The following is a 215,214-nucleotide window of genomic DNA, read 5'->3' on the forward strand; positions in this document are numbered from 1 at the left end:
ACTCCCGCCAAAAGTCACAAATCAAAAGCTTTTAATGTCAAGGTCAAAAAAGGCTTCCCTTTCAATCAAATACAAAATCACCTTCTCTGTTAAACAATTAAGGGGTAGTACCTTGATAGTGGGGAAAATCGTGTTGAATTAAAATGTATTCCCACTTCTCCTTCAAAGCTCATTCGCTCCTGAGAACACTTTAAATGTGGAATCCATTGAATGGATGAATTTTCGGAGTAAGCCCCTGTTTAAAAATAAGAGCTTTCGGCGAAATAGCAAAAAGCTTCAAAAAATAACCAGATGGACTAAAGATAAAAAGGACCATTAAGATGAAGGTGAAAGGACCACGATAAATCTCCCAGATTTTAATACGGTCTCACCACCGCATGAATACAGTTCGTTTGTTCTGGATTGTTTGTTCGTTTTGTGTTTACTTCCGAGTACGAAAATGACGAATTACGAACGAAAAGAACGACGAGGACGTTAACGAAAACGACAACGGACGTGAACGTTAAAAGAATCATATTTCGCGTGAGTTTTGGAACTTGAAGACTTTTTCGGCGGTAAATTAATAAGTCTAAGTAAACTTAAGCTCTCCTGTCGAACTAACAAGGATTTCAATTCCCATCTAAATCATTTATTGTTCCTTTTGTTCCTCTTTTGGGAAATCCAGTTAAAAATCCCTGAAGGTAAAGGCATGTGCCTTGACTCAGAACCAAGTTAAAATTCACTTAAACACGGGCGTCTCTTCCTCGTCGTCGTTGCAGTATTTTGAGTGACGGCGGGTGTGTTGTCTAAAGTTCTCGTAATTTGCATCCGATTATTGTTTAGACAAACATTTAAGGTTGTTGTTGGTCAATACTCTACCAACGCTCAACGCCACTGCTACACATTATAGTTGAAATATAGAGGTGCTTCCGAGTGCAAGCAAAGGATATCCATAGGCACACAAAATATGGCAGGATACCTTTACAAAGTGTGTATGGAAGTGTACATGTGCAATTCTCGGTATGATGTTCAAAATTAGTTTAACAATGTGCGTAGCGTATGGCATAAGGCTCAAAGCGGAAAGATATATGCATGCATCCATTGTGCGCGTGTAATTAGTGTAAATACCGGACATCAATTTTCCTACCTTTACCGTGACCATTACCGTTACCGTGTGTTATCGCATTCTCGTATAAGTAGTGTTGCTAGTTCGTGTGGTTAGGTTATTGACGGATGAATGAATCCTGCTGGCTTTCGATTTGATCCTTCGATACACTGCACCGGTGCAGTTCGCATGCAAGCGTGGTCATTTAAATTAGTTAGTATATTGGTTTTATGGGCTAGATTGGTTTCTAGTAATTAGATATATATTAAATATCAAATAAAGTTATGAAATTAAATAATAATAAAATTATTAAAACCGTCGTCGTGGACAAGGATTCAAAAGTTACAGTCGTGTCGTTTGGAGTACACATCCGTTTATTCCGAAAAGTGGGTTTATTTTAAATGTTTGTATAGAGTGCGTGTGTTTGAAAATATGTTGATGGATAAGGATTATTATTATTATCATCAGCAATTGAGTAAACAACGTACAAATATCACAATAAACTCAAACAACAACAAATACTGCCCCATCATCATCATCATCATCACCAGACTGCAAACAAAAGCAAATTGGAATATCTGCAGCAGAAACCACAACAGAAACAGGAGCAAAAGCAGAATCCAGAATCAGCAGGAGCTAAAGCAGGAACAGCCAGAGCAGAGGACGGAACAAGTGAATGCAATATAAATATATATCTCCGCAGAACACACAGGATGTGTTTGACAAATGGATTAACTTTGCTGATTCTCATTATTAATGTGAAAACTTTTGGTATGTCATATTTTGCTGCTTTTTTTATTGTGTTACTCCACTCATTCCTTTGGTTTATCTTTACACACATTACATACATACAATACGAATATTAAGGATCCTTTAGTCCTTAAAGTTTGTTTTTCGATTCGATATCGGTTTATTGTTTTCTGTATGACTATTGTCGTTAAGATTATCGCTTCCTATAAGATACCTGAATTATATGTAGATAGGTTATGTACTTATCTATACGACCTATCATTGAATTCTATATGTTTCCCTGTCCAGGACCAGGTCCTTAAAGGACTTCGAGGTGGGTGCAATAATAAATCATTTAAACGAAAAAAAATACTTTCTCTCACTGTCGATAAAGGTACCTAAAGGTGAGATGGCATAGAGTCTTATGAAAGACTTTGTGTACACACAAAAAAAGGAAGATCCTTTAGGAAAGGATAACAACAACTAATAACTCCCAAGTTTTATAGAAAGTTGACTATAAGGATATCTATAATCGTTCTATGGGTATGTATAGATATATTTTGGACGAACGAACCCTGGAGAGTTTGGGCTTTTTGTATTGTTTTTGTCGTCGTCGTTGTCGTCTATTCTACCGGATGATTTATTGAGTTGGAATAGAGTCGCTTCATCAGTGGTGGTGGAAAAGTTTATGAAATTTATGGCAAAAAGGATGATGATCTAGAAAAATTTGTATAATTGGGTGTGTCGGTGGCGGAAATGGGTGAATATTACTTTTGTTGTTTAATGACCCGCGGCAACTGAAGTGGTTGTAAATAAAATAATAATTTTGATGAAATAGTTAAGCTGGGTTTTTGTGTATAGTTTAAAATAATGAGAGCAAAGTAGGAAAATATGTATGGATGGATGTAGGTTAGTGTTATCCTTTAACAACACATTTTGATATCATGCCAAATTTTATAAATGACTATACTCTAAAAAGGATGTAGGTCTGTATAATAATTGGTGGTGGTTTTGTAGCTCTATCTTGTTATTTTCAAATAGAGAAGAAGAGTGTTTTTTATGAGTTGATACTGGGGATAGTGTGGTGTTTAGTTTTAAGAGAGAATTTTAACATTTTAATGACATCGAAACACAACCAACAATAACAACAACAAACAAAAAAAAAAAAAAGGAACTAAAATTAAACCCAAAACTATACAAAATATATATTAATTAAACTTCGGTTTTAATATCCTCTTTGAATTAACAATAAAAAGCTCTCTCATTACTTAAATTTTCTCATAAACTTTGGAGTGAGTTAGAAATTTTGTATTTGGTTTCAGGAAGAAAAGGGAACTTCTTGACTTTTTGGTTTTGGAATTCATATTATTTTCATTTAATTTTAAAGTCAAATCATGAGATAACCCAAGCAGAAGAATGTCTGCCATATTGGTATGGTATAGATATAATTTTATTGAGACTTAATGAATGAAGATAGGAAAATTATTTCAATTTGTCTGTTTGTGTTTCTCAAGTTTTCTTAGGATACATTCTTAGATAAGAATATTTTTAGATCGTGTTTTTTTTTTAATTTTTTCTAATTTTTTCAAACCAAATAATTATTTCAATATAATGATGATTGGTACATTTTAATGAATGGTTCACAGATTAAGTTTTGACGTACATAGGAGATATTGAATTCTTAAAATAGATTTTTTGTATCTACAACATTTGTTGATAAATTATCTTGTACGTATAAAAATAGCTCATTTAATGAAAAGTAAAAATCCAAATTAAATAAATGTGTTCAAGAATTTTAAATTTTCTCCTATGAAATTATACTTTTTTGATTCAAATTTGTGTGGGAAGTCTAATCCTTTGTTTCATTTTTAGAAAATGTAAAACATATTTTTAATATTAAATACATACTTATTTTTCTAGACAATTGTGATCTTCAACACTAAGCTCCTTAGCAATAAGTCAAAAATAAGAAATGGTTTTTAGTAGGTAGAAGAAAGATTTATCTATACATTTCATTTATTTTTAAGATTTTGTTAAGGAGCTTAATGTTGAAGACTACTGACTATTGGTTTCAAAAATTATTTATTATGATTAAGAAGGTTCTTTTAAATCTGTCAAAATAAATCATTAAAGAGAATATACATATATTCTTACTTTTTGTTCTAAAATAATTTTTGAAAAGTTATATTTAAAGTCAACAAATAAAGGACTCTATGTGTTGTGTTTTTTTATTATAAAGTTTAAAATATAAGAACTGTTGGAGCGATTTTAATGATCTGTATATAAAGAAAATTTAAATGGATTCAAAATTATTAAAATTAATTTTATAATTAATTGAGTTTGAAATAAAATATGATACAAAATTATTCTGCTTCTATGTAAATCTCGTATTTTAAACATCTTATATTTTAAACGTTTGCACAAATTAACACAATTACTGTTTTTCCAGAAACTTGAAATTTTAAGGTGCTTTTAACTTTCATATACATAATTCAAAATATGAGAAATAACCCAGTAAAATGAGGCAAAAAAGAGAAATAATATTAATGAGAAAAAGTAACCTAGAAATTTGTTTATACTTTTGTTCTATTGTTCTTACCGTTTCTTGCCCGCGTCGTCGTTAGTCATGGACAGTTAGAAGTTGCTAAATGGTATTAACACTTTTACATATAAATTGAATTTGCTAAAATGTATGACTCAAATATTTTTTCACATGATGTTTTAGAGAAAAGAGTGTTCCGCTCAACAATTTATTTTATGTTTTTAAATATAACAATAAGTAGATTAAAAAGTCAATAATTTGGAAGTAGTTGAAACGAAAACTTAAAAAAAGGCTGGAATGCTAACCACACACTGTTTTGCTTCAAAGTTTGCAGGTTTTCGTGTTTTGTTAAAAAAGTTATCATTTGAATTATGATTAAAAATTTAAAAATTACCAACAATATTTATTTTTGGAAAATCCAGTTTTGTTAAATAGATTTTTAGTCGAACATTTTTTTACCAATTACTAAAATTTTTACAAATTGGATGAATGAAAATAATTCGAGATATATCAAGAACCGAAAATCAATTTTTACCAAATTTGCGTACTATTTTTTGAAGGTTTTATTTTTTTTTCATGGAAAATCGGACTGTTGGATTTTTATAAAAAAATAAATGAATATCGAAACAATATTTTCTGTGAAATAAAATAAGTTTGAAGCCAATATTTTTATTTTTTGAAAAGATATTTCAATCGAAAGTAAACTTTTAGTAATTTTAAGTAAAATTAATTTGAAGCCAATATCGCAAAATTTTGAAAAGATATTTACGTCGAAAAAACAATGATTACCAACTTTTATTAATTTGTTTGTAAAAAAACTGTCAATTCGACTTTTCTCAAAATGTTTCCGAAGGTTCAAAACGATATTGCTTGTAAGTTAAAATTATTTGGAATACATAATCTCAAATTTTTGGAAAGATATTTGAGTCAAAAATAAATGTTTATCAATTTGTATTAATTTTCGTTTAGGTTTTTATTTTTTGTAAAAAACTCAAAACTTCTCAAAATTTTTCCGAATGTTGAAAGCAATATTTTTTATAAGTGAAAATTAGTTCGAAGCCATAATTACAAATTTTTGAAAAGATGTTTGAGTCGTAAAAAACCTGGGTACTGTTTCACCAAAACACTTTTCGCTTTTACTTTAAAAATTATGTTTCTCCAAACACAAATTTGAAAGGAGGAAAGTATTAAATTGCAAAGTTTTCTTCTTTCCAAAATACATTTCGTTAAACTTAAAATTTTGCAAAGTTCAAAGTCTTTTCTGAAAATGAAAATTTTTGTTATTTTATAAAGTATTTGTTCTTTTTGTTTCACCAAACAATAAATTTAGCAAATTATGCTTAGATTTTTTAAGAGTTCAGTAATAAGCAAAGACAAATGTTGACTTGCTTGTTTTAAAAAATTGTCGAAAACTAATAAGATATATATAAACCGTTTTGAAAAAGAATAAGTAAATAAAAGTTAACAAGACAATGGACATAGGCTAGTTTATTTTTTTAATTTTACCGAATTTTCTAAAGAAAATACATTTTAAATTTAAGCGTTACGCATTGATTCATCTTAATTTTAGAAATGGCTGATTTTGTAGATGTTTTCCTATTCATCGACCCATTTTCAATGGAATTTGACAGTTTATAGCAAACAAAAAGTTTATTTTTATCAAAATGATGCCCTTGACCTAAGTCTTTCAACGTTAAATGTTTTAAATGTTTAAATGTGAGCGTACAATGATTTCCATTCATTAATTTCAATAATCTTAATTAAAAGATGCGAATTTTCAAAATGTTGACCAGCGAATTATTCGCCAACCATGGTAAAAAAGTTCATTTATTCTTATGTCTATTTGGACTGTCGAAAGTTACCAATACTGTCATTTTAATGACACACTATTGCAATTTATTGATTCCTTTGCTAACGTTGGATATTTTATTGAAAAAATCATAAATGTACATATTATATTTTAAATATTTTTACATTTCTTTTTTATCTTTAGTTTTAAGGATCTTTTTTTAAATATTAAGTAGAATATGTTTTAAATGTTTAAATTTTAAACGTCTATAGAAATCTCTTAACCAATTTTAGTCTACCGTGAAAATATATTTTATTCAGCAAATTAGCATAACTAGGAGTTTGCATATATGAAGAACTTTTTAATGGGTCTGAGAAAAAACATTGACCTCTATTGAAAATTTCATTTTGAACCACTATAAATCCTTCCTTTCTTTTCTGTCAACATAAAATAAACATCTATTAAAACCTCTTTCTTTGACCACTGGTTATTAAAAAGAAATGCATTTAATATATCCATTAGTTAAAGACAGGAATAAAAAGCTACAGTTTTATTAACACCGACTACTACCTAATAATCTCAAAAATTTAACAACACATCAGACTGTAGTCCTGCAGATAGTATTAATTTAGGAGTTCTTTATTTCTTTCAAGCATTAAATCAAGTCCATAAAGACATCCAAAGCAATAAAGGATTTAATACAATCATAAACGATTGTATTATTTTAAGGAAGAAAAAGGAAACTTAAACTGATTGTGTGGCTTTTATAGTAAAAAACGAATGCTCTGCAAAATCACACCTCTATATTGCTTTATTTTGAAATCTTTATAGTCATGTCTATTAAATTTTCTATGGTCAAAAGTAAGATTAAGATTCAGAACAAAAGCTACAAGACTCTATACTATCTTATAAACGTAAATTAATTTTCTCCTAGCTTAAAGCGATACTCGTGTTCATAGAATTTATATATATGTGTATCTACACTTTTATTAAGTCTCTTTTAAAAACGTATTAGACTTTACACGTTACCTAGTGCTCGTTGTAAGAATAACAACCTAAGGATATTTTAATTTTCCATTATCCATTTTTTGTTTTATTTTTAAGCTCTCCTTTCAAAGGATGGATTATGATAAGATATTGCACATTTTAAGAATTGTTTTATAAGCAGCAGACACAACACATAGAAATGATACGATGAAATCAAAATATCATTATGTACGTGACTATTTTGTTAAGTTTCTATATAAAATTTTAAGTTATTCATAAAGGTGTCTGAATGCCTGATAGCCTGGTATAGTACAGATAATGGTTCTTTAATCTAGTTGGTCCCAAAAATAACAAAAAACGAGACAAGTGCATAACATACACAGTTGTAAACGTAACACGTACTACATAGAACTTAGGTCTAGGTATTTGATCTTATGAATTATGGTTACCCAACTGACTTCAGATTATACTAAATTAATTTATTTGGGAACCTTTCATTCCATTTCACATGAGAATTTGAACTTAGGTGAATGTAGGAATATAAAATTTCTTCTCCTGGGAGTTAAAATTGTTTGTATTGATTGTAAAATTTTAAAGTCTGATGAAGGACAAGTTTTATTTTTGTTTTAGTTCGATTAAGCTGCTGGAATGTACATATATACCTATATCGAATTTTAGCAAAAATGTACTGTTTCTATTTTAATATCACATTTCTTGTTTTTGAAAATATTTTCAGATACGTTTATTTTAATAAATTTGGTTTACTTGTCAATCCTTTACATTCATGTTTTATAAAGCTATACAAAAATCCTAGAAAACTGGGAAACATTTAAAGATGGAATGTAATCCACACTTGTTGTTATTTATTTACATGTTTTAGAAAAAAAACTTTAAGTTGAATTTTTCCTAAAAAAATATAAATAAATAATTTTGAAGGTTATGCATTTTTCTCTTTTTTTTTAAGTTTGAAAACTGTTATTTTCAATATTTTAATGTATAAATAAAACTATGGTATTAGAGGCAGGGGCCTTGAATCGTCAAGAAATATCAACATTTTTAAATTTTTGAAACGGACGAATTACAATAACATCTAATAAGAGGCTTAAAATATCTTTAAACGCCACATATCTTAACAAATCTTTTTGATGTTTTAAGAAAAATTGGAAAAATATTTTAAAACAAAAGTATATAGTTTTTTTTTAAAGAGTTTGGGAACTTAAATTGATAAGTGCCGTGAAATAAAGTTAAATAAGACCAAATTGAAATAATTGGTCTTATTTAACTTTTGTAAAGTTTAATAAAGCCAATTTATAATAGTTGGTCTTATTAAACTTCAGATATGTAAAATAAAGCCAAATTGTTTTTTTTTTCACTTTCAACGGTATGGTTTGCCATTAATGCAAAAGACTTTTGCATACACTCAATGTCATATCCACCCAAAACTCTATAGTGTACCCAAGTGATCGAAGTGATTTTCAGACAAAATGATTTGGCAAAAATTAAAAAATTAAAAACATTGACTTAAAACTAATTTTACATTAAGTTACATTTTAAGAAAAATCCAATTGTCCATTTTTTTTTTGTATAAAATAAAAATATAAATACTACATAAAAATGGATGAATATATCTCGAGAATAAATACAAATCTTCACTTCAAATTTATTTTACTATACGATTTTATTTTACTATATTATATAAACAATAAAAACTGTAAAAACTTTTTTCCAGGTTTTTTATTGCAATGATACTTATGTGAGTATTATCATTAAACGTTATCAAAAAATGTTCTAGAATTACATTTGTAATAAACATTTAACCAAAATCCTAACAAATCTAAAATTAAATTCGAATTTTCGAAATATGAAGTAGGTCTGTTGAAATGCAAATTACAATATTTTGGTCTGTTTTTTTTTTTTTTTTGTTGCAATATTACTTGCTAAGCTTAAAATGAAAAATAAATTTTATCTAAATCTTAATTCTAAACCTTGTAAAACAACTCTAAGATCAACTGGCTCAAAATTACCAAGGTTGCAAATTTCAAAATTGGGTTTATGACAAACAAAAATTGCAAGCTATAATGACGACTTTTAGTATATTAATAAACTTTGACAGGGCACCGCATAGAATTCTATACTTTTTTAGTAATATTGCTTAGTAGTAAATATCTTATCTTATCTTTTTCTAAGTTTCATAAAACAACGAAAACAAAACAAAGCACATAATTTAAGCTTCGTTTAATAAAATGGGTATATTATGTATCTATATTAAACTAGCAATAATGAGAACATTACATATAAAATCTTCTACAAGCAAAACACGACAAACCATGTCCGTTAATGTTTCCGAAATAACTGTTTACGAAATGACAATTTCAAATAACTGCGTCCTTTGATTATACGGCGGCCATTTTTAATGCGATCTGCATTTGTAAATAGGAAAATATTTGAGGTTACTTTTTTATTTTGTGTCGTGTGAAAAGGTACTTATTATTTATATATAATTTATTTGACGATAAATACTCTGACAGCCGGCTTTGTTATTGATCCCTTCGTCGACTGACGTTTGACACCGAATGGCTGCGTTCACTCAATTTTTTTTTTTGATCGATTATCGATATGTTCACTGAAAAGATTTGTGCGGTATCGGACAAACTATTTTTGCATTTTTATTCTTAATCATAAAAATCTCTTAGTATCTTTTTCTAAAACTAGATTTTTCTAAAACTAGATTTTGTATAAAAAGTACTGTGTTTTACGTAATGACGGGGTTAAATACCTTGAATTTTTTTAGACGCGTTCCCGAAATGATTTTCTATGCGTGTTTATTTATTTCATTTAAAATGTACTTTATTAATAAATTATATTGTTTGATGGACACACAAAACATGTTAGTTTTAGTATTTTATTAATTTTTTCTTTTCAATTAATTCAAAATTTAAGGGCTTCACATTCTTCACATTGATGTTTTTTTTTTAAACATTATGAGCAACTTAGACTTAAACACATAAAAGAAACATAGATCATTTAGTTAAATATTTTGTTGTTTTTAAATAAAGAGTTATTTTTTTTTGTAAATGTGGCAATTTAAGTCAAAATTTTAAGGACTTTTTGGATTTAGATACGTAAAAGGGTTTTAAATAGTTCTAATGGACAAAGTCCTAACGTTTTGCAAATGACTTGACTTGAGTAATTTTTTTTTACATCTGCTAACGCTTCCGTCAACACTTTAGAACAATCCAAGAATTCTGTCCTTTCGACTTTGGCTGAAAGCTTACCAAGATTTATCTTTGTAAGTATGAAATGTTTTTAAATCGATTTTGAACCGTTATATGTTCATTAAAATGTTTTAAAAGAAAACACTAAAATTAAAATAGCTTTTATTATTTTCTTATTGCATACTGTAAGAATATACCTGACAATTGTAGTCCGATTTACGTTATAGTGATCACTGACTTTAAAAACATTTTTCGGATAAAAACGATTTTTTAATTTAACAATAGTTTACTCATATTTAATATTTGGTCAACGTGTTTTGAATTCCAGGGCTATTATGATTGATTCTTCGCAAAATTTGTACATTCTGATATGATATTTTTTTAAGTTTTAACTGCGTAGTTACCTTTTCCAAAGTACTGGTGTTGGGCGTATAAATTTGATCCCTAACTTACAATAAAGTTAGTAAGTTTAGATTTAGAAGACTTATTTAAGAGTCTTAATTTTAAAATATTACCAACATAAGTTAAATAAAAAACCCTAGGTTTAAATTTTTATATTAACTTACTTCTTATCTTTTCTTTTATTAAAAAGAAGAAATAAACTATATGAAGCATATTTACATTTATATTATACTCTCTTGTCCCAATTAGGGTACACAATTTGTATCCACATCATTGTGTTGAATTCGATCCAGACACTTTATCAAAATACAAAAAAACTCGTCTACAATCAAATTTATTTTCAACTTAAATATTCCTCGTTTAAATATAACCCAACAATTGAATTTTGTACATTCACACTTATTTGTGAATATAATAAAAGTATATCAGCAGCTGCTACTTCATCCATGGAACTGGGAAAAAGCGAAAAATATTTCAAATAATTTAATCCTGTGAGTATTTCTGGAAAATTGACAATTAATTTGCCAGTTCTCTCTTAAATTTCTAATTGAATAATAATTGAATTTAAAAAATTCACAAACCATATGGACATCCACTATACACGAACATACTCTTCCATTTTTTGAATGAAACAAAAAAGTGAATTTAATTGGATTTATTTTATTTGTTAAAATATCACCTAAGGTCTTTGTAGACAAGTATACAATACATAGAACATATTGTATCTACATGTTTATATTATTTTTAAACTTAAATTAATTTTTCTATGAATACAATAAAATTTAATTTAATTTTTAATAGATTTTATTTGAAAATATAGACAGTTAAAAAAAATATTTTGAATTTCATTTGAAATAAATTATTTATTATGGATTTTAATAATTAAAAATAATGTATGTAAAAGACATAAAAACATAAAACTTTAATAACAATAATAATAATAATGTATAAATTAAAGTTTATCGATGTGTGGGCAGTACATTTATAAATATACTACAAATTATAACAACCATAAGCATTAAGGTTAAATTTATTTATGATTGCTCTGTACTACAAAATAAAAATTAAATGATTCCTAATTGAAAAATCTAATTACCGTAATGAAAAGAGTTTCATGCAAAATTGAACATCAAGCCAAAAAAAAAACATATTTATAATAATTTTTGTATATCTCTACCAACAATATACAAAAAAATCAATGCGAATTTTATATAATAAATATATACAAGAATATGTTTGTTGTCATAATGAAATTTCGATTATAGAGATAGTGACAACAGCAATTAGGTAACTACAACAGCTATTTATTTAAAGTTAATCAATATATCAATTTACATAATTATTTATTATCATTTACTTATGTATACATAAAAAAGGTGATAAAATGTTATTAACTGATGTGAATGTTTTGACTTTAATTTTGTATGTGGTTTGTCAATTGGAAAATATGAATTTGATAATTAACAATTCTTTGTTTTGAAATCTGAAACATATTTTTTCGTTCAAAGGGGGGGGGGTCATCAATTGGGAATACACTCCCTTTATGTACCAAGTCTAGAATTATTCATAATTTTGTTTGACTTTGGACTAGTCTGATTTCAAAACGATTTGAAAACAGAATGTAATGACCAATTTTTGAAACATTGAACATTTAAAACGTACGGAATAGAATTAAATAGAAAAAAAAAATTGTAGGAAAATAACAAAAAATCTGAATAAAAAGTAATAAAGGGTGATTTTTAAAAAGTTATACAAAAGTTTAAAACAAAAAAACACATACAATTCTGAAAAATGTATAAAATCTTTATTTTAATCGATAGTACGGTCCAAATAAATTTGACGTTTGAAGATTATTTCTTTTAAATGTTGACCTTTAATGCGCCTCAAATGGTCCAATTTTGGCCTACTTTTTTCAACATTTCGGCTAGTATCTCACGAATAAATGCTTCAATGCGTCAATTGAAGTGGGCTTGTCTGAATATAAGCTTTAACATAGCTCCACAAAAATAGTCTTAAGGTGTTAAATCACACGATTTAGGTGGCCAATTGCCCCGTGCCAAAATAAAATGTTCATTGAACTCGGCTCTCAATAAGTCCATTGTTGTGCGTGCTGTGTAGCATGTGGCACCGTCTTGTTGAAACCACATGTCATGCAAGTCAATTGGATATCATCTCACGGTAGCACCCACCATTCACTGTTACGTTACGATTCACATCATCTTTAAAGAAGTATGGTCTATTGATGCCACCAGCCCATAAACAGCACCAAACTGTGAATTTTTCTGAGTTACAATGTTTCTGGCTGATATTCACTCCAAAATCGACAATTCTGCTTATTTACGTACCCATTGAGCCAAAAATAAGCTTCGTCGCTGAACACAACTTTTCGATAAAAAAGTAGATCTTCGGCCAAATTTCCAACAACCGGACGTTCAGCTTTAATTCTTGCACCAGCTGTCTTTATAAAGGCATCAACACTTTCCGATACAGCTGCGATATTTTCTTCAGTTTGCACTCAAAGTAAGCTTGTTGGCTTTTTAATATCCAACAATGTAAATTTGGTGCGAAATTTAGTAGCAATAGCCCGAATAGTGGCTTTAAACTGACCATAAAATTGAAGAAGCGCGCGATGAATTTTCTGAACAGAGCACGCATTTTTATAATAAAATTCAATAACTTGCAAGCGTTGTTCGTTTGTAAAACGATTCATAACTAAATTAAAGACCAAACTAAAGATATTTGACAATGAAATAAAACACGAAACGTGCGTCAGATATTTAAATCAGTGTTGCCAACAAAAAATAATAGCTGAAAAATCACCCTTTATAATCTTTTATGTGCGGAATGCAATAAGTAAATACATGAGGTGGCGCAATAGTCCGTTGAGAACTAGGGCCTAGTAACTTTCGACCGTCATATATTCCTCTGTACAAGTGTTGTCAAGAATGAAGGGGCCCTACAGTTTTAAGCCAAATCCAAACGGCTTACCATCTGACAAAGTTCTAAACCCCTGTTAGGAAAACTATGAAAAAGATTTTTAATTGTAAACTTTGGCGTATACATACTTTTTTGTTTGAACGGTAGGTCTTATGTATCCTACTATTTATTGTTTATTCAATATACATGGCTCTTAATACAAATCTATAATATTTAGTGAATGAATATTCCGCAACATGCGTCTCGATAATTTTGTTTACTTGCGTGAATTGTGTTTTTTTTTCCCGAAAAATGTATAATAATCTAAGTTAAACCTGACATAAGTATTAAAACACATTCGTTTCTGACAAAAGATTTACCAAATCGCATTTAACAACTTCAGCCTCAAGACATTAGCCTTCAACTTACTTATAAGAAAACTTAAGAACATTTCAAAATGTTTAAGAAACTTCAAATCCTTAGAATTAGCGTATAAAGTTTTCTTATTTATGTATTCCCAAATCTTCTCTTTCATGTTTCAAGTTTTCTTGTAATGGTAACTTAACAAACTCAAACTCGAATAGAATAAATGTCGAAACTCCTTTGTGGTTTTCTGTCTCTCGGAATTAACCTAATTAATGCACAAGTTCAACTTCTACCTTCTTATGTATTTTTCACAGTGCATCAGTTTCTTCTTTTGTATTTGAAAAAAAAAAAAATAAAATTAAACAAACTCGTCCTTCTAAATTACTTAAGCACACTCATGACTTTAACCAGTAATGAACTTTTCTACCTACTTGTTGCGCAGTGTATATGTCGTCTATGTTACAACTTTTGTTTTATTGAAGAATATAATTCCCTAGATTCATGAGAGGAAGCAACAAAGTTCATGATCTTTTAAGAAAAAGTGTGCTTAGATTTCTTTACCCTTTTCCAAAATTCATATCCGGCGGTGGTGGTTGTGGGGATATGTGGTGGCGGTCGGTGGTGCAGTGTTAACTCTGCCATAGTAAATAAACCAAAGCACGTACGTTAAGGATGAGCTGAGCAGCAGCATCAGTAGCAGCCGAAAAACCAAAAGCAACAGAAGCAGCAAGACTTAGAAGAACTCATTTCATATGCGAAACTTGTACCTACCTTTATAGAAATCGAATGAGCTCACCTGTGCCCTGCAAGCTTCAAACGTACATACCACCTTACATACATATACCTATGGCTCTATAGATCTCAGAAGTTTCAAACTCAAAAGTGTATCTAAAGGATGGAACCAAAACTTGTAACAAACTTTATCCACATGCCATACAGGAGAAAACTGTACAACGAAACAGGAATCAAAAGTTTTCTCTCCTCTGTGTGCAGATATTTCGAGCATCAGAAAAGTTTGTCAACAATGGGATAAGGAAACTATATCAAAGATTCCAGCAAAAAAAAATGTTATCTAAATGCATAGACGGCGGCGGCGGTGGCAGTGACGGTATAGTGGGTGAGCGGCAGGCGACCGACCATCAACAAGGACCAAGTCCATATTGAGTGACTAGAAGGACTCTGGGAGAAGCTGAGATATGGTCTCAGGCTAAATGGGGTGTACACGTATATTGGTTAATAGGGCTCGAAAACTTATTCTTTTATTTTAGTCCAGGATACATTTCAAGGGGAGGTAGCATCATTCCCACCCTTTGAAAGACCACATCACAGAGGTTCAAAAAGTTACGTTATCCTGATTACCTTAGTATGTTTGAGTTTTCTAGATTTCTTCTATTTTTTGTTTTTTACACTCTCTGGTACTTTGATCTCTTAAAAGGCAAAGAACCATCAGTAATAGCAACACGAGTAGTAGCTATTTACAGTAATTACTGTACAACATCAGGGAATTACTTGAAGAGCTTAAGTATTGGCAGGATTATCAATCCTATATACTCGAGTTGATAGTAGGAGGTAGTTGGCAGGACGAAGGTATTACTGAACTTTGAACTCGAACTCATTATTTCGTTTTAACTTTTGTTTCTCTACTAAAGAAGAAGAAGAAGTTTGTTTGTGCAAAAAGACCGGCAACAAACCAATGAGAAGAAAAGTTCTATTTATATGACAACAAATCACTATAAAGAAGAAACGGATGATTGGGCTTCTTATATTGAAGCAATTAAATTAATCTTTTTTTCCTCTGATTCTACGAATTTTCTGTTGAAAAAAAAAACAATTGAATGGAGAACGAAAAGAAAATTCATTGAAAAATTTATTTTCAAAAAGTAGCACAAAAGTTTCTCTTTTGTTTTTAACATTAAATAGGTCATTAAATATACTTATGAAACTCTATATATGTATATAAATTTTATTATGTTTAATGAATCTAAGTTTGGACAATAACTGGGTAAAGTGGAAAAATTGGAAAGTCTTCTTATTCTCTTAGGGCGCGATAAAGAAAGAGTCGAGAAATGATAATGGGCTTTTTAAGATTTTTACAATTATTTTTATCACGAGTAACAATTCTCTTCTAGGAGTTGAAAAGGAATTGATTTTAATTTTAAGGAGTTTTGTTTTTTTTTTGTGTTCGTGCATACTTAAATCTTTTTTGATAAGAACTTATATTTTGCTTTAAGAAACTTATTTCCTTAGTAACAAATCGTTGCAATCACCGTTTATTATAAACTGTTTCGATTCGTATTTGTTTAGCTTTGAAGTTACTTATTTAATTTTCTATTTACAATTTATTTGTAATTAATTAACATTCCTTAGTTTTAAATCATAGACAACGACCATTGAATATGCTTTCATGCATTTAAAAGGAACACAAAATAACTTCAAGAAAGGAGAACTTGATTTAGAACTTGAAATTTTAATTAAACATGATATTACGATGGAAAAGAAGTAAAAAAGTGGGTCCCCGGATTCCGTCCGTTTACCTGTCCTGGTTCCTACTGTTCAAAAGCATTGGGTCGATTCACTTCAAATTTAGAAATTGAGCTGTTTCGAGTTGGGAGTTTTTTTTCATTTTTTAAGAATAAAAATAACAAGAAAGTTTTTGCCAAAAATTGATAATTCTAATTTTTTTAAAAACCAACTGTTAGATTTTAATTGAATTTTCTTTTGACTTTTTTTCCTGACTTGGTTTCTTTCAGTATTGTAAAAATGTTTTTGGATTGCTCGAGAAGGGTAACCCCAAGAATCATTATTTTTGTTTAAGTTTTCTCAGGAACTAATCAACCGTTTTCAATAAATTGTCTGCACAAGCTCTTATACTGTCTTAATAATTTACTTACATTTTTTATATTTTTGATTTTTATGAAAATATTAAAAATGTTCTTTTCCAAATTCGATGTTTTGAAAGTGGGTCACCATTTTTTTACGAAATTGTAAAAATGTAAAACTTATATTAATAAGCTCTAAATATTTTAAAACTAAAATTGAAAGTTTGTAAATATACAAAAGTAATTTTAAAAAAAATTAAAAAACGCTCTGAACATTTTAAAAATGAAAAAATTGAAAAAATAAGGTTTTATTTTGAGAAATCAAATTTTTGAAAGCAAACATTTTTTGCAGGTACATTTTTAAATCTTACTTGTTACTTGCTAAGAAAATAAAAAAAATGAGTGAGATACTCTACGACGATATCCTTATTTCTTCATAAAATACACTTTTTCTAAAGAAACAGTTTTTGAGTTATGTAACGATAATTACTCATTCCTGCACTTCTAAGTCAAAGTTTTTAAAATTTTATGAATAAGAAAGTATAACTTAACACCTGTTGTTAATAATTTTAAAGTCACGTAAAAACTACAACAGTTGAATTAACTGAAAATAAAAAAAACAAGTATGCAATTCTTTAATAATTTCATGTAATGGTCGTGGAAGCAGAAAAACCTTAAACATGTTTTAAGTTCAATTAAGTCAATTAAAAAAGGATTAAAAATGTATTTAAAATAAATTAACAAAATCTTAAATAGTCTTCGTAGATTTGTGGTAAATGGAAAGCAATCTGCGTCATTTTTTTCCAACAAAAATACTTTCTCATGTCACTATGAAATTATCTTAGGAGCTTTTAAGAAAGCGTCGTAAATTTGTGTGTTTATGTCTAAAGAAAAAAAGGCAACGCACCCATAGCTCAATAATACAAAAAAAAGCATAATTGATTGGTTGATTGTTTTGTCTGTAAAGTTGTATAAATATTATATCAAAGAGTTTTAAAATAAATTAAAATTAAATGAAGACTTTCAATTTAGCAAAAAAGTAAAAAAAAATAAACAACAAAAACACTAGACTTAACCGCAACCGCATATATGTACGAGTATTTATGCCATCCTGATGTTCACACACAGAGAAAACTCTTTGCCTACTTTCTACCAACCGTTATATTTCTATACCTATGCATGTAAGGTACGTACGTTCAGACAAACCAAACTAGGCGTATAAGAGTTTCGTATGCTGCTGCGAAAGAGATTATAACATTCCTGGCCTGGTGGCAGAGGCAGCAGCAATAGAAGCAGCAGCAGCAGGTGATGATATACATATCATAGACAACTTGCTCCTGTCAGTATTTTGAAAGGCTTTTGTCTTGCGTTTTTTTTGTGTGTGTGTTGTTTTTTGTTTTTTGAATTTGCTTGAGTTCGCATATATCCTTAGGGTTTTCCATCACGTTGTTGGCTTTTTAAGTTCCTGGTTAGAACATACACACAAGTATATGTATACACGCCCATACACCCCCGCCCCCATACACACATACACAAGGATATAAATGGATGGATATTGTGTTACTCCAACGATGCAGGAATGTTTTGCTTTTTGTTTAATTATTATTTTCTGTTTAAACCAAAAGAAAATTAAAAAGCCATTCTGTATCCTGAGGTCACAAGTTAATTGCGGTTCTACTAGTACAAGGTGCCTATGCACAAGAGCATACATACAGGGTGGGTCAGAAGTTCTTCTTAATTAAAACAAAACTCAAACTTTTGTTGTTATCCTCTTTGCTAGTTTGAAACGCTTGTTGTGAAGAGTCCAAAAACATTAACTCGAAGGACTCTGGTCAAATCGATGTGTCCCGAAGTTCCAATCGAAAAATTCAAAGAACGGAATTGTAGCCATTTTCATACAAGATCCAATTTGGTCAAGAATTAAAGCCAGGAAATCTAGTAACGGGAAATTAGATATTCGCTTCGAAAAACTCTTAAACTGTAGAGACTTTATGTCATCCACATACCTTAAAACTTTTGGATTGGAGCAATACATTTTATTGGTGTGAAAGAAATAGGTAGAACATATCTTTGCAAGTTATTGGGAAACTTTAGGTTTTTTGAAAAAAAAACAAAGTTATGAGTATTATTATGTAATTCTACACACAAATATATTTGGAAACTTTTTTTCGTCAAATTGATAGATTTGGAGAAAAACGGTTGCAAAATATTGGAATGTATATCGGGTACAACCTTAGAGTTATACAATTATCTATAAGAATAAATTAGTTCTTAGGTAAGAGCGGCTTAAAGATTAAAAACAGAAAAGTTTTGAGACACTTTTGACCCACCCTGTATATAAATCCGAGCATACATGCACACAAGACAAGTATGTTATGCATTAAATGTACGTCGTGCATTCAATGAAAAAGTTAAAAATAAAAATAAATTATTTTATGGCAAGGATTATGTTGAAGGTAGCTGTGTATACTGTGTACCGTATAAATGCACCTCCTAGTATGTCCTCCTGCTTTGCGTTTTCCTTGATTCATTGTGGGTGGTCTTATTTAATAATTAGTTTGTTATTGAACTGAATACCGAAAAGGACATCCATACCATATGAGCTTTTATATAACATCATCTACGAGTATAATGTTGAACAAAAGCAAAGTTTACACGTACTACCTGATGTATTGATTTATTTTACTTGAAATCTTTTTGAAATTCATCTTGTAAAGGCATCATCACATTCTCGTACTTATATAAAAATATAAGGAAACGGTACGTACTTGTAGTAAAATATAAAATATTGATGCTCTTTTGACCATTTTTTGTTCTATTGAAATGAGAAGGGCTTCTGAAAAGGTATATGTATGTATGGGTATAGGTACTTGATGCGTGGATTCGTTAACCAGATTAAATGGAAAATAAATATTTAAATTGCTGATAAGGAATGCATATAAGAAAAGTTTGTTTATACATATGTGTTGTTCTTTTATTAACATGCTGTGTGCAGGAAATATCTGCCAATTTCAATCATTATAAAATATAAATCCATAAATTATTATTATAACCTATAGAAAATTTAAAGTAAGATTGGTCTTACAGTTTGGTAAAGCATTCAAAATTCTTGATGTGCAGTGGAAAAAAGATTCCCTATACTTTTTTTTTACTCGTGATAAGTATTGCATTCGTAAACAGTTTTGAACTCGAGATTTTAATGAATAATAACGATAGTAGAGAAGTCAAAAAAAGTAGGTCCCTAAATTCTGTCCGTTTGTATGTCTGCCTGTATATCTGTCCTCGGCCTTTCAGCTTATACTATTGGGTTGATTGACTTCAACCTTGGAAGTTAAGGCTTTAAGCAGATTAGCGTTAGGCGAATTCAAAATTCGAATTTTCTAAAAACTAACCAATAGATTTTTATGAAATTGTAATGGGCCCGATTTGTCAAATTGAAAATTTTGGCATTTCTCGACGTTCCAAGGTCTTTAGCGTCGAAATAAAAGATTTTTAGAAAGATGTCCGTGCGTGCGTGTGTACGTACGTTCGTACGTCCGTACATTCGTACGTCCATCCAGAAAAGATATGAACTTCAAATAAATTTTGTTATACAGAAAATAATGCAGAAAGATGCAAAAAGTGCTCTCAAGAAAATGGCGTAGGTTGTTTTTTTTTACCATAGCAGTTTAAAAAGAAGGTGCAAATTTTGGTTAACTCTAAATATCTCACGAACTAATGACGCTAGAGACTTGAAATAAATGTTGTAATATATATTGTAACATGATACCAAACAAATATATTTTTGGCGTCTTTTTTTGGATAGTCAATTTTTAAAATTGAAATAAATTTATACTATTCAAAGCCATTTTCATTTCCATATGCATTTATTGCAATAGGAAACAAAGAATTAAAACTTAATATTTTGGGCATCAACAAAAATTTAAATTCATAAAACTTTTTTTTTCATTAAGAAAATGTGTATACAGAAAATTTGTTATATGTTTTGTAATCGAAATTTAAATATTTGTCAAAGATAGAACGGTTTAAGGCCCGTCTCGTTGCGAAAGGGTGTTCACAGCAATATGGTGTGAACTATGGTGAAACATTTTCACCTGTATGCCGACTGGAGAGTGTACGTTTCATTTTGGCGTTAGCTTCAGAGTTGAAACTGTTTCTGCATCAGATGGATGTTTGCACGGCATATCTGAACAGCGATCTTACAGATACCGTTTACATGAAACAACCACCTGGATACGCCGATAGTTCTCAACCTGACAAAGTTTTATTACTGAAAAAGGCAATATACGGTTTGAAACAATCAGGAAGGGAGTGGAACTTTAAGCTTGATGGTGTTTTACGAGAGATGGGATTTGTACCTTGCGATAATGAGCCATGCTTGTATAAACAGCAAAAAATGGGTAATTTGTCACTGATTTTAATATACGTTGATGATATTATTATAGCATGCCAATCGAAACAAGATTTGTTAAACATCAAGGCAGATATTTCAAAATCGTTTAACTGCACTGACAAGGGAACGTTGAACCTATTTCTTCGTATGGAGATTCAACGTGAAGGCGAACTAGGCGAGATAACTTTGGGTCAGACCCAATACATTAAGGATTTATTGCAACGACATGGCAGTCAAGAATGCAGGCCAGCAGCTACGCCTTTAGACGCCGGTTTCCAAGTAGCTTGTGATAACGATCGATGTCAAAAGGTAAATACAAGATCCTATCAGTCAGTTATTGGGGAACTGATGTGGTTGGCGTTAACGACCAGGCCAGATATTTTGCATTCAGTTGCGAAATTGTCTCAGAGAAATAAGGATCCGCATGTTGAGCATCATGCAGGCGTGAAGCACATTCTTAGATATTTGGCATCTACGGTAGACAAAAAGATACACTACAAGAAGTGTGGAATGGCTTTTACGGGCTATGTTGACGCTGATTGGGGCGGAGACAAGGTCGACCGTAAATCCTATACTGGTTACGTGTATTTCTTGGCAGGTGGTCCTATATCTTTCAAATCGGAGAAGCAACGCAGTGTGGCACTCAGTAGCACCGAAGCTGAGTACATGGCATTATCAACAGCATGCAAGGAGGCAATAGCCATGAGAAGACTCATAATTGAAATTGGCTGTGGTGAAGCGGGAAGTCCAACTGTCGTTTATGGCGATTATTTGAGTGCGCAACAACTTGCAAAGAATCCGGTGCATCATGCGAGAACTAAGCATGTTGATATTAGATATCATTTTGTCCGGCAAATTGTCAATGAAGGTGATATCGTTCTTAAATATGCTCCTACAGATTTAATGATAGCAGATATACTTACAAAGAACCTTGCAAAGAACAAACATCAAGAATTTACAAAAATGTTAAATCTTAGTTAAATTTTGTTATAATTTGAAAATATGTTTGCTTTGAGGAAGGGTGTTGAAATGTATGTAACTTATGTGAAAATATTACTGTATACAAATAACAAATCAAGTATCGGTAGGAAAATATGAAAACTCATTTTGTAAATATCTAGAATATATTTTTCATTCGCAAATAAACTCTTCAATCGTTAAGACGCCTTTGTTTTTCTTTTTCCACATTTTTCTCTTCGCCGAATTTCTGCTCAATAAATATTGATATTAATTTTTTAACTGAATTATAGGAAAAAATGAACAAAACATTTAATTATTTATAGAATCAAGTTAAACTATTTTTAAACTTTATTTGATCACCATTAAAATCAAAACTAAAGCAAAATTTGTTTTATATTTTTTTACAGTTCTGCATCATTCAAAAATGTTTGGTAAGTTTCACGATCTTTGTTATTTAACGATATAATTGTTTGTATTTGAAGTCTTAGAAATGTTTAATATATACAAAAAAAACTTTAAAGCTAAGTTTTTGAACTGAGTGTCGAGACATTTTTCATTATTCATTAAATTTTACAATATTTTCTAAATGTTGGTTCGAAGACGTATTGAAATTCAATGATACCCTAATAATACGACTAACATGTCGAAAACTATAAATGTATGTACTTCATAAAATGAAGCATACATTGTTTCTATGTGTCTTGTCACTCCTAGATAAAGGCAGAAACATTTTATGAACAAAACGGTTAAGTGACACTTGCTACTGGTTAGTAAGTTTAGCTGAGATTAAGGGGTACACCGTACAGCGTTCAGTTCTTAGAATACTCTTTACTGAATGATACCTTAAGACATAGCCTCGGAAGCCCTAATGCGTTACATAAAATGCAAGCATTTGCAGTGAAAAAATAAATAAAATAGCTATAAGTTCACTAACCTACATATTATTTTTTCGAATATAACAAATAATTTTTTTTTGCTGGTTTTTAAAAACTACTTATTCAATTCACCATAAATAGTTTTATCGTTGTATCAATATACACATCATCAGAAAAATACCCCATTTAAGTTTTGAACCCGGCTTTATTTCAAATTTTCTAGCACTATTTAAATATTATAATGAACCAACATTTGGGGCTAGAAATGAAAACATCATCTATTTAATCCTACCAACAGAAGAGAGTTTCCTCCCCTATTTTAAATATTAAAACTCATAAATATCATAAATTCTAAAACGTTTCATTTTAATCGATGAAACATTTGTGTATATTGTTAAAACACCACAAATAAATACAAAATAATAAAAAAGAAATAAATACAAAACCATAAAATAATATTTACATAAATCTCTAAAGCATTGTGTCTCTTGTGGTTTTTATCCTTATGATGATGTTGGGAATTGGATATTTTTATAACTAGTTAATATATTCATATACATATGTATACACAGTTTCATGCTTTTATTTTTAATAAACAAACAATATCAATAAAAAACTTTTTAATATTCCAGCTAATGTTCTAAACACACTAAACACACCTTCTTCACAATGAATTTTCCATTCATTCCCATTTCAATTTTCATTGTTTTATCCTTTGATATAATATTTTCTATGTTACACAACTTGTTTCACATAACGTTTTGAAATATCACATCATTTATGTTAAATAAAAAATAAAACAGCAACAAGGACCTCCCCAGAATATATCAGATGAATGGTCGGTTCGGTTGGTTAGCAAGCTAGTTTGTCTACACCTGTCGATGGATATGTAGATATTAAAATACACAAATAAAGGACGAGAGATATGTTCTTGATTATTATGACAGAGAATAAAATATAGATACATTTTCCACATACATTTGCCTCTCGTTCTCGTTTATTTGCATGAAATCAGAAGTTGTAACGATTCTGGTGAATTTATGTTCTCTTCGAAAGGACATCAATCTTTGTTGTTGTTTTTTTTTTACTCTGCTCAGCTTTACTCGAGCTCCCAGAATGGTTATACTTCCTACCATGGAAAAATGGAGAGAAACGAAAAAAGTGAAGCAATCATTTTGAGCACTTTTGACGATAAAGTCAGGAATATTGCAGGAATGACATCCCAATATACACAGCATCTAGTTATGTGGGGATATGATTGTATATGGAGGCATGGAGGAGAGATTTATGTATGGAAAATTATCCGGAATTGTGAAATTGTTATTTTCTTAAGAGCATATTGTACATTTGAACAAGTTGAGGAGAGGGGAGACGGGGTGGGGATCGAAACGAGAATGTGGTATAATGTTATCCTTGAATTGTTTCTATTAAAATGATTCAGTTGGAATAGTAATCATTCACTCACGTGAACGACCGTTGAGGATATAATATATGTACATAGGTATAGAATAAAAACGATTCAATATTTGAACAAGCAATTAAGTGTATAATAAAAGTGCAATAATTGTGATGGCTTTTTATGAATTTTAAACAAAAAAGGGGAGATTTTATTGTTTAAGTACCATCAGGGGATAGAAAGAATCAGAAAATACAATTGTTAACAAGGGAGCTTTGCTTATGAGTTTTTTTTTGTTTTGATGAAAAAATCTTGAAAATCTACACGGAAATGTAATATAATGTAATTTGTAGGAAAAAGTATGTGAATACTGAAATTTCAACGTAGACCATTTTTTTCGTTAACCCTAAAAATCATCAGGTTTATATGTGAACTATTTAAAGTTTTTTTCTTTTTAATGAACATCGCGGTTAAATTTGTCTACACTTGTAAAATAAAGTTTTGGCATCTTTCATAAAAAATGTAGGAGTTTAAAATTTAAAAAATTAACTCTAAATTTTTAACAACGCCAATAGAAAAGTTCAATCGGCAGATCAACACAAGTAGTTTTAATGTTTTTAAGTCTGAAAACCCTAAAACAATGCTGGTATGCCCGAAGGCGCTGTTTTGTACCTAAACCTTTTTTTTATTTTTGTTATTGTTTCTTAGTTTTTCACATTCACTTTCAAATTCATATTACTTTTTTTCAGTTGTGAAACTTTAGCTTCAAAATATGATAAGCTCATTTAATTCAGATTTAACAACAATTTGCAGAACGGTAAATAAAAAAACACGAGGAATTTAATGTTTTGAAACCTCAATACTTTCAAGATAACTTCCCTTGCAACTATCTACGAGTGGCACTTATGTCAACGAATTTTCGGTCTGTGCATCACCAAACACTTCTTATGGAATGATCATATATGAACGTGATGTCAGCAAAACCGCCTCAAGATGATTGGGCTGTCTTAGATTATAGGAGAAAACAATCTACCGATATTTAAAAGATATAAACGTCCAAAGCTTGAGTCTAACTCTAATCTCTGAGCTGTTACTAAAGTAACTTTCTTAAGCCTTTTGGAAAGCTTTTAAAATGATTGGTGACACTAAATTCTCTTACTGAAACCTTTTTAATCGTTATATTAACAGACTATGCTTCAATAAAATAGATTACTGCATTCATCAACTTTAACAAGTTAACCTTAATACTCACGCATCTAGGAATGCTCATCCGCCCAACTTTGATCTTAATTTGATGTACAGATACTCGTTCTTTAGCTGTACTACACGAATGTGAAATACATTAGCACATTTTGTCTTTTCCTGTCATTGCAATGTTCAAAAATTCAAAACCTCAAAAGTTTTTGATGGTTAAAACTTCGAAATTTTTCAACATAAACAACTTAAACTCCAATTTTTGATCGTTTACTTCTCAGTGTAAGTCTTATCTCAACCAGTTTTTACTAGCAACATATAGGAGGTATGTATAAAGCAAGTATTGCATACGTAAATAATTTGGAACCCTAGATTTTAAGTTTTTTATCAAACACGACCTTACGATTGCAAAGAAGTCGAAGAGAGTTTGTCAAGCGATTATGTCCGTCTTACATCTATCTGTCCTCTCCCCTAAAGCCTTAACCGAAAGGTCGATTGAGTTGAAACTTGAAAGTGATGGTTTTGAGCAGATTCGTTCTTAGCGTTTTTTGAAACCAAAAATAAACACACAACCAAAAATTTAATTTATCAAAAAACGGCAGGCAGGTTTTCATATGTGTAGATATGATATCAAATTTAATCTTACTACTGAAAAATAATAATGAGTTTCTAAACAGCATGTGTACATATGTATTTTCTTCTTTCAATAAAAAAAATTTGATAAAAATCGAATTGACATTCTTTTTATAAAAAAAACCTAAAAAAATCATTACACAAAGTTGGTAAAAATTGAATTTCGACATTTGAGATTATGGCTTTCACCTACTTTTATCTTTTAAAAAATAATGTTTTCAAAATTCAGTACAATTTTGAGAAAAATCTTGTTGACAGTTTTTTTACAAACATAATAAAAAAATCGAAAGAAAATTTAACAAAAGTTGGTAAAAATTGATTTTCGATTAAAAAATGTTTTCAAAACCTTGAGATCATGGCTTCCAGCTAATTTTAATTAACAAGAAACATTGTTTTCAACATTCAAAAACCTACAAAAAATGTAACAAAAGTTGGTCAAAACTGATTTTCGACTCAAATTTCTTTGTAAAACTTCGAGATTTCGGTTTGAACTACTTTTATCTTTTTAAAAATATTTTTGTCAACACTCAGTAAAATTTTGAAGAAAATCGAGTTGGCAGTTCTTTTGTACATAAAATAAAAACCTTTCAAAAATTAAAAATATTATCTCCCAACTCTTTTTATATTACAGAAAATATTGTTTTTGATATTAAATAGTTTTTTTTTTATGAAAATCCAACAGTCCGTTTTTTCTTAAGAAACTAAAATCTACAAAAAAATATTACGCAAATTTAGTTAAAGTTGATGTTCAGTTCTTGATATCTCTTAAATTTATTTCATTCATACAATTTGTAAAAATTTAAAACATGCCACTAAAATCGGTAAAAATTTGTTTTTGACTAAAAATCTATTTAACAAAACTAGATTTTCAAACTATACTATTTTTTTATATGAAAAATATTGTTGGTAATGTTGGTGACAAATTTTCTGGGCAAGCTTTTATATTTTTAAATAATATTTGATGATGAAAACGACTAGTTTTTAAAATATGTTTATGTTTGCTCGATATCTCAAAAACAGGTCTATATTTTTCAACAAAATTGAAATATAAATACATTTTTAATAGCAATAAATTAATTTTAAAAACTACGCTATAACGATTTTCGAAACAAAAATTAAAAAAATTAAGAGTTTTTTTTAAAATGAAACGTCTTGTTTGTTTTAAAGGAATATATTTAAGTCTCAATCAATCAACTATCAATATACCCAGAAAGGACTTTCAAACAATTCTGCAATTAAAAATGTTTTCGACATCATTTAAATATTATATAACACAAACTTCAACTAATATTTTTTTTATAATAAACTTTTTTTTTTCAATATTTAAAATGATATCATCAATTTAATAAATAAATTGTCAATTGTCTTGTCAATTTATAAGAAAAAATTGATCTAAAATTTTTGTTTTAAAAATTACTTCTACAAATTAATGAAAATTGAGAAAAAACAACCATCCCAGCCTCGTCTTGGAACTTACTCCATTTGACTATACACAGTCAATTCCCAAAGCATGCTCAAAATATGTATTCTTAGATACTTTTAAAATAACACATTCTTAAAGATCTCATTTAAATTATCTCAGTACTTCATGAAATTCTGTGCTTCTTAGCAAATCCCATCCGAATAGACCCATTTAAGGAATAAAAATATTAGTAGGTTCTTTTTCATATTTTTTCTTTCCTGAGGACTTTTCTCATAAAATTTCCTTCTTATCAAGCATTTTATATAAAACTAAACCATAATCCCGCAAAATCATAATAGAATCAAATCTAAAAAAAACTTTCTTTTACTCGTATACTTATAATTCTTATAGAAAACTGAATGCCCGTCCTAATTTTCCTATTTTGCCTCTTCCATATCATTAGTTCTAAAGTTCATTATTTCTCACCAATTCCACAAACTCGCCATTATCTAAAGTGAATAAAATCATGTCCTTGTTTAAAAAAAAATTAAGGATGAAAAATTGTTATTAATGCCATTGGTGGGGAGTATCTCTCAAACAACAGGTCATTTTTTAAATTCTTTCTTAACGTCTCTTGTTAACTTTTTTTTATATTTTTTCTTTAACCATAACGATTAAAAAAATTAAACCATTAGTGTGAAATTATTTGTATCAATTAAATTAAATTTTCAGTGCTTCCATCACCGCGCATAACCTTGGCCTATATTTTTTTATAATAAATAATAATTCATATTTCTTTTTGTCTTTATTTCTAAGAGTGAACACTTGAAATGAATGACTATAGTAACTAAGACAAATAGCTCTATCTTTCTCTCTAAGCAAAAATTCCTCAAAGTCATTTTCTTGAAAACACTTTTATCTTCCGAAGAGGAAATAAGACCTTTTGTTTGTTCATCCCACACAAATTTATTGGAATTTTTATTGATGGTGAAAAAGAATAAAAAGGTTAGCTTAGGAGATAAAGGTATGGGTAAGGTATAGGTATGGAATGAATCGAGACAAGGCAGCAAGTGAGCAAGGGAACCAAAAGCAAGACAAACAAAAAACATTCCAAAAGGACCAAATAGAAGTCCTTGATGTCATAGTATAGACAAAAAAAGAATAAAAACTGTTATTTGGCAACGAATTTAATCCAAAACCACCGACAACAAAAAAGAAATAAAATGACGATGATAAGACACGAGGATGAAGATGATGGAAGAAATGATGATGAAAAAATAAAACGATGATCCTGATGGGAAGTAATAACGGATTAGTTCACCAGCGCCAACAAAATACAAAAAAGTAGCTTAAAAGAAATTATAATGAAATATAACTATCTTTTTACCTTTTCTTTTTTCCATTTCATCGTTATGAAGATGAAGATACCCAACTATAGGAACAATATAGGAGGAGTCTTCTACTGATCCTGATCCTGGGAACTTACATTATATTCAACAAAAAAAAGGGCAAGGAGTAAAAATTTTAAATTATACTTTTCTATAAAGGAAAAAATAAATTCTCCGCGAGATTTATCAATTTCCTTTTCTTTTTTTTTGTGTCTGTGTGTTTGTGTTCCTTCTTCTGAATGCGCGGCTCCTTTTTGAAAGTTGAAATACTTTTGGTGGTATAAGATTTATTCTATATGCGCTAAGAAAGAAAAAATCAATTGGATTGAATCTTTGGAAGGAATAATAATAATAATTTTTTGTTCCTTAAATTGATATTTTTAGTTTCGTCGTATTATATCATAAAAAGGATCAGGGAATCATCTGTGGGGGGTGGTGTATGCATATATTCGAGTATAAATCAAATTATAGCATGAGTACCAAATCAATTTATTTATAATATAATCCTGAATTATAATATTTTGCTACATATTTTTTTTTGATGAAATAAGCATTTTTATCTTAATAAAATACAAAATATGTGTTTCATCATCGAGTTTTGTTTTTCTTATATTTAGGATAAAAATTTAATATCAGGAAACTGTGTTACATGCCGCATGTTTCATAAAGATATTTTTTTGTATTTGAATTATTATATGCAAATGCAAAATTGAGATTTATTCAGGTTGAAAATAACACAGATGCGATAGATAGAAGGTAGAGTACTCTGGCATTGTTTTGTAGGAAGCATTAAATTGGGGGAATTTTGATCCTTTATTCCAAATTACGATGAATCTATTTTTTGATATTTAAATGATGTAAACGGAAGAATGATAATACTAGGAATTGTTTTACTCGTACATTTCTATTTTTAATGGTTGTTATTTTGAGTTGGGATATCGTTTAAGAACAAAGTTGAAGAGTAGGAATTATATTTAATTGGAAGTTATTGTAAATTATTCCGATTTGTCATTTTCAAAGTTTTGACAAGAGTTCATTTTTCTTAGTCCTTATAGAGTTTAAATTTTTCCTTTACAGGAAAGTTCATGATTATAAGTATGAATATTCATGCGATAACCTGCTTAGGGTATCTTATTTCTTCAACTTAACAAGATTTGCACAAGTAACATTCAGTGGGTGTTCTTTTTCTTGCAACATATAGGAGCTACATATGTATGTACGTTCAATGCGAGTAATGCATTTGAATGCGAGAGTTTATTTTTTAAATTCCCATATTCGCATAAAATTTTGAAAACAATCGAATCGACAGTTTTCTTACAAAAATGTAAACCTTAAAAAAAAACAATACTAAAACTTAGTAAAAATTTACTAAAATTAAAAATTTAATAGAAATATTGGCTTCAAACTAATTTTATCTCATTTAAAATATCGTTTGTCACATTCAGTAAATTTTGAATGAAAATCCAACAGTCCGTTTTTTCATAAAAAATAAAATCTACAAAAAATAGTACGCAAATTTGGTAAAAATTGATACGAGTACATTTAGACAAACTTTTAAACAAGACAAATCGACAGACGGGATGGGAAGTTATCAGTGTGGGTCGCATCCCAGCATCTTTTTTAATATTGAAATACATACCATTTACAGTACACCAAATTACAATGCAGTCAATATCAGTTTGAATTTTATTGGCATATAATGGAGATCTTCAACAGCTAAAAATCTTGAGATCATCGGCAGAATAAAAAGGAGTGACCCAAGGATGGCTACCTTGTGGTACACCTTAACATTGTATTATTTTGTTTGATAATACATCACCAATTTTAACATATTGACTAAGTAGATCCAAATAACTTTTAATCTAACAAAGAAGAACAGCTCAAGTTTTTTCAAAAGAATGTTGTGTTGATCAAATGCCTTTGAAAAATCAGTGTAAATAACACAGTGGAGCTGCTAAAATGTAGTTGCAAAATTAAAAAAAAAGTATAGGAATTTTATCTGGTGCAGCGGAGAAACTGCTGTTCAGGCACATTTTTAATATAAAAGTATAAATATAACTACTATTTGTAAGCAGAGCATTTTCGATAGAAGAGCAAGTTCGAGCATTAAATTTACTATATCAATTTAAAAAAAGTTGAAAACCAATAAAGCTAGCGACTTTAATTAAAATTTGTATTATATATTGTGAAAAGATACCAAATTTGTATACATTCAAAGAAAAGTTTCTAACCCAAGTTTTTTAATAAATAAAAACAATTAAAAATTCCTCTTGGAATGTTTTTTAAACAAAAATAATGCAATCAAATTGAATGACTCCTTTCAAATCAATATTGATTCCAGGATATCCTTATACGACATTTCATAGAAAAAACACTAAAAACAGTTTTATAAGCTCAACAACACCAGGAGCACAAATTAGTTTAACGAGTATTGAAAACGTCGCATATATCCTGACACGGTTGAACTCAGTATTTTGTAGACATATCACTATATCAGCATTATTTTGTCTATCCTAAACCAACTAACGTCGTCGTCGCATAGAAAAAACCATAAACAAATCTCTGTTTCATTTTCTATTTCAAAATATGCCCTCTAGTTTTTTTTATTATGAAATGAAATGAAAAAAATCTTTAATGTTTTTTGTTTTTAGTTTTGAAATTTTTATTAGAGAGACTGTGATAATATTTTCAAATAGTATTTTTTTTTGTTGTTGATTTTTATTCCATTTTGTATGCAAACTAAATGAAGTCATGCTAGCATAGTTGTGGTCAATAATATTGATGCATTCTACAGTTTTTAAAATTTTTGCTTTGGGGTTTTAACTAAAATTTTTCAACTAGAAAAAGAAGAGTTGGAGTTTATTAAATGGGAAAATAATCCCTTTTTATCGATAGAGAAGTTTCCACTCCTTTTTTTTAACTTTTCAAAATTAAAAATGAATAGAACAAAAGATAAAAAATGTATTTCATAGAATAAGGAATTTTGAATGTTCAATTTTGATGACCAAAACTAATAAAACAAAAGGTATTATGGATGAGTAAAAAACAAGAGTGGTTTAAAAGACCACAAGTTATTTCAAAAATCCAATTGTATTATTTATGGTTCAATGAATCAAATAATTCGTAAGTTATAATCATACTCATTGTCTAAGAGTATATTGTTTTTATTATTATTATTATTTTTTTTTTTTTAAACATTAAATTGAACTTATGAAAGGAATTTTAATTAAAATTAAAGTTTTATTTACTAAAGGAATTCATAGCATCAACCAACAATGTTTTTTTTCTTATTATTTTGTGGGGTTATTTATTAATTTAAAAGTTATTTAGAAATGTTTGAGTATTATATGATTTTATTTTTGTTTTTATGAAGCTATTTTTCCATCTTGATTATTAATCGAATCGGAATATTTTTCAAGAAGCGGTTATCCGTTTTTTTTAAATTCCCTTTGGAAGTTGTTATAAATAATCGTTTTTATTTTAAGAATTTGACAACTATTTACCATTAATTTTTCAAAGCAAAAACTAAAATGTGGCATTAACATTAACAAAAATATATTTTTAACTTCCCAAATGAAGTTATTGTAATGGGTTCAAATAAATTTTGCTTTTAACATTAAAAAAGAGGCTGGGATGCGACCCACACTGATAACTTCCCATCCCGTCTGTCGATTTGTCTTGCTTAAAAGTTTGTCTATATGTACTCGTATCAATTTTTACCAAATTTGCGTACTATTTTTTGTAGATTTTATTTTTTTATGAAAACACGGACTGTTGGATTTTTATATAAAAATTATTGAATATTGAAAACAATTTTTTCTGTGAAATAAAATAAGTTTGAAGCCAATATTTTTAATTTTTGAAAAGCTATTTGAGCCGAAAGTAAATTTTTACCAAGTTTTAGTATTGTTTTTTTACAGTTTTTTTTTGTAAAAAATCTGTCAATTCGAATTTTTTAAAATTTTTTCCAAATGTTGAAAACAATATTTCTTATCAGATAAAATTAGTTTGAAGCCAATATTTAAAATTTTTGAAAAGATATTTTAGTCGAAAATCAATTTTTACCAACTTTTATACTTTTTTTTTTAGGTTTTTATTTTTTGTAAAAAAAGCTGTCAATTAGATTTTTCTCAAAATTTTATCAGATGTCAAAAACATTATTCGTCGCTGCACAAAATTGTTTTAGAGATGAAATCATATTTCAGTCGTAAAATTTTATAGGTTACAAATTTTTTTTTAGTTTTTTTGATTTATAAAAAAACCGTTATATTGATTTTTTTCAAAAAATATACCTGTTTGGTATTACGTTACAATATATTATATAAAATTTAATTCAAGTTTTTAGCGTTTTTGGTTCGTAAGATATTTAAGGTTAACCAAAATTTTCACCTTTTTTTTTAAACTGCTATAGTAAAAAAACCACCCACGCAATTTTCTTGAGAGCCCTTTCTGCATCTTTCTGCCTTATTATCTGTATAACAAAATTTATTTGAAGTCGATATCTCATCTGGTTCTTGAGCTATGGACGACGAAAAAAATGTCGCGAACGTACGGACGTACGTACACACGCACGCACAGACATCTTTCTAAAATTCTTTTATTTCGACTCTAGGGACCTTGAAACGTCGAGAAATGTCAAAATTTTCAATTTGACAAATCGGACCCATTACAATAACTTCCTAGGGGAAGTTTATAACCCTAACGTGATACCAAACAAATATGTTTTTGGAAAAAGTACAACTAAAGCTTTTTTTGTAATTAAAAAAATATGTTTGTCACCTCGATAATTTTACGAACAAAAAATATTTTTATCGCCAAAACATTTTTTTGTGCAAATAAAAATAATGTTTTTGATATCAGGTAAAATTGTGCGAAAAGTCGAGGAGACAGTTTTTTTTTACAAAAAATAAAAAACTAAACAAAACATTACTCAAATTTTATACAAATTTATTTTCGACTCAAATATCTTTTCAAAAATTTGAGATTATTGCTTATCTAAAAATATTGTATTTTTGCAAAATTCCGCTTTTAAGTTTCCATTATAGAGAACAACAACATCAAAATTCGATTTCCGCATGTAAAGTGTGAACTTTTTGACATTATCAAAACGATTGTTATTTGTCAGCCTATTTACAGCTTTTTGAAAAACAGAATTTTGGTACATAGAATTTTAAGATACAGAATTTTGAGCTACAGTATTTTGATCATACAGTACTTTGTACATACAGTATTATGATCCATACAGGATTTTGAACCCAACCCTATTTGTTTATGTTAGAAATAAAAACTTTATACTAAAATTGGTAAAAATTGGTTTTCGAATAAAAATCTCGTTAACCAAAATAGATTTTGAAATCAAACTATTTTATCATAATATGGAAACATTTGTATTTATTTTAGAATGATTCAACTGACAACTTTATTAGCAAAACATCAAAACCTACAAAAATTTTAAGTAAGACAAATCGACAGAAGGGATGGGAAGTTATCAATGTGGGTCACATCCCAGAATCTTTTTTTAATTATCATTTGTTAAGAATTACGTTTTTAGTAATTGGTGATATGTTTTTTCATATTCAATCATACCTTAAATCACATATCCTAATTATAAAGGGTTTTCAATACGGGCGGGTAGATGTTGAAATGGAATAAAACAAGCTGTGTAAGCTGATTGTTTACAGAACCGGTAGTTTAAAATTTGGCCACTAAACCTTGGAGAGTCGACTGTGAAGGTAGACCACGTTTACCAAAAAATGGGCGCAATGCGTGCATCGCTTGTGTTAGCTTACACTCATTTAATATTAAAGTTTTATCATTTAACTTGGCATAATGATTTTGCATAAACAAAAGATTTGACAGATGTCACCAAAACAAAATTTCCACCATGGGGCGCAAAAATCTACTCGCACCAATTGCAAAACCCTTTAGTTTACCTAAAGGCTACTTATTAATGGGATGAAAAGGGAAAATTTTAAAGCTTTGTAGCTTATGAGCTCAACATTTTAAGATCTTAATTAATAGTGCCAGCTAAGAAAATATTTTTTAAAACAACAATACAAATATGACAACAATACTCCATTGGCCACGATAAACTTCTTAACTTCTGTAAACTAAAATTTATACTGTTAACATTTCAATGAATCAAAAAATTATGATTTTTTATAATTTCCTCTCATCAGTTCTCCATTTTTTGTTTGTTTTAAAGTCAACTTAAATTAATTCTTTTAAGCTATTAAAATTCATGGAATAAGTGGGGACAATTAAGTTATACCTTTTTTAAAAGGTGTGTCAACAGTATTTCTTAGAATTTTATAGTGGGTTGAAAAAGTTAAAATTCTTGGAATACAAAATAATGAAATATGAAAGAGCAAGGAATAATTTTCTGTAAAATAAAACCTATAATTAACAAACACGGAATATACTTACGTAGTGTAATTTCACGTAGCATGAGTAGGTGTTAATATTACAAACATAAATAATTTTTTGTTACATTAGTTTTCAAAATATTTCAATTGGTTTACCCTTAAAAGCTAAACTTATAATAAGCTGTTTTTTTGCCAGTTTCATAATGTCTACAATTCTTAAAATTTTGTATTATTGGTATGAAAATATTTCTACAACCTACTCAAAGCCTTACAAATTCGTTCATGTGATGTTTTCGACCAAAACCACGCCAATTTCATATATTTATGTGATGAAAATTCAAAATATTCGAATAATTTTATTTCAAAAATATGCATCACTTCATCAAAATCAGCTTCAAAAACCTCGTATAAGTTATTTGCCACGTATCTCTATGGCTGTTGGGAGAACATTGAATAGGTATACTACGAAACTTCTGGCATTCCTAAATATAAAACAATACGAAGATCCCCCAAGTTCGTCGTCATACAAAAAGAGAAATATATGAATACTCCAACAGGGAAACATAACATAATAATCATCCAATGTACGATGTGCTCTGGAGCTTCATTCCCATGGCCTGGCCATGTCCCATTTCCAGTCCCTGAGTTTGCATTCATACTTGTAGTTTATTTTGAATGTGCCCTTGTGTTGTATAAGAATTATTATATGTACGTGTCGTACATATGTATATCAATTTATATGATAATTTGATTTTGGCAAACTTAACTTGATTTGGCTTCACATATTTGCACTACTCGAACGCTATACACTTTCTCTCAGATTCAAACCAAACAACCTTTACTTTCCTCCAACAAAGATAATATCATTTTGACTTCATGCCTGGTCATTAGTTTTGTTTTTCTTCTCTTTTTTGTTGCAAAAGGAAGGGAAAAAAGGACACTTTTGCAATTGGATTTTCGAATCTGAGAAATGTCAAAAGAATAATTCTCCCGCCAAAACACACACACAGACACATATAGAACAACAACTCAAAAAGAAATCTGTGTCTGCCAATTTTGTTTTCCCTTAAAGAATAAAAAAAAAAACATAAAAAAGTCTTTAATATATTTGTCAAATAAGAATCCTTGAAACTTAAACACATCAAACGAAAATCTGACGAAGAACGCCATTTAAAGTGACATTGATGGATTGCTTCTGGTCCGTTCTCATTTTGACACACACTCTAATTGATAAGTAACTTGTCAATTGAACGCAATCTGTCAAAATTGATGCAATTTTATTCTCATTTGATGTCAAAATATAAATGTTTTTTGTTTTTAAATGGCAATCTTGCAGACATTGTAAACGAAACATATGAACATAAATAAATTTTATTTTTTTCTGGATTTAATAATGTCTGGACAAAGTTTCAATGCTTCCATATACCTACCATATTATTTATTGCGATATGTCACAACGTAATTGACTTCTTTAACGTCAAACAGGTGCCAAAGCTTTACTCTAGCTATAGCTACTAGATGGCAGGTAGGTAGGTAAGGATAAGGAAAAGGAATATCAATTCCGTGTTTGGAATATTAAATTGTCATGGTTGTACGTTTGAAGCGGACACATGGTTGGTACACAAAATGTCGCTCGTTTTGGCATCACGAAGCATATATTTAGCCAACAACTTCTAGGGAATGTTTTATTTTTGTTGTTTTTGTATTTTTTTTGCCATCCCTCTCTGCTGTCAGGATAAAGGACATACATATGAACGTAAGGTGTATTCATATATATTGAGTGACATGAAAATATTTGTATATCAATATTTTATGACGAGTAGAGTCGATTAATTTAAGGACTTGTCTAGATTAAATTATTGGATGTTGATGTTGATGTCTGGATGGTGGAGCAACATGGTAAATTTAATTTATAAGGATTCGATATTTGAATGGAATCATATTTACGAATATTGAATAACTTATATGTATATGTATGTATGTGTGCATATATGAGTGCACTCTTGTGCATGTTTTGTATTATATTTCGGATGCACATACTATGATATGATATGGTAGTTAATATTCAAAATTTTGGAATCATAATAAATAATATTAAGAAATTAATTTAATTTAATGTCTTTGACATATCCATCTACCTGTATCCGTATACACACATATGTTAAAATTTGGAATTGTTGGTAAAATTCTGAGTGATATGGTATCAATATTATAATTGATTGGAAGAGTGACATAAAATTAATTTAACTTCATATCATTTTACAAACTTGATCGTTTAATCGGTGTTGCCACTGGTTTTCAGAAATGCGTATAAAATGTAATCTAAGAATTATCAACAATTACAAGTTAATGACAAATTTGTGAAATACTTCAGATTTGATTGTGTTAGTTTGTAGCATAGGATTTGGTACAAAATTGAAAAAAATATGAAATAAAGAAAAACTGTTAAGTAAAGAAGATTGTCAGATTTTACAATTTTGTCAAAAAAATCAGTGCTCTGATAGCAGGAGCTTAAGGTTGATGGTAACCAAATACCTTATAATATAATAGCCTTATAATGTGACAGAGAAGAAATGTCATTAGTTGGTAGGCGCCTTAAACAACTACTTAGGACAACGCCTATGAAGCTTGCATAGGTTTTGAGTAGTTGAATCATGAAAAAAAGCTAAAGTTTTTTGGTAACTCTCCTGAGCTTCCAAAATCCCACAAAAGAAAAATATTTGCAGGATTTTGTAACCACCTCAGACAAGATAAACCTATGGATTCCGATTTTGCAAAATAAGTGTTTTTGTTATTCAATGCTCCCATACAAAAGGGCACACGAAAAGATGCAGCGGACAAAATTTTTAAAAACGATTTTTTTTTTAAACGAATTTGTTTGTTCTTAACATTGACATTTTAAATGGTGTCCATATTATTGAATCCATTTCTGTCAAAATGACTGTCAAATTACAATTAATATCTAAACTACAGCATTAAGGTGAAAAAATCCAAGATCTGAGTAGTTTGCACAGTTGATTTGGAGTCGAGCGAAAATTCAATTTAAGGTATTACTAATCGTCGAGATATCCAAGAGCTACCAACAACTTCAGAAAAAAGTCAAGTTTTGTGGGAATCATGTAATTTGACCTTATTTCAGTTTTTTTAAAGAACTTTTTGGAGCCATAGATCAATACGAATAAACTATAATCCTCAGGCCTTTAAAGATAACAAAGCAGTCATGGTGAGTTGGAAATTTTAGATGCACGTTACCCAGCTAAAAAATTACTTGAAATGTCAAAGAAAGTCGGACAGTGCAAATTTATCTCTATTGTCGAAATTCCTCTCATACTAAGTTGTTAAAGTTTAAGTTTGTTCGTTCATTTTTCAATAACAGGTTGAACTGTTCAAATGTCAAATGAAGAAACGTTAAAAATTGACAGCTGCCTAACAAGCAGACTATCACAACAAAACTCTTATTGAAAAACCCAAAAATTTAGAGGTCAAAAAATTACCGTTATTTAATTTCGAATTAGATGTTCCGGCTTAATGTTTGTCGTGTAGAGCTTTTTATGTTTTTCAACCTTCATGATGATGTTTTTCTTTCAATTTTGGTTATCAAACTCTGGACTTTTTAAACTGTTTATTCCGTGATGATTAACTGTTGACTAGCCTTTAATATTTTGTTGATAACTAGTAACTTGTAACAATTTTGTGTGTTGAGAACTTTGTATAATCGAAACTTTCACAACTAAGTAAAGTTTCAAATTCATCAATTCTCAGATTTTTGAGTGTTGTTTCAACGAATTTTCACTCCATGTCATGCTTACAAATCAAGATAAGATATTATGGTTTCAAGCATAACACGTATTTTTTTAATAAAACCTTTTCTTAACACCCAAAATAAATCGAAAAAAATAATTCTAAGGAGGTTTTTGTATGAAATTTTATACTCACAGTTTAAGGCAGCTGCTTGCCGAATTTTTTATAATTGAATATAAGAATGAAACAACAACAACTTGTGTGTGCTACCACCAAGTTCATAGGCTGGAGTTATAGCTATTTCACGGGGGCCAACCCGATCATCAGACTCCTTTAGTGGTGCTTAATCGCTTTTTGTTCAATTTAATTTTTGAAGAACTTTTGCCCGAGCTGGGCTTGAACAAGCGATCTAGCGTGTGAGGAGCTAGTGCACTACGCACTACGCCACCGCACCCACATGAAAGTTGTAAGCCAATTACAGGTTTTTTCGTTCTATCGAACTATACTGAACCGATTAGCATTTTTCTAAGCACACACAAGTAATTGTTGTTGTTTTATTCAGTTTCTTTCTAGTATCTCCTCTCGGGCAAAAGTTCTTCAAAAATTAAATTGAACAAAAAGCGATTAAGCACCACTAAAGGAGTCTGATGATCGGGTTGGCCCCCGTGAAATAGCTATAACTCCAGCCTATGAACTTGGTGGTAGTACACACAAGTTGTTGTTGTTTCATTCTTATATTCAATTATAAAAAATTCGGCAAGCAGCTGCCTTAAACTGTGAGTATAAAATTTCATGCAAAAACCTCCTTAGAATTGTAAAAATTAAAAAAAATCTTGACCCGTGTCAACTCTTTCGCCCCATCTCCCTCCTCATACGAATCCAATCGAAATCGTTGGCTTATGAAAAAGAGAGGAGATACTAGAAAGAAACTGAATAAAACAACAACAATTACTTGTGTGTGCTTAGAAAAATGCTAATCGGTTCAGTATAGTTCGATAGAACGAAAAAATCTGTAATTGGCTTACAACTTTCATGTGGGTGCGGTGGCGTAGTGCGTAGTGCACTAGCTCCTGAATTCGCCGATTCTCTTCAGCATTTACACCAGCGATCTGATAGGTAGTCTTACAAAGGCAATTGCGTACGCCGATGATCTAATTGCGTACAGAACGGCCCGAAAGGTTGAGGTTATTAGAATTCTCTTGCAGCGTGATTTCGACAAGATTCAGCGATATTGCGACGACTGGAAACTGAAAATAAATGTCCAGAAGTCAGAGACAATTCTGTTTCGGACTCCGTTGGCTAGGGCCACGAGGGATACGTGTAAAAATTGGCGCAAGATGGTCATCGTTGATCTTCACGGGCAGCCATTAGCGAGCAAAAGTGTAGTGAAGTACCTCGGTATCTGGTTAGATCAGTATTTGTATTTCGACAGACATATAAATGCTGCTCTGACCAGGGCCAGAGGAGCCTTCGCTCTGACGAAACGGCTGTTTTTTAGCAGTCGGCTTGACCCCAGAGTGAAGGTAATTTGCTACATGGCCCTCATACGGCCAATGATCGTTTATGGTTGTCCTGTGTGGTTCAACGTTGCCCCTTCCCAGATGGAGAAGTTTCGGGTGTTCGAGCGGCAGTGTTTACGCCGCTGTACCGGCTTATATCGAACAGCCGAATCTTCTTATGTGCATTACTATTCAAACGAGGTCCTATACAACGGGGCTCTAATCAACAGAATTGACAATTTCGTGATAAAACTCGTTCGAGGTCACATTGCAAGAGCTATGTCTTCGACCAACAATTTAATTTTCGGGGCGTTCTATCCGAACGACGAGTATTTTGAAAGTGCACGCTTGAGCGGGTTCATTCCACCAGAGGCATTCCTCTTTTTAGACAAATGCGGTCTGATACAGGATAGATTGGCAGTCCCGTTAATCTACCACGTCAGACGAAGAACCGTAGATAGGCGACTCCCGTACAATCGGGACGTCTTGGCACAAGGTGGAGCGGAGCTCCTTCGGTTCAGTAGGGCTGTGTCCGAGCGGGACCGAACTGATAGGGTGAAGCAGGAGAACCAGTTTTGGTGGCTTCAATCGGCACTTGATAGTGGGTAGGCGGGATGGGGTTTTTAAGCCTTGGCCGGCTTACGTACTTGTTTTATAGTTTTAAGGTTTAGTTTTAAGTAGAATAGGCATAGTGGCACAAAAAAAATACAAAAAAAAAAAAAAAAACTAAAAAAAATAAAAAAAAACAAGGAATATAAAAAACAAAAAAAAAAAAAAAAAAATTTAAAAACGTACAAAAAAGACAATAAAATATAAAAACAAAAAATGTTAGATTTGCTGCCGTGGTTGTTCTAGTTTTAAGTAGTTTATAGGTAGAATAGGTAGTTTAAGTTAGCTTTAAGTTTTATTTAAGGACCTAACTTTAAGTAGTTTGTAAGTAAAAATAAATAAAAAAGGATATTGATATTAGTTTTTTGTTCAAATTTTCTAATAAATACAAAAATAAATGAAATGAAATTTAAATGAAGTAAAATAGATCTTAGGGCCGAAAGGCATTAGTTTTAAGTGTTATAGTTTAACTTAGAGTGTCCGTATGGGACCATTAAGTTAGTTGTAAGTTATGGATAATTAGGCTAGTTTTATGAATTTTTGTCTAGCTTTAAGATAGGTTTAAGATTGAATAAATAAAAATTATTTTGGAAAAAAAAAAAAAAAAGTGCACTAGCTCCTCACACGCTAGATCGCTTGTTCAAGCCCAGCTCGGGCAAAAATTCTTCAAAAATTAAATTGAACAAAAAGCGATTAAGCACCACTAAAGGAGTCTGATGATCGGGTTGCCCCCCGTGAAATAGCTATAACTCCAGCCTATGAACTTGGTGGTAGCACACACAAGTTGTTGTTGTTTCATTTTTATATTCAATTACGAAAAAGATAATTGTTTTTTTTTTTTTTTTTGTATCAAAAGAGAAAACATTAAAAGGTTCTTAAATTCCTCAGAATTTCAAGAACTTAAAACAAAGTCCAAGAACCAACACTTTAAATTTGTTTTCAAAATCATCTTCATCACTTTATCCGGCACGTGGATTCATATATTAAGATTCCACATAAATTTTCAAAAGTATTCCAGAACTTTTGTTTATTTAAAATACCTGTTGTACCTTATACAAATATGTACAACAACAAATATCAATATCCTTTTCATGATAAATCCTTCCTAAAATTTTGAAGAATAAAAAAATAAACAAAACAATATTTACTCAACACCAATGACTATATACGTCGTCGTAGTCGTAAAACTGTGGGAATTGTTCATATGGTTTTGACCAAATTAAACCCTCCTTAGCCCACGTAGTAAAATACATATACCTTTCCACATTCTTGGCAAAACAAACAAACATTTTGAGTGGTTGAATAAATTTACCTTTATTTAAATTAGAATAGCCATAAGAAAATAGTTATGGAGAACTTTTGTTCATTTCCTCAATATGACCACACGAATGAGAAAAGTTAAGAAGGGGGTATTTTGTGGTTTAAATTTTCATCAACTGGGTTTTATGGTTTAAAAGTTCAAAAAAGTATACTTTAAGAATAGTTTTGTAACCTAACTTTTCAAAGTGTATAAGAAAGTTTGCAAAATTCAACTAAGATAAGTTCAAAAATTCTGAAAGATTAAATTGTTGATAAACTTTAATCCTTCATATCAATAGATGTCTCTTTTTTGTACATAATTTTAATCCCTCTTCAGCAAGACTGATGCACTTGGTTGAACTGCATCTGATTACCATAGAAATTGCATCGCTCACATACCAAACCCAATCGACAAGCGACCGAGCGATGGGAATGGCAGCAAAACCGAGGACGACACCAAAAACGACACGTCACAGGATAATGTGCATCGCTAATGCTATTACAGCTATTACTTCCTTTACACATGTGATGCGATGCAAGAAATTTGCAATGCAAAAATGAAACAACCTTCAGTCAGGATCCATAATATATTTTATGTACTCGTATATGAAGTACATACATATATTATTAGATTTTTCATCCTTGAGGTGCTATAAAAATAACATCACGACTCAACACCATCAACCAGAGTGTAATCCTTGCAGCTAACTACACTTTATATAATTCAAATATAAGTAAAAGTAGCTTTAGGTTTTTTGTTGTTGTTGTTTCTTCCTTTTTATCATACTGTTGGTAGCTTATTCGTCCTTGTGGCTCATGACAGTGCAATCAATCAAACTATAAGTGTGATGTAGTAGGTATGCGAAATAAAATGTCCTTGTTTATCGATTCAAAGAAAATGATTGAACAGTTTTATGTTTTCTCTTCTTCTTCATACGAATACGAAATAATCGCTTAATCCACAAAAATGTTATCTTCAAGATGGTAGAATTTCCTTGCAGCAAAAGGAAAAAAGACACACCCACACAATAAAGGTTAGGTTAGGTACACACAAAAAGAAGACAGAGTGCGAGAGAGGAAAATCTCATGGAAAACATTGTGAAATTTAATGACATCGACCGGATGTGGAAAGAATATTTTTTTTTAAAGATTTTTCTTTCCATTTCCTCGACTTTGGTGTGGATTTTTTACTTCGTCTAGTTGATGCGTAGAGAGGATTATTCGAAATAACAAAATCTGCCAATCGATTAAAGTGGCCAATACAAACTCCCCTCATTTCAACTTATATAGTATTAGGTAATCTTTATTTATTTTTTAATCATTTTCCTCAAGGGATTTTTCTTTTTTCCATTAGGGATTTAAGGTACTCGAACATAAGGTGAAGATTATAAATTAAATTTTAAATTAAACTTTATTTGTTTCGAGATGATTTATTCTTAAACTGTTAGCATTTGGAAGTGGTGGAAAAATGTAATTTGATGTTTAGACGTTTATGTCCAAGGGTGACTTGGGATCGGTGAATTCATCTAATTGTTCCTTAAAACTTAAATGGAAGAAAACCATACATAGCCGAATTCCTTGATGTCTAGCATTGCCATGAGTTAAAAAGTTAGGGAAAAATCTGCAATTTGTTTTGTAATTGAAAAATGTTGTTGAATAAAAGTTGCCTAGGGTTACGCCTGAAACCTCAGTTTATTTGTCAACTAATGATAACTAAATGTAATCAAAATATTTAAAAAGAATACAAAAGTCTTTTAAAGAATATGGTTCAAAAGTTCGAAAAGATTCAATTTCCATTATAAAAAATACTAAACATTGTTTGACAGTCTTGCAAATTTTCATTAAAACGGAAACAAACATTTCAGTGAAGTTAGAAAACCGAAGTTAATTTTTACTAAAATTACTTGAAGTTTGTTTTTGAAACAAATTTGTAAATACATTTTGTCGCTCTTTTTTAACACAAAAAAGATTATACAACTTTTTTACTGATAGATTTTTGGGTGTGAAATTTTAAAACAGAAAACAAAGCTATCAAAAAAACACATTTTGAATTTGTTTTAAGAAACTTCAAAAAGAATAATTTTGCACCAAAGATCTGAATAGTAATTCATACAGTTGGATTATTTGGGAAAGAACTTAGTAGTGCTTTGAGCTTTTCGTAATGCTTTGTTCAAGGTCTCATATATTTCAAAAAAAATGTACTACAATTGTGAATTTGTTTGTTGAAAAAAAAGACAACTTTTTTTCCATTTAAATTGGAAAAAGAAAAGAATTTTTGTTTTTTTTTTTTAATTGATTTTTTTACCCTATTTAAACTTTGCTTTCTAGATTTCATTTCTATCTTCCTAATTAGCAAAATCTGATTCTGTTTAAATCGTTTATTTTTAGCGTAATCTTCGGAAGACACAAAAACAATTATCATAAGAATTGAAGCATTGTAGTATTTTCGAAAACCATAATCTGGAATGCAAAAATATTGAGGTCTTCTAGGTTTTTGTATTTATGCCACGCAAACAAATTTCGTTGCTTTTTTAATCCATTGAACTATCAATTTTTCGTAAACAGTCAAAAATAGTAAGAGAAAATAAAAATATTCGTATATAAAATAAAATAAAATTGATTTGTAGCTTAAAAGGCTAAACGTTATAAGGAGAAATCATTCATACATAAATTACATTTTTTTTAAAACAAATTCTGAAGGATGAAAAAATTAGGATCAAATCGGAAATAGCAAAACAAATTTAACTGACAACTTAAAACGCACTGATAGCACCTCTAGCGCTAAGTTTTGTTTTTCCTTTATTTAGTATATCTAATCCATATTTCTTACTTTACTTTCTTTTATTACAAATGCGAAAATGACTCTGTCTGACTGTCTGTCTGTTACTCAATAACGCCTAACGATACCGAGAAAGGACATAGGCTACTTTTTACCCCGGGAAAATGACACATTGTTATGGGAAAATTCAGGTAGATCGATCGCTTTTACGCTTAAACTGCTGAACAGATTTAAATTAAATTTGGTAAGGAGATAGTTTGAGACTTAATAAAGGATATGAGTTACTTTTGACCTCGGGAAAACAACGAATTCTTATGGGAAAAATTAATTTCCAGGGAATCTGATCGCTTTCATTTCTGAATTACCAAAGATTTCAATAATATTTGGATAAAATTGGTATTACGGGAAAACAACACATTCCCAACCCTTATGAAGTAAGTTGTCGAACATGTTAAACTTATCACATAGGTTTATTAATGCGAGCTTATCGCGCCACGTTCCTCAAGCTCTCAACGTTAGACACAAACTATGGCTCTCACCAAGTTCCACAAATAAAGAACAACTGGATATCATGGGAGGGATGGACCCTGCCAGTAATTACTAGAGGTACACTGACAGATGAAATAAACGCATGTTTGAAAGCATCTGTGTTATGGGTACATTTGAAAAGGTTTAGTCTCACTACGAATATACGAGTACATCTACACAATGATTCTCAAGCAGGACAATATACCGCTGCTCTTCTAAAAATCGGAGAATATTGTATGCCAACAGACTGTAACGGCTCGATTACGTTGATTCATATATTCGGTCAAATTGTCTGTAGCACAGATGCATTAAAAGTCAATTTCTATCCAAAAGTGCATATAAATATGGGCAATCGGGAAAGGTTGTGTGAGAGGGAAATTTTAGATCGAACTAATGAGATAGTTAGCCAGATAAACGAACAAATTATGCCGGACGTGTAGGGTGATATCGTCAAGTACCTCTCAGTAGACAACGTTATGGACACGGACCAAGTAACATCATACCCTTTTACTTACTTTTGAGTATAAAAAAATTATAATAAAACATATTCAAAATTATTTTCATGTTCAGACTTTACTTTTCATAAATTTCAACTTAACAAACATAAAAATAATATTTCTTGTAGGAAATTTTCTCAAGACAAAAACATTTTTAAATGCACATGTTTCTCAAGAAATGTTATCTTTAGAAAATTACATTTATGTAAATGACATCCAGACTTCCTAGAAAAGTGCGTTAAAATTCATTAGAAAAATTCTCTGAATTTAAAGTATGCATTACCCAACTAAATTGTTAATATTAACATTACAAATGTTAAAACTGTTTCTATAAAATAATTGAATTGTACAGTGCTACTTTTTCAACACATTGTGGAAAGTTTTTAAAATGTACTTCAAATATCAATTGAATAATGCACAAATGATATAAATTTAATTCAGATTCTGTTGTGATTCTTAAATAACATTACAAACTACTTAAGCTATCAAACAAGTTGTCTGATGGTATATCAACAAAACATGCGAATGAAATGAATGATTTTTCAAAAAAGCTTCTTTATTCTTTTGAAATATAAAACATATTTCCACACTTATAAGTGTGGATTTTCAACAGAATATCAAAAATGGTTCTTCTTACGATATCTTTAATATACTCTAAGGAAATGCATCGTCTTCAGCATTCAAATTACAATCAAGTATTTGAAAAGTATCTTACCTTCTGCACACATCGTTAGGCACAAATATTAACTATTTTTTGTGCACTGCCATACATTTATGTATATCTTCTAAAGATTATTTCAATTGGACCTTTTCTACATTTGTGCTTTTAAAGAGTGTGCGAGATGGAGTTTCGAAAATTTGTCGATATTGAGTATCTTAGCTTTTGCAAAAGCAAATTAATGTTTTGCATGTATTCTTAAGTTTGTTAATGAGATTATTATTAAGATTTTGGAAATCAGGTATGAAAATAATTAAAATTCACTTAAAATATTAAAGTACAGGTACAAACAAATCACACAAACTTCAAGTACCAACAAATTTTACCAGTACTTCTACTTAACTATTAGGTTACCAAGTCTGGTTGAAAATACTTGCAATTAAAAGAGCATGAAATATTAAATGTACCCAACCAACCAAGTGAACTGTATTGTAAGATTTTAGAAATGAATCAATCATCATATTATTTTGTATGTGCTTCCTGTGTGACACATTATATGTATTTTTATTATAAAGCAAAGTCATATTTTTTTTAAATTATTTTAGAAATTGTATTTCGAATTGAAGAAGACAATTTTCTTGTTTATTTTCTTTTATCGATCTTTTTGGATTATTTGGTCGAGCTAAAAAATTTCAATCTACTTTTAAGGAAAAAAGGCAGTTTTTTAAAAATGTATGTTTCAATGTATGTTTCAATTTCTCGATGATAGGTACATTAAGATTTGGTCGGTTTAATGTCATAGTTTTTTTCAATTTCCTGAAAAGTTTTTTCTAGGAGTTCTTCTAGAAAAAATCTCTTAACATTTGACAAAATAATTAGATCCTTACAACTTTTATTGAAAGTCAAAAGGATATTCCAGTGCACTGACACTACTTAACTGACTGTTAAGTAAATATTATTTCATTTTGTATTTAAGCAAAGCTTATTTCGCAGTTCAAATACAAAGTTACAGTTACAGAAATAATAAGATGGGTTCCTTTTTTCCGATTCAAAATATTGCCCTCTTAATAGAGAAATAAACGAACTAAGCCTAACTAAAATGTGGCCACATAATAGGCCTCTTTTTCTGTACAAAATAAAAGAAGATTTAAGTAAACCACTTCATAACAAGGTGTTTTAATTTTAAGCTTTGTACATGTACACCACAAAGTAAAGACACACTTTCATCCTTTTCACAAAATTAATCGTAGGATATTTCTTCATTTAACTAAAATGTATCCCTAAACAAATCCTATGGTCTACCTTATCTTACCTTTAGCTTCTTTTATAAAATCTAAATGAACTAAACATGAACACTCATTAATTTTTACCACACACCATCATCTTCAGTCTCTTGTGGCTCTCTCCTTAAGTTCTTTAAAGTGATGAGCTCAATTTAGGACGAGTTTATGAAACATCTAATACCTAACCTACATACCTCTCTTTCACTGTTCGTGTTCACTCAAATGATGATGTTGAATGTTTATGTTGTTGATGATGTTGGATGATGATGATGATGATGATGTTAATGATGATGACTGCAATAAGAGGTCAAATGTTGTGCGAAATGTTATTTAACCATACATTATTTTCAGCTATATACGTCTTTTTGTACCTATGTTATAGAGGAATAAATGTACCTATGCCATCATCATCATCATCACCATAGAATCAGAGTGCTCGACTTGAATAGGTTAGAATTTATGTCTTAATTAAGGTATGGTCAGCAAAAAGGTTATTTATATGTACATTTATATACATAAGCAAAATACAAACATACACACATACAGCTATGTATATCCTAAGTTGTTTCAAAGAAACTGTCTAGGATATAATTTATAATATGGACAGGACATTGGACATTGAACATGTCGTCCATTTCTATTCATCAAAAATAAAATGAAGACAATTGTTGTTGTTGTTCTTGGGGTTCTTAAGGTCAAATTTGGTTGGAAGGAGGTTTGGAGAGTAGGAGTAAGAAAACCATTTTCTTGTTTTTCAAATGGCGTTTGTTTTGTTGTGACTTGAGTGTACAGTGTGTTTCAAGATTAAAAACTTAATCCTTATTGGCTTTTTAGGCTTATTGTTGATTTGTTTCGAATTTCGTATGACCTAATTGTATAGAAACGAATTGTTGAAAGAATACAATCTTCATGACTCAATCAATGAGTTCAAACAAAAGAAGAGATTTAACCAAATTATGGAATCTAGATTTATGAATTTAAAAAGAATGCACTCATTTACATTTTCGAACAATTTATTGAATTTTAATTGCAATCCTTTAAAAATGTTGAGACTTCGAGTTTTCAAGAACAAGAAAATATTTTTTAAAAATCCAAAACAAAATTTTGTGAAAGTCATGTCTCCATCTCTTACTGTCAGAAATGTCAACATTTTCAATGCCAAAAATCAGGCATTTAAAAAAACTTCCTATGTGAACTTAAAAAGTCAATACATGAAAAAGAATGAATGTTGTTCAAAAGATTGCGTTCAATTGATTTGCTTAAAATGAAATTCAAGGAATGAAATCTTTTGATCTAAGTCAATATTAACAATATTTGATAGTTGGTTTTGGTGATCGAATAGACTTTCTCAAAATTTCACCACTGACTTGAATTGTTGAAGACACCCTGTTCATATAATGGCGTCTGGGTTAAACATCTTTTGTGGACAAATAAACGTATATAATTAGTACGATTTAGTTTTCCCTTATAACATATGAATATGTAGATAGTGTAAGGGCAAAAAAAAGTCATCTTATATTATATTCTCCTAAGACAAATTTAATTTGATGCGTGTGCCATTATGCTTAGTTGATTATTATCATATCTTAGACTTAGAAGATCTATAGTTAGACTTAGTAGAAGACATTCACTATCTAATAGTGTTTTATATGTGTTCTCATCAGTGTACAGAGTTGAAAATGAAAGAACCATATCAACAAAATGACACATTTGTGGTAGAAGTTCTTATACATATGCCCAAGCCAGCAGTCACACCATTTCTAAGATAATGATAAAGGTCTTTATAGTTAAATAATGCTAATGGACTTCTTTCTTCTTACTTCATTTATAAAAGACTTAACATAAATACCATACTTTTTTTTTGTTGGGAAATTCTTTAGTGCTTAAGATGTAAGTAGTTTCTTATAACGAAAAAAGTAATAGTACTTAATTTATGTTTAAATATTCTCGGGGAATTTGGATGTCTTTTTGACATTCAATAGTTTTGTCAATTTACTAGATCTGATTTTTTTGTACTAAGGTCAAACGTAGAGGGATTTTTTTTAAATTATACTTACAGGGTACATTATTTTTATTTTTAAATAGCTCAAGGAAATCTCATACTTTAGTATGACAATAAAAGATTTTAAATTGACAACATTCCACTTATGTATAACTTATTCATTACTTAGGAACCAATGTTGAGGACCTGGAAATTGAAACAAAATAAATTTTTAAAAAACTTCGATTTTTCCTCAACAAAATTCCATAAGGGATCGATAGAAGGAAATAAACAAAAAATCCTTGATTTAAATATTTGTCTCTTATAGAAAGGCACTCCACGAGTATTTCAATTTAAAACACATAACAGTAAGATGATTTTTGTTTTGAACATTTACTTGATACAATCTTACAATACAGTTCACTTGGTTAGGTTCACTTATTTGTATATTGTTCTTATTCTTTATTTTTATATTTTCCTCTTAAGTGTGTATTTCATAGTTTAAAACATAACGCTGTACAGTTCCTTAGTATTTTATAGAACATTATTTTTATTCTACTTTTGAGTTCCAGCTCCGAATTTTTGTACAGTACATACCCTTTCACGAGTTTTTCAATTCTGTTTGTACTTTTTTTCTCAATTCACTTTAAACTTAAAAATGGCCAAGTACACAACGACGTTTGACAACCTGTGTACTCTAATTACTTTTAAGTTAGTTAAAAAGAAAGGAGTACCATGGTTAAATGCAGCGCTTAAAGTTTTCAAGTACAAGAACAATGAAACTTCTTCTTAAAAATACAATATATAAACTATGAAATCAATAGTTATCGCATATTCAATGAAAAATGAAAATATAGCTAAAAAATGAGAACATATTTAAAAAAAATAGGTAGGTACTCATAAAAATAAAAAAATTTGCATCTCGTACTGTATTCTTTCCTACATATTTGAACATAGTTTAGTAAAATGAATGCAATATAAACTCTAAAAAAATAAAAAATATACAAGTACTTCATGTTCAGTTCATATTAATGTGAGTGTGCAACGAAGTGTACAGTACATGTACTTTTCAAATACTCAGTATACTTATTTTGAATGAAGGCGATGAAAAGTATCTTTATAGAACATTAAAGATGTCATTAGAAGAGCCATTTTTGATTTTCTGTTTGAAAATCATTCAGTCTTACAATAAGCTTATGCAGCTTGGAAATATTTGTTCTTTTTAAAAAAAAATAAAGAAGCTTTTGTATATTCCATTCATGTTTTGAGGATGCAACTTGTTTGATAGCTTAAATAGTTTGAAATGTAATTTTAAGAATCACAATAGGAAAATTATACTGTAACATTTTTCATATGAAAGGATTTGTATTATTCGGAGATTTTATGTAATTTTGAAATTTTAGAAACTGAGGTAAATGTACATGTAATTTAATTTCACAGCATTTATGTTTTGAATATCTCCAAAATTTTCTAAGAAATCTGGTTGTTGAATGTAAGAAGAATTTCCGTGCAGCTATATTTACCTAAAAATCATATACATTTGTAGAAATTGAGTTTTAAGAAACTTTTTCTAAGAAATTTCAAAGTTGTAATTTTTATGTTGAGTTGAGTTGAAAGGCGAAGTTTTAACCAGAATATTATTTATAGTGATTCGAAAAAAATTAAATTTGAAATAATTGAATTTTAGAGAAAAAATTTAAATATATTTCTCTAAATTCATACAAACTAACAATAGTTTAATTGTTATCATAATACTCTTTTTTTCATAGTTATATTTTTGAAGATTCTGGCAATTTATATTTCGTAAAAGAAAATTCTGCTAATTGTTTAAATAAGAAATAAAAAGTTTGTTTTATATTTATTATATTTTTAATAGAATATTATAATGAAGAATAAAATGATACAAACATTTTCTACAAAAAGTCTTAATTCTTAAATGTTAAAAGATTGGTATTTTTTTTCATATGAATACATCTGGAAAAAGAATATAAGGTTTACATATTTTTATAAACAAACATAAAATTAATCCTGTCAAGCCTTTCAATGTTTTTTTTTAGTAATTTTACATTTTTTTTAAGAATTTTGAAAAACATAATTTTGAAAAAAAAAATACTGAAAGCAGGAAAAACAATAAGATTGGGGTTATTATGAATATTGAGTTGAAAAATTAGTAAGAAAAAGATACTAATGAAATGAAATTTGAACAACACAAACTCTTGATTTTATTCTGAGTCTCTGCTTTTTTATATAAAACTTTGTACCAAGTCGGTAGCTACGTTTGTTCCAAAGACGGTCCTTTTGTAAGTTCGATTGATAAAGCCAATTTGCTTGCAGCACAGTTTGTTGTTAATTTGTAAAAGTATTATTCTGAAGTGGTGTTTTTCAACTCTGGCATAACTGGATGAAAAACAGCATTTTTTTAGCTTGTCCATAAAAAAGTCAAATGCTTGATACCCTCTTACTATAATCCAATTGCTTTGACGTCCCTTATTTGCCAGGCCATGGAAACGCTGATCAATGTTCAGCTTAAGAAATATCTTGAAGAACTAAAGCTTCTTAATAAGCGGTAGTATGACCTTCGTAGCAATAGGTTCACTCGTGATTTAATAGTTTGCATTGAATTGCATATTTTTAAAGGCATTTGACAGAGTTTGGCAGCAAACTCTTTTATAAAAATGCATGCATTTGGTACTAATAAGTCTCTTCTTTGGTTAAAAATTATCTTTTGGACTGTTCAATTCAAATAGTATTGGATGGATACAAATCTGAATTCCGCAAAATAAATGCTAGTGTACCCCAAGGCTTCGTTTTGTCTCCTATACTCTTCCTTATTTTTATAAATGATCTTTTGTCCATGCCCGTAGCGTGATGGTTAGTATTTAACTTAGAGTGTCTGTATGGGACCAGTAAGTTTGTTGTAAGTTATGGCTAATTAGGCTTGTTTTATGAATTTTTATCCAGCTTTAAGATAGTTTTAAAAAATAATTAGTAAAAATGAATTAAAAAAAATAATGGTTAGTGTGTTCGACTGTCATGCAAGGGGTCTTGGGTACAATCCCTGCCTGTGCCAACTAACTTTTTTCACGGTTACTGCCTCTTGCGCGGAATTGACAAATCCTGCAAGAGTAATTCTTGTCATGAAAATTGCTTTCTCATCTTAACCGTTCGGATTCGACATATAAAACTGTAGGTCTCTTCCATCTCTGGTTCTTAATGGACTATTGCGCCACCTGAAGTTTTCTTTTTACTTTTATCTAAAACTTCTAACCCACTTAAATGTTTCGCTGATGACGTTTCTTTCAGCTCGTATCTGTTTTTAGATTCTCATCCTTGTTCCTTGAGAGTGTATGTGGACTATCAACGGCAACGTGTGATTAGGTCGTTAAACTCTGATCTTGACAGCATTGCTCAATGTAGAATTAAAAACCGTTTCCGAAATGCTTCGTAAACTTAATGCTGCCTACTGCCCAAAATCAATTCACTTGTAATACACGTCTTCTATAAATTCACACCAGTTTACCTTTCAGTCTGATTTCGGACGTACTGTTAAGTGTAGAGATTCTTTCTTTAGCCTTACTTCACGACTGTGGAACGCTTTAATTTTTTTCTGAGTTATATGGTTTTTTTCCCAAAAATTACAAAACGTTTTAATTTGCCATTTTTTAAATGCCTGGTGCGTATTTGTTTAAATGCCTGACGGTTTTATTTTTTGAATTTTAAAAATAAAACAGTTCTGAAGTAGCGTTTTAAATAATTCCATCAAAAACACCAATTTCATAAAGTCTAGAATACCGATTTTACAGAATTTTTTTTTATATTGAAGTTCCAATATTTATCTTTTTACTTTGAATTTTCTATATTTAAGTATTTATTATTCAGAATTTTTTTTGAAATTTGTAAGCTTTTTGAATACTAGTTTTTAGGGATTTATGGTTTCTAGAGTTTAAAGTTTTACGGATTTCGGTTTAAGAGGTTTTTTGATTCCTCAAAAACATTTATTTTTTCTAGTTTTAAGCTTTCAAGGTTTGAATCTTATAAATGTTAAATATCCGATGTTTTCTGGATTTTTCATTCAATGATTTTAGAAATTTTGGGTTTCTGAAATTTTGAGTTTTCTTGATCTTTTCTTTTGTTAATTAGGGTTTTCTTGATTTGTAGTTGTCTGGATTCTGATTTTCTAATTAACAATATACCAATTGCGCTGTTGACTATCTATGACTGTCTAATATATTAGCTGTTCTCAAATGTCCTCTTCCCATTCAAAACAACATAATTGTCATTTGATTTTGCAAATATAGCACATAAAAGTTAACTTTTTTCCTTAGTATAGATAAGATAATTGATTTTCAAACCCATTTTTTACCAAAATTTTAAATGTTGGTTTTCTTTTCCCTTCATTTTGAATCAACGTTATTTTCTAAAGTAAGTTAGTGTTGAAATAATTCAATTCCCATTCCATGTCAACTTCAATCATTTAAATTTAAAAACCACTAAGAGGAAAGGGTAAACAAAAACAACAACAAAAAAACCCTAACAACCACTCTTGTTTTATAAAATTACATACGAGTATTTCATAGGTATGTTGTACGTACAAGTAGAAGTATCCCCATACCTATCCAGGAAATAAAATTCTTCTGTCAAACATACCTACACAAACTTGCAGCAATATAGCAGCAGTGCCAGCAGCACTAGCACCATCACTAGCTTCAGCAAAAGAACCAAAAATACCCCTAAGGGTTGTAAATTTTACGCCAGAGAGCTTCCTCTTGAGATGTTTTTGCCACATGCATGACATGCGTTCCATGTACGCGTAAAGTGTTCAACGTAATTAGCGTTAAAAGAGTTAATGTTTTTGCCTTGAGGGTAAACCCTCTTCGTCATAATCATCGTCGTCGTCGTCGTTGTCGTCGTCATCGTCCTCCTCGTTTGGTCGGAACGGTTATTGGAGCTTAAGAAACTCAAGCAAAAGGCATCAGTGCTCCAGTTACTTCTTAAGCGGTTGAACAAAATAACAAATTTTTTTTTTTTTTTTTTGAGAACGTATGAGGCACATGTAAACCCCCTCTATGTGTCATGAATCGCATAAGGAAAATAAAAATAAATATCATGAATTTGTGTTGACTTTTTAGAAGACGAAGAAGAAAAATAAGAATTTCTATAAAAACTGAAAATAAACCTCAAAATTAGTCAGGAAAAATAACACAAACAAACGCGCTCTTAAACATACCTCGGTGTTTTGATACACAATTAAATGAACTTTGTGAGCACTTTCAAAAAAAGTCCTTGTACGAGTATATCCTTTAATTTAATACTTTTGTTTTTATATTTTAGAAGCTGGTATGTCGTGAGTTGATGTATGAATGAAAATTAAATCAAGTTACGACCATGAGAACAAAACAAATCTCAAAGAATCAGAATTAGGAATTTTTAAACTTTCATACCTGCATATAATACCGTGTTGCCTTGAAGATAACAAGAGCGAAAAAAGTATTTCGGGTAACCAAACCATTTTGGAGGTCGTGAAGTTAATTGAAATTTTTTGTTATCTTCAATTTCAAAGAACATTTAAAATGTAATTAACTCTCTTTCAGATTTTTTTTTTATTCCCCTCGAGAGTAATAAGTACTCCCGGAAATTGCAAATGCTCTTGAACTTGGCTAAGTGTTAACACTACATTGAAGATACATAGAAATATTAAAAATTATGTTTTTTCGTGGAATTTTTAAAATTACTATATTTTGTAGATTCCTAGAAAATTGTTTGATTAAAATTCGTTTTGTTTATATTTAAAAAAGAACTTTATTTTAATGCACAGGAAACGCAAATAATTTTGTTATTGGTGTACAAGTAGATATTTCTTGTATTTAAAAGAACAAATCTTCATCAGAAGCTAAGTCAATAATCGATTGAATTGAAAATTCCTTAGAAGAGGATTTCTATCCATAAAAAATGTACCTACTCTATAGATGAAAAGTGAGCTTCAGGCAAACAATTTGTATTTTTTTATAAAGCACAAAATCATATTATGAAAATGAGTTTCGAAGCTAAAACTCAATTTGCACTTATAGGTATTTACTCTTAACTATGTTGTTGCTTCATGTTGTTGGTAGGAAAAATGTTGCTTCCTATAGAAGCAAAGTCAAGTCGTTGAGATTTATCAATACATCGTAAAAGGTAAAGCTAAAGAAAGGAAGAACAATTATTCACATTTAGCTATAGACTCAATAAGTAGCTAAGTAAAGACTATTATAACAATTAGGGAGGAACTTTTATAATAAAATCTCGTCCGGTTTAGATCAAACCCTGAACTAAAAAGCTATTCTTTCACTAGCTGTATAGTTTTGCAAACCAAGTGCTCTTCTGTATTTCCAAAATTAGCTTGGAGTCATGATTGAACAGTAACTTCTATTAAGTAAGATCAATTACTTCACATCATTATACAGCTCCAAAGGGCTCCTTTTAAAGTGTAGCAACCCCGAACTTTGAAATAACTATTAATCTTAAAAAGACTCATTGTATTTTCTCAAAAAACGTGATTCTAAGAATAATTTGCAATCCTTATGAAAATTGTAATTATAATCTTTTGAAAATTGATTGCAATCTTTTAAGAATTGATTGCAATCTGTGTTGAATTTTATTGAAATATTTTAAAAATTGATTGAAATCTTAATCTTAGAAGTTTCAATCTTCTGAGAATTTATTCAAATATTTAAAAAATGTATTGAAATCTTAAGACTGAGAATTTATTGTAATCTCTTAAAAAACATGATTGCAGTCTTTTAAAAATTCCTTGCTATCTTTTGAGAATCGATTGAAAACTTTTGAAAATTGATTAAAATTATTCGAGAATTAAATGCAACTTTTAACAAATTATTAAAATAGGATAAAAACGCGTTTTCAATCCTTGAGGAATCGTGATAAAAATATTTTAGGAATTGGCTAAAATTTTTTGAAAATGCATTAAAATTTCGTAGGAATTGTGATTATAAACTTTTGTGAAATTATTAAAATATTTTGAAATTTATTGAAATCTTTTAACAGAATAATTATTGCAATTTTTTGAGAATTGAATGTAATCTCTTTAAAAGTATGCAATTTTTTAAGGATTCTTTTTGAGAATTGTAATTGTAATCTTTAAAAAACTGATTAAAATCTTTTAAGATCTTCTGAAAATTTAAATAAATCTTTACGAATCGTGATTGTTAACTTTGAATTATTGAAATCTTTTAAGAATAGTGAAAATAGATTATATTTATTATATTCTGATATTGAATTTTAATCTATTGAAAATTAATTGAATTAAATTTGTGGATTGGATTTTTAAAGAAAAGCGATTGCAATCTTTTAAAAATTCTTTACATTGAATGCATTCTCTTAAGAAACTATTACATCTCTTAAGCATTTATTGAAATCGTTTAAGAAACCTGTTTTCAATATTTAAGAAATAGTGATTGAAATATTAATTGAAAAATCATTGAAATACATATTTAAAGAATCGATTAAAGTTTTTTGAAAATTGATCGAAATCTCTTACTAATCGTGATGGCAATTTTTTAGAAGAATTATTCTAATCTCTAATCTCTAAAAAAACAGTGATTTCAATCTTTTAGGAAATCTTTGCAATCATTTTGAGAATCAATTGATTTATTCGGCAGTCATTTCCATTCTTTTTTATTGATTATATAAAAATTAGTGAAATTGTAAATTGAAAAAAAAAATGTTTTCTGGAAACTATTCAAAATCCAATGAATGCAAATAACACAATTTCACATACAAGTCTAAACAAAGTTAAGCCAGAGAATGCCAAATTAATAAATAAATTGACAAAATATTGCATTCTTTAACATCAAACGAGCAGTTCTGTTACTAATTTGAAGTTGTTTACCTACCTACTCGGTCGACAAGATTTTAGAAACAGCTTACTTGAAATTTCGTCAACGACAATCCCACTTATAGACCTTCAATTTCAAAAAAGCTTGCTAAATTTTATTGGACCATTTTTTTTTGTACTTTTTACATATTAATAAATTAAGCTTCCCTAGTACATTTTTATAACTTTATAAACACACAAGAGACATTTTATAAAATATACCACCCATTCATGCACCATGTAATGTTGGTATAATACTGCTTGACAAGCTAAGCAAATTAATAGTCCATTGTGACCTGTAAGTCCCCTAAAGCTGCTATAATAAAAGTACTGTTTCCTGCATATTAACACAAACAAAGCAGGAAGAAAAAAAGAAGAGAAAAGAACCAGACAGCAAAAAAATTACCTTGAAGGACATAGGACACCAAATTTAATATCTTCAATTTTTTTTCTTTTTCCCCCCACCTTCAACCCACCTCCCGACAGCAAAAATATAACCACATGTGGTGCTTTTACCATTGGTAATTTTTCTTTTCGGTTTTTTTTTCTATGTTGGTTTGTTTTTGTTCCAAACATTATTCTGAGCCTTTTCTTTGTGAGTTCTGAGTCCTGAGTCCGTTGCCTTTCACACATTTGGGTTTTACAAGAGACTTCAAGAGAAAATAATATATGACACAAGCTTTTGTATACTAAGTTTAATAGAAAACTTAACTAAAAATATAATAAAACTTCATGTAGTGTTATTGTCATGTACCGTGTTCTTCGTCGTTGTCGTCATTGTTGTTGTCGTCGTCCTAGGTACTAGTGTTGACCCCCTTAACAACACATACCTTTTATATTCTTAGAAGTAAGTAAATTTAATTTTGTGCTTTGTTTGTTGGTTTCGTGTAATGGTTTTTCTTTTTGTTCTTTTATTTTTTATCCTTAATGCAAAACTTAATGTTGTCAGTTTAAAAAGTTACAATATATAAGAATAACCCCACCACCCCCATTATACTATCAGGTTCTTTCAATTAAACAAGAGAAAAAGGATAACTTTGGAAAACTTTTTATAAAAATATTGAAGTTTAATCAAAAAGAACTAAAGTATATAACTATACATACATATTCGTACATATTATGTACATATAAAAGCATAGAAAATCGATGATGTAAAAGAGATATTTGAAAACTTTTAAAAGCAAGAACAATACAACCCAAAAAAAAACAAGACGAACAAAATAACATTTCAAAAAAAAGATGTTGGGAAATATGGTCAAGTTCAAAAAAGTTTGACTTCCCTCGACTGTGAAAGTTCAAAAGTTCAATTTTCCTTAAAAATACATATGTTTCTTATTTATAAAAAATTTTAGCATTCTACTATAAGGGGTATCCTACGCAATATTTAATTTTTGAATAACATGATAAGGGCACATTTTTTAAAAATACCGATTTTTAGCTCTGCATTACATATTTTTTGAAGAACTTTTAAGGTGTATCATTAATAATGTATGATAGTTAAAAAAAGCAATTTGAAAGCTGACAAACAGTTTAAGATAAGTAGAACGATCAGTTATAAAATGTTGCTTATTTTTTACAATGGTAACAAATTTAAATAACTGCGACCTTGTAAATCAACATACGAATTCCGAAAATGCGTTTTTTCATTTTTTGAAAACCAAAAATTTAACCAACACTAAATAAGTTCATCCCAATTTATATTAAATTAAATTTCTCAAATTCTTATGTTTGGTTTTAATTTAAAATTTAAAATTAAAGATTTAGTTTTTGAACACATTTTTTTTATTATATTTCTAGTAAACAACCAATATAAAAGGTTCTACATTTTTAAGCACCAACAGTTTGAGAAATATTTCAATGAATTAAAAATCTCTATTTTCATTCAAATCAACAAAAACATTTTAAAATTATTTGCAAAAAACTACATACACATATAAATTTTATATGCAAAAGTGAAGGACAAAATTGCTACAAGCTAGCAAGGTGTTGAAATTACCAAATTTTGACTTTAGAGTGATCAAAAATTAAAAAAGTCAGTGAAATAAGTAAATAAATAATAAAAACGTTAGGTTAAAGATCAAACAAAATTCTTAGTTATAATTTATTTTTGTTAAACAATTGTATTATTGATATAATTTTAAATTCAATATCTTAGTTGTTCTCAACATATTTGATCTCAAAAACAGTGTTTTTCAATTTTTAATATTTTTATTTGTTAAATTTTTTTTCTGTTTTTGTTGAGTTTTTTTTGAAAAGCTGTAAGCCGTTTGGTGCGTAAAATAAAATTTACTTTCAATCGATATCGCTGTAAGTTTGTGAGATTTTTATGAAGTCTTAAAAACTAAATATATTTAAAGCCAATATTCATTTTGACATAGATGTGAAAAAGGTATTATAAAAGTACCAAACAAACGTACGGACGTATGAGAATACATATCTATAAAAACGAACGTACTGGAAAGTTAAAATAATTTGAAGTTTTGTCTTACTTGACCTCATACCATTTTTACACGACGTCGTTCTATATAAATATTAAAATTTTATACATGTCTATTGAATTTTTTTAGACATTTGACGATTAACAAAGTTTTCATTTTTTAAGGTTGTGTTAGAAAACCAAACATTTTTCATAGAATTTTCCGAAGTCCTTTCAAAAACTTTAAATTTTAATATCTGACGAAAAAAGTTAATTTGAAATTGCTTTTTTAATGACTCTGGAGATAAAATCGACCAAGAAAAGGGTACACACGAATACTCTCAAAACTACATAATATTAGAAAGTCATATGTTATCAAAACGACTTCCAAATTTTGTTCCCAGAGCTTACCCCTTCCGAAGTTAAATTTATTTAAATTTTAAATTATTCAGTGTTATTCTTTTTTAACATCTGAAATGCATTGTATTTTATATTTCCAAAAGATTTTAGACAGTTAAATTTTTGTATTGAAAATTATAGAAATTATTATTAGTTTTAATTTGGAGTATAAAATTACTCCCCAAATAAAGTTTATATTATTTGTTCCTATTTATATTCCGACTTGTATACATTTTCTATACGCAGCTAAATATGCATTTATTATTTTTCATTACATTAACAAAATTTCAATTCGTTCTACCATATAAGTCATTTATAAAAAAATGTGGAATTTAAAATATTTTTTTCATAAAAAAAAATACATTCTCATTAGTGGCTAAAATACATTTTTAATTCAAGCTTCAAGTTGCATATAATAATAACGCCATGTTATTATGAAAAAAAGAACTAAATAAAAGATGCTTTCAATTTTGGTATTCATCACAACTCTCCCCCATAATTTTGTTTTTATGTATGTTTTAGTAAAAACAAAAATCATCTCTATTCACAAAATATTGCTTTCAATTTTTTTTCAACACACATTAACTTGCCACCGTCAGCACGGGGGATTCGATGAAAAAAAAAATATAAATTAAATGCTATAAAAATACTTACACTTAGTTTACACACATGACACATAATATTTGCTGCTTTTAACATGAGCTGAAAAAAATATATGACCTATTAGATATGTACTTAGAATTAAAGTCATTGTTTTTAAATGTTAAAAGCTGAAAGTAGATGGGAAAAAACCAGTGAATAAACTATGCAATTTATTATACATAAGTGGAATAATATTATATTCATGAAACATAATATCTATGAATTTCAATGGAAATTATAATGTTTTTATTAATTAATGAAATTTATGAGCAATTTTATAGACAACAAATAATTAAAAATAGTTTTTGTGGGAAAAACACTTTTACATTTAAGCCATGTCGGAATTTAAACATAACTTGAAAAAAATTATATGGAATAGGTCAAAATATTCTTTTTCAAAATTCTTTTTGATCAAAATACTGTATGATTTTGTTTGGTGATAATGCTGTTTGTCTTAAAATCTATGTTTCAAAACATTATAAAAAAGCTGAAGCAGAAAACTGTGTACTGCATGAATAAAATACTGCATTAAAATACACTGGATATCCAAATTAACTAATTAAAAATTAAATGATATGCTCCAAAAGTGTGTTTTTGATGTTTTCGTGTTTTAGCTATAAGAATAAAAAGTAATTTGAATATATTATTATTTTGAAGATCAATAAAATAGAAATTTAAAAGATGATTAATTCTAAACAACATTAAATGAGTGTAAATAATTTTATACACATTTCTAAAAACACTATCGAAAAAAAAGAAAAATATTGATATGCTCCCAAAAAAAACTTTTGTCAAATTTTTGACCAAACGGAAATTTGATGAACAGAATTTTGACAGCACTCAATTTTGTTCATACGGAATTTTGACATTCAAAAATATTAACCTTAAGCTCATAAGAAGAGATTTGAAATGCTCAATTTGGGACTTGATTTCAAAAAATCTATTGTTTCAATCCAAATAAATTCCTCTTCATATTTTTATAATTTCCATGTTATAAAAATACATACAAGTTGTTGAATTCCCTTTCTAACAAGTGAGCCCTGTTATTTTTATAATGCTTAAATTATACTAGTTTTGTAACTGCTATTCAAAATAACGATTTGTAATGAGCTTAGATTGGATCAAAATTCAGCAAATCGACAAAAAATCCTTTTTCCAATAAGAGATTTTATTTTGATATTAAAAAATTACTGATTTTTTTAAGAGAAATCATTTGTATACTTGATTGTTACGAAGAAAAAAAATGTCAAAGAGCCAAAACTTTAAGAGTTTCTTCAGTCGTGAAATTTCCCATGACAATCAAAATATTTGAAACTGTATGTCCTCGAAACCATAACGAATTCCATTATCTCCAATGTCTATAATTGATTGTAAATCATTGTCATAGATCTTATCTTTAACGTTGGCCGAAACATAACATCTCAGTACCCAACTTTGTGATCACTTCTTTGAGAAACTTAATCAGGAACCTGGTCTTTGTTTTATTACCTTCCCATAGGAAGTTATTGTAATGAGTCCAATTTGCGAATTGAAAATTTTGACATTTTTGGACGTTTGAAGGTCCCTAGAGTCGAAATATAAGATTTTTAGAAAGATGTCTGTGCGTGCTTGCGTACGTACGTTTGTACGTTCGCGACGTTTTTTCGTCGTCCATAGCTCAAGAAACAAAAGAGATATCGCTTTCAAGTAAATTTTTTTAGATAGATAATAATGCAGAAAGATGTAAAACAGGCTCTCAAAAAAATTTCGAGGGTGTTTTTTTTCCTATAGCAGTTAAAAAAAGGTGACAATTTTGGTTAAACCTAAATATCCCACGAACCAATGACGCTAGAGACTTGAATTGAATTTAATATTATATATTGTAACGTAATACCAAACAAATATATTTTGGGAAAAAATCCAATTAACGGCTTTTCTTATAAATCAAAAAAAAAATGTGTCACTTGGAAAATTTTACGAATAAAAAATGATTTCATCTCCAAAACAATGTTGTGCAACGAAATATACCGTTTTTAACATCTGGTGACATTTTTTTTTTAATAATAATAAAAATCTAAAAAGATTATTACTCGACGTTGGCCAAAATTGAATTTGGATTCAAATATCTTTTTAAAAATTGGAGATTATGGCTTCCAAATAATTTTAACTTATAAGAAATATTGTTTTCAACATTCAGTAAAATTTTGAGACAAATCAAATTGACAGTTTCTTACGAAAAACTAAAAACCTACAAAAAATTAACAAAAGTTTGTACAAAATTAATTTTCGACTACTTTTATCTTTTATAAAATATTGTATTCAATATTTAGAAAAATTGACGCTTTTGTACAAAAAATAAAAACCTAAACAAAAACAATATTAAAACTTGGTACAAATTTACTTCCTACTCAAATAGCTCTTCATTATTCCGTTTTCGACATTCAGTTGTTTTTTATAAAAATGCAGTAGTCCGTTTTTTCATAAAAAAATAAAATTTACAAAAATTAGGACGCAATTTGGTAAAAAGTGATGTTAGGTTCTTGATATCTCTCAAATTAATTTCATCCATCCAATTTGTAAAAATTTAAGAAATGCTACTAAAATTGGTAAAAATTTGTTTTCGACTAAAAATCTACTTAACAAAACTAGACTTTCAAATTTAACTATTTTTTCATATGAAAAATATTGTTGGTAATTTTAAAATAATTTTTAAAAATTTTACTGACAACTTTTTTAACCCAACACGAAAATCTACAAAATTTTATGCAAGACTAATCGACAGATGCGATGGGTAGTTTTCGATCAGTGACTTCATATTTCTTACCATTTTTGTATTGATTATAACAATTTGAAGGATTTGTTAAGCCATGTGTTATTTGATATGTATTTTTTTTTTGCGGTGTTACCTTTTATTGGAAGACCATAGATAAGAGTTTATAAGGCTATATAATAATATCCTTGATAAGCGTCTTCAATTTTCAGACTTATGAATTTAGTATTTTATAAAATTTCCGTAAAATCTTCATAACTTGTTAGTTTAACCTTTTTTAAATAAACCTTTAGGAAGTAATAAACCATTTAAGTTAAAACTGTGGTACAACAAATTGGAAATAGGTATTTTTTTAAATTCCATCAGGTATCTTCAAGATGACATAGGATTCAAAGTCAGTAATAAAAACTTTGCCTATCAGTGTTTCTGAACTCATTCTCTCTTTACCATCTAATTTATTGCCCTTAAGCTTAATATTGAGTTTTAACTCCTCAAAATACCAAGCTGATGCTTACTGCAAACAATTTTGCCTGAAGTATCATTTAATTAAATACAACCCATTAAATTTTAATTGGAAATTGACAAATTCCTATCTCTGTATCTGTAGAAAATAGATTTCATCTATTAATCAGGAGGAACAAGTTGTTGCGGTGACTTAAGATAAAATGTTAACGATTATTCGTCCTTTTTCAACATTTGTATCAATTTTAATTTATAATCACTTCTGTTAAGTACCTAATCTTATTTTAGATCAAAGATAGACTTGAATAAATACGAGAGCTTCAATCGATATTTGGTTGAAATAAGAAAACAAAACAATCAAAGTCAGCAAGGAAAATTAATTTAAGAAGAGAGAATTTCTTCAAAACTAGTCTTAAGGAAAAACTACATATGTATATTTGAAGAGTTTCTAGTGTAAAGTTCTTCAAAAATTTGATATACATAATTGTCAAAGAAATTAAATTAGAGTTTAAATAATAACTTTAGTGGCGCTTAAATCAAATTTCTAATAAGCTTTAGAATCAAAACCTTTTTTAACTAGTTTTGCCTTAGAACTTAATAGCATGTGTTTAAGTTCTGTACATATTAATTATTATGTGCATATTTTGATTGTCTTTAAATAATTTGGGAAATTAAAAATAAATACGGAATGCAGATATTTATTTTCTAAATTTCATGAACTGAACATATTTCACCACCAACAAAAGACTACTTAAGCTCCTATCACTTTCACCTCAAAAGTTCAAAACTGATTTGGGTCATTATTATATCATCTTTAGTTTCAATCCATCCTATAAAAAGTACCTTCATCTATAATGATAAAATGCATAGGTAAAGTTTTTAAAATAACATACATGTTTTTAAGCTCTTGAGTAGGTTTTCAAAATCAACGAAAATTGTATTGACAACCATAAAAATAAAATGGAAGTTTTCAAAACATAACATCTTGAGACATTCTTACCAAAAAAACACCTTCTTCAAGCTCTCTAAAAATAAACACAAATTTCCTCCTTTTTTAAAAATAAGATATTCAGGTCTATGATAATAATAATAATATCATAATACTCCAATTTACATGCATCTTTTTTTAGAAAAACCAGTGACATCTTTCAAAAACATTAACGCTCTCTGCCCTCGCCATCAACGCAACACAATTATTGTATGGTTTATTTCCTACATGCATGAGCTTAGCTTAAGTAGAAAAAAAGAAACCAAACCAAACGAAACCAGAAATAAAAATATCACAAGACTTTTGAGTGGCATATTTATAGATGTCACAAACTCATGTATGTACCTACATTATTTAAAAATCACTGCAGGACGTCGTTGACACAATCCTTTCGTTTGTGTCTATTTTTTTCTGAGCGCGGTGGTGTATGATGATGTTGTGCCTTTTTTATCATATTGTATATTTTTTCAAAAAAATAAGAAAAAGATGAAAACCCAGCTCCTTCACACTCGTGAACAGCATATTTTTGTGACTTTTGAGAACGTGCTAAAAATATGAATTCTACAAAACCGATACAAATAACAACACAAGAAGCTCGCCCATTTCAATTCATATATCCGTAAGAGTAGAACTGGAGTCATCTCCAGCTTTCCAGCCTCATCCAAATCCAAATCCAACCAAATAGAAAACAGAGAAAACATCTCTCCGATAGAAGATACAAACAAAAATCAAGAATAGGAAAATCCAGGACCAGAACCAGAAGAATCCAAAGCAACAAAACACAACCTCATCAAAACAACCCCTCACGTAACATGCATTCATTCATATGTGAATGAAAGGGATTATTTAGATGGGAGCTGACAGGATAGAAGGGTAGTTCTAGAGAGAGTAGGTTGGTTTATACTGTACTGGCACCATTGCTGAATAATGGCAAAGTATGACAGTCATTAGAGCCACATTTCCATTTAAACACGTTCCCATTAAATCGTAACCATATAATGCTCCTTCACACTCCACACCTCGTCGTCATCATCGTCGTCGTCCGCATCCTCATGTATAAAGAGCGTATCAAGAGGATGACGATGACGCGTGTTACGTGTGGTGTGTGTTCTAAAACATCATGTGTTGGATTTTTCCTAAGCGTGAATTGCGAAGGAAGACAATGAGAATCAAGGAATATGAATAAAATGCTTTTTTCAAAGGATTAAAATTAAAGATACAGCACCGCACACTGCTAAGCTTAAGGTGCCAATAATGCCAAACAGTCGGATAAAATATTTAGGCATACACCATATTCATGTGAATACAAACAAAAAACATCTTGATGCTCAGTTTAACCCACAAAAAGAAAAGAAAAGATGTTATCTGATAAATCGATCGGTGAAAGGAGCAATTAGATGCGTCAAAGGGATACAATTACTTAAACGAGGGGTGTTTTGTTTATAAGGGTGGCAACACATTTATTTAACACAACAATCAAGAACAAAAGTTTTCGTTTCCAAGAATGTTTGGATTAATTTTTTTCCTGCCTTTTCCTTGTTTTTTTCCAATATTTCAAATGTCGTTCTAAAATTGCATAAATAAATCAATACCATAAATAATTTCATTATGTTTTATAATTTTGTTGCATAAATTCGTTACCACAAACAAAAAACTCGTTAAATTGAAAACAAACAAAGAAATCATTCATTTAATATAGATTTTGTTTTGTTTTCTTTAAAAAAAAACACACGAAAGTGGGCATAATTAATCTTCCAATTAGAAAAGAATTTTTTTTCTATGAAAAAAATAAAAATTGTTTGCTTATTCCTCTTGAAATATTGAAAACAAAACTTTAGTCATTAATTCGTTTGGTTATATAAATCTCCTGTTATTTGTTATGTTTTGAATTCAAAATATTATTTTAATTGGATACTTGGAACTGGAACTGTTGTATTTTGTAATATGGGTTACTGTGGCGTATACGTACTTTTTTCCCATACAAACAAATGTAATTAAAAAAAATTTTTTTTTTGGTTACATGCATATTTTTCTAAATTAGCCTTGCAATTGATTAAAGATCCTTTGATGAAAATCAATAAAAATCCTTTTGTTTAAGCTTCAAAATCCTTTTTATAGTTATTAAAAAAAAAGAAAGTTAGGATTTTTCTTTGTAATTAAATTTGATCTCTATTTTTATGTTGAATGGTAATTTTTATTCCTATGAGTGCACTTTTTGTTATTCCCTTTATTATCCAACACAACCAAACCATTAGCTTTGAATAAATAAGATACTCTCAACTAACTGACCGACGGTCTCCGCCACCGCCCGCCACGATGCAATGGATGTTCAAGCAGCTAAACATCTCTATGACATGGCATTATCGTTTCTGTCTCAAATACGTGTGCAATGCATGCTGTGCGAAGTTTTCATATCGATATCATTAATTATTGCTGCAAACTTAATTGTGATATTATCCTTCTATAACGGACCATAACTACCGAAGGAATAAACACACACAAACAACATCCATAATGCACAGACGAGTATTAGAGAGAAGTGTAGATATCTTATATAAGACTGATTGCTCTTATGATGTTATGTTATATAATACTAAAACCGTTGGATTGTTTTAAACTATCCCGCTGTGATATAAGCCAATTATCCTATAACTATGTGTCTTGTTTTATGGCAACATGTGACATATACATTTACTGATATATATGAATAGTTTATTTATTGTGTTGGTGCATAACACGTGTTTCACGAAATGACTAATTATATTTCAAATCACATATGGTGCTGAGATGTCAAGAAATTATACGTATTTACACCCTCATTGGAATATGGTTCGTGTCAATATTACGATCGAGTTGTAAGCGGAGATGAAAAGTATGAATAGTTGGCTGTTTTCTATTTTTTTATTTTACTTGAAATTTGTTGATGCTTTTAATTTAAATTGCTTAAATATGAACATATGTAATAATTATTAACTTCCCATAGGAAGTTATTGTAATGAATCCAATTTGTCGAATTGAAATTTTGTACATTTTTCGACACGTTTCAAGGTCCCTAGAGTTGAAATAAAATATTTTTAGAGAGATGTGTGCGTGCGCGGGTGCTTAAGTTCGTATGTCCGTACGTTCGCGACGTGTTTTTCGTCGTCCATAGCTCAAGAACCAGAAAAGATATCGACTTCAAATAAATTTTGTTATACAGATAATAATGCAGAAAAGGCTCTCAAGAAAATTGCGCTGGTGTTTTTTTTTTACTGTATCAGTTTAAAAAAAAAGTTGAAAATTTTAGTTTACACTATATAACTCTCTAAACAATAACGCTAGAGTGTTGAATTTAATTGTATGTTATAAATTATAACGTGATACCAAATAAATATGTTCTTGGTTGGGGTCGAAATACTGTATATCAAAATTCTGTATTTCAAAATGCAGTAAATAAGGCTAAAAAATAAAAAACCTTGTGACAATGTAAAAAAATGCGCACTTTTTTACAAACAGATTTTCATTTGTTTGTCCTAATTACAGCATTTTGAAATACAGAATTTTGAAAAAAGAATACTTTACTTAAGAAAACATCATAATAATTTTTCAATAGCATAATGTTCTTATATACTTCCTTGAACAATAACATATGTACCTATGATAATTTATAAGTCTCTGAAATAATAAAACTAAAATAATATAAATTATCTCCTTGTTTTGTACATGAATTTTTTAAATCCTAATCAACAATTGCATAAACAATTGCACCAAACTGATTGATCTGTCAAAACTTGCAGTATTATGAGATACAGTATTTTCATGACCATACGCTCCAAAAAAAAACATTACTCAAAGTTGGTAAACATTAAATTTCAAAATTAATAAAAGTTGGTAAACAAATATTTTCGACTCAAATAACTTTTCAAAACTTTGAGACATTGTTTTTAAAAAAATATTGTACTCAACATTCAGTAAAATTTTAAGAAACAAAGTTTTTTTTTGTACAAATAATTAAAAACCTAAAACAAGTTAACAAAAGTTGGTAAAAATTGATTTTCGACATAAATATCTTTTCAAAACTTTGTAATATTTGCTTTAAACTAACTTGATCGTAGGAGAAATACTGTTTTCAACATTCAATCAAATTTTGAGAAAAATCAAAGTGAAGTGAAGTTTATTTTTACAGAAAATAAAAACCAACACAAAACATAGAAATTGATGTTCTGTTCTTGATATCTCGTGAATTTTAGAAAACATTTGCTTTAAATTAATTTCATTTATCCAATTATATTTATTTTATATTTGAAATAATATCTTTAGAGAAATGCTACTAAAATTAGTAAAAATTGGTTTTCGAATAAAAATCTCGTTACTAAAAATAGATTTTGAAATCAAAATATTTCATCAAATGCGAAATGTTTTTGGTTATTTTTATTTTTTTTAGAATAATATAACTATAATATAAACTGATAACTTTTTTTAACAAAACACGAAAACCTGCAAACTTTTAAACAAGATAAATCGACTGACGGGATGGGAAGTTATCAGTGTGGGTCGCATCCCACCCTCTTTTTTTTAATTTATTGCTAGTTGTACCTCATTTTTATAACTTTGGCCAAGTTTTAGATTACAAAAATAGAAAGTGCAAAAAGTGGGCCCTACTAAAAAATGCCTATGAAAATTATTTCTGGAAGTTTCAACGTTTCAGAAATTTAAATCGGTAGTTTTGAGAAAGTCTTTATATGTTATGATTTTAAAGAAACTCCACTGAGAGAGGTTTTTGTTTTTATGAAAAAAATAGGCTGGGATTGACAAATAATGAAAAATTCCCATCCGTGCCCTTTTGTCGATTTTTGAAAAGTTTAACAAAATATTAATATCAACATTTTGTGCAAAATTACAAAAAATTTAAGTCAATACATTTCTTTGTTTACATAATACATGAGTCGAAAAATATGTCTTATCAGTTTTTTTCTTATTATAGGTTTTCGTGTTTTATAAAAAATAGTTGTAAATTACGTTTTTCTAAAAAACTATAGTTAAACAAAGTTTTTTGCATATGATAAAATAAGTTTAATTTAAATATATTTTTTTGTTTCCGTAAATTTGTGTCAAAAACGAGTTTTAAGCAATTTTTTGTAGAATTTTGTTGTAGAATTCAAATTTTTTATAAAAACTGTTAAATGGAATTCTATCAAAAAATATATTAAATCTTAAAAATAATGCTTTGTATACGATAAAAATAATAGGCAATATCTTTAATTTATGTTAAGACACCCGTGTTAAGTTTTTAAAACTTTTGTTTGTATATTATTTAGGTTCTTATTTTTTCAATTAGATTTTTCTAAAAATATTTCCAGATCTCAAATAGTTATTCTTTGATAGATAATTTTATTTTGGAGGGTATATCATTCTTTTTCGCAGAAGATTTGAAGGGACAAATATTTCTGTGTACATTTTCAGTTTTTTTTTCTAGGTTTTCATGTTATATTAATTATTTCATAACCATAGATAAGACTGACACATACTGAATTATTTATATGTCAAGGGCAATCAAATTTTAGTTGAATCAGTTCCAAAATATATATGAATACAAAAAAATAAATGCGTGGAATTTTTTTGAAGAACATATTATAGAAACATTTCTATTACCTTTAATTCTGAATAAAAGGACGCATCTAATTGCAATGAATTTTATTTTTAGTTTTAAAATGCAAAAATACATTTGTTTAAAATGTTGTGAAATTTTTTTATTTTCGTAATTGTTTTTTTTTTTCCAATTTCAATAATTCCTTAAATTTTAATTAAATTTATATTAATTAAAGCCTTACAACAAATTGAAAAACGCATAATTTGTTAAAAAACTATCGATAATTTAATTTAAAGCGGTCCAATTTGTCAAATTGAAAATATTGACATTTCTTGCATCGACTACAAATAAATTTTGTAATAAAGATAATAACACAGAAAGATACAGAAATAATTCTGTGGCTTTTTTTACTAATGCAGTTTAAAAATAATAATAATAATAATTTTATCTTATAGTTAATGTTGTTTTCAATATTGACTTAATTTTTTATACAAATAGAACAACCATTTTTCATACAAATTTAAATCTACTAAAAATATTACACAACATTGTTGAAAATTGACGCTCGTGTCTCAAACGTGAATAAATGAACGTATTGACTACAAAATAATTTAATTCTAAGCTTAAGTTTGTTTCTTAACGAACAAAAAATGACCCGTGGCGTAATGGTTAGTGCGTAGGACTGTTACCCCAGAGGTCTTGAATACAATCCCTGTCTGTGCAGTCTTAAGTTTTTTTTTTTCACGGATACTGCCTTTTGCTAGGAATTGGCAAATCCTTTAAGAGTAATTCTTGTCATGAAAAGTGTTTTCTCAGCTGAGCCATCTAATTTATTTTTATTTAATAGTTTAAAATAAATACAATTTGTATATATAAGAAATAACAATTAAAAAAAAAATGCTACTAAAACTTAAGCTTTTCGACTAAAAAATATCTTAAACAAAAACAGATTTTGAAATCAAACTTATTTTATCATTTGCAAATATTGTTGATAATTTGAAGTACATGTTTTATAAAAATTTAAGATAAATTTTTTTACAAAACACAAAAACCTACAAAATCAACAAAATACTGTTAAAAATGGTTTTCGACTTAAGTAATAGGGAAGCAAGGAATGAATTTTTTCATCTCACACAAAATGTTAATATTATTATTTAGTTCAACTTTTAGACAAATTGACAGAGGGGCACGGATGGAATGTTATCACAGTGGGTCACTTCCCAGTTTTTTTTTAATTTATAGTTAAGTTCGAATGAATGATTTTCATGAACATTTTAAATTAAAGTTGATGGTATCAAGGAACAAGAAAATACAGTTTAGAACAAGTATTGTGAAATACCAAACAAAAAACAAGTCAATATTAAAACGCTTTTCCCGAAATTTAATTAAATTCTAGAAAAAATCAATTTTACCGATTAAATTCTTAAGTTTTTTTTTTGGAATTTTGAAGTATTTCAATTAACCAAAGGTACAAATATTTTGTAAATATATTTTAAATTTACATCTTCTATTTATGTAAATTGTTTATTCTTATTCTTATATTTTGAAAAAAAAATAAAAATATAAAAACACAACTTACCTGATAACTTATTTTGAAAAGGAAAATAAAACAAATCGATTATTTTCTCATCAATTTGGAGATTGGTGTCTGATGACTTGCCGAATGCCTTCAACTTGAATGAAAGATTTTTCTCTCTTTTTTTTAATAAATAGAAAAGTTTGTATTTTCCCAAGATGTACCTATGAATAACTTATTCAAAAGTCTCAAATTGAAAACTTTAAAGAATCGTTGTTTGATGTTCACCTTGAAAAGCTTCTTTTTTGTTTATCATCAGCATCATCATTATTTTGAAAATTTTTGTCTCTATTGCTACTTAAAAAAAATAGACATTTGTGTTCATAGTATTTTTAAGGACAACAACAAAAACTCACCACCCCTAATTGAAATTATTTTAAGCAAAAAAAATCCTTTCATCTATGTCACACCTCCTCTTTCAATTCAGAAGTCCCTGCAGTCAGGTAGATATTTTTTTCCTGTCTACTATAAAATCAAAGCGATTGTCAACACATAAATATGTATACAATAAAAACATACTACACCATTCTTGTCACGTTGCTTTGGGGATACATATTTCCTATGCATGTATGTACCTATTTTTGGTTAGGTATCATCCCTCTCTTATACTCAAAAAAATAAAAAAATCACCAGAGCTTCTACTTTTTTTTTGTTTATGGTGATTATTATAATAAAGGCGTTTTAAGGCTAAGCTAGACATTCATTAAAAAAAGGTAGAACATATTTTTTTAATAGCGACCATGATTGTATTGAACAAATGTTTTCCATCTTTTAAAATTCAATGTAGACTTTTTAAAATTTCATAACGAACTAGTTATAACTATCAATATCCATCTTCTCACGGAGTCCCACAAGGCTCAACTCTGTGACCTCTGCTTTTTTTACGTTTTTTGTATCAATGAGTTACCTTAACAATCCATATCTTCTGCCTTTGAGATCCACTCTGATGATTCTCAATTATCATATATCTATGGAGTTCCACAAGGCTTAGTTCTGGAACCACTTCCCTTTTCTATTCTCTTAACAATAAAAAACTTTAAATTTCTTAGTTTAAATTAGTGCAGGTAATATGTAACAATTAAATTAAAAACTTACAAAAAAGTTTTAAAACTTCTTCCCACATCTACAGTTCTAAGTAGACATTTTTGTATGAAGACATGAATGAAGATGGAAGCAAATCCATCCAACTAAGTTTGAAGAGTTAAAATTTTTTTTTGTTCTTTTACAAATGTTGTTTAGGGTACCATACCGAGGTAAACTAACTTGTCTGGTTATTTTCCGAGATAGCAAAACTCAACAAAAAAGTATCTAATATACATTATTGTATATATTCTCTGACTTTGCACCACATCAAGCTTATTCGAGGTGGGTCATTGCTATAGGACTTAGTTTATCTATATACAAATAAAATGAGACTTTTAGAATATGTACAGATACCATACAGTACAGTGTCCTGGAAATACATACAACAGAGTGTTGGATTTATGTTTTTATTCTTTTTGTTTTTTTAAATGATTCCATAACTCTCTTTTAGATAGTACACTCCATTTCACATGGGATCACCACTATAAAGGCTGGACGGGCGACCTTACCCTAGAGCTGCTATACGATGCCTTTGAATCGATAGAATCATTTCCTTTTTTTATTCTTCTCGTCTGCTACTTTGCTTGAACTGTGTACTCGTATTTTTCAAATGGTCTTACCTTTTTTTGAAATTTTTATTTTATACCCCCTTCCACACTCTGCCTCTTCCTTGGAGTCAGAAAATTTTAACTAAAAAACACACAATTTGAATATTTCTGCATTCATTTTTGTATTTTTTATATTTTTATTTTTGTTTGTTGCTATTGTGCCACAATTTAGAGGTTTTGAGCTGAGCTGGAGGGAGCTTTCTGTTATGAGTTGCGTCCATTGGCACACTGATGCTGCAATGCAGTAGTAGTATATACTTTTATTTTTATTTTTGTTTTTTTGAATGTTCTTGTTTGAATATAAAAGGTATGCCAAGGGCAGAGGGTTGGTAAGTAGGTGGCGTGGCGGCTGATGGTAGCTGCTGGAGTTACCCAAAAAATATTTGAAGAAATTTCGAAGGATTCAAATAAAATAAACAGAAACGGAAAATAAAGTCTCACTCGTCCTCAAAATAATATAGACAGTTGTTGTGAAGCAGCAATAGCATCAGAAGCAGAAGGCTTTAAGAAGGATGAAAATAAATAAAACAAACATTGCGTTTTTTTATTTTTATGTTGACTAAAATGCAAAATGAGGAACCTAGTACTTTTGTTTAGCACCAGAAAACATTCAATTTTGTTTTGTTTTTGTATTCATATTTTATTTTTATAATTCAGGAAACAGCGTTGTATTTTTAATCATTCTAAAAAAATCCATAAAAAAAGAACCATAATTGCTGCCTTGATTGGTGTAAACGAACGAGGGAGGTAAATCTGCAGACATAATTATCTGAGAACAAGGTTGTGAAAGAAAGTACTATGTGCGGAAAAAACAGCTTAACATCCGTCCAAGAGTTTAAGAACTTCCTATCTGAGAAATTTTTTTCGTATTCGAGTATTTTTCGACAAGTTTCCTTTTAAATTTACTAAAGAAAAATAATTATTTTTCTAAACCGCATTTTTCACTACCGAGTGTTTTTTTTTTTTGAGGAAGGAAATTTATTTACGTGAAAATTTCAAACTGATGATTTTTCAGACAATTTTTAATTTTTTTCATTAAATAAACTCACTTTAAAAAAAAATCAATTTTCACTTAATCTGTTTTTTACTGTAAATTTGAATTTTTATATCCGCTTTGGTAGAGTTTTGTTCACTTAATAGAATTCAGCGTCAAATTGTTCACATGAGTTTAAAGTCCAAATAAAATTTTTCATTTTAATTTAAATAAAAACTCACTAATAATATTACAGCTTTTTTTTTACCTAAGAGGGGGTTTTACTTAAAAGATCTTTTGATTTTTTGTTTTAAGAGATTTTTTCTTAACAAAAATAATAAAAACATCTTTAGACAAATTTTCAGACTAGAGTAAGACTCTCTTTAGAAAAAAGTGTGTTTTTGACGAAAACAACTCATTTAAGTAAAAACCATTCCACTTCGTTTTTAAATTTTAGTCAGAGCCTTCATTTATTTTTTTTACTGTGAAGTTGTATTTTTATATAAGCTTAGGTGAAATTTTGTTTACCTTATAAAATTTAGTGTTCACTTGATCTGAAAGCCCATATAATTAAAGCGAAATTTGTTAATTTAAATTAATAAAAGTATTTGGTTCAGTACAAGAAAACTTGACTAAAATTTCCTATTGAAAAAATCCTTTTTCACCTCAATTGTTTTTTGACGAATAAAACTCATTTAAGTAAGAAAACATTTTTATTTTTCAAAATTTAATCACTTATTTATCTTTTAGTGTGAAGTTGTTTTTTTTTATATCCACTTGCGTGAAATTTTGTTCACTTATTCACAATTCATTTGATTATGTTTTAATCGTTTGGTAAAAATGTCAATATGGTAAATGCAAAATTTGTCATTTGTCAACTATAACCCTAGTTTAAATAAAAATTGTAACTTCTTAGCATAAGACCCGCTTAGGAGAAACGTCACAATGTCATTGTAATATGTTTGCACTTTAGACGGGTTTTTCATGAATCCCTCCTTCATTGGATTAGTAATTACCTTTCGAATCGTTCAATACAAGTTGTATTGGATGGATTCAAGTCTAAAAACTTCAAAATAAATGCTGGTGTGCCCCAGGGCTCTGTTCTATATCCAACACTCTTTCTTATTTTTATTAATAATGTCCTGTCTGCAACTTCTAGTCCAATACATTGTTTCTCTGACGATAGCATTTTAGCTTTTCATATTCCTTCCTAGATTTACATCCCTCTTCTTTGGATGTGGAACTTCAACGACAAAATTTGATAAGCTCGTTAGATTCCGACCTAAACAGCATTGTACAATAGAGAATAAAAAAAAGGTGGAATTTAATAATTCTATAACGCAATGCTGTCTTGTATCGTTAAGGCGAGATATACCCCCCTTGACATTATCCATAGATGCACTTGGGTGGAGGGGACCGAACATCTCGAAATTCTTGGTATGTGTATTACCAACCACCTTTTGTGGAACGATCACGCACAATATGTCACCAAAAATGCCACAAGATGTTTGGGTTTTCTAAGGCGGTGCAAGAAGTTTTACTTCCTCTCTGATCTGGCTGTTATCTACAAGACTTATATGCGTCCAAAGCTTGATATCGGTGCTGGTGCTCCTACAACTTTCTTAAGCCTCTTGTCTTGGGCAGTATTGAACGCAGAGCATTTATATTGATGGGTGATATTACCGTCATAAGATCATTTACGTCGCTTGAATATCGTCGAAATGTTTCTTGTATCACCCTCTTTTACCGTTTTTTTGAACGGTTTATGCTCTAGAGAAATAGCCAGTTGCAAGTTGCATTCCTCCCCGTAAACAGTTCAACCGTAATACTAGCGCTTCTAGGAATACTCATCAATATGCCTTCGAGCCCAACTTCGGTTGAACTGTCAAGTACAGGAATTAGTTCTTTAGCCGTACTACGCGAATGTGGAATGCCTTAACACACTCTGTCTTTCTGAGCCATTGCAATATTTCTTTTTTCAAACTTTCTCTATCTTTTCTAGTGCTCACACTGTAACTACATAATAAGGGTAGTATTATCCCCTTGAGGGTGCGGTTATTATAAAAAAAATGTATTGAAGTGGACTTTTTTTTTTCTAAAATTGTTCAAAAAATTATCGCGAATTACAAAAGTTTCTCAGTTCAAAGTTGAGATATTTTGCGTGTATTTTACGAGTATTTTGAAAGTTTTGCGAATTTCTGGTATTTAATTTTTTAAGACGCAAGGCTTACGAGAAAAATTAAGACCCATTAGATTTGATGTTATGGCTAAGAATTTAGATTTATTATAAAGATAAAGGTTTTGCTTTACGTTCTAATATAAGATATTCAATAAATTCAATCCGTGAGTCCCAATTTTCAGTCACGTTTTATTGTATGGGATTGCTTCGGGTCCGTATGTCAGTGACAACGCGTTTCTTTCAATAACATAACACTCGAACCAAACTATTATGTTGGTGATAAAATTAACGATTTGCAAGAAACATCCAGGAATAAGCATTAATCAAGTGACAGCTGTCAAAAAGACCAATTTCAAAAGTATTGTCAGATTAAAATACACACATCGAAAAAATACCAGTATATATTTTAATTGTCTTGATTTCAAATTTGTATGGTTCTAAACTTTTTCATTTTGAGTTTTTGGGAAAGTTGTTTTTCAGGATTTTTGATTTATCCATATTTTTTAACTTCTAGACTCTGATCTTCTTAAACTTTTTGTCTTTAATTTGTTGGGTTTCTTTATCTTAGATTCTTAGTGTTTTGGGTTTGGGAAGCTTTATATTTTTTCAATACAGGAATACAAATTTTGTGTTCAAAGGCTTGCATTTTCTTTATACTCAAATGTGTTTATCATTTTTAATGTGACTAGCTTCTCTTCAAACGTTTTTGCAACTTTACTTTCCAAACTATAACAAAAGCAAACCGTTTGCTGCCTTATTTCCATCAGGAAACAGATGGTACAAACATCTGTTATATAGAGGTTCATTGGAATTAATTTTAATTTACTATGGCATACAATTGTTTTCCTCTGAAAAATATGGTCCTTTTCAAAAAAGACTACAATACACACAAACATATGTATTTTGGATGGAAGTTTAAGGCATTCAACTTTATATTATAGATCCATATGAAGTGGCATATTTTTTTTTCCTATGGATTAAGCGAACAACGTGATGAATTTCATTCAACATCATAAATTTGAAGAGTGAAATTACACCAAGAGAAAAAAATTCCAAAAAAATGAATAAAATAATGAAACAGTATACAATAATAAAAAAATACAAAATTTATAAATTGAGGTAGATTTATAGTTGATGTGAATACAGCACATACCTTCGTATAGCAGTAAATTGATAATAATTATATCTTCTTGTTTAAGTGAAAATCACGTCTCATTCCCTTGAGTAGTTTATGTAACGTGAACGATGACGTAGGTAAATCGTACATATGTTAATTTAATGGGAGAATAATTTTCCCATTTGTTTCGTATTTCGAAAATAAGGGAGATCATCTTTACATTATTTGTAAAAGTATTAAATGGAGAATCCATCAAGGATAATTTGTATTTTTATTATTTTTAATATTTTTCTTTTCAACTTGTAGCAATGGAAGGCGTAAGAATATAATCATTTCCATATATTTTCAGTAATTTATGAAATTAAAATTATATTAATGATGCCCGACTACCAACAAAAGCTATAAATATAAATCATTTCCGGGAAAAGAGAAAAAAGAGCCTTTCGACAAACTACTTAAGGTTGTATGCAAGAACTTATCGGATCACTAGGAAATAGCTTTGTAAATGTTTCATTTAATTAAGATTTAAATTTAAGCATTTGTTCTTTAAGTTAATCAGTTTCAAGGACTTTACAAAAATTTCAACAATATTATGTTTACTTTTTCGTCCTTAATGTATTTTCTTGCACTGAAAATGAAAAATGCAATTTTTGTTTTATATGTCAATTTCAAAATAACATTCGTGCACTTTTATTAAAAAAATACCTAACACTTCATCTCAAATCAAAGGATTTACTAATTTTGTGCTTAATCTAGTACTCAACTCAAAATCAAATCAAATGTATGATTTATATTTTGAATATTATGTTTTTAATTAACATCACAAGGATCAAAAGCTTGTGTTTTTGAATACCCATACCATATGATTTTATATAGATATTTTTGTGTCAGTGTTTCCTGACGATAATATTGAATTTCTTATTCTAAGAATATTGAATCAAGAGATTTGAAGTAGATGGAAGAAATAGATACTGGATATACAAAAGTAAGCACGTTTTCTTGTTTTCATTAAAATTTGATTGAATCAAATGGACTATAAACAAACTTTTAGTCATTTTGGATTAAGATTTACACAAAGATCTACAAAACACAAAAAACCAACAACAAAAACACAAACATAAGAATTGCTAATCGAGGATTTGTAAATATCTAAATAACTGAATATATATGAGTTGAGTCTGAAAAGATGGAAATTCTTAGTTTCTGCTTTCTTTTTTTTTGGATGAAGAAAATGTTACTTTTATTGGAATATATAAACATTTTAAGGAAACGTTGTTTATGAACTTTTGGTTTTTGGTTAACAAAAGAATTGCAAATAATGTTGTTTAGATAAACCTACACAATATATATTCTATTTTGTGTTATTATAAGAAGGATGAGATGAGTCGAGATGAAATAAAATAAAATGAGATGAGCTTGTTTATTTATTCAAGTGGATCAGGAAAATGTATAAAGGATCAATATCTAAAGAAATAGGGAATACATAGTTAATTAATCAATATTATACAATTGAAGAAAAACTATGGTTATGCTGAGATGATTTTGTTTTGTACTTAAAATATAAATATTTAGGACATAAGGAGGGGATTTTGATTTTATTTTTAAGAAGAAAAAAAAAACCATTAAAAGCAGTAAAGACAAGTAGTTTCTCTGTCTTGAAAAAAGGAAATCATAAATTTTACTAGTCATTGGTTAGTAATTAATTAAAGATTTATAAACTTAGCCGCACAAGTACAACAACTGAAATTTTCATATCAAAGTGGATTTGCTAAGCGTCGCCTAATTTTGTGTGGAATTTGATTTAGAGATAAAAATTTTCTTAAAGCTACTTTGTGGAAAAAGCTCTGTAATTTAAAGTCTTAGGTCACATTAATTGTAAGTGTAAAATTAAAACAAATCTACGTTTTTCAAATTATTTATTGAATGCATTTAGTGCTTTAAGGCTTGCAAATCTTTTAATTGATTAAAAACGGACTATTAGCGGAAAATATTAACACCATCTTTAGGCGATATAGAATTCTTTAAAAGAAAAGACAAATCATTAATAAATAAAATAAACAGTAACAGACCAAGGTGCCTCCCTTGAGATACACCAGAATTGACTTTAAATTGACATGAAGGGTTTACAGAATGGCCATGAAGTCCAATATTACTCAACTTATGAAGAAGAATTATATGACTTAATTTGTCAAATGCCTGTTTTTCAAATCCAACTATAAACCAAAATTAGAGAACTTCAACTAGATTACTAATTGCAAATTTGTAGTTTTAATAAACTCTTTTTGATTTTAGGATATAACAGAAGAACAATTAACAGAAATCATGTCACAGACAAGATATTTAAACAATTTCGGAATAGCAGATATTTTCGCTATAGGGCGATAATTCGTAACTAAATTTTCATAACCTTTTTTATGGACTGGTGTTAGCTTTCAATATTTCTAAAGATCTGGAAAATTAAAATTTTGTTGAAACAAAAGTATTGAATGAGAAACAAAAAATACCACATTCTTTTTATATGAATGATAATATTCCAACGTAAAATTTTATGATGTATGATGAGTTTATTATTGTGTGTTAGGAAAATAAAAGAACAGGTGCTTGGAGAAGAAAAGTATTCAAATGCATTCTTCAATTAATCTGCAAAAATGTTCTAAATTGACTCTGTAAGGTGGCTATCTGTCAAATTTACGTATACTTTTAACGTATTGAATTGAGAGTACAAATTGCTTGAATTACCAAAGTTGTATTGCAGTTCTTGATAAAATATACGCTTCTCATCAGTCTTCGATAGATAAACTTCAACCGAGAATTATTTTTTCTATTTTTAAAGCTTTTAAATGAGCATCAAACTATGGTGGCCTACTTTTTAATACACACAAAGGGAAAGTAGGTAAAAACAATCATAATCAATCATAAAATCATCAAATTCAAAAATAATGCATTTGATGCAGTTTAATTCGAGTAATAAGTTAAATAGTCAAGCCAAAGAAATTGTTTTTTTTTTTCAAGATATGAATGTTCAAAATTTCAAGTCGATCGGTTGTAAACTGTATTTGTATTAGTCAGACAAAATTAAAAAAATGTTATATTGAGAAAAAAGGTTTTGAAATCTTGATTATACATTTTTGAATAATATTTCAATACCTAGTGCTTTTTTTAGTTGTATTCAGCCTTTATCTTTAAAAACATCATCTTTGAAGTGCCACGAGACTATTCAAAATCTAAAAAGTCATTCTCTTGAGAATTTTGAGGTGGAATTATTGAAACCAAGTTGATTTATAATCAATAATTTTTTTTTTTATTTTATAAGACAACTTTAAACCTCCAAAATCTTGAGCCCCTCTCTGGACTGGTTTAAAAGTGGTACTAGAATAATCTTAATACATATTTAAAAATTATATTAAATTTTACGTTCTCTAACTAAATGCTGCACAAAAAAAAAATTGATGACTTTACATTAAAACCTTATTTTGTATGCCAAGCTTTTGAAAAGTTTAATAAAATGTGTTTTCGTACTTAAATCTCTTAAATCTTATTTAAATTTTTTTTTAAGACTTTAAGTTATTTGATGCCTTTATTGAAGTCTTCAATATTCAAATGTCAAGAGTTATCTTCATTTTTAAATACACAAGCAGATTCAGTGAAAAAAAGTTAAGCACTTCGGTGCAGAATTTGTGTTAACAAATTTTAACGACAACATTATGTTAAATATCCTAAATTCATACTCAAAAATTTCCTTCCACATCATTTCAAATTAATATTACTAACGGTACATTTAAAGTAGAAACATTACTTTGAAAACTGATTTAAATAAAACTAGAACTTCTCTTTTTATATATTTATACTTTTATCAAAATCCAAGTTAAGACTATTTTAAGTAATTTCCTATCAGTTTCTTCATTATTACCCAATAAATTTCACTCTTAACCTCACTATTAAGCTTCTATACGTGCTACCAAACTAATATAAAACATATTTTCCAAAATTGTCGAAAAATAACATTGCTTAAGCATTTCTCTACGTATTCTTAGATATCCTTTGAAACTTAAAACTTAACACAACACACATTTTAATTTCAGTTTTTATGTGTGCCAACAAGAGAAATAAAAATAATCAACCCAAAATTCATCTTCGACATCTTTATAGCCAAGGATTTCGTAATTATGAATTTATTACCATAAGCAAATGTGTACGGAAAATACTATAAAATTATTGCCATTTTCCATGTATCATCACAAATTTTGAACAGAACCATTATACGATTGGCTTAACATTATGTATATGTATATATAAATTCCAATTTACTACAAGCAATAAAAAAGTTCAGCTTTCGTTTTTTGTGTTGTTGTTGTTTTACAAAAAACCAGTCCCTAATTTTGATTTAATAATAATTATATAATGCTGAGACCTTATGGCACACCATCCAATTATATAATCAGTATATGGCAGAACTGTATGAGTACGTATCGCACATATTATTTTAAGGTACCCATGGCGTATGCGTAATATTTTGTTGTGTTTTGTGTCCCTATTCGATATGGCACCCATATAGTGATATTGTTGTTTGTCGGGAATATTTATGGATCTTACTTTATAATTCCAGACATAAACGTAGTTGAAATCTTAAGTGTAATCTTTTATTAAATTTTTCAAGAACACTCAGACAGAAGGGAAAAAAGGAAATAATACGTTCTGAGTCAAATACAAAATGAAAACAAAGAAGGAAAAAAAGTACAAGGCCACTTAGAATATAATTGTATATATAACATGTTTCAAAAGACTTACAAAAACGTTCAAAGTGAAATAGACAGAAATGAAAAAAAAGAACAGTAAAGTCCTTTGCAATCAACACCAATACAACCTAATAGCGAACGCATTCGCACACACAAACTCACACACACTGCACAGACAGGACGAGAAGTGCAGAAAGTTGCTGCAGGCAAGTTGTTTGAATTGAGGATATGAAACAATTATTTTCATACTATCTCAACTTCTCTCCTCATCTTTTATCCTATCCACATCCTTGTTTTCTATAAGCCAAGAATATGATGAGGGGGAAAATAAAACAGGAAATAGTATGTTTTTAAGCGTTCCTTTATGTCTTTATTGCTTTGGTATTAAGTTTTTCTATGTGAAATATTATTTAAAGTGATATTGAATTAAATTGATAGTTTTTTGTTACTATTTTGAGGACGTAGAAAAAAGTAGTTTTCTTCTTCACTACTTCAAGAAATTGTGTGCTTAGGTTTTTGATTATTTATAGCTTCTCTAGAGATATGTTTAACCAAAAACATCACAAGGAAATGAATTTAAGTAATTGCAGTTTTTTTTTTAATTTCTTTGTGGTCTTAAATGATTTTGTCTTAAGTAATTAATTTATTGAAATTATTAGTTGAAATACTTGAAACGTTCTTTAAAATTTATCGTCTTATTAATTTTGTATACCTGAATGAGGAAACAGATTTTCAATCTAGTAAGGTGCGTTTATTAAGTTTGCTAATGGTTTCATTGATTTTTACAAAAATATTCTTACAAAGTATTGAAATTTTTAAAAATAACTAAGAATTTTCATAAAGAATTTTGAAAGTTACTTTATTAAAGATTCTTATTATCTTTATCGGTGTCAGAAATTAAGATTTTTTTTTTAAATAAGTTCGTTATAATTTTTTTTTGCATATTATATAAAAATAAAGGGTCGTTAAATTTTAAAGGCCTAAGTTGAGTGTTAGTCACACCTAAACGTCAATTTGCTTCCTGCATTTTATTTGATATTTATCAATTTTAGACTGATTCAATTTGACAGAATGTTCATTTGACTCAAAAACTAAAGCCCTTTGACTATTTCAATCCTCGTCAATATGTCATTGGTTAATATGGTGGCAAGAAATGTCAATGTTGGGTGATCAATTTTCGAATGCGGCAAATTTTCACCTCAGCGGATTTGTCAATAAGCTTTTTATGGCCTGAATGGAAAATATATGATTGTGGACGGTGTGTTGTTTCAACAGGACTGTGCCACTTACTACACAGCTTACGAAACAAAGGCCTCCGAGATCATGCTTTTTGACACCGTTGGACTTCTTTTTTTTTGGTTATTTGAAAGGTTACCCAGCAACAATTCAAGAGGTAAGGGATGAGATAATTTGACACAAAGAACATCAATTATCTCACAGCATCATCAAAATATGAAAGCTGGGATGGAGGTGTGCTGCCGAGTTCATGGCGGTCCATTTGGCATATATTTTATAATACATAATTGAACCATACCAATATTATCATAACAAAAACAAATTACACAATTTATTAAAAAAATTGTGTTTTATTAAAAATCAATATCGGCCCTTTTATAAAAAACTTTAATATTTAATATTGCATTTATTTTTTTGTTAAAAATACTTTTTTAAAAGAAATATTTCTTAACCTATTTTGGATTTAAAACAAAAACGAATTACTATTTTTTTTTGAAATTTTGTAAAAATATGTAGTTTAAAAACTTAATTTTCAATACTTAAGTTCAAGATTTCAAATTTGACCGTTTATGGTCTTTTGTTTCAAATCCATATATAATGGTTTTAAAAAAAAAATTTAAATCTTTTTCTTCGTCTTTAAAATTCACATTCCACATTCTCAATCTTTCTTTTTTGATTCTTTACTACCTGCTGTTAACGTACATAACGTACAAATAAAATACATGCTCAAATTTTGCATTTTCCATTCATATTTTTAACGAGTTTTCGAGAGGAGTTTCTATAAGAATTTTCAAATTTATTCATTTAAGTATACGACAAAATAAACTACCTTGCCATTATTGCGATATGGTAACATTTTCAAAAGCACAACCTTTCTCAAGGTTTTTATTTTAAAAAATGTCAACATGAAACATTTTAATGAAAACACTAAATTAAAACTACTCCCATAAGCAATAGTATACACCTTACCTTAAGGCTGCAAGAAAAGAATAGGTACATCAACTAGGAGTGTATTTTTACTTTCCAACAAAAACATAATGAATTATGTATTCTTGTTTTGTAAAATTGCATCATATTCCAAATGAATTTCAAATTTAGACAACACATCAAGGACTCACTGAAGCTGACGAAGAAGTGCATATTTATTGTGTAGTAGTTCAATCATTCATATCTTTAGAATTCTTTTCTCTCTGTAGATGTCAAGAAACCTTGTTTTGCTATGATGTCTTGTATGTTAAATATTTTCATTTTTCTCTTAAGGTAAGGTTATAGTTTATTATTCACATTGTAAAATATAAATGCTGGTTGTCCGTGAGTATAAAATTGCCCCATCTGATGTTAGCTGTTTGTAACATTTTCTTATATCCTTATATCCTCCAGCACATCTGTCACAAACATTTTTATAAATAGTCCTTCGTTTAAGAAAAATATCCTTAGCCATCGTCTTTTCCTATTTTTTACATCTTTTTTTTATGATCTAAGGAAAACAAGTAAGAAAATTAAATTTTTCATCTGCATTTCCGGGGCGGGCCATTGAAGTATTGGATGCCCTTCGTCCCAAATAAGTTCTTTCATACCGAACCAAACTGAACACACTGTTTCTTGAGAGTGGATTAGGGAAAAATTCGATAAAACTTTGTTCAAGACTTATGCAAATAGTTTGAGTATACTTTTCGAGATTTATTTTACTGGAAAGTGATCATCCCAATAAGGATTTCCACCAAAGTTACTGCGCTAGAAAAAGTACCGAAAGTAGGAACAAATCGGTGTTGATTTTATTTTTGCAAACTTTGTTCAACGTTCGTCCTTGTCCTCTTTGGTTGTCGTCATCAGTTTATGGTCGGTAGCTATGGCCTAAGCTGCTAGTAAAACATATTTTCAAACTTTAACCAAAATTTGTTATTTTCTTTCATCTTCTTCAATACAGGAACAAAAAACAACCACAACTTTGATCCTTTAGAAATTTATTTGATTTTCAAAAATGTTATTGAAACATATGTTCATAAGTTAGTAACAGATTTTACTTCCTTTTTTATGTTTGAACAAATTATCTCAATTTTCATTCACATGTGGAATTGTAATGGAAATCAAATTGCTTTTTGGAGAAGGTGATGGTGCTATTTATACCATATAATAGACGAAAGGACGATAAAAACCCATATTCAAGGATAATAATTCATCTAACAAGAGCAGATCCATAATTTATGTGTTGTGAATTATTCCTCATTCCAATATGAATTGCGATTTATTTACAGATGGTATTGTTGTTGTTTTTTTTTTAGAAAAATAACAAACAAAAAACCAAAACCAAACCATTTTCTAACACACAAGTTTTGGTATTTTATGAAACAAATGGTGCAATAAATCTTTTTTTTTCATGTCAAACATATAAGTAGGTTTATTCAATGGAAAGTTTTAGGGGGAGAAGTTCCTATTGAAGTGGGGTAGGGGGATGGTATAAAGGAACAAAAATAAAATAGCTCAACTTAAATCGATTGCTTGAACTTTGTGAACTTAGTGTTTTGGATATTTTTGTATTTTTGTTGGTCTGTTGTCTGCGCTGTCACTTGTTTGCCAATTGTGAAATATATTATTGAGTTCAGAATATAGAATTTTCGGGGAAATTTGTACTAGATACTTGAAATATGATTTATAATGAAATTTGCATCATAATATGGGTCATATCCATATACTCCTATTATTGAACTTCAGTAGTTTCCTTATGTTGATAAGTTCGTTGTTTGACAGCATTGTCTGTTTTGACGTTTTTAACTTTATCAATGTCATTCAATGCGAGAAGGGCGAATCTATGAACGATGAACTATACAAATAAGGGTTTATTTTAACCCAATTTTTTACGTGATTTTGTTTCTGAAATATCACTCTTGAAAGTGGGGGCTATTTTGGGAAGAATGGTTTTGTTTGGAAGAAAAAGAATGTAATCGAAAAAGAAGCGCAACATATGCTCCCCTTTTGTTATTTTTGACATACTTGGATATTTGGTTTTAGCGCGATAAATAGTGATGAATTATTGATTTAAACAAACAATGAAGGGGTGTACTCTAAAATCAGCATTTTATCGGTTTCTAGTTTAACACTGCTAAGGAGAAAATCTTAATAGCACTTAAGTCTTTGGTATTTAACAAATTCTTTTTAAACCGGTTCCAATATATTAAAAATGTTAAGATGTGCACTCAGGCGTATACGCAACTCTTTTTAAATTTAATGAAATTTTAGAAATATTAATTTGTTCTTGCGATTTTCGTTGCACACCTTCTGAGAAAGAATAAAACAATATCTCAGCATTCAGATATGATTCAATAAAGGGTGTTTTATTATGTGTTTCCTAATTTTTTATTCGAATTAAAAGAATACAATGTAAGTAAAAGATCATTTGTCAGACATGTTCAATTTCACATTGTAGTGTAAATCAGATTAATTTGTCCGATGGAAATTTGATTTTATATTGGTTTTGAGTACCACTGTAGATTACTGCTTCTTAAAACTGCTTCTTTAGAAAATCTTACTACCAAACAGTTTAAAGGGGTAGTGTTATAAGTTTGCAACTGTAAGCTGTGTTCTCGTAAGACGTGAGATCAATTGCATCGAATTTTCCTATACGTCCTTGATGATTTGGAAAACAGTTAAGAATAAATAATAACCAAATTGTTAGATATGTGTCGAGAAATTTGACCAACTGTCAAATTTAAAAATATCGATAGGAAAAGCCTTGCTAGTTTAAATATTAACAGCAAACATTGTTTGGTGATATTTTTCTTGATTTAAAAAAATGTATCATTATTATTTTATGGTGTGGGGCTTACATATAATTATAGTCTTTTAATATTCATTTTGATTTACAAATCAATTCATAGAATATTTTTGTGAAATGATAAACCAAACTTTTGTTTTTTAAATATCAAATTTTTGGGTCATTAAATCATGGTCAAAATGAAAAAAGAGCTGGGATCCCACCCATTTTCCTTTAAAATCTGTTTTTCATTGCAATAAAACAAATTGTTATTCAAAAAACTTCAAAAATATGCAATTAACTTTTAAAATTAAACATGTACCTACATAATTTAGTCGAGAGTAGTACCCGTAGCGTGATGGTTAGTGCGTTGGACCATGCTCTTCAATAATGCACTGAATGATGCATATTATCCAGCGCATTGGAAGACCGCTGTGGTTCATCCTCTCCCGAAAAAGGGAAAGGACAACTCCAACCCGTCAAATCTTCGGTCGATAAGTCTTCTTTCGAGCATCAGCAAAGTTTTCGAAAAGATCATTAATAGGGCTCTGGTTAAGTGGGCTGCGGACAACAAAATAATCCCGGATTAACAGTTCGGGTTCAAGGCGGGTCATGACACAATTCATGCTGCGTCTAAACTCGTTTCTGATATCCAATGGAATAAATCAAAACAACAATGCACTGGTGCTGTTCTGGTTGATTTGGAAAAGGCCTTTGACACCGTATGGTTAGAGGGTCTTTACCTAAAACTGAGCAGGCTTGGAATAAGCAAGCCATTGTTGTATATACTTTATGATATGCTTAACGGTAGAAAGTTTGTTGTCAAAAGTGGCAATGTAGCTTCTACCACAACATTCTCAATTAAAAATGGCCTTCAACAGGGAGCAGTGAACTTGCCGATTCTAATTCAGTATTTACACCAGCGCACAGTGGGTTCACTTCATATTAAGCATTGCTCAAAATCCAGTATCCTATTTTAAATCATCACTACTGTTAATTATTGATACTCACTGCTATAGCAATGAAATTTAGTAAATAATATGTTAAAATAAAAAAGAATTCACAACAATTTTTAAAGTTTTTGAGTATTTTACTTTTAAGAAATGAATGGTTCTTCAATTAAAATTTCAATGACTTAAGGGTGAAAAATTTTCCGGTTGATCACTGGCATATCGAGTGTATAAGTTATTAGGGTATCAGAAGAGATAAGCAATCTATTAAAAACATCCGTCATAATATCCTTACGTGATGTTTTCCTGCTTAATTTAGTTTAGTTTTTAGTTTAGTTTAGTTTATTCAATTTATCGATATGCTATACACATTAAGATATAATATCTTATTAAAAAGTGATAGCTTTATATTGTATACATGAGTAAGAAAAAAGCTAACATTAGTTGGAATACAAAAGCATGATCAAAATAATTAAAACAATAATTAAAATTAAGTTAAAAGGGAAAACTGGGTAGTTTACAAAATAATGACGCTATAGAAATCAAGTTAAGTTAAGTTTAAATTATAAATTTATTAAAGGTAAAACCACACATTTAAAGCAAAGAAAAGTAGTAAATGAGTTTGCTCTGGAATATTTTAACATTTCCAAGCCTTCTTATATCACTTGGCAAAGAGTTCCATAAGCGAATGGCGTTGACAAAGAATTGCCGCTCAGATGTTAGGCATGTATGTGGTGGGATGTTAAGCTTGTTTGATCTATTTGAAGTAGGAAATTGTAATCTGTAATAAAGGTTATGTGGTTGATTCGTCTGTTTAATACTAAAGAGAAGAAGAAGTGTTCGATATTGTAGAAAATACTTAAACTGCATGTTGAATAGAGAAGAACTGTATACTTTGAAATCTTTGTTCCTAGCCTCCTGAGCTTCTTCACTTACTGTGATTGAAAATAGAGCATGGGTTATTATTTCACTTCCATGGATAAGGATTTTATGAACACTTGTGCTCATGTAATACTAGGGAGTGATATAGTTACGGTGACCATCCGTTCATTAGCATAATGAACAGTTCATTATTTGAAGAAAATGTTCATTATGAATTATTGTGTCTCGCAAAACATACAAATTTTCATTATTTTAGAAATTGCTCATAATTTGTTCATTGTTTTATGACTTTTTTCTTTAAGGAAAGCCTAATCATGAAAACCATTAAATGTTTGATAATAACGAACCCTTATTTATCCTAAGTCACAAAAGCTTAACTTTGACCATCTGATTAATAGAACTGAAAAAATATGATTTTTAACCGAACCTCTTTGTTGGAAGATTTTTTTTTTTATTTTTCGCCGATGGGGTTCGCTTAATAAGCTTTTATTTTGAGTTTTATTAATTGGATCATCGAGATAAAGGTATCGGAACTTTGGAAAAATTACGGAGCACCATTTTTCTTATTAAATATCTATATGATTTCAAGCGGTTACACACCTGAGAAAAAAAATCAGAAAAATCGCTAATTTTAAACAAAACCTACCCCTCCCCCACCTTGAGCTATTAAAAAAGTACCAAACTTTTGTGTTCGATACCACGGCACAAAAACCTATAAGCCCACGTACTTAGCTTTTCGGCTATACCTCCATTACCCACAATTTATGTCGATGCTTTTACTATAAGCTTACTGAGTCTTTAACTCAAATCACTTTACTTTAAAAACGCGCACCATGCTCTCACTTCTCTCTTCGGATTTATAATAAAGAGAGTTTGGTCTTTCAGTCTGTATCATTAGATTTAAAAGTTCTCTGCGCAAATTAAAAAAAAAAACCGTTCTAAAAATTGTATTGCTTCCGAGTAAAGCCTTTTTCGTTGATGTACTTTATATACATAAAAACACTTTTAATAATAAAAAAAATATAATTTGTAATCTACATACCTTAATCAACAATCGACATATATTTTATTTTATTTAAACTTAAGAATTTAACATTTAAAAATAAAAACTTCAACCACTAGATCAAGACACTGCATATGTGAATCAAAAACAATTAAAAGGTGTCGACTTTGAAGTACCGTAACTTGGCCGCCAGACCAAGAGAGAAGGTAATTCTTACGTATGACCTGTGTTACACCGTTAATATTGGTCTGGAACTTTTATTTTATTTTTATTCGCAAAAATTAAAAACTGTATTTTGAGCACTGTTTTATATGGAGAGGACCCACTGTGCAGCGGTCTGATAGATAGACTTACAAAGGCAATTGCGTACTTCTACGACAGAACGGAATCTTCTCAAGTGCATTACTATTCCAATGAGCTCCTATACAACGTGGCTCGAATCAACAGAATTGACAATTTCATGATAAAACTTGTTCGAGGTCATATTGCAAGAGCTATGTCTTCGATCAACAATTTAATTTTCGGGGCGTTCTATCCGAACGACGAGTATTTTGAGAGTGCACGCTTGAGCGGCTTCATTTCACCAGAGGCATTACTCTTTTTAGACAAATGCGGTCTGATACAGGATAGATTGGCAGTTCCGTTAATCTACCACGTCAGACGAAGAACCGTGGATAGGCGACTCCCGTACAATTGGGAAGGCACAAGGCGGAGCAGAGCTCCTTCGACTCAGTAGGGCTGTGTCCGAACGGGACCGAACTGAGGAGAACCAGTTATGGTGGCTTCAATCGACACTTGATAGTGGGTAGTCGGGATGGGGTTTTAAGCCTCGGCCGGCTTGCATACTTGTTAAATAGTATTAGGGTTTAGTTTTAAGTAGAAAAGGCATGGTGGCACGAAAAAATAAAAATACAAAAAAAAAAACATTAAAAAAAACATTTAAACAAAAAATAAAAAAATAAATAAAAAATAAAAATAAACAAAAATGTTAGATAGTTAGATTTGCTGCTGTGGTTGTTCTAGTTTTAAGTAATTTATAGGTAGAATAGATAGTTTAAATTAGTTTTTAAGTTTTATTTAAGGACCTAATTTTAAGTAGTTTGTAAGTAAAAATGAAAAAGGATATTGATATTAGTTTTTTTCAAATTTTCTACATACAAAAATAAATAAAATTTAAATAAAGTAAAATAGATTTTAGGGCCGAAAGGCATTAGTTTTAAGTGTTATAGTTTAACATAGAGTGTCCGTATGGGACCATTAAGTTAGTTGTAAGTTATGGATAACTAGGCTAGTTTTATGAATTTTTTCACAAAAAAAAAAATAAAAAGTGCGTTGGACTGTCATGCAAGGGTTCTTGGGTTCAATTCGTGCCTGTGCCACCTTACTTTTTTCACGGGTACTGCCTCTTACGAGTAATTGATAATGCTTCCAAGAAAAATTCTTGTCATAAAAAGTGTTTTCTCAAGTAAGCCGATCGGATTCGGCACATAAACTGTAGGTCCTTTCCATCTCTGACAAGTTGTTAGTCACTAGGCATTGCTTCTTCATGGACCTAATTTATTATTTTTTTACATAATTAAGTCTGGTATTTTGAAAGGATTTTAATTGTTGTAAGAAAACTGTCAGTTGAATCTTTTTTTTTTTATTGTATGAAAAGTTAATATCAATATTCTGTAGAAAATTGAATAACTTTAAAGTCAATAAATTTTTTTCTTTTAAAAATCAATTCTTTTCAATCTGTTTACCTTTTTCGATTTTTCAAAGAACTATATTAGATGTTAAAACGATATTTTTCGTTGCTTAACATTATTCTAGTGGTAAGAGCATTTTTTGTTCATAAGATGTTCGAAGTGTAAAATATTTTTCTTCTCAGTTTGGAGGCACTTAAATTTTTTGCACAACTATTCCTAAATTTGGAATTGAAAAAAGGGTATAGATTACAATAACTCCCAACTTAATACTTTGTTCATAATTTTACTCATTTTTTAGTTTTTCATATCAAGAGTTCAAATTGTAGTAAATGTTATTTATACCAAAATGCGTACACAAACTTTGTTTACAGTTTATCTTTGAATTGTTTTTGGATATATTTGTAATCATTGAATATCATAATCTCAAGACCTGAATATATATTTTTCTGAAATGGTCCATAACAACTTCACTACTATAACGAACATCAATAACTTTAATCATTAAAAAATAAAACACAAGTAAATTTTGTAGGTTTTCTTCCCTTTATTTTTGTATTTATTGGTTGTTTTCCATCACTATAAAAGTCAATTAAGTCTGAACTTCATTTTTGCAGACATTTCAATCCCTATTACAAAATTCCATTAAAATATCCTGCAAATTTTATCATCTCTTCCGCTGGCTCATTATTTCGGAAAATTAAACTGGCATTTTCATGTTGTTATATTGAAGAAAAAATTAAAAAGACCTTGAAATTGAAAAAAAAATTGTGAGACATACTTTCAAGAAAAATCCCTATAACCTTGACTTCACTGAGAAAGAAATCAAGGAAAGCCTTAATCTTCTAACAATTCGGAAGTAAACCTTCACAGAAATAATGCCTTACACAAAAAATTACTTACGAGTATTTAAAAAAAAATTGAAGTATTGTAAATTTCAAAACCAAAGGACGAAAAAAAATCAAACAAGAAAAGGAAATTGTTCAAAGATTTTAAAACCACTTTTCAAAATCAATAATGTTCTTGTTTCCTGTCACGGCACTCAACACCTGTCCATTACCACTTCTCATCCGGTTCTAAAGGTAGGTACCTTAAAACCTCTACTATATTTTATTTAGTAAAAATTAATTATTTACAATAATTATATTGAAGCTTCAATCTAAAGCAACAAACTTAATTTTCTCCCTTTTGCAAACAAAAAAGCCAAGACTTTCTTATGGAACTCCATAGAAGAAGGTATAGTAGATACAACTTCATAAATCTTTCCTCAATAGACTCATAAAAACGAACATAACATTTTCTTATCTATAATTTGGCAAGCTACACAAACACTTCCGACTTAAGGGGTTCACCATTTCACTTCACTTCAAATAATATTTAAGTATCCCCAGACATTTTGTCAGTTTTGTGAATCCTTACAAACACAAAAAAAAGAAAAGAAGGGAAAGACAAAAAAGTACCTCTTAAAGCCAAAGAAACGAAAAAAAAACACAAAGTCCCCGAAGGTAAGAAGAACACAGAAAAAAAAAACAACTTGCATTACCAACATATCACTGAGTTTTATTTTTATGATTAAAAGGAAGTCCTTTTTGTCATTGAATAATAAAGCAAGGCTTATCAAAACTTTTCACTTTTCTCAACCACAACCGCACTAACAAACACCATTACCACCAGAGAAAGAGAGACGTGAGAAACTTTTCACCGAACCAAAGCTCTTCCTAACCCCAAATCTCAGATCAAATCCATTTGCAAAGTGAACACGCAGTTAACATCATTTTGGGAGATGGTTTGATTTTGATAATCCTACATCCAGCAAACCAGCAACCAGCTCATTCTTTTTTCATGGAACAATATTCTCGTTTTTGGTTTCGTTCGGTCTCGTTTTCAACATCAGTTCTCATAAAAAAGGGCAATTTTCCCCCAGGGCCTGAGGCTGACAAAAAACAAACCAAACAAATGGAGGTTTTCATTTGAAGTGCGAAACAAATCACGACCATTTAAGGAGTCCTTTAGCTTTCCACAACATCAGGCATCTCTAGTGTCATTGTCATCACAATTTGTTTTGTTTTTAATTCTATACAGCCGTTGCCTTTACCCTCCCCTTTAACCCCCATTAGAATGGAACTATTTCTATGTCTGAGCAGCGGTATGAGGAATTGTCATAGAAATCCCCGCATATTCAAGCTACAAAAAAAAAAAATAACAAAAAGAATTTCCATCGCACAAAAATTGTTCTAGAATAGTAAATTCTGTTCAATTCGCGTGAAATGCGCGGGTAGTTTTGTCGCGTTGTCGTCCTTTTTCGAAAACAATTCCCAAAATTAGTATAAAGTTTCCTTTCTAATTCTAATTCTGATACGAGCCCAAAAACGACAAGCCACATTCCGCCACTGTTAAATGTCACATTAGTGGCAACTGGTAAAGCCTACTCTGCTCTTCTCTGCACCGCTCCACTCCGTTCAAATTCGTACCGCCTCCAGGCAAACATCACCAATTATTTTGACCCCGATAGGATTAAAATTTATTTGAACCTGCAACAGCCATAAAATCGCCACAAAACTGTCAGAATCGTAATGCGAATAATTTGCAATTTTCAGGAAATCAAATTTTGTGTTTTTGGGCTAAATGTAGTTGCCGCGACCTATTATTTCGAATCAAATGCGAATACGAATGCGAATGCCATAACATCATTCCAGAGTTTGTCTCTGATCTCCATGACAATTCAAGATCGTCCAACGTCGAATAAAATTAAGGATGGGGGGTGTGGGTTTTGGATAGTTTTTGTCATCTGGGTGGCACATAAAAACGATTTGTTTTGTTGTAAAAGATATTTTTAGTAGATGCTGGAAAAGCGGGAAGGGTGATGTGGGGAGGGGGTGTAGAGGATAAAATAGTATACAATATTTATATAGATGGATGTATTTGCATCCACAAATTTGGATACGTGGAATATTTAAGCGAAAATCGATTGATACAAGGGTACGCTCCGCTCCACTTGGCAAGGCGGGATGCTCCTCATTGTTTTGGGAGTTGAAGAGTGTACCACCATTAACATAGCCGCAACTAGCAGCCTCAAAAATGTGTATAAAGCTTTATGTGGATGATTGCGGTGGCGGTGTGTAGTGTGTACACACTGTAGTACAAGGTTGTTGGCGTTAATCAATTTTTGAATGATTTCCAAGTGCACGCAACGAGGGCATTCAAGAGTGATTTAAGCGAAAGGGCGGGTGCCGCCGCCGCCGCCGGCCGCCGCCGCGCGCGCTGCTCTGCGCCGAAGGGAATACCAGAGGAGATGATGGTAGAAAAGTAAAGTTGAACCAAAAGATAAATACATCAGAAAACGTGATGAAGGTTTATATGTGTACGCCGCGCGAGTATAGCCTTAGCCTTCCTAGCCTACATTCGTTCGCTCTTTCGTACGTACATTCAAACCACATTCAACGTTTCGAAATTGGGGTTTTTAAAAAGAAATTTATCTTGTTTACTTTGAGAGCTGATGTACGAGCATTTATATAACTGGGATGCCGTTACCTTTTTGCACACCTCTACAAACCTATATAATATATCCCTTTGTATATATACCCTTTGCGGCGATGGATGGCTGGCGGTGTATTCAAGTATATTTTGGGAAAAGGAGCGTTTAGTTGATGTGGTGGTTGAGGGAAGTCATGCCCGTGCAAATTTGTTTGATTGGTTAAGAGCGAGTTCTGATGCTTGTCGCTATTTCCACACAACACAGGTGAAGGTGAGAATAATATATTCTTGTTTTTTTTCTTCTTCTTCTTCTTCATCTTTACATTTTTTATTCTTTTATAAGTCGTGTACTACTTTATACACCTCGTCTTCGTAGCAAGGTTCTAGGTTCCTTTTTTGTTTGTTTGTTTGTTATATTGAAGGACTTTGGTGCTGTGCTATGTTGTGTGTGTTTGTGTATATTTAGACATGAGATCAGGATCTAAAGCATGATGGTGAAAAATATATGTTATCACTCATGCTTAAAGCTCCTAAAACCGGGGTAGGTAGGGTTCACAGCTCTTCAGTTGTTTAGGGTTCAGTTCAAAGAGACAAAAGAGTAATTGATTGAGAGACATTTATTATGCCGACACACAAGTACTTTGCATGAAAAAATGATGTCAACACATATTTTCTACTTTTTATACCAATACCAACCTACAAAAGGAATAGGATATTTTATTTCAAAATAAGGAAGCATATTTACAGAGTGTAAAGAGCCAAAAAAAATGATTGCCTATTTAAAATCGGGGACTTTTTTTATGGCATAAGAATTTTTTATATTTTGAACATTTGAAATGGTTATTTATTTTGTGTTGAGCAAAAAAGTACATATAAAGTTTAATTTAAATTCCTTTTTTATGGGGATTTATTAAAAAATATGTCAACAGTCAACACCTACCCAAAGTTCTTTTTGAGTTTAGTTTGCATAGAAATCAAACCCACGAGTGGGTCACATTTACAGTATCAATCATTTCCTACATTATTAGTACAAAGTTATTTCCGTGTTACAATTTTAAAATTGAAAATAGTGAAAACCATTTTCGATTCTTGGAAATTAAAATTAAAATATAAAAAAACTACTAATAAATCACTGCGAAAATTTTGAAATTCTATTTTTAAATTCATTCGAAAAGTAAGATGATCCTGGATTTCCGTCAAAACTCATTTGTGATTCTCCGAAAAGCCTTTTTTCCGATGACCTCCGTTTTTGTCATTATAAATTCGGGGAAACTGAATAACTAATTTTATTTTTTGAGTTTACGAGTTATAATAGATTTTTCAAGCATGTGCTTAAAGAGTTTTCTAATTAAAGATTTGATTTTGAATAGTTTGATATTTTGGCAGCTTTCATCGTTTAAAATTTGAAAGTAAAAACTACACCTTTGTTAACAAATATGGTTCGATAGAATCTCAAATACGTATTGCAATTGTTTGAGTCTGCTACAAAAATGTTGAGTAACATAGTTTGCACATGCTCAATTACTTTTTTGTTTATAAGCCAGCAAAAGTTGAACAGGTGAAACAATTTTCTTAACGAAAACCGCACATAAAATCAACAAATGTATCTCGTTTGATACATAAAAATATCGAGTGTAGTTTCAGCTGATGGAACCGTAGCACCGTCCTGTTGAAACCAAATGTTTTCAATATTCCCTCTTAAATTTTTGTGAACAAAAATTAGTTCAAACGGCCCGATAACGATCGCCAATGACTGTAACTGCCACTCCTTGCTCATTTTAGAAGAAAAATGCCCCAATTATGCTTCTGGAGCAAAATCGGCACAGTGACTCGATTTGGGTGTATCGGCTTTTCAATGTATGCGTGCGAATTTCAGTGACACAAATGTGACAATTTTGCTTGTTTACATACACGCCAAGATCAAAATGAGCTTCATCTGAAAAGATGTTCTTTGCAAAATCGGCATCTTCTCTAAGCGTTGTTCAAGCGTATACACAACCATATTCGTTCAACGGAAGGATAAAACTAATTATCAGTAAGATCAAACATGAGCTAAGTGTTACCATCCGTTCACAGATTCCAAGATGAAAATTCGGGTTATTTTGATGCATTAAAATTAAAATCTTAAAATCTGCGATAAGGCTAGAAAACCACGTCAATAAGCAGAATGATCACAGAGAACGAATAACTCACTGTTGCGGTTTAAGTTAAGTTTTGATTCGAAAATATGGCTGGTGTAAAAGTGCTTCGAATAGTGAATTGGAAGATTTTCTGTTAAATGTACAAAAAGTTTCAAGGCTTTTGTAATTGTCGAGGAGGCGATAACACCAAGTTCTTGTGACTTAACGCCTTTGGACTTCTATACTTATACTCTACAATCCATTCAAGACCTTTAAGTTAAAATTTGCGAAGTTGTGGTGGCCGCGTGACCGCGTAAAGCCACAATTGTGAGAATGTAGGTGACGGAATATTGTATGAAAAGGATATGGAGGTGAAAACGCTACAATTTCACAAAATATAAATATGAATAGGAAACATTTAAACAAATTTTTTTAACCTAAACACAAAGTCTGAGGTAAAGTTCTATTTGTTTAACATTTCTGCAGCAATTATTCATCCGATCAAAAGTTTTCCTTCATTACCAATTTTTATTGATTTCTTAGCTTTTTGCTTTAGTCGAATAATATTTTCCCATTCCTCTTTAAGTATTCCAATACCAACATTTATTTAATAGGTTATAGGGTATTATCCATTAAAATTAATGACTTTTTCCTAACCAATAAACCAAAAATAATAACACATAGTTGAATAAAATGTTGAGCAGTTAATGGCCCATAAACCATAATCATCAATAACCTTTTTCTTTTTGATTATAATTTAGAGGCTGTGTTTATTGATAATAACAATAATAATAATAGAAAGTTAGAAAATAATTTTATTTTTAATGAATGTCTTTAATAGTTTAAGCATCAATTTATTTACTCTTCTTTTAATTTGTATTCGATGCAAAATGGGAAATTTGTAAACCATATTTTGTATGAATTTTCTTTTTTAAACGGGATTCAGCCGTAATTCAAACTTTATTTATATCTTTAAGAACGAAACATTCTGAATTTCAAATTTCAGATTAAAAAATTATGTTTCAATTACCACTAATAAACATAAGTTTTAAAATATCGATTTTGAAATATAACTATTCAAATGTATTAAATTTCCAAAAATATACATTTTAGTTTATCAATATTTAAAGGGTTTTATTTTTAGTATTACAAAATACCTTATTGAATATTATTTAAACTCATATCAATTTTTAATTTTTTGATTTTAGAACTTTTTATATTTTACAGATTTTTTTGAATTTGATTTATTGCAAAAAAATTGTTCTTTTCAAGGACAGAAGTAGGTCTTATCTCGACCTCTTCGTTTTTTGATTTTCTTAAATCCTTTAAGCATATTTTAATATGAGTATCTAAAGAACAAATTTTTCTAAAGATTATTCTAGGGACCTTAAAATCTAGATACAATTTACCATTTAAAAATATAACACTTGTAAACAAAATGAAGAAAATATTTTATTCGACTAATTTAAATAAGAATCCTTTTTTGAGAAATCAGCATTTCATCAAACGTTTTTATTGAATTCATCTCAAAACCATCTTAAAGGTAGACAACAATTCATAAAACTAGCCTAATTAACCAAAAAAATTCAACTAACTAGCTGGTCCCTTACGGACTAAGTTAAACAATAATACTTAATTCTAATGCCTTTCGGCTCTATGATCTACTTTACCATAACTCCATTTTATTTATTAGAAAATTAAAAAAAAACTTATTTCAATATTTTTTTTTTCATTTTTACTTAAAAACTACTTAAAAGAAGGTCCTTAGTATAAAACATTAAGCTAACTTACCTATAAGCTACTTAAACTACAACCACAGCAGCAAATCTAACCATCTAATTTTTTTTTATTTTTACTTTTTTTTTCTTTGTTTTTTTTTCTTTATTTAATTTTTTTTAATTACCATGTTTTGTGCCACCATGCCTATTCTACTTAAAACTTAAGCCTTAAACTATAAAACAAGTATGAAAGCCGGCCAAGACTTAACACCCTATCCCGACTACTCTCTATCAAGTGCCGATTGAAGCCACCTAAACTGGTTCTCTTGAGTCATCTATCCACGGTTCGTCGTCTGATGTGGTAGATTAGCATAACTGCCAATCTATCCTGTATCAGACTGCATCTATTCAAAAAGAGGAATTCCTCTGGTGGAATGAAGCCGCTCAAGAGTGCACTCTCAGAATACTCGTCGTTCGGATAGAACGCCCCGAAAATTAAATTGTTGGTCGAAAAATAGGTCTTGCAATATGACCTCGAAGGCCATTTTTAATTGAAAATGTTGTGGTAGAAGTTACATTATTGCCACTTTTGACAACAAACTTTCTACCTTTTGCTTATGCCAAGCCTGTTCAGTGTAAGCTGAAGATCCTCTAACAATACGGTGTCAAAGGCCTTTTCCGAATCAACCGGAACTGCACCTGTGTATTGTTGTTTTGATTTTTTCCATTGGATATCAGAAACAAGTTTAGACGAAGCATGAATTGTGTCATAGTCCACAGTTTAACTCACTAACCATGATGCCACGGGTACTACTTTTCTATGAATCTACATATATAAAATAAATAAGAGTTAGTAAATTCATACAAATTCGTTATAAGAAATTAGGCAATGAGTTCTACCAAAATATTAAAATAATGACAGTTCCCGATGTTAAAAATACTTACAATCAAACAGTAAAGGAACACGAATGATATGTCCAGAAAAATGCCAAAAGAAGATTTATCGCTCAAAACAAACTTCCTGAAGCTAGATTTCGGTTCTGATATGGGATTATGAGCTTAATTGAAAACAAAAATAAAACTTCAATATCGTCTTTTCAACAAAAAAACTCAAAATTCCTTTAATCCTAATCATTATGCTCTTGTGTCACGTTTTAATCCAACTCTGATCAAAGTGATTTAACAAAAAAAAAAGAAAAAACGACAAATACTCTTTTGTTATAAATTGTTACACAATTATTATTCGACCGACCAAAAGATAAAAATCCCATTTTTACTTTGTCCTTTAGTATAAACTGTTTTTTTTTTTTGTTGTTGTGTGTGTTTATTCTCCGACGAACGACTTAAAAACTTTTTACTAAGTTAATAAAAAAGTACTTCAAGTTAAGTTTAAAAAAAACGAACAAACTGAATATAAGAAGAAAAATGACCAAAACTGCGAACAAGAAGAAGAAAAAGTAAGAAAAAAGGAACTTTTCTTCTTCTTTTTTTTTCTTGAGAAATCTCAACCAATTTTACATTCAGGAAGAAATAAATTGCTTTGTGAATCATCATTGCTCCTTTTGTCGTTGTCGTCGACTACTTATATCTCTACTCACTCGCTCGCGTACATCGTATTCATCGTTGTCGTGTTTGAAATCGTCCTCCAAGTCTTCTAAGTCGTCCTCGAAGCAATAGAAGCCGTCATTGGAATTGGTGTTGTAAGTGTTCTGTTCAGCGTGCCTCGAGCGTCGCGTCGTTTTTGGCGTTATCGTAATAGGAGTATAGGCATCCAACTTAACTGACCCTTAGTTCTTCTTTTTCTGTCTCTTAACAAAATGATTTCAAGTGTAATGCTTCGTAATAATGCCTTCGTTTGCACAAACATTCATACGAAAAGACAAACAGAAAAAAAAGAAAAATGAAAATGAAAAAGTAAAAGAAATCAAATCATTTTCTCTCGTGTCGTTTTCATTTTGTGTCGTCGTCGTGTGCTGCTCTTGTTTTTCGCTTTGGCAAGTCATTTTAAGACTTAGATTTTCCAAAGGACTAAGGACTTATAGGACAACGAGAACAACGCATTACCAGAATACTTGCAAAGCATAAACATTTCTCATCCCTTCTTCCAATCTCAACTTTGTTGAGAACAATTTCAATTATTTAAATTCAACGCGTTTCGCATTCACTTTATCAACAGAATTTAAGACAAGAAACTAAATTAGACCTATTTTTCGAGCAAACAACGTTAACGTTAACGTTAACGTGAACGCTAACGCCAACGCCAACAAACGTGCTGGTATCCAAATGCTACCATTCTCTTGTGTCATGTCCTAAAAGTCCTTATATATCTCATCCCTATTCTTATCCTTATTCTTATTGTATAAAAGATATTAGAGTTCCGTTGTGCGTGAGCTTACTCAATCGGTGTGAGCAAATGCTTCGATTGGAAAGTCATTGTTTTTATTTGACTTTGTATTTATCTTTGCTAATAGAGGGGTTACTTTCTTTCTTTTGTCGGAAGTGCTCCTTAGAGTGGAGATTTTCCAAGTAACAATGATTGTAAGGAGAAAGGTGGCAATTCCTATGGAATCGATATAACGTCTTTCTTGGTCCTCAGAAGTTTCCAAAAAAAGGTAGATATTCTCAAGAGAAAGAGATGGTATGTTGTTTCAAGTGTGAGATACAATTGTTGTTTGGATTTCAACTTACATTGCCGATCCTTATAGTGCAATTGATAAGCAAAAAGGACGACTTGGATGTCCATCGTCGTCATCGTCGATAAGGTTACAAGCAAGATACACGACTCTATTGCCATTTCCAATTGCCAATTGCCATTGAAAATGGAAGCTTTTGAGCCTTAGCTAATAAAGTTATTTTTATTTCTTCTCTTGTGTTTTTTGTTTTTGCTGCTGGTTTGCAGGTTTGTTAAAGGCACTTGGGAAAAGATCCTTATGGGAATGTGTACATAGGCATATCTATGCTCTTGTTGAATAAACTTTTGTATATTTTGTTCCTTTTAAATGTTTGTCAATAAAATGTGCTAAAATACGCAAATGAACTTTGCATAACTCGCTGTTTACTTATGTAGATTTGTTGCTTTGCTGGTTGTTGCTGGTTTTTTGAAATTTTTCAAAATATATTTACTTAAATCCTGAGCCTGTATCATACCTTTCCCTTTCGACCGAAGACGAACGTCATGTTGTTGGATCCTATCTCGTGTTTCGATATCAGCTCGAGGGTTAACAGGAATCTCAGTGTTTAGTAATTTAGTGTTATTATTTTAATACCTATCCTCTGGTGTAGGTGGGTTTTCGAATGTAGGGTATCTGATGGGCTATATCTATAGCAAAGTGAGGAGGAGGAAGGCTCAAATTTACCATCGATAGAATATTATGAAATTCAAACGATACCTCAGGTCCTAAAGCACACCATAAACGAACAACATTAATTTAGATGGGATAAAGTTTACTCTCTGGCACATCTTTAAGGTATACAAGAGTATAGAAAAAAATACTTAAATAATGCGGGTGACGATGATTCGCAGCATCTTCTTTGAAGAGGTTTATGATTTCGCAAAATTCAGTGGAAAAAGTTTCCAGTATGACGAACAGAAAACAGCAACATTGAATAAAACCATGCAATTTGAAACTTCCAATTTTAACGCTGCCAACAAGTTTACATCTATGTAAGTTTTTTCCTATCTACCTCTCTTCCTACTACAAGACATATGGTGTGTGTAACTGAAAAGTATGTTTATAAAACATCAAGAGTAGTTAAACTTCAAGACTTTCATTTAAAAACATGTGTACTTAGGATAAATGATGAGATAGACGTGCATATTGTGATGTTTTTATAAGTTTATAAGTTTTATTCGAAAAGTTGAGTAAACATTTTGTTTTTGAGCTAATAAAATACATCGTGTTTCGGGTTTTTAGGTTGTTGCGTTAGCGTTGGTTTTGAAAAGTTTTTTTTTGTTTGTTATTTTTGAAAAGGAAGCACTGAAAATTTTATGTTTTCAATTTGAAAACTTAGAAAGTTTTTGGGTGGTGATCGTATTCACTTTATCAGCGTGATGTATGCTAAAAGTGAATTCATTTAAGATGTCTCGTATATTTAAAAGTTGTATAGACTCATATGATGTTAAGATACTCCATTAAGACCTTACGAGAATGGCTTTCATGAATGATGAAAATGAAGCCTTAAAAGTTTGATATGGCGAGAAAACGAGATTGAACAATAGTACTTTTAAACTTGGCAAAATGGACAAAATTGGTCTTCTCTCGGACCAACTAAGCTTGTGGTTTTGTAAGACAATTTACTATTTTCCAAATACAATTTATTTAAATTTTAACAAATGGTTCAGAAGCTTTTCTTTTAATTCTTCAGTTTATTCAAAATATGCTGTACAGAAAAATTTGTTTAAAAAAAGTAATGAGTCTTAAATAGAATTTTTATATGAATAAAATAAGTGTCTTTCAAATGTAATATTAATCAGATTAAATTAAAAAATAAGCTCGAAACTCGAAACCTCTTAAAATCTAGTTTTTCCATAAAATTGTTTTTAAAGAAGATCAATAAAATGGGAGTAAAGCTTAAAGAAACCCATCAAGATGGTGAGAGCTTCATTAACTCCAAATTATTTTATTGCATTTGCAAAAAATGTTAATGGCCCTGTTTTGGAATTTTAAAAGCATAAATTTTGTCTCCAGAACAGTTTTTAAAAATTTAACATTTGTCAAAGGTTTTTGGATCTACGAAAAGGGTTACATGCTTCAGTATAATTCTTTCAAAATGTTAACACAAAATTAGTCTCTACAAAGCAAAATCGAGTTTTAGTATAATGAGAAGGACTCCAAACTTTTTTCATCTTTTAAAAAATTTTGTTGTAAGATTACGTACACAAAAATCAATAATAAGTCGATAAAAACAATTTAGTCTTTAATATTATTGATTGTATGCCCTTTCAAAGTTAAAGTTTAAAAAACGATTTGGTGTATTGCATATTTTAAAGAAAAAAAGTTATCAGTGTGAGATACATCTTATTAAAATTTATATGTACCTTCTTATATGAGAAATCCAGCAATTCATACAATTTTCCCTTTAACAATGCGGTCTCTAGAACGTTTTTTTTCCTTTCTAGGTCTCTCAGGGAAGTTGTCTAGTTCCTCTATTTTCATTAACTTCCAATTTTGATATAGTAATAGTCATTCAACTATCACAACTGTATAATTAAATCCAGCCTTAAAATTTGCCTATATATGATTACCTAGTATATAGTAACATAAAGTTTATTTAAGCTTAAGTCAATGCTGTAAATTCTTAAATCAATACTGTAGATCTCAAAAACAACTAAACGGATTTTCATGCGGATTCATTAAGAATTCGTTGTAAACTTTGAAAAATTTCGAATATTAGCTATATAATATAATCACGTATCAATTGAAATTAAAAGTCAATGCTATTTTAATTTTTGTGGGCATCAGTAACGTTATCAACTCAGGCTAAAGGGAAATTAACGCATCCGTTACTAAAATGTAGGGAGTTTTGCAAGAAACAAATTTTTCAAAAACCTAAAAAAAAACACTTTCCTTAAGGCCTTTTTTCAATTTTTGTAAATGTAACTTCAACTAAAGGTTCATTATTTCAAAAGTCTGCAAGAACATAAAAGTAAACTTTCCCCTATACTGGATTTTAAGAATTTTTCACATGAAATATCTTTAAAACCTAGTTTCATTTTTAAAACTTCCCTTCGACTTTTAAGGTTTCCTAAGTTACCTATTGCAAAAAGAACGTTTATTTATTTCATTTCAAATCACATTTCATGAAGCATTAGTTATTTAACTTCAAAATTTTAAAAAATTCTTCCACAAGCCCAACCATCATAATAGAGTGAATAATTCAGCACCAATCCCCACTTTGAGCTTCCACAATTCCACATTTTTTATCTACTACATACAAGTAGGTATTTCCTTTTGAGACATTAAAATTTCAAAACCAATATAAGACTCGTGTTTCCAAACGATTTTTAGCAAACTCTACACAAAAACACATCAGCATCACCTTAAAATATATAAACATAGGTTTCAGAGGAGGGTGGGAAGTGTATGGGTTGTATAGACCTTACCTAGATATCTCTCATCTCATCTGTGGTTCATCCCCCTAGTTAATGATGCCTATAACCATAATTGGTGTAATAAATGAAAAATGTTAAACATAAGAAAGATAATTGAAACAAACAAGCAGAATACATTAGACCTGAAATAATGGTCCATTATTACGAGCGGCTCATTGTGATTTAGTCCTATATACTCCTCGTACCTATCCAAATACATTATGTAATTCGAAGATGTGCTTATGCATATATGTGTAGTATAGGTACTATATAACATTATACTTACATACGATGTTTTGTTTTGTAGGAAAAATTTCTAATCTTTGGATATTGAAGAACATAAAAGGTTTTCATTGTGTTTTGGTTTTGGTTTTTGTCTGAGTCTGAGTCTGGTTTTCGTGTAGGCCTTAGGTTTATATAACTTAAGGGGGTGGGGGAGGGGGTAGGTAGATTCTTATTTTTGGTTAAATGTATTTCTGCTAATGGTCTGACGAAATACAACTTCAAACAAAAAATAAGAATAAAAACCAAAACGAATTAAGTCTTTTTCCTGAAATCATTTGGTAGTTTGAGGATTTCTTCTACGAGGATTTCTTCTACGACAGCGCAACGATGAAGGCGAAGTCTATTCTTATTCTAATGAAGCATAAAAGGAACTGAAGGAAGCTTGCCATTAAAGGTGCTCTATGTATATGTACTATAGTATATCTCAATGAAATGTTTATGTGTTTTTAATGCGAAGAATTATGGGTGTTTCACACGATCGATGGGTGTTTTAAGTTTCTTATTTTTTTTTGGTTTTATTTTTGTACAAAGAAATTTGAATACACGTTTTTTTAATCGGATTGTTACATAAACTTTAAAGGTTACGTTTTAAAACTGATTGTAGTTAAATCGCGTTATCTGATTTTTGATACCAATGATGTGCAAATTTTCTTCATTTAAAAAATGTTTTATGATTTTGATTTTAAAACTGTTACATATTGATGAAAATGGCTCAAAACAAAATCACCTTTTTATAGACTGCCTCAAGAAAGCAATTATAACAAATGTAACCTATCAAATAATTTGCAAACAATTTTCTTTTATTTTAATATTTTAATTATGGCGTTCATAATTCCTAAAATAAATCTAATGCACGATACTTAACCTATTAGTTTTGTTTCATTTAGTTTTTGGAAATTTGTATGTAATTTAATTGTTTTTGGGATCAAAATAGGATAACAGCTGAAAAATATGTAATAGCATAACAAACGTCATTTTCTATTTTGAAATAACAAATAATGTTTTCTGCTTAAAATAAACTCAATAAAAAGTTAAATTAACGTAAACAAAAAACGCAATCATTTTTGGAATTTTCCCTTGTCTATAGGTAAAAAATCAAACAATATATTTTTCATATTAAATGTTTTATGTATTTTTAAAATATTTACGTTATTCGATGCTAAGAAAAATGTATTTAATTGATTTCTCTTCCATATAAAATGAAACACAGCATCGAAATAGGAATTTAACCACAACATGATTTTCTAATAACAAAATATTAATCAAATTATGAATAAACTTTCAAAATCAATATTTCAAAAATATTTTATTATTTATTTATTTCTAATGTTTGGTATTTATTGGATTGTTATTTGAAATTCAGAAATATTTTATATGCTTGTTATTGTTTCCACTTAATTCCACATTGCATTTTTTGAAAAAGGATATAATTTCACTCAAAAAAAATTATAAACAAAAATAATTTGAAGCCGAGTTTAAGTCTTTTGACGATGGTGGCCTGGGTTTTAAACTTCCATTTTTTTACTCTGTAAAAATTTCGACATACATACTAAAATTTGATTCCGAGAAATTATTAGAGCTTTTTCAATTTGTATTGTTTTTCCTGTTTATTAAATTAGTCTATATATGTAAAATGTGCAAAAGTAATTTGTATTAATTTTTAATAAAACCGTAAAGCTTTCGAGAAATATACAAAATTAATTCTTTTTTTCTCAGAAGAAGTACTTTTAGTGAATTAATCAATCCCTCACAAATACCACTTAAGTGGTACAAGCTTAAATTAAAATCATACTTACCTCGAAAAAGAGAACTCTCACTTTCTATGCTAATGGCCAAGGCAGATAAAAGAAAAAAGCCATTACTAGGAAAATACTTATTCCACGACCTATGCGATGGCGGTGACATATCATCTTTGGTACTGAGAATTATTGTGAAATTCTCTTAAATTCTCTGTTTTCGGGAGGTTGTACCAACCTAAATATATTTTACGAATTGAATTTTTGGTATTTTAAGGTCTCTAGAGTTCAAATGAAAAAGATGTTTGTGAGAATCATATCTATTCCAAATATATACGTTACCTAATATATCAAGAAACAGTAAAAATATCGAATTCAAATTATTTTTGTTTACAACATTGAAAGATGCAGAAGGACTTTCATAAAAACTGAAATATTGTTTTTAAAAAACAAATACTGCAACGTTTTGGTTGACCCAACATATTATAGCGGCCTTAATTCAATTGTATGTTATAAAATGCGACGAAATACTGAATAATTAAGCAAAATACTGAACATATTTGTAACTTTGCATATTTTAGGATAAAAAAGTTATGTTACCTCTAAAACAATGTTATGCAAAGGAAAATAACTAGATTGACTCTGGTAAAGGCGTTTTTTTTGTAAGTTTTTAAAAAATTATTTTCGGCATTAATATCTGGCAAAAATATAATAATATTAACTTGTAAGAATATTGTTATGAACATTAACTTGTACAAATATTGTTTTTAACGTTGTGTTTAATGAGGTGTTTTGAAAAATCTTATTGCCAGTTGAATCTGAATCAGAATCTTTAATAACGCAAACATTCTAAAAACTGATGTTGGATTCGAATATTTCGAGAATAATAAAACGTATTGACTTAAAAATGAATTAATTCTGTGCCAAAGTTTGTGTTTTTATGTAAGATAATGTTTTTTTTATAAAACCATGTTTTATTTATAGGAAATAAAAATTTTCCAAAAAAAATGCTGCTAAAATTGATAAGAATTAGTTTTCGACGAAAAAAGTAAAAACCTAAACCAGATGTTGAAATTAAACTTATTTTACAAAATGCGAAATATTTTTGCTTATTTTTAGTTGTAATTAAATAATTGATTTATGCCTAATTCACAGTTGAGGAGGGCAACTATTTCTTCTGCTGACTTTGCATTGCTGCCGAGCAAATGTCTGCGTATTTCACATAAAATTGGACACTTTCCTAGAAAATGGATTACCTCTTCCCTTACTCTTAAGTTAGAAAGGCTGTAGTAGATAAATTGGGATTTAGATGGTTGTACGTAGGTCTATGCACCGAGCTTACAGTAGCTTCATTAATATCGTCGGTTCTCAGTTTTTCATCTAAATATGCAATAAGATTCCGAAGGTCGTCATCGCAGTAATTACCATTTTCATCAAATATTCGAAAGTCCGTTCTACAGTAGGCAGCATGGTCTTCTAGCTTCTTATACAACTGATTTTTCATCTCAATTGTTTTAAATGCCAGAATTTTTGGGAGTCTTTCATTTGGCATATTAAAAACTTTTTTGATATAATCAATATGACATTTAATAGTTTTGATGAAAAGCGGTGGTAATCCTCTTTCAATTGAGATCATATAGTTTGCGGTGTTTTTCGGTAAACGAAAGCATCTTTTAATAAAGAACCTCTGAAGTTTTTCGATTGTTTCAAACGTCTCCCCTTACCATACCATACATCATAATAGATTTCACCACTGCAACAAAGACCTTATATTTAACACTATATGATATTGACTGGTTTGAGAATCATTTCTTCCATGTTGCAGATATTGCACTTTTAGATTTAATGAGCTTTTCTTTAAGATGTGTTTCCATATTAATATTGCTTTTTATGATGAATCCTAGATATTTGTAGGCTTTAACAATCTCGATTGGTTCTCTGTCATAGTGCCATTTTCCATTTATGGCTGTTCTACCAGAACCATTCCGGAATATTATCACCTTGGATTTGCTCACATTATCTTTCAGATTCCATAACCGGGAATACACATTTACTCGGTTAATCATCAACTGTAGGGTTTCGGGCGAGTAAACAAACAATATGACGTCATCTGCAAAAAGCAAGGCTTTGATGAGTGTCCTCGATATTTCAATTCCACCAGGAAGAAAATTAATCAGGTCCCCAATGAACAAGGCAAAAAGATTTGGCCATAAATTGCAACCTTGCTTGACTCCCATCTTCGATTCTAATCACTCCGACTTTTCGGCCTTATTCCATACCGCTGTTTGTCTGACATCCTATAATTGTAAAGCTTGAAGAATAGTGATCGGCGTTCAACCTTATCAAAAGCTGCCATTATATTTGTTTAGGTTAATTCAAGTGACAACTTTTTTTCTAAAACAATTACGAACTCATAACAAATGGTCTTTGATTTAAGTTAATGACTTAAAATTTTTTTACCTAACACAAAATATTTTATTTAATATTTTGGATTTTTTTTTTTAAACTGACAAACTGACAAACGGACACGGATTCTTTTTACTTTTAAATTTAACATCTCTTTAACTACCATGAGTATAAACATTTAATTTTAAAAAATTATAACAAAAATTAGTAATGAGTATTATAGTATAGTTTGCATGTGCAATAAAGATTGAAAATATAAAAAAATACATATTATATGAAACAATTTAACTTAAATAGCTGACCTATCAAATTTTCAACTATTTGAATAAGCTTAGAGGCTACGTCGTCGCGTCGTCGTCGTGCTTTTGATTAAGTACAAATGTTTTTTTCTCTTATATCTAATTACATGCTTGTTTTGATATTTTGCACATAATTATCCGTTTGGTAGTACAATTTTGTGCCACCTTGTACATAATTTCTAAAATTTATTTTCACAACATGTTTCGTTAAAGATAAGGTTATGTTTTGATTAGAGTAATCACATTTATTTTACAGATTAAATTATTTAAAATAGTGGTTCTGTGTTTTTTCTGTTCGACGCCCGCCGCCGCCGGCCGCCGAGCCGATTGTCGATTGGACGATTCTTCCTACAAAAATATTTGCATACAAATAAATAATAAAAAAAATAGTTTAATTTTAGTATTGAAATGTTGGCTTTTTTCGTGTTTGTGTTTACAGTTTCATTTATTTTCTGTGATGCTTCATGTGAGTAATTTATGTTCATTTTCCAAATTCTTCGAAATTTTTGTTAGATGCATTTTAAAATCATATTTCCTATTTAAATACCATATGTGAAAATTATTCAATATTTATGTCATAAGTTTAAAGAATACATTCATAGTTACGAGATAGACAAGGGAAACAATGAGTGAAAAATCAAAAATAAAGAATACTGTCCAAAGTTTTTGAAGGATAAGTACTCCTACTATCGATTATTTTTTATACAGTATAAACACTATAGTTTCTATCACTTTCCTATTTGTATAGTGTCAATAGTGTGAAAAATAAGAGTGTTTGCTTTTAGTAAAATTTGCTATTTATAATGACATTTTAACACATCAGTCAAAGGTAAAGCATAAATCAAAACGAACAAAAAATAACAACAACAACAACAAAAAATGTGTTGATAAATTTAATTTGATTCTGTTCGTTTTTATTGTTTTCATTAAAACTAAAAAAAACTTTCTTTTTATTTTGTTCATTCTACCTCTCTATAGTTTTTAAGTTCTGTATAAAAGTTTCAACAAGAAAAAGAGTCTCCTTAATGATGTTAGTGTTTATTTATTTTGTTTTGTATTCACTGATAAAAGGGTATAAAAATAATAATCAAAAATAATTTTGAGCGGAAGGTGAAATTTAACAGTAGTAAAAAGTATATAAAAAAAGTAAAAAGTTATTTAAATAAACACACACAAGTTCAGATATGACCCCTTAATTGTTTATCACTAGTTGAAGAAGTGTTGTTCAATTATAGTGCAGAAATTGGTTTTTGAAAATTGAAAACAAAACCAAAAACAAATGAATAAATGTTTTGACGTGAATTGAAGTATGGAAATCTGTTCAAAAATAACTCTTAATGGTTGGAAACGATGTTTTCTTTATAAAAAATATTATTGTTCTTGTCACAAATGTAAAAAAAAAAACACTTTTTTAAGCAGTAAGGACAAGAAATTGTTTACAATATGCAAGTTATTGTAATGAAAAAAAGAGGCTGGGGTGCGACCCATACTGATAACTTCCCATCCTGTCTGTCGATTTGTCTTGCTCAAAAGCTTGTACATATTATTGTCGGGTTAAAAAAGTTGTCAGTTGAATTATTCTTACAAATTTCAAAATTACCAACAATATTTTTCATATAAAGAAATAGTTTAGATTGAAAATCTAATTTTGATAAATAGATTTTCAGCCAAAACAAATTTTTTACCAACTTCAGCAGCATATCTTAAATTTTTACAAATTTGACGAATGAAATTAGTTTTAGAGACATCAAGAACCAAACATCAATTTTTACCAAATTTGAGTACTATTTTTTGTAGATCTTATTTTCTAATGAAAAAACGAACTGTTGTATTTTTATAAAAAAATCTGGTGAATATAAATCAATATTTTCTGTGAAAAAAAAAATAAGTTTGCAGACAATATTTTTAATTTTTGAAAAGCTATTTAAGTCGAAAATAAATTTGTAACAAGTTTTAGTATTGTTTTTTTTTTGAAAGAAAACTGTCAGTTAGATTTTTCTTAAAATTTTCCGAATGTTAAAAACATAATTTCTTATAAGTGGAAATTAGTTAGAAGCCATATTCTTAAATTTTTAAAAAGATATTTGTGTTTAATATAAATTTTTACCACCTTTTGTTAAATTTTTAAGTTTTTATTTTTTATAAAAAAACTGTTAGTTTGATTTTTCAAAATTTTGCCGAATGTGGAGAACAATATTTCTTATAAAATATTATAAGTCATAAGCCACCATCTTGAGTTTTAGAAAAGATATTTGAGTCGAAATTCAATTTTTTACCAAGTTCACTTTTTTTAAATTGCTATAGTAAAAAAAACACCCAGGCAATTTTCTTGAGAGCCTTTTTTGCATCATTCTGCATTATTATCGGTATAACAACAATTATTTGAACTTAATATGTCTTCTAGTTCTTGAGCTATGGACTACAAAAAAAACGTCGCAAACGTACACAACAACGCACGCACAGATTCTATCAACCCTGAAACTTTGAGAAGATTCAAAATTTTCAATACGACAAATTGGACCCATTACAATGACTTCCTATGGGAAGTAAATAATCTGTTGGTGCTTTCATACAAAAGAATTTATTATAAACTATTTAACTAGGCTTAAAAACTGCACTGATTTCTTTTAAATCTTGTAAAAGGCTGTTTAAGTTTTTAATGATGCATAGCTAAGTACAATGACTTCCTATGGGAAGTAAATAATCTGTTGGTGCTTTCATACAAAAGAATTTATTATAAACTATTTAACTAGGCTTAAAAACTGCACTGATTTCTTTTAAATCTTGTAAAAGGCTGTTTAAGTTTTTAATGATGCAAATCTAAGTATGTATAAGTAGCCACTAGAGTTGTTAATAAAAAGTTTTACTTTATTATTGATTATTAAAAATGTGTGCCCGTCAATCCTTGATTATTTTTCAAAACAGCCTTAGTAAAAATTCTATTTTTCAAAAATTGAGCTTATTTTTCTTTATAATTTCTATTTATCAGACTAAGAGAGATGATATTTCAGTTACAGAAATTGAAAGTTATTTTTAAATTCTAGCTTTCAAGATTTAAGAAATCTAATTATTTAACAAAAGTATAAAAAACATTGTTTTCTAGGATTATAATTCGTATAACATTCTATGTCACCCTTTAATGTCAGCTATCAAATAAAAGCAAATTATAACATAACAATTTTTTGGAAATGAAGGAAATTAATTTTGTGATGGTAATTTTTTGTATCAAAGTTTTAAATTGTCAAATACTTTATACAGCCCTGTACCGTTTCAAAGAAAAGTTTGCCCATTTTAACAAGCTTATTGCCTGTAATTACAAATGTATCACAATATCATTGTAATCTTCATTTTTTTTATACACAAAACTTAATTCAATCTTTTTCAAAAACGTATAAAATATAATTACAAAACCAACTGTTATTTCGCTTCCACAGAAAATCAAAAAAGCAGAAACTTGATTAAAATTAAGAAAAATAAAATAAAAAACACATTGATAATTAAAAAATATAAAATTCATTGTGTAAAAGTTTAACACCAAAATACAAGGTTAAACACCATTAACGCCTTAATGCTAAAACGAAAAGTAGTTAAGCAGCATCTTCACAAAAACAAACCTACAAAAAAAAAAACAAGACAAAAAACATAATTGCCTATTCAAACCATTGAATCCACTTTAAGGGCAATTAACTGAACACCACTTATATCACAGGACACGACGACGACAGCGACAAAGACGACGACATTGTGGTTTTGTGTAACATTATAAGAATAAGAAAATAGCGGAAGTAGGTACCTAATACCCACCTCAACAAAAACCACCTCCCATCACCCCTCCATACCTTCTGCATCTTGTTTCAACCATTTAAACATCCTTCTCACATTTTCTCTTTTTTTCTTCTAAATATTTACAAGAAAAAAAGCGATAGCAAAATGAGTGCCTATAAATGAAACAAACAAAACAAAACAAAGCAAAAGGAAAAAAAACAAACAACAATAATACAAACATCGTCCTATTTTTATGTCCTATCCTCCCCTCGCTTCCTATATGTAGGTTTTGTATAAGTATGCAATTATCATCGTGTTGAGAGTCCTTTAGCGGAAAATCTATAAATATTGACATTTGCTAGATGGAACCGCAAACAAAAGGAGATTATCATCATCCTGTACAATTTTTGTTGTTGTGATTGTGATGATGGCGATGGGACGAATAATATACGGTTACCGTTATAGGGGATAAAGAATAAGCGTATGTAAGGGTTGCCATGTCCAGATGTAGCTCGAATTTAGAAACATTTGGAACCCAACATAGGATAATTTGAAAAAAAAAAAAATAGCCCAAAATAGCTCAATTTCAGTTAATTAAATCTGGTAGCTTCAATAAAAATTTATTTTTATGTACAGAAATAAAATATATTTTTTTTTATCAAATCAAAGCCAAAAAAGTAGCCGAAATAAAAGCTCAACCAATTGCCCAATTTGATTTTCTTAAAAATAAGATTTGGGCTAATTTCAGAACCATTATGATTGGGCCAAAAAAGTAGACCAAATAAGCCCAAACAGTAGCCCAAATATAATTTATCAAAACGTCAAATCGTGTTACTGTTTGGGTTATTGTTTTGTCGCCATTATGATTGTAGGTACTGTTTGGACAGATTTGACAAAATTTTCGATAAATATCTTAATCTGGCAATCCTATTATCCTGTATACAGGATAACTCGGCATAATCTTTTGTTTGTCAGCGTCAGGGTACAGTTTATAGATGCGGTTGAGTATATTTCTTTATTTCGTGTGTCCTTAAGTGTCAGGAACATGTGTGTGAATGGATCATGTTTTCGAATTTGTTAACAAATGAATTAAGAATAAGTGGAAGTTAATATTATAGACAGACATATCTATTTATTTACTAGAGTGGGGGATAATTGTGTGTAGAATTATCAGATACTTTCATTTAATGGATAAAAATAAAATAAATAAAAATGAAAAAAACAAAAATTTACACAGAAATATGTTAAGGCTCCTGTCACATTACACCACACCTCATACCACTTATGGGTACATTATATGGAATATGGACTCATGGGAGGAAAATGTAAAAGTGTATTTATTTTACGACAGAATTTTTTTTTTGGATTGCTAATAAATCGTGAGACTCGTGAGTCATGCGATCTACTATTATAATAGAAGTACTCTTATGTTCAATTGACTTAACGAACTGATAAATACTTCTATACTACTTGATGTTGATGGTATCAGAAGTGTTGATGTGTAATCTGAGTACACTTTTGCCAATATTATAGAACATGTATATGTAGTTAGATTGTAGGTTGGTAACGTTGAAAAATCCAATCTAGATAGCGAAATGGTAATCATTTATTATCACCTTACCATACTTTTTTAAGCTTGGATTTTTTTCAGGTCAGGAACGTAGTTAATTACTTAAAAAGGCTGAAAGGAAAGCTATATTTGGTTTTGATTGAATGCGTTTTATCAGAACATAAGAACAATAAAGCAAACTCTCCATTTTGTGCCTAACTACTGAATTTGATGCCATTTGTGTAGCAAAGTGTTGTCAGTCCCTTAAGAAAATGACAGCTGTCGATCTAGTGTAAATATTATTGGTACATGAAAACTAGAGGCACAAACAATTTTTGCATTTACATTCTAGAACAATGTTTCAAAAATAATGACAAAATTTAACAACACCTGTTTGATACTAATGGTATTTTCAACTTTTAACAATACTTTCAACGCCATTTAATAAACTTACGGAACATTTTCAACGAGTTGATACAATTTTAAAGCTTTTCTAATAAATATCAATGTTAAACAGACATATGATTTTAGATATATTAAAAGATTGAATTATTTTGTAATGTAAAGTAAATTTAAAATAACGATATGGCTACTTTATATTTTAGTAATTTGTTGAATTAATGTGCCTCACTTCACATTCCAAACTAAAATGTCTTTCGTTTTTTTGCTTTATTTATGTTTACGACCTGTCAAAATGTGTTCAGATGTATTGTTTTTATTAAAATTAATAGCTTAGTTTTTAAAAGTTAAAAAAAGAATTAAAATTAAAATTGTTAAGTATTTAAAAAAATGAATTATCTTCTAACAAAAAGTTGTATAATATCAATTAAATTTTGAAAACCTAAGCTTAGCATATGGGTTTTACTAACTTATTTATTCCGTCTCCCTAAATTGTTTGTATTACTGTCTTCGTAGTAAATTAAGTTTCATTATTATTCTGACAATATTTTTTATGATAATTGTCAAAACTTGGGAGGTCGAGGCTATTACTTGAAACCTACAAGCAATCTGATGTTTATAATTTTAAGCCTAAGTGGGAGGTTAGAGTATCCGAAATAGAAAAATTTAAGATATATAGAAAATATACAGTTTGAAATTAAAATGTGTTTAAACTTTACAGCACCAGTAGAGTTGAAATTCAGTGTAATGTTCTTACAGTTTGACAGCATTATTGTGGGTACCTAATGGAAAGTATCCAAAGAATTGACAGTTTAACAATAAGAGAGATATTTTCATGCTACAGTAAGGTGAAATGAACATATGACTGTTAGCAGACTGATACACTATAAATTTATAAGTATTTTTCAGTATTTAAGATTTAAATTGAAAAATGTATTGGTTTAAAACTGATACGTGAGTCAGTTAAATTGAATCCATGTTTAAAAATAAACAAATTATAAAATTTTAAGACTTTACAGCATACAATGTAAAATTATCATCCTATATTTAAATTTAAGTTTGAAAGTGTAAAATTATAATATGTACATTGGTAAGAGACGTGGTGATATTATTTTTAAAGCATCTGAGATATGATGTAGGTGATATTTTACATACAACTTCTGTCAAATCATTAAACTGTAAAGTTTACAATAATAAACTTTAGCACTGTAAAATTTGCACTCAAAGCAAAACAATAAAATATCCAGTTAGGTCTCTGTTGACTCTTAGGCATTGATGCCTCGTTGTTCTCGTTGTTATCGTTGTTCTCGTTGGTCTTTTTGGTCTCGATAATATCGTTGGTCTCGTTTGTTTGTTAGTCTCGTTGGTATCAATAATATCTTTAGTCTCGTTGGAATTGGTACTTATTGTTTTTTGAGTGCCGAAGAAAAACGTCTTAAGAATAATGCTTTATTTTTGTTTAAAGCAATAAGTGATTTATAATTATTTAAATAAGACCAATGATTTATATTTCATTTCTTATAGTAGGAAAAGGGACTGTAAGTGTTTGGATCTAAACATTTCATGAATCTGAAAAGTCATGAATTATCAAAATATTAAGAAAAACGGCTTCGAACCCATTCAAGTATGTCGTCAACTACGTTCAATCTTTACATCAAGAAAACACGAAACTCAACTAACACTGTTAAGAAATACACAGATATTTATCACATTTACACAAAACAGAAATGAGTTTGTATAAAGTCTCGTCAGGAATCATAAAGAGGCCATAAGCCTTTTTTAATACGCTATAGTTTTGAGTGGCTAAGCCTTTGATGTTGACTTTAGAATATTTAATCCTTTTAAAATTCAGCCCTTTAGCAAAATGTCTAGACGATCAATAACAAGTGTTAACTCTTTAACTCACCCCCCTCAAAAAATACAATCTAGCTACCTCCCTGAATGTGCTTTGAATATTTGAATTTGATTCTGGGATTCTGCTTTCGACTCGATTTCAAATGTAAAATCAATGGAAATAATTCACTGATTTATATCAATGATTTAACCACGTTTCCGAGCACAAAGCAATAGATTTAAATACAAGTCAATGCCAGAGCTAGAGCCAGAGAGAGTGCTATATGGAGATGGTTGAATGGCTAAGGATATATGTCTGTAGGGTTTAGCATATAATATATATACTTACATAGTAAAAAGGCACGTTTCATGACTATATACGTCGCTAGTCATGTCGTGTCGCCTTTTATTGAATTGGTTTGGTTGGTGTTTAAAAACTGCCTCTAGAGCAATGTCATTAATTTTATTGGTGATTATGCTGTCGTACATTCTAATCTCTTAAGTCTATATTCCATTTAAGTCCTTTAAATATCTTCTCAATATCTATAGGTACATAACTAACCTTCACATAATTTCAATCATTTTGTATGGATAAGTATATATATCTAAAGGGTGTTCTTTTTTTTGTTTGTCCTTTTTTTCCGTTGATAAAATTAAGGGTATGTTGGTTAAGTGCATGAAAATCACCCAATCCGCAAAATTGTAAGTGATGTGTATCAAGGGTTTTCTCTCTTTTGACATCCTTTTTTCCTATGTAAATATTTAATGTGTACGTTCAATCAAACATCTGAGTCATCGTCATTCTCATCCTTATCCTGATTTTCATCCGTCGTTCAGCGTAGTCCTAGTTGACTACATGACAGAGCAAATTATTCAGTGTTGAGTTGAGGTGTTCGAGAGTAATACAGAAAAAAATAAAAAGGATTTTTATAGAGATTATGAAGGAATGTATGAAGAAGCTCCTAACATTATGTTTAAAAGTCGTTTTAGCTAACATCCGTTGTCACCATCACCATCACTACCGCACCTAAAATTTGAAACTTTTTTTTGTCAGGAGTCAAAAACTTCTGAATTATGCAATATGTCATCTTTTTTTTTAACGGAAAATATGTATGGAAATAAAAATCAACATCAAAAAATCAAAAACTTCAAAAAAAGTAAATTGAGTGAGTGAAGATTTTTACTAAGTGTGTTTGTTTATACTTATAACACATGTCAATTTTGTTATTAAGTTCTCCGTGAGGTGACGAAAATAAATATATAAATCCTGGAGAAAAGGAACAAGTTGTGATTTTTTTTACTTTATTATTTTTATTTGAAATTTGATGATTTGTTTGCTCTTTTATGTAAAAATGTTTTTGATTTTTTGTTTCTACAGGCAAACGGAAGGAATACACGTGCGTTAAAAAATATACAAAATGTCAAAATCAAAAGCAACCAAATTGAAGTGAATGGTGTTTTTTTTTTTGTTGTATCGAATTCTTAGGGAAAACTTATTTAAAAAAGTTGGTTTAATATATTTAGGGATTTAAAAAAAAAGTGAAAAATCTTGACAAGTGAATGTTTTTTGTATAACTTCATGTATGTTGATCGAATTACGGCAATCCATGTTGATTGACAATTATTATTACTTTTATTTTTAACAAGAAAAAAGAAAACAAATGCTTTCAAGGATTTGCTTTTAAGTAAGTTTGGATAAGTTGAAACATTCATAAAGCAATAAAAGTCTTCTTAAAGTGAAAGAGATTAAAAATAAAATTATGCAAAAGACTGGGCCACATGTTTTCTTGTTTTGTTTCAAAACAAATTTAAGATTTATTAGGATAAATTGGTTTATTTGTTTAAAATCCATATGAAGGCTTTTTCAATAAAATTTTTCGTTTTAAAAACTTCGCTATTTTAGCAGGTGTCAGTTTTAAAGATTTCATTTTTTGAAATTTGACAAGTAAAACTACGCCATTTTTTAAAGTGTACTATTCACGTTTTAATAACGCATTAATATTATTAATATGCACTACAAAAATATTACAATTTTTGAAGTTACAATTCGAAAGCGTTACTCTTTGAGCGCCGTGAAGCTTTAATTTAGGAAGGAAAGGAAGGAAATAGTAACACTGGTAGACAAGTTTGTGATGTTAAGAAAACCAAGCATGCGAAGAACTGCAAATGAGTGCGTTTCTCAAGAATAATAGATAATATTACTCTGTTGCCCGTAATGTTAAGGTTTGTCAACATCTTTTTGATTTTTGATATTATAACATTCCACAAACGATATAACACAGAATTTCATTTGTTAAGGTCTAAATACTTTTAAAGTGCAGTTTACAGAAAATTTCATCTTAACTGATTTAGTCCTTGGAATGCATCAAAATATTACGCCCCATTCCCACATCCGACAATTTTTATTTGTATATCGTGAATACAATTATAATGAAAACACACAGATATCTATGTATATTGATTTTAAATGTCTGCGAATTATAAATAGTGAGAAATATTAAGCCTGGTAAAACAGTCCACATTCTTGTGGTGCGGCTAAAGAAAGAATCTCTGTACCTTAAGTATGTACGTCCGAAGTTGGGCTCAAAGGAAAACTGATGATCATTGGTAGAAGTACCGGTTTTACTGTATTTTTTAAGTTTAGGTATCCAACTGGCTAGAGCGTTGTTCATGAAAATAGAGGTGTTCAAAAGTAGGAAATTGTCTCAGTAAGAAAACGATCGCCTATAATTTTGAAAGCTATTTTTTCAATACTATCCAAAAGACTCAAGTGCGTTCCTTGAGCAGCCAAATATGAGAATAATACTCCATTATTAGACTTTGTAAATTATGGCTGGATCAGGGGTGATTAAAAACTTCATGCATCATCAAAGAAAGCCTTAACATTTATAGAGATATCATAATATGTGATCACTCCACAATAAGATTACGCTTTTGGGACAGTAGACAAAATTGAATTTGTTTTCGAAGCATTAAATTGTACACAGTTTTTAATTTTTCCTAAAGTCAAAATAAAAGATTTTTAAAAAGATGTCTGTACGTGCTTGTATACATACGTTCGTACGTTCCCGACGTTTTTTTCGTCGTCCATAGCTCAAGAATCAGAAGAGGTATCGACTTCAAATACATTTTGTTCTCATGAAAATTGCGTGGGTTTTTTTGTACCATAGCAGTTTAAAAAAAGATGAAAATTTTGGTTAAACCTAAACATCTCACGAACCCATAATTCTAGAGATTTGAACTAAATTTTATATTATGAATTGTGACGTGATGCTAAACAAATATATTTTTGGAAAAAAAATCCAATTAACGGTTTTTATAAATCAAAAAACTGAAAAAAATATGTTCACCTCGAAAATTTTACGAATAAAAAATGATTTCATCTCAAAAGTTGATAAAAATTAATTTTCGACTCGAATATCTTTTCGAAACTTTGAGATATTGGCTTTAAACTACTTTTGTCTTTTGAAAATATTTTTTTCAACATTCAATAAAATGTTAAGAAAAATCGAATTGACAGTTTTCTTACAAAAAATTAAAATCCAAACAAAAAAAATAATAAAAGTTATTAAAAACTGATTTTCGACTCAAATATCTTTTCAAAACTTTGAGATATTGGCTTAAGACTACTTTTATCTTTTAACAAAAATTGATGTCTACATTCCGTAAAATTTTGAGAAAAATCGAATGCACAGTTTTTTTTACAAAATATAGAAACTTTAAAGAAAATTTAAAAAAAGTTAAAAAACCTAAAAAAAGAAACAATACTAAAACTTTGTACCTACGACTCAAATAGCTTTTCAAAAATTAAAAATATTGTCTTCAAACTTTTTTTTTAAAGAAATTATTGTTCTCAGTCCAACAGTCCATTTTTTCATAAAAAATAAAACCTTCAAATATTAGTACACTAATTTGGTAAAAATTGAATTTCAGTTCTTAATATCTCTTAAATTAATTTCATTAATAGAATTTGTAAAAATTAAAGAAATGCTACTAAAATTGATAGAAATTTGTTTTCGACTTAAAATCTATTTAAAAAAATAGATTTTCAAACTAAACATTATCATTATATGAAAAATATTGCTGGTAATTTTGAAATTTTTAAGAATAATACAACTGTCAACTTTTTTAAAACAACACGAAAACCTACAAGCTTTTAAGCAATCCAAATCGACAGACGGCATGGGAAGTTATCAGTGTGGGCCTGTTAAGATCAGAAATAAATAAACTTATTATAAGATGACAAAGGACATGTTATAAACGGCCCTAAGCCAACCCTGTTTTGTTAACAAAAGTGAAGTGTTATAAAATGGCTTCTTTCCTTTTCTTCCTTTTTCTTATCTCTATGGCTGGGATGAGCTTGAAAAAGCTCAAAGTGAAGCTCTTCTTCATCAGTAAGTCAAGCCGATCACACGCCTCTAAATAAGTATCTCATTAAACCTTCTAATTATACTTATATACATACCTATTACTAAGCTAACTATTATTATATGAATAAACGAAAAAATAATTCGAAGTTTAAGTTTTATTTCATAAAAAAGTAGAGCTTAACAGGACAAAGACAGGAATCTAAAAAGATATGGGTACTTTCATCAGCAAATCAGTTAAGTTTATTTTTTGAATTCATGAAAAGTTGTTGAAAATGCTCTATAAAACCTTGTTTATTAAAAAAAGAGAATCTTTGTTCATATTAACTAATAAAGTACCAAAACATACCATAACACTCCAAAACTATTTTTTAGAACTGAATAATTTTTGTATACGAATTTAATTTAAAACAAACCCCTCTTTCAAAAAATGTTATACATTTTTTTTGAGAAATTAAATGCCATTGAAATTTGTATGTATAAACTTTAGTACCAAAAACATATAATTTATTTAAATAGACTCTTTTTGAATACATTTTGTTTTTCGAAGTTGTTGTAGCAATTTTAAAAGTGAAGTGGTTGGTTTTTAAAACTCATAATTAATAGCTTTTATTTTAAGTTAATATTAGTGATTTATTTGATAAAGTTTAACTTAAACTTAACTTAAAAGTAAGAAGCTTTGATTTTTTAATAAAATAAAAATATGTTGCAAGATTAATGTCTTGACATTAAAAGTCAAAGTAAAGTGTTTATATTTTATCTCTCCTGCCAAAGCAATTGTATATCTGCTCTAAGGTCTTTGAACTACAATAGATTTATCACACAAATCCTCCCAGAATCTCCCCCTCCAACAAAGATGAAGAACTTAAGTTTTATCACAAAGCCAAAAAAATACACAGTGTTAAACATGATATAAGTTTCACTAATGACATTTCTATGTCGTGATGTCCGGCGTGGAGCGTTGCGGCGATGTGTCCCTCTGGTAGCTGTCACTAAAAAAGCGATAAATTTATCACTTTCTTTTTTTCGTAAGGATAATCATATGCGTAGGTTTATTTACCCTATTTGAACTTGAACTATCCTTTTGACAGCCGAAAATAAATAGTATCTTGTTTTTGTGTTGTTATTTTTGTGTGAATATAAGAACTTCGAGAAATTGATAAGAATTATCATCGCCAATTCACATCACGTCCTCTCCCCTGACTGAATTATATTGATCAACTCCCGCTCACACCAGGTACAGTAACGGTATACTAAATAATACTTTATTTTATATGTGAGAAAAATATGGGAAAAAAATACATTAATTTAGTGAACTAGCTAGGCGTCGTCGTCCTCATCGTCATCGTCCTTGGTCGATGGTCTTTGTTCGGTGTTGGATGTGATGAAATAAAAAAAATCCAAAATAAAAAAATTATATTCAATAAAATATATACCATCGCACGTAAAAGCACTCAAAACCTTTATTACATAAACTTCCGGGCTGATTTTGAAATCAACCATCTAACATCATAAAAATCTACTAAAAATGGTACTTATTTGCTTCGAATTAATGGATAACAATCATATAACATGGCTTACAGCTGCATATTATTACATATGATGGTTTGTTGGACACATGAGGCTTTGATAACCATTTATATGTGCTCAGTTCAATGTCCAGACAAATCAAGGAAAAAATACCCACAATCACGTTTTGAATGCAAATAAGAAATAATATAAAATAATTAGAAACGTGATATTGCTACATTGCATTGTTTTACGTACTTCTGCTATTATGTACCTATGTGTGTATATAGGAATTATATGGAGATGTGGTTATTTAAGGGAAAAAGGACTATCAGGACCAAGTCTATACATCGATGATGATATAGCGCAAAGTTGTTAAAGTTTATACATATGGTGTTTAGATGAATGTTTTGTTCAATTATTATTATTTTTGTTTCTGGATATAATGGGGTTTCATTTAAATAATAACTGATGTTCAGAGAATTCAATTTCATTAAAATTTAAACAAAAAGGATACACAATTCAAATAATATCAGTTGAGGAGAACTATACATATATATGTATATTTCAAGCTTTTATTATGTGGCTATCATAAGTTCCAAATAAATGTTGAAATTGTTATGAAATGTATTGTTATAGATGGGTCTAATATACATACATAGTTAGTATGAGCTACAACAATTATTACATTCATAGTAAATTTGAGGCTACGAGAACATGATACAGAGGTCTTTATTGTTTTAATTAAATTTCTTATTGTTTTAGTGAATTTTAATTTTGTTGGGATCATTTTAAGCATTTCATGTATTTCCTTCCATAAAGTCATTGAATTTTATGCCTATGTTTAGTTCGAATATCATTCAATATTCGATCCGATTGTTGGACGTTTCAGTTGAAAATATCGAAATACATAGAACTTATGTAAATAAATTTAGAATTTTTTCAACGTTATTGATCTGAGTATTGTGTACAAGTCAGTTTTGACTTAATAAATCAATATGGATTTGAAATTTATAAAAACTTTAGTTCGAATCATACTCAAATATCATTGTGTTTATATTTTTTTGGTTTTTGCAAAGTCAATTCAAGATGATTCCTTACGTTTTCAGTATTTCTAAAGCTTAGATAGGTTTGAATAGTTGAATTGATAATTGATTTAAACAAAATAGTAAACATCAAGATTTTGTCTTAAATGTGATTCAAATTCGTGGAAATTCAACACAAAATATCTAAATTTAACTTCACTTTAAACTTTATTCACCATCAAAATTGGAATCTTGAAAATAAATATCGTTTTCACTCAACGAAAAATGATAAGGTATCTAAGCAAACTATTCAAACTGAATTCTGTCATAATTCTTTTCTTTTATTTAGAGAAACTAAACCTTCATTTGATAAATTTTAAAGGTAACCATTGAATCGTTTCAAAAAGTTTATATGCGCAGTTGAATCATCTCATGAAAAGTTGTTTTGATAATTTAATACAAAAATTTAAACTTTAACTTTACTTCAAACCAAAGTTATTGCTCGTTTTGACATCTCATATACATAAATAGATGCGAAAATGAATCGGTTCAAATTTTGTATGCCTTCATTTGCTAAAATAAAATACAAATTCTTTAATTGATTTTAAATAACACGATCACAACACAATTTTAATTTCTGTTAACAAATACATTTTAGGTTTCTAACTGTCAAACCAAATCGATTTTAAGCTGACACTATATTTATAGTTTCTCAAGCCTTTTTTCTCTTCATTTGACAAGGATTTGATATAAAAATTGTTGCATCTAATTAAAATGTCGATAGACAAGTCATTTGACATTACATCAAATTCATTGAACTCGAATTCATATTGACGAATCAATTCTGATTCTGTTTCACTTCAACTAATCTAATGGGTTAATTGGTCAACAATAAATAGTTGATAGTTGAATTTAAGACAGATATTATTAGGTAAGAGTATTTTATTTAAAGAATGTTTTGTAAATTATGAGTACAAATTATTTGACGAATCTGACAATTTACGAGTCGTTCAATTCACTTTAAATTTGGGAAATAAAACTAATTACAAAGATATTTATCTAGCTCGTACCTGACTTAGTTATTTTTTCAAACTTGCTTACATTTGACATACATTTACTATTTTTGCAAGCACATACTTCATCTGATTCAAAATATAAAAGAAGTTAACTTCATTTCAAATGTGGTTCAGTTATTTTTCTTTTTTAAAGAAAGACTGAATTTGCTAAAAATGAGTCTTTCAAATTGATTGAATTGATTGAAGAAATGTCATTTACCTCAAGTATCAAACAAAATCCAAGTTAACTTCACTTCGACTAATTGACAGTTATGATATAAAATTTAAATGTCAATCTCCTCAGGTGTCAAAAAAACAAAAACACATTAACCTTATCCAATCTTTTTTAAAACTTGACTCTTTTTAACAATCATTTATTTACATAAATTTATCTTTTTCAATAAACAAAAAACATTTGATTGCCAACAAATGATAGTAATCTAAACCTGAATCAGTATTTGTTTCATCTAAATTCATTATTTTGAAAAAATACACATTATTCCAAATCTCTTTCCGCTAATACTGAGTATTAAGAATAAGAAGACCAAAGTTCCAGAAAAATCGTCTTTAAACTTGTTATTGAAATTCTTCATTGATATAATTAACACCACTTATCATTTTAAAGAAATATATAAGAGTTCTACAAAAATATTGTTTCCGAAGTTTCTACAGAAATGAAATGTTCAAAAACTAATTAATTAGAAAATTTAATGCAAACAAAACATTAATATAAGGTGTTTGTCTCATTTGTGTTGTTTTTAATCTGGCAATATTTTTATATCGAAATTAATATTTTCTGTGCAATAAACACAGTTTGAAGACAATATTATTAGTTTTTGAAAAGTAAGTTTTTACCAAGTGATGCCAAGAAAGACGTCAGTTTGATTTTTCTCAAAATTTGTCCCAATGTTGACAAAAATATTTCTTATAAGTTAGAATTAGCAATAATATAAATTTTTTTAAAAGATATTTGTGTGGAAAATCAATTTTTACCAACTTTTGTCAAATTTTCTTTTAAACATTTATTTTTTTCTAAAAAAAACTGTAAATTCGATTTTTCGTATTTCGAATGTTGAAAACAATATTTTTTATCAGATAGAATTAATTTGAAGCCAACTTTGAGTAATGTTTTTTTTAGGTTTTATTTTTTTATAAAAAACCTGTCAATTTGATTTTTTTGAAAATTTAACCAAATGCTAAAGACGTTATTTTTCGTTGCAGAAAATGGTTTTGGAAATAAAATCATTTTATATTAGTAACATTTTCGAGGTGACACATTTTTTCCCAACTTATTTTTTGATGTATAACAAATCAGTTTATGGGATTTTTTTCAAAAATATATTCGATTGGTATCACGTTACAAAGTTTAATATAAAATTTAATTCAAGTCTCTAGCGTTCTTGAGATAGTTAGGTATAAACAAAATGTTCATCTTTTTATTAAGCTCGTATTTTTTGAATTTTGATGCATTATTATCTCTATGACAAAATGTATTTGAAATCAATATCTTTTCTCCTTCTTAAGCTATGGATTAAGAAAAAACGTCGAGAACGTTCTCACGTAAGGAAATGTCAAAATGTTTAATTCGACAAATCGGATTCATTACAATAACTTCCTATGGGGACTTAATAATGGTTTGGGCCATTATCTTGTGTCATGGCCCTGTGGCGTGTATAATTCAACATTGCTGAACAATTTTGTTAAGGTTTAGCACCATCAAATTTTTAAGCTTTAGAAGAAAACTTCCAGCGCGTTATTTGCTGTCAATCGGCTCTAATTGATGCGAGAAATAGTAGATGTTTTGTCTTCTCAACAGGAATTCATTTCAGCCAACCACAGTAGCCACTTGACCAAAATTATTTTTTCAACACATATGATAACCATTATCTTTACAATAAAGCTAAATTCAAATGTTTTTTGTTTATTCATAACATTAAAATATGTCCGTTTTATATCCGCTTAAAAATCACACGTTTAAAAAAAAGATTGAGTATATTAGCTTTTTTTAATATTTGTGATAAGAGAAAATCCAAAAGAATTGTTTATGTTATGTACAGAAAATTTGAAATCTTAAAAATAAATTCTTACAAAGTTTTTGCAGGACATTTTTCTGAAAAAAACTTACGATATTTTTCCTGTACGAACATCCTCACATTGGTATAAAATCAATTTTTGAGCGACATGTTCATGAACATGTGAACTTTTAACGGTCAAACTGTTACCAGGTGGTACTTTTTATTTTAAACTATAAAAAGTCCGAATCAATATGAACAATTAGCTGGAACAAAACAAAATCCTGATTTTTGTGATATTAGTAGATTCAATAAATGTCGTTAATATTTATTCCTAATACTGTGTTGCTTGTAATAAAAATAAAAAAATTTAAACTTGAAACAGTCTGAGTTTTTTGAATAGTTTAAAGACTCATTTAACAACGATTATAATGCCAATTAAATTCAATTGAAATCTTGAATAGTTATTGTCAAAAATTGAAAATGAAAATTCTAAAAAATAAAATCGTAATATCACGAACTATTAATTAATAATGAGTTGAATTCAATTTCCATTCCTGTGATCAGCAACAAAAGAAAAAAATCTGAAGTACTTCAAATAAAAACACCCTTTTTACATTATTGTTAATGTTCTGAAACGAAAAACTGTTTTTAAAAGAATATTGGTACCAACCCAAAAGAACATAACATAAAATCCCCTCCAACCCCAAACAATATATAAACCAATTAAGTTTTGGCAAACTAAAATTTTATGCTAAAGTAAACAATACATTATTTTTAATGACAAATTTATCTCATGAATTTTAATGACACTAATCTTCATCCTCCACTTATACTATACGATACTATACAGGATAATACACCTAATTTCGAATTTCGTCCTTTTTTTTCTATACATTCTAAATGTGGGTGTGTGTTGATTTTTTCTTTCATTTTAGTGCTAGGAGACGACTACGAAAACCTTGAACACTTGAACACATTGGCAGCTCAAACTCAACCTGTATTTGACTTTGGAATGCCCAGAAATATCACAGCAAGGGCTGGACAAACGGCAGCAATTAACTGTCGTGTCGAACAGCTAGGTGACAAGTCGGTTAGTATAAACATATATATATTTTTTTGATGATAGAAGATAAAAGAAGAAAGTAAAGAAAAAAAAACAGAGAATGAGAAAAAGTACCGAAGAAGTAGAAGAATAAGTGTCATATCCCCTTCCGGGTAGACAATACATTATATCCTCTTCCTCTGAGATGAAGATGATGTTACATCATCCTGAAAATGAAAAGCCCTGCTTTATTGTATTCCTTTCATTTTTTCGTTTTTTCTTTATTTTTATTTTATTTTTTGTTTGTTGGAACAACTATGTACGTAGTTTTTGTTGTTGTAGGTAGTACTTTCTGTGTTTTTTATAACATCCTATTTAAGTGTATCTAGATGCTTTTATTATTTGTCTTTCCAAACGAAGGACATGAAACCTTCCTTTAAAAAGTTTTCGTTTTCTTTCATTTTTGTTGAAGTTTTTTTTTGTTGCTTTTAGTTTTCTTTGGTATTTTATTCTTTTTTTTTGTTTCTTCATAACACTGACGTTTATGCCACTATACTTACTTGCCCTTGAGAAATATTATGAAGATGAACATAGAACATGAAGATGACGCATGAAGAGAAGTAAAAGAACATCTTTAACATTCTTTTTCTTCTTATTTTTCACTTTTTCTCTATATTTTTTTACCATTTTATTATGTTTTAGTTCTCATTTTCGTATAGAATGTTGCAAAACTCTATTCTGTTTCCGGTTCTATATTTTTTTAGATAATCTTGTGTTTTCAATTTATTTTTATAGATATCTTGGATACGGAAACGAGATCTGCATATACTGACAGCAGGCATCCTAACTTACACATCAGATGAACGCTTTAAGGTAAAGTATTTAGATGATGATGATGATGGTCTTAGTAATTCCATGCATCATACAGAAGAATTCAAATAGAGTCTTACCTACTTGTTTTAGAATATTTGGGATTATATTTTTTAAGGTAGTTGAAGTATTTGCAACGCATAAACAGAGGCTTTAGGCCAATTCAAAAAGAAAAAAGAAGAAAACTTTTGGAAGTTAAGTTTTATTCGTCTGGATTGTAAGGGTTAGAAAGTTTGATTTATGACAAATACATTTCTTCTCTCATTTCCTGCATATTTAGAAATAGGGGTAAACAAATGCAAGGAATTGACATGTGTATAGCTACATTTTTTGATTTAAGAAATATCTGATAGAATAGAAACATTTTTTTTGAGTTTTTTAGAATTCTACTTCCAAGGTAATTTTCTCAGAAATTACAATACCTCCAGAATAACGTTTTTGACATCTTATTTTATTTTTACAAAAACTATAAAACTACACGTTTCGAATATCTTAAACTTTAATTATATGATACAAAATTTTTGTTTTTAACATTTGATAAAAGTAGTACCCGTGTTTTGATGGTTAATGTGTAGGATTGTCTTTGATTCAATCCTTGCATGTGCCTGTGATAAAAGAAAAAGAAACCATGTACGATGATGGCATCCCTGCCAAACTGTTTTTTTTTTTTTTAAATTTTTATTAAGCTAGTAAAAAATTCTTAAAAAACTTGCGTGCATTTCAAAAACTTAAAAAATATCTTACTGGCCCTATCCGGGTGCTCTAAGTTAATTCATTATCTTATAACTACTGCCTTTTGGCCTAAGAACAATTTTAATGTTAAATAACAAGAGCATAATCTAAAATCAAGAAAATTAAAAAAAAAACTTTATCATTATTTTTTATTTTATATAAAAATACATTATAAGACAACTTTAAATGACATTCTCAATTTGAAGCCACCAAAACTGATTCTCCTGCCTCACCGTATCTCTTCGTTCCCTTTCAGAAACAATCCTATTGAAATAAAGTTACTTGGCTTAGCTATATCACCCCTCGAATGTCTAAATAGACGAGAATTTCGCGAAATGTTGCCACTTAAAGGTGCACTTTTGTAGTACTCATTAATGGGGTAGTAAGCCCCAAAAATTTAGCTGTTAGTCGACGACACGGCTCTCTCAATGTGACCCCTACCAAGCTTCAGCAAGAAATTATATATTCTGCTTATGTTGGCTTTGTTGTATAGAACCTGGTTGGAATAGTAATGTATGTACTCCGACTCTGGTGTTCTTTGTAGTCCAAGGCAACGTCGCAAACATTGTCTATAAAACCCCCGAATCTTTTTTTTCATTAGAAATGGGGCAACGTTGAACCATACCGGGCACCCATAGGCAATCATCGGCGAGATAAGGGCCATGTAGCAAATTACCTTCACCCTGCTGTCAAGATGGCTGCTAAAAAACAACCGTTTTGTCAGAACAAAGGCTCCCCTAGCTCTGGCCAGAGCAGCACTCAAATGTCTGTCGAAATACAAGAACTGATCAAACAAGATTCTATGGTACTTTACTAGACTTTTATTCGCCAGTGGCTGTCATATGGTTCAACGATCACTAGATTTTTCCAGTTATTTCTCGTATCCCTTGATGCTCCATACGGCGGAGTCCTGAACCGAATAGTTTCGCATTTCTGAATGTTGATTTTTAACTTCCAGTCATCGCAATATTGTTGAATCTTGTCGAAGTCATCCTGCAAAAGGGTCTTGATAACCTCAACTTTTTTGAGCTGTTCTGTACACAATTAAATCGTCGGCGTACGCTTTTGCCTGAATCAGACTTGTTATCAGATCGCTGGTGTAAATGCTGAATAAGATCAACGAGTTAACCGCTTCATGTTGAAGACCATTTTTAATATCAAAGATTTTGGCAGATGTTACACTGCTAAACTCGTCCGTTGTGCACGATGACCATGAAGAATTCACTATGCTCTATAAAGGTTGGAATTATTTTAATCGGCACTTTTGATGTCACAAAATTGCTTTAGACAAGGTGCACTGTCATGTGATTTATTTAACATCATTATTGAAAGAATAGTGCAGGTTTCCCACATCAACACTAGAGGTACGATCTCTCAAATCCTACCAAATATACAGCACTAAAATTGTTTAACTTTGGGAATTTTTTCAGAAAGACAACTTGAGCTTAGATTATTATTGATTGCAAACTGTACTAAATTCCTGAAATGATAATTTGGCTTAGTAAAATAAATTAATGTATTTCAAAGTTCCATAAGTCTGTCATTTTTGGAACTTTAAAATAAACATTTTTGCTTATTTCAACGAATAATAATTTTGTAGGTACTTATTGGAAGCTCAAAGGTAGGGTCAGATGATAGTCTAATGTTTTTACAAAAATTCAAGTCAACTTTAGAATAATAATGAATAAAAAATCATAGACTAACAGAGTAAGGGAACATGACCCAATTAAACAAGTAAATAAAAACACAGCTATAATGTTTTTTTTTTTTCAAAAATTGTATCCTCAAATTTTCACAAATTGAGTAAAGTATTCCAATTGCGTAAGTGTTTTGGGATCGAAACGAATTTAAGGACCTAAACTCCAAAACCATCCAAAAAAACGATTTGTATTTACTTTTTTTACATTTTTGCAATTGGTTATAAGTTTTCAACATTTTTTGCATGCTTTAAAAATGCTACAGAAAATTGGTAAACGTTCGAACTATTTATTTTTGCTTTTTTTAAATCATGGACCTAAAAAAAGAATTGCGTATTTAGCAAACAAAAAAGTAAAGAGTAGAAAATAAATACTTTTTCAAGTTTCAACTCACGTACTCTCAAAATGATATCTTTACCTCTTTTTAGCCATTTACTATAACTGACCTTTTTTTGTTATTGTGCAAATAGTGTCTTCTTTTTATTTTATTGTTAAAGAGCCGAGTTTTATTGATTATTTTGTATATATTTATACGAGTACAAATATATTTTTCATGCTATAGAATATTCAATATTCGATGTTGCTACATTTATACAAAAAATGAACATGAAAAACTTTTGTAAATACCCTAGAGCTTATAACCATCATATTCAATAGAATAAGAAAAAAAAAAGTTATAATAATACCTTTGGATATCTTTGGAATATCACGATTTGCTTTCAAATATAAATGTAAGATATCGATATGATATCTTATGAAAACTATGTTATAGCAAGAACTATTTTAAGAAGGAAAAAACTCTAAAAAAAGGAGTTTTTGCTTTGAATTTATTTCATAGATATTGATAGATCCCAGAGGTAAAATGTGAACATAGTTAACAGGATAGTGTAATATTACATCGATAGCATTTTAAGTTTTTTTTTATTTAATAAAATACTTTCAAAAATTCAAGTTGAGTTTTCAAGAGAATGTTACATTTTTTCTTCTACTGGAAATGAGTTAAATTTTCTTTGGAATCTTATTGTATTTATTAAAGTTGATTTTTTATAATTGATAGTTGCTCGTTCAATTATTTCTTACTTCAAAAACAATGTTTTAAAATAGTAAGAATTGATAGAATGACACAAATATAATGTGTATGTTTGGTATTACATATGTCTTTATTATTATCAGTTTTAAGAATTTTGTAATGTGTGTCAAGAATTGACATGTAAAATGAGAATAGTTTTGACTTGAGTACTAAAAAACCATGATATATGATTTTTTTTTCAATTCAAATTCACTGAAAAATGTATACCAAATTTGTATCATTTTTTAAATTATCTCACATAAGAATAAATGTTTACTTTTGGAAAATTTTTGAATATCAACAAATTATTTTAAGTTTCATTCTCCACTTTGAGGAAAATATTTAGAACATTCTAATTAATTTTAGAAAATTCTTAGCTCTAAGAACTCTTGTTTAAATTTAATAACTACAAACATTTATATCTATTCTTCGACTTATTCCTTATGGCTTGATGTTTTGCTGAGAGCATAGTGAAATAATAGCAGAAGTCATTGTCAATTCGATTGTTATATCAGGACTTTTTAGTTACTCAATCCTTTATGAAGCAGAAATGGCGTAACTCCAATATGCACCTACTGAGAAAGTTGCTATTGAAACATTTTACGAAAAAGAAATGTGTGTTATAAACTTCCAATAGGAATTTATTGTATTGGTTCCGAATTGTAAAATTGAAAATTTTGATATTTGTCGACGTTTCAAGGTCCCTAGTGTCGAAATAAAATATTTTTAGAAGGATGTCTGTGCGTGCGTACAATATAAACAAAAGTTGGAAAAATGTCGACTTAAATATCCTTTAAAAAATTCGGGATTATGCGTTAGAACTAATTTTCACTTTTAAGATATTGTTTTCAACATTCGGTAAAATTTTGAGAAAAATCGAAGTGACAGTTTAAACTTGGTAAGAATTGATTTTCGACGTAAAAAGCTTTTCAAAAATTTAAAATATTTTCAAAATTATTTTATTTTACAGAAATATTATTTTCAGTATTTAGAAATTTTTGTTTTAAAAATCCAACAGTCCGGTTTTTCATACAAAAATAAAACCTACAAAAATATTACGCAAATTTGATAACAATTGATGTTCGGTTCTTTATGTCTCTCAAATTAATACCATTCATCCAATTTGTATTTGTTTATATAAGAAGTAAAAAAGTTTTGAAATGCTATTAAAATTGGTAGAAATTTGTTTTCGACTAAAAATCTATTTAACAAAACTAGATTTTGAAACTAAACTATTTCCTTATATGAAAAATATTGTTGGTAGTTTTAAAATTTGAAAAAATAATTTAACTGTGTGTGTCGCATCTCAGCCTCTTTTTTGGTCTTAGAAAAGTTCCGTTCAAAAAACGATGTTTCACCATTTGTGCTAATTTATGAGAAAATTTAAGTAACATCACTTCTGGGTTGGCGAAACATTTATATTTGATCAATTTTTATTAAAAACACAAAATGCTTTTTTTACCAAATTTGTATTTTGTATCATTTTTCAATGCAAGCAAAGTAAAGTTTAAATTCATTTTTTTCATGCAACAAACATAATTAAACGTTCAAACGAAGTACCTATGACTTAAGAGAAATCCCTTTCGTCTATCTTACATATAAATGACTTCTATGAACATTGGTTATGTTAAAATATTTGTGTAATCAACTTGAAATTAAATAATTTATTAACTTTTAAAAATATTAAATAATAAAAATAAGTGATGAATAATAATCAATAAATCCTTTTATTCATCAAAGGTGTAATTCTTATAATAAATTTCAAGCTCATGTGAGCAGTTAAAATAATACAATGCATTTAGAAAATAAAACTGATTCAAAAAGCTAAAAGATTTGAACAAAATTTGTAAATCATGGTGCCCGCGAGCCATACAATCTTTATGTATAATATAAACTATAATATGACATTCGTAACAAAATTCTATCCAGAATTTTAATAAGGTCGAACAAAGTAGATCCGATGACTACGTCCGTGTTTCTGTATTTCTAAGGTAGATTGATTAGGTCGATTGAGTTCAAACTTGGAAATTAGCTCTTAAAGTAAATTCGTGTTTGACTTTTTTTAAGACTTAAAGCTAACAATTTTCTTGCACAAAAATCAATAATTTAAATTTATATGATGATTCTTTTTATTGAAGGTTCTTAAAAAATGTTGTTCTCTGTTTGGCTGTTTTTAATTTAAAATGTATTTGTGTACATATTAGTTCTGAAAGGTACCTCCAAAAAAACCTTTTTAAATTTTCTCAGGAACTAATGAACCCATTTAAATTGTATTTTTTAAATTTTGGTGATAAAAAAAAGTTGAATTTTTTCTTTGTAATTTTTAAAAATATCGATTCTATACTATTTTTGAGCACTTAACATCCTAATAAAATTCCACATTATAGTAATAAATTAAATAAACGATTAAATTATTTACTATAAAGTGGACATTAAAATTGTATGGCATTTCAAATTTTCAAAAAGTTAAACCTATTTTGTTTAAATCTTAAAATTAAGCAACTATTTTTAAACAGACTCTTTGAATACATGAGCAAGTTCGTGTGACTCAGTCCTCAATTTTATTTGCTTTTAGTTTCAAAATTAACTCAACATTTTATTTTCACACAAAAGGCTTTGCTCAATTCGAAGTTAATTAAGAAATGTAAACGTTTTTTAGAAATGCATTAAAATCAAATATTATTACAAAAAATACTATACGCCACAAGCGCCTTTTCAACTGCTGTAAGGTCTTGTGTGAGATTAATTTATCCAACCAAATTTTATATGTACAAGCTGTAAATAACATAAATTTAAAAAACAATCGTACGTAAAACGAATACGAAAAATTGTAATTTAAATATAAATTTAAAAAAAACAGTCCTTTAATTTTTGTCAATAAAAGTAACTAAATGTGTATTTAAAATCCAAAAAATCATCGATTAATTATTAATTCTAGAAACTTTTAGCAGTTCATGTTTTTAATATTGATATTTTGTACAAAGCTTTAACAAAATTATTTAGTTAGAAATACCGTTTCTTTGAAGAATATTTGAAAACTCAGGGTCTTAACACTTATTAATTTACATGATGATATTTCGATTTTGTTCAAATATTTTTTTTAAATTACTTATTTGGCTTGAAAATTCCATATTTGTACTGTTCTTGATTAAAATTACGATAGTATAGATAGACAATGTATTTGTTTATATGCTTAAGTTGGCTCAACTTGCCACCCTTCTTAAAACAATTGTATATTTATGTATTAAATAAATCAGAAACAAAACGTCAAAATATGAATAAACATATATTTATCGTATTTAAATTTAGATATTTAGTTCTTAAAACAGTGTTTAGCCAAACTTCTAATTTATCAAATTTTTCGAACTGGTCCTCGCCAACTCCATTAAAATTCAAAAGTGAATCAATAATTTATTTCCCTATATCTAAATCAATAGACTTTACCATATTTGCATCTTAAACCTTTCTAAACTAATCCAAATACTATTTTTTTTTTAAGCCCGCATTTTTCCCAATTAGCTTAGATTTTTATTTTTAACTATATCAATAAAGTCAACAAATAGGTGTTCACTTACATTGTGCAATCTTTAAACCAAACTGTCAAATACCTAACCCGTATATTTATTTGCATACGAGAATAACTTCCCTCTTGACTTGGAACATAAAAACTTTCTTCCTTTCAAAAACGCCTTCCCTGAAATCTACTTCCAGACCTAGACTATCTTGTATATATAAGCACATAAGAAGGCATCAACATTTACCAAAGCCAACAACCTCTTCTTAATTAAAACCAACAAAAAGACACAAGTTGATTCGTATAAATATTCATGTTACTTGTCTTCGTTGTCGTAGGTGATATCTTGAAAACCCAGAAATTCTAATTGTAAAAAAGCGCATCGCATAGTGATATAAATAATTTTTGTTTATGTATTACAGGTCATACGGACAGAAGACTCAAAGGACTGGTCCTTGCAGGTGAAATACGCCCAGCCTCGAGATAGCGGAATCTATGAGTGCCAAGTGAATACAGAGCCAAAAATCTCGATGGCGTTCCGGCTAAACGTCATAGGTGAGTGAAAGATGTTTCCAAGGATGTTGACTTGTAATCATTAGTTGGTTAGGTATAAGAGAAGGTGTGTTTGACTGCCACTTCCTACCACCCTCTAGCTCTACTATAACCATGGCCATCGTTCCATGAACAACAACATCTGGGGCAAAGTTTTTGTGGTAATGATCTGAAAATATTCTAGGACAGGAATTTATGTTAGGTGATGCTGGTGGCTGTATAATAATGTTGGTGGAGCCTTTGAACCTGGTGTGCCACATTTTGCGTTTTTTTTTTGTTTGTTCATTGTGTTTTTTTTCGAGTTCTAGAGCTCGCCTATTATATGAGGTAGCATCAGCGCCACGGAAAGTCGTAACAAGGGATGTGAAGTAGCTACCTCTGGTCTACTTATATTTTTTGCTCCTCTAGTTTGTTGCAGTTGTAGGAAGACAATGCAGGGGGACATGAGGAGGTTTTCTCACACCAGAAACACACCACTGCTACACCTCACCGCCAACTACCGCGTCATGCACCGCGTCTAGAGTCCATTAGTCATTGTCTCTAGCTAGATGGTGGTTGATGGTGGCTGGCGGTGGCGGTAGAAGCTCTCAGTATATTTCGAGGATAACACCAACCATAGTTTTGGTGTTGGCGCGAGGTCTTTGTAGTTTGTACAGAAGGTATGTGGCTTGTGGAAATGTTTTATGAGGATAAGCGAGTGGTTGCAGCAATGTCATGACATGCATCTTGCATCGTCTCTAACCTCGTCGCCGTCGCTCGGTCGTCGGAGATCGGGATTGAGGGAGGGTGCATGGAAATGTTGTCATGAGTTTGCCATCCACATCAGTATCAAAAACTAAAGGCGGATTAATGATGGCACAGTCAAGAATATGGTGTTAGAATATTAGGATATGTAAGTGATTGTTTGCCTCCTTTTTTTGCCCTTTTTATAACCATTATTTTTTCCTAAATTGAAGTCGTGTGCCCAGAGTTTAGTGGGAAATAAATCACTTTGGATATTCCTTGGAAATACCTAAGAAGTTTTTTTTTGTTTTGAGTTGAAAAATTGCATGTTTCAGTTTGTTGAAGTGGTAATACATTGTTTTTGATGGTTAAGAAGACCAAAATTAATTCAATCATACTTAACTGTCTTATCAGCTAACTATGTGGGCATGTGAAGGTTGCAATAGTTGATAGTTTTAAAAACTTGTTATTTTGTTAGATCCCTTACAATATTGGCTATGAAAGAAAGTACTGAAAGTTTTTTAAGAATATTGTTTTTGAGACATAATTTATTTGGTAGACGTAAGCAATAAGTTGGTTTTTGTACGTAGTTGATAGAGAGAGTATTAAGATTTTCGCTGGGGAAATACTTCTAACCGGGTTTTTACTGTCAAGATCAGATAGAAAAAAAAAACTCTAGATTCGGGATGTGTAGTCCAAAATACTAGGCTGAGAATATTTTCACTACTCCCATGGTAATCACATATTCAAGAAAGTATTTTTATATTTAAGTTGGAATTTATTATATTTACCTGATTTTGTTTTTGAATTCCAAAAATAATACAATAATACAAGAGCAAAATTGATTGACTTGATTTGTCTTCATATTTTTCGCTTCGTTTTACAAGTTCTAAGAAAAAACATAATCAAGAAACACGTGCCTCTAAAATTTTTCAAAGCAAAAGATGTCGGAAGTCATATGTATGCTACTGTATGCTACTTTCAATGTAGAGCGAAATTTTGTTTATCACTGAATTTTTCTTATAATATTTTTTCTTGAATAGAAACCGTAAATTTTGAAAGAATTTTATAAATAAATTTGAATTACCGTATGGCTTTCACTATATGTACCTTTTCAATGATTCTTTTACATCTTATTAAAATGATACAAGATGTAAACATGAAATGAATTAATTCATTTGAAATTTTGCAATATAGATGGCAGTTTATTTGAAATGATCTTTAAAATAACTAATGTTTTACTATTACATATTTACATGATTGAAAACTACGATGAACTATCTTTAAAATCATTATTTTTTACGATTTTATGGTTAAAGAGTTATTGGCTTTCTTAAGAACATTTCAGAAGCATGAATCAATAAGAAGTATATTGAAGATTATCCAATTTAACTCACTCTTAATTAACAAATCTAAGCAATGTTAAATGAATTATGAAGTTTTATTAAAAATACCATAGCAGTTCCCTTAAATAAGGAAAATATAGAGTGGTACACTTGAGCGTATACGTACTTTTCTTGTTTAAAAAAAAAAATGTTTTATATGAAAAATTAGACAAAATAAAAGTGATAAAATTTGTGATGAAAATTAAAAACTGGTACAAATCATTAAACTTAATAACTGATAGAGTGTGGTTAAATTTTCAGGGTCGGTATTGAATAAAATAAATTTGTTTAAGAACATTTTTGTCATATTATGGAACAAAATATCAGCCAAATGGCAGCCCCGACCATGGCAGCAGACTTCCATCCGAAGGTCCTAATTTTCGATGAAACTCACTGGGGAATAATTGTGGTTCTATGTCTTTAATAAAATTATATATTATACAACTCTCAACCATTCCTGTGTGCGAGTAATGTTGCCAGAGATGGAAGGGACCTACAGTTTATATGCCGAATCCGAACGGCTAATTTGAGAAAGCAGTTACTCTTGGAGAACTTGTCAATTCCTCGTAAGAGGCAATACCCGTAAAAAGACTTTAGATGGAATAGGCATTGATCGAACCCAAGACCTCTGGCATGACAGTCCAACGCACTAACCATCATGCCACGGGTACCACAATGTCGTTAATATGCCGAATTATCTAATCCGTTAAGGTCTTGTTATGGAAATTGAATTGGTGCTGGCTTATCGACGTACACCACTTTTTAAAATAACCCCAAAAAGAAGTCAAACAGTTTCAAATAACATGATCATAAGACGGCCGTCGAATTTGTTCGGTAAAATAGCCATTGTTTCGTTAGTTGTTTGGCAAGTAGTACCGTCCTGTACCGTCCACATATTGCCTACGTCCAAATGTTCCCATTTAAGCTATAAAAAGTTCGTTATAATCTCACGATAGCGAACACCATTCACAGTAGATAACTGCCTGACCGGCTTCATTTTTAAGAAACTAAGACCCAATGATGCCGCCAGCCCATAAATCGCACCGCACTTAGAAGGTGCATTTGTGTTTCGACAATCATGCTTAGGTAATCATTCGCTCAAATGCGGCAATTTTGTTTATTAACAAATCCACTGAGGTGAAAATTTACCTCAACACTGAAAATGACTTTATTCGAAAGTTGATCATCCACTGTTACCATTTCTTGCCAACATTCTGACCATTGACGACGAAGATTGAAATTGTCGAGAGGCTTTGAGTTCTTTAAACAATTAGCAATGTTCATCAACTACGAGTGTTTATGGTGCAATTTAAGGGCACGACGACAATGAGTTGAAGTTGATGGCTCTTCAGTCAGACTATCAGCAACAGCAGCAATATTTTTTGTAATATAAGCTTTACGGGTATGCACTGATGTTTTTACATCTCCTACAGTCTCGGTTTATTAACATTGTATTAAGAACATTTTTTCCGATTTTTAAAAAGCTAATGCATCGTTTTTGTTGTTGTTATATAATTTTTTTTAAGTAACTGATTCCTAAAAAACAAAGAATACGTGCCTCTTTGTAGTTATTTTGTATTTAAAAAGCAAGTATAAGTTTCCATTTTCATATCAATAGCATTATTTTCCACGATTTTATTAGCTGTGTTTAAAAAACACTTCTGATGATATTATTCAATGTTTTTAAGTTGATTTTTTCCAACTCAAGATTCTGACAATCTTTCTGCCCTTCCACTATTTTTCGGCCAAAATTTTAATGTCTTCGATATCTCAGCTGATTTCTAGGAAATGTTTGATATTTCTAAATTGCTTACTCTTATATTATTTCGTTAATAGGTCTTTTAAAATATTTGTTTAGTATTTATAGTATGTTTTTTTTTTTTACTGCAAAATTTATTTCTAAGGCCCTGAAGAATTTTATGTTAATGAACAGAAAAACCAATCTGAATATAATGTCAACTCTATTGAAATAAGATTTTAACAGCTTTGTATTTCCATTTACAAATTTCCAAGTATTCTTAAATACGTAGAATTATTTCATTATTCATATAAGAACTTAATTTTCTGTAGTATAATATTAATTACCAGGCAGTGAGTCCTTATGTTTCGTTGGTATACTGAGGTATATACGTACTTTTTTCAACTTCATTTTTTTTTAATTTTTGTTATAACATAAAATGTTTAATCAATATTCTTTTTTTCTTAACAAACTGTATTCACTAATTATAATTGCTTAAACTCAAAGTCTTTAATAACGCAAAAAATACTTTTTCTTCCTCTACACATGTTTTGACTTTTTAATGATGATTTTCTAAAGATATCTAAAAGTGAGCCAACAACATAGCTTCTATAGAAATAAGAAAACTAATATCAAATTAAACTGCTCCAAAAATCAAAAAAGGAAAACGTTCACCGATCTGTTTTGCTGACACCACACAAAAGTAAACAAAAATATTCCCTACATGTGCATTTTTTCCTTCTTACATGATTTAATCCTTAATAAGTAGCTACCTATTTAAATAAACGAGATTTGCCAAATCATCATTTTATCGTTTTTTGTGTTGGTGTTTTGCTACTCCTGGAAAAGGTCGCTCTTTAATTAATCTCGTCACATACTTGCCATTTAATTTGCCATGTAATTAGTTATTCCAACAAATCGCCTCTAATTCATTCGAATATCTCATCATCATCATTGACGGACGTAAAGTGTGTGTGGAATGTCTTTATAAACCTACACATATACTTTTGGGAGTAGGTACACATATCAATATCTACTACATAAAGACATCGAAATTTGACCCTGTGTGGAATAATTTTGTGATTTCAATCAATTAGTGGGTTGTTGGACGTTATCATCTTTCACATCATCATCATCGATGCGACAATTTGAGCGTAATCAATTGCATAATAATTCACAGTTGATTCTTTGAATTCTGATACACAAACCAAACCCACCCACTCTCAATTAAACAAAAATCGCCACATCAACTGAGATGGAATCTAATAAAACTTAATCATTAATAGCATAGAGTATATACACTCGTACCTTTAAGCTTCTGTATTGTAGGTTAGGTATACCTTTCTTCCTTCCTTTCGTCATCCTTCCGGCTGCTTCCGGAATGTTAGTTAAATCATTTGCACAACTAACTAAACTACATCAAGGAAAATCCAATTAACACACCCTCCTCCAAGCCTCCAGCTAAAATGCCACGCCGCCGCCGCCACCACACGGCCGCCCATTTCGATTCCATTAACATTTTGCTACCACAATTTCCCATTCGATATATTGCGAGCCAAAGTCCTAATTTATTGCTCAATACAAAAACTATGTATTATAGGTACATCATCGCACTATAGAAAAAAAAATAAGCAAAAGCTGAAAGAAAAACTGAGGTTAAATAATTCTTCGAATTACCATCACACATTCAGTGGACCATTCAAAATCACAGCAATAAGCACAATCCGTTGGTAATGATTCCATTTCATCACCAAAAACCAAAAGCAACATCAGATAAAAAAAAAATATATATACGTACCTACAAAAAGCTAAAACATTATATCTCTCCCCCCTTCGGGTCAAAAGCCATTGTAACCAGCTATCCAAACTATAATACGACTACGACGACGACGACTATGATGATGGCTTTCGAGCAAACTTGAGGCATATACGACACATCACAGAGCAGCGTCAAATCATCAGAGCAAAGTGAGGGAGCATAATAGCAACATATCCAGAAGCAGAAACTAAAGTAAAAACAGACCTGCCTCTGGCCCTCACAACTCACACCCTTTTAGTTCAATTTGACCCCTGGGGATCTGGGAAATAAGTATAGATGGGTATAAGGCTAGGGCGGAAGCCAGTTAAGTTTGTTTGATGGGATTGATAGCTTCTGGATCATCAACGTAAAATGTTGGCAATGTCCACCATTTGTTTCAATACCGCAATTTTATGACTTTGTCCGGTAAACAGCTATCACCCAGCTCCACTTCCTATACCTATACAACTATACACAAGGAATAATGGCAATACGAGGCTTTGTCAGCTCCTGGCAGAAATAACTTATGCTGCTCTGGAGCTGGTGTTGCTGCCGGTGACACTACCGACTGCTTTATATGTCTCTACCCCTCATCACTGATGCTATTTCTGCTTTATACTATCAACGCGACATAAAACAACAACAACACGGAGGACGATATGGCCTTCTGATGGAATGACTTTGGTTTGATTTGAGTATAATACATTTTTATATAGGTACGCTTGTTTCAAATAATGACGGCTTCAGGACGGATTCTAGCTCAAGAGCGAGAAATTATTGAGGACTTTATAGGATTTCCTTTTTGTAGGTCATCATTGGATTTCCCTGTCTCTGTATCAAAAGCTGATCCTGTTGCTGTTGCTTCCTTTACTTTTTTTATGTTTATAAAAGTTTTGTTTTTTCTTTGAACTATGAAAGTGAATAAAGGTGGATGATAGGATGATTACTTTTTATTTTCACTTTTATAAAAATGTCTGTGTTTAGATAAAAAGTTTTGTTTTTTATTTCTGGTAGGAAATTAACGGAAATGAAGAGGAATCTATAGTTAAGAGGCTGTCACAATGACCTTGAGTGAAACGATTTTGTAAGCAATTTAAAAAAAAGTAAAATCCAGACTATTATCAAGAGAATGGTGTTTACATAAAAGAAATTTTTTCTTTTGGTTCAGAAACGAATTGATACAATACCCAACTTTTTTGAGCTACCTTTTCAAATATTTTTAGATATTATTGGTCTTTTGAAAGAGTTTGGGATTGAATTGGGAATGAAAATTGAAAAATGATTCAACCAATTTTATAAAATGGTAAAATGCATATTTCCGCTTATGATTCTTTTATGTGCATCGGTTTTAAAGTTTAGAAAATCATATTGGGAGGGAAAATCAGAGTTTAGTAAAGTATGCCACATTCTTGATATGCAGCTGAAAATAGAATTTTTATATTGTCAATTCGTCTTAAAATGAGATCAATGGTTAAAAAATTTAATTCCTAGAGGTTCGTATTTATTGAAAATTTGTTTGAGGGGTTAAACCCAACTGGCTATATTGATAAGAGATTTTTAATAGGTATATCGATTAAACAACGAATGATGTATAACATTGCCATCGTGTTTAAACATTCTATAACTTTTCGTTACAGTCTTATCGCCTATTATTTTTGTTTAAAGCTCCTTTCAATTCCGCTCGAAAGATTTAAGCTTTTTAAAATATGTGCGGTGTATTCAACGAATGAAGATCAAAAGAGGTTATAAAGTCGCAAGTGCAGCTCACGGAAAGCGGTATTAAAGGTGGGTTATGCTTTGAAGACAAAAACTGTGGTGAGGTTTTCAAACAATAGGTTATACACAATGAAGGATTCACGCTGCTCCATAATGGTTGGAGACAACTTAACAGAAACTTTCGTTGTCAAAAAAACGTTTGGACAAGATGATGCGCTGTCATGCTATTTTTTTTAACATCGTACTTAAAAGTACAGAGCTCCCACATCAACACTATAGGCACTTTCTTTCAATAGTCTGCGCAATTACAGGCATATGCTAATGGCTTTGACAAAATCGGAAGAACTTAGCGTGATTTGAATAGGAATTTAGTGAGTATTGAGGTAGAGGCCGCAAAAATCGCCAAAACCTAGTACATATTGTCATCAAGAAAGGACTTACAACAATAACGTTTTTTGACATCATCACCATCGATAGACGTAACTTTGAGGTAGTCAAGGACTTCGTTTACCTATGCGTTCATAGAGGAACGCAAAAAACAACACCATCACTGAGATCAAACTAAAGATAACTCTTGCTAAGCGCTGTTTTTTGGGCTAAGAAAGCAATTGAGTAGCAAAGCCCACTCTCGGGGGACCAAAGTCTCGCTATGTCGATCCCCATCATCCCCGTCCTACTATACGGTGCAAAAGCTTGGAATGGACTATGACAAAAGCATATAAAAGTAAATTGGTTCTTTTCGAGAGCAAAGTTCTGCGTGTGATCTACGTGATCGTGTGATGGATAGATGAGCTGTACGAGCTCAATCTAAAGACTAAGATGACTGAGTCACGTAGAGCGCATGGTTCGGCACGGAAAGTCTTGGAATTCACACGTACAGACAGGCACAATAGAGGAAAAACTTGGATCAGATGGAGCGTGAAATTGAAGACATCTTACTAGAGACAGAGCCAAATGGAGAAGTTTGCTGGTTGAGGCCCTAGTTCACACGGGACTGTAGCGCCAACATAAAGAAATTTAAACAATGATTTAAACAAATGTTCTGAGATGTTTCCAAGGAAACTGGGGTAACTACTTCAAATAATTTTTTACTATAGAATCACGCACAGTTAGGTAAGAAGTCGAATTAATGTTCCTTTTCAGTGAAAATAAGACACCATAACCTGATAATTTTCTAGGCCCAACCTTAGGCGTAATCGACTTGGTAACATTAATAAATAGCATTTAAACCTGTGCTTCCATTATCCATATCATTTTGGAAGAAGTAAACAATTATTTGACTCGGCCTTTTCTGTTATTGCAAAACTCTTGTAAACTTCGATTACTCTTGTAGACCTTATTCAAATTGAAAGTTTTCATAGACATGTAAAACTAAGGGTCTATTAGGGTTATTCTAAAACTGTCCACTGTAGCAACTTTTCTCTTAGTAAAACTAAACATGTTTCAATTCAAAGCGACATTTTGAAACAATAATTTTTTTTTTCTAAAAATGCATACAATTTTAGCAGCGCTTATGTCAATATCTTGAAAGTAGACAGCTTACACCAATTTCATAATATAGTCATTTTAATAAGGCCTTTTGTTAGTATCTCCAAGCATGCTTAATGGGTTTGTCTATGATACTACAAAAGCAATAACAATTAGGGCTGTAATTTAAGACATTCTTTGTATTCAATCTCTATAAACAAAATATTATTCGTCTCTTCTCAAAACTGCGGCTTTCTATGAATTTAAAGATTAAAAGAGTTTTCTAATAGTGACTCTCGAATTTAGATGCTTTATAAAGGACATATTGTTGAATCTTCATCTGTCAAATTATTCCCTGTGATTTATTTAGTTTGTTTTATTAAGATGGGTGTTTTTGTCGAGAAACATCTTTAACTATCAACACTGTACGATCTTTATAAGAACATGCAGGACAATTCAAGGCAGATCTTCGCCCCACTCACAAGTACTCAAACAAAGGATGTAGCGTTAGTTGGGTTTTCGAAATCACTTTAAAAAATGTTCGAATTTGGAATAATGTCAATCCAAATGAGTTCCAGGAACGTCCAATGTCAGGCCATCACTGTCAACGTTAGATAGCTGGCTATAGGTCATTTTCGTTAATTATGATTTCGGCCCTGTGGTTTTGAATGGACGTCGGAGCTACTTGCACTCAAGAATTCTGCCTGAATTATTGGATTGTCATCAATGTGATTAAAGCCAAGATTGTGATTAAAACACTTTAAACCTTTTCTTGTAATATTTTAAAAGGAAAAAGCCACTAAAGACATCAATTTGAAACGAACAAAAATAAGTACTAGTCCATACTTTTCTCAGACACTTTGTTTTATTCAATGATTAAAAATAATTCTTCAAAAAAAATTCAGACGCCCCCGGGTGGACTCGAACCACCAACCTTTCGGTTAACAGCCGAACGCGCTAACCGATTGCGCCACGGAGGCGATAGTAATTTGTTCTCAATTAAAATTTTCGATATCCAAGAGAATTGTTAGAATAGAATCGAAGGATTTTCCAACTTAATTCGGCTGCATAATATTTTTTGTATAGGCAATTTAGAGCCCTGTTTGAGACAAATAACAAATATAATCCATTTCAGAGGGCCCATATGATGTTCAAATAACACCTTGTTTCAAAACCCTATTTTAATAGTCAAAATCCTAAATCTACTTCACTTTAATAATCTACATTCAATTTGATTACAAATTTGTATTGCAGTTACACCAGCCGATTCGCAAGCATTTATATCTGGCCCAGCTGATTTGTATGTGAAAGTTGGTAGTGCCATTACATTAACGTGTCATGTGAAACAGCCCTCATCACAGGACATTGGACCAATTCACTGGTACCGGGGACCCTACATAATCACACCGTTTGCCGTACATCCCAACGATGCGGCAATCGATCTATCTCGACGCATTTCCATGGAATCACAGTTAGGTGATATCCTTAAATCGAGGTTAGTAGAGCGTGATGATGCTGCAACTCCCCTAACATTGCTCACACACAATATTTCAGTCCCAAACCACCTCATACCATCCCATAACAAATCATAAGCAAATTGAAAGTCCTCCCAAACTGAAGACCTCCCAACTGCATATTCACTTCGGTGTTGTATAAAAGTTGAGAGTTTCTACTCGTATCTCTAGTTATTCGTTGTTTTCTAATCAAATGCGATTTCTTTTCATGGACATCACCATCATCATCATCGGACACACCAGGCTGCGTATTGCCAATGCCCAAACAGCTGATTCAGGGAACTACACTTGTTTGCCAACAACGGCGGAAGGAGCCAGCGTTATGGTTCATGTAATCAATGGTGAGTACTCTGAGTATCTTTCTATCCTGGATAGTTGACGGTAGATGGTGTACTAAGGACAAGGAAGGACACGCGACCATTTGTGTGTTTGACGGTTGGGTGGCGATGTTGGCGTTCCTACTACCTCTGTTTTGCGCACCACTACTTTTCACTGAAAATTGGATTTAATCTGATTTTTACTCGTATTTTCCTTTACTTTGCCTTGCTTTAATTAAATTTTTTTTACTGTCACTGCAATTCAATTTTATTCGCTTTTTTATTACTTTTTTTTTATAGACGAGAATCCAGCTGCGATGCAGAAGAGCAGTGCCACGAGAAACCAATGGCATTGGAGTTTGAATTTGAACACATCGTCAATTTTATTCGCTCATATCATGTGTTTTATCGGAATAATAAAACGCTTACCACCATCGTGATAGTTAGAAGATGGTGGTGGAAAAGGAGTTGAAGGAGAAGGTAGTGGGGATGACAGCACTGCGCTTTTGTAATATATGTACTATATTCAATTGTTATTTAGATTTAATTAGAGTTTATATAAACACGAAGATATAATTAAATACCTAATAATAATAATAATTGTAAAACAACAACAACCACAACAAAAAAAGAATACAACAAGAAAATAAAGTGATTTTTAAATTTCATAAGAAATTCGTTGTGAGTATTTTATTTCCTTTTTTAAAGGTTTAGATTCATTTTATCCAATGTGGATATGGAATTATACAAAGAAAAGGATCAGGATTCATCTTAACCATACAGGCTCATAGAACTAATTATATTTCAAATATTCTTTTCCAAGTATTATAAAGGTAAGTAAGTTAGCTGGAATAGAAACTTAAATGAGGCTTATCTAGGAATTGCTTTAACTCTAAGTTTGTTTGTTTGTGAATATGTTTTCGAAATCTTTTCCCGCAATGGTTATAATGGTGTTGATTTTTGGAAGACTTTCTAACAATAGATGGTGGATGGTCTTGAAAATAAAATAATTGTAAACCATTCACTTCAAGGAATAATGTTATTATTTGCTGTTGAAAACGTAATTAATAACTTCACAGAAAGATAAACTAGTAAATTTAATGTATAAAGTAAATATAGTCAACATTTTAAAATTTTAATTCAACTTTTTCAGTGGAAAATTCATTGCTGAATTGTTTGCTTTAAAATCTTAATTTTTCTTGGAAGTGGAATTGTATGCCTATCAAATAAATCAAATCAGTTTTTGTTTTTAACATATTATTTGCTATTGTATTTGTTTGTCAAATTAGTTAGAACAAATATTCTTCCATTGGCCGGAAAAAAATCTAGAAAATTTGTTAGTTTTCGTTATTGAGATTTTCAGATGCTTTCATACTTTTTTCAAAATACTTTTTTTTTTAAGCAAGAAATTAGAACAAAATAAAAATTCTCTATGGGAATGGCCCGGTTGAATCTTTTCACAATTGAATTCGATTTTTAATGAACTTAAATTAGTTTCTATAGATAGAAAAATATCTACACTACAATCCTCTTCGTGAATTATAGATTTAAGATTTTTGGAACCCACCGAAAAAATACATTGCACATCGGAAGTATTAATTAAAAAATGTATGGTTTTGAAATGAAAGAAAGTTATTTATTCAACTTTATTGAAATCCCGAAAATAATATTATTTGCAAACGATATTACTCAGAAGTCTAGACATTTGTATTGAACTTGATAAGGTGAGTTTGCTATCTGAACAACCATAACCAAATTTTGTTTAAAAATATATAAAATCCTGAAGAACGATTTGAAATTTTACCACTTTTCAAAGAAGGAGCATTAAAACTTACTAAAAAAATTAACTGAAGCTTCCAAGTTGGTTTTTATTTTGTGCTAAGAACTTGTCCAAAGTCGATAAACATTTAATTATTATTTAAGGAAAACAAACTAGATTCAATTTCTGAACAAGTTAATACAACAGACAAAGAAAAGCGATTAAAAAAGAATAAAGACTTCACCAAAATATTTTAAAATGAAAAAAAAAAAAACTGATCTCCAGATAAGATAAGATAATAGACAAAAAACTTTAAAGTTCATAAAAACTAAGTGTTATTTTGGTAATAAAATCATTTACAGTATACACCAACTATATCATTTTTAAATTCCGATTTGTATTTTTGTAACAAATCCTTTTTTTTAATTGAAAATTTTATTTTTTTTCGACGAACTAAGGTCCCTAGAATCTAAAACAATTGTTTATAGACCATTTTTTCAAATGTGTATGTAGAATATATTCTTTGTCAGTCATATCTCAAGAACTAGCAGATATATCGACTCATTCAATTGTGGAGTTGAATCTGCTAACAAACGGATCAAAGTGGTCGTGTATGCGGATGACATTGTCATTTTTTGCGGAGTAACCGACTGCTCTACAGTTGATGATCAATTAACTAAAAGAATGTTGCAAAGTGTGGAATCTAGAAGTAAATCAGGAAATTTTAAAATCCCTGGTTTTTAAGAATGGATCTGGCAGAACGACGAGAGACGAACAATGGAATTATTCAAGCAAAATTTAGACTTAGTTAAGTCTTATATTTATTTAGGAACGGAGTTTACTTTCAATTTAAAATTAGAAAAATATCTCAAAGCAAACTACATTAGCAATATGTGTTAATTAGCAAAGAAGCGATAATAACAAGATAATAGCGATTGACTTAAAATATAGAGTGTTAAATGCAACTGCTATTCCTTTTTATGGTGCGCTGGTTTGGGCTGTACAGAAGTTTGAGCTAGTTGAAAGCATATTACGCTTTTTCTTAAGGAAAATATTTTTTTTCAGGTAAATGCCCTAAATTATATGTATTATTTGGAAACTGGTCTTCCGAAACTGTTTATTCAACCCTTAAGCTGAATATTGACTACATTGTGAAAGTACTAAATATGGAGGAGCATAGGCTACTGAAAAAAATTGGAGTATGCGATTCAAACAAATAAGTTGGTTGCAAAAGATTGGAACTTGTTAGCTGCAGATGTTGGCTTGACACTGAATTGGAGTATGAATGTGGTTCAATTGAAGCAGATGCTTTACCAAGTAATATCCATCACTGATGAGAAAGAAAGGTATGCGCATATTGAAAAAGCTCGCTCATCAATATTATTCAAAGTTCATGTTTAATCTCAACGACAGAAACTATTTCACCAGCGAATTTAACAAGTCCAGATTGGATCCATACTTAAGATAAGAGGAAAACGGATCAGACTTAACTTAAGACCCCATCGTAATGAGGTTATCGAACTTTGCACCCTCTGTAATCTGCTTGAGAGAGAGGATGTATTACACTTCGTAGGCGTTTATCCAATGCTGTGCATGTTCACTTGAAAAAAGCTTTCTGAAAGTTGAGGAGGTTATGAACTATTTGAATGATGCAAACAAGAAGCGCTTTTATGAATGCAACAAAGAAGCGGTAAAATACATAGCCCGAATCATCAATGAACATTTTCAATTCAAACCAATAACAGGCATACAAATCCGTTCACCGATTAAATTTTTGTTTGGATTTGACTAATCTTAAGGTCTCTTAAAAATGTTTGTAACTATATTGAAAACCCTCTCAAATTTTGTGTTAATTTCGATTAAATTCATTGGAATTCAATAAAATTAAGTGAAATATTTTGATTCAACTAATCTAAAAGTCCTAAAAATTTGTTTTGACTAAACTAAAAGTTCATAAAATTAAAAAAATATGTCTATTTTGATTTAACTAATCTAAAAGTCCTTATTTCATTACAATTTGTTACTTAAAGTTATTTTAAATGAAAAAATCATAATAATAATTATGTTTTAATATGTTAAATTACTTAATTACAATATATAAATTATAATATATAATAAATATATCTTTAACATTTATTTAGAAGTTATACCAATGTACATATCAAAATTGTAAGCACAGAATTAAAAGTATCTATCATATCGACTACAAATACATTTTATTTTACTGATAACGATCTAGAAATGATTTTCAATTTTTTTACAAATAAACACAAACTAAAAAATATTTAGCACCACGAATACTTTTCGAACAAAACTGATATAACCTCGGAAATAATTACATACGTCACAGAATAACGTTTTTAGCATTTGTTTTTGAACGATTTTTTACAAAAAATAAAAAATAAAAAATTAATGTTGAAAGCTTCTTTGACTATAATGACCTTAAGAATAATTTTTTATATTCATGGTAAAATTTGTATGGCAATTCAATAAGAAATAAAACAATATAAATATTTCTGATGAATTTGAACGTCTCCAATATATCAATAGACAAAATTTATACTTTTTGAAATGTCTTAATTATCAATTTCGTTCATTAAACTGAAATATTAAATGCTTCCTGTTGACTTGCAATACAGGCGTATGAGTCACATGTGACTATCTCTTGAAACACAGAAAACTTGGTTGGTGCACTTGGTCGTATACGCAATTTTATCGATTGGATTTCACTTTTTTCTAAAATATTGATAAACATTTTTAAATGTCGTATTTGATCAAAATCTTAAATAAGCTTTTTAAAAAACTCACAAACCTGTTAACAAGAATTATGTTTGCAACCATGACTTATTCAAAACAGGTATAGAATATTAAACAAGAGATGTTCTTTCGTTATTAAACAAAATTTTAAAATTGCTGAATTCAAAATTCAAACTGAAAATTTGGAAGTGCTCAATTTTCAGTATTTAAAATAAAACGTTTTTAAGGTTTGAGACACACAAACTCCTTAAATTTAAGGATACTTTTAACCATTTACCATCAAATAAATAATTCAAAATCATTTAATAAATTCACCTTAATCGTAGATTTAACTTAAGACTATTTGAAAATAAAAATTTAATTGAATCCTTGAACTACCTTCATCCTGCATATTCGAAATACATTTTACATTTTTAAATGCCATTGAATCTAAGTCTCGCATTTTTCTCATTTACTTAAATTACTTATGGGGAATCTCAAAACAATCTAAAAAATTACTGAGCAATGTGTTCAAGTAAGAGTATTGTAGAATGCAAATATAGGTTAGATATTGTAGGTCCCTAGGCAATTGTACAAAAATTACATAGAATTTTCAATAAAAATAATAATTTTCATGAGAGTTTTCCAGGTATTGGAAATATTGTATATGGTACATTCATACAACATACATATATGTAAAGTCTCTTAAGTGCAAATACGAATATTGGCAAGAAAATATATAAAACCTACTACATTCACCAGAAGAAAATCAACCCATTATAGAATATTAGATTTCAATAGGTTTTCCAATATTTGTATGTATCGTGTGTGTTTAATTAAAATGTATTCAACAGGTACAAAAACAGAAACAGAAATTCAAAGATACGATTTTGTATCTATTTGTATTGTTGTTTGTAATTGAATATTTTGTTTATATGTGTACTTCATTCAAAGAACTCTCTTACAATAAAAAAATATCTAATGTTTGGAATTACATTGAATTTTATTCAATATTTCAATTGCAGATTAGTAATTAAAGCAATACCTAGAAATCACTTTATGTTAATTACTTTAGTCTTAAAATTGAATTTCTCCGAAATTGTAGGGAAAATTATTATTAATTCTAATTGTTATTAATATTAAAGATACCTTAATTAGACGTTAGCAATTAATATAGGTACACACTGCATATGGTTACTTAAAAATTAAAGTGATTTAAATTTTAGGTGTTTAATGTAACCAAAAGCAATACTACAGTAATTTAGAAACAACATTTTTAGAAATGTATTACTTAAAAATTGCTGAAAGTATCATTCTAGATTCAATGCGATACTGACTGTTGAAGTGTCAAACTTAGAAATCAATATTGGGATATTAAGTGTGAAAAGATACAAATTGTTTCAATTTTTTAAAATATCATAATTTCTGAAAATGTGTAATGAATATTGAAACCATGGGAAATGTGTAACCAATCCATATAAATTATTGAATTTAGCTGGTAGCTCAAAAATTTAGTATTTCTCTAAACTTTCGAACATGGTTTTATTTTTTTTAAATAAAGTGAAATAGTAACAGAGTTTTTTAAAACCACACAGAACAGAAAGTCGAAAAATAATGTTGTTATATTCAACAAATAAAAAGCGTACCATTACAATAAAGTAACTTTTTAGGGTATTGATGGAAGAAATGGGGTTTTCATAGTTTACATGTAACACATTCATTTGCCTTCAGAGCAAAAATAAAATAAAGAGGAAAACATATAGGAAATAAATTAAGAAGTGTACCGCTTTTTTAACAAGACTTAAGTACAAAACATTTTAACTTTATTTTACTGTAATTCTAGATTTCTATTAAAAAGTGAATTGGTTCACATAGAAAATGCTGATTTTCTACTAACTTCTTTAGTTTTAAAATGATTTGAACCAAAAGAAGAATAATCTAAATCAATTGAATAAGTCCTTATTTGTTTATTATATTTGAAATACCTTTATTGAAAACTACTTTCTGGCTACAACATAAAACCAATATATTTTTCAATATTTTTTTAAATCCATCGAAATTGCATAGCCATATGACTGGTACAAACTTTAAATTGAAAGCACTAGATCAAAAATATCAAGTCTTGAAAAATATATTAAAAATTTGACCACGGTTTGTACAATATTTGATATAGAGTCATATATTTAATGGCCGAAAATCCAAAATGGATTCCTAAATCGAAATTTTTGCATATTTTGCTACTAACTATGTCTTGATGTTCTTTTAAAAAAATTTAATTTTTTTAGTAATTGTCAAAATTATACAATGATCAAGCTTTTTCCAAACCATAAAACTCAATATTTTACTATTCTCATAAAAACTGTGTTTGGGATCTTCAGAACTTTCAATAAAAATATAATCACCAAAACTACAGAGAAGATTTGAGATTTAAATATCTGAGTACTTTTGGAGACTGTTCAAAGAACAACTTATTATTCGTAGAAAACCACAACGATTGAACATTTTTTCCGGATCTTTAACATTTGGAGTTTTTGTTTTTCAACATTTTGTTTTGCTAGCTCAAAAAAAATTCAAAATGAAGTAAAAAACAATATTTTTTTCAGTTTTTTAATTAAATGAAGTTAAAAAAAAAAAACAATTTACTTTACTTAAATAAGTTCCGTTCTTAAAAATGCCTTTTGCCTTTTCGTGTTTGCTTTTAAATAACCCTAAAAAGATTTTTGGTGAAATTAAATTTTGATCGAAACCAAGATCACTATTCTTGAAAAAATTTACCACCAAAAACTGTTTCAAAAAAAAAACAAAAAGACTCAATGAAAATTAACAACTTTTTTTTAATTCCATTTTGACTCGATTTTTAATAAAAATATTTTAACATATCAATTAATACCTACATTAACCAAATATCCCCCGTATTTTGAAAAAATGTTTCAAATTTTGTTTTTCCGATTTCCTAATTCTGTATTTATTCAACGCGTTGGTTTTTGATTCAATGAATTGATTTTGTCAAACATATTTAATAATCGTATTAAAAATGATTTTGCTCTTTAATGAATTTTCAAAACCAAAACAAAATAATTTCTTTTATATTTTTGTAATTTTCTAAACAAAATTAAAGGAACAATATTGGTCCAAAAATTGTTTCTGTGTGTTAAAAAGATCTAAACCCTTATTTAGAAATTTACTTAAACTGGATCCATAATTACATTTAGAAGAAAATGGATAGGTTACTTTATTTTTGTATAAAAAAAACTTTGATTTTTTAAAGAAAAAAAGACATTTTTGTATTATTAAAAATATAACTTAAAACTAAAACCTTGGAAACTACTTTTGGCCAAGTTTAAATATTAAATTATCAAAAAATAGTCTACTATTTAAAACTTAAACTTATTAGTAAAACATTAAAGACCTTTTCAGTTAAGGACTTTTTTTATACATTTTTACTTGCGACATATAGGAACTATATGGCAAGTTTTGCATTCGTGCAAAATTTCGAACTCGTGATTTTAATCAAACATGATATTACGATGTTAGAGAAGTCGAAAAAAGTGGGTCCCGCGATTCCGTCCGGTCGGTTTTGTCTGTCTGTCCACGCTCCTACAGCCTAAACCATTGGGTCGATTGAGTTCAAACTTGGAAGTTAAGGTTTTGAAAAAATTCGCGCTAGGCGTTTTTTTCATTTTTTTTTTAAGATCAAAACTAACAGTGGCCCCCATACAATTTTTTTGGTCAAAAAACGAAAATTCGAATTTTCTCAAAAACAAACCGATAGATTTTTTTTTAATTTTCTCTAAAATTTTATTTTTTAACTTGGCTTCTTTCTATAAGAAAACCATATTTTTGTATTGCTCAGGAAAGGTACCGCTCATAGAACCGTTATTTTGTTTTTTAATTTTCTCAGCAACTTATAAACCTATTTTAATAATTTTTTGAATAAGCTCCTATATTGCCTTAACAATAATTGATTTACAAAAATGCAATTTTTAATTGTTTGGATTTTTAAAAAAATATTGAATTTTTATTTTTCAAAATTCTATATCTCAAAAACGGGTCAACAATTTTTTACGAAATTCAAATGTAAGACGTATATTTACAATCACTAAACAACTGCATTCCAAAAATATTTTTAGAACAAAATTGGAAAATTTTATATATAAAAAAATTAATTAAAAAAAAAACCGCTCTAACGATTTTCAAAATAAAAATTTAAAAAATCAACTGTTTTTTGATAAATAAAATGGCATTTAAATTTTTGAAGACAAACATATTTTTCAGGTAAAATTTTAAATCTTAAAATATTTTTTTTTAATTATTTTAACTGTGCATGAGCCCGAAAGAGCGCATTATTTTGACAAAATTGTAATTACATTCCTATCATTCATCCAAATTAATGCATTTGGTACACATTTATATGATATATTTAATCAACAATCTATTTTAAAGAAATCTATCAAGAAATATTATCTTGGTAACTTTGTATATGTGATTTTAAAATATTATTCTTTACGAATAAGGTTGTTTCACACATGATTTACTGGCCTTCGCCTATATAAAAAAATAAATACTTAGTACCTACAAGTTAAAGAAACTGGCCAGAAAGAGTATATGTATTTTTTATTAGATCACTTTTTCAACGCATACACATTGTACCTATTCATAAAGGTATTACGTACAACTTCTACAACTACTGCTTACGTGTCACTTCTTAACTAAAATCCAAAACGCACAAGAGCCTGACTGTAAGCAACACATGAACAGCAATTTCTTGTACTTGTTCGTATGCTTGTTTTTTAAAACTTTAGTGAAAAAAATAGACTGAACGCAATAACTCCATGTTTGCGCTGAAAACTTAAGAAGGAATGTAGCATGTACCTTCTAGCCACCAATAACATTCCTTCATTATCAATATAAACATGTCCTTATCTATCTATCTGCATAAAGCTAGGCACGCCAAGTGAACTATTCTATGGTCGTTTTAGACATCTACCTGTTACCTAATTACACAACCAATAGGTGATCGCTTTACAATTTAAACATTCATGGTCTGCCTCTTTTCTATCTTATTTATTTTCCATCCTAGTTCTTCTAATAAAAAAGCTTTGAAGGAACAAGTTGAATCTATATGAATCGCATCGTAGCTTTATACATAATAGAAACCATTTTTCATATACAAAGATCGTACCCAAGTAAAAGAAGACTTATGAATGTAAATAAAAACAAATATGGGTAAAAGATCCTAAACAGCTGACGTAAGCATGCAAAAGTTTGTTTCATCCCCTTATTAGATACAATATTAAGCCATTTTGTTTGTTATATAAAGTGCATTGATATAAATAAAACAAAAACAAATTCATGAACTTTCATATGGAAGCTCTTTATGTGAAAACATATACAAGTAAAGACTTTTTGGGTCGAAAATTAATTATCTCTCTTATTCTGTTGGCTGCTTATGGGAATGGAAATAATATTTTTTTCTCGCTCCCGCTGAATTTCTCCACTTTCGATACTAACGCCAACGACTCGGTATCTGGTCGCCCTAAAAATTTCGGCTCATGAGAGTACTATGGTTTTCATATACAAAGATCGCGCGGAGTTTTTTGAGACAAATCAAATGGCGTTTATATGTTTGAAGACAAATTTATTTTACAGGAATATTTTAAAATCTTATATAAGTACTTTCTTAAACATACTCTTAGCATACAGGAGCAAGTTCGTGCGACCCAGTCGTGCATTTTATTTTGGTTTTGCGTTGAGGTTGACATACTGCATTCAAAATATTGCGTGTTGAGATTCTATATAGTAAAAATTCTGTATTTTGAAATACGGTAAATAGTATAAAAAGATAGCAAGTTTTTGCACTCAAGTCATAATTTTTTTTAAGTCCATTTACAGCATTTATAAGTATTGCATTTTAAAAGAGTATATTTTCGGAAAAAGGTACAGAGATCCTACACTTTTTTTATTAACCCTACTTAGGAAAAACCGTTTAAGAAAGTAACGTATAAAACAATATACAAATTTAATTTTGACCCGCTCATTTTTTTACGATTCTTGACTATTAAGGGTAGAATGTTCTTAGAATTGAATTGTAATGTACTATAATAATCAAAGGATTGCAATTTCGGAAAATCAAGTAAGTTTTTGAATATTTAGATAATTTGTTACAATAATAAAAGTAAAAAGTAATTTAAGTTCCAATTGTTCTATTTTAGAGAAAATCATTAAAATTTACAAAACGTTGTAAATTTGGCTGCAAAATTGATTATTTTTTGCCGTTAACCAACAACAACTCTTGGTACCGTTATTTTTGATTAAAAAATAAAAATATGAGAAAAATGTTGTATAAAATAAATGTTCAAAAAGCACTTCTGCTCAAAGTTTGATGAAAATAAATATTCTCTACATACAAAATAATAGCAAGAATTTTCGTCATGTTTTAATGCTAAATTTGATGAAAATATCCTTTTTTCCTTATTTAAAAATCGAACCGAGGATGTGAGAAGTCATGAAAATATTGTGCTGCTAACCTCCTAAAATGTAAATAAACCTCAAAACCTAATTAAATTCAAAATAGATAAAATATTTGTACCAATTCTAATTAAATTTCCCATTTATCCTATCTCAACATAATTAACAAAAAAAATATACTATATTGAATCTTAATTAAAATTAGCCATCTAAGCCCTTTTGAGTTACTCCTATTTGAGGAACGAACCAAAAATCCTCTGATTTCACAAAAAAAGGAAGAAAGAAAGATATAATTCATTAACTTTGTTATAATATTGATTTTTATATTTTCGACTGATAATAATTTGTCTTTCACTTCTTACCTTTCCCACATAAAAATCTTTCAACTAATTAAACCCAAAAAGAAAAAAAAAACACAGTAATTCGAAGATTAAAGAAATTTGCCTATAAGTCCGTCCCATCATCGAGACAAGAGAAGAACCAAAAAACCTGATGTTAAGGCCGAGTGCCGAGAGCGCGTGCCAAGAAGGCCATTATAAAAATTAAGGTTAAAATATAAATACAAAAAATAAAGGAGGAAGTTCCTTTCTTCGACTAAAAAACTCACTCCTTCTTAATCGTATATAGGAAGAATTTATAAAAAAGGAGTAAATGACCTTTTCTACCTTTTGTCCTTAGGAAACAAATATATTTTTTTCCAAAAAAAAAGAAAAAGTATTTTATTAATTTGATAATCCTAAACACATCTCTAATGATGCTGATCTTTAAACAAAACAACACACAACACAAAAATAAACCCTTCCGAGAGTCCTTCATCGGATGTACAGGACCTCTCTCGTATTTATCTAGGTAAAAATAACATTGTTTTGTTTTTATCCTGACAGGTATTAGATTAACGATCTCTGAAGCGAGGTTGACCTGAACCTCTTTCACCCTTTTTTTTTATTTATTATTATTTACGTTGGACTGTGTGTGTAAATATAAAATAAAATCAAAACAGACACTCGTATATAACGTTGTAAAACAATAAAGTTTTTCTATGTAAAAAAACAAATGCAAAAATTATCCTGAAAGCCACGCTATAAAAATGTGTAAACATAGGTTATGACTTCATTTAGCCATTTCAGACACATCTAAAGTTGTCGACGTTGTCGTCGGTCGTCATAAAGGTTTTTATCACCTTTAACGGTGACAAGGACGAGAATAAGGACGAGAAGAACGCCAACAATCACGCTCATAGAACACCACGCATTGTCCTTTTTAGGGAGCGCGCGCGTTTGGAGCGTTTGGCGCGTTCAGCGCGCACATTCCAATTAACGTCACCTGTGTCAAGGATCAACTAGCAAAGGTGGCTGTTTCAAGTTAATTACTCGAATGGATAGTCATTGTGATTTCGTCCTCAATATAAAGGTATAAGGTCGGCTTTTAGCCGTGTAGCCGAGTGTATAAGCTCTGATAAAAAGAGGTTATCACTTTGTGTCTTTGTGGATGTTTGGATGCATGTGCGTATAATTCTGGGTGAGGGTTTGATGGGTGGGTGTATAGTATATGAAATGGCCATAATGTAAATGGACGATATGGGGTGTTCGGGAAGGGAGAATCAGGCAGAGGAAGGATGGGAAAAAGTTGTTTGTTGAAAGAATGCAGCAAAATGAAATGAAAAGTCTGTGGAAAATCTTTTGTTGGCAAGTAATTAGCAGTTTTTGTGTTTGTTTTGCCTTTTGTTTGATATTAATCTCGAATTTGACTGCGGTGGTGTGATGGTCGGTGGCAATGGCGTTGGCATGGTGGTGGCGGCAGCATTAGGTGGGGAAAGGTTGCAATTCGGTTTTGAGTTTCATGGAAGGTTATGGTGTTTAAGTTTCTTTATAGTCTGCAGTTGAAACTTTAATCGATGATAGTGCATATCTTGAAGCACACATATACACATATTCAAGTCTGTATTGTTTATCCTTTCTTATTTTATTTCTATACGCTCTGGGATAAATATATCCAAAGAATGGAAAGAAAGTTTTTGGAGCAAATTGGAAAAGTTATGTAGAAGAAAAGGAAACAACAATTGATATTGATGAGAATATCTTTAGAACTACGAGAAGTGAATGGCATTGGCATCATAGTCAGCGTCGTCGTCTTTTAAACTTTACTCGTCCTTAACGTTCTTGACGCTGTTGCTCTTTTTTAATGAGTAAGACACTAGGAAGACTGACTTTTAGTTATAAGGGATACCATCATCAGCATCATTGTTCTCTGAATCATAAGATAGTTTCATTAATTTTGAATAATGAGTTATTTTATCTATAAAAGAGCTTATCAGCTGTTGTTGGTTTTCAATAGATATATAGGTTTATTGCGCATACCATTGTCTTGCCCTCCAAATAAATTACTTTAAACTTTGAAGTTATAATAATAGGAAATCTTTCAAGGAGTAGAAAATTATGACAGGAATAAAATAGGTATTAGGACATATTTGGTTTTGGTTTGGTTCTGCGTTTTGGACAAACTGTAATTAAGAATGAACGGTAATGCAGTTTTATCAGGAAACTAGAGACTTTTTGATGTTTGCTCTATTAACTACCCATAGGAAGTTATTGTAATGGGTCCGATTTGTCGAATTGAAAATTTTGACATTTCCCGACATTTCAAGGTCCCTATAGTCGAAATAAAAGATTTTCAGAAAGATGTTTGTGCACGTGTGTGAACATACGTTCGTACCTCCGTATGTTCGCGAAGTTTGTTCGTTGTCCTTAGCTCAAGAACCAGTAGAGATATCTTTTTCAAATGATTTTTGTTATACAGATAATAATGCAAAAACATGCAGAAAGGATTCTCAAGAAAATTGCGTGGGTGGTTTTTTTTACCATAGTAGTTTAAAAAAGGTTACCATTTGGTTTAACAATAAATATCTCATGAACCAATAACTCTAGAGATTTTAATTAAATTTTAAATTATGTATTGTAATGTGATACGAAACCAGTATATTTTTGGAAAAGCTCCAACTAACTTCAAAATTTAAAAAATTGAAAGAAAAACTTGTCACCTCGAAAATTTTAGGAATAAAAAATCATTTTGTTCAACGAATAAAAAAACATTTCTAACATCTGGTAAAATTTTGAGAAAATCGAATTTACAAAAAATAAAAACCTAAAAAAAAACTCCAAATTGGTAAAAATAGAATATCGACTTAAATATCTATTTTTTAAAAACTTGAGATTATGGCTTCCAACTTATTTTATCTTATAAATAATATTGTTTTCAACATTTAGTTAATCTTGGAGAAAAATTGAATTGACAGTTTTTTTTACAAAAAATAAAAACCTAAAAAAATTAAATAAAAGTAAGTAGAAATTGAAATTTAACACAAATATCTTTTCAAGTATTTGAGATAATGGCTTCCAACTTACTTTAACTTATAAGAACTATTGTTGACAACATTCAGTAAAATTTTGAAAAAAATCGAATAAACAGTTATTTTTTACTAAAAATAAAATATTGGCTTCGAAGTTGTTTATCTGACAGAAAATATTGTTTTCGATATTAATTATTTTTTTTATAAAGATCCAACAGTCAGTTTTTTCATAAACAAATAAAATCTACAAAATGTAGTACGCAAATTTTTTAAAAATTGATGGTCGGTTCTTAATATCTCTCAAATTAGTTTCATTGATCCAATTTGTAAAAATTTAAGAAATGCTACTAAAATTGGTAAAAAAACGTTTAGATTTTCAAAATAAACTATTTCTTTATATGAAAAATATTGTTGGTAATTTATAAAATGTTACCTCAAATTACGGAGATTTTATTGTGCAGTAGAAATATTGGGATATTCATGTCATAAAAAATTTGGGCTATGGACTATGGAACACATCTTTATTATTATTATTATTATTTATTATCTTTTGGACCGTTAAATATAAGAAGTTTTGCCTTGGTTGAAGCCTGATTACCAAAAAATAAATTCTGGTGTGCCTCAGGGCTCAATCATGTCTTCGACACTCTTTCTCATTCTTTTTATTTGACTAGAAGTCCCATTTCTGAGTTAGTTTTCCTGTAAACTGCTTTAATTTTGGAACTTTATTCAAAGAAAAGCATTCAAAATTTACGTCGCTTCAACAGCATGGTAAAGATTCTTGTCAAATCCTATTCTATAGTTACTTTCGAGAAATAAATTCCAGTCAAATAAACTGAGTTACCTTGAAATTTCAAAATAATTTCAATTACGTTAAAATTACTCTTTTTTTATACAGTATTCTTTATTAACATATATGAATATTATTAATGTATGTACAAAATAAACAAACGAGAAAATTTTTTAAATGAAACATAACATCTATCAAAGCTTAAATCCGCCTAACTTGAATAAAGTTTTTTACGATCACGTCGTCCAAATTGTTCCACTCCTCAATCTGACCAGATCTCAGTCCTCTTAGAGTCTCGGTAAGAGTAGGGTGCTTCCTTTTCATTTTTTACAGCAGATCCCAAATATGTTCAATGGGATTCATGTACGGGATCACGGCAGGCCAAGCCAAAACATTGATTTCTACTTCTTCCAAGTAGTCGGTAATGCAAGTGAGGTCTCGCATTGTCTTGAATCAGAAAGAAATGTTTACCAATAAATGGTACGAAATAATTATTATTACTGAAAGCCTAGTAATTGCGTGCACGGAAATTCCTGTCAACGCCATCACGTAACCTCCCCAGAAATGTTCCTGTTGCTCAATTGTATTCCCACCTGATCTTCTCCACACTCTATTACGTCCATCTGGTGAGCGTAGACAACACCTAGACTTATTAGTGAAGAAAACTATAACCTACTCGGTTCTTGGTGAAATAGAGCAAATTCTATTCCATCGTTCTGTATCGTCAATCTCGGTATATGACCATTCAAAGTGATCCCTCTCACTGATTAAAGTCTGTGAGACACTTCAACAGCTATTTGGTAAATGCTCGAAGGCTTTGAGGTACCTTATATCTCTGCAAAAATAAAGCGGTATATCATCAAATGCTCAATCCAGAAATACAAGAGACTAATTTCAGTCTGGCTGTCATGCATTGAGATTCTTTTTATAGACGTACTACACGAATGTGTAATACTTTATTTAACTTCAAAAAAAAGTTATAAGAGCAAAATCTCTTTCTATTTTCATCTTAAATACATTTTTCTAGAAAATTCTTCTTTAAAGAAGTTAAATTATCAGTGATGGCTTTAATTTTTTACTTTTAACAAAAATATTTGAAAATCACTTAAATGACAGTTCTCTCAGAAATGCGAGGGTATATATTAAAGAATATGTATTGTCAAGAACTTTCAATAAGTTTTTAATTTACGAGAAATAAATATTCCTTATTTTAAAATAGCGGACGAAATGATTCCTTCAACTTTTTGTATTGAATACTAATTTGGTCATGTATTTCTTTTTTTTTCCATTTCATCAAAGACAAACTTCCTGAATGAATTCAATTTTTCCAATATCCCACTCTAAACAAATTTAAAAACAAGTTTGTATTGAAGTCTCCAATATCATATTTCGTATCTCGCAATCGTAGTCATTTTCGAAAAGGACTTCTTTTTTTTTTTGGAGTATAAAGTAAAACTATTTGTGTTTTTTTTACTCATCGTTCTTCGTCGTCATCGTCTGTCATCATCATAAATTCTTCTTTATTTGTAAAATTATAAGATCCTTATTGTTGTTTCTGGTGGAATGGAGTAAAAAGTGTGGAAAAGAGGTGTAAACGAGGTGAAGAGAAACTCCAGCCGTATCTTCATTACAAATTGTGCCTATACCACATGAGTGAGTACATTTTGAAAAACATTCTTCGCGAAAGTACTTAAGCGCGTTATCATAAATTATCTTCAGAAATATCTCTGGCAGTTATTTGTCAGAACTCTCCGGGAGATTCACATCAGGATAATAGACAAGGACTATACGACGAGTTATGGAAAGTGATGAAATTACATGCATACAACATATGTACGGTACGTTGTATGAAATATGTTTGGGTGTTTTTAGGAAAACTTTTCCTGTTGGAAATAATTTTGAGTTTGAGTTTTTTTTTTGTTTAGATATTTTCTAAACTCCTCAATGTTGTGGGTTGATGAATTATTCTTCTCCTTTTTTACTTTGTTGTCAAGCATACATCAAAATTCAAGCGGAAACAACTCAACTCGTCCCGCAGGATTAGAAAGTTCATAAAATTCCGACTTGGTATGAACAATAATGTAAATTATTTTAATCTAATATGTCATGAAGAGTGTTCTTTACCATAAACAGTGAGTTCTCACATAATATTTACCACACTTCTGGAATGGTATGACGTTGTGTGGTGTGGGCTTGCTCCTTTTTGTTTAGAAAGGATTACGCCAACATAACATTTAGGTAGGTAGTGTGTTAGGCACGAGTGTAAACTCACTTAAAATATATTAACACAACATATTTATAAATGTTAACAATTGGAATAAATTTAACCATAATTAAGTGTGTTATGAAGTCCTACATATTATGTTTTCAGTTCTCATTTCATATTTATCTATTGTTGATTGAAATTTCAATTTCAATTCAAAATGTCTGTATACTCTGCAGAAGGAAGAATTGTTTTTCAGTGCGTGGATTTATTATGATGATGTTAAAAGTGCGAAGGTTTTGTGTGCGATATGGCCTGGCTATAAGGGGTTATATGGTATTTGTTTTCGTATTATGATATCTTTTTGTAGGTAGGTATTAGATAACAGTAGGTATAGAAATTCAATGCCTTTTGCAAAGCGCTGAATAATTAATAAAGTTTTTCAAACACAAACAAAACAATAAACGATTATGATTTAAAGCTCATGGCGAAAAATAATTATAATGTTTCTAGTTTGCTAAGCAAATAAGAATCAGAATATTTGCTGGATTTATTAAAATATGTATAAATTATAAACAAAATAATAAACCTTTGATGGTGCTTCAATATAAAAAAAAAATAATTTGTCGCCATTTGTTTAAAGTGACAATAAAATTTGTTTCAATTTTTCGAATTAATTTTTTAAAATGTTAATGTATTTTGAAAATTCGTTTTTTACAATTCAAGACTTAGAATAATTATGTTGAGTTTTTTGGATTTCAAATAAGGTGTCGTTAATGGAATGTTCTGAAAAAAGTTGAAATCTTGGCTACCTCCAAATTAATTCTAACAATAGTTACGTTTTGTCCTAGGCAGTAGACAGAAGAGGATTTGTCTGTTGATAGCATACATTTTGTGTTGTCCCTTGAAGATCAACACGTTTCGTCTGTTCGTCTGTAGTTGTAAACGTTTTTAAATCACCTTGTTTGCAACTGCCGATGATGTCGATGTTGGATGCATAGCAAAGAAGCTATGAACCTCTGTTAAAGATAGTACTTTTTAGGTTAACACCTCTCTTGTGAACTATCTGCTCCAGAACTATGTTGAAGAAATCACATCATAGGAAATCTGCTCACCTAGGTTTTTCGCATGTGTGGAATAGCTCGGATAAGCTGTTAGCCATTTGGAAGTTGAACCGCGTATTTTGGAACGTCATACATTATAATTGGATCAGTTTTATTGGAATCCCGAGTAAAAAACACCAACAGAAGCTTTTGGAGACTGTTACTATCATATGCGGATTTGAAGTCTATGAAAATATGGTGCGGCCTCATTGATTGATTGATTTAATTGATTGATTTGTGTGAATATAACAGATACGTACTAATCATAGTATTGTAAGGTTTAAGTCAACCTTAAGTAAAGATATGATTCTCTAATTTTAGAACAACATAGGATCGCTTTTTTTGTAGATTTACATATAGAGCTATTCGAACAATAATCCGGGAATTTTGTTACTTGTAGATTGGTTGACCTTTGTGTTGTTTGTGTTCACTTTTGTGTTCACATTGGCTTCTTTGCTACTGAGCAGCAGCTGCTGGCACCAAACCTATACAGCCTAATAACTAGATTCCATTTGCTTGGCAGATTTATAGAAATAGTGTGTGTTTTGCTGCAGTGCTGGACTACTTGAGTTACCTGATCCTATGATATTCACGGATACTTTTTTAATGATATCGCAGCACTGATTCCATTTGTTGTTGACGTTTGTGGATTTAAGTACTGTTTACAGTTTCCCAGTCAGATACTGTAGTCTTTGTAGTATTGATTTTTGTGTATATCTTTTTATTGGACAGTTTTGTTCTAAAATTGGATAAAACAAGAAATTGGTCAGAGTCCACATCTACACCCTGGAAGGTTCACATGCCTAATATTTTGGATGCGCATTTTTCTTCTCGACTTTAGCATTGTCCTTCAGACAGGCTCAGCTGCATCCATAGTCGTAAAACTTCTCCTTATAAACGTCTATTAGAATCCGAAGTATCATCGATAAGAGAGTGTGCACATTATGGACATTAACAATAGTTAATCGGCTTTAAAAAGCTGACTTTTGTATCCAAACTCGACCAATCCACTTTTAACGAACGATCGTATTTTTGTGTATCCTGATATAACTCCTTTGATCGATTTTAAGCTACAGAGTTTTTCAAAACAATATGTTCTAGATAGCTTAAAAAAAATAGCTTAAAATAAACCTGGCTTTGATATGATTCCTCCTATTCTTTTTTGAAAATGTTCGTATTCACATTGTAGTGTTTTAACTGTTATTTTTAATAAATCTTTACAAACTGGTATTTTTCTTAATAAATAGAAAATATCTTATATAGATCCCATTTATAAGAGTGGTATTAAGCACTTAGTGAAACTATACACAAATATCAAAATGATCAGTTATTCCCAAACTTTTTGAAAAAATGGTCACCCAAAGACTTTATTTTGCTGTCAAGAATTGTTTGTCTCAAAAACAATATGTTTTTGTAAAGGGTAGATCAACGTGTACTTATTTAAGTCTATATGCAAATTATTGCTATAATCATGTTGAAAAGGGTAGACAGGTTGATGTCCTGTATACTGATTTTTTTAAAGCCTTTGACCGCGTGCATCATGGTCTTCTCCTACAATAGCTAAAGATGTTAGGATTGAATGCCTAATTTTTACAGTGGTTACCTTTCTGATAGAAAACAAGCTGTTAAAATAACTGATTGTGTTTTAAATGTTATTGATTATATTGTACGTATTATGTGAATGTGTTCACAGTAACATATTCACTTAAAGATTGCTTATTAATACAGTTTGAAATAAATTTATTGGAGCAACTACAATCATCTTCAACTAAATAACTCGAAATGTAAAAATTTTAGTGTATTATGTTTCATCCCTTATTGACTTTGAATATAAATTCTATGATGTTAGTCTTCTGAGGGTAATTGAAGTAAATGATCTTGGGGTGATTTTTGATTCAACGATTGATTTTAGATCTCATGTTGATTACATTGTATCCAAATGTAATTTACTTTTAGGTTGAATCGGAGCTCCAAAGATTTTAAGGATGCCTATACTTTGAAGACCTTATTTATGTCTATAGTTCTGACTGTTTTAGAATATTGTTGTATCGTCTGGTCTTCTTTTTATGAAAATAATATTATGAGAATCGAAAGAGTTCAGAAAAGGTTCACTCATTATGCGCTTGGAAAACTTAACTGGGTTGCATCTTTAATAGATTATAAATCAAGGTGCTCTCTTATTGCCTTAAAAACGCTTAAATGTCGGAGACAAGTCTAAAGAGTTTTGTTCATTAAAGATATTATTGATAACAGAATAAATCCTTTTGATTTGTTTTCATTTATTCCATTCCATGTTCCATCACGAGTTTTTCGCAAAATAAATGTATTATTTTATTCTCCTCTTCATAGGACTAATTATGGTCTAAATGAACCAATAACTCGTTGTCTGCATCTGAATCATAAAACTAAGACCAGTATCCATTAGTTACCAACGTGGAGGTTATGTGGATTAGGCAATTCCTACAGCATCTAACCAAATTCAGAGTGTCCAAATTCAGTCTTCAAACTAGTTTCTTGACGCCTGTACAATTTTGTCTGCTTTTTCTTTGAAATTAATTTTATCATATTTCACAAAATAATATTTCTGGAAAAACAACCAAGTAGAACTTTTCATTATTTTTTAATACCTTTCCAAATTCGAAAAAAGAAATATTACCTAATAGAAATAAACAGTTTTTAAATTTTTGTTCGTTTCGTCTAATCTCATTTTCTAAAGAAAATATAGCAAAAGCCTGCAAAAAAGATCTTAACGAAGCCAACATAGCAAAAATTATTCTATTCCTTTTTATATTTTTTTTTTGAGTTTTAAGTTTTCCTTGTTCTTGCTTAATTGTGCATATTGAAGAAAATAGCCTGAGAATATCATAATTAAAAATGGTGAAAAGAAAACTTCCTTATAGTCTTTAGAATTTAAGGAAAGAAAAAATGTACAACGAAGACCAATGGTAAAGAAAAAAAAATAGAACAAAAGTGAAACAAAGCCCAAGAGGCAATATATCTCAATATAAGACACTTATTACCCCAGGATGTCAAGACCAAAAATGTCAACATTGCTTTGAATAATATTTTTAAGAATATGATTGATTACGGTCCTCTTTAAAAATTACCTTTAAACGAAAAAATGAAAACGAAATATTTTATAACAAAGTTTTCCTTTTATCAACGAACCGAACTGATGTGCTCTGCTCGTATACAAATTCCTAAATATTTAACTTCTCTCTATGAAAATATTTTATTTTTATTTTTTGAATCTGAAGTAAACTAAATTTAAAAGAAAAATATAGCATAAGAAATATGTTTTGGTTACCAACCACTAATTAAAGGAAAAACTCAAAAAGAGAGAGAAGATTTTGTTGCTATTGATTGCTTAGAAAATATTATTTTATGGTTCATTGAAATCATTGCCAAAGAGACACAGAGAGCCACCTAACCTATTCCTACTTCCGGTTCCTATTAAAATTGAACATCAAACCATCTCCATGACAGCTTTGAAAGGAGACTGAAATTATATTATGTTCTCATACGTATTTTATGTATGTATGAACTTTTGTATGTATTTAAGGATAAAATTCAGACGAAGAAGAAGAGAATTTCAAATGTAATGCAAAGTTCTATTTGATGTACATATTTGTACACGTTCATTTTTGTGTTATATATTTTAGTATTTCAAAAACTTTTAAAGTGATCTTTGAGGGCAGTAGGTAGATGTTGAGTTCATTCAATTTAATTTTTTTTTTGTAAAATAAATCAAATAAGTATATCTGAAACATGTTCATTATGACTTGTTGCTAACGAAGTAAGTTTGAAGTTCAAAAAGCGGCAAGAAATTCGTTTCCAAGCTTTCAAAGCAATCATTTAGCTTGTAGGACTCTTTTAATATATGTATTGGGAAGTAGGACTCTTTTAATATATGTATTTGGAAGTATAAACATTGAAGACAAAGATTTTATAGTAAATTTTTGTGTGAAGAAATTGAAATTGGTAACGAAATCTAAAAAGGTACTCGTAACTATGACCATGATAGTTGCTTGAACAAAGTAATGCCAATTTTAAAACCGATGTTAAAAATGTTTAAATGTAGCAAAATAGCTTTATAACAAATTAAAAACGAAATAGCTACAGAAAAATATAAATTGGCAAAAAACAAGGAATTATCAAAAAGGTTATCTCTAAAATTATAAAAAATTTTCGGTTTTATTTTGAGTAATTTGTTCAATCAATTTTTGGTTAGCGCAAATGACATTTCACATTAATTTTAAAACCTGACGATGCGATGGTTCAATTTGGGTTTCCATGAATCAATACAGTGTTAAATGTATTAGTTTATGCAATTCTGTGTATTTTGAAACTGCAAATTGAACATTTTTCCGAGAAATCAAAAAGTGAAACAAAATTGAGAAAGTCGAATATTTTTGGGTTGGAGATTATTTTAAGCCTTTAATGAAAAGTATTTACATCAGTAACTTTTCGACTATTTTATATTTAAGTTATAAATTTTGGCTAGATTTAATAATGTTTGTTGTTGTTTATTTTAAACTTTAAATTGATTTAACTTACATTTACATGTCACTCTAATTTATGTTAACTGCTTCACTATTTCCAGTTGTGTCTTAAGAGAAAAACTTAGAACTTAACAATTTACAAGTAAACTAAATGAATAATATAGAATATTGACACTCTGGCTTATACGCAACTTTTTTTAAGTTAATTTTTAGATAATATTTTTGATTGTGAAATAAGCTTTTAAATATTTTATTATAAATATGTTTTACTCTTTATTATTAAATACGTAATAAAGTACATGAAAAATTGTTGAAATAAAAAATATTTTTTTCCAAATAAAAAAATTATTCTATAATTACATTTTTTCGTAAATAAATAAAGTAAATAAAGCTACTTAAAAAATATTTAATTTTGTATTTTCCCCATTTTTAAAGAAAAAAATGAAATCTTCTTAGCTTTTAAAATAGATGGATGAAATTACAGTGCTTGAGATTCATGGAAATAAATACTCAAAAGTGAAAAAGTAGGTTAAAAAAAACTTATTTTAAGAACAAGCAAGTGCTGGGATGCGAATCAAGCTTATAACTTCTCATTAGTGCCATTATAAACTAGCACCTAATATTTAAAGCTGTTTTTACTGAAAAATTAAATACAAGGCTTGGTACAAATAATAAATACACAATTAATTGACAGTCCAACGCAAGAACCATCAAATCACATGTACTAATACTAAAATATGGTTAAGTTAATGAAATTTGAGGTATTTACACGTATGCATTTGTAAATTAAATTTTTTATATAAAACGAAAATCAAAAAATGTATAAAAGTAATAAATGTAGAAGAAGTAAAGGGTGTTTCTTTTATCGAGAGTCATAATGATTACACTTCTAAGAAAACTACTCTCTAAAACATGAACTTTTATCAAAATTGGTTTAAATATTTCACTATACCAATGAAATACGATAACCCACACGAAATTTTACAGATAGAACAAGTTAAAGGGTGTTTTTTTCATTTAGATATTTAATGCTTAGAATACATTGATGCTTTGTTAACATGTTCTTCATTAACTTCCCATAGGAAATTATTGTAATGGGTCCAATTTGTCGAATTGAAAATTTTGACATTTCTCGACGTTTCAAGATTTTAGATTTAATAGATTTTTAGAAAGAAGTCTGAGCGTGCGTGTGTATGTAATTTCGTAAGTCCGTACGTTCGTGACGTTTTTTTGTTTTTTTACAATAGCAGTTTAAAAAAGATTTAGTACCCGTGGCATGATGGTTAGTGCGTTGGACTGCCATGTCAGAGGTCTTGGGTTCAATACTTGCCTGTGCCTTCGAAAGTTTTTTCACGGGTACTGCCTCTTGCGAGGAATTGACAAATTCTCCAAGAGTTTCTTGTCATGGAAAGTGCTTTCCCAAATAAGCCGATCGGATTCGGATGAAAACTGTAGGTCCCCTCCATCCCTGACAACAATATTCGCACACAGGAATGGTTGAGCGTTGTAAGTGTCACTGTCCTTAAATCCCAACGGACTGTTGAGCTACTTAATTTTTTTTTTGGTTAACCATAAATATCTTACGAACCAATACGCCAAGGACTTGCATTAAATTTTATATTTTAAATTGTAACGTGATATAAAACAAATATATTTTTGGAAAAAAATCAATTTTTTTTATAATTCAAAAAAAACTGAAAAGAAAAATTGTTTGATTTCAATTTTATCCTCAAAACAAGTTTGTGCAACAAAAAAAAAAACGTTTTTAACATCTGGTAAGATTTTGAGAAAAATCAAACTTACAAGATTTTTTTACAAAAAATAAAAACCTAAAAAAAATAATTATTTAAAAATGGTAAAAATTGTATTTCGACTCAAATATCTTTTCAAAACTATGAGATATTGCCTTAAACAACTTTTATCGTTAAAAAAAATATTGTTATCAACATTCAGTAAAATCTAATTGACAGTTTTCTTACAAAAAATAAAAACTTAGGAAAAACGACACTAAAAGTTGGTAAAAATTTACTTTCGACTCAAACAGCTTTTCAAAAAATTAAAAATTTGTTTCGACATTCAGTAATTTTTATAAAAATCCTACAGTTTGTTTTTTCGTTAGAAAATATAATCTTCACATAATAGTACGCAAATTTGGTAAAAATTGATATTCCCTTTTCGATATCACGTGAAAAATAGAAGATATTATTGGTAATTTTTAAATTTTTAAAGAATAATTCAGCTGACAACTTTCTTAACAACACAAAAACCTACAAACATTTTAAGCAAGACAAATCGACAGACGGGATTTGAAGTTATCAGTTTGGGTCTCATCCCAGCCTCTTTTTTCCATTTCTATTTAGTACAACAACAACAATTGTTTGTAAAATATTAAATACATCGTTGTTTAATGAAATTCATTTCAGGTTTGTTTTTGTGAAAAAACTTCAATTCGACTTAAATACTTCCAGACGTCAAACATATTTTGTTTGTATTTTAAAATATTTTGCATGGTATTGTCATTTTCAATATAAAAATATAAAAGTTGTCAGAAGTTTTGATTATAAAAAAAGTGAGGATAACAACAAAGGATACTTCAAAAGCATTGTTTACGTTCCAAAACTGGCTGAGAGTTTTAAGCAAGTTGTCACCAAAAACATCCAAGATGTCCGATTGGCTTTTAAATCTAACCAGACAATTAGACACCTTTTCACCAAACTAAAGACCAAAATAGACAGAGATAAACGCACTGATGTGATTTATAAAATAAACTGCAAAGGTAAACCTGACGAAACATGTAACCTTTGCTACATCGGAACCACCAAACAATTCTTGCGCCAAAGATTGTCCAACCACAAATCTGACATCAAAAACAATAACCTGGCTAAAACCGCATTGGCGGCCCATTCAATAGACAAAGGTCATTCTCCGGATTTCGATTGTGTTAAAGTTCTTCAAACGGAAAAACATACTTCCAAGCGATATACACTCGAAACGCTCCATATCCTGAACAACAAAAACAATATGAATCGCAAGCAAGACACACAGAGTATATCATCTGTATATTGCTCACTTGTTTCCTCATAAGAGTTTTTTCTTTGTTTTTTTGTAGTTATGGACTGAACTTCTTAATTAGAAGTGTTTTTTTACATTGTTTTAAAATTTAATTGTTAAATTGTAAGTTTTTTCTTATTCTTGTTGTCCACAATATTGTACTATGTGTTTTATATTTCATGTTTAATAAAGTTCCCCTGAGGAAGGCAGCAACCCCTGCCGAAACGTCGGGAAAAGTTAATGTAACAACCTTGTTTCATTGCCACGATCAAAGTGACCAAAAAAGCCGAAGGAAAACCAAATTTTTCCTATACACATGATTATAAAAAAAGTTCATAACATATTTTTTTTTATTTTCATAGCTTTTTTTAGAAAAGCCAAGGAATCCATTTTTGAAAGTTGATTTTGTATATACTCATATAATTATCAGAAAAAAAACTCATTGAATTTAAATACTCTGCTCATTCTTAAAATATGGAGTACAAAAGTGGATAATTCCGGAGTACAACCGTAAGCGCAAAAGTTGTAGATTTCGGTTCTAGAAAAAGTCAACAAATTCAACAAATTGGAAACATTATAACAAAAATTCCAATCAGAAGCAAAATCATTTCAAAATAGAAGTTTTCTAAATACGTTCACTCGGGCGTATACGCAATATTTTATTCTATTTATTATTATGTTGATTTTGCTTGAAAAATAAATTATAATTAAACGCCTTTTTAAATAAAACGAACAATGAATTTTAATGCAATGAAATATGTTTACTTAACATGATCCTGTTTATTTGGTATTCATTGAAATTTTTTTAAATGGAAATAATACTCATATAATACGAGAAATATTAAAAATCGATGTTTTAGCAAATAATATTTTTATGTGGAATATAAAATATAAAAGCATTAATTTAACCGAATCCATGTTTTTTAAAACTGTTTTATAAATATTTTGAAAATTTAAAAAATTTCCTAGCTAGAAAATTTTATTATGAAAATGTAAAAATATACTTTTTTACATTTATCCTTAAAATATCACTACTTAAAAAAATCAACGAAAATGGTTTCAATATGGCTAGGTTCAAAACTAAAAAACAAGCCCTTTAATTATTGATTTTTGAACACTTATTTCATTCAAGGTTAAAATACAATTTCCAACCAATTTCTAAGAAAAACCACAATCCACACTATTTTTGATCAACTACAGACACAAACATTGATTACTATACTCATGTACCTTATGAACTCGTGTACCATATATGATTGTTTGAACCACATTGTTTTACAAAACATAGGTTTATTGAAGGATTTAATCATAATGTCTCGAAATTTAATTAAGAAGAATTACTAATAATAAGCTTATGGTTTGTATGTCAAATTGCCACAAGAATTTTCAAGCGACATATACAGCCAGTAAACAGCAACACTAAGACACTTAATAGAGTTACCACAGCAGAGAAGTGAATATAAATTAATTATAAGCGATAGTTCTTGGTAGTCGGTACTCCCACAAATTCTAAGTCAACTACTGTCAATAATATACATAGGTACTCTATTCCTGTCTTACCATTACTCTCCTCAAGGAAGGTACCTATACCTACTTTCCAGGATTTAATTAAATTTTCAGAAGTAAATATAAAGGTAGGTACCTGATTTCTGTAAAATAAAACTGTACTCACAACAACTTCCGTTGATTACTTCTGCCCTATTTATCTTCATATTCTTAATAAATTTCTTAGAATTTCGTTAAATTCATTAAGTTTAAAGAAGATCTACCTTAATATCATTTACTATGCCTTCAATCTTGGAAGGCAAACAAATTCAAATCATTTTCATTCAAAAATTGTCCGAGTAGCTTTGATCATAAACAACAACGACCGACGCTACACGACGCAGAGCTCAACTTAAGCTGGATACTCTTTGAAATGTATACCAAACTCATACTCCTAATTCTAAATGTGCTTTAATTTGTCGCCACACTACCGCCATCTATCGCCACAACCATCAACCGCGAAGAAATCAAAAATCAAAATAGGAGGAAAATTACATAACAAAATATACCTACCTGTGTTCGAGGCACGGGAAACGCCCTTAATAGCCAACGGTAATTCAATCTTCGTGTCAAACAGAAATTATTATGATTGAGAGTCACAGTTTTGTTTCAACACGATTGTGGTTGGGTTTTCGTTTTGTTGAAATTTGATGCCTGGCATTAGACCCCTAAAATGGCAGGCTATCAGAATACAAATCACATTCCCAGTTTTGGTGGCCATAAATTAAAAACAAATATTTACCTTCATCGCATGCAGCAGCACCAGAACCAGGACCAAGACCAACCACCACATATCAAAACATCTAAACATTCAACTATAACACAACAAGGACACACCGCCACCCTGATCCTTTTATGGTATTGCTTGTAGCCATACCGCACCACTCTACGTCGTCGTAGCTACGCCATGCCATAGTTGGCCACAATCATACATCATTGAAAGCGAAACGCTGCGTTGTTGTCCGTTCGCGTCCACCATCATGGTGGTTATTACTTTATGGCAATATAGCAAACGGTGTCTAAGCGAATGCACTTTGTTCCAATCGCAGGACTATTCATATTGAAGTCCTACCATATCACCGACCACCGTCCAACGACATCAAGGTCCAACGTCGAAGGTATTATAATAGGAACATAATAAAACCTCACCACGACGACCGACGCTTGCCACTGCTTCCAGGCCAAATGGGATATCCGCAAATAGGATTTTGTGATTTATCGCCAGAGCGTAAATCTTCAAAATGGTGGCACTCTGTGAAGTTCCTTTATGAACAGGATCTAGGGTGTCTTTCTGTCTATATAGACGAAGTATACCTAGTTGGGCCATTTATTGGACAAATGAACAAAAAAAGAGAAGAAACGGTGTTAGTATAGCAAAACGTGCTAAAGCGATTATGGTGTTGAAGGCATTGGCATAACGGCCTTCACAACTAACTCCGTGTCTTTTCATATGCCTACATTCTCGTTTATAACTTATTATATAGGTCTATAGACTTGATGGATATTTATTTGCCACTATAAGATACTATGGATAAAGAGTTGATCTTCTCTATGTATAGTGTATGTGGTTAAGGTTTAAGGTCATCATCATATAGATGGATGTTGAGAATTTCTTGGAGAATTTATCCTTCTTTAATTAACTGTCTGTGCTTACCTACGTATAACATAATTGAGATAAAGTGAATTTGAATCTTTGTTTAGATAGCAGGGACATTTTTTTCTGTGAATTATTGCAATGTTTTTCATATACGACTTCCTGAGCTTACATATAGGAACGTAAATTAATATTTTTTCTCTTTTGATAACATTGATTTAAGATTGTTTCCTTAGGTTAGATTTTCCACCAAGCTCATATTATCTCTGAGGATATTAAAAGAGACACGTGTGACCCAAAAAAGGAACATAACAACAGCTATATGTTAGGTTAGGGTAGGTTAGGTTAGAGAGAAGTATTTCATGGCTGTAAAATTGAAAACAGTGATACCACATGGATCCAGAAATATTCCCTACTCGTAACATCATTTGAAGCTCCTCAGGAACAGGGTTCAAAATTAATGCTAGAATTAGTTAGAACAAATCAACGATGGTTTAAGATGAGATATTCTAGATGGAGACTTGTTCTTTGTGAAAAGGGCATGATTCTTCCATGATTCCAAAATGGTGCTAAGATCCAATCACAAAATAAACCCGATTGATGCTCAGATATTTTCAAACCTGATTTTTTTTTTATAATGTACAGGCAGTTAAGGGGATATTGATACTCTACAGTGCGAGTCTTAGGAAAATAGGGAATGATCTAAGAAGAGATCCCGGTGCACATTGGTTTTACTCGTAAAATGTTGAATATTGAAATGGGAGGGTAAAACAGAATTGGTGAAAGCATTCTATATTTTCTATGAGTGGTTACAAGATCCAGCTCAATGGTAAACTGATGAGCGAGTAGTACGGCTGAATTGTTTGTGGGGAGGGTTGGAAGCAACTGGCAATCTCTGTCTTGATTGATAGCTTAAAGTCCAAAAGAGTGCACTCGTATAAGTATTTACTCTCAAACTTTTAAATAAACTTCACACTGTGGCCACTTTAAAGGTCAATTTCACGCCACAATTCACGCTGTGCGTTTTTTACATCTTAGCTGAATAAATAAATGTCGAAAAATAATAAATGTGTATAAACTTATGAATTGGAGCTTTTGAAGACTTTAAAGAGGATTCAGTTTTCTCGCATGTTAAAATATTTAGCAAGAAAATTTTTCAATCCTTAAAAATCCTTCTTTTTTAATTCAATTTAAAAAACATTCACTAAATGCACAAGTCCAATTTTATTTAACAATCAAAAGAAACCAACTACAGTATCAAATCTTTTTTCGATATTCTTCGGTTTTGATAAAATGGCAACCATAACATAATCACGTTAGGAGAATGAATAAACTGTTCACTTCGCTGAAAATTTAAACAAAATACTAATTTTATTAATTTTAATGGAACTTGTACTACAAAACACGATAATACAATTTCTTAACTTTATTTTCTCGTTTAATTAAAGAAATTAAATTTTGAAGATCAGTTAAAGCCTCCGAAACAATTTTTTTTTTAAATTCAAATTTATTGAAATTTGTAAACATTCGTATACAAAATTTACAGAACTAACATTTTTCAGATAAATCAATAAGTGTTTTTACCATTTTAAAGATGGAGTTATGCAAGTCACAATAACAAAAATTATAAACCAAACGGATCAATTGTAACACCATATCCTTTTATAAAATTGTCCATTATATTAATTAATATTTAAAGTCTTGAACCAACTATGGAATATTGCTGTTGGCATTATCTTTCATCACATCACATTTTAAAGATGGAGTTATGCAAGTCACAATAACAAAAATTATAAACCAAACGGATCAATTGTAACACCATATCCTTTTATAAAATTGTCCATTATATTAATTAATATTTAAAGTCTTGAACCAACTATGGAATATTGCTGTTGGCATTATCTTTCACGTGGGTTCAAATAAAAATTTCAAACAATTTTAAATCACAAGATCTGGATGTAACTTCAGCTATTGATTCTTCTATTGAAGAGGAATTAACTGGTATAAAAAGCTACTTCAACTTTATTTTAATGCAAGAATAAGATATTGTGGAGGAAATAATATCCATCAAATCAATCGCTACAGGCCTGCATTTAATGGAGCCTAAGTTCGTTAAAATGATGCTCATTTATTTAAAATTTTACTTACCACATCCAAGTTTCAATTAGAATTTAAAACAAATTAAAACATCTCCCGTTTCTTTTAAAGGCGTTCAAGAAGAATATTATGAAACAGATACAAAAATACCAAACAACCAACAACCTGTTAAGTTCCTGTCAATCTGGTTTTCGACCAAAGCGCAGCTGCAAATCAGCCTTACAATGTGCACTGATTATCCAATTCTGTGTAAAAAGCTGCGAAGAAGTTTTGGTTTTTCCTTAGAAACCTGTAAGCTTGTTTATACGTATCTTAGCGGAAGACAACAATGCGTGATGACAAGTGAACGTTCTCCTTCCTTTCTCTATGTCTTAGCTGGAGTGCCTCAGGGATCTATCCTCGGACCAATTCCCTTCCCACCATATGTAAACGAGCTTCCACATGTTGTTGAAAATTGTCTGATTCATATGAATGCTCATGATATACAGCTCCTTATAAGTCAACCCTTTGTAGCAAAAAGTGATTCAGTCAATTTATTGAATGAGGACCTGATCCTTATTCTACAACTGTCCAAAAAGAACTATCTTTGCTTCAATCCTCTCAAATCAACATCTCTTCCGATTGCAAAACCTTTGATTTTTCGGTTCTGAACCCTTCAAGCTTGAAGGCGAAGTCATTGACTATGTCACTACTGCCAGAAATTTAGGGATACTTTTCAATCGTACCATATCATGGAACCACCACCTTAATAGTGCCATTGAAAAAGTCTTCGTACTCTTCAGTTCAATCGAAGTTTCATCCCTACAAAAACTAAATTACCACTTGCCAAAACTCTTTTACTACGTGTTATGTAATATACATGTGAAGTTTTTTGCAACTTGGACTCTGCCACTTGCCGCAAATTAAATGTTGCATATAATAACATTACCCACGACGTCTATAATCTGCGACGGTATGACCACATATCGAACTTTACACAACGTATATCTGGCTGTAGTCTTGACAGTTTACTAAATTTCCGATCGGTGAGCTATCTGCATGACATCATTCAAACTCAATAACCGGATTATCTACATAATAAGGTGAACTTCCCTAGTTTATCAATTTTTTTATAATACTCATCCAGTTATCGAACTTTAAATCTACTAGTTATGTCTTTAATATTAGCAATATAAGGAGAAATGATAATTCCCTATTTTTTTTTATTTCTACCAATTTTTAAATTCCTTGAAAAATTAAGATAATAAAGTTTTGTTAAGACTCTTAAATTTTAAGACTCTAATTTTAATCTTAAATATGAGGAAATTTATTTGGAGACCAGTGGTACTTTACTTTTTTCTTTTCTCAGTAGTTCCATGCAAGCTAGAAGAATTCCTGTGGATTCGTATTAATATGAGAACCCGCTTTGAGATACAAATATAAGCTTTTTCCGGAAATGACATGAAGCTAATTTTTATTTTTAGATCAGAGATAAGTGATGTGACCTTTCATATGAGCATAGTGAAATTGTTTAGTAGGAAATAAAGAGGGGAAACTAATTTTCAAGAATTCGAGTGTAGGTAGGTAAATATGAGTTGTACCGTTAGGAGTTCCACATAACAACAATAAAGGCGAATATAGGACTATAGGTCATGCATTTGATTAAGTTTTTTTTAATGTTGTTGTCTATTTCTCCCTTGTTCTTATTTCTCTAGAAAAAACCCGTGATTTTATCAGAAACCACGTCAATATTTCGCTTAAATGCCTTTCTCATATTTTCGAAGTTTTTTCTAAAAACAAATTCTCTCATTACAGAATACCACTACTCTTGTCATTGACTTGCTCTAAAAATAAACTAATCTAATCCACTTTTTCCCTTGAAGTCCTTAACCTTATTTTTTGTTTCCTTTTTTTTCGAATGAAACAAATTACTTCTTGTTCAATCAATTACCTTTCGTAATTACACATATCCTTTGTTCTTTAAATTGCTTTTATTCCACATATAGAGTCAATAAATCTGTACGAGGGTACTTTATCGTTCTGTCAATAATTTCAATATGTAGATGTACACTACCACACATATGACAAGGACTACATTACGTACCTATACAAATTTTGTAAAAGATGGGCGTTGAAAACCTAACAAATCCTTTTTCATATTTTCAATTTTCATACTAATGGATAAAGGTACTTTATAGGAAAGGTCTAGAGGTATGTTCAAAGGTGCATAAGGTACACATTGAAGTTATAAAATATTTGTCTTGATTGTGTCCAATTTGTCATCTGAATTATTAACCCATCCAAAGATGACGAGGACGACGAGCGACAATGAGAAATATCGCAATGATTCCAGAATGCAATTTCAACTAAATTGTATATCGTTTTGCCCAATAGGTACTCAATCAATCAATTCTTTATTTATAAAGCACCACCTGTATTATAAAGTACATTGGTATAAACCTACATAAACTTGTACCTAAAGCCATGTTTATAAGGCTACATGGATAAATTCGCAAGGATAGGTACATTTGTATACGAATATAAAATACGGAAATGAGATTCTGTTCTTGCACAATTTTCAATTGATTGAAGTTAAGCCTGGGTGTAGGGTACATATATCTACAATAGATGTAAAGTGAAGGATCTCTATATAACATATCCCTGTTTATAAGGTACACATATAGGCGTATATAGAACCTATACATTTTAACTGAATTGAAGAATGGGGTTGACGAAGGGATGTGCTGAATTCAGTAAATTCAATTGTGTATGCGCTCCTCCAGGACAATTTTACTCAACTATGAAAGCTATACAAAACGAAGAGTCAGGAAAAAGCATACACCGTTTGAGAACACATACGCTTTAAATCCCTTTCCCCCTTGGCTGCCATCAAAAAAGTCCTCCTCGCCTTTTTAGTCCTTTTTCCCTATCGCTTCACTCATTGAGCTGGAACACGAGGCATGATGTTTACACTACGTCGGATACTATTAAAATTACGAAGAAGCCCCACTATACTTCACATTTAAGGAAGGGTTCAGTTCAGGGCTTTATAGCTTCGGGGGTACATCGTATATCGTCGAATTCTGCTTATATACTTTTGCAACCGTGGGCAATTTTTGATCCCATCCTAGATGTATATAAAATCTCAAAACTAAACTATGAGGAAGAGGGTTTGGAGATTTGGTTGGATTTTGGAAAGATAGATGAAGCTATATAGATTCCAGACTTACATCAATGATGCCTCCTGCTAGTTATATGCTATATATGACTTAACATCACCACCTATGTCAATTTAGCCTTCTGGTCCATGTCAGTTTGAATTGCATATATTTTGAATAAGAGAAGGGAAGAGCGGTACACTGCACCACCTCGAAAATTGGATTGAATCGCCTACACTATAGGTGAGGTGATGATGTTGGCGTACCTTATAAACTACACACGCCAGCCGCCTTCAGAGAATTTCGAGTACAAAATTGAACGAACGATAACACAATAAACTGATGATGGTGTGTGGCTTATGACAAGAACTCGACGTCGTATTCGTCACTTTCTGTATTTTGAATCTGATGAAGTCCTTGTTGTCGTTGTCGTCGTCGTCCGGTTTCTGTTGTTGACTTTACGATATCAGAAATTTGGGTCTTTCATTCAAATTGAGTACTGTCTTTTCATTCAATTTCAATTCAATTCAATTTTTTTTCACTCTTTAACACTCTTTCTCTCTCGCAGCTATTTATGGTAGAAACTGACAACCAGGATACTTTTATTTGTTTGCCCTTTGTGTATAAGGAAAAGAACTAGGGACCTTTATATATTAAATGAGCATATATATATTTATAATATAAAAGAAGTTGCCGTGGTTATTTTTGTGTGTGGTACTTTGGTGACAGAGGCAATTCCACTGTGCGTCGTCGTCGGTCGTTGTCGGAATTGTCGGTGTCGTCGTTTTCGAATCATTTGTGGACACTAATTGATATTCCTTTTGATCATTGAACCAAAAAAAAAGTACTTTATATACAAATTGAATTACTTTCCCATACCTTTTACTTTATAGCCATATGTACGCAAAGGGTGTCCCACAAATTAACTCAAGATTTAAATCCACCGTTTTTTTTTGTCAATGCACACTTAAAACTTTATTTTGAACACCCTTCATATGCCAAGGACAAAGAGAATAAGGAATAAAATTTACAACTGAGTCCCAGTTCCCAAAAGAATCTTGTAATAATTGTACCTACAAAAAAAAAACATTTAAATATGATTCTTTTTTCAAAAATCAAAAATCAAATTCTTCAAAAAAAAACCAAAAAAATCAACCCATTATTTTAGACTTATGTATGTCAAAAATTTTTGTCAGCTCATGGCCTTATAAGATAAAACATTTTTTTTTCATTACGATAAACAACGTTGTTTTTAAATATAACTAATTTCTGTATTTTTATAGGCTTTAAGAATATACATTTTTAAAGTTAAGTGCGTTCCGTATTCTCAAATTTAAGCTTTGCGCCTATTTTCTACCCTTACTTAAATTTAATTCATCCAGTTGCCTGTTGTGTATTATATCCTTGATCCTTAAATAAACAAAAGTTACTATGTTAAAAAAATACACAAACAAGAAAATAAGCATTACTTTGCTTGCTCGTATAAAATTCAAAGTCCTTAAATCCTGTTTGAATTGCCATCAATGAAGTTGTTGCGTTATTCTGAGGCTGGTATGAAGCTATTTGACTTATATTTCCATGCTTTTTTGTTGTTGTTATTGTTTTTTAAGAACAAGGAAGGATTTTCCTTAATACAAGATTCATTTGTCTATATTTTTGAAACAAGTACAAAAAACTCAACTTAAATATCTTATTTTCTTTTATAGAGGTACATTTTGGACTTGTCGGCTTTTCACTATGACAGTTGTAAGCTCCTTTTTTATTTTTCAATTCAGTCCTTTTTTTTAGTCTCTATTGAAGTACCTACTCGTACTTGAAATACTAGAAGATTGATTTCGTGTTATGGCTGGTTTTATTGCAATTTGTTTCGGTTTTCATGCGTCCTTTTGTCGTCGTCCTTGTTGTTTTTTTTGTTATTCTGTCGTTCCTATCATTGCTGCTATGGCAAGGAATTTTTTGAAAATGGTTGGATAATTTCATTAGTGTGTTTGTTGTTGCATGAAGCGTTATATTGCGAATGAGACGAATAACTCCTACTATATACTATAAAATAACAACAACAACCAACAGCAGCACACAACAAAATACCAACAAAAAAAGGATAACAAATTCGCAGGATTTTAAGATAAAATATTTGCAGGAGTTTTTTCTACGTCTATACTTTTACCTATTTCTAACCTACTCTCGTATTTATTTGTACCCAATTAAATGGGAATAAAAATAAAAACGGTTTTATTTTTGGTTGTTGCGAAAGTGGATTAGGAAAAATAAAAGAAAATGTAGAATTTTCATAGAATGGGTCTATCCATGCGTTCGAAAATTTCATGGACAAAAAAGCTGAATTACTTTTTTTTCTACACTTTTCGATTTTTCTAGGGTAAAAAAGATTTTTTCGATAAAATACTCAAAGAAGAATTTAAGTACTTAAAGAGTTAAAGTACTTGTAGATTGTGTACAGGATTAAGGGGGAATGATGGTATTTTAAAAATTGGTAGATTATTCAAAAATGTTTTTTTTTGGGAATTATTGTCACTGGTTTAGGATGGTTGCTTAGGATGCTAGACCCATTGACCTAGATTTGAATATTTAAAAGAAATTACAATTGGGTGTTTTTAATGGAGGGTTATTACCTTATAAGACAATACAAATTTAAAACAAAATTGATAAGAGCCTGTTGGGGTATTTTATTCATTTGAGAACAGATATTTTGCTGGATGAACTGAAAAGAAAAAAAAAAGAATGTTGTTTAGAAATTTCAGGGTTTTACTAGAATATTTATTTTGAAAAATTGTTTGTGGAGCTTAGTGGCAGATAATGAATAGGTGTTTTTTTCTTCGGTAAGGGAGAGGAATGGTATCTGAGCATTTTATTATTCAGGACAAAATAAGATATAAATACATCTATAACGAAAGCATTCGAAGAAATTATAGGAAACTTTACATATATTGTACATATATTGTAGTTCTTAATTTGACAAAAGGAAACTCTCGATATATATATGTATATATTTTTTGAATTGAATAATAAAGTGGTTTTCAAAGTTTAAAAGCGAAAACTATATTACAATTTTTATATTCAATTTCGAAGAATTACATTTTCAACGAATTTTAACTTAATTATAACTTTTCTTCAAAACAAGGAGACATTTTTCAAAAAATAAAATGTAAAAAATTGTCAAAACTTGAAAGTATAACAAATATTGTGTTTTAAAAATGACTCCATATTTTTTAAATGTATCAACAGTTTAATAAGCAGTTCAATTTCAAACGCACTTTTTAGTATAGATATGCATTTTTCGAACGCACATCAAGAATGTGAAATCCTTGTTTTAATAATAAACCGTTAAGTCCACTAAAAACTGGTATCTTTTCTTCAATATTAATTTGTCAAAAAAAACTTTTCACTCCGTCTGTCGATTCGTTTTGCTTAAAAGTTTGTAGGTTTTCATGTTGGGTTAAAAAAGTTGTCACTTGAATTATTTTTAAGAACTTTACAATTCCAACAATATTTTTCATATAAAGAAATAGTTAAGTTTGAAAATTTAGTTATGTCAAATACATTTTTAGTCGAAAACAAATTTTTACCAATTTAAGTATATAGGACAATATTTTTATTTTTTGAGAAGCTATTTGAGTCGAAAGTAAATTTTTAACGAGTTTCAGTATTGTTTTTTTTAGGTTTTTACTTTATGTAATAAAATTGTCAGTTAAATTTTTTTTTAAATTGCAATGAATGTTGACAACAAATTTTTTAAAAGATAAAAGTAGTTCAAAGCCAATATCTCAAGGTTTTGAAAAGGTATTTCACAAGAAAATCAGTTTTTACCAACTTTTATTAATTTTTTGTTTAGGTTTTTATTTTTTGTAAAAAACAGTCAATTCGATTTTTCTTAAAATCTTACCAGATGTTTAAAACGGTATTTTTCGTTGCACAAAATTTTTTTGGAGATAAAATCATTTTGTATTCGTAAAATTTTCGAGCTGACAATTTTTTGTTTCAGTTTTTTTTTTATTTATTAAAAAACCGTTAATTGGAATTTTTTTCCCAAAAACATACTTGTTTTGGTATCACGTAAAAGTATATTATATAAAATGTAATTCAAGTCTATAGCGTTTTTGGTTCTTGAGATATTTAGAGATATTAAACAAAATGTTTACCTTTTTTTAAACTGCTATGGTAAAAAAAACACCCACGCAATTTTCTTGAGAGCTAATTCTACATTATTATCTTCATAACAAAATTTATTAAAAATCGATATCTTTTCTGGTTCTTGAGCTATGGACGACGAAAAAAAACTTCGCGAATGTACGTACACACGCACGGATATCTCTCTAAAAACCTTTTTTTTTGACTGTAGGGATCATGAAACATGGAGAAATGTCAACATTTTCAATTTGACAAATCGGTGACAGCCGTAACATTGACATTTTTGAAGAAGTAAGGTCCAATTACACCTCTGAAAGAAAAAACTCACAAAACAGTGAATTTTTATGGATTTGAAGGCTTCTCTTAAATCAATTTACACATTGAATATATGAAATATTAATTTAAAAGGAAAATGTTCTAAATTAAGTTTTTTTTTCGAAATTAAATGCATGTAATTTACACTTCAGATGACGAAAGCTCTCCTTTATATATGTAATCCAATTTTTTAAACCCTAAAACTAACGTTTTTTTTGTTAGTTAATTTATCGGCTCTACTACTACTGATTTCAGTATTTGCTCTGTTGATTTATTATCAGCTCAAACTTAGCTTCAAAAAAAGGTGTTTAAAAAATGCTTTCAAATATGTTTTACCTCAAAAAGAATCCATCTCCACTTTGACAGAGTAATGTAATTTTTAGCAACATTCAAATAAGAACAAAAAATATCCATTTAAAAATAATGACAACTTAAATTTCTTAATTAAGTTTTTTAACACGTCCATGAACTTAAAAGATACACAAAAAATTAGAAAAAATAACACAATGCCTTTCTTTTAAAATTGCATTTCAATTTGTTTTTTGAAAAGTGTTGGTCATTCATACTATCTAAAAAGTCAAAACTATTAAGTTTCTGAATTTTAACCTGTAACTTAACTCTTCTCAAATGGTTTATTTTCACTCTTAAAGAAATACACACAGTTATATCCAGAAAAGGTGCAAGAGGTGATGAATGGCTATGCGCTCAAGTTAGTAGCAATTCATTTTGCACCAAGAATAAAAAACGAATCCTTTTAAAATTGTTCGCCTTTTGTTCTATGTAAGTACTTGAAACTTGCAAGGTAAAGGAAAGGTACGTTATAGAGCAATCATCACAGGAAACCAATTATAGAAGTTTTTATTCAAATATTTCACAACGTGTCGGTTGTCCTTGTCGTCGTGGTAGTCGTAGTCGACGTCTTCTTCCATCGTATAGTCGTCCACCAGAAGTTACAATATTGTTTTTAAGGATATTTGGAAACCACATATAAACACAAAGTAACTCGTATATGTGTTTTTGAAAGGGAGCAAGATGGGAGTAAATGTATTTATTTGAGGTACGTAGAATTTGTTTAACAAATCGATTTTCAAAAACAGTAAATTGGTTTCTGAACTACTCGACTGATTTAGTAATGTAACATGCTGCTCTTTCAGTCAAGTGAAATGAGGAAGAAGATAGAAATGTTTCTAACAAGGACAAGTAAGACATTTTGTTGAAAATCATCAATCTTGATGTACATGTACGAGAAACTATGACTTGGAGAACAGAATTTTTAAGTTAGTTTTCATGTGTAACGTATCTTTATAAACATATTATTATACGTATGTAATTACTTCAAAGACATATGATTTTCAGTTACTCTGACAACATGGTAACAATGACAGTCAAATAGATAAAAACCCTTTTCAATTGCCTTAACTAATTAAAAACGTATACTATCTACATCATATCGCAAAGAAGAATTCAAAACTTGTATTTCAAATATTAAAATTTTCATCACCACCTTATCGTTAAACATTTCAATTTAAGATTTACTATTTAAAAGTTTAACTTACTGATAGCTCAGTAAATTTAATAAATCTTAGTTGATCTGCAGACAGGAACGTACCTTTCTTGTATAATAAAAAGGCTTGCAAACATGCTCTTTTTTTTGGTGTCAGAAATACTTTAGGGAAATGTTTCAAAGGAATAATGTTCATTTGTATATTTAAGAATGATTTATGTATGTAGACATCCTAACCAAGTGGTAAACCATCTGAAAAATAGGGTTACAAATTAATACCTTGCAAATTGTAAATCAAAGTTCAAAACGGATGAACCAACAATAAATTATCATAATAATATTTTCTTCCTTAAAAGTTTAAAAGTACCTACAAATATTATATACCTCAACAGGTAGTACAACCTTGGGTATCCTTGCAGATGTTCTCAATTTTAAACATATAGAGGATTTTTTTCACATAGATATATCACCCTAGTTCATCCCATAGCACCCTTTTAAAAAACATACCCTTTTTAGTTCCCTTTAAAAACTATTTTTGTCTGTTTTGTGGAAATATAACTTCGTGATATTAGTAAATTATTTTAAATACTAAGGTATTTTTCCATTTTGAAATACCATAGTCGTGAAAATGATTACAAAAATAAATCAATTACAATAAGCTTCAGTTCACAATTTCAATTATACGTTGAATTTTTACTAAAGCATTTTAAATAACTAATTACATGAAATGTACAAAAAATCCGAGTTTAGGTGAATACTTATTTTTTAATTCATTTTCATGATTATTTTTGCCATTTTAAAAATGCAATTAGTTTAGATATTTTTCTTATCATTTTTTAAAATCTTAACCACTATTTTTGTAAATCAAAAAAAGAATCAGCACTAGAAACTAAAAAATACAGAAAAAATAAAAGGAAAAGAATAACAATTTTTTGACAATATTTTAAACCATTAGAATATTTTCCAACGTTGTTCTCAACATCTATCAACTGTTCGAAAAAAAAGGATAACAGTCCTTTCGCGTAGAACAACATGAATTCACATGTGGGACTACAATTTTTTTTCCAAAAAACCATTAAGCTGAAGCTTAGCCACTTAGGCCCCCCTTCAAATTTTTGATCCTCTCTAATTTAATAATACAACTCTTTAATAAGTATGCATTACTTTTAAATGAAACTATTCAACTCAGCTTTGTCAGAATTTTTTCAAAGCAGGTTAATGTTTTTAATTAAATTTTCCTCAAATAGGAATTAATTTCAACTATTTTGTTTTCAATTTTCGAGCTTTTCATACATACAAACTTTTCAGAATAGCCTTAAAAGAAAATAACTTTATACATCTTGGTACAATATTTTAATTATTTGTGTGAATGTCTTGACTATTCTTTTATGCTTAGCTAACTGAATTATCAGTTACCAAAATCTGGTGGAATTGCGAGAGCTGTATTTTTTTAAGATTCACCTGGAAGAGTGTGTAGATTATGCTTTTCGTGTCGTTTTTTTACCTCTAAGAAATTCAAACGCAAAGCAGCCGGCGCTGCATAAAAGGAGGAGATCTGCTCATGAGCTCTATGAGCAGAAGATATAAGACAAAAGCAGATGAAAGCACCTTGGTTCTTCGTGTCATCAGCGGTCTCGTATGCATCGAAGGAAAGTGAAGAAGAAGATGGAACGACGAGCTGTACGGACTTACAGCGACGTAGACTTAACCAGAAGAGTAAAAGTCCAACGAATAAGATGACCGGAAAGTCTTCTAATCCACCACCACAGGACAGCGCAGTAGAGGAAAACCGCGATTCAGGTGTCGCGCACAAGTGGAAAGTAACCTCACCCAACTTGGATCGCAACACTGGAGACAATAGCTAGAGACTGAGCTAGATGGAAAATTTTGTTGGGTGAAGCCCAATTATTTGAGACTTTCAAGTTCTAAGAACATTTTAAAGGAAATAGAGCAAGTTGAGACCAGACACTTTACTACTATGTTCTAATGACGTTATCGAGTTGATGATGTAAATGTCACCAATCATTTTAAAAGGTCTTCTTTGAATACTTTCCAAGAGGTTTAAAGTAGTTGCACACGCACTATTCCAAAGATAAGAGTAATATTTAATTTTTGGACGTATGTATATAGGTTTTGTAGATTGAAGTCAGATCAGACGCAGGGAAAAATTTTGTACAACATCCCAAAAAATCAAGACATCTTGCAGTATTTTTGGTGACATCGCGTATTTGATCGCTCTAAAAAACATGGTTGCTGATGCACATTGCAATGTCTAGATTTTCATTTTCGTTAATGCAAGTGCCATTCATAGATAGTCGCAAGGAGGGTATATATAGCTTTGGTTTTGGAAGCATTGATTCCAAACGGTTTTGTATTCTACATTGTACAATGCTGTGTAGGTCGGAATTTAATGAGCTAATCATATTTCGCTCTTGCAGTTCCACATCCGAATATGAAAAGCTAAAAGTGCTATCGTCAGTTAAACAATGGAAAAGGAGACAAAATCGAACTCTAGGGCAAGCCATCATTTTATGGGTTTCGAACATGAATTTGTCCGAAACAACTTGGTTTGAGCTGTTCGAAATAAAATTTCTATTCCAACGAAAAACATATGTATTTGTCAACACCAAAAGCCATTATCTATAAGAGAGCAAGACACTAGACTTTATCAAATGCCTTTGAAATATCAAGTGCAATAATCTTACTTTCTCCAAAACGATGTAGAAATGTGTTGCACTATACCATACAAAAATGTCAATATTTAAAATCTTTAATTTTTGTTCATAGCGCAATTTTGAATTTTAAAAATCCTTTGATTTTTTCAAGATACCCCACAATAGGTATATGGATAAAATATGTTTAAATTTGACACAAGTTCAAAAATATTTAAAATAAAAAAAGACTTCAATATCTCAAAAACAATACCTATTCAAAAATAATAAAATCTTTGACAAATTTAAAAATGTGTTGTTTATTTTATTATTATAAGGTAAAAAGAAAATGTATCTGAAGATCGTAAAGCTTTTTTGCTTTAATTTAAAGAATATGAAATTCTTTTTCAATTTTTAAAGAACACATTACCTCTAGGGTATTGTTTCCATTAACAAAATCATCCTCACTAATACCATCACTATTTCATTTTATCCCTATTTTTATGTAAATTATGCTATTTTTAGCTCAAAAATAAACTTTAACTCATGAATATTATGGAAATTCTCCACAGTATTGTTAAAAATCATTCAATCATCACAAAAGGGATCAACCAAAAAAATAAATTGTAAATCCCCAAAGTAAAATGACCAATCATACAAAACGGAGAACACAACAAAGTGACATTCTTTCCGCTTAGTCTACAAAAGTCCAAAGTAAAATGAAAAGAAGCAGTTCCATTTCCATTACTTTAACACAAAACATAACCAACAATGCAAATGTCCTGTCACAAAAATGCACTCAAATTTAGTGAAGAGAAAAATGTATACAATAAAAACAAATACACAGAAAAAATAAATAAAAATGGTTACCAGGAATAAAAAAGGAATAAGAAAGGAAAAAATACAGAAAGGACCAAAGAATATGAAAATAAAAGTCTGATGCACACAAGAAGGACAAGAAGTAAATGGAGATTTTTTTTACAAAATTACAGTTTCTCTCCTTAAATTTTTGCGAAATGAAATGAAAATAAGAAAAAAGGGAAGAAATTGAAAAAATCAACTAGAAAACAAAACTCCTTGGGTAAGGGCAGAAATTTACATGAAAACGTATTCTTTCATTTATCATCATCAGTAAATAAAAAATGGATGAAATGCAACAGAACAAACACACCAACAAACTTCTTCTTAAATTCATGTGACAAGGACATAATCTGTACACCAATACAATCTCAAAACATACAAAGTAACATTTTGAAGCAAAAAGACGAAAAAACCAAAAAAGGATTTCGTTTCGTTTTGGGGGATAAACCATAAAAGTGCTGACTTGGATTGTATGCGCAGCAAAGACGTTTTTATAGCATTTTCCTTGCTGCATGCACATAAGGATTTCCATCAGGCCACCTAATGGAATCAAAAACTTTTCCAAATGCAAACAACAACCGATACACTGCATCTGCATCATAGTTTCACTTAAACTTCTTGTTTTTTTTTTTTTTTTTTTTTTTATTAGTCCTGTTTAAAGCGCACACAAATATGCAGTAGAAAGAGTAGACGTCTGCGCTGCGTGTATTGTATAGAAGGACAATATATTTCTCTTTTTTGTTTCATACAAGTCCAGAAAATAAAATATTTTGTTTCTCAAACTTGGAATGTAAATATACACAAATTCAAAAATGTTAAAACTTTTGTGAAGAAAATAATTTCAAAAATGTTGTCTATCCAAGAGCTCGAAGCTTGAAAATTGACAAAGCTACAAAATGAATGGTCAAAACGCTGTATGTAAGTTTGAAATTCTTAGGGTCAGGTGGTGCAACAAGCTACAAATACTATACAGAAAGCAATAAGACTGATTTAATGAAGAAAGACACAAAACAAAAATAACTCAAAAATATACAAGACAAAACTTCGTCCATATTATTTTTGTTGTTGTGTTGGGTGCGACAAAAGTTAAGTTGGTGACGGAAAACTTGAGAAGATGGTAATTCGACATAATGACTTTTTTATTTTCGTTGGAAAACACCTCTTTTGTTGAATTTTTATTTGTTTGTTTTATTTTTGTCATAAAGATATAGAAACTACTAAAGAAGAGGTTAAGTTTTCACAGTTTGTGACTTATATATGTACGTAGCTCTAAGTCTTTCAAAACAAAATGGTGCATAGAGTTGAAGAATTTAAATGAAATGGTACAAAAGAAGCTCTAGCTTTTCTATATGTACTTGCTCCTGTTTTATACTAAAACTAAAAATGATGATTAAGGTCTTAAAAATCTTTTCAAACCCATCATTATCTCAAATCTTAATACTTTCACATAAGCATATATACATATTTTTATTTTTTTATATGTAATTTAAAATGATATAAATTTGAAATTAATTGCGATTGGTGTGATTTATCGAACAAAAAATGTTATAAATGTTCAACGTTTGAAGGCCTCTAGGATATAAATCAATAGTTTTTGCCATGATCTTATGTTTTTATGTACGTCCGTAAACTTCTAGAATCCGAACTTTCGTGACAACTTTTTTTTTTGGCCATATCTCAAAAACCAACATCATTTCATAAAAAATGCATTTGACTTTTTATCTATCGACTATTTTTCAACAACAAAAAAAAACAAACATTTTTAAATTTTGCTTAAAAAATAAGAATAAACCGTATTTTTATAAATAACTTCAAAAAATATATAATTTAAAAATTAAATTAATGCTAAATATTCACAATGCCAAGCTAATTTAATATTTTTTGATAGTTATTTAAATTTTTAGTAAAAACCCATCTACCGAAATTTTTGAAATTCATTTGGACTTTTTTCAGTTATATTGTGCACGCATTAAACATTGTACAATGCTGATGGGTCATGCAAAAATTTAATGCGTAGAATATGTCCGTTACAATCTTTCTAGTTTTTTAGAACTTATTCCGATTTTCCTCAGTAGGGTTGGCTTTATAAATTTGGAAACTTACATCTTTGATACTAATAACCTCTTTACAGCTCGAATCAAACGATAGATTTTACCCTATTTGGAACACAATTTCTCATTCCTAAAAGACTTAACTTTGTAACCATATCTGCGCTGGAATCCACTATATCTGTAACTATCGAGGAAGTATAGTGATCGGTTTAAGTTCCTTAAGAAGTCGTTGAAACCGTTCCAGTTTACTTTCTCATATTGGCATACAGTTCTCGTAAGTTTTTTCTCTTTAACTGGGTTTTTTTTGGCATGAGATGATACAACGGTCTGATGTGTCTGGAAGTTATCATACAGTAACCGCATATTTATTAGGATCAGAGGTAAGTTTTTACTTCGACTTGTTTTTCTTTGAATTTGAAAAAATGTATTTTTGATTTATATTTTCTGAAAGATTCAACTTACATATTTTTAACAAACAATTTAAAGGCATAAGAATTACAACTTTATTAATGAAAAGTTTGTGGTTTAAAAGGAAAAATCAAATTTACTTCAGTTTAAGCTTAATTTCCAAAGTTCTTTAAAACTAAAATTTGGCGTATTCGCAATTTTTGAAGAACAATAATGGTTAGTTATGACCATGTGGTTGCATCTTAGCGTCTCCTTTTATTTTATTTAAAGATTTTTTTTTAAATTTTTGTATACATTTCCATTTCAGTGACACTCATCCAAAACCCCATTTTGCTAGAATATTTCAAAGTTTCAAATATACGTATGAAAAACTTTTGTCTAAACGTTTGTTTAATCCATAAATCTCGATTTAATCTTTTTCTACTTATATGATGGTACAAATATTTCCATACCAAAAATCTGACAAACAAGAAGTTTATAGAAAAACCAGAAAAAAATTAAAAAACAATAATCCTCATTCTCTTGTTTCTTTCTAAAAATAAAGAAACCCTGCTGTCAAAATCCTCTTAAGAACGCACATTCATATTTAATCTATGATGGTTGCATGATAAATTCATTTTTCCATTTATTTTCAGTTTCAGTGCGGTGGTCAAAGCAATATTCATCTTTGGGAGAAAGTAATTACCAACTCATCCGGCATCCTTAACAATCTGCTGGCTTTAGTGTTGATGATGGCGATAGTGATGGCGCAAGCTAGTAGTAATAGGGTCCTGGGTGATGGCAAAAACCGTTCAAGCTCAAGTTGAAGCCACTCTCTTTTTTTCCTGAGACATTCAATGCCGTCTCTATACATCGTCATCATCATCATTACCATTTTCATCGTCCTTAAAATGAAAGCCATATAAAGCAAAAGGATATAAGTAAAATCCAACAATCTACTTCGACTCTACGAGCATATACCCATGGTGGGTGAGTATAGGGTGTGGAAATATTCATTCGTTAAGTCGAACGCATTTATTTTTGGTATTTGCTCTGTCTGTAATTAGTGTTGACTACTGCATAAGCATTTCGATTCTACTTAGGTTAGGTTGGTCCTTGGAGTTGGGTTTGAGGGAACCTCTCAATGGGTTTTGCCAGTTTTTTCCCAACTGAACCGAAAAAAAAGAATCTCACTGAGCCATAGAAGATAGTATGTTTCATCTCATCTCGTTCATTTGGTTGTAAGGCTGGAAGTTGTTCTGCTCTTAGACTTAGTGCTCATTAAGAATAATAAATCGAAGGGAATAATTGAATTACCATTTGCGGTATTAACTCAAAAGAACTCTTGTGTGCGGATCAGAAGTGGCGAACGTAGAAAGGATTAAAGAATTTTGAGTGTCAAAAATGTATACGTCTGATATTTGCTCTCCTCTTTATTCTGTTTTGTTCCTTTTTCTTCTTCTTCTTGATTATTTTTCTTACTTTCTTCTTTGATGTTGTTTTATTTTTTGAAATGTTCAGTATTTTCTACAACAGGATATTTACATTTAAGAAATCAAAGTTATAAGGATACATTTAAAATTATTCAAAAGAAATATAGAAAATGGTACGCGACACATAGGTTTCCCACTTCTGATTTAAGCATAGACTATTTATAAATTCGACGAGGAAGCATGAAGTTTTTGGAGGAGTATCTGGGATTTATTTAAATGTACAGTAAGTGCATTAAGTACGTCGTAGGTGGCAATGGCAAATGCCAAATGGGTATTGAAATTTATTTTCATTTGAAAATTTTAATTCAACTTTATATTTGAAATTTGATTTAATTATTAAACGAATTATTATTTATTCCATTTGAAAATCATACTTCACACACAAAAAAGAAAGCTTTTTCGATAGAAAGATGATAAGAGTATTATTTCTGTTTTAATTCAATACCTAAGCTAAATCATATTTTGATAGCAATTTATTTTTGTGTTTAATTTATTGGTTACTTTTGTGTTGGTGTTATGGGGGATTATATGAGGTTTTAGTTTATGGATTATTTAACAAGATTAAATTTCAACACAAAGGTTAATGTTTTTTTCATGTTAATCGACTTGAAATATATAAAGAGATACTTATAATCAAAAAGCTTGAAATTCTATAAATTATTAAACCTAAGCGTTGCATTGAGAATGTGAAATGGAAAATAGATGTGCATTCTATAAAACTACCAGCATTCAAATAAATTATACAAAACTAATAACTTCATGGAAAATAAGTTTAAGGGAAGTAATTTCACGAGAATCACTACGAGTATATGACAAACATTTTCACCTTTTTCAAATGAAGTATTTTATCACAGCAGCTTCTGGAAATATGGTAAACTGTTTTAAATTTCTAGTGAACTATCTTAGGAATTTCAAAATGTTGGCTTTTGTTTGATAAGCCACTAACATAACACTTCACAAGCTATGGGCTCTCAGAACTGGGCATTAATTCCTTTTTGTACCAACAGAGTCCAGAGTGAAATACATTTAAAGAAATCCTATGTTAGGTATCTTGAAACTCTTATGTACGAAGAAAATTCCAATGTTTAAATATACAAATATTCATCAATTCGGTCGCTAGCAAAAAGCAACTAAAAAAATGTCACGTATACGCCCGAGTGAACATATTCAATTTTATTTACTAAGCAAACTTTTATATTTTTGTTTTATGACCTTATGGTGGAAAATAAACAATAGTTATACCAACAATTAAATTTAAGGCATTAGAGGAAGATCGCGACCGCGCCAAGGTCCGCCCTGGACTGTAAGGCAGCACAATTTTAAGTCAGAGATAAAACTCTTTAAATATAACTCATACACCAGTCCAGTCCACCCCACTCTCAAGTCCTGTAATCTAACTTAATTTATAATTAAATTATGATAAAATCAATACATTCTTTAGTTAAAGGTTATCAGTTTTTTTTCTGTACACCATTTAATTCTTATTATTGCCGTTGATACGCAAGAACAAATGAAATCGAAGCAAGTTTCAAGTCTCTTTAACAAAATTTTAAATGTCCTTAAGTAAAAAATCGAAATTCCCATTTATTTTAATACCTTTTTCAACATTAATTAAGTATCCTATAAATATTTTTTAATCATCTGGAAACTCAAATACAAATTGCCTATATGTGTTTTGTGAATAAAGGTAGGTATTTACTACCTCTACGCCTACATTAACCTGATATAACATTTTATTTTAAAAGGTGTATATACTTTCCCTTTACTTATACACCTCTTTTTATCAGAAGGACCATAGTATATCCTGTTGATGCCACTGTTTTACTTAAAATTCCGATATAAATCTGTAGGTCTCACTTGCCTCAAGAGAGAGAGAGAAGAAAATAAAAAATATATAACAATATTTTAAGTGCTTTCTTCTTTCCTGACAAGGTTGGCAATTATACATTTTATGGTCCATCTTCGCATGTTAAATGAAAAGTTTTACTCGCGCCATTGACATCCTTTTGGGGGCTTTTGCAGTTTTTAAAAATAAATGTAGGTACCTACTCATCTGCAACGAGAATATCATTAATTTACACACTCAAGTGCCAAACATATAGTAGGTGTTCTGAAGTACACACCTACCTTACCTACCTAGTCTTGTGCAACCGCCTGCAGCTGTCATATTTTTTATTTTTTTAAATTATACATTTATGCCTCATGAAAATGCATGCTCAACTGACTTTTGCACACCAACACACCTTGCCAAACCAACTTCCCATCAACTTCTATATATGGCTACCGCAGATCCTCCACGCACGAAACTGACAACTAAATTACTACGAACATCCTGTGAAGTGTTACTATATATGTTCCTCTAGATCTACCTTCATACTCGCTTATATTTCATCAATTCCTCTATCTCGTACGCTTATATGAATTATGAATCTATCTACGTATACAGCACCTATCATACCTGCATAAGGCAAAAGGACACTCGGGTGAGGATATACAGGTGTAGAGCTTCGGGTGGAAGTGCGGGTGCCCTGAGTTTTGCAACAAGCACTTTCCATTTTAACAACACTACGGCGGCGGCGGTGGCAGTGGCTGATTCCTTAACTGATGCACTCTTATATGTCCTCCACAACTACTACCATATAATGATACGTGAAAATCAAGTATTTTTTTGTTATGCCCTTCCTATGTATTTTTAATTAACGTCACAAGCAACCGTATTGGAGCGTAAAAACGTCCTTCCATCGTATACACACCACACCACGCTACCACCCGACCCTGGTTACGGTTACACTTCTCCATCATCATCATCATATCCGAAACAAACCCAAAAACGACCAACTACCCACCACGCCCATTTTACCACAAGGTGCGATTAAATGTGATGCATTTCCTTAAAATTTGAAAATATGAGGATAATTTTTGCCACTGAAAGCTTAAAGGATTCCCTGTGTCCTATATTCCCATTCTCAGTACGTTCCACCCTGTCATATATACCATTGTGTACATGAACTGTAGTGACTCTGTGTACTGATTCTTTGGGCTCTCGCAGGCATCAGGCGACACTGGCTAGAGGGTTTGGTTTGAGTTCGTTTTGCCAAAGAGTGCAACCGCTGTCGCTACCGCAAATATCAAGAGGAAAGGGCGCGAGGCGCAACGGAAAATGTAAACAAAACGACATAACGCGAATCCTGACAAACACTTACCTAATATACACACACAGTAACAGTGTCACAATGACGGAATTATTGTTACTCTCTGCAAGCAGCGAGCAGGCTTGCCAGATTGTGCAAAAAATCACAAAACAGACGAATTTTTTTAGAAATTCTTTTGCAACATTTGCGGTTTTTATCGAATTTATTCACTCTTTGCAAAAACAAATAACTAAACGTATTTATTTGTGTAGAAAAATTAAATTTCAAAATTAGCTCAGAAAAATCTGGCAACCCTGAAAGCGAGCAGAGAACAGTTTACACAGATGGCCTGGTTCTTATGGCTGTTTGCGTAATTTTCATTGTTCCTGACAGTTCTAGTCCCAGTTTCAGTTCCTAGTATCCCATTGTAGCCCGATGGCGGTGTTTTGTAGCAATGTTGTTGGCCCGAGTCCCTTTACTCTCTCCCTATCACTATATCCCGGCAGCAGTCCTATTTTTTCCTTTTTTTGTTGCTGTTTGTTCGTTGTTTGCCTGCCTGCCTGCATGCCTTCGCCGTTTTTACTTTGTTGATATTTTGTTTTGTGTCTTATAAATAAAAACAAATTTTCGTACCCCAGCCAAGAGTCCTTTGTGAAAAAGGACAAATTTTACATTTTTTGTTTTAATTTTGTTTCATATTTATTATTGTTTTTTGTGCTAATTAATATCATAAATATCATATACGGCAGAGTCAGTGTGACGCTAAGAACACGTGAAAGGTAAGCCCACTTTGGTTTGTTGTGCGAATGTAAACAGCCATACATCCTGTTGGAAAAATTAATTTAACTTTTCATATTTTCATTGTATCTACCTCTAGCACAACTTCATATATGTATTTGTATGTATGGAAAAGGTTGGTTTGTTATGGTTTTGTATGATATACCTGCGGCCTTAAGGGGGTTATATGTGATAATGTTGATATATGACACATAGTTAGTGTTTGAAATAATTAATTTATATTTAAATGTTATATTGGACTATAACACACAAATTTTACCCCAGAGAGAGAGAGGGAAAAGTTGTATATGCATCAAAAAGAAAATTATAAAAATAAAGGTACATATGTATAGAAGGGTAAGAGAAACGAACAGCATTTTAAAACTCATATATATGTATTGTATATGGTATACGGCTAAGGACAAAAAAGGATATTATGAGCGATGGCATATTATAATGTTTTTAGTGTCTGTTTTCAGGTAAAAGGAAAAATACAAAAAATAAAAACAAATATCTATGTTTATAAAGATAACGGTATGTTGGATTTCAATTCCACTTGGAAAAATACTTATATTGACACATATAGTGAAAGAAAGGCACACACTCGGAAGGGTTCTTTTTATTCATAATGAAGGTCGACGAAACATTAAAACAAATATTTTTATAGAATTTGTGTATACGAGTAAAATCGTATGAATTCAAAAGTTTAGTATTGAATTAAGGGAAATGAAAAGTTGACGATGATGATAAAAAGACAAATAAAATATGTTTTAAAATAAAATGTTAACACATTAAACAGAAGATGTAAATGGCTTGGTAGGGATTTAGTTTTAATATGTGAACAGACATTTAAATATATTTTTGGGATTTATTTTATTGAATATGTAAAATTCTGGATGAACATTACGTATATAAGTTTTGGGAGATATCAAATTTATGTAAACGATTACTATATTGACAGAAATTCGATGATAATACAAAAATATAAATACACCCTGACATAATTGTCCTTCAAAAAGTATCGCAAAAATAAATGAAAGTTAACTTAATTTGTTGATAGTTTATACTCGTAGTGTCACTAAAGAATTATTATAGTAGACTATACTATAGACCCGTGGTTTAGGGTTAATTAATGCAAATGAGATCTAAAATTTGTTTCTTGCGACAGATAAGAACTAATCAAACATGAAATTACGATGTTAAAGAAGTTAAAAAATTACGAGATTTCGTCCGACAGTCCTCACCTTTACGGTCTAAACTATTGAGTCCAACTTTTAAAATTAAGTTATTGAGCAGATTCTCGTTCCTAGCTTGACATCAAGCTATAAACACCACAGCTTTAAATTCATAATTTAAAAAATAAAAACATAAAAAAACATTACTCAAAGTTAGTAAAAATTGAATTTCGACTCAAGTATCTTTTCAAAACTTTGAGATGTTGGCTTTAAAGAACTTTTGCATTTTAAATAAATATTGTTTACAACATTCAGTAAAATGTTGAGAAAAATCTAACTGACAATTTTCTTACAAAAAAACCAAAAAAAAAAACAATACTACAACTTGGTAAAAATTTACTTTCGACTCAAAGCTTATTAAAAATAAAAAATATTGTCTTCAATCTTTTTTTATTTCACAGATAATATTGCTTTCGATATTTAGTAGCTTATAAAAATCCAACAGTCCGTTTTTTCATAAAAAAGTAGAACCTATAAGAAATAATACGCAAAATTCGGTAAAAATTGATGTTATTCTCTTAATATATCTCAAATTAATTCCATTCATCCATTCTGTAAAAATTTAAGGAATGTTAATAAAATTGGTAAAAATTTGTTTTCGACTAAAAATCTGTTTAACAAAACCAGATTTTCAAAATAAACTATTTCTTTATATGAAATATATATCTAGTTGATAATTTTAAAATGTTTAAGAATAGTTAAACTAACAACATTTTGAACCCAACACGAAAACCTACAAACTTTTAAGCAATACAAATCGACAGACAGGATGGGAATTTGTCAGTGGGGGTAGCATCCCAGCCTCTTTTTATTATTTTTGATCGATATTTCCTAAAATGTTACTGAATGTTGAAAACAATACTTTTTTTCTATGAGATGATTTTTTTCTTAACCAAATATCTTTAGTTTTTTTTTTTAATTTTTAAAAAGATATTTAAGTCGAAAATCAATGTTTTTTTGTGTTTTTCCTTTTGTTAAAAAACTGGCAGCTCTATTTTATTTTAAATTTACCAGTTTTTAAAACGTTATTCTTCGTTGCATTTTGTAGATGAAATCATTTTCTGTTCGTAAGATATTTAAGGTGACAATATTTTTTTCAGTTGTTCTTTTGATTTATAAATTTATAAAAAAAACTGTTAGTTTAAAGTTTTCAATCATATCACTTAGCAATATTATACAATTTAAGTCAAGTCGCTAACATTATTGGTTCGTGAAATTTTTTGGATTAACCAAAACTTGCTATTGTAAAGACTCCTCATATTCAAATTGTTATCTGTTTAAGAAAATGTATTTAAAGTCGATATCTCTACTGGTTATTTAGAAATGGAAGGCAAAAATGCTTTCGCGAACGTACAGACGTACGATTACACTCACGCACAAGGACGCACATAGGGACCTTGAAACGTCGTGAAAAGTCCACATTTTCAATTTGTCAAACCTTACCTTTCCAATCAGTACATTGTTGAACTTTGGTAACTGTAAACCTTTATAAGCCCCTTTTAGAGAATGGGTTAAAAACTCTTATCTTAATTTTATGGTAATTAGTCGTTAATAATGTGTTAGAATTTAAAAAAATATTGAGAAATAATTTGTACGTTTGCTACATTAATAGAAATATATACCAAAAATGCAACTTTTATTAATTTTAACTTGTCGTTAATTAACCGTTAATTGGTTGTAAGAAAATTCATTTTTGTTGTTCCATTATTTCTACTTCATCTTCATTTCTCTATCTGGTCTATCTTAACCACAAAAGAAACATTTGCTTTGTAGCTAAGAACGTTTTTGAAGTTAATTTACTTCTAGCTAGTTGCTGAAAATATATGTTTTCGTGTATTTGTTGCTAAGGGTTTTCAGTTTGAACGGTTCGTTGCAAATTTTGTACTATTAACAAGCAAAAAAAACTATACTTGTCAGTAAACTATTAAATCCAAATAATTATTTCAAATTTCTGGGTGAATTCAAATTTTGTATACAAAAATGAAGAACAAGTAATTAAAACACGACTAATTAAAGAAAAATTATCGACCACAGAAGATATGACACTGCTATGCTAAAAAAGTAATAAAAACACTTAAAACGGAAGAATCTAAATGTTTTTGTTGTTTTTTGATTACAATCGACTAAAGCTCTACCCATATTCAAAATGGCAAATTAATTTGCAGTCCATCAATATACGAACTTTCTGAATAAGCTACCTATTACTTGACCCAATTTATGTCCTGAATCTCGTCCTGGGACTTTAATAGAGAGATATATAGATGGTCAATATCACAAACATAAGGGTTAAACTACTAACTATACTGACTATGCTCAGTCTATCACAAAATGAATGACTCGTTAATGAGTTACACATAATTAATTAAATACCAATTAAGGATTTATATAGAAATAGGTATATGTACTAATTTGTTAAATCGAGGATACAATGACAAGCCTTACTTACTGATAGTGTCAAGTGTGTTATTTTTCAGTTCAGCAACCTATAGACTCACTACAACACGATATGGCAGTGTGACAGCCACCGCGCCGTTTACAGTCTACAACATAGAACTATATAATTTATTTGATCTATTTGCAATGGATATGTGAATTATGGACATTTTGTGTACTTATGAGAGATGTGAGAATATCAAATTCACATTTGTTGCATGCAAATTAAACGTAATTTTGATTAAGCACACTATAATATTTCATAAATACATTCTGATTGTCTAAAATGTTAAATTATATCAATAATTTAGCGCATTGAGTAATTCAAGAGGTAGTTTATAGTTATTATTAATTAATTTATCAAATTTAGCTTTTGCATCATTATTGAGTTTATTACGACGATATAGTTAGTGGTGATGTATTTTGAATGTTTTTGCGGTTTTATATGAAAAACCAATTCACTGAATATTATGATGAATGGGATTTTAAAATTTAGTTAATTTAACATGAATTTAAATGAAAATTACTGTGGTTAGGTTTGGTTAAATAATTTGGGACTTAATAAATATTTTGGCCGAGAATAATGTTTATTACCATCAAAAATTTCGCGCAAGTTATTCAAAATAAAAACTCTTGACATTCTTTAAAGAGATCAAATTTCATGAGAAAGAAAAATCTCTCTTAAATAAAGAGTTTTTGAATCACCTTACTGTTACGGTAGTAGCTATATTTTTGACACTATATTGGTCGAATCAATTATTCAATGATAATTGCCAAATCACTATAAAATGATACATTTCAAGAATGGAACAGTTTAAAACGGGCACTAAATTCCATCAGAAAAATGTCTTCAGCGATTAGTCCCATTTCGGCATATAGGGAAATTATCGAATTTAGGACACAACTAATCTATATCAGATCCAAGTTAATCCAACGCATCAATTCAAAATCACTGTTTCATGTTGGTTTTGGAATGACTTCTCTGAAAGGCTCTCGTCAGAGAGTATATCGATAATTAATAATAAAATATTTTCAGACTTTAATTATACATTAACCAAAAGATATGTGGTTTCAACGTGACAGACATAAAGTGCTCATAGCACATCGGAAACTCTTTACTAGATATTTAAAGGCTTGGTCATATATAGAGGTGGACTTGACGTAAGACTTCTGATTTGAAGTCTTAAACCAATGGTGTCCTGAAACCATATAAACCCATTGCATCTTGGTATTTCAGACTGATTAACGACGCTTTCAGAAAAGCCGTGATGTTTATAAGGTTTTTTTTTCTGCATGAGAAGTTCCGAAAGTTGGTCGCTATAGTTTGACAGTTGAGAATGTAAAAGTGTGTCGACATATTATTTCAGTAAAATAAGGCCATTCATCAAATAAAAATTTAATTTGAAAAAAAAGGCTGGGATGCGACCCACACTGATAACTTCCCATTCCATCTGTAGATTTAATCTTTTATGAAAAAAACAGACTGATGTATTTTTATAAAAAAAAAGTTTGAAGAGAAAATTTTAAATTTTTGAAAAGCTAAGCGAGAGTAAATTTTTACCAAGTTTTAGTATTGGTTTGTTGTTAGACTTGTTTTGTAAGAAACTATATTCGATTTTTCCCAATAGTTTTTTTTTGTTTGTTTAAAGATAAAATTAGTTGGACGCCAAATCTAAAATTTTGGAAAGATATTTGGGTCGAAAATCAATTTTTTACCAACTTTTAGTAATGTTTTTTTTCTGATTTTTTATTAAAAAAAACTGTCAATTTTATTTTTCTCCAAATTTTACCAGATTTTAAAAACGTCATTTTTCGTTGGATAACATTTGGATATGAAATCATTTTGTATATGTAAAATTTTCGAGGTGACAAATATTTTTTTCAGTTTTTTTTTTGATTTATAAAAACAACGTTTAATTGGATTTTATTTTTCAAAAAAATATATTTATTTGGTATCACGTTAAAATATATTATATAAAATTTAGTTCAAATTTCTAGTGTTATTGGTTCGTAAGATATTAATTGTTAACTAAAATGTTCACTTTTTTTTAAACTGCTATGGTAAAAACCACAAACACAGATAATAATGCATCTTTCTGCATTATTATCTGTATAAATAAATTAATTTGAAGTCGATATCTCTTCTGGTTCTTGAGAAAAAAACGTCGTAAAAGTATGGACATTCGAACGCGCATTATTAATTCGAAAAGGCTTTCCTGTCATGAACATATTAATGTTCAAAGTTCTCAAGCTCTTAAAAAAAAAGCTCTTGTAAAAACGTAACTTTTTACAATATTGATATCCAAAGCACTTTCAAATATTTAAAAACGATATGATATTTCACATACATTTCGTTCATACAGAGAGGACGCTATCAATGACAAACCTTATGATGAGCCTCTGATCGCAGTTGACGCTTGCTATAACCCTACTACTTTCTGAAAACTCAGAAGTTTAAAAAAAAACCTTTTACAAATAAAAAATGTGCACATTGGCGTATACGTACTATTTTTGTAATATAATTTTTAGTTTAAACTATTCTTTTTTATTGTTCATAGGGGGTTTCGTTGTCATATGTGTATCATTAAATAAACATAAAATAATGAGACGAAGCGTTATTAAAACATATAATCATTTTGAATTTATTTGAGACGTCATTTGGGAATGAAGACAAATTTGTTAAAACACAATTTTGGCTTTTTATTGAGCTACAGACTTTATCTACACTTCCAACCCATATAGTTATGTTTGCTCTGGTTAAAATCTTATTATTTTGAAAGGATGTGTTCACTTAAACATAAATACTACCCTATTAGTTTTTGTTTTAAATCAAATAACATCTTCCGCTTGACTTAACTCCTCCCATTAGACACTCGATTAATTAAAAATTAATTTAATAAAAGGTTTATTTCTTATTTACGTACAGCAGTAACATAGTAGAAGCCTACTCATACTAAGTACATTCTGCCTAGCTTAAATAATCATCACTCATAAAGCTCGACTAACAAACATGTCCTTTTACTTTTCTACATTTATATAGACTCACATATACATTTTGTGATTTAAAGGATATAAATCATTGCCTATACACATTTATGTGTATATGAGTTTATGTCCTATATACATATACCTATTATATATTCAAAAATAGGGTTATACATATATGTACATAGTTAATAAATGCTTTTATGTTAAATATAAAATTTACATTACCCGCATTTACTACGTTTGTATGTAGGATGAAAATGAAATGTCAACTTATACTTCTATATTTAACTCTCAGACAGAAATCCTTTTTTGTGTGGGAAAAAAGGGGGAAGGGTGGTAGAAAGGGAAAGAGGGTGTTAGATATATATATTTTATTAAGTGCGGTCCAGTCCCATTTCAAGATGAATTATTTTGCCTTATTAGTTTTCCTTCCGTTTCAATCCCACTCAAACATGGTGTTTTATGGGTAGGCCAAGGCATATAGCCAGGTTCAGTCTCAGGCATTACTATGGGCTCTGCTGCTATATACACACATACATATACAAAAAAATGGGTATGATGGATGCAATGTGTAAAGTATATTATGGTTGTAAAAACCTTTTTTTAAAATATTTAATCTAAGAAGAAAAATGATTCCATATAAAAATGAGCAATGTTGTATTTAAGTGAGGAGATGAAGTAGTTTGAGTTAAATTTAAACGTGTAAAATAAAATGATAACTTAGATATGAGGAATTAAAAAAATGGAGTTTGAATAAAGATTGTTGTGATGTATTTTATATTTGGACTAAATTTGGTATCCTCATTAGAGTCGGTCATATTTTTAAATTTCATGAGTTAAAAAAAAAATTATACAAAAAATTGGGCTTAGAGGCGACCCACACTGATGACTTCCTATTGGCCATTTTAAAAATTTGCAAATGATTTTTTTTGTAAGGCATTATTGTCATTTAAATAATTTAAAATGTTTCCAAATACAAATTTAAGTCAAGGCTAATTTTTGACAAAATATAATTATATATATATATATATAAAGTTTGATCAATTTGTTAAATTTTTTTAGAAAGACGGGCAGTCAAGGGGTTATTAATATCCTTAAAATGTTTAAAGTTCAAACACATTGCGAGCCTAAGGAAAGAAAAGACAAATTAAAGACGAGATACCGGTGCACATTGATCTTAAAGGTACAAATAGAATTAGGTACATCATATCACATTCTTGCTAAATAAAAAAATTAAAATATCTAAAAGTCATAACTGGAATAAAAATGATTCTGGTTTTGAATTATTTTGATAAAGCTATTGAATTTTTTGTTGAGTTATTTTTGGGAATCGTTAAGGACGTTAAAATAGCATTAGAGCAAATTTACCCTCTAGAATATCTTATTTAAAAGTTATTCAGTTTATTTTTAACTTCCCATAGGAAGTTATTATTATGGGTCCGATTTTGGAATTGAAAATTTTAACATTTCTCGAAGTTTCAGGGTCGCTAGTGTCGAAATAAAAGTTGTTTTTTTAAAGATGTCTTACATTAGTACATTCGCGACTTTTTTGGTCATCCATAACTCAAGAACCATAAAAGATATTAACTTTAAATAAATGTTGTTAAGCAGAAAATAATTCGGAAAGGGCTCTCAAGAAAATTGCGTTGGTGGTTTCTTTTACCATAGCAGTTTAAAATAAAAGGTGCGAGTTTGATAAACCCTATAAATATCTCACGAACCAAAAACGCAAGTGACTTGAATTAAATTTTATATTATATTTCGTAGCGTGATACTAGTAGTAGTAGTAAGTAAGTAAGTAAGTAAGTAAGTAATTCATTTATTTACATTAATTTACAAAATGTTATATAATATTTTGAATGTAGATGCTATGGCTATGCCTTCAGCCAGGTTGACAATAAAATTAAGAATATTTGAATTTGTGTATATTTTAAGTTTAATAAAATTCTGTTATTAATCTATACTTTAAATATCTTTCAAAAATGTACTTAATGTTTTCCAATCATACTGGTTAAGTATATTTATAGTCTCTTATAGTGTAAGAGTATTTTCCCGAAAGAGTAGCGACTTTAAGTTTTGAATATTGGACAGATACCAATAAAATGTACAGCACGGTGTACAGAATTGGTGAAAACTACTATTATAAGGACTTCCATTTAAGTTGAGAACTTGACATCTTGACATAATTTCTGGCACCAAGATTATAGCTGAGCTGACTGTAGATTATTCTACTGAATGAGCCTTGAGCTTCTTCTATCAGTGAATGCCTCATTGTGTCTTCATTTTTCTCTACGGTGCTTACATTTGTTCTTTCACATGGTTCACATTGCTGAAATCATCGTCCAATCTCACTCCACACTCATTGCCAACAGAATGCCGTCTTGCAAACCACCAGTTCTTGTTTCTCAGCTCATATCAAAAATTTTTTTTCGATAGTCTTGTGCTCTGATGGTTGCTGCAGACTTTGATGATGTAGTGAGCTTGAGACTTCAAAGTACTTGTTAGAAGTTTTAGCAGTCCTGTTTCTAAATATATCGCATTACTAAGGAAGGTTGAAAAGATTATTTACCTGAGCAGCATACAAGAGAGTAGATTTCAATACTGAATTAAATATTTTGTATTTTGTAGATAAATTAATTTATTTGCTAGAGAAGATATTTTTCGATGATAAATTTATCAAACTTTGTGAGCTTTGGGCTTTCTCCGATAAATGAATTTTGAAATTTAATGTTGATTCAATTTCAAGCCTAGATAATTGATCTCTTTTGCCATGATTTTGGATTATGTCGTGTTGACAGAAAGTCCCCATCTGTTACAATATGCTGATACCCGAATAATCATCAATTGCAAACCTTCGGGTGATTCTAAAAAGTATAACGAGATCATCGGCATATAGTAACACATTCACGGTGGAGCCATCTATTCTTATTCCCCCAGGAAGTTGTTCCGCAACATCATTTATAAATAACGAGCGTTAAGTGGGCATCCTTGTTTGACTCCTGTGCTGGTGCTAAACCATTCTGAAAAGCTCACTTCATCCCAAACAGCTGCCTTCATACCCGAGTTAATCTCTCTAATTACTTTCAGGAACTTTATATATATACCAATTTGAGTCAACTTATAAATAAGAGCATTTCTATTGATTAGGTCAAAAGCAGCTTTAAAGTCAAAGAAAAATGAGAATACCTTTTTGTTACGTACTTGAAACGCTTTGACTATAGATGATGGTGTAAAAATGTGATCAATCGTTAAAAAGTTTTTTCTAAAACCAGCCTGTAAATCAGATAAAATATTGCTCTGTTCGATCCATTTTTCGAGCCCTACATCTAGTATACTGCAAAATATTTTTCCTATTACATTTATGAATGAAATTCCTCGTGATACTAAATAAATATATTTTTGGACAAAATTGAAATTAACGTTTTTTTTTATAAATCAAAAAAACTGAAAAAAAATTGGCACCTCGAAAATTTTAGGAATACAAAATTTGTTCATCTCCAAAACAACTTTTACATCGAAAAATAATATCTGATGACAGGTATTTTTCTTATAAAAATATTACTCAAAGTGGGTAAAAATTGAACTTCAAGTCAAATATCTTTTCGAAAATTTGAAGTTATGGCTTTAAACTTATTTAATCTTATAAGATAATTTTTTTCAACAAACGGACAAATTTTGAAAAAAATCCAATTGACAGTTTTTGTTTACAAAAAATAAAAACGTAAAAGAAAACTTAACAAAATTTGAATTTGAATTTCGACTCAAATATCTTTTCAAGAACTTAAGATAATGCCTGTAAGCTACTTTTATTTTTTAAAAAAATATTGTAAAAATTGTAATACACATTTTTTTACAAAAAATAAAAACAATTGATAAAAGTTCGTATACATTGCCTTTCGGCTCAAATATCTTTTCAAAAATTTGGAGGCTTCAAATTAATATTATTTTATAAAAAAATTGTTTTAAAAATTTGGTTTATATTTTTATAGAAATCTGACAGGCAGTTTTTTCATAAAAAATTGAAATTTACAAAAAATCTTTTCTCGATATCGCGTGAATAATAGAAAACATTGACTTCAAATTAATTTCATTTATTCATTCAATTTGCATTTGTTTATATAAGAAATAAAAACTTTTAACAAATAATAAAAATATTGGTGAAAATTGGTTAACGACTAAAAATCTTGGTAACAAAAATAGATTTTGAAATCAAACAATTTCATCATAATGCAAAATATTGTTGGTTGTTTTAAAATTTTTAAAAATAATTCAACGGACAACTCTTTCAACCCAACACAAAAACCTACACACCTTTTTAAGCAAGACAAATCGACAGACGGGATGGAAGATTATAAACGTGAGTCTCTTTTCAGCTTCTATTTATTAATTATTTTAAATGTTCCTCAAATGTTGCTACGAAAAGCAAACACGATTTTTGTTTAAACTAAGCAAAAATTCTGAGAAATTATATTTTGAAAGATGACCCTATAAAAATTCTTAAAAAACTCAATTTGTTTAATAAAAACAAAAATCACGCTTAAAAACAAACCATCAAAAATTATTCCTGGAAAAAGAATTTTAAAGGTTCTCTTCCATGCAAAAAATAAAAATTGTTTAATAATTTCAAAACATCTGCTTTTTCCTCTTATCAATTAATAATGATGACAAACAGAATCATCAAAATAAAAGATATCAAAGATTTTTCTCTAAAGCCTATCATTGTAGGTAAGGTATACAAATATAAATTCCACCCGTAAGGCTTTTTGTCATATTTACCCTTCCTTGGAAAATTATGTATTTAGTATGATAGCCTCGTCTTAGCTTCGTAATATTAAAGTCTCATTCTGGTTTATCGGTGTAGTATAAATTTAAATACATTTTGTATAAATTACGTCTAGACAGTACAGTGATTGGAAAATAACAAAAGCCTTTTTCTTTTGATCTTTTTAAATTTTATTCAATTCTCTTCTGTTTAAATTTTATCATTTTCGTAAAAGAAATAATAAATAAAGAAACAAAATTGACTTATATTTGATAGTGTATACTGTATATGCTTAATCCAGAGAAATACTGACACTTATATCAGATTTTCGGTATGTTGTTTTTTGCTTCTGCCATCAGTTTATGCAACCAAAACCTAATTTAATTTGTAAATCCTAACACCATCAGAAACATAAACCTTGTCAAAATGCTTTATATCAAATATATGATGAACCTTTGAGGTGTTAAAATTTAAGTTTTATAAAAATAAAATAGAAGACCAATTTGTTAAACGACCTCATCAAATTCATACTTAATAAACATAAGGATGTATGTATTTTCTTTTATTTAAAAATAGTTTTCCCACAAACAGAATTTCATAAAGTAGCCTACGTAGAATATTTTAGATTTGCATTAAAAATAAATAATACAAAAATATAGGGTTCTCAAAAAACACTTCTACTTGCATAGGTGCAGCAATTTTTTGAAGCAGGAACATCAATAACGAAAAAAGTGTTGTAAAATACATTCTGATATATGCGGTGAAATGGAATTTTGAAGAGTTGTATATGAATTTTTAATTGAAAGATTCTAGGTCGAGTCGAATTGTGAGGTACACTTGTATGATAGACGCTTTTATCTAAAACTAACATGAACAAAAACACTTCAAATGAATGCTCAAAATAAAATATAGGTAGCTGTAGTTAATACATAAATAAAATTGCAGGTATTTCTAAATAAATACAATTCGAATTGGTTATTGATTTTCAATTTTGATATATGTAGAAATTTTCTCTGTTCAATGGGCATGTATTTTTAGAAATTTGGTTTTATTTATAGGAATTTTCACCAGGCTAGATAGATTTATTTATATATTTACAAATATGTACATTTTCAATATTCATAATTGTGTAAATATAAATTAAAATGATATAACTTGCTCTTTGAGTGCACAGCACATCAGTAAGTTTAGAGGTAGGACTTGAAAAGGTGAAAAAGTAATGAAAAAGATATTCAAATTTTAATAAGTTTCAAAATAAAATTGAAATACCTATCCAAACAAAACAAAATAACTTTTATATTTGTGGTAGTAATATAAATTTATAGAATTTATATACTAAAATTACGTATAAACATTAACACAGTGTGTTTGAAATATAATATTTTCCAAGATGCTATAAATTTAGTAGTTTTATTATTATTTATTGTATTAAAAACAACAAATTTTTTGGGAGAAAGTTTTATAATATTTGATAATGACATGAATTCCATTTTCGTTCAAGCCAATTTTGGATTGCAGGAATGTAAATGTTGTGTATGTACAGCATGTATAAATGTTTCTAAAAGATCTGACACCAAGCTCAATAGCATTTTTTTGAAAACTCTGGAACTCAATAAAACTCAAAACGTAAGTATACCTCCAAGTGTCCCATTCATACAAATTTCGTTGTAAACGTATTATGGGGTGTAAAACTACGGTACTCATCAGGATAAATAAACAAATTAAATAAACACACAGGTATTAGGGACAAAATATAATCCTTCAGTATTCTTAGAACTGAAGTTGCATTTTTAAAAAAATTTAAATTTCAGAATTTTGTTGGTAAATAATTTTGGTATCAAACAATTTTGATGCAAGTGTAAGTCATTTGTTTTAGAGGAACAATTTATTCGTTGAGACACATTTTGAATATTTTTTAATGTATACAAATTCTGAAAAACTTTAAACTGTGTAAACGTTAATTGTGTAAAATTTAATTAAAGTCATTATTTGTTTTTAAATGTTGTATATTTTGTTTGAGATGAGGCTGGCTGTTTTTGAATGTCCTTTCTGCATATATACATATATGTATTTATATATAGACAAAATAAATCTATTAAAAATCAATATGTCTTGATGTTTTTAAGAAACGGAGAGTAAATCATTACAATAAATTTCATTATTAAGTTAATGAATATCCTCAATTTTATTAAATAAGTAAAATTTGATAGTAATATTTAATTTACTTTTACTACTTTAAATTTTTATAAGATTGTTAAACCAGTAAAAAAATTCGAATATATAATTTTGTTCTTAGTATTTTTTAAGAAAAACAAATATTGAATAATAGCATATCTTAATGTTGAAGAAGAAGCAGATCATTTTTTTTTTCTTAAAGCAGAGTAAACACTTTTTTAACTCTGTTTATTAATTATTTAAATTCCATTGAATTTCCACATATGGAAAATCATTTAAGTTAATTTGTATAATTATTATGTTGTCTAAATTAATCAGCAACTCCCATGACTTGACCCACATCCTGAGGGTCATTAAAACCAAACTACACTTAACTAGATATAGTAAGCTACAGAGCTACAGAAAACATTATAAAGTTCTTTATCCTTTGGAAAGTGAATAAATTAACACCTACACACTCTTGCACAAATATTATGCGAATAGCACCTAAATTCACAACTGCATATACATACGATCATGTACATATATCTACATAATATAATATGTACAGTAGCAAACGCCAGCAAATTGCCCGTAAGCAATTAAAAGCGTATTGCACTTTTGGATCGAATCCGTTGGCCAAACACTGGGTTAGCACTTAACAGCTGAAAATATTAATAAAAATTAAAATCATTGAAAATCTATGTATATAACTGTATACGTGCTTTATTTTAACTTAAACGCACCATTTATCGGATCCGGATGGAATTATTATGTGCACGCCATTTTGCTGCATGTGACCGGGTATTGAAACGTTAAATTGCATTTTAATTATAATTTTTAGCATTGTTGCAGTTCACAGTCACATCAGTTATTGTTGTGTATGTATTTGTGTATAGAATTTCATATTCAATCTATAATTGTATGTGATGTGAAATGAATATAAGGACGATTTGGTGTACCTTCATACGAGTATTGTCCTAGATTTTATTGGGTGGATAAAGCCAAA

General features: G+C 29.7%; 1 protein-coding gene and 1 non-coding gene across 3 annotated transcripts; one reads left to right on the plus strand and one right to left on the minus strand.

The window, feature by feature from the left end:
* Positions 1-382: 382 nt before the first annotated feature.
* LOC129952001 (zwei Ig domain protein zig-8) lies at positions 383-149,628 on the plus strand. Of its 2 annotated transcripts, XM_056064412.1 has the most exons (8): positions 383-1,855; positions 22,610-22,633; positions 129,788-129,942; positions 130,690-130,767; positions 138,199-138,331; positions 148,410-148,650; positions 148,913-149,010; positions 149,287-149,628. In XM_056064412.1, exons 1-8 carry the CDS (start codon positions 1,798-1,800, stop codon positions 149,424-149,426), a joined length of 927 nt encoding a protein of 308 aa, XP_055920387.1. In that variant the 5' UTR covers positions 383-1,797; the 3' UTR covers positions 149,427-149,628. The 2 variants fall into 2 exon arrangements, with proteins under 2 accessions (XP_055920387.1, XP_055920388.1); XM_056064413.1 differs by lacking the exons at positions 383-1,855; positions 22,610-22,633 and adding an exon at positions 111,736-111,801.
* On the minus strand, positions 148,062-148,135 carry Trnan-guu (transfer RNA asparagine (anticodon GUU)). The gene has a single exon. It is a non-coding gene; the product is annotated as a tRNA-Asn (tRNA).
* Positions 149,629-215,214: the final 65,586 nt, after the last annotated feature.

This window comes from Eupeodes corollae, chromosome 3, assembly GCF_945859685.1.
Source record: "Eupeodes corollae chromosome 3, idEupCoro1.1, whole genome shotgun sequence".
NCBI classification, from domain to species: Eukaryota; Metazoa; Arthropoda; class Insecta; order Diptera; family Syrphidae; genus Eupeodes; species Eupeodes corollae.

Excerpts from the sequence above, each read along its gene's own strand:
- LOC129952001 (XM_056064412.1), top strand. The coding sequence starts at position 1,798 with ATGTGTTTGACAAATGGATTAACTTTGCTGATTCTCATTATTAATGTG. Across the intron at positions 1,856-22,609 it reads TATTAATGTGAAAACTTTTG|TTCTGCATCATTCAAAAATG; the intron begins GTATGTCATATT and ends ATTTTTTTACAG. Across the intron at positions 129,943-130,689 it reads AACAGCTAGGTGACAAGTCG|ATATCTTGGATACGGAAACG; the intron begins GTTAGTATAAAC and ends TTATTTTTATAG.